General features: G+C 41.4%; 17 protein-coding genes, 1 long non-coding RNA gene and 1 other non-coding gene across 37 annotated transcripts in view; 9 read left to right on the forward strand and 10 right to left on the reverse strand.

The window, feature by feature from the left end:
* arap1 (ArfGAP with RhoGAP domain, ankyrin repeat and PH domain 1) overlaps positions 1-23,974 on the reverse strand; it is a 46,956-nt gene extending 22,982 nt beyond the window's left edge. For 2 of the 4 annotated variants that reach the window (XM_086215695.1, XM_086215694.1), the window contains exons 1-14: positions 23,856-23,974; positions 13,370-14,481; positions 8,568-8,734; positions 7,029-7,117; positions 6,858-6,940; positions 5,774-5,878; positions 5,516-5,668; positions 5,064-5,133; positions 4,781-4,901; positions 4,441-4,625; positions 3,999-4,105; positions 1,485-1,684; positions 1,109-1,194; positions 619-801 (exon numbers count right to left, since the gene is read on the reverse strand). In XM_086215695.1, the coding sequence (XP_086071821.1) occupies positions 619-801; positions 1,109-1,194; positions 1,485-1,684; positions 3,999-4,105; positions 4,441-4,625; positions 4,781-4,901; positions 5,064-5,133; positions 5,516-5,668; positions 5,774-5,878; positions 6,858-6,940; positions 7,029-7,117; positions 8,568-8,734; positions 13,370-14,406 (2,586 nt within the window). In that variant the 5' untranslated portion in view covers positions 14,407-14,481; positions 23,856-23,974. Of the gene's footprint in view, positions 1-618; positions 802-1,108; positions 1,195-1,484; positions 1,685-3,998; positions 4,106-4,440; positions 4,626-4,780; positions 4,902-5,063; positions 5,134-5,515; positions 5,669-5,773; positions 5,879-6,857; positions 6,941-7,028; positions 7,118-8,567; positions 8,735-11,833; positions 11,961-13,369; positions 14,482-23,855 lie in introns of those variants that run through there. The other 2 variants (XM_086215696.1, XM_086215697.1) reach the window with 2 other exon arrangements.
* Positions 23,975-28,796: 4,822 nt separating this feature from the next.
* stard10 (StAR related lipid transfer domain containing 10) lies at positions 28,797-44,569 on the reverse strand. The gene is made up of 6 exons (XM_086215698.1): positions 43,766-44,569; positions 37,352-37,499; positions 37,166-37,269; positions 33,090-33,207; positions 32,434-32,486; positions 28,797-30,759 (listed from the first exon to the last, which is right to left on the reverse strand). Exons 1-6 carry the CDS (start codon positions 43,922-43,924, stop codon positions 30,553-30,555), a joined length of 789 nt encoding a protein of 262 aa, XP_086071824.1. The 5' UTR covers positions 43,925-44,569; the 3' UTR covers positions 28,797-30,552.
* Positions 44,570-49,614: 5,045 nt separating this feature from the next.
* Positions 49,615-78,122, forward strand: clpb (ClpB family mitochondrial disaggregase). The gene is made up of 16 exons (XM_086215699.1): positions 49,615-50,279; positions 50,724-50,775; positions 52,956-53,042; positions 60,028-60,131; positions 61,434-61,562; positions 65,608-65,705; positions 67,279-67,393; positions 71,826-71,903; positions 73,069-73,124; positions 73,430-73,474; positions 73,835-73,996; positions 74,091-74,247; positions 74,617-74,690; positions 74,776-74,895; positions 76,128-76,232; positions 77,029-78,122. The coding sequence occupies exons 1-16, from the start codon at positions 49,823-49,825 to the stop codon at positions 77,224-77,226; spliced, it is 2,037 nt and encodes a 678-aa protein (XP_086071825.1). The 5' UTR covers positions 49,615-49,822; the 3' UTR covers positions 77,227-78,122.
* Positions 78,123-85,704: 7,582 nt separating this feature from the next.
* On the forward strand, positions 85,705-88,085 carry phox2a (paired like homeobox 2A). Its single transcript, XM_086215080.1, has 3 exons — positions 85,705-85,927; positions 87,288-87,475; positions 87,591-88,085. The coding sequence occupies exons 1-3, from the start codon at positions 85,705-85,707 to the stop codon at positions 88,083-88,085; spliced, it is 906 nt and encodes a 301-aa protein (XP_086071206.1).
* A 1,398-nt stretch (positions 88,086-89,483) lies between these two features.
* inppl1a (inositol polyphosphate phosphatase-like 1a) lies at positions 89,484-113,540 on the reverse strand. 2 transcript variants are annotated; one of them, XM_086215700.1, is made up of 27 exons: positions 113,052-113,540; positions 106,473-106,536; positions 105,723-105,870; positions 105,566-105,647; positions 103,327-103,473; positions 102,777-102,867; positions 101,817-101,906; positions 100,041-100,139; positions 98,519-98,669; positions 98,149-98,255; positions 97,615-97,717; positions 97,178-97,374; positions 96,960-97,077; positions 96,730-96,826; positions 96,369-96,507; positions 96,168-96,267; positions 95,706-95,794; positions 95,518-95,599; positions 95,272-95,361; positions 94,940-95,053; positions 94,438-94,614; positions 94,161-94,316; positions 93,977-94,061; positions 93,246-93,332; positions 92,407-93,154; positions 92,084-92,217; positions 89,484-91,881 (listed from the first exon to the last, which is right to left on the reverse strand). In XM_086215700.1, exons 1-27 carry the CDS (start codon positions 113,228-113,230, stop codon positions 91,785-91,787), a joined length of 3,771 nt encoding a protein of 1,256 aa, XP_086071826.1. In that variant the 5' UTR covers positions 113,231-113,540; the 3' UTR covers positions 89,484-91,784. The 2 variants fall into 2 exon arrangements, with proteins under 2 accessions (XP_086071826.1, XP_086071827.1); XM_086215701.1 differs by lacking the exons at positions 102,777-102,867; positions 103,327-103,473; positions 105,566-105,647; ... (1 more) ...; positions 106,473-106,536; positions 113,052-113,540 and adding an exon at positions 102,234-102,368.
* A 2,647-nt stretch (positions 113,541-116,187) lies between these two features.
* Positions 116,188-120,786, reverse strand: folr (folate receptor). 2 transcript variants are annotated; one of them, XM_086215082.1, is made up of 6 exons: positions 120,394-120,786; positions 119,123-119,170; positions 118,270-118,402; positions 117,981-118,169; positions 117,554-117,689; positions 116,188-116,483 (listed from the first exon to the last, which is right to left on the reverse strand). In XM_086215082.1, exons 3-6 carry the CDS (start codon positions 118,396-118,398, stop codon positions 116,209-116,211), a joined length of 729 nt encoding a protein of 242 aa, XP_086071208.1. In that variant the 5' UTR covers positions 118,399-118,402; positions 119,123-119,170; positions 120,394-120,786; the 3' UTR covers positions 116,188-116,208. The 2 variants fall into 2 exon arrangements, with proteins under 2 accessions (XP_086071208.1, XP_086071207.1); XM_086215081.1 differs by having other exon boundaries at positions 119,875-120,786.
* anapc15 (anaphase promoting complex subunit 15) lies at positions 119,933-122,701 on the forward strand. The gene is made up of 4 exons (XM_086215083.1): positions 119,933-120,304; positions 121,206-121,265; positions 121,550-121,690; positions 121,773-122,701. Exons 1-4 carry the CDS (start codon positions 120,185-120,187, stop codon positions 121,818-121,820), a joined length of 369 nt encoding a protein of 122 aa, XP_086071209.1. The 5' UTR covers positions 119,933-120,184; the 3' UTR covers positions 121,821-122,701.
* Positions 122,702-123,686: 985 nt separating this feature from the next.
* Positions 123,687-125,322, reverse strand: tomt (transmembrane O-methyltransferase). The gene is made up of 4 exons (XM_086215628.1): positions 124,897-125,322; positions 124,616-124,812; positions 124,408-124,530; positions 123,687-123,884 (listed from the first exon to the last, which is right to left on the reverse strand). The coding sequence occupies exons 1-4, from the start codon at positions 125,156-125,158 to the stop codon at positions 123,687-123,689; spliced, it is 780 nt and encodes a 259-aa protein (XP_086071754.1). The 5' UTR covers positions 125,159-125,322.
* Positions 125,323-126,717: 1,395 nt separating this feature from the next.
* Positions 126,718-131,399, reverse strand: sfrp2l (secreted frizzled-related protein 2 like). Of its 2 annotated transcripts, XM_086215085.1 has the most exons (4): positions 131,255-131,399; positions 129,722-130,311; positions 128,775-128,855; positions 126,718-128,546 (listed from the first exon to the last, which is right to left on the reverse strand). In XM_086215085.1, the coding sequence occupies exons 2-4, from the start codon at positions 130,239-130,241 to the stop codon at positions 128,155-128,157; spliced, it is 993 nt and encodes a 330-aa protein (XP_086071211.1). In that variant the 5' UTR covers positions 130,242-130,311; positions 131,255-131,399; the 3' UTR covers positions 126,718-128,154. The 2 variants fall into 2 exon arrangements, with proteins under 2 accessions (XP_086071211.1, XP_086071210.1); XM_086215084.1 differs by lacking the exon at positions 131,255-131,399 and having other exon boundaries at positions 129,722-130,482.
* Positions 131,400-132,604: 1,205 nt separating this feature from the next.
* On the forward strand, positions 132,605-137,410 carry lamtor1 (late endosomal/lysosomal adaptor, MAPK and MTOR activator 1). Its single transcript, XM_086215710.1, has 5 exons — positions 132,605-132,850; positions 133,975-134,114; positions 134,200-134,277; positions 135,155-135,278; positions 135,550-137,410. The coding sequence occupies exons 1-5, from the start codon at positions 132,809-132,811 to the stop codon at positions 135,640-135,642; spliced, it is 477 nt and encodes a 158-aa protein (XP_086071836.1). The 5' UTR covers positions 132,605-132,808; the 3' UTR covers positions 135,643-137,410.
* Positions 137,411-137,519: 109 nt separating this feature from the next.
* On the reverse strand, positions 137,520-140,774 carry lrrc51 (leucine rich repeat containing 51). Of its 4 annotated transcripts, none has more exons than XM_086215706.1 (5): positions 140,572-140,774; positions 140,128-140,187; positions 139,668-139,873; positions 139,153-139,301; positions 137,520-137,810 (listed from the first exon to the last, which is right to left on the reverse strand). In XM_086215706.1, exons 1-5 carry the CDS (start codon positions 140,600-140,602, stop codon positions 137,675-137,677), a joined length of 582 nt encoding a protein of 193 aa, XP_086071832.1. In that variant the 5' UTR covers positions 140,603-140,774; the 3' UTR covers positions 137,520-137,674. The 4 variants fall into 4 exon arrangements, with proteins under 4 accessions (XP_086071832.1, XP_086071833.1, XP_086071834.1 ...); XM_086215707.1 differs by having other exon boundaries at positions 140,552-140,771; XM_086215708.1 differs by lacking the exon at positions 140,572-140,774 and adding an exon at positions 140,480-140,566.
* Positions 140,775-142,743: 1,969 nt separating this feature from the next.
* Positions 142,744-158,902, forward strand: LOC147254142 (uncharacterized). Of its 4 annotated transcripts, XM_086215705.1 has the most exons (25): positions 142,744-142,899; positions 143,103-143,182; positions 143,313-143,398; positions 143,530-143,603; positions 145,312-145,400; positions 145,541-145,615; positions 145,865-145,958; positions 146,096-146,255; positions 147,003-147,142; positions 147,377-147,488; positions 147,961-148,078; positions 148,267-148,407; positions 148,620-148,733; positions 148,876-152,961; positions 153,097-153,306; positions 153,457-153,647; positions 154,379-154,510; positions 154,680-154,785; positions 155,130-155,328; positions 156,069-156,205; positions 156,508-156,801; positions 156,946-157,047; positions 157,209-157,514; positions 158,451-158,495; positions 158,737-158,874. In XM_086215705.1, exons 2-24 carry the CDS (start codon positions 143,144-143,146, stop codon positions 158,466-158,468), a joined length of 7,023 nt encoding a protein of 2,340 aa, XP_086071831.1. In that variant the 5' UTR covers positions 142,744-142,899; positions 143,103-143,143; the 3' UTR covers positions 158,469-158,495; positions 158,737-158,874. The 4 variants fall into 4 exon arrangements, with proteins under 4 accessions (XP_086071831.1, XP_086071828.1, XP_086071830.1 ...); XM_086215702.1 differs by lacking the exon at positions 158,451-158,495 and having other exon boundaries at positions 158,737-158,902; XM_086215704.1 differs by lacking the exon at positions 158,451-158,495 and having other exon boundaries at positions 142,788-142,806; positions 158,737-158,902.
* Positions 158,903-159,885: 983 nt separating this feature from the next.
* On the forward strand, positions 159,886-170,857 carry nlrc3l (NLR family, CARD domain containing 3-like). 4 transcript variants are annotated; one of them, XR_015118117.1, is made up of 14 exons: positions 159,886-160,232; positions 160,475-160,657; positions 161,258-161,350; positions 161,754-161,928; positions 162,189-162,336; positions 162,507-162,599; positions 163,435-163,787; positions 164,316-164,528; positions 164,825-165,000; positions 165,907-166,171; positions 166,712-166,921; positions 167,686-168,058; positions 170,093-170,168; positions 170,584-170,857. XR_015118117.1 is itself a non-coding variant. In XM_086215712.1 (13 exons), exons 1-12 carry the CDS (start codon positions 160,207-160,209, stop codon positions 168,055-168,057), a joined length of 2,307 nt encoding a protein of 768 aa, XP_086071838.1. In that variant the 5' UTR covers positions 159,886-160,206; the 3' UTR covers position 168,058; positions 170,584-170,855. The 4 variants fall into 4 exon arrangements, 3 of the variants coding, with proteins under 3 accessions (XP_086071838.1, XP_086071839.1, XP_086071837.1); XM_086215712.1 differs by lacking the exon at positions 170,093-170,168 and having other exon boundaries at positions 170,584-170,855; XM_086215713.1 differs by lacking the exons at positions 170,093-170,168; positions 170,584-170,857 and adding an exon at positions 168,183-169,967.
* naalad2 (N-acetylated alpha-linked acidic dipeptidase 2) lies at positions 168,577-180,997 on the reverse strand. Its single transcript, XM_086215714.1, has 20 exons — positions 180,817-180,997; positions 180,215-180,326; positions 179,375-179,561; positions 178,723-178,824; positions 178,497-178,622; positions 178,180-178,260; positions 177,781-177,886; positions 177,425-177,518; positions 176,946-177,041; positions 176,315-176,400; positions 175,885-176,004; positions 175,629-175,711; positions 175,486-175,549; positions 175,339-175,406; positions 175,152-175,243; positions 171,293-171,383; positions 170,761-171,025; positions 170,561-170,642; positions 170,321-170,413; positions 168,577-169,574 (listed from the first exon to the last, which is right to left on the reverse strand). Exons 1-20 carry the CDS (start codon positions 180,896-180,898, stop codon positions 169,385-169,387), a joined length of 2,220 nt encoding a protein of 739 aa, XP_086071840.1. The 5' UTR covers positions 180,899-180,997; the 3' UTR covers positions 168,577-169,384.
* A 3,764-nt stretch (positions 180,998-184,761) lies between these two features.
* nox4 (NADPH oxidase 4) lies at positions 184,762-208,435 on the forward strand. Of its 2 annotated transcripts, none has more exons than XM_086215716.1 (18): positions 184,762-184,884; positions 185,388-185,483; positions 190,627-190,737; positions 191,037-191,121; positions 192,524-192,621; positions 194,570-194,597; positions 195,227-195,299; positions 196,742-196,822; positions 197,611-197,770; positions 199,446-199,610; positions 199,860-199,922; positions 201,012-201,072; positions 202,757-202,838; positions 204,683-204,802; positions 204,899-205,007; positions 205,984-206,052; positions 207,005-207,105; positions 207,207-208,435. In XM_086215716.1, the coding sequence occupies exons 2-18, from the start codon at positions 185,388-185,390 to the stop codon at positions 207,325-207,327; spliced, it is 1,623 nt and encodes a 540-aa protein (XP_086071842.1). In that variant the 5' UTR covers positions 184,762-184,884; the 3' UTR covers positions 207,328-208,435. The 2 variants fall into 2 exon arrangements, with proteins under 2 accessions (XP_086071842.1, XP_086071841.1); XM_086215715.1 differs by lacking the exon at positions 184,762-184,884 and adding an exon at positions 184,958-185,130.
* On the forward strand, positions 206,626-206,697 carry trnad-guc (transfer RNA aspartic acid (anticodon GUC)). Its single transcript has one exon. It is a non-coding gene; the product is annotated as a tRNA-Asp (tRNA).
* tyr (tyrosinase) lies at positions 208,247-213,622 on the reverse strand. 2 transcript variants are annotated; one of them, XM_086215718.1, is made up of 6 exons: positions 213,545-213,621; positions 212,468-213,315; positions 211,680-211,896; positions 210,643-210,790; positions 209,997-210,178; positions 208,247-209,907 (listed from the first exon to the last, which is right to left on the reverse strand). In XM_086215718.1, exons 2-6 carry the CDS (start codon positions 213,293-213,295, stop codon positions 209,660-209,662), a joined length of 1,623 nt encoding a protein of 540 aa, XP_086071844.1. In that variant the 5' UTR covers positions 213,296-213,315; positions 213,545-213,621; the 3' UTR covers positions 208,247-209,659. The 2 variants fall into 2 exon arrangements, with proteins under 2 accessions (XP_086071844.1, XP_086071843.1); XM_086215717.1 differs by having other exon boundaries at positions 212,468-213,622.
* A 6,061-nt stretch (positions 213,623-219,683) lies between these two features.
* The window catches only part of grm5b (glutamate receptor, metabotropic 5b), a 66,307-nt gene continuing 854 nt past the window's right edge, over positions 219,684-285,136 (forward strand). The window contains exons 1-18 of one of the 2 annotated variants that reach the window (XM_086215719.1): positions 219,684-219,806; positions 227,490-227,844; positions 228,334-228,765; positions 229,098-229,212; positions 238,137-238,211; positions 238,502-238,676; positions 268,629-268,864; positions 270,543-270,664; positions 271,360-271,484; positions 271,573-271,741; positions 272,566-272,692; positions 275,495-275,612; positions 275,712-275,898; positions 277,184-277,342; positions 277,792-277,917; positions 278,443-278,625; positions 279,926-280,092; positions 282,221-285,136. The exon at positions 282,221-285,136 is cut by the window's right edge and continues 854 nt beyond it. In XM_086215719.1, the coding sequence (XP_086071845.1) occupies positions 227,695-227,844; positions 228,334-228,765; positions 229,098-229,212; positions 238,137-238,211; positions 238,502-238,676; positions 268,629-268,864; positions 270,543-270,664; positions 271,360-271,484; positions 271,573-271,741; positions 272,566-272,692; positions 275,495-275,612; positions 275,712-275,898; positions 277,184-277,342; positions 277,792-277,917; positions 278,443-278,625; positions 279,926-280,092; positions 282,221-283,310 (3,756 nt within the window). In that variant the 5' untranslated portion in view covers positions 219,684-219,806; positions 227,490-227,694 and the 3' untranslated portion in view covers positions 283,311-285,136. Of the gene's footprint in view, positions 219,807-221,948; positions 222,158-227,489; positions 227,845-228,333; positions 228,766-229,097; positions 229,213-238,136; positions 238,212-238,501; positions 238,677-268,628; positions 268,865-270,542; positions 270,665-271,359; positions 271,485-271,572; positions 271,742-272,565; positions 272,693-275,494; positions 275,613-275,711; positions 275,899-277,183; positions 277,343-277,791; positions 277,918-278,442; positions 278,626-279,925; positions 280,093-282,220 lie in introns of those variants that run through there. The other variant, XM_086215720.1, reaches the window with a different exon arrangement.
* On the reverse strand, positions 253,605-255,332 carry LOC147254149 (uncharacterized). The gene is made up of 3 exons (XR_015118118.1): positions 255,309-255,332; positions 255,159-255,203; positions 253,605-253,780 (listed from the first exon to the last, which is right to left on the reverse strand). It is a non-coding gene; the product is annotated as an uncharacterized LOC147254149 (long non-coding RNA).

The raw sequence follows: 285,136 nt of genomic DNA on the forward strand, positions 1-285,136 counted from the left end.
TACATGTGAAATAAACTAAAACTAAATGTCCAATCCAGAATGGTAGGCGGGGGTATGCCCCCTTACAGCTGGTTACAATCAGACTTTCTTCTGGTTCACCTTTGGAATCGAATACTAAACAAAAGAGCAAGTGGTGTCCTTGTCCAACAGCAGATTTAAACTCAAAGACTACCTAAGAAAAACAACTCCTCCAGCTGAGACAGCATAAATTTCGTCTCCACTTCTGTCCAGAAATATGTTGTTTTCGCTGTAGATTCACAGCAGGGCCTCCAGAACACACACATACCACCAGGCAAGTCTGGAGCAGACTGAAGCATACACATTCTGGAGGTGATCAATTATCTAGGTGTGTTAGTCAGACTTTCCATGTAAATCCAGTTTTATCTAACACAATAATTTGACTTCATCTGCCACATGTAAACATGCTGACAGTGAGACATGAAGCGGATATGGGCTTATACAAGGAGAAAGTCAACATGGTAGTAGTGTCAGCGTGGTTGATGGCCAGCCATATTTAACCCAATAACTCAGTACATTCAATTATGCTCAAGTGATGACCCAAATACACATTCAAAACCAGGATAAATGCCAAACTACAAAAGGACATTTGGAACTTACATTATTGAGCTCCTTCTGGTTTCCATACAGAGGGTGGTACTTTCTATATTTGCCCTGCCGGTATTTGTTGCTGATGAAGTGGCGTCTGTCGTCACTGCAGCTTGAAGCGGACAGAGCCTCACTCGGTGGGACATTCGCTGCCCAGAAACTGTTAACCCGCTCGTTGCCTAGCAGCAGGAACACCTATATCACAGGATGGGGTTGATATTATGAAGGGTGTGAAATTAGACTTCTCAGACTTCCTTTATTTTTTTATTCAAATTGACATCTCGCAATGCACATCAGAACCAGATTTCTTGCCTTGGCTCAAAATATTGGAGGAACAGAACAAAGCATATGAAATATGTACATATAAAATAAGAACCTCTGTCTGGTTTCACTGAAAGAGCTGCATACATTACTTATGAACAAATACCTTATGAATCCACCTCATCTCATTATGATTTAAAACCCTTAAAAATAGAGGTTGAGAGATTATCAGTGTGTATACCTGTATAAGCTCCTCTGTCCACACTTTCCTGTCCATCTTCAAACTACGAACCTTTGAGATGCTGGGACCCAAACCTCTGTGCTCTCCTGAAACACGAGCATGCACGCCCAAGTCTGAAAGATGCTTCGCCTCAACAGTCGAACATCACACCAGTCAAGTCCAACCAGACTAGAGGACGAAGTGGTTTTTTTTCCCATTTTGGGACATTTGCCATACATAAATTTGAAGAACATTTCTACATTCTATCATTCAGATCACATACATACAGAGACAATTAAATATTAGTCGTTGGGTAATTTAATTTCTACTCAACATTCATGAAAGAAATGCACGAAACTACACAAATGTGCATAAATATGAAAACACAAGTGCTAACCTGCACATCTTTTACAGAGCACCACACACAAGTTGACGGCGGCCCATTCCGGCTTGGGAGCCCCACAGTCGGCACATAAACTGTTGCTTGGCTCCGCCCAAATCCGATTCGCCACCTCGCTATTGGACAAGGCCTCACCTATGGCCTCCCGCATGGCGTCCACCCACTGCTCTTTCAGCAGCTCCGACTCTGCGATGAAACTGCGGACAGACACAAACAAACGTCCAAGCGTTAATCCCGACATGACGGCGTCAGTGACGACTTCTAAACTGAGGAGACTAAAAAGCCGTTGAGTATCCTGATGCTCGTGAGTTCTCTTAGAACTGACTGCTACTCGAGGTGGAGACTGGAAACCAAAAACACTTCTATGTGACGCAAATAGATTGAATACTTCCTCTTCCCATCCAACAAAATCTTGGTTTTATCCGGACTTAAAATACTCCTCACACAGATGCAGAGTCACAAGGTTTTCTATATATAAACAGACCGACATGATCACACAGTCTCCCGTCTCCCTTGAAGCTTCTCTATACGAGACCACAGGCCATCCAGGGTCATGTTGTTGTTATTTCCAGATGTTTCGAATCTGGATCTTCATCCTCTCTCTTTCTGAAGAATTGTCCTTTTTCTCCCCACATGACTGTTTAATGTCTCTGCATTAGCATTATGTTTTTGTGTTATTTATTGTTCTCACTGTGGTAAAAGCAATAGTAAAGATCAGGGTTACCCCACATGTACATGATAGCTCAAGTACACCTTGAGGAAACTTTCTAAAATATAGTGCCACCATCTGCTTTGACTTTGGTGGTCAAAGGTCACCGTGACCTTGGTTTGTTTGTATTTTTTATGATTATTTCAGAATTGAAGGTCCAGCCATAGTGACAATTTCCCGCAAGGGATTAATAAAGGATTTCTGATTCTGATTATGCAGAAGTACATGCGTAAAGATAAATTTGGGACTCCAGACAAATCAGTAATACTAATAAAGCTTCACACACATGCAGAGAGACACATACAGTGAGGACATGCATGGACACACACACAGACAGAGTTTAATAAAAATACAAAAGCTATCTCAGATTTTTCCATCCTGTCAAGCTGAGTCTTTGTACTGCAGGCGGTGAGCTGTCAGCCAGGAGACCACACATGCCACACATCTCCTTCTACACACACAAACATTCACACAAAGAGCTTTTCACATTCTCAAGAGATGTCCAGCTGAGCACCCTGAGGATACATCAATGGTGGGACTCCTCCTGAGACAACGTGATCTGATTTCACTATCCAGTATCCAAGAACCAGGGCAAACACTACCGTAAACTGTGAAGAATAACTATTTCCAAGTCATTTTTAAGGGTCCATGAAATTGAAATATACATATTAAGCTAATAAGAAACCTCTGATATTGTAAATAATTTACGATATTTGCTTCCAGATCAATGCAGGGAAAACCAAGGAGCTGGTGGTGGATTTCCGCAGGGGGACCAGTCCCACCCAACACCAGTGAACATCCAGGGAATGGACATTGAGATGGTGATATCTTATAAGTACCTGGGTGTTCACCTGAACAACAAACTGGACTGATCAGACAACATTGTGGCCATCTACAGGAAGGGTCAGAGCAGACTCTCCCTTCTCAGGAGGCTGAGGTCCTTTGGAGTGCGGGGGGCACTCTTGTGGACCTTCTATGATATGGTGGTGGCATTAGCCATCTTTCATGGTGTGGTGTGCTGGGGCAGCAGAAAAGCAGCTGCAGACAAAGACAGACTGGACAAACTGATTAAGAAGCCCATCTCTGTCCTGGGATGCCCCCTGGACCCAGGGGATGTGGTGGGAGAGAGGAGAATGACGGCCAAGCTGTCATCTCCATTGAGCACTGACTCCCACCCCATGCACAGAACCCTGACAGCACTGGAGGGTTCTTTCAGTGACAGGCTCCTTCACCCTAAGTGTGTGAAGGAGAGGTTCCACAGGTCCTTCCTACCTGCAGCTGTCAGACTGTACAACAAGCACTGCTCCCAATAACCACCCCTGTCAGACCATGGACAATATTTTGTGTGCATTATTTAACACTTTGCTGTGCAATACTTGACACTGTACTGTGCAATAGTCACCACTTATGCTGGTAGTATTAATTGTAGTTGATTGCAGTTTATTATAGTGTATTATAGTTTTAATGTAGTTTAATATAGTTCTGCTATTTATTGCTCTTGTACATTTTCTGCTGCTACTTCTCTGTTTCTGCTGCTGTAACTGTGCCGATTTCCCCACTGAGGGACGAATAAGTAATAAAGAATTTCTCAGTAAAAAAAATGGATATTTGACAACTGGACACTGAAAAATGAAACTGGCTCCCCTTTTGGGAAAACGTGACTAATTTGTGAATTAAGAAGCACTATGTCCACATCACATCACATACCAATATCAAAAGTCTAAGTTTCTACTGTATAGTCTAAGTTTATATACACGTAAGATAAGTGTGAGTGTGTGTTGGTTTGTGTGCACATACAGTACCTGAAAATGCGGTACGGTGTGATGAGATCAAAACTACGACGATCAGTGACTTTAACATTTCCCACATTCATGTCAATGGACGTGATACCAACTCCTATCCGGTAGTCCTGGAGAAAAATATATTTTACACATTTTTGCTTGTATCTGATTTTATTTTAGGCGAGTTTGATTGATCAAGAGTGCAGAAACAAACACGCACTATTTAAAACTGTAACCTTACACTAAGAAACTAATTCTCATGTGATTTTGTTTTCAAAAATATCATCTTTTCTGAGTTCACAAGAAGAATAAGTTTTATGAGTTTAATGCAGAGGAAAGAAACCTGACTGGAAATTAACACTAAATCAGAAAAGCAAAGTATTCTTCGTCACTGGATATTTTAATACCATGTAAAACTATAAACTTTTTATTCTTACTTCTTTAGACAGACGCATGTACTCACCTCAATGTTTTTGTAGAGAAACACCTTATCAAAGACAACAACAGTGTAAAGTTTGGGGCGTAATCCTTTAAGCTCCAAATAGCCCTGGTAGCCTGGGGTCAAAGGTGAACCAGGGTTCATGGTGCTGCGTCTATGGCGCCCCCTGGTGCAATCCTGTAGTAGAGTCACCCACTCATTTCTCTCAGCTAGATGTATGAAACACAAAAATTAATGTGTAAATATGTGAATTCCAACAAATTTGCACCAAGAAACATCCATATTTAAGTATGAATAAGATGCAGAGACCTATTACACTGTGACTTTAACATCTTATATTTGGTAATGTGTCAATCATACATACCTTCATTCTCAGCCCTAAAGATGAATGTGCGGTTGTTGGTGACAACCTCGAACTTCAGCTCTCCCACACAGGCCACATTAGTGATGGATGCAGTGGAGATGATCCCCTTCGAATACACTTGCTAAAACAACAACAGCCATAACAACTCTATAAAACACATTTATAACATTACATGCACGCATGAAGATCACGTGTATTCCCAACTGAGCAAGTTAAGAAAACGACTCAGTGCATCAGTGTATGCTACTGATGTGATGGAGCTGATGAATGTGTGCGTTGGTACCTTGTCATTGTCAAAGTATTTCAGGTAGTCCACCTCTAGCTTCACCCATCGTCTCTGATAATAGAGGGCCCTGCGAAGAAGTCCAAGCATGTACAGGAGTTGGCATGTGCATCAGTAAAACGCCCAAGTCTATGTTCTGCAAAACTCTTAAAATGAAATAATGAAATGTGGTAGAAAGAGCACATAAAACATACTACAAAAAGCATAGTATGCACAGTTTGGATGTAGGCTTAAAGCTCTTGTGTAATTAAAGTGTTTAAAATGTAAATGCATAACTAACAGCATGAAGAGTGATGAAATGGCTTCTTTGCTGTTGTTTATAAAAACACTAGGATTACATGATGTCTTCTGCCCTGTTTTATCAAGTGCTACTGCCGTGTACACAGGAAATATCCTCGCACCAGTGGACCCCATCCCTGGGGCTTTAAGTGTGTGCATGTGTTGCCACTCACCCCTGTGGAGGATTCTTGTCCAGCCAGCCCATCTTGATGACAGCAGAGAGCTGTGAGGTGTCTTCTTTCAGGGCTGAAGCCAGTCTGCCAGTGTTTAACTGGTAGATGCTGCCCTGCGAGCTGCTCAGGCCAGGATCCTCCCAGAGGGTAGCACTATGGATGCAGAGAAATTTAATGAAAATAAACATAAAATCAATGCCTAAACTCCATTTATTGGACTTTTTGAGGTACTGCTAACTAACAGCTAGACAGACAAACCAGCGAAGACCAGCGATCGCATGACCTCCTTCAAGGTTTGGTGATGATTCTGCAACTGACGTCCTCATCACAGATGGAGAGGACATGTCAGCGGAACCAGGAATACTGGGGAAACCAAAGAGTTGGTGGTGGATTTCAACTATACCAATATACTATGCTATACCAGTCAACATCCAGGGAGCAAACACAGAGATGGTGAATCTGACAACACTTCATCAGTGACACCATCATCTGGGGTGCGTGGAGAAGAGATAATACATATCCTTCCTTCCTGACACTATCATACTTTACAATCAATACTGTTTGTTCTCAGCAGAACACACACAACATAAATGTAGCAAAATGAGCAATATTAATATTTTCCATATATCTGTTAAGTTTAACAACTTTAAAGTAAACAACACTGCAGAAAAGGCACTGTTAAACAAACTTTTAACATGCAAAAAAAAAAACAGGACAGTCCCATACTTCAGATATGGTGTGTTCCCTTTTTGGATGTTCAATAAAAGTGAAGTTGAGGAAGCTGAGTAGCTTTGTACTGCAACAAGGTACGAGAAGTTGTTCACACAAATTGTATGCCAATCTGTCACTACGATTGCCCTCAACTGCCAGGAACTAATACTGAACGTAGCATGGTTATCCCACCTCACACTAATATCGTGGTGCACAAAAATACACCAAATCATGGAAGAGACAATACAGATTGTGTTAATATCAAGAATCTAATATGGGTGTAACAGGAAGTGAACAACAGCCACCAAAAATCATCCAGCTTAGATCATAAATCTGTTGGAAACTTGTTTATCATTCTGAATTAAATTACCAGCACACACACACTACAGCAATAACACAGAGTGAATGCAAATGGAGAACAACCTCAGATTAATTGTAGAAGGTAAGCAAAGATGTCTAATTACTTGTAAACCCATGAACACAGAACCTCACCTTCAAATTATCCGCTGAATTACTGAGATCATTCATGTCAAGTCTGGCTCTGCGGTTGGCTTGTTTTCTACCACACAGCTGTAGTGTGTGTTCCTTGGTTTATGTCAATGATGCGTTTGTGTGTTTATGCATGACTCACTCATCATCATCTAACAGTTCATCGTCGCTGCACAAAGAACTGTATCGCCCCTTCGCCTGATCAGGCACTTGAAGAGACATTTCCTATGGGAGGAGACAGCTGTCACTCACATCTAATTCAGGGGATGAATCATAGAAGGAAACATTTTCAGCAACTGTCACATACTCTTACCCTGGCAGGTGCCTTTAAGTGACGAACGCTGGAGAAAGATAGGTCAACCTCCTCGTAGGCATCCAAATCATCATCAGTTGAACTCAGTCCTGGGGGGGGGGGGGGGGGGGGGGATTTTGTTTTCAGCTTGTAAATCATATGACAACAATTAGGAAGATCTGCAGATTCACAATAATAGCGCACAGTCACTCAACAGGCAGATTAAGATAAGCCCCCACCACATAACATGATGCTATATTGTGGTATCAGACATGCCACCTTCTGTGTAAGAGCTTTGTTTTCTGACTACAAACGAAATTAACTGACAAATTTATAATGTTACATTACTTTGGTTTGCTATCTTATTACCCAACAACAACACAGCAAAACCTAAGAGACACCACTGCTTACACAAGTTACTCAGGTTCTCTGGTTCAAGGTAAGTGCCTGTACCAATCCTGTTCTTCCACTTATTCTGGTAAGTTCACACAAGAGGGAACAATCTTTAAGGTCGACTAGATACAGAATGTAACAGATGGGCCTGCAGGCCACAATTTGCCAGCCTCAAGACTCAGTTCTGTCTGGCAGATGTGAAATTAATAAAACAATAATAATAATAATAATAATAATAATAATAATAATAATAATAATAATAATAATACCAGGCATTATAATAAAAAGTAAATTTACAAAAATGTGAATCTTTTTTTTATGCTGCTTTCTTTTTTGTAAGGTTAAAAGATTGTACTTGGGGGCTAGTAAGTCAAGCACTAATTTTCTGTGTCGTCTTGGTTCCGTTTAAAAATAAAAAGTAGATTTGTAATGTTAGGGAAAGAAACATTTAGTGTTATGGTTAGTTGTTGAACAACATAACATTTCAGTTTTGGCCCTTCAAGGAAAAAGTTGGAGCATCCCTGTACTGAATAAAATAAAAGTGAAAGTAAGCAAAAATGTTACATCACATTTTGTGTTCATAATATTTAGCATGACTCATACTCTGACTGCTGTAGCGTGACGAGTGGCGATCCCTCGAGGGAAATATTGAAACTCCAAGGAGAAATTAGTGACAAAAACTCAATGAAGCAAAAACTAGGAAGGTAAGGAAAAGAATGGAAAGTGCATGACAACATGTGTAAAAATCAAGGTTCAGTTCGAGTTCAAAAAATATTCTTCTCCAACAAGAAATGTTTGAAAAAACACTGGGCTAAGGAGGGTTTGTGATTTACTGCGGGTCAAAGTCGGGTCAGCGCACATCCCATCGCAACAATGCGTCATGTGAACCTGCACTACAAGCAAATTGGTTGATTCAGTTCCTGCCAGGTGACTAAATGCGTGGTCATGAACTAAAAACAGACATTGCAGATGGATGTAGGCTGCTGTGTAAATGGTCACATCATTCATTTAATGATGTGGACCAAACAAGTCTTTTAAGCAGATAGTTTTTACAGCGACATCATGGCTTCAGTTATTCAGCCTTGCATAAACTGAACAATTTTAAAACACAAAAGCTAGAGGCAGATCAAACTAAGATAAGGCACATTTGTCATGAGTCATACTTACCGGCATCAGGAGGCGGCTGTGGGACCCTCCTGGCAGGCAGAGCAGGCTGAACGTCAGACCGGATCGATTGGTGGTTTTCTTGAGTTGGGGTTGTCCTGTTGCGTGGTGGGACCTGTGGAGTTTGGTCTTTCTGCATCTCAGCAGTAGCTGACTTGGTGGAAGTTGGGCTGTGAGATAAAGGTGAACAGGAGGGATCAGCAGGCATGTGGAGAGCAGTCGAAGGGTCCTCCAGCAACAGGGTGATCTGTGGTCTGGTGAAAATCCCACACAGATGGCGGATTCTATGCATCCCCTGACAGGAAGAAAGCCTCATTGCTTTTTACACACTCTTATGTCATTTGTAAGTCCATGGGTTTTTAAAAAAAACAAGGCAAACATGACTCAGTTTGAGTTTTCACTCCAGATATCTACTCCAATAGCATGCAAAAAATTCCCAATAAAATTTGTAGACCCCTTATGAACCGAAGGTCCAAATTCTTAAGCGTTGAATCAAAAAAATGAATAAGTCTGCCAACAACACCTGCGACTGGATTCCATCCACGTTTACTCACTGCTCTCAAGCCTGAGCCCTAGACTGATTCCTGAAACAACAGCCCCTCTGCTCTCAGTCTTATTTCTCTCTACTTGTAGTTTGAGCAGCAAGTCTGAACGCGCCTCATCATGCGAGATACCATCCCAACCCAACATGCCTTTGGATACCCTGTAAACAAACACATTGTCACTGGAACCATACGTCCACATGCTATAGTAACACATGTAAGAAAGCTCTGCCCTCTGTAGATTCTCTGGGTTTGAGTTGTGGTGAAGGCTGGTTAAGTCTCCCAGACATCCCTCTTTCCTTCTAAATGACCTCTTTGTGGGTCCAAAGATGCCACCAGGTTAAATGGGATATATGATCTCTCCAGGCTTTTCTGCACCCCCGTGGGACAAAATAGCTCCACAGGAGCCCTGATCACCTGGACAGACCCCTTCAATTGCAGTCGTACCCCAAAGTACCTCAGACATCTTGTGTGTCACATGGTGCCAAATTAGAATTAATATGAGGTGGAATATTTGTCTAAGACCATTTTAAGTTAGATACCGTGGCTCTGCAGGGATGTACCGCCTAAACATCATAGGTTTTAAGACAATACGCTTCATTTGATGCAGAAAAAAAAAATCCAGCGTCATCACTTAAATGTTTTTCGTTGAAAATGAGAATAATAATGTAAAAATTAACATTCCCTCTAATATTGCAACGGCAGTATCAGTCAAAATAACCCCAATTAGACAATTTTGCAGTCCTAACTTAGGTTGACAGAATATTAACACATAACAGTACAGCTTAGAATCAAACATGAAAACAAAGTAGGAAGTACAGTTATTCATACAAAGCCTGTGAGATCCATTTCAATAGTGACAGAAAAGTCCAGAGTTAGCACACAGACTGAGTGTCTCTTCATCCACAGTTGTGAAACTTCCTCTTCAACCATAATCGCTTGAGAGTTTCCTTCTCATTACAGTCCCAAGGGTTATCTTTAATGCTTTCATGGACATAAGTGAGATAGATAGAGAGATAGATAGATAGATACACCAACTATTTTAAGTCTGATAACTTCAGGAGGACAAAAGAAACTGGAACATACCCCACTTTAGAGGACAGCTGCTTAAGGACTAAACCCCACCAAGCACTGCAATACACAAATATCATGTAAAACATGTACTTTTACTTACCATTCTTCAGTAAACTCAATTTTAAAATGGTGCAAAAAAAGAATTTTAAAAAGGAAGTTTTTACTTTCACTACAGTACCATTACTACTACTACTACTACTACCACTTATATCTGGGTATTTCAACTTTTACTTAAACGGTAAAAGAACTGTGTACTTCTTACACCACTGAGAGATATGGAAGGGTATACAAGGGGGCAACAGCACTGCTGCCATTTCGGACAGAAAACATCAATGAAAACAGCACAGACTAACACCCACTGATGACCATGAAGACCATGAGGACTCAACATGTGGCATATTGAGGATGCTGGCCCACTGGTGCTGCAGTGAGGCCACCAATGAACTTTCAGTTCTTGGCTTATACTCCGTTATTCATTCCATACCTGCTATTTCACTCTATGCAGTTTTACACATTTGAAGGTAAGTGTCAATTCAGTGCCACAGTTTCTTCAGCAACACATAATTTGTAAAAAAAAATAAAAAGTTTAGATCAGAAGAGCTAGTTGCAGAACTAGCATGAGAAACACGTTTATGTCGTACCACATGTTAAATCAAACTTGAATTATTCTACATATTTAGTTAAGTCATTTATTAATTCTGTTTGATAAATCTAAAGCCTGTCCACAATGACGGGAAACTGACCTGTTTACACAGTTCCTTTTCTTTCTAAGAGGAAGAGGAGTGGGGGGGGTGTGTGGGTGTGTATGTGGGGGGGGGTCGCCTAGAAGCTACATATACGTCATGTCTATATATATTTATGTGACCTTTTACCTAACAGACTAAGCTAGAGACAATGGCCGCTCTTATCCCTCTCTTAAACTAGATGCATGTGAATTGTGTTTGTAATTCTGAGCATATTTCTAAAAAAATGTAGTCCTTTCATCACGTGGTGCTGAAAGTTGAACGTGACTGTAAGCTAGGAGAGTAAACTAGACAGGACACCAGGATGTGTACTTGTCTTAAAAATCTACTGGTTTAGCACATGAAAGCAGCGGCACCATGCAGTGCCACACAGCTGATGAACTAAGTGTGTCCATCAAAGCAGCTCAGTGTTGAAATCCAACCTCTAACATTTAAGAAGAGAACACCGCTTCTTTAATAGATATATTCTAAATTCCACCAAAGCTCGAAAAGCCAGAGGGTGTTTGTCTCAAAATCCCATCTTACTGGTTTTGCATACTCCATAGATCCTTAGCCGACACCAAAACGTATCAGTTCCGTAAATTTGTACAACCCTGACACAAAACAGGATATCTTTTGTCATATTGAGCTTGTGAAACTAGCTTACTCTGTTCAAGGTTAAAAAAAAAGAAAAGAAAGAAGTGTATACAAGATAATGGGCTGAGCTAGCAGCACCTTGCTTCTTCTCCAGGTATACCACACTGAAAACACAACACAAAACATTAACAAACACACACTCACACTCTCACACACACAAAAAAAAGGCAGGCTTCCTTGTTTGAGACACAGCAGAGAGTGGGGTGTGTCAAGGAGAGCGCAGAAGTAGAGATAAAGAAGACACATGCAGACCAATCATATGCATCAATGTTACCTGTCCTGACATGTTCAAAGTTGGTCCTCTTCCATGGTGATTCAAAAGTTTTAAAGACACACGCATGTTGCAAAAGAGAAGGGGGAAAAAAGTAGGAGGAAATGACCGGTTAACCAGAAGATGGGAGGAGGCAACAAAAAGAGTGTGACAAGGAAACGTGCGAGTGTGAGAATGTAGAAATCTGAGGCTCGCACCCACAGCGAATCATTTTCCTCTAAACATCCCACTTTCTCCCTCTCCCTGCACCACTCGTATACAAGAAGGATAATGGAATGGAAAGGAGTGTTTTGAACCATTCTATACTGGTGTCCATTGTGACTTCCTCCTTCTCCCGACTGACAGAGACCATGCATGTTACTCATAACCTTACTACTCCTGTGGAATGTCCAGTATGTGCAAACACAAAGTAGACTCACAACTTGAGTGGCACTTTTAGTTTGCTTGTACACAGAAACACAACCACTGTGGTTTGCACATTTCTATATTGATGAAGTTACGAAGCTGAAAGCCGAACGTGTCCCTTCAGCTTTTCAGTGTCAGGAAGTGTTTCAGAAATACCATTCAGTGTTTTTTGGTTGCGCTTCATAATCACATCCAGTAGATGGCAGTGTTATCTTCTTTGAGCAAATAACTTCTCAGAGAGGTGAGGCTGCTCACTGTAACCGATTGTTTGAATGTTTCATCATACACAAAAACATACACACACCACAGCGATCATAGCTCGTCATTTTGACATCAATGGAGAAACACTAAAACCATGAAACAGTTTTTGATTTGAGACCTAAAGCATGATAAAAATGATCTAAGTTGTCTTGGCAGTGTGAAATGAGAACGTGTGAAAATATAAATTGCTCATAATTTCAAGATGAACTTCCAGCTTTACAAGCGGCAAAGAATTCATCAGATTTCCATGGACAAAAATAAATAAACATAACGCTGAGATAAAAATGTACATCACTGCTGCATCACAAAACTGCCCAAATTCTCAAGCACATCATCCGGGATAATCCATGTCTTCTTCATCCATCTGTATCCTCAGTAACCCACAAATACTTTGATGAGGAAAAAAAAAAAATCACCAGAATGGTTACAAGTTTTTGTTTTAGCTTAAATCAAAGTTTTTGTACATACTGATAGAGCAGAAAGGGATTATACAGGATGATGCACCTGAGAGTTGGTAAACTGAGATTTTTGCTCTTAATTGTAGCTGGCCTACCATTGGCAACATACTGTATGTAGCGGGCTCCGTCTGCATTCTGGACTCACACAGTGGTGAGGAGGTGAAAAAAAACTGTCTTTTGGAACTCAAAACACCTATTTGTGAACACTTAATAGGCAAAATACAGTTTCAAGTTGATGTATTGCTTGACAAACAAAATGTAAACCTGTTTTGGTATGGAGACTCAGTAATGGATCAAATTTACACAAGCAACCTGTCAAGCAATCTGAGATGAAGAACCGTGACCTCCCACGCCCACATCTCACAAAAATGTGACATTTAAATTGATGTTCTTATCCATTTAACAGCAGCCTTACCTGTGAGCTCTGGGAGACTGTACAGGACACCTGTATGGGATTGGTGGAGGACCTTTTGGTCCCGCCCCTACTTTTGGAGGGAGAGGTGGAGCATTTCTGTCTTCACTTGGGGTGGAAATGGGGGAGGTGGGTGAAGTTTTTTTAACTCCATCATGGCCTGACTGTTGGACAAGCGGCATGATGGATAAAGTCTGAGGCCGAGGTTGGGGTGAGGGGAAGGAAGGAGGCTGCAGAGGTGCCTGTGCCTGGGTTTGGGTATGGGGTTGGGACACAGACCTGCCCTGGACAGCTGGAGCTTTAATGGCATGTCTGGTCTGTTTAGGAGAGACTGGGGTTTGAGCAGAATGTGGGGGGCACAGGCCAGATGTGAAACGCTGCGGTGGGCAGTTCGGGGTGCTTCTTGGGGGAACGGGGGGTAAAGGGGTGTCACAAGTTGGAGAAATTAGAGGGGTGGGGTGAGAATCCGCTGAAGCACATGAACGAAACTTAGTCCTCTCTTTAGGTACCGGCTTCTCTCTCTCTGGAGCTTCCCCTCCATCCCTCTCATCCTCCTTTCCTGGTCTACATGGCTCTTGTTTTTGTTCACGAACGACCCTGTTCTCTCCTCCTTCGCTGACCTCCTCCTTCACCCGGGGTACTTGTCTGTCCTGGGGGGTTGGCTTCTCTCTCTCTCTAGGTATAGGCCTAGATGTCTCCCCATCACTCTTCTCACTTTCCTTCAAGACATTTTTTTCCAGATCAGCGGGTACATGTCTCTTTCTCTGCACCACTTTAGGATGTCCAGTCTCCTCAGACAGCTGATCTCCCTCTGCTCTCTCAGTCTGTACATGATTGCCGTGTGTTTTGTTCAGGCTGGCCAGGATGCGTCTCTGGTGACCCGGCAGGGTGATGCCCATCCGCTCCAGCTGGTCTGGTGTGAGGTTGTGACATTCTCCCAGCGTTGCCAGGCCAGCAGTTTGAAACGCTTCAGAATATTGTTCTAGACGGAGCGCACATAACCAGTCCCACACAGTCACCCAGGACTCAGACTGAGACATGACTGATGCTCAGAACAAGGCCACATCCAGGGAGACAATGCAGTCTTTCACACTTCAGATCATGGCGTGTTTTATCTGTCAAAGAGACAAGAGAAAATTTGTTCATAAGAATTCAAATAAACTGTCCGATTACAGATAGATGCTATACATTGCCATTAATGTTATTGTGTAGAAAGGTCATAATTTAGAGTTGAATTTTCACCTTATTGGGACCAATAAGTGCCACTGAGCTTAATATTGATTGTTATGTATCACATCACAAGCCACGGTGACAAAATACGATATGATAAATATCAAGATACTCTACATAATTTATTGAATGTTTCAAAATAGAACTGAAAATTCAACTTTCAGTGTACCACCTGGATAATCTCATTATATGTACATGACATTATACTGATAACTCAAAGGACAAATTCAGCCAAAATTGATTTATTCAGAAATTCTATTCCAATTTATTAGAACAATAATTGAAATGTTGTATAGTTGTATGCTGTTATCGATGGGGCTGCACAATTGATAAAAATCAGATTAAACATGACCACCTGATATTTTCAAATTGCAGGATTGCTAAATATTTGTTGAAGGCTAATTATGGATTAAAATTCCATTTTTTTTTATCAAATATTGTGGCAGGGCAGACATGTCCTGCCTTCACATCATATTCTACAGACTTAACAAAATCCTTTACTTGATACAGATTCCCACAGACATTATACAAGGATGTCAAATTAACTCATTAATTTCCTCTAATATTGAAAATCATCATATTGCAAAAGAATTCAAAAATAATTGCAATGAAAATAAACAACAAAATATTTGTCATGCGATATATTGTCAAAAATTGTGCAGCCCTAGTTAGTGAACAAACCAAAAGCAGCTGCCATGACATCGTATTGAAAAATAAAAACACACTGAAAAATAGCATCCGTATCACACGATGGTCACGATACAATGTGGTAAAATATCAGTGGGGGCTGGAATATTGATTCAGCACAAGAACAAAACTATTCTGCAATACGCAGTCGCAACTGCTGTAAGAACGTCAGTGCACACTGCTAATATGTCGATTAGTAATCTGAAATCAAGGTGCATCCTTTTCAGACCTGATCATGGCATCTCACAGTCTTCATGAGCAAATGGTACTGGTCAAAGAGAGACATTTAGGTAAAAGGGATACCATCTTTGAACTGGGACAAATCTCCCTCCACATAATGCCAAGATGTCCCACTCACTGGTGCAGTCTTTGAGGTGCGGACAGCCTCAGATGAAAGCCAAACAGACCTTGAACTGGTTTTCAAGAGGAACAAGTAAAACCACACGTCAGCTCAAGGCAAGCACTTTTTTCCTGATTCTAAAAAGAAAACTTTATTTTAGTTCCTTACAGTGAATCATCATGTGTCATTTGGGCATAAGTCTGATTTCAGATCAAATGATGAAACACACTTCCCATCATAAATGCTATTTTGAGGAAAGATTGTGTAAAGATTAAAAAAAAGGTATGAAAAAACAGCTTCCTTAAAGGGGACGATTGATTGAAATCAATAATTAGGCCTGCAATGGGTATCAACCTCTGATGTTGAGGTGTTCTTTTTATAGAATAAACACAAAACGGCAGTGTCAAGATGATGTGCGATAAACCGCGTTGACAGGGTAGCTGACTTACTGAAAAAAGGAAGTTGACAGTAAGATGCCATAGCTGTTTATTCATTTTGAGTAGCAGTATAATATTCAACCAGCTCACTTTACTGTCTTGAGCATCTTGAACAAAGACAGACTGCATATTCGAAAACTGCTCAGGTCAGATAATCGTAGTCTGGCAAGAGTTTAACAGCTGCCGTCAGATCCATTTTCTGCTCCTATAATGTGATAAGCACACAAGGCCTTCAGGTGGGCAAACATATGAGACCACCGTCGCAGTGCTGTACAAACATGAAAAAAATTGCTTAAAGAAGGCAACAAAGTCATGAGGCACAATCACATGAGAGACCACTACAAGAGGAAGTGCAGTTGACACAACAAGCATTTGCACACGCCGCTCGCTCAGTTTCCTACACGGTGTACATCGCTTTACGTTTGCACTCTCATCACGCACCATGGGCATTGTGTCTTCTAAAATAAGACATCTGAGGGTGTGATTAATGTCCATCATGACACTGGTCAAGTATGAGGGTTTATATTTTATGTTCTACAGTGACAGTCAGGGACAGTTTCTGGTATTGACAGTGGGCTGGACAGACACCCCGCATCACATCATACACACCTGCCTAACAGTAAACAATAAGGATGCACGGACACACAACGGAGCCTCCACTAAAACCTCAGCAGGTCAACCCTGACCAAACAAATGACCAACATTTATCTTTAAAAAAAAACAAACAGTAACTTTAAATATAACCACTGAGTTAGATTGTATCTGCAGCATTCACAGAAGTCTACTGCTCTGTGTCTTAATTCAGACCTCAGAAACACACACATTCTGACACATGGGCTCATGTGGGTGTTTGTATGAACCGCAGTTGGCCTTCAGCACCTAACGTATGCTTCAGAGGAAAAAAATGAGTATGCATGAGTGGATTCCTAACACAACATCTCTGTGTTCCACAAACGTTCTCTCCAGGGACCCACTTTTCAGAGTGACCCAATAATCCATAATGACCCAATTCCCCATAGGCTACATCTATAAATAATATTTATTAGTAGGAATGCTCTGACTGTTCACTTCTGGGTGGATATGAATACAAATGTTTAAAATTTTAATTTGACTGATGGCACAAGCTGATACAAATGGAGTTAGCATCATATATCTAACCACTGGAACAAATCAGTGAGCTGCTCAGCGAGCATGCAGTGAACACACAAGTCACTTAGAGAAATACTCATCTCAAATGTGTAAGATCGATGAAATAAGAGCAATATCCTGTCAATCGTTTACTCTGATGAGGAAGACAGTGTCAACATGGCTCTCCAAGCAAATGCACTTCCTATTGCTATTTAAATGAGGAACTCAAAACACTTTGTGAGATGGATTACAGCTTAATTTGTCACAAATTTAATAGGCCCTTTCCCACCCTTTGCACACATGCAAAGGGTGGGAAAGGGCACAGGGGGCGAGAAAGGAGAGGAAAGCAGTTTTGTTTCAGTAACAGCAGGCCAGCCAAGTCTGTGGTTGGCCAGTGGTTTGTTGGGTGGTTTTTTTTTTTGGTTTTGTTTTTTCCAGTTTAGACAAGTGAAGTATGTCACATAATCTCTCACTCGAATCTTTACCTCAGAATTGCACCATGCATTATTTGGACATCAGGCTTCATCAGTGTGTGCAGATCATATGACCCCGGCGATAAAGTTGTATGCCCAAACACAAAATAAAACATATTTGTTAGATGAGGGGACAGCTGAGTGGGTGTTTTCACACTTGCACCTTCCTGTAAGTGCTTGCTAATCTGTTTTGTTTTGTTTTTTTTAAGTTCAACGCCAATTGAATGATGCGTGAGCACTGCATGATCGCAGACGGGACAAATTTATGGCCAAGATGATAGAAAATCACAGAAGCTACAAGCAGAAGCAACACATTATCATTGCCACCGTGTGAAGTGTTGATGGTGGAGCCACAAATGTTCCTCAAAAGTGGGTCTGAGATGGGAAGCTGGTCACAAATTACCGCATTCAGCCAGGTTTTGTGTCAGAGCTGGAGAAGAACAATATCCATGTCTTCTGCAGGGTGTGAATGCTCATGAAACCTGCTGTCTTTGCAGACAAAAGCCAGATGTTAGCGGGTGTTTTGGCCAGTGTAAAAAGGGCTTAAGAAAGCCAGCAACACAGTCATCAATACTTTTCCGGTGCCTACCAGTCTGAAATGAGAAGAGGGAGAAATCAAAAGAATACAGGGTGCCTCTTTTCCAGCAAACCAAACAACAACAAACCCAGATGTTGGATGCACTCATAATGCATCATCTCCCACCTTGGTTCCTCACTCCAAATGTAAAAGTTTGCTATTTAACAGACAAAGCAGTTTTTGAGCTGGAGGTAACGTGATGCTGAGCTCCCACTTCTGTCTCTGCTGAGCTAGGCTAACACGACCTGGAGCCCCCTCTGGAGTGCAGATTCTATTATTATTGATCTTTACTCCGACAGTCAGTAAGATGGCAAGTGATGATCTTTTTAAAAAATGTCAACGTGTTTCTCTAAAATGCTGAAATGAACAATGTGCACATATATTACAAAAAGCAATGGACGCATCGTTAGTTCTGCACACTGCACTGCTGCCGACATCTTTTCCCCTCTGATTTTATTTCATTATCTGCAGTGTCCAGTCAGCATTTTGCTCTCTGGACATTTAAAATCAGGTTCCTCCCCCTTCCTCTTTCTCTCCTCATCTCCACCTCCCACTGCCCCCCCCTCCCACACTCCTTCCCCCCCGGTCACAAAGCTGCCAATAACAGGGTCTCTCTGTGTTGCCTTCACAAGGGAACATCCTGTTGCCTAGGCAAGCACACACACCCTCACAAGAGGGAAGGAAATGCATGGCGAGGGCACCCTGACTCTGGTCACACACTCTAAAACAAGTGCTCCTCTAATGATGTATGCATGTATATAAAGGGGGGAGACACCAGAAATAGTGCTCCAAGCATCATATCCTCTTTTCATACATTTGGCTTATTCGCTTTGCACACTTCCTACACAATACTACTGTCAATCTACAATTATCTATTTTGCGTCCACATGACAATAAACTATGACAATGTTCAGGACATCGACAAATTCCGAAAGGACTCAAGAAACATCCAACCTCATTCATGAAATGTTGTTACACACAAATCTGTTCTTAGCAGCAAAACCCCGCTTGTTTACAGGAGTCAGGAGTTACAACTCGGCATCAGGCATTGCTTCCTGTCCATACGACTACACTGAGGGCTTAAGGTTCATGAATTTGTGCTAAGAACATTGTTTTATAATCAAGTACAGTACAGGAGTCATCCTACAAACTAAAAGGGGAATATTTCTACTGTGTAGCTGCGGGAATCAGCTTAACTTATTTTTTTGGTGTTTAATCAGCACCATCAGACTTGTAGCTAATGCCACCACTCCTACAAGCAACACGGAAACTCAACTACTGATAATAAATTAAGTAAAAACTAGATGAATTTAAAATCCTGCAGAAGCTCTGTGTGAGTTGTGAAAATGTCAAGGTTAGACTGTGTATCCTCTTTTACCCTCCCACTTGTTGGTGTGTGTGTGTGTGTTTCCATCCTCTAATGCACTGTCAATTACCCCGCACACCTACAGCTCAGCTCAGTACTCCATAGCACATGTGATCCCTAACACCGCTCTTCAGACATCCCTGCTTCACTAAATCAAAATCTGAAACAATAACAACAACAACAAAACACTCTGCTATTGCTGCTCTGCTTTTGGCTTCAGTGTTGGCAACTCCCAATGGGAAAATATTCCAAAGCAAGTTAAATTTGTCTTATGCCATTTCTCACAAGAGTCAAGTGACAGGAAGTGGATTTTTTTTAAATTTTATTAAAGTTATACTGTAACATTCCTTACTTCAAGCGCTTCCCAAATACGCCCACATGAAGCATTTTTTACAAGCAGTATTTTCATGAAAAGTCATTCCAACATAGCTTTCACTTTAGTTGAATGCTGCAGTTCCTAGCAAGCATGCAAAAGTTTGGGTTAATAAACACCGGCAGCTACAACCTGCCGGCTCCTTCGGGCACAAAAATCCCTCACTGTGGCTTTAGTTCTGCAATCAGCCGCCGAAGCTATGGTTCATTTGCTGCTGCTGCTGCTGCTGCTGCATCCAAAACTGTTGTCATTCCAAGAGCGCTGCAGCCAATGAGAGACTTAATCATTGACCGATGCAGCAAGTGTGATCACTCAGGCACTCAGCAACCAACCTCTTAATGATTCTCCAGTCCAGCCAAAAACAGGAAAAGAGAACATTTTCACATAGATGCACACACATGTCAGTTATGATGTCAGCTTTTTGTCTCATTTATATCTGACAAGTTTAACGTAACACTAAAACACCACTCTAACAAACAACTACCTGTTAACCAGATCTTGGGGGCTAAGTAATCATCCATTTAGAAGCTTTTCTTGTAAATAGCCGATCAGGGAGGGGACAGGGTTGTAGACTACCACATGCCTCCAGATACTTGCGGAATCACCATCTGCTTCTTATCACCTGACAGTTAGGAGTTTCACCAGGAGTGTGAGAGAGGATCACGCTCTTTCCTCAGGTTCCCACCCTGGCTCTGACTTTTACTTCCTTTTCATGTCTCCTTGGATAAATGGTCATGCAGTCAGCATAGCTTTTCCTAAGAGACCCTCAAATTTCTATCAAGGTGTTGTCCTCATAAGGATTGTTGGGGGGGAAAAAAACACACAGAAATGACTCATACTCCCACCACTACACACACTACTGCTTTCAGCCCACTTTCAATTAGAACTGAATAGTGACTCAGTCCTGCCAGTAAAGAAATGCATTCAAACAATGTCCTCCAGTGAACAAGCCTCTGTGTGTGAGTGAGTGTGTGCGCACACACACAAAGACTCATGCCTCCAACCCCTCAGGAAGCAATGTTTCCCATCAACTACCACCTCACATACACATCTCATAATAAAGTCAAAAAGGGATTTCTGTTTCTGTGACAAAAGTAGTTTAAAGCAGCAGAATTTGTAATCCCAGCTTTAACGTCACATCCTCAACAGCTGACACTTGTTTTCCACTGAGCTCCTCATTAACCTGCATAAATTACCAGTCACACTGCTCAATGCGTCCTCTGACCCACTGAGACGCCTCGCCTCTCAGCTCTTTGATGGAGTGAGTCAATAGCTCCTAATCACGGCGCAGAAGACAGAACAACAGACAGACAAGTGGTAGACGGAGGAGAAAGACAAAGCTTACAGCTGATATTTGATGAGTTTCTTACACAAACATGGTAGGTTTGGGTGTAAAAAGAAACTTTTATTTGTGGTTTGCTTATCAACATCCTCAGAAATACCTGACGTGTTTAGCTGAATGCGATCCAAAGTCAAAAATAGGCAGGTAGGAACTCATTAACGGCTTCCACTATGGACCTCATCAAGATCAGCAGCGATACAGTTATTCTTCCCAGGGTGCCAGTTTTGACACACTTGCTTTGCAGTGTTTACAAGGACCTGGCAACTACATTATCACCACTGCACAAGCTGGAGATGCACAGTATTTCAGCTCTGATCAAATTCCAATAAACTTCTGCAGATACTGACACCAGAGCTTAAAGCTTATATCTTGAGCCTCTCTAAACATTATTTTGGCTAACATTAGCAAAAAGGGGGGGGGGGATACTTCATCTTTTAAATCTAAATATATTCCACAGCTCTTCAACTCTTTAACTTAACTGTACAAATGCGTGACTTGTCTCATGTCATGATCCAGCACGAGCTACAGAATGGAATCTGGCACTCTCTTTGAGAGGCAGCAGAGTCTCACGCTCTTGATCCTTCATCCAGTCGCTCTATAACCCCGCTGACTTTACTGCAGAGACTTCTGAATGTTGGACCTACACAGCAGAAACACATCTGCTTACTCAGAACACGTGGCTGTTACCCTGCCAGAACACTGAACTGTTCATAAATGCTGGAGGGTCTATTGACAAAGGAAGTCATGAGAAAGTACTCCCTTTTTTCTGGCTTCAACTGATGCACCTCCGGCGCCCAGATAGGCCTTTCCCCCTGACAGGGAAGGAGCTCAGTGCCAGTTCGTGAACCTTATTCTCAACCGTTCCGAGTGTTCTCACCTACAATTCATTTGTTCCAAACCCCCAAACGAAGTTTGGAGCATGCAGAGTAAAAATCACTTGCGATTCCTTGCAAACTGTGATACGTCTCATTTCCTCTTCTTTTTTTTTTCGTGAAGTGATACACGTGTGAAGAACAGATATGACCTCATGAGACATGTGCGGCCCAAGACTTAGCCAGTAGGGTTGTGTCGCCCGTTTAATTAAAAATGAATCAGATGCAATGGTAAAAAGAAATACCATTGAATATGACACTGTCAGGAATAACACCATTAGTTCCAGGTCTTATATCCGCCGTGGTCCCTGACGCTCCATCAAACTGTGTGTGAATCTTGTTCCTGTTTGGTATATCTGGTCTTTTTGGCTACTGATTTTTATTGCTTGCTCTGTTTTTATTACCACGACAGGCCTGGTAGTTGCAGAGACGGCTCTGGACAGATAGAGGTGGACTACAAGGAAGCCAGGGCCGTGTGATGCAGTACAGAGCCTGGTGAGGTGAGGTGGGACGTGTAAACACACATGCAGGTCAGTTTGGTCAAGGATTCGCTGTAACTTCCTGAGGTTATGAGGGTTGTTGAGTGTTAAATTTAGTTTTCCTGCTGATTTAATAAAGCGGGTGCCATTTCACAAAAGATGGCATTTTGCTTTTGTTGTTCGTTATGAAAGAAAGAACTGTGTAAGCGTTTTTTTTCTTAATATTATCACATATTTCTATTAACTGCAGACTGGAGACTAAAGAGAGGGGCGAGACTTCTCATTCCAAAGCACAAATGTCATTGTTTCAGTTTTTGATTATGGGAGCTGGTTGGATGATTTCTGTGTGTGTTGAGCTATCCACTACACTGCAAGTGCACATATGTCATGAAGTCTGAAATCGTAGCCTTGTGATGCAAAGCAAACTGGCAAGTTGTTCCTCATGTCACATTTTAGTTTTGCTTAAAGTTTCTTTTTGATGCTCTTATCACACATCATCATCTCTGAGTGAACATTTCTAAAAATAACCTGACTGTAGCCCTGACTTTTAGAGTTTCACGAAAAGCATAAGTGAGTGACTTAAGATGAACTTTAGATTTATGAGATGTTTGAAGGTGCTGCATTAAAAACGACCAAAAAAAAAAGGATAAAACAAAGAGAGTAGAATAAAGGTCTAAATCTGCTGGACCACCTGTCACACACCTGCTTCCTGGCAGTTCACCTGGAAAACTTGCACCACGTTTAATCCCATAAGAGGGAGTTATTTAGCCTAGAAGGCCAGTTTAAAGTCTCGAGTGAGCGTTCAGTTCAAGTACGCAACCAAGTTCTAAAAGCATGAATTCCACTGGGGATAAACAACCTCTCAGGTCAGCCCGCTCGTTTGCGAGACAGAAAACTCAACCAAACAACCGAGAGACCGGAGTCATCTCTCCCCCTTAAAGAAAATAAACTGGAGCACGGATTTAACAGTGTAGTTTACTATAAAAACGGGGAATTATTTCCTCCGCAGAAGCAGCTCAAGAAAACGAGCACGGCTCGAATGAAACCCTTGTTCCGCGAAGGTTTTATCCCTAAAAGTAAGCCTTTAAGAACTTTGACATTAAAATGTGAAATTGTGGTCCATCTCTGTCAGCTGTTCGGTGAAAAAAAACAAAGGAAAAAAGAAGTTTTGTAGCATGCTCTTACCTTTCCAGTAATCCGCTTGACTCAAGTGGTCTGGTGGAGCTTCGGGTTTGAGGTCAAATCAGCCCCCACAAGTGCTACACCGAATAGCGGATAACATTTTTCTCTCAGATGAAAAAAACGCAACAGCAGCAACAGCTCGGAGGCACCGAGTTAAGTTGAATACAGGGAATCGTCAATGTCCGGTATTTCTTTTCAAAATAAAAAAATAAGCATCTTTTGAATACCAGTCCTTTTACTTTGAAGGTTAATTGTATTATTTCTGGTATTGTTCTTGCTTACTATGGAAAATTGATGAACCAAAATTGCTAAAACTTCCGTACGGTCATCATGTGACCAGAGAAAAGCCCAACTTTTCTGCATACACGAGTTGCTGCCCACACAAGGTTGTTTGCTATGGCATGAGAAAAGGGTCATAAATATTTTGAGTTTGTAAAACAATTAATTTCAAGGTATGCAAATGTTAACGTGTGAACATACACTGTAACAGCTGTAGACACAGACATGCTGTAAAAATATATACTTATAATTTATTCGAGCTGGGATACTTTCAAAGTAAAGGAGATAAATAAAAGTATTATCTATGCGACGCATTCAAGTTTATTCTTTAAAATGAACAACTTGGTGGCATGAAACAGCATTTATGTTGATGAGATTTTTCTGATGGAGCAGATACAAAGTGTTGTTTCAGTCTGCATATGTGCAGTAAAATTGTCAACTGTCAGCTTTTTCAGGATCACAACATACAGCAATAAATTCCAAGACTTTATTCAAAGAGTGAAATGCTCCACAGACACAGTTGCACAACATTCATTTCAGAGAATGTAAATCTTCATGTAACCATAGAACAAACACAAATCCTAAACCTATGCTGAATATGTCACATTATTGAAAAATTACAGTTACAAAATCAATCTAAATTGCACCTTTTGGAAGGCAAACTTGTGCCCAGAAGCCAACTTGTGCCTGCAGGCCAATTTGTGCCCGCAGGCCTTAGATAGGGCAGCCTTGTTCTTCTGCTTAGCTGCTGTGTGAGGTGTGACACCTAGCGGTAAACTTTGGTAGCGGCGCTACTGTGGTTTTATCATTAAACCAGCTTGAAAATGTAACTCATATCCACACAATTGCTCTAAACTCAGGTTTTAAACATCTTTAGTACAAGATTTGTCTGAAATCAGAAAAGTGGTGAGAAGTTAGACAGGGAGGGAACGTCAACACTATAAAGATAATATGACTTGACACCAGTTCTTCGATACTTGTCTGCACCTGGTTCTTACCTCCTGGACAGACATTAGTGGTGACCCTCGCTTTCTCTAAAACATCCCAGGACTGCAGCCCTCTGCTCCACCTGCAGCTCTTCATTGAACAGCGCCGCCTAGTGGTTCTCTCTGGAAAGGTCCCCCATGGCAAACTGCTGCCTTCTTTGTCAAGCCCACACCAAGGACAGGATGGCCCTGCTTCACCAGCCTGCTTGCTTCTTGTGTCACAAAGTACAACATGTAAGCGGCTTGAGATCTACTGCCCAGTGAGCACTCAGTAGGTTTACTACGTTATTATTCAGTAGTTATCACCACATTATTATACCAGTGCGGAAGGACTTAGCTATCATTGGTTTGTTCTTCCTGAACAAAATTCTTATGACACACACAAGGACCCCAAAGACTCAGCTGGCAATGAGGAGCTTCCATACAGTGGATAAATATTTATTTTTCACATTTGGAGAAAAAAAAAACAAGTTAAGAATATTGATTTAATACAAACTAGATTGTATTGACATTGTAATACTCAAGTCAATCATCTGTTTAGGATTGCCAATCCAGACCACACAACCAGTGCACATATGCATCAGTCAACAATCTGAATCCGTCCAGGCTGGGTGTTTGTTTCAAAAAGGCCAGACTTGTGCAGCCACCACAGGTGACAGAGAAACGAGCAGTGAAATGAATGAAGCAGGTAACAGTCTGAGATGATGCCATCACACATGAAAACCTGCCTAAAAAAAAAATACAGCAATTTTAGTGTTAAAAAGACTCTGATGCTACTTTTATTTTTCATACAGTATGCAAAGGCTACAAGTAGGAAAATTGAATTTTCATTTTATGGGATTTTGAAATTTGGAAAATCCTGATAGAAACATGTGAAATTATTAGCTTTTAGGGGTGTGAACTCTGAAAAGTGAATGAGTAACAGAGGTGTGAAATTTGCATGAACTAATATGGTGGATTTATAACAGGGTTCAAGTCCGGTCTGTGCCATTTCCTTGTGACCATGAGTAAGAATCTTTTGACTGCATTATATTTATGAAAATGATGGTGATGATGATGATGATGATGATGATGATGATGTGGCAGCCACATCAAAAAGCTTATTTGGGCAGTTGTAGTGTCTCATAAGAACCAGAAGAGGGCAACCACACACTGAGACATATGGAGCCTAATTAGTGGAGATTTAAAAAAAAAAAAAAAAAAGCCTGTCATTAAAAACCATCAACATAAGCCTACATTTGAATTATGCTGAAGCAACATTGTATCCAAATGCAACATAAATTCTTTTATAAGTTTAGTTTGATTATAGTTCAGCCACAATCAGGAAGATACAAACACGTGAGAGGGAGCAACACCAAGACACACTGGGCATCATGATCCTTGGGGTCAGGAGACACCAAACGTAAAACATTTATGTGCTAAAGAGATCCCACTTGCAAGTTTAACTCATAAAAAGGTCAGAGTGCTCTGCAAAGCCTTTAATATTAATCATGAGGTCGGAACGCTGAGGGAGAAATACAGTATAGCGGCTTCTGTGTGCATGTGTGTATGAATATGTTGATTTCCCTGTTGCCCTGAAGACCAAATGAGTAAATGGGAAATATGTTAGCCTTCAGGAGCGTTCATGAATAAATACACTGACCGACAGCTGAGCTGAGGGACTTGGCAGTGCGTTATTCATCATGCCAACAACTGGGGGCAAGGATTGTTGGATTGAACTGAGAAGATTATAAAAGAAGAGGTGAAATGAAGGAAGAGAGAGGGGTATTAAACGGGAGTGTGGAAGTCGTGAGGAGGACAGTCAAGAGGGAAGACAGAGGGGGGAAATAAAAGAGAATACTTGAATAAGCTGGAGACTATTGAGAGGACATGAATTAAGAGTAGGGATAAATGCAGGAGAGCAAATGGTTGAGGGAAACAAAATGGGAAAGGAGATGTGGGGAATAGAGAGGGATCAAAGGACGAGTGGAGAAGGATGTGGTATAGTGTGGTGGGAGGGGGTGACAGGGAGTGGAAGAGGAGAAGAGGAGGTGGGGTGGTGATGAGTCATCAGCCAGCTATCGGACGTGGTGGGCCGGGTTGCTGTGGGGGTGGCGGTGTGACACATAAGCAGTAACACACACGGCTGCTGGCTGTCATGCTGCTTGTAGGTCTCCTCCTGCTGTGGAGGCGGGTGGAAGACAATGCAGGGATGCCACTGGAGCGCGCGGCACGCTCACACACACAAACACACACACATACACACACACATACACACACTCAGCCCTCTCCCCTGACACACACACACACACACACATGCACTTAATGATGATGGCTGAACGAGAGGCCTCATTAAGACCGAGGTTGGATAGATGGTTATATACAAGTGCAGAAGGACAGCTGCAAGGGAAAAGAACAGGAACGCACTATAGCAGCGCTCATGCCTCTTTCCATCTTCATTCATACTTTATAAATATGGAGCATATGCCGACTCGGAGGTTGTAAAAAGGGGACATATAGACTGGATGACATGCAAAAAGCATTTTCAGCGATGATGTCACAGGCGGTGTTCTGAGTGAAGCACTCCATTGGGAAGATTTTTCTGTGTGTTTCACTTCTAAATGCTAAATATCATGTCACTGTTGAGTAGGTCATGAAAAACAATGTCATCTAATTACTTCATCAAATGCACGAGTGCAGTGCACATATATTCTAAACCTGCATAAGGAAGAAGGAGCGGGCATTAAGTCACTTCCTCTGTGACATGCAAGCTCTCATCTCTTTGTGTCTCTTTGGTCACAGAGTCGATCTCAGAGTTGCCATGCCAACAGATTGGGGAATTCCTAATTCTGATCCAGGCCACCGAGCACCAAGCACACCACACACATGCATGTGTATGGATGTGGAAATCAAACACTCATGCACATTTAGAAGTGTGACAGTCTGTCAATAGGTTGTATGTCATGGCCGTGTCTTGTTTTAATCACGATAGCACTTTTACAATCAATAGTGTGTGTGTGTGTGTGTGTGTGAGTGAGAGAGAGAGAGAGAGAGAGAGAGAGAGAGAGAGAGAGAGAGAGAGAGAGAGAGAGAGAGACTGAGAGGATGTGTGAATAAGGGCAGATCAACAAGTTAATCAGGTCAACGATTCTTTGTGTACATGTACATCAGCACAACCATGCAAACATACACACACACACACATCCACACACACATACACACACACAAACATCAAAAATGGTGTTTCTTAGTCAAAACCAAGAAATTCAGGGGAATTGTGGAATGTTGTCAGATCATCCTGGAATACCAGTTCACAGGTGCCAGAAGTTGGTCAACTCCATGGGTTGGGGTTAACACAGATGGGACACTGCTAGGTTTTTTTTGAAAAGCCCAATATTCATTTTTCATTTTCTGTATTTAAAAACTCAATGCATTTTCTTCATGTTTGATGTAGAATATAATGTGCAGTGCTGCCAATGCATTGAAATCATAACTATTATAAGGATTTTGAGCTTTACTCACATTTTTAAAACACACTGCTATTATTTTGAACACAACTATACATATATACATATATACATATATATATGTACATACACACACACGTATATATACACAATGTACATATACATATATACACACACATGCACAAACAGGGGAAAAATGACTCAGATCACAGGTGAAGTTTGAAAACCTCTGTAGGAATCTGTATTTAATTTTTTAAACTCTACATACATTCATACATCTCTCAAATAGAGAAGCAGACAGAACGTGTGAATGTAAAATCTGTATCTTTCTATCTTTGTGGGGACAGTTTCTGGTTTAAAACATCTCTGTATTCTGTGAGGACGTTTTTTGCTAGTCTACACAGATGTGAAGTTCTTGTGTGACAACAGACTGTATAAAAGTCGTGGACATGGCCACAGTGATGTCATCCACTGGTTTGCGGACTCCCTTTTTAAAGCCTCGAGTTTGACAGTTTGTTCACCTTTGGTACCGATTTGTCAATCATAAGTTAGCCACGCCCTGAGGCAAACCCTGCTTTATCATCCATTTTATTCTAAATAGGACCACAATTTACAAAATCAAATCATGATGTATCAAAGAACTAGAAACAAAGTCAATTAACACCTTACCGAGGTAATAACATTTCCTCTTAGACTTCTACACATTTCTGCAACCAGTGGAGTCCCTCCCCCCCTGCTGGCCATTAGATAAAATGCAGGTTTAAGGCACTTCCGCATTGGCTTCACTTTAAGACCTGGAGGCTATGGCCACTTATTTATACAGTCCTATGACTGAGACTTGGTTTTAAACTCAGGGGTAGAATTAAGTTTATGTTCAGGTAAAGCATTTAGTTGGTTAAAGTTAATAAAAGGGGATAGGGAATGTATTATGTCAGAGAGAGAGTCCTCACAAATACAGAAAAAGTATGTGTGTGTATTAGGAATTCCAGCTGCCTTCTGCACACCTGCATATTTATTATGTGCTTACAAAATGTGATGTAGAGTAACAATGAATGACGGAGACACAGCACGGACAGGAGGGCAGCACGGTTTTGAACAGATGTCGACTGCAATTATTTGAATACATGTTTCACAACGTTATTCTCATTTTTCTTTTGGGAATCTTTATCAAAGACGTTTTCTTCAATCCGTAGAATATGGTGTGTAGGCAGGACATCTCTGCAGCACCACAATGTTTAATTTAAAATGGTTGTGATTGATTAAATCTTAATTACTTGTGCAGCCCTGATGGACAGAAAAACACATGGTGTGTATACGTGTGTTGGTGCATCAATGTATGGACTGTGTGCATTTGTGCATGGTATTATGTGCAGTAGGTTAGTTTGTACATACAACCGCTGTATGCATGGCGCATATTTAGGACTGTACTGTTGATGTTTTCCCACTCCTTGTAACTTTGACCTACATGAGGATAGCATAATAAAAAGGATAAAAGGATTTTGAAAAACTTTATTTTGGTTTGCACTTTTCAGTTTTGTCAGGTTAGAATTTGAATTTTTTTTAATGCAAATAATATATTTTTCTGGTAAATTATAATCTGCATAGGCCCCATTGGAAAGCTTCAGGCAACTCACATGTACTGCTACTTTTTTGAATTAATAATAGCTTACTGACTTGTAAAAACAGTCTTGCAGCCTCTTGTGAGAGGGTCTTGTTGACGTATGTATACTTGATGTATGTGTTCATCCATTATGTGCAAAAAGAATGGTCAAATATAGGTTTGTGTGAATAAATGAATGCTTACACACATCAGAGGGTGTGCACATATACACACACACAGTTGCACATAGATCGACATAAACATACGTGTGATTATGGATGTGTATCAGGCATGCATGTATCCCTGCATTACTGTGTGTGTGTGTGTGTGTGTGTATTTGTGTGGTGTGTGTGTGTGCGCGTATGAATACATGACTTAGAGTGTCTGTGCTAGTCACTGTCTTCTATCTCATGGGCGTCAGCCAAGGAGCTCTCATCAATATTCTCTAAGCTCTCAGCATGCTGGATGCTGAGCTCAGACAGCGGGATGCTGGGTAATGTAGTCTGTTCAGGGTAGAGCCAGGGCTTGAATCCAGGGTTGTGTCGTTGCTTCCACTCTAAATACTTCAAACAAGCTTTGTTGATCTTCTTCATTGCCTTCAGAGAAAAAACGATAAAAATACAATGCACTGAATGTTAATGTTATAGCTATAATCATGCATGAATACTAATAATGGTCTAAAAACCCAAAGAGAATTCTCTTCCTCTATCAATTGTATTGAAGTCATCAGTATTGCTGTTTTATACATCTCACTGAACTGACTCCTCCAACATCTCAAGGGAATCTATGTCCTATTTCAATGACGATGCTCATACACCCACAATAACAAACACACACAGCGAACAGTGTGTATGACTGTTATGTGCATGTTACGGTTGACAGCGTCTCTAGTTATAGCGTCTTTCTCTTCTGGTTAACACCTCTGCGGCTGTGGTGTACTGGGGTTGTGCACCAGTATATTTTTGTGAAAATATATTGCTCTAAAGATTTTTTTCTAAAGATCATCAATATTTCATATACGGAATAAAACTTTCTCTATATAGCTCTACAGGTAACGCATATTTTTTTTTGTATATTTCAAATGTTGATCTTGTATTTCCTTCGATTTGTTTTTATGACAATCAGTAGATTCATTGTGGTGTGTGAAAAGCTTTTGTAAAGCCTCAGATGATTCAAAAGCCAACTCTGTATAATATCACAAACAGTCTGAGGATGAGCCTTGCACTTGAAATGTGACACAGCAATAACATCTCTAGACAGGAGCTATCCTGATGTGACAAACTTCTCCTGCCTACAGCTCAACAAAAGCTGCTTGACATCAGCCATGGCTCTAATTTTAGCAGTTGACCATCTCTGTTCCTTTCTGTACATGTTAACTATGTGAATGATAGTAAGCTGTAGTTTGGAAGATGATTTCATAAACCCCAACAAAGTACTCCAGTTTACTGCTTCTGCTGTAAATACAATGTGAAAACAGTGGATAAATTCTGTCAAACGTCACAGAACTCCAGCGACATTACCTCACATTTTAATTAGATCAATTTGGTCCAGTCATTCTTTGGGAAGTCTAAAAGGACAGCGGGATTCAATCATTTAACCATATTCAAGTTAGCAGAGGGCTAACCAGAAGTAGCCAACTCTAACAACTGAGCATGCTCAGTATACTGCCTCCTGGACGCGTGGGATTATAGACACATACATGAAATGCATCAAGTGTGAGGTGCAGATTTACTTGCAGGTGTAAAAATATGAGGCACATTAACTGAAGACTGATTGTATTAAGTTGTACTGTTTGTAACTTGATCTGTGGTTTCACATGCACACCTCATGTAGGACTGAACATTATGTTCACTAGTTTTCAGGAGTGGCATGTTTTTCTTTTATTGACAGCTGAGACTATGGCAGTCAGGTAGGTTTTTATTTGACTGTTTTTTTCCTTGTTGAAGCGAGTCAGTAGGGATCTGTAAGTTTGTCTGGTTTTTGTTTGTTTCCTTGATTTACAACCAATAGCAGTTTTTGCTTTGCTGCTTCCCTTTCCAGTTGTGCATAGCCATTCCAGTCTGTGTTTGATGGTACTAGAAACAATAAATCACATGGCAATATCGGTTGCGTGTTCATTCCTGCAGGGTTGTAATAGTGCAGTGGAGATTATATGCTTTGCAAGCGTATACAGTCAGTGAGCTCTGTATAACCTTCATGCAGGGTGGCTGTGTGGGGATTAACACATGAACACACTTAAAAGAATCTTTGTTAATCTGCAAATAACTTACACGAGGAGCAAGGAAGTGGGAAGACTTGTTGACAACCCACTTGGGTAATGAACCTGTAAAGAGAAACAGAGTGAGCTGGGGAAGGCAGATACGTGATCATGAGAGACGCAAAGAATGAGAGTGAAATGGAGACGACAAAAAAAGGAGGGAGGGAGGGAGGACGGGTGGGATAATAAGAGAGGGATTCGGTTTGTTTTAGTTCATGACACTTTATGTGCCTTGAGAAAGAAGCTTTGTAACTTGCGACTCCAGATGCTTCTGTGACACCCAGACGCTCATTACAAAAGGATGATTAAAGCCACAAACACAGTCGGCACTTGCATGCATGACGGTGACAGTAAAGGAGTGAATAAAAGCAAAGAGATTAATGAAAAAAGAGCAAGAAAAAAGAAGGGAAGAGAGAAAAAAGGATTAGGGATAAAGCAAGAGAAGCAGAAGAATGAAGTAGATTGTCCTTCATATGGTTACTATGGCAACTCATTTTGACATAAAGGCAGAAAGTGAGTCATTCATTAGAAGTATAAGCATGCACCTGGGTGAGTGTATTTAAGTCGCTTTTGTTTGCACCTCAATGAATGTGGGGTTTTTTGTCTGAGGTTGTCCTTGTGTTGTTTGCTGTGTGTGTGTGTGTGTGTGTGTGTGTGTGTTATAGTTACCTCGTGGGTCTACCTGGGCCATGTATGTCAGGACACAGTGGTTGGGTCCCTGGCTCTGGATCATATACCCAGTCTGAATGGACACAGCTCTCACCTTGTCCTTTTTTGGAGGATATTTCTGTTGGAACAGCAAACATACACACACACACACACACACACACACACACACACACACACACACACATTTCTCATTCATCATTGTTCATGTACTAAACCCCGTCGCCTCAGTCAAACAGGTCCTTGAAAAGGATAAAGAACTCCCAAAAATCTTTTAATTCAGTTGTTTGGGAAAAGTTTATCACCACACAAAATAAACTCCACTGTAGAATATTTGCACCAACAACACCACAACAAATTCCTCGTATGTATAAAACCATACTTGGCAATAAAGTCTTTTCTGATTCTGATTCTGATTCCTCTGATTCTAATTTGCTGGTTTATGTATATGTTGGAACTCCTTCTTTAGCTGTGTGACAATCTGTCAAATGGTCTATCAAGGTTCTACAGAGTTGACACTCAAGGGCATTTTTTTGTCGTTGTTGTGTTTTTCTGCTGTCAGTCAATCTGATTTCTGCTTCCTGGACAAAATCGGACTGACAATCCTTCTGAAATAATCCAGTCTCAAGTCGTCACAAGCCCATGAATAGCACAGTGGTAAAGGCAAGCCAGATCTATCTCATTATGCCTTTATATATATATATATATATATATATATATATATATATATATATTATATATATATATATATATATATATATATATATATATATATATATATATATATATATATATATATATATATATATATATATATATATATATATATATATATATAAGAGAGAGAGAGAGACAGAGAGAGAGAGAGAGAGTTATGACTCATGATACTTAGCCTGGTTAGCCTGTAATAATTACAGCAGAGCAACAGAGAGGCCCAAACTGCAGCAGTCAGCTGCTTTACCAGAGCTGCAGATATCTGCTTTATCTTTTACATTAATCTTTATCTTCTATATCTCTCCTCTTTGCTTGTAAGTTACACTGTAGGACATTGTGCATTTGTGAATCATTACATTTTAGGGAAGACCTTATTTGCAGACACATTAAACCAAAAACATTAGAAGTAGTGAGCTTTGGGGGCGCTGCAGGTGGGAAGGTTCCTATCTTATCTAAATGAATGTTTCTTTCATCAGACATAGAAAAAAGAAAAGGAAAGAAAGAACAACAACTGCAAGGCACAGATGAGGCAGCTTTGACTTACATTAACTTCCTGGAAACCTATCCTAACCAAGTTTTCAACTTAAACTCTCACACACACACACGCATGCATGCATGCACGCGCGCGCGTGCGCATACACACACGTACACACACACACAAACCCTTTATTGATGCAGGAATGCGGAAGGCGAGGTGGAAGTCAACTGCTAGCCCTCACATGATTGGTCTTATCCTTCTGTAAATATTTATGTTTGAGAGTAAAAGTGAGAATAAGAACCAGAGATTGAAACTAGGAGATTGGCATGAAATTTAAAAAAAGAGGAGTGTCAGACATAAAAATAATAACAGAGGATAATATCAGTGGTGGTGCATCACAGTGGCAGACATTCTTAACTGGACTGACAAAGTAAGAACACAACATGCATCACCATTCTACTGATAATGGGCTAGAATATTAATCCAAAGGCTACATGCTGCACATCAGTTGATGATCAGAACCTTTATTCTGTCCAGTCGTCATCATCTCTGTCTCGCTGTAAACAGACGAGCGCAGACGTGAATGTCAAATCTGTGGGCAAAGGACATGATTTTTGGACCACAAGCTTTTTGATTTCTGCAAATAGGACAAAATGTTTTGGGTCAAATCCAATCTACGTGCCAGCATGTAAGTTTTGTAATTCATATGCTACATCTCAAATTGATAACTGGACTCTGTACTATAAACAACACACAGAGGAGAAAGTCTTGGCTCAGATGCCAACTGAAAACACTGGATGTAGCTCTGGGTGGGATGGCCAGATATCACAGTATATTTTGATGCACAACGAGTAAATTTTATTACATACAACATTCATAATTCACATAGAAGTGTTTTATGATACTACACAATAATAAATTGTCTCTACACAATCAGGACGTCTCTAAGTATATACACTGTTGGACCAGAGAAACCCTTTCATAGTTCCTAAAACGGTGGGAGAAAGAACTTTCTTTTAAGTGTCTTGACCGAAGCATAATTTTAGGTCTGGGAACGGCTGTTTGAGGAAATGGGTTTGTCGATTGGTCAAAGTCTAAGTGAGGCAACATCACTAACAGTTTCTAAAAAGTAAAGTAAGCTTGATCATGAACGACAGCATACCGGTTACACCTCCCGTCAGCTGCTTTACATTGTTTGACCGTTCTTACTGGTGGGGAGAGTATAAACAGCAAAAGGGCCCTGGAGGGATAACAGATCTCAGAGGAGCTCCTTGAGGCTCGTTCCTACAACTGCATGGTCCAAAAGTAGCTTATATCACTCTTAAGCAGTTACAGTACCATGGGAATTGACACTGCATTGTCCACAAAAACTTGAAAAACAGTACAGTAAAAAAAAACAGTATGCATAGTTGCCTCACTGCTTGGTAAATACAATAAATTCTTGCAGTATCAAATGGAAACATACAATCAAGCACAGCAGGACAGAAGTGTTTTGTTCCCAACATGCATGATACCACACTCCTACAACAGAACTACTGCGGAAGAAGTCAGAGCGGTGTATCAGTTGTCACTCTGATGTTTCAGTCCACAGCTCAGAGTAAAGTCACAGCATCTTCTGCATGCTTCATTGATAATTTAACATACATAAAACAGATGAATCATGCATCAAGTGCCATCTTGTCACTGAGTTTCCAGTTAAATGCAGAGAGGCTGGAGTTGGGGGTTAAGGGCTGGACCATGTTGGTTCAAACTGAGCAGATACACTCCTTTCCAAAGGATGAAGACACTGTTCAGTTCTACATACTGGTATCACATGCATGAGCTTCACAGATTGGGGGGGGGGGGGGGCAAGAGAGAGAGGAGAGAGACAGAGACAGAGACAGAGACAGAGAGACAGAGAGAAAGGCCAAGCCAATCAATGCACTGCCCACAGCTCTGTAATGGCATAATGGAGATTGGTCATGTTGGCGGCTGCCACAAATAACACTCTGTTGTTTACTGACAGCTTCTGCTATATATCTTCTACTTCTTCATTCCAGTAGAAGAGACAGACTTTAGAGTAATGCTGCTTCTGACTGGTGGTGTTGCATCACAGCCTCTTTAAATCTTCGAAGGCTCCACTGCTCCAAATCCATGGTAGGGAGCTTTCTATACCACATGTACCACCCATCCGGAACCAAAAGCCCCGAATCCTCTGGAAAATGCCAGATAGACCAAACTACCAAGTGGGCTTGACGGCAGCCACCAGTGGCAATGTGGGTAAAAAAGCTAATGCTGGGTGTTGGATATTTGGTGATTTAATTGACTCTAAATGTGAGCAATGAGCACAAGCTCACACACGGGATAACTGTTGTCCACTTCTTCAGACGAGAAACACAGAAGATAAAGCCAAAGATTTTGGGCCTGATTCCAAACTGAAAGTCACTCACATGTTCAACTAATCAGCTTGCTTGTTTTATTGGCCTGAGGAAATGACATTAGTTCCTCAAAAGCATGAGCAAAACATGTAAAACATATTTCATTGAATTCAACTAACTAACCCATTACCTACTCGGTTAATTAAAGTGTCAACAGCAGTAGATGTGGGAGTGCTCTCAAAACTTTCCCTCCTGGATGCACAGGCTCCATCTAAGACTCATGCAAATGTGTGACTACCTTCCAAAAATATTAAAGATTTCTTCTAATGCAGCAAAACACCCTTAAGCTTGCTAAACTGTACATCGGCTCAATCATGGAGCAATAATTTCTAAAGTGGCCATTTTTTTTCACTGCTGCATTCAACTTGCAGTGCACCTAAGAAGACACATGCACCACGTTTGTTTGGCACGAATGAGCTGAATCCCATCTGACCACGTTTGGATAGGTGTGTATGCATGTGTGAACTCACGGCATGTTTGACAGAGTAGTTCATGATGATGTAATCTTTCCCTATCGGCAGCCAGGAGCGAAGCGTGATGACATCGCGGTTCCGGAGAGGTCTGGGACACTTCCCTGTTGAGGAGGATGATGAATGCACCAACATGGATCAACATGCACTTGACGTTTATTTCTGCTTCATCAAAGTGTAACATACATGAGTAGTAGCCAACGTCCGCGTTGACTGTGAGTTTCCCGATATCGAAGGTCTCGATGACATTTGTGTCCCATTTCCGTCTGTATTCAAGGTCATGGAGAACATCGTACATGGTCTCAGCTGACACGTCCTTACACACCATCCGACACTTGAGGACAGATAGATCATATTTAATTTTCAAGTCAGAAAAAAAAACATATTTACGTTATGATGGATGAATCAAAAATTAAACAGATCCTTTTCACTTATTCTTGCAATAATTCAGAGCTCTAAAGCGCTTCAGTTGCATCCTCTAAAGTCAGAGTGGAGTGAATTGTGCCATTGTTGAGGAGTCTGAGGCTGCTCATGCTGGCAAAAGGACGTGTGAAACTAAAGCAAACACCAAAAAGTCAACAAAGATGTGTGCAAGATTAAACATCCTTATTCCTTCTGATACGCTGACATAATAGGTGAGGATACACGTGCATGCACACACACGCACACACACACACACACACAATACGTGAACTGATGTGTTGATGATTTGATATTGGATGGTTATAGACTTTCTTTGTCACGGATGCAGTATAAGTCTGCGTGTTGAACAATTAATGAAAAAAAATCAAAATGGGGATACTTGTTGATTTGGAACATGCTTCATGAGACGTGTGTCACAGCTTATTAATAACAAAACCTTGGGGACTACTGGCCTTGTTATGTATGGAATAGATGCAGTAACTATCAAGTCATATGTGCATAAACTATGCAAGGCGAGGGAACAGTGCAAGGCCCTGAGGTAACGATGTTACTACAGCTACAACTGCCAGGGGGGGATTAGTCTTAATAATAACAACAAGGCAAGACAGAAGCAGAGGCAGAGTCGTGTTAAGACAGCAAGATGGACAAAAGACCAGCAGAAAGACACAACAGCTAGAGGAACAGGTGATTGAAACTCCCACTAAAAATCAGTCCACAAGGTTTAAAACTCAGCCTGCTCCCTTCCTATTCCCTCAGCCTATTTCAGGAAGATGAAATGAGCACTGATTTTTCCTCACACTGCATCTACTGTACCTAAACAGGAGGTCTCCCCTCACTCTATATCATCCTCATCCTCATGTATTTGTTCCGTCAGCATATCTGAAGGAATAAGGATGTTTAATCTTGCACACATCTTTGTTGACTTTTTGGTGTTTGCTTTAGCTTCACACGTCCTTTTGTCAGCATGAGCAGCCTCAGACTCCTCAACAATGGTACAAGACACTCAACTCTGAAGTAAGGAAGTAAGACATATCGTATATTACATGTAAAATTATAATGTTATGTGGTATTGTTTTTTTTTTTGCTTATATGGATGATACTGTACTGCACCATTTGAAGCAGCAATTGTTGCTGCAGTTGTATTCCTCTTAGGGAAATTCTTCAAATGATTAGGAAATATTGGAAAGAAATACAGACGGAAAGCAGGCCTGGGCAATTAATCAAAGGCCAAGTGCAATATCCTAATTGCAGGAGTTGAAATTTTGTTGAATAAGGCACAAAGGGGTGCTACAGTTCACAGCAAAGACAAACAAGCAAAATCACAAGACTTTTTTTTCTCAAGGAAATGGAATGTAAAAAGAACTGTTGTCATTAAACTCGCATGTATGTCGTATGATTTTAATCCCCCTATGTTGTTCAGCCCTTGAGGGAAAGATGCCATTGTGAGTATGATGACTAAGCAGTGGCAGGATGATGACAGTACAAATTGTCAGTCCAGTCGTCCGTCTTTATTGTACGACTTCCTTCACTTCTCATTTTAGTTCACTTCCTCATCTAGAACATATAATCAATTCATACGACACTAGTCCAGATCCAGGGACATGCGCATCACAACTAAATGCAGAACTGAGGAAATGTGCTATTTATTCATTTATTCCTTCAAGAAAACCGTGACTGTAGTTAGCCTACATGTACCTTTGTGGTAACTCAAGTGAAAAAAAAAAATCAAGTCAACAGGACAATACCTAACCCAACATTCAATGCTCAGCCTTTTTTTAGTAGAATATTGTTGACAACTCACAGGCAACAGAACTGGTTACTACCACAGCAACGTTACAGCAGCCTGGGAGTGGCCTTCGGTAACAAGTGCACAAAGGAACACCTCAGCCCTTCTTCTCCAGTCATATATTACCAAAATCAAAAGATCTTCCCTGTGGTGAAACGCTTCTTTAATTTTGTACAGTTTTACTGAAGTTGCATTTCCACCACTGCAGCTAAAATACAAGTAAGCTAGAGAGGCTATAGGAGAAATTGAAAAGAGAAGCTCAAAAATGTATATTAAAATAACTGCTTGTAGTCAGCTGATTGTGTCCTGCCTGAAACATGAGATGTTGGTCTGTGGTTTGGAGTGGTTACCAAAACATGCTGCTGTTAGAGCAGTTGTCCTTCCACCAGTATCAGTTATGTCAGTTAAGAGTGTGTGTGTGTGCGCGTGTGTGTACCTGTATTTCAGAGAAGCCAAGCGAGCACAATAGATGTTTTGTATCCTCAGGCAAAATGAAACAAGCGCAAAAGAGGGAAACCCAAACAAAGAGCTGAAAGATGAGACGTGTAGTGAGCAAAAGATGTCCAGACCAGACACACAGCCAGCAGAGTACACACGTGCATAATTTTATTACACACTAATCCAGTAAACTCAACAGATGAACCAAGAAGATGAAGATGGTGAATTCAAAACAGAGACAGAGAGAGAGACAAACAGCCAGAGGAGGAGTTACACTGTGTGTGTTTATGTTGTCTTCTTTAGGCCTGTCCACATTGCACCAACTGCCCACACACAACAAATGACCTCTGACCTCTGCACAGCCAACACAACCCACCTACTCTCTCATCCATCTCACACACACTCTTGCCTCACCCTCCCTCTGACCTGTCACCTCTCATCATTTGCTCCTCTGGGTGCTGAGGCACACGATTGTAGAAAAGAGTTATGAAAAAATAGAAAGGGCATGTGTGATTCAGAGCCAGGCTTCCCTCTGTCTCAGCGGGGGAGGATGCAAATCCTGGAGTCTCCGGTTTCTGTGTGTGTGTGTGTGTGTGTGTGTGTGTCACAGAGGTGCAGACAGTAATATGACAGTTTTTCAAACTATGAAAGTAAACAAAGCCACTTACACTCTCACACTGTGCTTCGTGTGGAGTTGTGCTAACAAATGATGGCTCACAACAGCTGGTGATAGCTGTGCCACTATTGATGAATTTGGCATTGATAATGATTACAATGATGATGAGGTGGATGATAATTAAACTTCTAATGATAATGATGATTGCCACTCTGTTCTCTTGCTCCATCTCTATGTAGCCATTTTCCTGTACAGCTATCGATACTATGAAGAAGAGATGAACTCATGAGAGAGAGGGTGGGGGGTTTCGCTGGAAGAAAGTCTGTCTCACAATTATCATTCGACGTGCATCAGCAAGGAGGCATGCTTTTATTCTGTCTATAAATAGAGAAGCTGTATCTGTGTCATCACTGAATACCCCCATCCTCTCACACACACAAAAATCACACACCTCAAGTCATGACACACATCACTAGAAATGTATATGAAATAGTGTGTAGGGTTACAAAGAAACACAGAAGATTCAGGGGAACACGCAGGACATCATAGGCAGGTCAAAAAGTGTGTCAGTCAACCTCGAGCATGTGATTAAAAGAAGTTCCTGTTCCACTGGAACCAACGTAACTCAAAGATACAGGTGCTGCTACATTAAAGAAACTTTATTACCTCATGACAGTTGACTGTAGATCACTTAAACTAAGAGGATTATTCAGTATTTTCACCGTAGCAAGGAACCTTCAAGATTCTTATCATCATCACATTGTGTTGCGCTCCAGTTCTTTTTGTTCCCATTTCAGTCTGTGGCCTGCTTCCCTCAGTGTTGACAGGTTGATGATGTGTAACTATTTACATAGAACTGTGGGCGGGGCTTAGCTTAAGAGGACGCAGAGTGCAGACTTTCAATAGAGAGGCAACAGCTGAGCCAAAGGAGCATTTTTTTAATAAGGAATTATATAAGGAAACAATAATCTTGACAATGTTAAATATGCTGAATGTCAGAGCTCATAATTGATTGACTTCTACTCTAGATCCACAAAGAACCTGCCTCACAGGTACAAAGACAGGTGGAGGGGGCTGGGGAAAGCCCTCAGCTGGTGGTGCAGCCCCCGCGAAAGAAGGTACCACCTGTGTGCACACAAACACGCCAACGTACACAAACATCACTTTAATCACTTTATTTACCAAAGTAAACACCTGGTAGCCTGCTCACACCCACACACACCTGTGCACCAGCAGGAAAGCACGTGCACAGAGGTGTTTGTTCAACTTCGTAAATTACAAAAACACACACACACACACATATACATATATATATATATATATATACATATACATATATATATATACATATATATATATATACACACACACACATACTGTATATATATATACACACACACATATATGCATATATATATATATACATATGTATATATATATATGTGTATATATGTATATATATATATATACACACACACACATATATATACACACATATATATGCATATATATACACATATGTGTATATATATACACATATATACACACATATATATGCATATATATACATATGTATATATATATACATATATATACACATATATATGTATATATATATACACACATATATATGTATGTATATATATATACATATATATGTATATATATGTATATGTATGTGTGTATATATATATATATATATACATATATATGTATATATATGTATATGTATGTGTGTATATATATATATATATATATATATATATAATATATAAACATGACATTAAGCTTACATCCTTTGGTTAATACTTCTTTGGAACAATATGAAATCTAACAAAGGGGAACTGAAAGCTGCATCAAACCTTCAGTCAAGGTCCAAACACAAGAGTAAATCTGACTTATAATCATCTAAAGAAGTGCCATGTCTTTGCCACAAGTGTGCTGTATAAAAACAAGGATCAGAGCTTGTTTCATGTGTCCTGGAACAGTCACAAGACAAAATTAAATCCTGGTCAAAAATAATGTGCTAGAAGATATGCCACAGTTTGAAGTGACATCACAGTTCTGATGACGCCTCCATATCACCTCCAAAGACAAACATTCACGCTTGAGACAAACTGCCACGACAGCCATGTTTACTCAGCACGTACCTTCACATGCTGGGCAAATTATCTTAACTAAACATAACCAGGGACTGCAACTTTTTTTCTGCCTCTGATCTACTGTACATTTCCAGGCGTGACAATGACAAAAGAACATACAGGTGTTCAGAACACACAGCAATGTCTTCAAAGTACTACGATTTTTTTTGGATCAAGTCTCTAAAATCCTTAAATTAGAAATCATGTGAAAGAAAAGCAGCACATTGGATGGTAAATATCTGCTCAGTAAAATAAGAATGTTGACTTGAGTATCAAAAACCTCATTTGTATCCTTTCTAGCTCTAGTCTGATCTATTGTTCTGTTTCAGTGTGCTTAGGTTCCCTCCCCTGTACTAAACCTAAAATCCAGACGACTTTAAGACAACAAACATACATTCAATTCAACTGATACTTCACCCAAAAAGCGTATTTTGCCTTTCAAGTACACACAAATTGTTGTCTTGAGCTCACAGATATATTTCAATGCTGCACCACTTCTTTGTGACTCCAGAACACAGACAGCACCAGCCATATATCATATTTGTATTTTTATTTTCCATCAGTCACCATTGGCGTCAGGCTGGATCTACATGGCTGGCTCTTTCTGTATCCTGAAGTCCCAAAGACATAATGCAGAAAAGGAACACTCTCTTTGTGAGCTCAAGACACCTATTTCTGACTATTTGAAAAGCAAAATACACTTTTTGGGGTGAAGTATCACTTTAAGCATCAAAAGAGTTTCCATTTCCAGAAGATGGTGTGAAGCTGACACCTGACTCTCACTTCTGTTTACAGTTGAGGAAGTGTGTTAACACAATTTTATGCAACTGTAAATACATAAAAGAATCTAATGACGATGTATTCATGGTTTTTTGATTTTAAAGGTTTCCGTGAAACCAATATGGAAGCAAGTACAGCAGAATTTGAAGGACTTTCTCGGGGATGTGTGCTGGAGATGCCTTGGCTGCATCCGTGAGACGATGAGGCCAAAAGTGAAGCATGGCAGCAGTGAGCATCATTAGAGAACTGAGCCTCCCTCCCTGCCAGCTGGATTACACAGTTTCTCTGTGCTCTCCACCGGCTTAGTATTTAGGCTTCTCACCACCTTCCTGCTGCACTGCTGTTTTCCCCCACGTAGCTGTCTGATACAACACTTTAACATATTCTACTATACCTGTGGGGTCCAGTAAGCTCACCTTAATTTTATGGACGGTCTTGCCCTCCTGCAGAGCCTGGGTCCACACCATGATGCCCCCTTTGCTGTAGGTCACACTCCAGCCCTCCTCACACAGACACTCCGCCTTGAAGCTGGCGAACGCCTGGTCATCTGGTATGGTCACAGTCTGTCCAGACATGGTTTGTTGCCGGGGTCCTGGTGGGCCCAGGGGGGGAGGGAGGTAGCTGGGAAAGCCGGAGAATCCCTCCTCTTCTCTTTCTACCACTTAGTAATTAGATTTCCTCCGTACAGGAAGCTTTTTGGAGGCTGCGCCGCGTCTTATGATCTCTGAGTGTGTGCGCGCGTGTTTGTGTGTTTGTGTGCGTGCGTGCGTGCGTGCGTGGGTGCGCGCGCGCTCAGGGAGGTACAATCACCGCAATCCACCCGCACAAACTAATCAAACAGAGGTGCCTAGTTTAGGGAACAACATGCGGGTGTCAGGCAAAGAGGTGGTAAGAGAGTTTAAATGGACAAAACGAACGTGTCGGAGTTGAAACGCACCGGCGGGTTTAACAAGTTTCGGTCCGGTTGAGCAGTCCTCACTACCAGCCACTCTCCGCACAAACCATATGTTTGTGTTTCTGCTGCTCTCTGTCGCTCGCCCGCTTCCTACACGCCGGATCTCCTGCTTCTGTCTGTCTTTTCCTCCTTTTGCTTGTCTATTTCTCTGTGAATTCAGCTCTTCTGCGGGATTAAAGTAGTTCGCAGCAGCTCCCCATCCCTGCGTCGCTGCTGTGGCCGGTGGTTGAGGGGATGCGGTGAGAAATAAGAGGGAGAGGAGGAGGAGGAGGAGGAGAAAGCAAGCCGAGCAAGCACAGCGACGCAGCGACGGATACAATGGAAACGCCTCTCGGTGATGCCTTTAGGTGCTCACGGGAAAGCCCGCAGCTCTGCCGGAGGCATGGTTGTAAAAGCACACCCAAGCGCCGCAGATGTGGTGATGGTTTTTTTTTTTTTATTATTGTTGTTTTTGTTTTTTCCTGAATCCAGATGAACACAATGAACTCGTCTGTGTGGACTGCAGTACGGGGCTGGTTTGCTGCCAGTCTGCTTGTGCTACCACTGAAAAATGTGGAGTAGCAGGAACTGTGGCTCTCACTCCTTTGTCAAGTGTCTCTGTGCTTGATTACGGGAATAACTGAGATTAACTGTACGACGATGTTAGAAAAACGGGTTTGCTCTGAGGAGGGTTGCTGCAAGTAGGGAGAAGGATAACATTGTCTCTGCACAACCACACACAGACAATTTACACCCCTGTCTCACACTAGTGTTCTTGATAGTAGTTTGTGGCCATGTTGCACCTTTAGCTTGGATCTGGATTTACATGGCTTTCTCTTTCTGCATTCTGGAGGTGCAAAGAAGTGATGCAGTGGTGGAAAAACATCTGCCAGAGCTCAAGATAGCTAATTGTGAGTAAGGAAAGTCAAAACACACTTTCTGGGTGAAGTATCACTTTAATAAAAGCAGCAAGGCTGCCGGTTCTTGCAGTGCTTATTCAGCAAAAGTGCTTTGTTTCAGCTGATTCATGAAAACATATTTATAGATATTATATCACATTTCTACTAAATATCCCTCCAAATCTTACACTCAAGACCATTTACGATTTAAGTATTTCCCTGCTTCATGTTTTACAAATGGCTAGTTTTGGAAACCTGTACATGCCAAGTACCTCTTAATGAGAGCAAATGTGCACATATGCTTTGTAAGATGACGTTGTTTACAACAACATGAACATTTAGGAAACGTCCCCCATGTCTTTGTCTCGATATTCCTAACATCAAAGCAACACTGACTCCTGTTGGTTGAGGTGTTACATTAGTAGTCTTCGTTTATGCCGTGCACATGCCACAGAATCTTTTATGAGTCATAACCTTTGCCATCGTGTCTGCCGTGTGTCTTCCTGTTCTACCCCTCTTTTCCTCAGAGTCCCCCCATTAATCTCCCTCCGTGTTTGCGTGTCCATTACAGGCCTCCTTTACTCAGTTTAATCTGTGGGTTTTCTCACAACTTCTTCGGATCCCAATAACTTGCGGGTGCATGTGCTTTCTATTTCTCGTATATTTATTTCTGTAAAGGCTGGCCCAGGTGTGTGTTACCCATGAGCAACTGAAATATTAGACTTATTAGTGGTTAGTGGTGCTAAATACCCGATGGGTTGGGAGGTCAACATCATTTTGTCTTATCAAACAAACTCAGTACCTCAGTTTTTTCTTGTCAGGTTTTTTTTAGACAATTGTAGGTGTACGTCATTATTAGCTTGTGAATGACATTACATTAAAATTCTACTGTATTCAAAAGTTGAAGTTACATCATGGAAACAAACACTTTTAAGGCATTGGATCTAATAAGCTAGTGTGAGTAAAATCAAAAATAAAGGGAGGAAGCTTGTGGCACTTTGGGGCTGTAACTTCTATTAACATTTCCAAAAAAAGAAAAATAATGACAAAAAGCAGTGCTGTTTTAGTTCAACTTGGACACGCTGATTAAAATGGTGGCAGCAGAGGTGGCACTTTCTTTTCAGCCTGCACAAACCTCTGCTGCCAACACTATAAATAAAATCCATTTTGACATGACCTGGGAAGCAAAGTAGGTGTAAATAATATCGGTTATGGCTGCTTTCTGTTTATGTGAGCCAGTTTGAGGGCTCTGTTATTGTGCATGCAGACTCACTGGAGCAGCATAGACTTCCTAGAACTGAACCATTGTTAATGAAATTAGTTGCACCTGTGTTTGCTAATCCATTTCAGTCTGGGAACGGTGAAGCGGGCTGCCTCATGACACAAATATCAGCCAGTGCATGACGTTATTATTGCTGAGATCAATAGTGAAATGCTGTTGCAGTTTATCTTTCCAGAGATGGGCCTCAGCATAGACAGGTTACAGTGTGGGCAGTTTTAGAGAGAATGGCTGTATTGTCAGGTGTCCACAATGACGGACACACACTGGTACCCCTGTAGCATTTAGATCAGATTGCTGGTAAAGGTGCAAGAGGATTTGCGATGCTAGAACATGATGTCCTCTATGATTCATGGCTGGTGTGACACAGTAAGTCTACTGACAGACATACCACAAAAAAAAACAAAAAAAAATCCACACTTCATAAATTAAAGCTCTACTCTGCAATGGCCTGTCCCTCATATATGTCAGGACACATCTGCTCAGATTGTATTAAACAAGAAAATTCAGTCATTCTTTTTCTTTGACAGAGCAGATAAAAATTCCAGGTCTTAAAGTACAACTGATTGTTGAGCAAGCAATCCCTCCTAAATGAAACAAACCTTATCTTAAAGTGGTTTATGACATTAAAAGATATCCGCATCCATCATGTCCTGCCAAATCCTGTTAAAGCAGGAAGTATTTACATGTGGCCACGGGTGCGAAATGCTCCAGAAAAGCAGATATATTGTTGTCAGAGACAAGCCAACATATTCATGTCAAGCACATCAGACTTACCAGTTATTTTTTTTAATCTTCCCAGGTAGGCTTGTTTGCTTGTTTGTAATGTCCAACCTTTTTTAAGCAATTTTTCATCCACTTCTGCAAATGTGTGCTTGAAGTACGTAGAAAGAAAGTGAGAATCACAAATATTTAAGTCAATGCTGTATTGACAAGAGTTTTACAAAAGCAAGCCACACGATTAACATTATCTTCTTGAGGCTAATAAAAACAAAAGATGGATGAGAACGGCTACTGTTACGGTCACTGATGAGACAAGCAAAAGTGACTGAGAGTAAAGTGTCCAACTGGGACTATCAAGAGGATGAATACTTTAAAGAGGTCAGAAATAAGTGGACGGTGCGATGACGGGACAAGAAATTTGGATGGTGTGGCAGTAAATCAATAAAAATTTTGATTTTCTCATGTATTGTGCTCCAACTTTTATCTCTGATCACTCTGTGGTCCATTTAGAAAATTACCTATCAACATTTTTTGCGACAGCAACTTGGAAAGTTAACTTTATTTCCAGGTGTTTTGGCGACACCTGGCGGCTATGATGAACTAGGGAAAAGTGTGGAAATTGTAGCCATGGTACTAAACGCAGAACAATCCATTCAAAACCACATTTCCCGAAGTGCACCGAGGGTTCCAGTAACGTCCATGCGACAACAGCAGCAGATATACGGCCAGGCAGGAAAAAAAAAACAAGAAACAAAAACGCCCTAATCGTTCGGTTCCAGCTGTGTTAACTGTAGATGAATCATTTTGTCGGGAAAGCGTGGGAGTGTAAGGTTTGAAAATAAATACATGGTGACACGTTTGGGCGTTAATGACAGCAACGACAGCATTGTTATTATTAGCTGGAAACCATCTTGAATCAAGCGGTGTGGCGATTAGGAAGGACACAGGATATGACGCAATGATAGTGTCAATTACGGAACTGGGAGCTGGAGTTTATAGCAGTGAAAATTTACGTTTGGCTGCGATCTGCCCGAGTGATCAAATTTGATATAAATTACCAAATGATTATCTGTAGAACGTGTATCGATCACAATGCCATTATAACTGTTTATCTTGTAGTTTTCATGGGTGATATTTAATTCCTTTCACATTTATGATGAAAATATTCATTTATATTTCCAAAAGACAAAACAAAATATAAATAATTCCCTCAAAAACCAACCAACAACAAAGGTACAGCAGAGACAAATGTCAGCTGTAGAGCATCTTTGCAACATTCATATCATTGATGATCCAAATGTTCATCGGTCCCGTAAACCAAAGAAAAGTTCATGCTGCACGATTAAAACAAACAACAGCAAACACTCATTCCCCTTATAGATGAATCCACTAACATAATGACATGAAAATGCATTGTATGTCACTTAACAAACAGCAACTTTTGACCATTATCGCACACTCTCATTTTATGAAAGATAATAACAGCTTCCAATATCTGCCCATAATCACATTCCTGGTTGATATGAATCCAAGTCAGCATAACTCCACCAAATCACTGGTCAACAGGAACTGCCAGACATGGTGTGAGACTAAGACCTATGTCCTGCCACTCTTCTTCCAGTGCCTCTAATATTCCTTTCAAACTCCTCCTGCTCACTCATGAAATAGAGAAAGAGGGACATGAAGTAGTTGGAGAGAAACTGGACATTCCAACATAATGGTTGGACATCAATGGTTTATTATTTTTCCTCTAGAGGATCCTGCGAATGTCAATGATGGGCGCTTGCAGTAAAATCTCCTCATCTTCTATGACTGACAGACTTTCCAAACACTTGATCCTGAGAAAAAGAATCAAAATGGATCACACACCCCAGATAAGCCGTGTTTCTTTTTTGCATGTTCAGTTTTGAGAAATCAAAAGTTCTCAATCAGCTTGAGAGGACATTTATCCATTCTTAGTTTTTTTGGGTGAGGCAGATATTGGAGGGTGATAATTTCAGTAAACACTGATGTGAAACAATGGTTCCAGATAACATATTACTCATTCTGACATCAATTAATTCAGGAAAGTATGTGGATAAAATCCATTATGGTTGCCCATGCTATCATTAAGCAAGTTAATGATGGATTAATTTCAGTTAGTTAGCATGAGGCGAAAACTCGGCTGAAGCAGTCATTATTTTAATTTAATACTATTGTATCACTGTTTGACACAATTACATTTATTTCATAAAATGTTATTATGAAATATATCGTGAAATATAACATAATCTTTGTGGATACTTTTCAATATAAAAGAAAAAGACTTCTTGTTCTTCTTCTGTTGATGCCGGATAAAAGCCAAACCAAACGTTACCGCCACCTATCGAAAAACTTCAGTATGGCTGGGTCCTAGATCTGCTGCGGGGTCGTATATATGTGGGTTATATATCTGCTGTTGTTCCTCCGGCCTGCAGCTTCTCCATCTCTCGTGCTCGTCTGTCGCTGGTAGTGTTTACAGCCAGTAATTTGAGGTAGAGCGGCTCCTACATCCAGATTAAGACGGTGTATCTAGTCCGTGAGCTACCCTCTAACCCCCGGGATTATTGGCAGACTGAGGCTTTTAACCACCTCTTCGTTTTCGGTGAGTTTTTCCGCCATGCTAACATCTGTTCCTACCAGGCTATTCGCCCGAAGGTCGCGCAGCCTGTCACCGTGTAGCCGCGTCCTCCAGACCAGCTCAGGCGGAGCCTCATGCCAGAGCATCCGCGACACACCTGCTGATACCAACCGCAACCCCATCGTCTCCACCTCCCGGGTCTCCAGAAGGGGGATTTTAGCTGAGGAGACGGCTTGTACCAGTGTGACCCCATCGGTGCAGTTCCATCACCTCGCCCCTAGATGGCTTTCAAACCTGGAGAACCGCCGTAGCTCCTGGGCTGCTTTGGCCAATAGAGGGCGCAATAACAATCTGTTCTATGAGGAGACTGGCCCGAGTGGTGGGGGTGAGGGCCGGGACACAGGTGGTGGAGCCAGGCGAGCAGGACTGGCCTCTGCCGGCGTGCTGTCTGCTGCAGCAGTGGCTTTCTGCCTGAAGAAAGACTCTGATAACAAAGGTACTATGAGCTCAATCACCTGTTATTGGTTTGAAAAAATACTGAATACATACACACACACACACACACACACTCGCACACACACACACACATACGTCAGTTTATTAGATAGCTGGTACTGAGATGTTCCTCAGCAGCTGGAACAAGTTTATAACAATCAGGTGTTCCTTTTATTTTGTCTAGCCCATAGGAATAACCTGATACATTTCAATGGCACCTCACTTATTAATTCCTCATTAAATTTACACAGATTGAGTAAAACTGAACATTATATTCCCCACAAAATGAGGATTTAACAGTATGTCAGGGCTGTTGCATGTTAGCATCATCCAGGTGTAACCACTCATTTTGTAAGTGAGTACCTGGTCATGGAAGAACACTGGAGAAAAAAATGACATTTTCTGTGGGTCTGACTCCTCTCGTTTTCTGTTTGACAACAACAAGGTGATGCTCTCTTGGAGGCAGCGAGGACCAATAACCGTGAAGATGTGGCCAGGTACTATTGGCGCTACACTCAGTCACACACACACACACACACACACACACACACACACACACACACACACACACATAAACAAACTCATGTTCCAGTGAACCTCAGAGGACCATCCGGGATTGCGGGACTGTTAACAGCAAAGGATGTCATTTTGATTTCCTTGATGCTATTTATGAACATTTTCTGTGGCTGATTTTGCCATTATCAGTTTTTGTCAGACAGTATACTGTCTAACGTTATATTTAGGTATTTAGATTATATTAGGTATTTTCCAATACTACTTTTTAACACCCAACTTTTTGTTCTTTAAAAATAAAGAAACTAAGGCGGGTTGCATTGTAACAGCTGTAGTTCCAACTATGACCAGCATATGGAGTAAGAGGACTGCATGTGTCTTACAAGTAGAGGCTAACAGGACTAAGTTGTAGCTCTTGTTCATTCTTAAAACAGACTTTGGGCTAAAGGAGTTTTTTTCTGTTGTTATTATATGTTGGAGTAATTTGCTCTAAAAAAGAGAAGAAAAATGTGTCTTTATATGAAGATCAGCTCAATGAATGAATTAAGACAAACAAGAATACTCTGTTTTGCAGTGTGCTCCTGACATGTTTTTTGTTATAGGAAGAAAAAAATATGTGTGTGTGCATGCAATTACCACAACCTACAAATTTCAGAATATATCATCATCTATAAAATCAGTTCTGACTGTTTATGACCTGAAGGCTTGAAGTTTCCACATGTTGTTTTTTTGGACTAGATCAGCTTCCAAAATACTTGTGATGTCACAAATCAGCTCACATCTCCGTCTCTTAAACTCTGGTGTTGGCAGAACAAGAAAAATTATATAGCTGCGTGAGGCCAAATGTGGGCGCATAATCAACCCATGTCAAGCATGCCAGTGATGTCATAATGAAGTTAAATTACTGTTATTCTATTTAATCCTAGCCCTTTATCTCTCTCAATCCACAAATTAAACTACACACAGGCTCTTCAGTTCAAACTCAGGCATATTCTTCCATGCACTCTTGGGTCTGTTACGAAGGTACAGCAGCAGGGTGGTTGTGTGTGTGTGTGTGTGTGTGCGCGTGCATGTGCATGCACGCATGCTTTACCCTAAGTCTTTCTTGGACCCATCTGTCTTGCTGATAATATTGCATTACAGTTCCTGAATAACTGTGAGAACAGAACATGGATTCTGCACACTATACTGCAGAGTCATACATCTGAACTTGGGTAGTGTGGAAGAAAAATCTTGAACAGTCCACACACATTTTTTTAAAGAACATGTAGAATCGTACAGTAACTGTGCGTGTTTGTCCGTGTGTGTGTGTGTGTGTGTGTCCATTTGTAAGCTTAGGTTACCTGTGCGCATGTGACAGATGGTTCAGGTGAGAGTGCAGGTCACAGATGTGTTAAGTGCTTTGGTTGAGTTTCCAGAAGTGGTTGAGTGTCGGGGAGGGTTGGGGGTCTAATGTTTTCACAGGGTTTATACAACCTGTTGTACGACATCATACAAATCTGACGGTCAAAAGCTCCAGATTTATACTCAATACTTTTTTAAATATACATTTACGACAGTGATGAATTGCCATGTGATGTCTTTCTAGAAAATTCTCTCTGAAAGCATCTACGATGCATTTTCAATTTAACTCTGCTGTGTTTTGGTTAAAATTTATCTTGAGGTAAAATAAAGGTAGTAAAAGCTTCTCAACAGCCGGAGTAGAGTTCCTCTCGTCTGGGTTCTAAGGCTGATAGATCCAGTAATGACACTAGACTCAGAGAGCAGCGGAGCAGCATGACGACCAGACAGAGGCCACCGTGTTTACTGTAAACATACACTCTGACTGTCTGCTCAGCACTATGACAGAAGGATCACTTACACACACACACACACACACACACACTTGTTAGCACTGTGTGCTACCTAATGTCATACCCTCGGGCATTGAACTTAACACACACCTGGCTGATATACGTCCTGACTGGTCAAGGGGCTGGTGTGTGTGCAGCAGATCCCTGAAACACTTTAACTGATTTGCATCATCGTGTCTCTTCTATCCCTTTAAACAAATGAACCAGTAAATCTTATTAGTTCTGTATCACTGGTAGTTGGGTGATGTTAAAGATGATTTTTACATTTTGTTCTTATACTTGTAATTTAAGTTGATTCTTTCTCTTTCCAGGTTGTTAAAGGATGGGGTGGACCCAAATCACCGGCACCGTCTGGGATGGACCGCTCTCATGGTGGCAGCCATGAACCGACAGCACAGGTGGGTGTGCACGCGTGCATGTGTGCGTGCATGTTTGTTTTATTGTTTTAACTCACTTTTAAGAATTTGTAGCCTCAGAATCTGGATCTTTATCAAATATCCTCTCTTAATGAAACTTGTCAGACAAATGAAGCAACAACAGTAGGATTGAACAGAGGCGTAACCATGCAGAAATTTGTATGGATATAGCAATTCAGTTACTAACAATGTTAGATGATTGATGTAAAATTTAAATAGCGAGCGATATCGAGATCCACCATCTCTTTTAAAAAGAATGTATGTGTTTTTACTCGATGTTCATTATTGTTTTATGTTTTTAAAAGCTCAGGAAAGAAATTGTACAACAAAATTCTAGACATAATTACTGAGTTGATTGTGCAAATGATTGTGTAAATGTGCATGATTGTTCTGATGGTTGTTGAAGTGATTTCATATTGATTTCAGATCCCGAGCAGACTTTGTCAAATCTGCAAAGATTGCATCGTTCAGAAATCAGTGCGCTATATAGTAAGGAAACATGGAGTTTACAGTACACCCCTAGTATCAGGCAGTATAATGTGTCACTGCAATCTGCAGTGTTCCCTGGTCATGGTCTATCTAGGCATTAGGCAGCTGTCTGCAAGCCTTCTTGTGTGTCTCGTCTCTGCCTGAGTTGTTACAGTAGGTCTGCAACTTTCCGAGTGACAGACGGTCTTTACGCGCTCCCCCATCTCTCTGTCCAACAAATTCAATTAGCCTCCTGGCCCCCAGAACACACACAGCACAGAGAGGGGCTGAGGTTAAGACCAGGCCAAATCCAATTTCAACAGATTTTTTTCTTCTCCATCAGGAATCTGTGGTCACTTTTTTTGTCCAAGGGCCCCACTTGCCTAATGTGTAATTTAAACGTGAGAATAAGGCAAAATGAGCTTATCGTTCATCTCGGGGTAACAAATGCTGTTGTGATGTTAGGCTTTTATCATAAACTTAATATAACATTCTTCGCATTCGTTGTTTTTTTTTTAACATTTTCAATGATGTGTTTTAAAAATACCTATTGTTAAAATGCACAAAACATACACAAAATTCTGTTGTCACATTTAGCTAGTTTATATATTTGGGACAATTTGGAATATTAATCTAGTGTTATACCCACATACACATTTAAAGTTATCCGTCTGTAACTCAGAGATAAATACACTCTAATGCTGAATGATTTTGGGTGTGTGACGTATGTATGTCTTGTTTAATGAGGTGATGTGTTTCTCTCTGAGTGTTTTGTTACAATGTTTTTGTCTTCACGCACAGTGTCTGTGTGTATGTGTGTGTCTCTGCTGCGTCCTGTGTGTGTGTGTGTGTGTGTGTGTGTGTGTGTGTGTGTGTGTGTGTGTATTATGAGTGCTATAACTCAGCGAGGAGGTGACACTCCTCTGTTTTTAATCCCATCCTCCAACCCCCCAGTGAGCCGTCACTGCTGCAGGGAAGACGGAACATCAGTTCACACACATCATTCACACATCTCTCACACATCTCTCACACACTTATGCTCATATCACAACACATCTACACACACACACACACACACACACACAGTCAGGATGCGTTGATGCATAGACCGACAAGGAGAGCTTTTACCAAATATCTTACAAGCCAACTGTCTATTACTCAGTCGTACACCAACTTTATTTACAGCCGTTAAGTGAAAACAGAGGGTAGATTAGTCATGAACAAGGCTAGCCTGTAGCCACAACATCAACATGGATGCCACTGTTAAATTATCACACACACCCCTCCGCACTGTATTTACATTTTCCAGGACCAGAAGTGATAAGTGTGAGGATTATACATACAGCATCATTGCTTTTGTGAGAACAGTGTGTGTTCTCTGGCTGTTCAGAGGTGCATCGTCTACCCGAGGGACTGTGTAGAGGTTGAGCAAAGGGGGGTGTGTGTGTGTGTGTGTGTGTGTGTGTGTGTGTGTGTGTTTGTAGGAATTAAGGGTTAGACATTGGGGGGTTTGGGCGTGTGTTTGCTTAGCTTTGATGTGAGGCTAAATCAGGGAGGCACAGGACCTGGACCACTGTTTGCACTCTTTAACTCACAATACCCATCTCCATCTCTTTTTCTCTCCCTCCATCCCTCCCTCGCCACATTCACGTGCACAATGAGCGCCTAGCCGAGTGTAACGCCTGTTGATCGTTCCAACCGGTCTGCCGAGCGACTCATTGGGAGGGAGGACAGAAACGATGGAGAGGAGAGGGATGATGGAATGAGAGGATGAGTGGCTCATAGGTGAGAGAGAGGGACACAGAGAGAGAGACCGAGAGAAGATGGTTCAACTGTGGAGAGAGTGATGTTGAGTGGGATTATGGGTTTGGGACTGGGATTAGCTGGTGTACGGAGGGGAAAAAATCACCGAGGAGATCCCAGAGCAATATCAAAGTATTGTGGTCATAATACAATACAGTTATGATGGTAAAGAGTGACAGAATCTATTTACATTTCTGGGATATCTCTGTTTTTGTAATATACTCTTCCCAGTCACCTGTGGTCCTAACAATTTTGCTAAAGCTTCACTTGGAGCAGGCTTCAGCATGGCTTGAAGATGCCACAAAGATTCGGGAGTTACATCACCTTTTGTACTTGAAATTTTAATACCTGCCTGTGTTGTTACAGCACTGTCCAAGGAACAAAAGCTGTTGGTTAGGGTTAAGGATAGTAAAGACAAAACATACGTTTTGCAAGCTCCCATGTAAGGATTTATTAACCGAAATTGATGTTGAAGAAAAGTGATGCCATCAAGCTCTTCATTTACAAGTCTGTTGGCCTTAAATCCCCCTTTACTAGATAAATCCTCACATGGGAGCTTCCTGGTGTGCAAACTGGATGTTTTTCTTTACTTGTTCATTATGGGATGAAGGTGTCCTTGTTTTGATTCTAGGTTTAGGGAAAGATCATGGTTTCTGTCGCAAACAACTTCTTGGGGGTTGTCGTACCCAAGCAAGTTGACGTGCAAGTTCCATGTCATTTGTTTGTCCTTGCCCATGGTCACTTGCCCTCGGGGGATGTCGTGTTGTGTCAGTTACCTGGAAACTCAAGTGAACTTGTGAGATCAACCCTGAGAGAGCTCAGTTTGCAGAATGCGGAGTGATTTAAGACAGAATTTTACTTCAACTGTAAGGCCTGTTGCCTTTAAGCAAAAATGTGAATACAGAAGCCAAGTAAGTGCAGTCAAGACCTCTTTCTGGCACCCAGTTGACCTCAGGTGTTCAGCAGGGGAGGTGGGGTAAAGTGAGGTCCAGCGTCTGGGCCAGGTGGTCAGAGACATGGATGGTCAGTTCGCCTCGGGTGTCTATTATGATGCGAGGCAGACGGAAGTGTCTGCTTCCTGTCTTCGCTCCAGGGCAGGATGGGAAACAAACACCAGTAACACCAGTCACCTGCTGGCAGGCAACTCAAATCTGCCAACCTCAGCGCCAGCTTGTTACATGAACATCAGTGGTCCAGCCTTTTGGACAAGCATAGGGTATGAAACTGAGCCTGGAGGTCTGATTTCAAGCATCACTTCTGATGATGTAGCCTGGAGTGAGATGTTAATGACTCTCATCTCCAGAGGTGATATCACACAGTTGAGACAAAGTATGAGACTCGAATGACAAAAAAGCTGTTCATTACCTGTTGGAGTAATGATGTGGATGTCGTGAGCAGAGCACAAAAGCCCTAAAGCCAAAATTATTAACAAAAACAGGAAGGCCTCAGCACTCTGTTGGATTTATTAAAGTCTTCTCATTGAGTAAACTGCACTATTTATGTTGTTATGTGATGTGCAACTGCAGACACATCTCCCTCTTTATCTAGCTAACATTTGTCACATACTTTGTCTTTAGGTTAGCTGTGAACGTAATATAATCTTGCAATTTACAGATGATGTTGCAATTGGGAGTCTGTGATATTAACTTGTCCCAGTCCTTTTAAAATTGGAGTTTAACCCAATTAACCTCTGCATGCCTTTGGTTGGGCCAACTAAATTAGTGCTGCAACTCTCCTCCTAAATGTCCCAAATAAAGTTAGCCACTTGATCATCAGTTGATTAGTAAAACTATAAACTGTTTTGCAAAGCTCATTAGGTTCAGCACCATCCTTTATAATTAAATCTCCCTCTCTTTCATCTTGGTAGCTTCTCTTCCCTCCTTTCATCCACTCCTCCTCCTCTCTGCAATTTTACTCTCTTTATCCTTGCATGTTTACCTTTCTGATGCCATTAACCCTTTTCACACCGTCTTGTTTCTTCACACAGTCCTGCCCAGCGTCCTGTGACCAGCCATAGTCAGTTTGTGTGCGCCTGTATGTGTTTCGGAGGATGCATCCATGTGTTTGTAGAAGTGCTTGCAAGGGTGAGAGGAGAGCCCTCTTTGGGTCACGGCCCCCCTGCTGCCCCCCAGCCACAGTGATACAGTAACAAAAGGGGACCCCCCGATAGTCCTTTATACCATCTCAGCAAGGTCAGACACAAAGACCTGGCCAGCTTGTTCTCAGCCTCGCGATCCCACAGGAACCAGAGAGGTGGTCTGTCCTCGTATGAAACACAGAGAGGAAGTTTAGTTTCAGTGATGTACCAGGGAACGTGTGGCACCATAATTATTCATTCATTTAGAGCGGCAACGGTCAGGTGATTGTTGAATCAACAGCTATTTCTTCATTACGTCAGAGGTCATGTTTTTCAGAGGTCTGATTTTCAGCAGGGTTTCACAAAAACTGAGGCTGATCTTAACTAAACTTGGCTGACAAGTGGTGTGATGATAAGATACCAGTGGTGTAGAATGGGCCAAGGAAGGACCCATTTAATTTGGGGACAGAGTAGTCTCCTTTTCTTTTCTGTTTTTTACACAATGTACTCATTGTGGGTTGACCAGCTCTAACAAACACCTCAGGAACTTTATGATGCATTGCTATTTTTGTTAAATGACGTTAGGCGGGTGAGGTGGCCCATGTGTATATTTTGGTTGTTATAGTTATGAATATCTGAGCCCTATCTGGTGGGTGAAACTCATTTGAATGTATTGGATTGGTTTCCTAAACCAAAGCTATATATATTAGACAGAGCTCTTATGGAGGAATAGATAAATTACTCATCAGCAGGTTAATCTGTGATTTTAATAATCAGTAGTTGCAGGTCTCAAATTTATTAAAGCTTCAATTTGTTGTGAAATACACATTTTTCTTCTCAAATTGTTGCCCAGTTTTGTCAATGTTCTCACTCAGCCTGGCGGGCTGTCTTTTGTGTGTTTGTGTGTGTTCACATGCATGTCTGTCTCAATGTCAAAGCCATTGCTGATGATGGTCAATTTAAAGAGTGTGTGTGTGTCGGCCCGTGTGCTCTGTAGACGGAGAGACGGTACCTGGAATGTCTGTTGGGTCACAGTGAGTGGTGTTGCCGAGGTAGTGTGTATTTGTTCTATAAGGCGGTACGCTCCAATGAAGGACTATACACAAACACCCACAACACACAGACCCCTCCCAACAGTGCCGGAAACTGGCCTGACCCCTGGCTCTGCAATGTACACATATGTACATGTTACAAGGCAGACAAGTGTGTGGTGAAGGAGGGAAGTGGTCATTGGAGTGGATCCACCATAAAGGGTCCAATAGAAGTGAATCAGGTGAAGAGTTGGAAGTGAGCATCTTTTTTTGTCCTCCCTGCATGGAAGTTGGGAGGCTCAAACTTCTGTCAAACTCCTTCTAAGATTAAATCTGACATAAACTTTTCTGCTAATGTCAAAGATTTCTGTGTTTTATTATTGTTTTTCTTATAGGTGTGAAACAAAGGTGATGTTGCACACTATGCAACAATCAGAAAAGCAGTGTTAAAATCATTGTCTTGATAGTTGGTGGTTTGTTGTCAAAGTTAGAGGAGGTCGTGCACTACAAACCTCCGATCCACCCAATGGTGGGATAACATCTCTCAGATGGGTGTGGTCACCTTTTTGCAACGATTCCTCCACCTTGATTGGATGTGTTATGACCGTCATTTAAATGAATGGACATACATTGTACTTCAATTTTAACTTTCAGGATATGATTTGATAATTCTATCAATTAAGATTCTGTTTCCCCAGAAATGAGTTCAGCACCATGATAGAGCGATGTGTTGCAGAGCAGGGCCTTGAAAAAATATTATTTTCAGAATATTCCAAAGTATAGTGGTGCTTGTGAGAGAATGTTGTATGACTGGGATGATTATGGAGCACAGGAATGAGACCTAATTTTTACTTCAAATCACTTTTCTCATCTTGACTGCTGCTTGTCATCTATTAGGGCGGGGCAGTGGTGGAACCCATGTGACACAGATACAGGAAGTGACTCTTCAGTTTAACGTCTCAGTTCCAAACCATCTCGAAAAGAGCAGCATACAGCGTTATTCTCCTCGTACATGAGAACACAACAATGTTTCTCTTGTCATACTGTCATGAAAACCAGAAAAAGTCCTTCAGTTGGACAGCTGTTGTTTTTTTTCCAGCCCTGGGGAACATGAACAAAGCTAGAACTTTTCTATAAAGTCATGGAAATTTACTTCTCAAATACCTAAAAATCTCTTTTCAATCATATTGATTTGCTGCATGTTTATCTTGTATCAACCCATGTAGCTTGTCACTGTAATTATTTATTTATTTTAGTCAGTTATTCACAGGTCAGTGTTCGCTTGGATTTTCCCAATGTTCCAAATTTGGAAAAGACATGGAAATATATCAGGGTGTATGAGCCCTGTGAACCATTGCATGTGTTTGAAGAAATAATAAAATGCACCAATTTAAAATTTCTGGACTGTCTGAGTGATAATTATCACTATCTCTTGGGGTTGATAGCATTATGAAAACTACAAGTAATTGCCATAAAATGAAGCATTTATGGCATTAATTTGTTGTACAAATGTGAATACTTTTACCACTAAGTGGCACTATTGCTTGTATGTAAGCGTGTGTATTCATCTGTTTTTGGTGTTTCCCAGTGTGGTGAAGGTTCTGCTGGAAGCTGGTGCTGATCCAAACACTGGAGATCACTTCAACAATGTCTACGAAACCTCGCGGGAGAAAGGCATCCACTCACTGGAAGGTAAAAAAACAACAACAAAAAAAAACACTTTGCAATTGAGCACATCTATCGTGCAAGCGATTGCTATATTACGCATATGAATCTAAGTGTGGAATCTGAGATTATGAGACGCAATAATTTGCATAAAGATTTGCATATATGTACACATTCATATCTTGTGTGTTATTCATATAATATGTTCTCTGACAAGTAGTGCATGTTTTATTTGTTTTTCTTTTGAGCTGTGCAGCACACGGGCAGGATGGCGCACACTCACACATGCAAACACACAGGCGCGTGCACGCACACCCACACACACACACACACACACACACACACACACACTCTTACCCCCCCCCCCCCCCCTTCCGCCTGTGTTGGGTTTCTGCAGACATATTTATATGGGATATGTATATTGCAGACATTTATATGGCTGTCAGGTTTGGGTCCACGTGGGGCCAGCATAGCGTGGGGAAGCGTTTCCCAGACGCACACTGATGGATGGGCTAGGGGGGCCTGTGTGACGCTTTATTGGGTTAGCTATGATTATCCCGCCCGCTCTCGCTCTCTCTCTCTCGCTCTTCTCTCTCTCTCTTTTGGACTTGCTCTCTCCCTCTCTTTGAAACACAGACACTGCAGAGAGAAACTGTCGTTGAGAAGAAAAAGAGTGGGACGGATAGAGGAAGAGGAAGACTGATGAAGGACAGTCGAAGGAAGGGGGTGGCAGGGAAAGAGGGTGGGGACGGGGAGTTGGTTAGGGAGCGGCAATGGATTGAGTGAGGTAAAAGATGGAGGAGAGGGAAGAAGATGCATGAGTGGAGGGCGGGAGGGATTGATGAAAATGGGTGGGATGATGAGGGAGAGGAAGCCAGAAAATAGATGAGACAAAGTTATTGGGATAGAGGGAGGAAGAGGATGCAAGTGATGAAAGGAAGTGATGGATAACAAGGAGGAGAGGTGGAGAAAATAAAAATGGATGGCATGAGATGGGTGCTCTTATGGAAAAGATGAGTAAGGAAATAATGATAACAGTCTCTATGAAGACCCTGCAACACAACTCATATACTTCACATGATGTTGAGCCTAAATCTGTGAAAATGAACAACTTGTTTAACGCTGGAAACATGAAAGACAGTTTAGGAGTCCGTGGTGCTGTCAGCGTCATGCTCTGGAGACGCATCATTGGCCGGGATCATCGTATCCCATCAGCCCCAGGAAAAATGCATCTCAGTTTTAAAGAACAGCCCGTATTGAAGTCCATTTACATTCAGGAGTTTTTTTTCTCTCTTGCTCAGAAGTCTCTCTGTGTGTCCTGTCCTGCAGTCCTGGTGTCCAGAGAGGACGAGTTCAGCAGCAGGCTCAGCAGCAGGGCCGGCTTCCGCGGCTGCTCGGCACTTCACTACGCCACACTGGCTGATGACCCGCTCACTGTCCGTATGCTGCTGGAGGCTGGTATGTCATCTCCTATTTCTTAACCACAAACAAAAATAACCAGAACAATCACTGAAACAGCAGAATACTGAACAATATTAACATTCTCATGAATTTCTGCGCTGTCACAATAACCTAGGCCCCACCTACTGCACTCTGATCTCTGATCAACTAAGGACATCAGAAGATAAAAAGACATTCTGTAAGCTGTTATTATTTTAAACCCTGACAATCTTTTTACTAAACAAATCTCTTAAATGTTAGTTTTAGGGAATTTGTTCTTAGAGTAATTATGAAGGGGAATTGAAAGACAAATTATAAAATGTTACCACTGTAACTGGTTTTCATTTGAAATATTGCTGTACAATGTTTTATTGGTAAAAGCTTTTATTTCCATTCATCTATATTTGATTAGATTTTGATTTAGTTTAAGATTTTAAATTAACTACCTACTTTGTCTTGAATGTGTTAAGTAATAATCATGAAAAAGAGAAATGCAGAGATTCTCTCTGATAGTTCAATGTCTCACAATTAAAGTGGAGGTGGAGTCCAGACACATCATTAAAAGTTTGTTTGGGAAAATAATAATTAAAAAAAAAACCTTCCGTTTAGGCTTCGCCCACTTCTGGTTGGCTATCCAGAAACAGATAATGACATCTTGTCACACCCCATAACTCAAGATTCTATCATCTCCTCCCAAGTATCACCACCTCAGCGATATAAACAGTATGAGAAAGCTCATCATTGAAAATGATCACTTGTTCCTACCCTGTGCCCCTACACCCCCACAGCACCTGTCGTTGACTCAGCTCCACCACACACACACACACACACACACACACACACACACACACACACTCTCATAGACCCTGGAGGCAAAATATCCCCCTCAGTTTCCAGGCGAGCAGCTCTTAAACAAGCCAGGCCTAGTTGAACTGTGACCTCCTCTCAGAACATGCCCTTGGGGTAACAACACAGTCACAGGAAGGAAGTGTGTGTGTGTGTGTGTGTGTGTATCTGTGTGTAGAACCTTACATGTCTTTATGCATCCAAACCTCCATTGAAACGATGAAATTATTCATCTTCTGGGATACACTTTTATTCATTTGACTCAGATCTGTTTATACATGTCTTCTTGAATCATGGTGGAGCATTTGTAGTTTTTGCAGTTTAGGACATTGCCTTTTATATTTTTCTTTAAATTATACACCATCACTACACACACAAGCCAGTATTATTGTCTTGTTTATGTTTATGATGGATGATGCATCCAAAGCTCTGTCTGCCCGTCTGTTCCATCACACCCCCCCGCCTTTGTAAGCACACTTAAACAAATCACCTCAGCTAACTCGATCAAATGTTCTTCGGAGGCATTTTTGAATTAAAAAGGTTCGAAATTTCACAAAGCAGAGACATTTGTTTTAGGACAATCAAATTAAAGACTGGATGTACTGTTGTTTGCCCGACTGGGGCATCGTGTGGTTGGCGCCACGATCCCGGCCAATAACAATCATGTGCATGTGTTTGGAAGGACGCGGAGCTCAAGTCATTGAAGTTTTTATGCTAATTGTGTGTGTGTGTGTGTGTGTGTGTGTGTGTGTGTGTGTGTGTGTGTGTGTGTGTGTGTGTGTTGGTGCCTCCTTTACTTCATCATAGATTAATTTCCTCTTCATCTTATGTTCACATCCTCCCTTAAAAATCGTATAAAGTGCCACCGCTTCAGGATGTGTGTGTGATCTTCCTTCATACATGTGCACATTGTGTGTGTGTGTGTGTGTGTGTGTGTGTGTGTGTGTGTGTGTGTGGAGTTGTGTGTATCTCTTGTTATTTCCCCTGTGTTTGTGTGCGTCCATGTTACCCTAGTAGCCGTGGGTTTGCACTTTTGGCCTTAGCCGGCCCTGGACTCGCATCTCCATCCATCACAGTCTCCAGGCCCACCCTCGGGCCTGTCCTTGCACTACAGTCCCTCACTCTACCTGCAGAGGCTCTCTACCTCCTCTCCCCTGGCTCCACATCTGCCCCGTGGCCAGGGGCGCTCAGTAATGGACATCTCCGTAGGTGGTAGGAGGCCAGGAGAGACACATGCTCAGAGACGCACACAATACAGATACAAGGACACACGCACGCACAAAGAGCAGCGGGGGTTCTCTCCCACCAGCTGCTGTGAAAGAGCGGGAGGAGGAAATAGGAAAGGGGAGGGCACTCCTAATAGGCATAACTAAAGCACTCCTAATAAAGGGATCCTCTGTATGCGTGTGTGTGTGTGTGTGTGTGTGTGTGTGTGTGTGTGAGGATGATCAACTAGGATGTGTGTTGTGTGAGTGTCGTTAGTGTTGATCCTGTTATAAAGTGCTATGGCCCAGAGGGTTGGCTTGATATTAAAGCCTTAAATGATGCTATTTATTATGTCCAGGCTCTGTGTGTGTGTGTGTGTCTGTGTGTGTGTGTGTCTGGTGTGTTTTGGAGTGTATGGGTACTTTATTGCTTTCCTCCCTCATTTTTTGATGGGTGGTGGTGGGGTAGATGTGTGTATTGTGGTTGGGATCGATAGCCTTGTGAGCAGGTCACAAAATTTAGGTGTTTATCGATAATCGCCTTAGTGATTATTAGTCTCAGCGGGCGGTGCTCAGAGAAATAGGAAGAGCGGGCTTGCGTATTGGTGCAGTTATCTGAGTGTTGCTCCCCTGGAAAAAAACTTTAGATGTAATTTGGTTCTGGAGGTAGCATCGGTGTGTACAATAAATAAAGTCTTAATACACCTTCAAGTATTGTCACTTGTATCCTTATAACAATATTTCTTGCATACCCAAGTAGGAGCTCTCGGCATCCAAGGTTTCTTCTCTGATCCTCGTGATGCTATTTGCTCTGTATAATGTTAGAGAGTAGTGCTGGCTGTATTTTATGAATGTGCTGTAATTATGCCTTTGTAATACCTGAACATGAGTGATGACACACAAATTGATTCCTCTTTCAGCTGTTAAGGTGAGAAAATTAACCCCTTTTTACTTCTCTCTTTATTGGAAACATAAGAGGAGTGAATCAGAACCTTTATGAACAGAGTAATTAAGAATGACATGAATCTGAACCTGTTTTTTTCTTTATTCACATTTGTAACTCTGTGCTGTGGACACATTTTTGCTATCAACAGAAAAGTGTTGTGGTTCAGTTCTAAACGGGGGGGGGGGGGGGGGGCAACTGATGTTGTCAAGGATCAAGACCACTATAAGTGAATTTTCCACAACGGCTGTCACTCACAAAATCAATTTGTGATCCTGAGGACTGCTCAAAGCTCTTGGCGGGATCTAGTTATTAGTGGCACAACTATTGTTTGTAGGTGGGAAGAGAATCTAGATTTTGATGACAATATGATCAAATTCTGTCTCCACATTGCCTCTTGGTTGGAAGTATGCACCCTATGAGTGCTTTCTTGTTGACATTACCCAAATAAAGCTGATGAACATTTCCATCGTGCTGTATGGGCTCGTGTGTTCTGAGGTCAACAGCAGTTGCTCAGGTCAGAGCAGAAGGCACCGCTAAGCATCCTCACTGATGCTGTCTGGCTCTGGCACACCCCACACACGCTGGGTCTTTCTCTGTCTCTCCCATTTACACTTCTGATATAAATCTTCCTCAGTTTGACCCCTCCTGTTGTGTAGAAGTGTGTGTGTGTGTGGGGGGGGGGGGGGGGGTCAGTGCCCACAACCTGCAGCGTGTATAGATTGGTTAATAATGCAGGGAGTTGGTGTCCGGGTGTCGGGGTCAGAGTGTGTGTTATTGGCACGTGTGGCAGATATGAAACTCCCCCACTGGGTCATTGCACGGTCCTGCTGCGTCACTGCAGTGCGTCTCCGTGACCCTTGACCCCATCTGACCTCTAACCTGACCTTTTAATTGCCATTTTGAACCTGCTGCTGAGGTGGTTGGTGAATGTTCTTTCAGTATTGTACATCAAAACATTTATAACATCATTCAGTCTGTAACTCATTCATGAGTCACTATAATGTGGGATATTTTTCAATGAATGAAGCGTGTATTTGTGTGTCTGTGTGTGCACACTTGCATACAGGTGCCAACCCCCTGCAGACCAATGGTTTGGGACACACACCACGAGCCTATGCTAAGGAGGGAGAAGTGGGCACGCTGCTGCAGGAGTGGGAGGGAAAGGTACGACAAGTCATCACATTCATACACACACAAGTATCTAGTTATGCCTCCAGTGACGCTGCTGTGCTGGTGATTAAAACAACACACGCATACAGATGGTTGCTGGTTGTTTCCTGTGGTCTGGTCCTTGTGGGTCAGCACTCACATCTGTGTCATTCACGTCATGCACACACACACACACACACACACACACCTCAGGAGGTCTGTGTCAGCCTGTTGATTGAGTGACAGGTGCTATTGAGTTTTAGAGATGTGAAAGCTGGTCGAGGTTAACTGGGGTTAAAAACCTGCTGAAGAGTAAAGCTGGAATAAATCAATCAATATTCCACAAAATTATGTTTCACTGAAGGTAACCATCAAAATCCTCTTGTCTCATAGTTTGTAAGAAGGATGACGCAAAAACAAGACTTATTTTCACCAGTGATTGAAATTTTAAACTTTACATTGCTTACGCACAACTATACCTCGAGCTGCAGATGCGGTCCTCCTGTCGTCTGTCCCGCAAAAGTATTTCCAAACGGGGCTTTTCAGATGGGTCAGGATGCCGATCTCTCTCTGCTGCAGACAAATTTGGTGTCATTGGTTGTGAACTCACTTGACCTACATTCAGTCATCAAACTAGTAAGGGACATGTGGCCCAGGTTAGAACTCTCAAGACAAACCAGTGTAATTGTGAACTCACGGAGTCTACAGTGGTGGAGCTGCTCATGTGGTTGTGGATTTTGTTATTGTAAATTTGAATTTAAAATACTGGTTGAACGCCCCATCGTAGAATACTTACCACATTTGATTTAGCACATGTAATGATATTATCACAAACACTTGTTTGTGATGTTGAGAGAACTCAATCAGTAAACCAAAGCTGATAAAAAGACAGTTCTCAGACATCTGATTTAATTTATTTGATGATCCTGATATTTTTAATGGAAAAAGTCTCAAACCAGCTGAAGCCTGTGGTTTGCCTAAATAAAACTTGAGGTTTTCATAGTTTGACAGCTGGCTGGAGCTAAGCAAGATGGAAAGAGAGAATAAGCAGCCTACCTCCCCGGCAGGGTGAAAACGTGGAGTCTAGAGACAAAGAGAGGAGGATGAATGAGTCATGGAGCTGCAGGACAGAGAGGGAGAGCAACTGAAGTTGAGGGGGCTGGAGGTGTGTGGATGCAGGAATGAAGGAAGATGGGATGTGTCGCAGACGTGGAAGCTGAGGCAGTTACAAAGGACAGGAAGCAGATAGATGCTGCTCCTAAAATGGCAGACGAAGTCAAAATACAAGTGATTACAGAGATTTACGTTGGGTGGAAGGGTATCTTGCATTTAAAAGTTAAAGTTCATAGTTTTGAAAATGAAATGCATCATCAACCAACCAAACAATAGATTGATTTATTAGAGATGAGGGGAAGAGTTTGCTGGTGGACCGAATCATTGATCATTGATCTCAAAGGTTTTATTTTCTCTCCTCTCAATCCTCTAAGTTGTCTTTATCCTCTATATGGTTCATCAACTGTCTGATCTGTTTTCTGCGGGGGGGGGGGGGGTTGTCTTTTTTTAATTTATTTTTTTTACATCCATTCAGTTCAAGGAGGCGCAGGCTAAAAGAGAGGCGGAGCAGAGGAGGAGGTTCCCCCTGGAGCGGAGGCTGAAGGAATACATCATTGGACAGGAGGGGGCTATCAATACTGTGGCTTCAGGTAAAAAAAAAAACACACATAACAGAACAACAGGTGGATGCGTATCTTTGTTAACATGTAAAATTATACATGCAGCTACTGTAGTGATGAACCGTGCTGCTTGTTTTCTGTCTCTCATTCCATCCTTCCTCCTCCTCTGTTCCTGGCTCTCCTCGAGCAGTGGGCGGGCTCAGACAGACCGGCGGAGGCTGTAATTGGTTAATTGTGATGAATGAGCTGTCTGTCAGATGTACACAGGTGCTGTGTGTGTGTGTGTGTGTGTGTGTGTGTGTGTGTGTGTGTGTGTGTGTGAGAGAGAGAGAGAGAGACCGCTGAAGAGGCCAGGCTTGGAGCCGCCAGTTAACACGATTACACAGAGAGGAGACATACTACAGACTCCCCCATCCTCCCCCTTCTCTCTCTCCCTCTTTCTGCTTTCAACCCTTATCCTTGTTTTCCTCTCAGCTTTCTCTCCTCAGTTTCCATCTCTATCTCTTTAACACACTCCATCTCCATCACACACTCTTTCTCCTTCACCCTTCAGTCATTTCCTACTTTCACTCTACGTCCTCTGTGTTCACCCTGCATCTTTCCAATGTTGTTTCTACATGCTGCATCAACAGAGTCAGGGATGGACTAGAGTAAATGAAGTGATGGATATAAGGAAAAAGAGACACAAAGAAACCCACTAACTAAGAACTTGAAGCTCAGAGCACTGAGGGTAAGACGAAGAGAGCGAGCGTAATGCAAAGAGAAGAGGAGGGAGGATGAGTTAGAGCACAATAACACAGCTGACAGTTAAGGGCTGATATTACACCAGGCATCCATGGAGGCCATGTATTGATCCGCAGGTGTGTGTGTGTGTGTGTGTGTGTGTGTGTGTGTGTGTGTGTGTGTTTATATTCTGCTGCACAAAAAGAGGCTGTGTATTATTTTTATGATCTTTGAACAGTTTCTGTTTAGATTTGTGAAAATAATCAAGTCAATCCCAGGGTGGAAACAGATGCTGTGATGTGGAATGTCTTTGTTTGTGTTTATAATCAACTGGAGAGCAACTCTGATATTTATCTGGAGGCTTTTGTGAGTCTAATGTCCTCTAAACTGTAGCTTCAAGTGTTGGACGGGGCAGCAAGAGAGAATTATGGGTGCTGAAGTCTTTGGCAGGGTGATAAATGATTGTTGTTATCATGGCAAATTGTCCTGAAAGCCATATGCGACGTCGCCACATTGATAAAGGAAAAGCTTATTGATCCCAGAGAGGTATTACAGCGAATATATCTCTCTCTCTCATACACACACAAACACACACTCTGTACATTTGTACGAGTACGGTGGCTACTTATTCTTTTTTATAAAAGCTGATCTCAGTGCTTATTGACTGAGCATTCAAATGCTAAATGTGTCCATGTTGAAACTTTGGCAAGCTACTGCTGTTATTAGGTTGATGTATGGAAAACAATGAAGAAGTTGCACATCCATCAAATTTTAAGGAACCTCAGTGTTTTATTTTGGGGTTTTATTTGTATTTATGTAATTCCAGGGCTCATTTCTGTACAATAGGAAATGATGTTGTTTCCCGTTGACACTTTTTAAATTGATCATTAGATGTGAATAGATTAGCCAAAATAATTTGGGATCTTTTAATTTTTTTATGTTATCTTACAAGCGGCACGGTGGTGCAGTGGTCAGTACTGTCACCTCACAGCAAGAAGGTTTCGGGTTCGAGCCCCGGCTCTGAATCTTTCTGTGTGGAGTCTCCATGTTCTCCCTGTGCCTGTGTGGGTTCTCTCCGGTACTCCAGCTTCCTCCCACAGACATGCAAATGGGGACGAGGCTGATTGATACTCTAAATTGACCGTAGGCGTGGCTGTGAGTGTGAATGGTTGTCTGTCTATATGAAAATGGACAGTTGTTTTTGTTGTATGAATAGGTTGAGAACCACTGAACTACAGTGTATCCTTTCACCGCAGTAGGAAGCTAAATGTATATAGAGCTGAAGTTGCAACACACAAAAATAGAGATTAGACTACAAAAATTATTATCCTTTTTTTAATATAATTGATCTTCATCATCATTAATGTTGTTCGCCCTGGTTCTGCTGGTCTCGATAACTCAACATGCTTGAAATTCATTGTCTATAAGTGGAGTGATTTTATCAATATGCTGCTGGTGCTAAACAGGAAAGTTTAGTGGAGAGAGCTGAAAAGTTTGAGTTGTTCTTGTATTCTACATTTGTTCAATGGTCAAGTCTCCAAAAGTGCTGTTTCCTCCAGAACTCTTCATGACTTACAGCTGGCCTGCAGCGAGATACACACAGATACATGCACACCAAAGAACTAATACACACACACACACACACACACACACACACACACACACAGGAAGAAGGTTAGATTGATCCAGGTTTAGCTCTCAGGGCTAAGAGTTATTGAAGAGAATCATCCCTCTGTAATCATGTTAGAGCCAACCAGACCTGCCCAATACACACCGCTAAGTGTGTGTGTGCATCTGTGTGAGAGAGAGAGAAAGAGAGAGAGTGAGCTTTCATTTGTTTTGTGCCTCCTTCCTTTCCTTGTTCTTGTCAGGGTCCTCTGAGAAATGTCAATGTGCCCTTCTGTCAAAGTCGCTCTCAATCAGCTAAAACACACAAACACACAGAAGGTTACGCCGTCATTCACACAGCCATTGATAACACACGCGGAGCTTTGGAGACCCTCTTGTCACTATTCATCTCGGTAGCCATCTTTGACACACTCGTTTGTTTCTCTACCTCGTCCTCTGTCTCCTTATCTCCATCAGTCCTCTCTCCTTCCTCTCTTTATCTCCCTACATCCTCGCTCCTCTTTCCTCCCATTATCTGTGTTCCTCCCTCGGCTACTGTGTCATCTCTCCCTCTCTCTTGCTCTGTCATCCTCTTCTCTCCACCTCGGCTTCTCTTCTGCTGCCAAGAATCTGTTCTTTATGATTATCAGCTATTAGTGGCTACTTTAACACTCGTGCAGTGCCTGTAGTTCACAGCACGTGAGCAGTGTTCTTCAGCGACGTAGCTACAGTGTTCCCGTGGTACTTACCTGATGTATTCTACCTCAACATACACATTTATCAAACCGTCTCACTATGGGTACAATTCTGGAATACTTTGAGTGTGTGTGCCAACTAGAAACAGCACAAATTTACTTCCATCAATAAAACTACTATGTAGAGATGGAAACGTGGACTGGCGAATCGTTTATTCTACCTGTAGGATTATCTATCAGTTGTCATCCACCAGTTAATTGGTTACTTATTGAGCGTAAGATGTTTTGTGATTCAGAGGCTGCAACTTACAGTCATTGTCACGTTTCACCTGTGAATCATCTGGAAAATGAAAGAAGATTCAAGAAGATTTCAAAAATGTTCATCAGCGAGCCAAAAAAAAGTTTTCAATTTGCTTCTTAAATCTACTCAACAGTCCACAACTCAAGAACTCTTCATTTCCTGTCCTTAAAGTCTGGAACCAAGCAAAAGTTTCAATAAAAAAAAAGAAAGAAAAGAAGCAGGGAATAATTCATTGATTTTCACAGTAGTTGGGAATTTTCTTTCGATTATGTATATGATGTATATCATGTGGGAAGGCAAACAAAATAAAGAGACGGAACCTGCACCAAAGAATCAGTATGACTCATACAGAGATGAAACTGGTTACCATGAGTTCACCGCCATGACACCAGAGGAGAGTTTTCATTGATCGTGTCATCTGCAGACTCGAGGAGAACATGTCAACTCCAGGAAAAGTCAGGCAGTGGACCCTTCTACTGGGGCGTGGAGCTCCAGACCAGCTAGCTGTTGGCTTCCTTTGATGCTAGCGGCCCACTGAGCTCATCGATGGCTTTGGCCCCAGCCTCTCAACAAGTTCACATTTGGATGAATTTGCTAGCGTTGCCTCTTGGTCGAGCGTCTGAAACCACGGCCAAATACACTCTCGACTTCCCTCCGACGCAGCTCATCATCTTGTCTTTGTGTATGCGTGTGAGTGTGGTTGCTCGGGTGATGGCAGGGTGGGGTAGGCACTCCTCTTTAAGCAAACGTGTGTGTGAGGCTGCGATCCATGCTAAACTGATTTTGCCATGGCCGCGCCAGGGAGGCTAACACAATTACTGCTGGCTAATGGCCCCACTGACTGTGGGGGGAGGAGAGCTACTGAGGGCAGCTTTCTGGAGGTCTCTCATCTCGCTCTCTCGCTCTGTTTTCCCTCTTCTTGTTTTTCCACCAAATGTCTCTGACCCTTCTCTCATCCCTGCCCTCTCACTCCTTTATCATAGTTTCTGGGATACCAGCCACCCTCGGGTCAGTGCCCTCGGCTGGGTTAAACTTAGAATACTTAGGCGCAAAAGCAAAGTCAACAAATGCAAATGATTGAGATAATAGCCTTCTCTTCCTCCTCTTTCTTTCTCCATGTCTCTTCACTCTCCAGCCATCAGAAGGAAGGAGAACGGTTGGTACGATGAAGAGCACCCCCTCGTTTTCCTCTTCCTGGGATCGTCAGGAATCGGTAAACCCTCACATATCCTTAATACCCAAGACATCCTCCGTGGTTGAGCTCATAAAGAAAAAACTTGCTTCAATTTCCAGACTTAAGTATTTTGTCCCACCAAAAACTATACAACACTATGGTGGAGTACTGAAGTCTTCAAACATGCATTCGTCCAGTTGTAAAACATAAATCTGAGAAACACAAAATGATTAGTGTTGAAGTCAAATTGGTCAAAGTTCTACTTCCACTCAGGATGACTGGACTGTGGTTCTAAACCTGTTCCTGTTGAAGCCACTGTTATAAATATTAAACAAAAGAAACAACCAATAACCAAATATGACCTTTTGAGCTTAAGTGTGTGTGTGTGTGTGTGTGTGTGTGTGTGTGTGTGTGTGTGTGTGTTTGTTCACTCTAGACAAGTACTGTACTCTGAATGTGTGTTAGCAGATAGTTAATACATGTTCAGTATTGACGTGGAGTGGAAGATTTAGTTTAGCTTGCAGGAAGCTATGTGTGTGAGTGTTTGTGTGTGCATGCTCTAAGCTGGGAGATGGAAGCGTGTGTGTTAAGGTAAGTGTAGAAAGTGTGAGGGACATTATGGGATGGCTTGATGGCTAAAAAAGAAGACGATGGTGAGATGACAGGCAGGAGAGATGGATGAAGGAGACACGACGTTCATATTCTCCGTTGCCTTCAGCAACAGTGGCCATGAGACATCAATATTAAACACAGCAACAAGACCCAGGCACGCCAGCACACACACACACACACACACACACACACACACACACACACACACAGTCATTACACTCGTATGCATACCAAACACAAGACATCAATATCATATATGAGCATTTATATTCTGAATATTTTTGCAGATAATCATAAAGTGAGCTCGTGGAGATGATTGAAAGCTTTGCCGAGGTCGGCGCTGGGATTTAGTCCAGCACTTAGACAGAGACAGAGACAGAGATTGTCCTTCTGTCTCTAATGAGTAAGCTTGTTTTCCCTGAAATCACTGCATACTCTTTCCAAAAAGCTGGGATTGAGTTTTTTTGTTGTTTGTTTGTTTTTTTTGGATAAAGTGATTGAATGGGGGTTGGGGGGTTGCTCCTTCTGGACATGAATAATGACGTCTCTGTTTTGTCTGGGGTGGGGGCGGCGGCGGCGGCGTGCATCACAGGAAAGACCGAGCTGGCGAAACAGGTGGCTCGGTACATGCACAAGGACACCAAGAAGGTATCTGATACACACACGCGCGCAAAATACATACATATATGTGCATACAAAAATTTTTATATATATATATATATATATATACGTGTGTGTGTGTGTGGAGAGAGCGAGGGAGAGGTGAAAAGCACATAGGTGTAAAACGGTTGTACCTTAAGATATAACAAACAAAAAACATTTATCAGGTTTGCTTGTCTGAAAGGCAAGACAGATTATTTGATGTTGTTGCCATGGTAATAGAAAGTAGTACTGTTCGACCAACATAAACACACACTGATATGAAGCACACATGACCCATCTTGTGATTGCAGGGTTTCATCCGGATGGACATGTCCGAGTTCCAGGAAAAACACGAGGTGAGACCAGTTCTACTGACTCACCCAGGAAGTAGCTGGTACCCAGAATCCCACGTGAATATTTTACTGTGCAACAGAAACTCCCTCCTCTCAGATGATGCATTGGATTAATTTCTCTTTAAGCACTGATGGTGGAGGCTTCAACTCAAATTAATGTGATTCTTTCCTCACTTTTGTTTCGTCTTACTGTAGTTTTCATGAAAAACTCTTTGAAATAACTGAATTAGATTTATTGTTTTTGCAGTTTCACCTCAGTATTTTTATTCAGCAGCAACATTCTGTAGATTTCAGTCCACAATTTGCTGCAGCAAACAAGTGTGATCCTGATCTGAACTCTGTTTGACGGGTCCATCTCCTCAGGTAGCAAAGTTCATCGGCTCCCCGCCAGGTTATGTGGGACATGAGGAAGGTGGTCAGCTGACCAAGCTGTTGAGGGTCTGTCCTAATGCTGTTGTCCTGTTTGATGAGGTGGACAAGGCCCACCCAGATGTCCTCACCATCATGCTGCAGCTCTTTGATGAGGTGTGTGTTGATACACGCAAATGCATGTCCATAGCATTGAATAAAACAGGTACAGGTGTAAACGTCTTTGTTGTTTGTCCCGCTCCTCTCTCAGGGTCGCCTTACAGACGGTAAAGGAAAGACCATTGAATGTAAAGATGCGATCTTCATCATGACGTCTAATGTTGCAAGTGATGAAATTGCCCAGCATGCACTGCAGCTTCGCCAAGAAGCTGAGGAGGTCAGCCGCAGAAAATTGGCCGAAAATCTGGGTGAGTGACACACTGAAGAACAACCTTCCTGCTTCCTACGTCCTCCAGTTGCACTTGTTGCATCAGTGATGCACCAAGCATTGATAGCTTTTTAAGACCGCCCACTTCATTTGTGCTGTTTCTGGAAAAATGTGATATACAATAGGTCAAGCAAGTTTGTTTGTTTTTACATTTAACTTAAACTTTTTTAGATTTTCTTTCACTTTTCTATCTGCCACAGAGGTGGAGAAATACAGGTTTTAGTTGACAGTTCAAAATGAAGTGGACACTTGCAAAGTAATTTAAAAAAAAAACATTTTAGTGCAGAGAAAGTCAAAGGATCACCGTGATAAATAAACTTTTTTTTTTTTTTTTTTTTTTAAATTCCAGAGGATGTCCAGAAAAGCGATGACATCAAGATCTCCAGACAGTTTAAAGAATCGGTGATTCGGCCAATCCTGAAGGTAACACACGCACTTTTACATAAATAACTGCTTTCTTTTCACCTGCAGCTGCCATGCAGTAATTCGTTCTTTTGATCGTATCCAGGCACATTTCCAGAGGGACGAGTTTCTTGGGCGGATCAATGAAATTGTCTACTTCCTGCCTTTCTGTCACTCAGAGCTGCTACAGCTGGTCAGCAAAGAGCTCAACTTCTGGGCTAAGAAGGTGTGTAACTGCGTGTCCATCCACACCACAACACACACACAGTGGTTTAGTGTTGTAAAGCTGATATGAACATACACACACAAATCTCATAGTGTGGGTAATGGTGTGGAGTATCATCAATATTTATATTTTTAATGTCTATTGAAGTTATTTTTTCAAGTTTAAGCATGATGGGGTTTATAAATAAAGAAGTTTGTGAGCAAGGTGTTTCCTCGATGTTCGAGTGTGACCACTTTTTTTTAGCACTTTTGTTGCTTAAATCGGTCATACACAGCTGTGCACGTGTTGCTTCAGAATAGTAGAACGTAAATGGTTTATCAGCTGCCATTACGAACAACCAATCTGTGTCATCAGTGTGTGTGGCTTGTGTGTGATGTCACTCCTAGTCGTGAGGTAAAAGGAACGGGGCGTTAACTCAGCACCCACTGTGGATGTTTAGTTTTAATTCATCACTTTACAAATCCTGCACATTATGAAGAGAAGAGAAGAGCGCAGCCTCTTGGGCACGTGTGTGTTCACAGCACTGTACATTTCAACCATGGTTGTTCTCCTCCAGTGGGTGTAAAGGGCCTGTCTCCCTTCGCCCTGCAGCTGCTGAGCTGAGCAGGAACACACACACAGATCAATATGATGTGCCACTGCTACTCACTATAATGTGATTACAGTGTTTAACATGTGGAATCTTCATCAATATTTAATTATTAATATTACAGCTGGTGTCCTGACAGCCGACTTGGGCCCCGCAGGCGACTGGTAGCAGCCTGACACCATTTGTCAGTCTTCTCTGTGTTGCCGTGTGTGCGTTGATTTTGATGTTTAAAGTGCGTTTGTGTGTGTTTGCATGTGTGTGTGTGTGTGTCATAGGAACTTGTTTGTGGCAGCCACGCTAACAGCACAAGTCTCATTATGACTCCAAACACATTTGTCATATTTGTTTTCAGTCCTATGAAATGAATTCACATGTTAATATGATATTTATAATGTGGTTTGATCTTGACAAGAGAAGCTAGCGTGGTATTTATGGGACTGAGTGTTAACATCACAGCTAAATGAGCAGCACTGATCATTACTATTGATTGTTGTTTGATTAAACCGCATTAAGGGCTTGTTGATTAGAGCTGGCAGACATGCTGCTCGACAGGATCTCCTCCTCCTCCTCCTCTCTCTGATTCATTTCCTCTTCTTAACATGAACACACCCAACTAACCTCTCCTGTTTCCCTCTGTTGTTAGGCCAAGCAACGCCATGACATCACTCTTCAGTGGGATCGCCATGTGCTGGACCTGTTGGCCGGTGGTTATAACTTGCACTATGGAGCGCGCTCCATCAAACATGAGGTGCACAGCTATACTGTAACACACACACACCAGCAGGCCGCGTGTCTGAAAAATAATCTGCTTTTATCGACACTTCATTTTTAAAATGTCTGGGTCTTGTTTCGTAATTCCAACCATCATTTTGATCAGTTTAGAAAATGTTTGACCTGACATGTTGAATCCAGGGAGAAAAGAGGCATTCTGGGTGCTACGTTTGTGTCTTACCTTCATCCACACTTTTACATTCAGCGTTTTGGATTCTTGTGTAATGTGGTCATGCGTGTGATTGCCTGAACATAAGTAAAAAAGTTATTTAATATTAAAAGCAGAGGCAATTATGCAGCCATTACAACTAGTTTGTTGCTTTAAAATTCATTTTAATTGATGGAAAATGACATTATTTCTTTAGTCATACATTTTCTCACAATTCTGCATTTTTAAAAGTATTGTTAATGACATTTTTATGTGCTTCAACATGATTTATTAGTTTTGGTAAAAACTTAATGCAGAGGCCATTAAAACTGATACTTTAGGTTTTAAGTTTTTTATTTTCTTTGTTAAATAACAGATTATTCTTGTAATTTGGATACAATTCAAGGTCAAACTCTTTGGAATAAACTGTAAATGTTTTTTATCGAGCAACAGACCGTTTGGATGCTAAATATATTGCATGCTGTCACAAATAAGCTAGAGATTATTCAAAGTGGAAAGCTGAAGCTATAACACTCTGAACAATGGCCTGTAATTTGACACACAAAGACAAAACAAACCTCTTGTTTGAACGTCTTCATCTCTGACCTCATCCCTGATGGTGTAGGTGGAGCGGCGGGTCGTGAACCAGTTAGCTGCAGCATACGAGCAGGAGCTGCTGCCTAAAGGCTGCACGCTGCGTCTCTCTGTCCAATCAGATGGTCTGGAGGAGCGCAGCACGCCCAGCCTTCGCCTGGAGGTGGTGGGAGAGGACAGTTCATTGAGGACGCTCGACATCCGTCCACCGCTCAGCCCTGAACACTGATGTTCCACAGAAAAGCAGATGCTGCATCATCATCATCATCATTGTCGTAGAGGACGGATCGGTTTCTCATGATACTAATAAAAGGCCCACTGATACTTACATCACTGCCTCTGTGTTTCAGTGCACTCATGCCAACGTGTCCGTGACATTCAGTACATTTCCTGCCAATACTTCCTTCTACACACTTCAAGTTAACTTTGTAGCTGGTGAAAAACCTTCATATCTGGTGCATTGCTTCATATCAGGAGCTTTAAATGTGAATGTGACGCAGTGCTGAGGCCTCATCATCATCATCATCATCATCAGTTGACTGAGGTGTTATAAAGAAACAGAAATTCTGCTTCATGTTTGTAGTAGACAACTGTATGTTAATAATTTCAATGTAGAATAGTGCAAGAGCCAAAACCTATTTATTTATAAAAGATTATATTTGTTACAGATTGTGTTCAGGATGTGAATTTCTAGCACAGGTGAAGAACCGCGAAGTAAAGACTTGAACGAGCAATAAATGCCACATTTCTGAACCAGTGACTCAAAGTAGACTAAAGGTGGACAAACTTTAATGTGTCCAGCTGTTGTGAAGGATCAAGACCACCAAAGACTGTTGGACGTTGCCTCACGCACTTGCCTGTGTTCACTTGACAATTACATGTAAGCAGTGGCTGCACCTCATTTTGATGTGTTAGTGGAGAAATCTGAAGTATAAATGTACTGCAGTGCATTTGAATTATGGGCAATAAAACTGCCTTGTGATGCATGTTAATGTAGAAGAGTAAATCTAGCTTTAATACAAATGTAGAGGCATAAAGACATAATATTTAATGTATCATAAATGTTTGAACAGCATGCTGACGATGTGTCCCAGCCTCCACCGGGTCAATAAAATCATCACAACAAAAAGCAAATTCCTTGTCTCTTTGTTCTGTTTGTGTCACGCTGACACTCCTGATGGATGGATGTGCGTGAGTGAGCGAGAGCGAGCCTGGGTGGGAATCATGCTACAATAACGCTTGTCCACCTTGTAAGCCAACATGACAGAGGAATTTCCTCGGAATTCTGGTGAGTGTGTGTGTGTGTGTGTGTGTGTGTGTGTGGGCTCTGTGTGTGATGCTGGGAAGCAAGGCAGAGACATCACACACACACACACCCTGCAGGAATGTCCTCCCTATTTGAAGGAATTAGCATGCAGAAAAAAGACACATTCACTGCGCATCCCCCCCAGACCCCCCCCCCCCCCCCCCACAACAACAACAATAACAGTTTTACTCACATTCAGAACACTGTAGTAATATTGATCACAGGTGGGGTATCAAATCAATGTTTTAAAAAAGGGAACAATATATAAAAATACTGTTGCAAAAATGTTCAAGCTCCCACAACAGTACTGTAATGTATTTATCTTGGGACACTGCTATTTGTTTTTCAAGCATCTATTTTTCTCTTCCATGTCCTCTCTGGGTCTCTGTACAATTTTGTCTTACACGCCAAAGGATTTTTAACCCTCAATTCAGTCTTACAGACAGGAAGCACAGCCTGATGGCTATTTGTAACTCCTTCCTCCTGACATCTATTGTGCAGCTCGTCGATGTCAGCAGGCTTGCAAAGACTTTAATATTCCACCACATTTCTGAAGCAACAAGTTACAGGAGCAATAATCTGATGATTTTTTTTTTGTGCACTGAAATCTTACTGAGAGAATCCCAAATGTTGAGAACAGTAAGAACGAGCAAAGTACAAATACCCACAAGGCTTTGCTTCCTGTCTGTAAAACAGGGTTTTAAAAAAGTGTCAGAATAAATATGTATGCACGATCGCTTCATGAACCGTCCCCAGTGTCAGTCAAAAGATCAAGGGGTGGCTTGTGCTCATCATTTTCTCCCGATCTTCAGAACTGTTGCTTTTTCCATCGATCGTGGCCCTGATGCGCTCACAGACCTTTGAAGCCTACTTTTCTCTGCATCATTTTAATCATTTATCGAAGTGTCAATCATCAGAACACTCCAAACAGAGAACCTCCTCCAAAAGTTGTCTGATGGTCCATTTACCAGTTCAAAAGACAGATTCTCCCCGGTGGTTTCTCTCTGACTTGTGAGCAGCTGAGGTGGAGTCAGTGTTGCAGGGAAATGAGGACTGGTGGGGTGGCTGCATCTCCATGGCGGATCAGGTTTTGCTTTGATACCTCAAGGCTTCTCTCATCTCTTATCACCCGCAAACACATCTGCACTTTATGGTTTTAGGAAGTCAAGCTGGCATATATGTGTGTGTGTATGCGTGTGTGTGTATCCATTTACCCTCCCTGAGGATGAAGACTAGTCTAAAGGGGGGAGGAGAAGGAGAAGAGGCTCTTAGTCTGTTCGTCAGGCTATTTCTGACTGCTGCCATTTCTCTGATTAGATTATAGGGAAACAGAAACCTGGCCCTCCATCGTCCCTATAACCTCCCTCAGCTCCCCCACCCCATGTCTTCCCCCTGCCTCACTTTCTCTCCTCCTTCCTGTCCACCTTCTGCTGCCAGAATGGAGGCAAGGTGCAAGAGGAGCAGGGAGGAGGTCAACCAGTGGAGGAGGGATTGTGCATCACATGAGCTCACTGGAATCATAAATGTTTCTCTCTATAATGCTGGATCAGTTTATATTCTGTTCTCTAATCGAATTATTCAGCTATCCGGGAAAGTCTGAGGCTGATTTGTGGGTTTGCAGCAATAGCCAGAGCGGCTGGATCCAAGAGGCAAAATTAATCTGAAGGAGAGAACCGAAACCTGAGCGGAAGTGGAAACAGAACACTGATGAAATCAAATTAAACGTCACAGGTCTCAGCATGTGGAGATGTTGTAAGAGTGAATGAAGTGGTCCAATAGAAGGTAAGGAGGGGGCTGAAGGTGATTCCAGTGCAGCGGCAGGGGAGAGGTGCAGCCTGGTGGAGGTGGTGAAGGATGGGCGACTACTAGCGGCTCCCCTATTATCATATCAGTGGCTGCTCTTAACGGAGGATTTTCATCCGTGTCCCTCTCATCCCTCCGTCTCTGCTCCCCCCAGGAAGGCGATCGATGCCTCCTCCATTACCTCGCTCAGCTCTCATGCAACCATAAAGCTGCCTCTTTTCCTTTATGTCGGAGGGTTACATGTATTAAAAATGTCTTAACGCCTGCAGGTATTGTTGTGGTACCGAGGTCTGGTGGACGCACCGGCTGCCGCCCGGTTACCGCAAGGCAGTCACGTGACAGTCCCCTGGGAGAATTAGCATAAGAGCCAAATAAAGGAACCAAAAAAAAAGAAAAAAGAAACACCAGTCTATGCGCCCCTTTCTCTTAAAGAAAAGGAACAAATCCATTGCGCCTAATTCGAACCTTGCTCAGGGACAGCTCGCGTGGCAGATTGCAGCCTAATTAGTTTAGCGGGAATTTAATTCAATTAACTTTCCACAGCTCCGCGCGGCCCGCCGCTGGGCTGCTTTCAGAGCGCGGGGCCAGAGCTGCAGATCTAATTAGCCTGTTTGGAGAGGCTCTCCATGCGCGCGGCCCCTCTCTCACCGCTCCAGCTGTGGTGTGGTGTGTAAGCGCGCGCGCGCGCGCGCGGGCGCGTGTGTGTTGAGGTCTCCTGGGACCTGTTTTTTTTTATCCTAAAAAGCTTCTTTTTTAAGTAACATGCCGTTCTCCATTAGGATAATCCAGGTCTGCTGCTGCTGCAGTGGGGAGATGCGCCCTGCATGTGAATGTCCGCAGCCGCTCTGCGTCACTTTCTGTCTGATGGATGCGCGTTCAGTCGATGTTAGACTGCGCTCACGTTGTTGTGAACACTTTGAATCGTCCAAACGTTCAAAATCTCCTCATTGATTCGTATTTCGATAACTTTGATTGGTCACATTTGTGTCGTTCATCACGATCTGTTCCATGCTGCTAGCCGATGCTGCGCAAATTTTGAGCACAGTTTGCGGCCGTGAAAGAAAAGTGTTCAATAAGTGAGATTTAACAAGAATAAAATACATATTTGAAACACTTCCTTGTTTGATAAGTTAAGGTGTTTTTGACGATCAATCTAAATAAAATTGGAAGTGAAGAAAAAGAAATTCACAGATGTCATTTTTCTCCTCTAAGCTGCTCACCATGGCGCATCAACACTTCCTACCTGACTTTCACGCAACTCTCTGCTGTTGCTCTCGTCTCTAACCAGGTTAGACGCGCGCCGTCGTCTCGAGCCGGGGAGCGTCACGGTGCATTCCGGTAATTGGGAATTGAAACGCTGAGACAGACGGACCGACGACGGGTACCCCCGGGCATGAGCCCAGCCCACCCCCCGCTCCGTCTCACATCCATCACCGGGTAAATCAAATGTGCAGCGCCGGACTGCTGCTGCACAGACGCGGGCCGGTGTTAACTGCAGCAGGTCTCTGATTTTTTGATTCCACTTTACGCGCAGTGCAATCGAGCTCCGAGGGAAGCGGATCATAGAGCGGCGATGACACGACACATTTGAGTGACGCAGGTAGAGAACAGAGCTGCTCGGCCTGGAACACAGCCGGCAGGTGAAGGAAGTCCGGGCCCTGAACAGGCTGCTGTATCACCGCTTCTTATTAATATGACAGCAGAAACAACTCCCTCATCACTATTGGAGCAGACCTCAACCCACAGCCTCAGTCAATGATATGCTGTCATTAAAAGGCCCCTGACTTCCCACTGTAGAAGCTACTGAGACTTTCTGGGAGACAGAGGAAATATTTCAAGCCACCACTGAGCGCACGTACAATAGTAGTGGAAACATCTACAACACTGCAGCAAAGGTCTGAGCTGCTCATGGTTTCATGATCATCAATAATACACTATATATATATCCCATATAAATATTCATTAATGTACATAATTAATTCTGGCATTTAAAATATAAACGTTAATATTATCAAAATAGTGATGGACCAGAATATCATGATGGACTGCAGATGTTTAAAATGCAGATGTTTAAAATGCAGATAAGCAGATGTTCTGTGTGATTTTGCAGGAGAGTCCCAGATGTCATTAATAACCTTAATCGTGGCCCAGTGCGGTTTCGTTGGGCCGAGGGTGACAGTGGCAACACAACAGAAGCGTAACTAGTTTTGACGGGTCAACATGGCTGCAGAGCAAACGGCCTTTTTTCACTGCTGCTTTTTTTTATGTGGATTTAATTGCTGACTAACTTAATTGACTTCGTTCATGTCGTGCACGCGCTGCAGTAAAATCAGCGTGACAGGTTCAGACATGCGGTCCCGCCTTCGATTAACTCTTCCTCCGCATTGAACCGCGAGCTTCACAAGCTGCGGATCAATCCGTTTGCAGCAAGGAAACAACTCCCCGCACATGGGTTACGTTCTTCTTTGGGCGTCCATGATGGATGGAGGCGGCCAGCCGGCTCGGCCCCTGACAGACAGCTTCACTTGGTTTCCAGACCACCGCCGCGCGTCTCGGGACAGATACCGGACTGGGCCTCCCGCGGTGTCCCATCCTTTACTCATCCCTTATCCGCCCCCTGTCTCTATCCATGAGTCTCTCCATCAAGACTACAGACATCCATCATAGCCACCCAGCAGTGAGTGGACCATCAATGAGATGGACGCACCAAAGCTGGACTCCTGTCGCCATTTCTTGCTTCTCTTGTTTGAAGAGAAATTGCTGAAGACAAACACCTGAACTTAAGTTGACATAAACCATATTCTGATGATCACAAAGCCATATGTGGGTATCTGTGGCCTGACATGTCTCCAACGCTATAATTCATAAGATTATTGATTATTTATTGATTTATTGATGAATTTATTGATTATTGTAACTTTTAACTTTTTATTGTAACTAATTTTTCAATTTCTTTCTTTTCTAAACTGCAGAAACAATGCAATGATCTGAACTGTCATAACTGAAACGTTTACCATCTTCAGTACATCCCCCAGTAACAGTCCTCCATGGGCCTATAATCCCTATAGTTGGGGTCCCTCTCTCGGGGGCCCTCAGGAGACTCTAAGGGACCATTGTGCACCCCCCTGTGTTGACTCAGACGCCATGAATGCAAAAGATCCCCGTTACTGTTTCCGTCAAATCGGCCCATGAATGTAAAAGTCCAAAGTTAAAGCTTCTGAGGAGGAGAGGTCTCCCCCTGCGCTGAAGCTCTAAAGGGCGGATTAGTGGCCTGGAAGAGCCCGGTCGCCGCTTTGAGGGGATTAGAGTTGAAATGCGTAAAAAGCGGGAGAGCTAGGGTCGCTCCTGGCTGCTCTTTTGGGGAGGCAGAAACAGCCTGGATAGTTTAACTTTGAAACAGTTTAAGTTTCTCGGTAAACTCACCTCTGAACCCACCAGACGGGACGTGCACACACACCAGACGCGCCGGGCCCACGACGACAAGAAAGGAGGACGAAATAGTGCGCGGAGTTTCTTTTACGTAAAGAGAGAAACGTGTGAAACTTGGCGATGTTACAGGAACTCTAATTTATCTTTATATACCACGGCGGGTTTCTGTTTGAATGACATGCATGATTCGTTGGTGTTTATATTATGAATTTATTACATTGTTTGTGCCTGTGCACGCTGGTGTGAGGAACAAATGACCTTAAAAAATGTGAAAAATCTCATTCCAACAAATCATCTCTGCATCGTGGTCGCTTCGAGCCTCAAATTTCATCGATATTTTGCATAATTACGCTGTTTTGTTCCTGCGGGTCTTGATGACAGGACTGAAGGAAGGCTTGAGGGCGCAGAGCCGCTGCAGTCGTCCTGAGGAGAGACTACATTTGGCTTAACACGCACGAGATCTATCCTCTCATTGTCACGAACTCTCGTGCCCGACTTCGGTGACTCCCGAGACTCTGCAACCAGAGTAACATCCCCCCCCCCCAAAAAAAAATAATGACATCAAGGACCATCATCATCATCATCATCATCGTCATCTTCTTCTTCTTCTTCTTCATGCAGCATCTGGTCAAGCACGAGGAAGAGCGCGCGCGCGCAGGAACACTAAATGAATAATATTTCGCGTGCACGTACAGCTTAACGTCTGGTTTGCTTGTCGTTTTATCAGGAGAAACATAAATTCACACGAATACAACGTGTTAGGAGACTGCATCACCAGCGAGCCTACCTGTCGGTTTCAAGACGTGTGTGTGTGTGTGTGTGTGTGTGTGCGCGCGCGTGTGTGTGCGCGTGTGTGTGCGCGCGTGCTGGCCGAGTGGGATATGACTTATCACATTGTATGACACTGAACAATAAACTTAAACCAATTTATGAGGCGTCAATGCATTTACGTCTCTCTCTCTCTCTCTCTCTCTCTCTCTCTCTCTCTCTCTCACTCACACACACACACACACACACACACACACACACACACACACACACACACACGCTCACTCTCTCTCTCTCAGCTCACTCTGGTGACATCTCGGCAGAAAAAAAGTGATCGGAATCAAATCAGAGCTTTTAATATCAACAATCACCGTCACATCTGGATGTTTCCAGCCACATAAAGACTTGTGAGGCGCAGCTGCACTTGTTTCCTTCAGTTTGACAGCGGGCAGGAAAACCTTTTAGACCCGTTCAACATGCACCTGCGAGTCCTACCGAGTCCCGTGTCAACTCGTTATAGGCGACTGCTTTGGCCAGAATCCAAAGACTCGAACACCCACCGGTGATCAGGCTGAGATGTGTTTGAGAATGCCTAAAGGCGTCCTTTGTTTTAATCATATTTTATCAAATCCCAATAATTTATCGCGTAGTTTTCCCTCTTCCTTTATATAAATAACTTTAAAAAGAGACAATATTCTGCCTTCTGTCCAAATGCAAATAGGCCAACAATCAACTACAAAAGGAAGAAAACAGCCACTTTACGCACGGGTCACTTCAGAGGTTTTTACTGGGCTGGAGCCACATTAAATATAGTGATTAGCTGATTTGCATCTTTATGTAAACGGAGTAAAGAGCGATAAACTCTGGACTGCACTCGTATTCGGGCCGAGGGAAGAAGATCACCTCACCCTGCACCGCTGTCCGATAAAGGATGCAGCAGCTGACACTCGCAGCATCTCCGTGTTCCGGAGCGCGTGGGCGGTGCTGTGGCTTGTGGGAGGGGGCCGTCCCTGTCCACGCTCTCTGACTACGGCTATTGTCATGGAAACTAGACCACCGCCTCGCTATTGTCTCGCGCTCTGCCAAGTTTATTATAAACACCGCGCGAGCCGCAGCGCGCTGTCAAACAGCGCAAAGGGCTGAGGAGGAGCAGTGAGGAGAGAAGGAGGAAGGAGGTGAGGAAGAGCAGCGGGGATGAAACTGTAGAGGCAAGAGCTGGATTACTCAAGTAAAAAAAAACATCCACGTGACGGTGAGATTTAAACCACAGAAAGCTGCCAGGAGTTTGGGGGTCCTTGGAGATACCGGAGCGCCTCTACCGGCCTCAGCAACTTCAGTCAAGCCCACCTGAAGCTTTGAGCCTCGGAGCTCACCTCGGCGTGTTCCCGCCGGTTGACCTCCATGTATAAGATGGATTACTCCTACCTGAACTCCTATGACTCCTGCATGGCGGCCATGGAAGCGTCGGCCTACGCGGACTTCAGCTCCTGCAGCCAGGCCAGCTCCTTCCAGTACAACCCAATCCGGAGCGGACCCTTCTCCAACCCGGGCTGCACCCCTCTCAGCACGGCCAGCTGCACCCTGGGAGCCCTGCGAGAGCACCAGCCCACGCCCTACTCCTCAGGTACACACCGCCGGCCTGTGAGGAGCTTTGAAGGTCCTCTGTCCCACTTTAGGGTTCTGCATGAAGGGATTCATGTTCATTAGGGTTATAATCTTATAAGAAATACAACTTAAAATATATTGCAAAACATTTCCCCCAGTCCAACAAACGATATTTCGGCCTAAATCTAAAAATAAATAAATAAAAAGAGCAGACACATGAGTTCATTTCCCTATTAAAATATCAACAACAACAAAATCTTCCATTCCAACGTTCATGTTATGGGAAAATTTCGAACTAAACAAAGAAGTCACAGTTATAAATCTTTTTGTTTTTAATTCCGTGATAAACATCCGTACAGTTTGAGGCCTAAATTCTTTTAAAAGGATTTGAGGCTGAAATGCCTGCTAAAAAAAACCAACAACAACAAAAAAAAAAAACGAAACGAAACAACAACAAAATCTTACGGCATTAAAACGATAAATCTGATCGTTAAACATTTTACTTCTGTAACTCTTTGGGACAGTAGGGCCGAGGAAACAAGATAATAATAATAATAATAATAATAATAATAATAATAATAATAATAATAATAATAATAATAATAATGTTAAGCGACAATTACCTCGTTGTATATTATCGCAACGTTAAGGAATCGTCATTACCGGATCAAAAATAAACAACTGTTGTGTTAGATGCGGAAATTATGAACCTTTTTCTGGAAATGCAGTTTTTAAAACTCTCGATGAATTTATTTATGAGAATAATCATATTAATAATTGTCTACTTTACTTTGCCTGCTCCTTTTATATGGATTTTGTCAGGAACAAGAACCAGCGTGTTTCAAGTGTGAGATATCCATGAATTCATTTGAAGGTGATTTAATTTGTTGACACCGTTAAATTAGGCTGCAGGGTGGAACATGGATTTGTGGGCATAAATCCCGTCTACATTATCGAGTAAATCAAGGTAGACATTTGCTTACGGAGTTATTTCCATAAGCGATTTGAATAATGAGGCTGAACATGAATATATGTAGATTCAGTTTTACAAAAACATCCTCGCTAAAACGAACAAACATATCATTAAACTACATTATGTGCAAAAACGAAATTAACCATAAACTAGAATACTTCATCAACATGCTATTTATGAAATATCGGGTTTTATTATTTCATTTGATATTTTTAATTCACAATCTCACGCTGTCACCTCGTATCTTATCAAATCAAATCAAGAATTTGGACACAAAACTGATCATTTTGAATTAAAGTGAATTTTTGTTGTTGTTTTGTTAATTTTTTGTATTTAAAAAAATAGTTTCCTGTTTCATTTCTTATCATCACCGACTAAAGCGAAGCGATGTTCCGTTTCCTCTCAGTTCCCTACAAGTTCTTCTCGGACCCGTCCGGTCTGAACGAGAAACGGAAGCAGCGGCGCATCCGGACCACCTTCACCAGCTCGCAGCTGAAGGAGCTGGAGCGCGTGTTCGCGGAGACCCACTACCCGGACATCTACACTCGCGAGGAGCTGGCGCTGAAGATCGACCTGACGGAGGCCCGAGTCCAGGTGAGAGGAGGAGGAGGAGGAGCAAGCGTCTACCCTCCTGATATACATCCATCTGTGTCTGTCTGCAGTAAATGTAGTAAGAATGCGTGTGCCTGTGTGTGCGTGTGTGTACCAGGTGTGGTTTCAGAACAGACGTGCCAAGTTTCGTAAACAGGAGCGAGCAGCCAACGCTAAAGCCAACAGCTCTGGTGGCACAGCAGGCAGCTCCACCAGCAGCAGCTCTGGAGGCAAGAAGGGTGGAGAGCCCAGATCTTCATCAGATGATGATGAGTCCAAAGAATCCACCTGCAGCCCCACACCTGACAGCACGGCCTCCCTGCCAGGCTCAGCCAACGGAAATCTGGGCAGCCCCGCCAGCCTGAGCCCTAGCCCTGCTCCTGCTAATGGCGGCTATGCCAACACCTCCAGCTCTCCGGTTCTTCAGGGGTTGAAGCCCCCCAGCTGGTCCAGCCTGGGGCCATCCAACCCAGCTGTGGCCCAGCCTGCTGCCCAGACGCAGGAGATTCTGAAGGCCTGGCAGCCGGCGGACAGTATGACCGGGCCTTTTGCAGGAGTCCTGTCCTCCTTCCACAGAAAACCCAACCCCACCATCAAGACGAACCTGTTCTAAAGCACAGAGACGTTCGGTGGTCCGCTGGAACAGTCAGGATTTCAAGGTTTGGTTGAGGAAGTCAGGACTTGGCTACTATAACCTCCCCTCAGTGCGGCTCTCGGGCTTCATCCACAAACATCCCTGTCGAAACAAAACTCCTCTTGCACCCAAACACTTCAAGATATGCAACAGTCACCATTCCACACAAGATTTAGCCTCAACACACCCTTCCTTACACACACACACACACACACACACACACACACACATACACATACACATACACACACACACACACACTCTTGCTGCCTTGCAAGAAAACCTGGTTGTGCACTTAGCAGCAGTGCTGATGAGCATGGAGGTCAGGTAGGAGCTTTAAGCAGAAGTCTAAACATCAACTTCCACTGGACCCCTAAATCTCTTTGCCAGGCAGAGCAGGGCACCCCAAAATCCAATTAGAGTGGACAGGACACCTCATCCCCTCCTCCCTCTTTACTGTAACAACCCACCCTCTGTGTGACCCCCCCTTACACACACAACCGCAGTTTCCCTCTGTCCCATCATGCCTTTCTCTATCAAACAGTGGGCACTTTGTTCACAGGAAGCAATGGAACGAGGTTTCTCTCGCTGCCCTGATCTTCTTCGGGTGATCTCCTTCAACTTGGTTTCACTTCAGTAACTGAGGAGTTTTTGTGAGCGACTCATCCTCACACACTCTCCTGTCACAGTTTCACTAACACAGTTGACAAATAGGGTCGGAAACAAGTGAGAGTTAATTGTTGGCAATATACTACGAGAGTTTTCTACTGGGAGTTGACTGTGTAAGGCGTCTCCGCTCAAAAAAACCTGCTGTTCCTTCTGTACCACCCCTTAACTTTGCTTTGTTTTTTAAGACAGGGTGTTTACATGTGATACATTCTGCAAAAAGGGGAAAAAAGTGTATTTATTAATTTTCTTGTCAGTCATATTTCTTTTTTGACTGTAAATCCTGTAATTAGTAATATAAATATTAGATAGATTTTTTTTTTTTGGTTCATTTCCTTCACTTTGCTTTACAGACCAACATGAAAACTATGAACTGACAGAAGCTCTAGTGAATGAGAAGTTATAGCACTACTCTGAATATTCTAATAAATCTACATTATGGAAGCACTACATGATGCCTTCTAATATCTGTGTGTGTGTGTGTGTGTAATACAATGATGAGAGTGTAGCGTCTTCTGTGCAAACTCAAAACACTCACAAAGTTGTTTTCCTGAGATCATATTTAAATAAAATCCTACATGTCACTTTTTTTCAGTTTGATTTAACGTAAACTGTCTCCCTCTCCTTCCCTCTGGCACTCAAAAGGATTCATGCCGTCAGTTTTTTTTTTCCTCGCAAATGGCAGAAGATAAGAGTCATAAATAAGGAAAGATATTACATTTTAATTGAAAAAAATGACATGGTTGAACAACTTGTTAACTTAACAGAACCAATGGATGAGACTACGTGAAGAAAATGGAGTGTCAGAATATAACAATAGTCTCTCTCTTTTGCACAAACACATACATGCGCGCACACACGCACGCACACACACACACACACACACACACACACACACACGCACACACACACACACAAATAACAGAACACTGAAAGGCCAAAAGGCTTGAAAAGACATCACATTTAAAACAGCAGATCCTCCTTCTTGGCATATGATTAGTGAAACTGCACCTCATTCATGAAACATTCTTTAACATAAATTTGTTCTACAGAGAATTTTTAAGTCGTCAGTTCACACCTCTTATCTTTGCAAGCCTGCTTGACAGGTACAAGAACTCCATAAGAGACGTCAGAAGCCATCAGTCTTTACTTCCTGTCTGGAAGGCTAAATTAAGGGCTCAAAATCGTGTAGGAACAAATCTGAGTGTAAGAGCCTTGAACGAATGCAGCCCATTGTAAAAATTAAGACACGCTTGAGCTCCAGCATAAACACATGGGTTCTGCACAAGAGTGTGTTTGGGCTACAAAGTCGTGGAAGGAGAAGAGGACTCAAGAATAAAACCTCTTCACACCAGAATTTAGAGCTGAAAGTTACATTCTTTACTTTAAGCTTCACTGTTTTTTTTGCATTATGAATAATTTAGTGTGATTCACTGTGATAAAAGCCCATGTGAATCCACACCAGCACTTACAAGCTGGTTTGGGGTCTCACAGCCAGGAAAGGAGGCAGGATTTAAATTAAGAACAAATAAAAGTGTCTAAGAGGTAACCGAACTCTCATTTGTTATAAACATATTCTGTAGAGAGACAAAAAGCCTTGAGGAAGACTAAGAACTGTGAACAGGTTTTCCCTACATTTCCAGTCAGTGTCTATGAGATTTATGGAATAGCAGCACCACCTGCTGGTCAACTACGGCCATCAACACCACCAACATCAACCACAGCCTGCAGATATCCCTTACTTCTGTTTCATCATGATATCTCCTGCGTGTACAACATATCCAAACACTTGGGCAAGTGTCTACTAAATATCTGCATTAAATTAAACGAAGGAAAAACATTTTTTTTGGTGACAGTTTCTCAAAAACAAAGTGATGGCTTAGTAAATACTCAGTAGAATTATCACTGTTGAATCTACTTGGCTATATAAATCGATTCCCTAAACATGTCTCTGTCTACATAAATTCAAATGAAATGGATACAAAATTAGATGAGTGGAAGATCTGATGTGAAGCCCATTCAACCTGGGGGGGGGTCTTACGCTGGTAAAATTATTTACTTTCCTCTGCTAATTGAAATTTACCAGTATGAACACAAGAAATGTACTGGATTCAATCTTTCCACTCACAGCCAGGTGTATTCCCTCACCAAGAGTCAACAGAAACATCGGTGCGTAAAACTCACACACCGGGAGCAGGAGACATCAAAATGGCTAACAGTCACTTCTGGACTGATTTGGTTGGTTCGCTCTAAATTCCCTTTATCAAGAAAACACAAGGACACATAAAAACCATAAATACGTGCAGCGGCCCAGACATCATCAGAACAGTACAAACTGAAACATGAGTTCACTTTAACAAGGTCCTCTCTGGTGCTTCTTGATAATGTTGCAACTTCCTGTTTGTCACTTTCATGGAAGCAATAGGATTCATTCGCCCAGGCGGTGGCATAACTTGTGTAGTTTCTTCCCACATCATTTCCCAGATGTGACCATACGTGGGGAAATACCTGAGAAGAACAGTGTTACCAAAAAGTCTGATCTGAGGAGGCAAAATCAACTTCTCCAACATTTCTCAAAGCTTCTCCCTCCCCTGTTGAGGTTCCTCAGGACAACGTCAAGAAACTGAGCTCTGAGTGTCAGGAGGCCAGTTGGAACAGCAGGTAGAACACGCAAGGAGGCTGCTCTACATGTGGCGTGTAGCCAAGTTCTGTCTGGCCACTCATCCCGCATCTTCTCCACTATGTTTGAAGTCATGTAGTGATGTTGGGAGGATCATGAGATAAGGCCACCTCAATTACAAATGACAACATACAGGACATCTGAAAACAGATGCCAGCTGAACAAGTGTTTCTGAAGGTAAAAACGGAGTGCAATTTCTCTCAGAAGGCACAGTCTGGCATGAATTGGCACATTCCAGCTTAGCTCAGCTCACTTCAGCTGAGGTGTGGTCTCCTGGGACTCGGTGCAGTTCCCGGTCGGTTTGGACTGGCCAAAAACCAGTCTGGCACAGTTTATTTCGGTTGCTGTTGCCGGAGGCTCTCGAGCAGAATTCTTTTGTGGGAAGGGTCAAGCACGCCTGCCTCCTCGAGGTCCTCCTCAGTGATGTCACTGGAGAAACAAAAAGACCAGATGAGTTTAAGTGGAGTTTTTACACGGAAAAAAATCAAGATAAGATACATTTCATGAAATTTCCCCTTAAACATCAATTTGACAATTAGAGTTGTTGCTTATTCATTTTCTGCTGACAGTTTCAGCCCAAGCTGAGACAACACTTGAGCTATTTTGATGTCAACATTATGGATGTACATACCTGAGGAACTCCAGGTCGTCCCAGCCGTTGTGTAGCAGACCCTGCTCATACCTCTCCAGTCCCAGTCTCTGGAGCCATTCTCCCACCGAGGACTCGCCCACAGACAAAGACGAGCTGCTGCTACCCCAAAGTGCCTGCAAAAGGGGAACACGATTATCTCAGTAATTGTACCAGCACAGATACAGTAAAAAATACGCAGGTATGGGATGAGCACACAGTGAGGGTGAGTCCTGTCAAACACAGTATGTGAGATAATTGTTACATTGACGAAAGGACCCTCAAGTGAGACTTCAAATACGCCACTGAACAACTTAACGTCTCACCTCTTCAGGAAGATCCTCAGCGATACTCTCTGGGATGGGATTCCTGGGTGGGAAGGTGCGGCAGGCATCTAGACCTAAACCCATGGATTGCCCCCTGAGAGGAGGTGGTGCAGAGGGAGCGCGTGGAGGCTGTCCAGGAAACTCGCTCTCACTAAGTGTCTTTGCCATTTGAAGTACAGAACATGACTGGTCATCCAATGCCCCTGCTCCACCACCACCACCTCCTCCTCCTCCTCCTCCTCCTCCTCGCCTAAAACCCTCCCCAAGGGCCAGCTGGGCTCCAGGAGGTGCTGCAGGGATCCTGACCTCAGCTAGATCTGGGTAAAGGGGGCGTGGTTTAGGGAAAGGGACCTCTGGAACCATCTCCACAGCTCCCTTAGGAAGAGGAGGAGGTGGAAAGTCAGGAGGGGGTCGATTTAGCGTGCTTCCCCCCTGCGCCCCTGCCACACAAACAACTCCATCATCCTCTGAGGACCCCTCCTCACTAATGGCCCGGACTGGGTGACCTGTTATAGGCCTTCGTGAGTGAGAGGATGCTGATGAAGTACAGGGGGGTTTGGTTCGAGCCCCAGGAATGGGGGCGGGGACTTTAACTGACTGAGTGTTGGTGGAGGTAGGAGATGGGAGGAGCTCAGGTGAGATAGCAGCTGCCGACTGGTTGGGAACACCCTCCAGAATGTAGTAGGCAGGGTTATTGTAGCTATTCTTGCTAACAGAGGGATCTCCATCTGAAGATTCCTGCTTCGGCCTGACATGAATGCATAGAAAGAGAGCAGGTGATTTAAAATCACATTTGTTGTGTAAAAACAATTTGCATTTTCTCATCACCGTGTTTATACCTGGCAGCAGTTTCCTCCTTGCAGCTCTTTTCTCCCTCCTCACTGACCTTCCCCAGCTCCCCCAGCTGTTTACGAACCACAGAAGGCCTGAATAGAGACATGAAGCAAAGGAAAAGCAAGGAAACATTGAACCTTTTTTTTACTACGGACACGGAATATCCTCCGTCAAGTATCTACCATGATTATGACTACTAACCCTAACCCAAAAAAAGATATATAGCTGCGAATCATTTTATGGTAATCTCCAACTCAGGATCAAAAGTTCCCATTTAAGAGTTACACCACATAAAATTCACTTTACATGTTTTAGTGTCAATCAAATCCAAACTTTATACAAATGTTGAAAATGGTTTGCTTGTCTTGAGAAAGGTGTTAGTACAAATCTGCCTGATGATAATAGTTGTAATCTGTTATTCCAGTTCAATCCAAGCTAATTTGAAGTTGGTTGCAGCAGTTCTTCCTCCTTGCTCTCAGACAGCTACTTTTCACATTTCCATTTGAACTGCTTCCAGGTAATGTTGAAGTCCCAGACAAGGGGCTGTTATAAGACAGTGAATCGTCACTGTCACTGAAAGGTCACGATGGCTGCCTTAGAACATGACAGCATCAACTTAATCTATAGAAAGAAAAATGTCTTCAGGGGGCATTGACTAAAACACCATACACATATACATTTTTTGGTACATGTATTAACTCCATCAAATAAAACATTAAGAGAGGAGTGTACTAACTTCACATATTCATGTCCCACTCTGGATGCCAGGGTGGTTTTCCCTTTAGGTCCACCTGTCTCATCTTTGTCCACACTGATCCACTCTGAAACACAACGTTCAAACATGACTCAGTTTTTTTCTCACAAGAAATTTGACTTTTTTTCTTTTAAAATGAACATTTTCATTAATTGAACACTGATACCATAGAGTCTCTCCCTGGTTCCCATCCTTTCAGAAGGGACTCTGACCCTCATGGATCCCCTGATGTTTCCTGTTTCCTCACCACGGTGGGACAAGTAGGTGTGGAACTGCTGAGCTGTGCTGCCAATCATTGATTTCAAAGCCAACACACACTCTCCTGGCAGTGAGAAAACACAGAGAGCTTATTAGATTGAAAAAAAACCAAAACAAGATCAATGAAGACACTGTAGACAAATTCAATTACTCTGGAAGAAAAAGCACCACAAACAACTTCATACCATAAGATTCATATCCATCGAGTGATTTCACAGTTAGCAGCAGGTGTTGGTCCTGCAAGTACTCGATCTCAGAAAGAAGAGGCTTAAGTGTCGTTAGCTGCTTGTTGGACCAGCCCACTCGCAAGAAGTTGATGTTGTCACTGCTCTGACTGTCGTTCTCGTAACTCTTCTTAAACTCTAAAGGAGAGAGACAGAGAGAGAAATGCAGGGTGGAGTGGATGGGAAAGGCAACAACGGGAAAGGCAAGGGAATGAGGGGGGGAAGGAGAGTTGGGACATGTTTCTATGGATTTTCATCCAAAAGTGCACAGTGGACAGGTGGGGGGGTGCAGCTCAGGTCAAATATGGATGCTAGCATAAAGGTATACTGACTGCCTGGGATAGAGAGGGAGGGAGTGAGAAGAAACAGATCCATTTCTTATAGTTGCATTCATGGTTCCTGGTGGATTTCTGTCAGCTTATAGTGAACTACATGTACGAGCGCGAAAAAATGTTCACCTCACCTTCCAAACAAGTGGAGTAGAATTCGATGAAGAACTTGGTCCTACTCGCCGTCTTCACGATGGCCTCGATGCTCTCGAACTCAATGTAGGCCTGCTCTGAAGATTTTGGTAGCCCTGGACATAAAACAAGAGGTACAGAATGGACGGGTTGAAGAAATGAAGGGCAGGGAGAGTCAGATCTGCTCAGGACTATTTTGAAATCATGTAGCATAAGAAATAGACATGAACAACAACAGGCAGTGAGTCAGGCAGGAGAGTGAGTGACAGGAAGTAGACAGCAATGAGAACAGCAAACATTAAAATGATTTGTGAGGATTTTTAGATCATTGTACCTTTCTTGGAAACAAACTGAGAGGTCACGCCCACCTCGAATGTAGCAAACACTGGGGAGTGGTCACTGGTCACTATATCATCTGTGCAGCCTAAAAAAAACAGAATCCATAATCTCAGTGGCTTTGTACAGCATTTTTAACAGGTTTATCGTGTTTAGGTAAAAGTGCCCCTGCACCCTAAAATGATAATTGACATGAATTCCGCGAAAAAAAAGTGTGACAAATGGTCTCCACTGATGTCCTCACCATAGGAGTTGCAAACGATGTGTGTTTCTGGGTACGACTTCCACAAGATCCTGTCACACCAGGAGGGAACGTTAGTCCTCATCTGGGATGGACAGAAGACATACACAGGTTATCCAAGTGACTCACAAAAAGAGGAAATCCAGACTGTTTCAGAAGTATGTGGCCGTAACTTTATCTTTGTAACACACCCCTGTGGCTTTCTGCTTTTGCCAAACATACGTGTCCCTGGAGCCACGTTCATAACGGTAGGTGGGTGGGAATGAGATCTCTTCCTCCGCTGCAACAAGACAACACATTCACAGATTATGACTTGCAGCAGGAAAAAGTGGAGTGTTTTTTTTCTGAGACTTCCATAAAACCTCTGTGGGTGGGCAGGGAGCACCCTCTTGTGGGCCAAGAAACACTTTCAAATTGTAATCACCTTTTCCAAGGTAAATGGTTTTTTTTTGTGAAGTATTATATTCATTTAAAAATATCACTGTATTCTAAACCATATAAGGTTTACAAAAATATTACAATAAAAACAATTTAGTCCTATAAAATAACCACTGAAACAAATTATAAAGGTTAGTGACCCATTCATGTTGAGATTCTTTATTTGCGATGTGAGAATCAGTTACGTAAAGACAGAAATCTGGTGGCATACGAACCGAATCGCAGAAATACTTTGTTTTTTTCTCTCTCCAGGTTGAGCTGGTCCACCTTTAGCAGGGGGTCAAACTCCTTCCTGTTAATGTAGTTGAGGATCTCCTGTGAACACAAGAATCACAATCACAGAGTGAGCTTTCAGCAAAGTTACTGCATGTCATCTCTTCGACGTCTGTGTGTGTGTGGATGTGTGTGTATTTCACCTGTATATCCATATCCAGCCTGTAGTTGAGGTCGCCTAGCCAGAAGAGGTGAGTGAAGCGCAGTGAGATGTCGAAGGAGCTCAGCTGTTTGTCTCCAAGTGAAAGCAGCCGCAGGATATCTAGATAGTTTTGGTTCCTCCTGCAGGACACAAAAATCACATTTATCACTCGTAAAAAGCTAAAACAGCAGAGACAAAAATGCATCCTCAATAGCCAGCAAAAGCCATTTCATCCAAGAGACAAATGTAAATGAAGGTATCAGACGGTACAAGACACAGTTTGTACCAATTATGTTAAAGTTAAGCAAATAAAGAAATAACTTCACAACACAGCAGAGTCACAATTGTGCGAAGGATGATACCTTGCAATCTTTTCATTCCCTGAAGTCAAGTGACAGTTCACAAAACCGAAAGATGTTCCATTGAACATGAAGGACACGCCAACTGCCCCTTTGTTACCTAGAGGCAAACAACACCAACCATTTTAATTCATAATTGAAGTTTCAATTAGAAAGGGGTCTGATGTGGTATGTTACATCTCGTTCTCCTGAGACTTATGTTTTCAGTGGTAAATCCTGCAGACGGTTCTTACCCAGAGTGTTGGCGATGCCCGTCTTCACACTGGACATTCCTACATGGCTGATCCGGTTCTCATGCTCAGGTTTCACCAGCACAGCAATCTTTATGTTCCACAGAGTCTGCACTGCTATCTACAAACACAAGCAACACATGACAAACAGGAATCTGAAATATTTCACTTAGCAATGTACTGGAGTAAGTGAGTCTTTTTCACTGCAGCATGTTCCTTACTGGTTTATAATCTAATTCTGTCTGTTCCTTCAACATGGCTCTTAGAGTCTCCACCCACTCCCGATCACACACAGAGTTTTCTTGGGTTCCAAATGCATACAGGTCATGTGGTATGGTGACGGTCATCTCATCCAGTGTCTTTCCAAGCCCACGACACAACACCCACGAGGCCACAGACTTCGGTGCAGGCACTGAGCCTAAAGACGAAGACAGAACGACAGACATCCTGTGCTAAGACTCTCGGGTATCTTTTTAAAAAAGTTTTCAATATTTTTATTTAGATTTAATAAATAAATATAAATGTTCAGTTTTGGTGTAGGCCTGCATGCATTTGTGTTATACTTTAATGTGGTGGTTGAAAATACATCAGGCATCCATGTGTGAAGTTTAATAAAGGAAGAAGTGACTGAAAGAACTAAAACGTGTGAGTTTCTAACCCATGTTCCAGGTGCCTATGAAGACAGTAATCATATCTGGCTCGTCCTGGTTGGAATGTTTGTTTTTCATCAGCTGCAGCAGCTGGCAAAATGCCTCCCGCTTCTGAAACACACACACACACACACACACACACACACACACACACACACACACACACACACACACACACACACACACACACACACACACACACACACACACACACACACACAAAATGAGCCCAGGGTGCTGTAACAGAATTTTTTGTTTTGTTTTGTTTTTTAAAGTGGCTGCATTAAAAAAGCTGGCCAAAATCACGTGCACATATACTAGCTGTTCTTTCTTAGACCTCTAAATCTTCAATGGATGTAAGTTTATTATGCTTTTGTAAGTGATCGGCCAGGAAAAAAATTGTACATGTAATATTACAGATAATATATACAATAATATTTGGAAACACACCTAGAGATCTTGACGCAAAAATGTGTGTTCATCAGTTTGAATATAAAATGTGTGATTCCAAAAAGCTCCTGTGTGCATGTGTGCGCGTTGACCTTGGCACTAGCAAAGATGAAGTCTTTCCTCTGGCTCTTGTCCTTCTCCTTTTCAAAAACAATGCCCAGTTTATTCTGCACCCGCTGAGACTTGATCAGCTGACGGACTGAGAGAGTAAGACATGTAACAAGCAGGACAACAGTTGGGAGGCAGAAGATTAGGGTGGATCGAAACATAGAGGGGATATGAATGAGCAATGGGGAAAAAAACACAAGTTAGATGAGACAAATGATCAAAGTTCTCCATCTAGACTTAGAACCAAAATGACAAGATGAACTTAATATATTTTAAATCCATGTAAAATACATAGAGCTTCCCTGCCTCCACTGGTTTCTCATCAGGTTGTTGTGTGTACAGTGTGTTTCTTACTTTTGTCATGTGTGAAAGTGGTCCAGTCTTCCTGGCTGTCTTTCACCTTCTTCATCACTACCAGTCTTCCTCCCTCCACGTCTACAGACAGTGTGTACTTCTGACTCTTTCCTATCTTGGTCAGCTCTGCCAGGTAGACATCCAGTTTGACCTGTGAGGGTTTCACAGAGAAGGGATTACATAACACACACACACACACACACACACACACACACACACACACACACACACACACACACACACACACACACACACACACACACACACACACACCACACTCGCTCACCAAAACAGGCCGTTAGTGATACCGATGATATCATGTTGACTTGTAGAAAACTTAAAATAAAACAAAATTACTGCAGTATAATTTATATATTACCCATGTAATCATGGGCCAGGAGAAGCTAGGCGCTTAATCTGGTCATAAAATAGTTCATCTATTCCTCGTGACAAAAAACTAGTTCCTAAAAACTATGATAATTTAATTAATGAAGTATAAATAAGTGCATTCATACAAATCCTACATTTGGCAATCTGCATGTGGCAGGTTGGGTTAAGGCTGTTGCTTAAAAAGTGTGTCTTGGGTTGGGTGGGGCAGCTTGGCTCTCATGACAGGCCCGGTGGGTGTGGATCTTCAAAACATTTCTGGCCATGAATGTAGCTTAAGTTTACACTTTTTAAATTACATGGATCTATTCACCACCAGGGGTCTCCAAATTCACATCCTGCTCTTATTATTATGAATCCCATTATGGATCTAAAATCTGGCAAACATAGGGCTTGTGTTTTCTCAGATAAAACATTTAGCGAAACATACCCTTAATCTTCAGTGCAACATCTTAAACATGTCTCTCATGACAGAGTAAACAGGAAGCTGATGATCACCAGTGAGAATGCGAATTTGGCTAAAAAGTTCAACTCTTTCATCTCGTTTTTACTCCAATAATTTATCCCTTTCACCTTTGCTCTTATTGAACGTTCCTGACAAAATATTCTCACACATCCTTCAAATGATGATGATGCTACAGGAAGCAGCAGTACAAACATTCCTTTGGTCTCACATCAGCTCAGTGAGGAAAGACTTCCTGCTGTGTGATGAGTAATCTGTGACCTCAAAGCCTGTTACACTGTAATTAACCCTGTGACACATTCTTTGATAGAGACTGACACCTAATTATTCAGGACTGTCTCCACATTTGGAGCTGTTTCAGTCCTCTATAACAGACATCAGATTTGCCTCAATAGCAAAATCACTGAAAAACATATTTTCCTGAGCTGTCAACAAGAGAGCGTATGACCGAACTAAGACGTTAATAGTGATTAGAGTGTCACACCAAAAATGAGAACAGATCAAATTAGAGCTGAAACGTCACGGAGGGGCAACATGCACCAATAACACTACATTCCCTCATTTAGGACAGAGCACCAGTTTGGTTTTTTTGGATGCACTAATAATAGTGACCTCACATGACACCATAGAGAACAACCACACATAATATAATGTGTGTGTTTGTATGCATACCTCGAAGGCTTGCACAGGGATGGACTTGCTGTGACGCATGGAGAGAGGAGGGAGGGGGCACGGAGAGGACAAACTCATGTCCTGAAGAGCTTTTAGGGCCTAAAGGAAGAACAGAGAAAAAAATGAGAGAAGGAAGGAAAAATGAGGACACACACACGCACAGACTACTGTTGTCAGCTACATTGGTGGTGTCAACAAGGAAACAGTTTCTCATTTCCTGGATGTGACCTCACGGGAGCGAAGAGGGCAGAGCCAGTGGCATCACTTGAGTCAAGACATGATGCAGCCATTTCCTTCTTTCCCAGCTAAACCCATTTCAAATAAAATAAAGGGGTTAGACCAACAACATTAATATGGCAGAGGCTGTCAAACTGTTTTTGGAAAAGCAGGAAACTGGATGGGTGAGGTTTACTACAACTACAAACCTCTTATTATTCCCAACAAATAACAGAGGGAGCAGCTTCCTCATCTTTTTTCTCCTGTATCACACATTATGCAAAATCTTCAGAGGTTGCATCGACAAATGCTGCTTTGTTCATTGACTTGTCAAAGAAGGAGATCAAGAGGTATTTCCTTCATCGTACCAGTAAGACAGTTTGCTCAAAAACCAGAGTGCTGGAATTGGTTCCTCTAAGTGCAACCACCTGAGGTTCCTTCCACTCAGAAGTACACATACTGAAAAACCTGATCCTACTCGATTTATGTAGATAGATTTGATTGATGCATTTAATTCAATTTATATCAGGAAAAGAAAATAGGAAGTTGAAGTACATTCATATTTATGTGGGTTTGGTTTCCACATCCATTGGCCAGTTGAAATGGATAAATTAAACTGGGTGTGCTTATTTGTAACTTTTAATAAATAGAGTAATCTAAAGAATTGACACATTCCAATATATGAAATTATAAATAATGCACAGGTCTTACGTGCTTCTCTGATGTGTGCTTGTCCCCGGGACCTTGACCACCAAAATAAGAAATTCTGAGAAATTCTGCCAAATTGTTGGCGATATACTGTAAGCTCGCATTGACCTTGACCTTTGACCGTCACAAAACTTTCAGTTCATCTTCAAGCCCAAGTTGAAGGTTTGTGCAAGATTTTAAAAATTCTATCATGGCATTCCAAAAATATCTTGTTAAAAAGAATAAGAAAGATGGAGAAGTCAAAATACATAGTAAGACCAATGTCAGTTGAAGCCAGGATATGAACTATGTGAGCATGGAGACTCACATATAAATAATCTGAAGAAAATTATTAAGAGTGAAGCACCCTACACACATTCACATTATCATATATGTGAGATCAACATCTGAGACGAAATCAGTCCAAACCACAGAAAAGGATCTGTAACATCACACAGTTCCTTCATGTGTGTTGCTTCCATATGTTGTAGACCCTAACTGAAGTCACCTCAAAAGAGAGGCAGCGCGCTTAATCTCCATGTCCTGCCCTTTGAGACACTGACACACAGACACACACACGCGCGCGCACACACACAGACAGACACACACAGACACACAGACACACAGACACACACACACACAGGGCAACACATGCAGTCAGACTTTCCATCGCATGGGAAGGGTTATCTAAACTAACCACCTCCAACTAACAGATGTGTGTGTGTGTGTGTGTGTCTGCTTGGCTGAGTAAGAGAACAAGAAAGCAACAGAAACACATATGGACACACACAGACACACAGTGAGTGAGAAGTGCGGCTTAAGTGTGTGTGTGTGTTTGTAACTGCCTAGAGAAGCCTGAATTTATGTGGTTACCTTCTTCTCTATGGAGGACAAAAGGTCTTTGAGAATTGCCAGCTTGGTCACAAGGTTCTCCAACTCCTGGTCCCCACCCTGATTCACGGACTGATGGAGAAAAATATGCTTGACCATGTGAGATGTAGTGAGATGAAACAATCAATCCACTTGCCGAAATAAAGCTTTTCTATCAAGCACAGGGCTGCACAGCATGTAGAATTGCACAAAAGTCATTTTGATATGAAGTACTACGACTAAATGTCTGACAAATGAGAACATGAATATTGCAAGTTTTACTTCTGAATAATCAAGAGGGGCTACAGAGACACCAAGCAACATGTAAGAGCGACCCCCTTCTCATAGTTTCGTTGTGCTGCTGATGACGTCTTTATTATTCTTATTAGTAACTGGAGTCAAGTGACTGCCTGGCATTACCAGCATCGTGCTGCCACGCTTCAACCTTGGCACAGGTCTCATCAGTCAGAGTGATTTAGCTTTGTGGGTGTCGAGGTCTTTACGTGATGACAGTTGGATGATATAAAGTATTTGGGGGATACCCACAAAAACAGCTTGTCTCCTATCATCTAATACAAAGAACAGAGACACACACCTCAAGTCATCTCTAAATGTACTTCGATGGGACAAACATTGAGTGTTGGCTCAGGACAACACTATTTTAAGAGCAGCACGTATGACTGTAGTGTGACTATGTATATCTGAGCTGTCTTCAGAAGACCTGGAAAAAAAGCTTCCTCATGACAGCCACTGCACTGCAGACAAAAATGTGTGTGTGCGTGCGTGTGTGTCTCTTTTGTGTTAAAACCAGTAACACTACATTTTAGTTAGACTCACTCTTTTCATGCCTCTGCTCATAATGTCTCACAAACACAACATACACACATACATTAATGTTTGAATGTCCACTGTTAAATGTAATAATTATACATAAAGAACAAAAGCAAAGAGGATGGGATGTACCTGTTGGATCATTTTGGAGACCATGAAGGCACTCTGCTGATCAAAGACCTTGGACAGGATCTCCAGGCCAGAGAGGACCTTATCCACCTCCCTATTGATGGACACAGAGAAGGTTCCAAAGCTTAAAGCCCTCCTTCTCAACTATGAGACCTTACGACAGGAAAACAATTAACGAGCAATAATAAATAAAAGCCTTCAGATTTCCCTTATTCTTTTTACTTCAGGCTGTCCAGCAGCCGAAGGGTCGCTGGACAGCCACTCTATCTCTGAGCCATGTCGCCCCTAATCTAGTTTGAGTTTGATATATTTTGAATTGCTCAATTTATTTGATTTGATCTATGTGATAAATCTGATGATTCTTTTGTGTGTGTGTGTGTGTGTGTGTGTGTGTGTGTGTGTGTGTGTGTGTGTGTGTGTGTGTGTGTGTGTGTGTGTGCATTACATCAGCCACTGTGACCAGAACAGAGAATGAGATAAGGAAGCAGGGGACTCCTGCTGGCCCAGAGAGCAATTCAAAGACTGCATGTTCAAACACGTGTGTCCCTCTCACCCATTGAGGCGTTTACAGGAGGCCACTAGTGTCTTGTTGAGGTGCGGCAGTGAGCAGGCTCCCTGTTTGACTGCTTCCAGGTCCAGAGCGTAGCTGCCTTTCAGATACTCATGGGAGATGGTGCTTAGGCCATTTGCTGCCGGTGTACTGAAACACATTAAAATAAAGTTAAAAATGTTTTATAGTACATGCGTTTAAACCCTGATGATATGCATGGAAATTTCTGTATTTGCTATAAATTGCACTGGAATTGCATTATCTCACACTCATATGAGCCAAAAAAGTCCTCTGGTACTGAACACATCACTTTCATGTGCTTATGTAACAGGGCTGGTAATATAGTTAACTACATTCTTGATTGTTGTACTGTCCTGGTGTACTTTTCTACTTTAATTCAGGTAATCACATTTGCTGATTCGATATGCCAAATAAATACTTTAAAGTTTCCACTGAAAATGCAGAACCTTCATATTAAAAAAAAAAAATTGTCAAGGGCTTCTTTGTTACAGCCTCGCATACGCGTGAGCGCTGCATCTGTGCTATCGGGACCTTCAGACACACTTCCTCTTAACCAAAAGAGCTGACTTATGTCTACCTTGCCTGCCACCCACCCACCCCCACACACACACACACACACACACACACACACTCACTCACACATTTTTTTAAGACCAGCATAGTCACATAGTGAGAGAGGTCATGCGTTTCTTGATCATCACATTTGTTTCTTGGTTATTACATTCTGGACTCTTAATATTTCCTCAGTAGAAAAATTGCTGCACATGTTGGCCAATTTCAGGTTTTCTTCAGCCCTTGCATCACTTTGAACACACACACACACACACACACACACACACACACGCACGCGCACGCACGCACACGTGTTTTGTTAATATGTGAAACAAAAACCTCATTTGGGATCTGTTGATATGTTCAACACTTCAGGTTCCACGTCAGCCATGTAAATGTGCCAAGCCTAATTTTTAACACTTCAGAGTCAGCAAGCAGTCTAGGTGAGTGCAAATTAAAGGTGATTTCTTGTTTCATCACTACAGCGGATGTAATTCACACTCATTTTGGTGGTTTAAGAACATTTAATAAACCATTAGTGGCAAGTGTGAGCACTAATTTCCATAGAAGATTGTCGTCTCAGTTCAACCACAGCTCAGCTCAAAAAATGAGCACCACTGAAAAGAGGATGTTGCTTCATTGTTTTAACCCTCAGCTGCCATTGTTGCTACCACTTTCATCTCTCTCTGCCATGAGTTACATCTTATAAAATATAACATTCTTCCTGTGGGCAAAATAGCACAACAGTTAAACAGTTCTCTTATTTCTCTACCCAAATTCAGCATGATAATGGCTGATATCTTAATAACATGCACATGTGCGTGCTCAGCACACACAAACTGCAGCTTTCATCCATCAAAGCTTGTTTCATCTGTTAACAAAGTGGTTTTCAACAGATGTGGCAGGGAAAGGAGGGGGACACACAGGAAGAATGTATATGTGTGTGTGTGTGTGTGTGTGTGTGTGTGTGTGTGTATGTGTGTGTTGCTTTACCACAGGAGTGTGGTGTGCTTATCTGGTGCAAAAAAACAATTGTAACACTGTCAAAATTAACTGCATATTGCACAGGTTCACTAAATCCTCTGATTGTGAAAAAGTGTGTTTCTCAGTTTGAAGTCATTCACTTGAGTTGCTGTTGAGAAAAGACCCCTGAAAGACTTCCTTACTTTCCATGTTGATGCTGGTCCTTCACATTGTATCTCAACTCTCACAAAATATAAACATAAGAATAAAAGAGTGTGTGAGTCACTGAACCTGGTTCCTCGTAGGATTAACTCATTTGAACTAAAAATATAATTTTTGAGAGATTTGTACCCTGACCAGCAAGCCCTGGCTAAAAACTTTAATATGACACAATGTTTATTGCATTTTTGTTTGTGCACGTGTGTGATTGAGCAGAAAAACGAAACAGGAACTGACTGAAGCATTGCATCTACCTTTCATTTTGGTGGACTGGCTTTACATAAGACAAAATTCACAATAGCAATGAAGTAACATCCTTCCTGTGTGTGTGTGTGTGTGTGTGTGTGTGTGTGTGTGTGTGTGTGTGTGTGTGTGTGTGTGTGTGTGTGTGTGTGTGCTGAGTGGCAGTATTGCACTAGGGTTGTTTGTGAGTACTGCATATAAATAGTTTACATGTGATATAATTAGGTCTAAACGATCTTGGTACCTGTCTGTGGGTGTGTCTGGTCCAGGGGGGGTGGAGGTGGAGGCAGAGCGAGGGGGGAGGGGTGGCTTCTCATCCTCTCCATCTACCATTCATATAAAAAGGAGAATTAACACACAGGCCACTGCTGGGAAGTAGCATATGAGGGCTTCAGAGATACCTGAATAGTCCCGGTCGTCAGGGACGGCAGTCTCCTCCCGGTCTACGGGGTAGAGCAGGGTGGTGACTAGACCCTGGCTGGGCTGCAGATATAATGACACCAACTCTGGTAACGTTTTAAACCGCTTTGGTTGTACACCCTGAGATGTCTGGGATGAAGACAAACAGGGAGAGATACACCAAGAAAAAGGCAAAGTTATTTTTTTTATGGCGTGAATATAACAATTACACCCATCTCCTTTGCTACCATTGCTCATGTTAATGTCATGTCTGCTCACCCTATTGTTCCACATTTAAAGTCGAATAAGCAAATATGACCAGTAGTCTAAATATAATTCAAACCAGGAAGAAATGTTTTGATAACACTGTTTGCAAACAAATCCAAATCAAAAATTGGACTCTTCGCAGACCGAAAGCAGCATGGCCATCTGTGATGTGGCAGCGCGGACAGTCTGGAGTGGACCAGCGCCATGTTGGCGTGAGTGCATGTGTCTGCGAGGTATGCGTGTGTGTGTGTGTGGGGTAAGTGGTGGTGCCGGTGGTGGGGAGTTCACAGCTGTTGGGCACAACGCACAAAGACACTGCTGTTGGTATGTTAGTGTGTATGTGTGTGTGTGTAAGAGAGAGAGCTAGAGCCAACAAAAGCATCCCTGCCTGCCAGCTGCTTCTGAAGCAAATACAGTTTTTGCTTGCATACACACACCCTTAACCTCAGTGGACTGTGTGTGTTTGGTGTGTGTCATCTCAGTACCTGTACAGCCAGAAACCCTTCTTCATCTGGGAGGATTCTGTATGTATGGACATGCTTCTGAAATCTGCAGAGAAGACAAGAGACAGAAAGAGACACAAGAGAGGGGGTGCAGAGAGAGAGAGAGAGAAAGAAGGAAAAAAGAAGCAACATCTTTTTAACATCCACTGTCTGACATGATACACATACACACTTGAACTTCGTTGACAGGCGTGTGTGGTGGTGAGTGTATGAGAGAGCGTGTAGGGGGGAGCTTCAACCTGTTGCTGTCTGTCAGAGTATTGAGTGGGCTTTATCCTTACAGTAGGATGATACAGTATAGCTGAAACCAGCTAATCTGAACCTGCTGTTTACAGAATGTACAGTTACAGTCTGATAACGGGACAAAAAAACAACGACAGAAAAACACACATTTTCCCAAGACTGACAGAAGAAAAGCATCTCCAATATTTTGAAGGATTTTATTTAAAAAAAAAAAAAAAAAAAGCACTTCAATGATTTATCAACCATAACTGGTTTGGGCTGATTTTCACTTTGTTCACTGTTATCAGCTTCATGGTAAAAATCATGGCACTATGGCTTTTTCAAAGACAGCGCAATGATGAAGAGAAGGAGTTGAAGACTATCTTCACTAATGAACACAACTTTTATGATTTTTTTTTTAAACATAAATTCAATCGTAAGAAGCAGCCAACAAAGCTAAAGTCATGCTATGAACGAACGAAAGCACATCACCAGAGCTAGCTCTGTGCTTCTGTTTTTGGCGAGATGACATTTACCGTTTGCATGTTTTAATGGTTGCAATTGGCATGTTGTATCATTGCACACTCTCCCTCATACCATCACTCCCTCATTCTACTTCAACAAGAGCTGAATCTGCAATCAACTAAACATTTCAGTGATACATTTCATGGAGTTGTGAAATTGCATTGACATCAAGTGCCTGTAGGCATCACTGGGCTCAAGATGGCTAAAGCTGTGAGAGTGTGAATATATAAGAACAAGAACGTAACCACAGCAAGACAGTACCTGCATCTGCAACAGAACCAGAATTTCACTCACCATTAAACCAACTTTATCAGTCAACAGCAGTGTATCACACCTCAAAGAGTGAGTTGCATTTTGGATTGAACTATAAGCTTTTTATAACCAATCATGGATCAATGCCCTGACATTGTGATTGCAGGACTGACTCTACGCCTGCAGCCTCCAGCTGGAGTTCAATGACATGCATGTCTGCTCAGTGGACTGGACACAAAATGTTCAATTTGCCAGGCAAACATTGTGGCTTATGTCTTTTGATGTATGTTCTGCATGTGTGAGCGGCATTTGTGAACAAGTGTGAGTGTTTTTGCATCTTAAATATTGCTTTTAGTTTTGCGAACACATTATACCCTCTTACAGCTTGTGCATCTACACACTAGGCTTTACAAACTGAGGGAGAGATAAATCCATGTTGGGAATTCGTCCTGCCCTGACCACTCGGCTGTTTTTCCGGTCTTTCCAGGTCAGTGTCCTACAGGAACTAAAACATGAACTGGATGTGTTTCAACAACAAACCACAACAGAATTATTTCTTTTAATCCCAAACAACAGATATTGTTTCAGCTGTGTTGGACTCTCATTTAAATTAACCTTTTCTTTAGTAATGCTACTACCTTCAGGGAAGTAGAAAAACCCACATGTTATGTGACTAACTGGGTGAACACATTTCCAAGACCTTGACCATCCTTCAATAAGGGTCTGATGCTGAGAGAAAAGCAGTAGCCAAGTTCTGAAAGTCACTAGTAGCACAGAAGGTGAGCCTGCTATAAACTTCCTGATGACCTATGAAAATCCAGACACTAAGACAACTGAGAGGATCACACGCTACACAGTTTCATTATCAAGCAAAACTAATTCTCCAAAGTTAATTATGTTGTGCAGTAAAATCTGCCCTTGCTGTATTTTAACCTTAGTACTACTTCCTTACTAAGCAATTATGTTTTCACAAGCTGACTCACAGCAACTCCTGCTTCAGCGGTTCTCAAACTTAAGCCTAGAAGATGTCTTTTATATGCATTTTGGGGATCCTTGCCAAAATCTGACAGCACACAGAAGTGAAAGTTAAATGAGATTCAGAACAAATGAACTATGTTGTACAGAGAGCAGTTCTGTATCAGTACAGTCAGGCCATCAAAATAACTTGATTAATATTGACTCCTGTCTTTCAAGGTCTAGCAGTGCACGTGGGGCGTGAGATTAAATGTCTCTGTTTACTCTAGTTTTTGAAACCAAGTTCAACCCTGACCTACTGCATACAAGTCACAAACACAATGCATTGTAGCTCCAGCGACAGAGAACCCGTCGATGTCTGTCACTGCAGTGTCTAAGTGTGTGTTTGCCTTCCTGTTGGCAGCTGATGAGATTCTCTGCTGGAGTAAATACTATTGTTTCAATTGCAGCAAAATTATACTAGTGAAGGGAGCAGGAGGGGCTAGGGAAAGGTTCATAGATACAAACCCAAAGCCTGCAGCATGCGTGTGTGTGTGTGTGTGTGTGTGTGTGTGTGTGTGTGTGTGTTTAGGGTCACAGCTTATCGCTTGTTGTTTCATCCCAACAACAACAATACACACACAACCTGCATCCTTCTTCAACGGTAATAAAGTTGCTCACATTGGAAAAACCACTGTCAACTGTGTTCTATTTGTACACCTCAGAAGCACACATGTATGCCTCAAGGGGCTTTACAATCTGCACAACACACACTCTATTTTAACAAACCGGATAACAACCCAATTTTCGAACAAAGCAATTTAAAGTAGGATCTCAGGAAGGGTTTTGGAGGGATTCCCCTACCTTGATGGGCAGACATGCAATAGATAACATGCACAAAGACAAAAAAAATATAGAAATGACTACCCTGAAACAGAGAGAGGTAAAGCCTCAATCTAATTACTGATAAACTTGAAGAAAAAGCAGTTGATAAATATGAGCAATATCTCAGTGCAAAGATGGAAAGAACAAGCTGTAAAACAGCAATGAAACACAACATAAAGACACAGTCCGAAACCTATTATTTCAATAAAACACATCAATGCATGTATAAAACTACATGGTGATATTTTACACTTACATATGGTGAAGAATGTTTCCGCAGAATCTTGGTTTTAAACACGCAGAAGGTTAGGTCTGAAATTCAACATGTTTAGACGTGCTGCACTGATTAAAAAAAAGAACGTTATCCTGACAGGACATAAAAAGAAACATTTCAAAATCTCTGTAGATGCAACACAGACAAATTCACTCAATCTCACCGAACAAATGGAAACACCTGATGGGTTCGCAGGTTTCTTATAACAATGGCACTTTAATTTGTAACCCATCTGAAAATGTTTCACAAATGACTGCTCGAAACTTAAGTGTTCCTCACGTAAGCATTTTTTCCCCAAACATTTATTAAAGTGGTAGTGACAAGTTAGCAAATCAAAGGTAACAAATTAAAAGGAAAAACTAACTTTGTAAGGTGCCCAGCAAATGCAAGCCACCAGAACAGCATCAGTGGGTCATGCAAGTCTCTGGAGCTCTACTTGACAGGTGATTCTTCAAGATATCGCGTGTTTTGATGACAGTGGTGGAGTGTGCTATTAAACATGTCAGTCAGAAATCTGAATCTCCCATCAGTATTCATTCTCAAACCACTGATGCCCCTTCCCACAAAATTGGTGCAGGTTCTTCAACCGAACTGGTGTCACTTAAGAGTTTATGAGCCCTGGGACTGTCTACAGGGCCGGCCCATGCTCTCAACAGTTTTGAGCTCAATCATTACATCACTGACGGATGACTCAGAGAGTTGTCTGTACACCTTCATCCCAACTAAGGTAAACAATAGGATTCAGACTCTGCAAATGTGCCATGTGTTGTCACATGTTAATCAGTCATGTGTACAACCATGCTTAAGACAGGGAGGAGGGGGAGAGGGGAGCAGGGGAGGTTGAGGTGTCAACATAGTTTGCAAGAAAAAAAGTATTTCTGATTACCACTACAAACCCAATCGGGGGTTCTGAAAGAATTTTTTATTTTTTTTTGGTAAGAATGCTTGAAGCAGTTTTAAAATAAAGTTTGAGGACAGACACAGAACTCATCCACCGGTGGTGAGAAAGGTGTGTGAGACACCATTTCCATCAAGACAGAAATGTTTCATGACAGGATAAAGGTGATCAATCAATGCTTCACTCAAAGTTCAAAGTACTTCAACTGTCACCTCAGATGCTGCCGACCCCTCAACCTGCACCCAGTGAGATGACAGTTGCATGTTACATCCCCCTGAACTAGAAAAAAAAGGGTCTGCGGCTGCAACTGATTGAACATAGAGAAATAGGCAATAGTGTTCCTAAAATAAACAACTAGCAACTTAGTTGCTAGGAACCCTTGCCTTGGTTCTATTGGCCTTTCCTAACGTTCAATGATAAGCAAATATGCCTGGTGTGAGACCAGCTAAAGCAGTTCAAATCTTTACCACGAAGATCTCTTTGCATTCTTGTAGCAAGTGCATCACTACTATGCGAGACAGCAGCAGAGTGGAAACACTTCCTAAACACACTGATGCATCATAAAAAAAACCCTCAAAAAACAGAAGCAAGTGTGTGTGTATGTCACATGGGTGAGCTCAGCAAAAGGCAACACTTAAAAAAGAGCATGTGTGGCCAAAAACAGCAGTTTGCTTTTAACTTATATCCTTCCTCATAAAAACACCCAATTCTACTATTAATAGACAATCACGGTATTCTGTTGATTTTTTTCTGAAGTGCCATTATGAGGTTCGAGTTTCTAGCTTACATTACTATCCCAATATGAATCGAAAAAAATCATTTATTTCCTATGTTCGGATTTCTATGTGGACAGTCATGTAGCAGACAAATATAAACCTAAAAAAAAGAAACACTCTTCATTTCCTTTTTTTCATATTTCTGTTTTCTGTTACATTTTACAAATGAGCACTCTTGTGCATGCTGATTTAACCCACAGAGCAATAACTTCCACTACCTATAATCCTTAACATGCAGTGAAGGAAATGATCACTACAGCATTTAATCAGGTGTCCAGTAACATGTTCCCATTTTCAGGTTATTGCAGTTTCAGTTCTAATTTAAGCCATGATTCTGATCCCTGACTTCTGCAAACTACGGTCAATGCCAAATGATGTTTGGAATCATCAGAATACTCCCAAAATATTTGTTCACTACCAATGACAATGAACAGTAAGTGTGACCCTTTCTCTAAAACTACTCTTTGGTATTTGAGGGGGAAAAAAATCTGGGCAAAAAGTATGGTGAGAGAAACTTTCAACAAATGAAAAATGCATCCATGAAGTGCAAGGTTAAAAGGGAGAGGAAGGGAGAGGCAGGAATAAAGCCAGAAACGGATGATGCATGGATGTGAAGAATGTTTTCGGTCACGAGCTGACCTGCTGAATTGAGTGTGCATCAAGCAAAGAGGAGAAAATTAAAAGTTATCTTAGGAAGTATAGTTGTGCTATCAGTCGAAACCGCAATCCACCGTGATGCCTTCTTTATCGCATCAATGATGATTTGACATGATAGTCAGTAAGATCTCAATAGTGGCACACGTTTGGTTTTTACATGAGCGTGTTCTGCAGGTGCATGCACGTACATACACACACACACACACACATAAACTTGTGGTTTAAAACATCCTCACTTCACTCACCTCGACTTAGCTGAGTCATTGTCAAATGCAAATTACTGGAATTGTTGTGTGTGTGTGTGTGTGTGTGTGTGTGTGTGTGTGTGTGTGTGTTGAAACGTGTTCAACTGCTTGACAGGTGTACCGAGTACAGACAGGAGAAGAATTGTTCGTCTCACTGAACGGGCAGGCTTACTGTTGCAAAGTCTTTTAAGTGATGGAGGGTTTCACCATTTACCTACTTCTGCAGGAGATGGTCGACTCTGCAGCTCTAAATATAGACACTGGGGTAAAATCATGTGTAGGAACACCTCACCTAAGCCAGCAACACAGAACACATCTTATATGTGCTTTAAATTAAAACATCCCTGTGGCTTTGCCAGATGTTTATATGCTACCATTCAGAATAATGTCACTGCTCCAGGCTAGTTTTAGCATTATGCCTTGTAAAAAAAAAAAAAAAAAAAAAGACGAAAAAAAAGGGCGCTGCAGGCGACCACATCAGACATGAGACAGACAGGAACAGCCCTGAAGCTGAGGGCAATGCTGGGGTTGCACTGCTGGGCAGACAAGCTCTCCCTCTCATTCTCCCAGGCTCTGCCCTCCAGGAGAAAGTAAACAAATGAAACAAACACTGGCTTATCCAATCATCAGCAACAATTTGATCTCTCTCACACACGCGCACAAACACACACGCACACACAAGTGATGCCAGTTTTTCTTGAGAAAGGTTTGTACTTGAAGGCAGTTAGAAAACAAGACTCCGTGGAGTGAGCTAACTCGTAAATGCCATTTAAACTGTGGCAGAGGTGCACGATAAAGTCAAAGACGGACAAAGTGTTACAATATGTGCAAGTTGGTGGTTGTGTGTTTCTACCAGCAATAAAACGTACTTACAACACACACAAAGCGTAAGCTCCGTTGACACTCTCACTGTCCCGCACCAAGAAGCTGCCATCTCTCCCGGCTCGGGCCAGCAGCTCCTCGGCCGCAGCTCGACTCAGGTCTCGGTGATACCACATCGGCGGTACGGGCCCCAATGGAGAAACCCCACCACCACCTCCACCACCGGCCATGGCCACAGCCCTTCAAACCGGCGTCAACTCACACTGCTTCCCGACTTCTCCGAAACACTCCCAGCCGTCCTCCAGACTAAAAAAGTTTATCCAAACGGGGAAAGTTGCGCAAACGTTATTTCACCGTAGTTTGTGATTTACGACAAAAACGACGTGTGACGAGTTATCAAATTGTTTGGTTCCACTGTTTGCAGAGCTTTCCTCGGTTCCTGAAAGGCGTACCACCCTCCTCTTTCGCTTCCCAGTTCTACGGAAACCAGGGTATGTAAATCCTCACTGGAGACCGGGGAGAACAGCGGGGGACATCAACTCTCAAGCGGTACTGTAAATATACGACGCTTCCGGTCTGGATTTTCAAAATAAAATTACGTATGGACATTTTTTTTTCTTTCAAACTCAACCAAAATTTCAGTTTTGTCATTTTCTTTTTGGTTTGATAGCATCCTGTAGTACTAGGGCTGTAGAGGGGAGAAAAATTAGATGGACTGGTAGATGAGATAAAAGAGTGGTAGAGGAAACATTTCCAGGTTATTTTTCATGGTCCGCAACCTTTTCTGTCCAAACAGTTTTAGCGCCTTTGAAGTTTTAGATTTTAGATAAACGAAATATACATTTGATGAAGTAGACAAACCTTTTAAAGATCAAATAACTAAAATCCTGCTCAAGTAAATGCAATGCATTCACAGAATTTAAAAAAGACAAGATTATAAACTGTTAAGTAAATGGAGTGGGATAAAATATCCTAAAGTTGCCTCTGCAACACAGTCAAATAGAGGTTTAGAGTGTTCTTGAACTATAGTATTAAAAGTTAAATTTTTGATTTGCAAAAACAGACAAAAGTCAGTGAAACCTTATTTTCATTAGATTTGTGCAAACATTTTATTCCTTGGTTTTTTGATTTTTTTTTTTAATGGATGCCTAAAAATTTTGCAACATTAGTAAAACACATTCTTATTCAGCCAAAGGATCAGAATTGGCCAAGTGTTTTGAAAAACCAAAGACTTATTGCTTGTTTGTTTTTATTATTCAAAGTTTGGATAGTCATTGGTGATTCAAATTACAATATGCTGAACTTTCCAACAGTTCAAATTTCCTTTCAAATTAAAGGCCACTTAAGTGGCTGATAGAGATGATCTTGCCCTTTTTTCTTACTCTAACTTTGTACTGCAGATGCACATTGCACCCTACAGTAAAGCCTTGACTAATGCCAGAGGCCTTTCTGAATATCAGAGTGGCCTGCAACCACTGAGGAGGCGACCTGCCGCATTTCTCCACATAGGCTCCAATCCAGTTATGCAATCCTTTTCTTTCCAGACCACACACACACTCACACACTCACAGTAGGTGTAACTGACCACCTAGGGGCCAGACTGACAAACCACTGGAAACAACCTACATTTTCACATCATTTCACATCATTCCGACAGTCGCCTTCTTGTCTTCTATTGTCTTTCCTAGCTGCCCACAAAAGTATGACTTCAAGAATGTGGTATAAATGCACACACATGCAAAGCAAGAGAGTTAAAGAGAAAAAAATGGTGAGAGTTGGGCTGGGTGGTATGTGTTGCCAGTGACCTCAGAAAAACTGAGTATTAATAGCCACAGGGACAGCAGCCATCACAAAGCTATTTCTGGCCATGGCATCATTCTGTGTATGTTTTGTGCGTCTCTGTGTGAGTTGACTGTAAAAATACAGTGACTCAATAACACGCCTGTACATTGGCACAAATTTTCTTCCACGATTATAATAAATTACCTTTGCCAGAAAAATGTTCTCTAAATGACTGAGTTTTACACATTTTATTGAAATTTATAGTCTGTTAATTGTGAGGCCAGGATTTGAGCTTCAGTACCCACAATGACAGTGCTAACATAGACAGGTTAGAGGATTATTCATACATTGCTCGAGAAAGATGTTTGGTCACAATATAAACCAAACTCATGCAGCGGGATGGTTCCTTGCAAAGCCAACCATGTCTCTGTTGCACACAGAGTTTGTGTAGAGGGGATACAGAGGTATCACCAGGAAGGATGTGATTATCAGCCTCAGAAGTGGAGCAGCTCTTGTACACGTGGTCTGTGTCTGTAAGCAACATTTTTAAAAAGGTAACCATCCTTTGAATTGTTTACAGTAAGGACATTTACACATTTCAGGCATTCCAAAAACGCTTATGAAATATACTCTATTTAATCAGCTAAGCCTTCTTTGGTCTCATCAACTTGCTGACCAATCAAATGACTTATTCAAAGACCTGATGGCATATTTGAATGTGGCACATATGGCCTTCATAGTCACACGCACACAAAAACACAGTCAGGGGACTGGAACCCCATAATTACCGAGCAGTGGAGCCCACTAACCACTGGCTGGCCCAGACTGGCCATGGGATGGTGTGATTTCTGAGGCCCAGAGAAAAAAATTTTCCTCAGTGCAGCTCCTGGTCAGTTTTACTGCTTCCTCACCCATGGTTGGGGTTCTAAAGGGATTATTAAGATGATCCATAGCCTGCACTTAAGAGAAATGTCATCCATCACATTTAGTAAAGCTGTAATTTTCTATCTTGAAGATTCTATACTGTACATATCTTTTATGTTGCTGATTTTTTTTCTGGAGTGAGTAGCTTGCTCCCTGTGTTTAAAAAGGAGGGGCGATAATCTGCTTGAGAAAATGATCAAATGAGGGGGTATTTAATGAAAAGCACAAGGACCTGATAAGTGGAACAATAGGTAACCTGGTGAATCATTAGTCACCCACGAAAAGCCCCTTACTTGAAATCCTTGAAAAATCTGACATAAAACAACTTTATCAGAAACAAATAAGAATATAAAATCATAAGGTAATAAACCCAACTTTTGCTTAAACATTGTTGTGAAGTGAATCCACCATTTTTACTGAACAGAAAGAAAAAGACAAAAATGCAACAGAGAATGCAAACTAAAAGAGTTTTATTGGCATCACCAACACCAGCAGTATTTTTTCACCACATCAATGCAGAGAAAGATGAGATGGCCAAGAGGAGCAGCATTGTCAAGGTGAAGCCTCGCTGGGGCTCCGCCTTGTTAAGGTAATATTGAGCCACCTTCTTGTTAGGGTTTGGGCCAGTGAACCAGAGCTGCATGCAGCGGCCTGATGTCTTGGAATAGCTGGTATAAAGGTAGGAGTTGGACCAGATTTGTTCACACATGGATTTGGGTGTGGGGTAAACTTCGGTCCACTTTCTGCACTTGCTGCTGTCAGGGCATTTGTTAACACCTGGAGAGAGAAAGAGTGTGCATGTGAGGTGTGTTTGGATGAATTTGAGGATGAGGGACAGTTATAGAATCAAAGCAAGACATCAAAATTGATTATAACTGCAATAATACAAACCTTACACCCTGTCAAAGCTCTGCATAAGGGAAGGTTATTACAGTCAACAAATTTCTCTGGAGTATTTATAATATTAACCTGCAGTACTTCAGAAAACACCATCTTCAGTTACAGAACAACAATGTTTAAAAAAAACAAACCAAACAGACATGTGAAACAAAAGCAAGAACAAGCAAAGGGCTTTGGACTGTTCATAATTTTTCCACAAATGTTTTTGGAAGGGGCAGCACGGTGGTGCAGTGGTTAGCACCTCACAGCAAGAAGGTTCCGTGTTCGAGCCTGGCTGGAGCACGGGATCTTTCTGTGTGGAGTCTGCTTGTTTTCCCTGTGCCTGTGTGGGTTCTCTCTGGTACTCCAGCTTCCTCGCACAGTCCAAAGACATCAACAGGGGACGAGGTTAATCCAGACTCTAAACTGACCTGTGAGAGCCAATGGTTGTCTGTCTATATGTGTTGGCCCTGCAATCCAGGTTCACCCTGTCCAGGGTGCACCCTTCCTCACACAACTGGGATAGGCTCCAGCCCCCCCCCCCCCCCCCCCCAAGCGACACTTAACAGAATAAGCGGTAGAAAATGGATGGATGGATGGATGGATGGATGTTTATGGGAGATAGTTCCAATGCTCAGGTGCTACAACCTCAAAAGCCCAGTCTCAAGTTAGGAACAACCACCAAATCCTAACGAGAGGTCCCAGGTCCCTCCTTTGTGCTTTTTGTCTGTCAATATATGTCTTCATAACAATGCATTCAATCACTTTATGTGAAGGAGATACAACAGTGAACACGACTGTCATTATTGCTGGCATTTGAGGACACTTTCTGCTGTCAAAGTATCTTTTTTTGAATATGGTTAATATATTGAACCTTGAATACTAAGTTCAAATTTCTGAACCATAAAATATGGTAAAGCATGAAGCCAACCAGTTTGTGTTTGTGTGCATGTGTGTACTGTGTATACCTGAGCTCCAATCCCATCCTTTGTGCCAGTTACTCTTGCAGGTGAAGTCATTCTTGCAGTCCTCCCACCAACTATGACAGTCCTCCTTACACAGAGGCACATCCAAGATTCGTTCCCTCCGCCAGTCCTGCTCCACCTACACACACGTTTGACTGGTTTGTATCGATTTTAAATTCACAACACATGAGATTTATCTCAAGAGTTCACTCAAATATGAGTTGGACAAAAAGGCTTTCTTTTTACCAACACCATCTTTACAAAATCTAATTAGCAGGTAACTTTAACTACTATTATGTGGCCCAAAGTCAACAAGAATGTTCAGAAAGCTATTGTCACAGGTCTGTTCAACTCATATCTCATTATGCTGCCATCTAGTGTTGCAAGCACCAACATACAAGAGAGACTGCACTGCATGATCAGTACACACCTTTTGTATCCACGGTCCCAGGTGAGGGGAGCATTCATAGAAACAAGTGTCCTGGATAAAGTGTTTCTTGCACTCTGGACTCATAGCACCACAGTGATTCCAGTTGAAGTTGTACAGGTAAGAACTGTCATTGTGGGCCGCAGTGCTGGTGTTTGCTGTGCAACATGCATTGTCGCTCCAGGGAGCACACTGAAGGTCAAAGACGTTTTTTAAAAAAATCAGAAAAAGCTGTGGAGCAATTTGAATCTCTCATCAACCAACTGTTTAATTTGTACATTTCATTCATCACCTGAAAGTAAAGGTCTCCCTCAGGGCCAGGCTCTACTTTGTGATGTTTAGCATCCATACACATATTGAGTTTGTCAAGAGATGTAGTGCCTCTGGAAAGGGCAAGTAGCAAGGCCAGGACAACCCACATAGCTCTGCAGAAGAGAGGCAAACATGAAACAAAAACCAAGAAAGCCATTTTTATTTCTTTTATTTCAGCATGAATTAATTTCCCTTGTCATAGGGCTTTTTAAAAAAAAATTCTTATCAAATCTATAAGCATACAATTACAGGAAAATGAAGGATAAAGTTATGAGTCAAAGTGTGAAACTGTTTTAGTTTCCCTTCTTCAGTTGTCACGCCATTTTTTTTGGGGGGGGGGGGGTTGCAAAATGTCCCAATAACCTTTGAATAATCTGCTATACTTTTTAAAAAATACATTAGGAATTATACTGTCACCGTGCATGACTGAGAAACATGACAGATCATAATGTACGCATACACTAGTAGCCCTGAAGCCTCTAAACACCCAGTGAACACCCAATGAAAAACAACATCATTGACACTGTGGATGTGAAAGAAGTAGCAAACTCTACCAACATTTCTACCAGTTTCATGAACAAAATACATGTCCTGAAGCAGCCAATAACAAACTTACTGAGAATTGCATCACACTTACATCTGTGTTATAAAAATTGTCTCTGACCTCTTATTTCTACTAAGAAAAATATAAACACACATTACAGAATTACTTCATAATTGTGATGTCATTTCTTAGGATATTTTCCTAATACATGATATTTTGAACATACTCTGCCATCTGCAATAGCAATACAGTCAGATATCAATACAAACAGAGGTAAATTTAACGTTACCTTTTTATGTCCAACAAATCTGCAGTCTTCCCAGTCCCCTCTGACACACTTTTGAGGACAAAACAAATTTTAGAACACACACGTGTCAGTAAATGTGTGTTTGCGAAAGCAAGAAGATTAGGTGGTCCCCAAATGTGGAAACTTGCTGTAGTCTCAATTAATATGTTTCCAAAGTCCAGAGTCTAAGTGAGTGTGTAGAATGTATGTGTGTATGTGTGGGTGTGTCATGATGTTATTTTTATTACGTCTTAGTGTGAGGGAGATTGGTCTTATCTCAAGGTCCCCCACTTAGACACACACACACACACACACACACACACACACACACACACACACACACACACACACACACACACACACACACAAAACTAAATGGCAGAGTGACCTGGGACAGCAAGTTATGTTAAATCTGTGTTTTCCTTATCCTGTTTAATACATATGATGAAGATTACAAGAGGGCAAATGTGTACTTAATTATGACTTACATGGTGCTAAGTGGTTAAGTTCATATCCACTGTGGGTATAAAATTGTTACGGAAATATAACCACTATGTTATAGTATTGTCTTGAGGATGATGGTAATCACTGGGCTCTGTTTTATTTTTAAATTTTAATTTTGAAATTGTGGGCTAATAGAGAAAAACTCACAAAAACCAAAATAGAAAACAAAGTCGTATCCTCTCCAAGTGTCAAGTATCTATCTTTTGTTTATTAAGATGAGATATTTGATTTTCTTAATTTTCAAGGCTTACCTCCTACACGCCACCCAAGCGGAACCTTTAAGCGTTGAATCAGAAGCATCCGGTAGAACGAGTAGGTGAACACCAGCAGTTTCCGGTGATTTTTTTTTAAATGTTTAGAAAATTGTTTTACATCACACAAATGTTGCTAATTAACGGTTTGAACTCCATAAAAAAATATTCGTATTGTTTCTTGCTACACACTTTAGCGTTTGCGCGGCAATAACACGAAGAATTTTTTTTTAAATAGAATTTTTACCGGCCGCGGCTCCGTTAACGTCAGGTCTCCGGTGGCTGTGTTTGTTGTCCCTGTGAGACAGACATGTCCACTCTGTTCCCTTCTCTGTTCCCCCGCATAACCGAGTCCCTTTGGTTCAACTTGGACCGACCTTGTGTGGACGAAACCGAGCTGCATCAGCAGGAGCAGCAGCACCAGACCTGGGTAAACATCGTCCACTCACTCCACACACGTCCTCGGTACCTCACTGACTTACGTTATCACATCACAAAGTTGCTTATTGAAACACGAACCTAATCTCCAAGTTACATGTAAGAACTTCAATCGGGCTAAGTTGAGGTATCCAAAACCTGATTATGATCTAGTATTTCATCTGATATAGGTAAAACTGTGTACTGAGGATGAAATGCGTGTAACACACACACACCGCACAGCACATGGACATCACCTCTCTGCACAAGTATTTTAAATGTCACATACATACTATGTTATCAAATGACTGTCCAAAAACTATAAATCATGAATAGTTTTACATTTGACATTTAAACTCTGAGTTAGCAACATGTCTCTATGTCAGTTTCAGTTATTTTTTTCTTTAGATAAATAGATGGATAATAATGAGCTGAAAAGAAAGCAGTGAGCTAAAAAAAAAAAAAACTCCATAAAAACAACAACCCAAAAACAAAAACAGCAGTGTTTGAATTTAAACAGACCAAAAAGAATGGACCCAAAGTTTTAGAAGTTAAAGATTATATGCAAGTCATGGTGGAAGAGTGTGGAATGTTCTCCAACACAGGCCCTTGTGAATGACTGCCCTGGATTATTATACTGCAACTTTTATATATTTATTGTTCTTATCGGTTATATTCACTGCTGTAAACTGTTACAACACATTTCCCAGCTGGAGTTTGATAAAAGTTTATCTTATCTTACATTCATGACATTTCAGTGCTAGCAGAAAGGAGATTGTGCTTTTAAATGATCTTAAAAAAAAAAAAAAGATATGATTTGTTGAACTGTAATTTGTGGTTATTTCAGGGTCCAAATATTCTGATGTGGTTTAATGGTCAATCTCTTCTTGGTTTTTTTCTCTCTCTTGCCTCAGCTGCAGAGCATTGCTGAGAAAGACAACAACCTGATGCCCATTGGGAAGCCTATTTTTGAGGTACTGTATTTTTGTAGATTCTGCCACAACTGTAACACCAGATGTCAACAGATAAAGTTTGGACTTTGTCCATGCCACAGCTGTTTGCTTAATCCAGGTGCCATACAAAAAAAAAAAATAAAAAAATAAGGATGTTAGAATTAATTTAGAGATCAAAATTGTGCAGAAAATCTTGGTGTTTTTATACTTTACTGACTGACGTGGAGATTTTCCTTAATGTTGAATAAACAAAGTGCCTGTGTGTGTGTAGTTTCTCCATCTCCTATTATCATCTTTATTTACAGGCAGGATACGAGGAGGAGGAGGAAGAAGATGATGAAGATGAGGAGGATAGCGAGGAGGACTCCGAAGACGAAGAAGACATGCAGGACATGGATGAGATGAACGATTACAATGAGTCACCGGATGATGGCGAGATAAATGAAGTACTTTAACATTGAATTTGTAGCATGTATTTTTTTCACAGACATGCAGCATGGATATAATGGATTCATTTGTGTTTATCAGGTGGACATGGAGGGCCCAGACCAAGACCAAGACCAGTGGATGATTTAAGACAAAACAGTTTTGGGTTTCTATTTCCAACTTAAACCTAAATGCTGCCCCGTCCATTTGTAGAAAGGAATATCGTAGAAGGAGACCATTGTGCACCATAACATTCTTCAAGGAGGAGGCTGGCTAAAAACTCAGTATTTGAGCTGCAGTCAGCATCTGCGTTTTAATCGAGGTACTCCAGCGCAGTAGCTTTTGCACAAAGATTCAGTTTAAAAAAAAATCCTTATCTTCTTTTACTGCCCAGTGAAACGAAACAAGACTAGAAGAGTGGCAACTGCTTATCATGACTTTGTAAGAGAGGATGAGGATTGAGGATGATTCCATTTGGACAAACCAAGATCCTGGACCTTATCCATCTGATGTTTGATGGAGGTATGCTAACTCCTCTCACCTTCTACCATACATTGTGCTAAGCTAACTAGCGGTGAGCTGGTCTCTGTAACTGTTGCTGCCTGTTAAAAAGAACCTCACACTGATGTGCGAAACAGAGCAGACCACACACCTCCCCTCCCATTGTCAACTTTGACCTCGTTATACTGTCAGCCATGTGCCACTTCTATGAGAGGACCTGAACAGCTGACGGGGCATAAATAACAGTTCAGTCAGCTCAATAATTTGTTACTTATGAAGAAAAAACACGGGTGCTTCATCCTACAGTGCTTTTCACTCTTGACTATGACTCACTTTGACTGTGACTTTGTGTTTGATGCTCATCTTTTCTTGTAATGCTCACATGACAGCGCAGTTCTCAGTGAAACATAACAGAAGATTCAAGTAACGCGTCTATCGTTATTCAAATAAACGTTGCTTACAAATACTTTTACTATATTTAAATAAATGGAGGCCTTGAAAGTTTGTATTTAAATTACAAATAAAAAATATTAAATCAGCTGATCAGTTTTTTTTGATAGTTTTAGAATTAAAGTGTGAATGTGAAAATAAGACATGCAGATCCCTTGGTGGGTGCTGGATTCAAAAAAATCAGTGAAGAGAAATGAAGAGCCTCACACCAGTGAAGGGTTTTATTAAGCTGTGCCGTCTAGAACCAAGGTGCTCAACCTCAGACTTGCAAAAGCAAGTTTGAGTTTTTAAATTTATGATTTGGCTGTGTAAACTAGTTAGTTAGCCAAAGCAGAGGTAGGCGGTAAATGCCAGATAGGATTTCACTCAAAAAAGGTTTGATTTATTCCCTGATATTACTACCTTGGACATGAAATTAATTTTGTTCTTGGAAAATTCTGGATTAATCCACCTTTGGTAGCACTTTCTATGAGTACTACATCACTAGTGCATCATAACAGCATTCATAGTGCATTATAATGCAAAATATTATGACTACACGCATAGACAATGTATTTTGATGCATTTTATCAACAGTTACATAACAGTGATGGGGCTTATAATGTATTATAAATATAACACAAGTATCTATACACAACAATCAACAGTAATAAGGACTTATAAAATGATATTACACTATCTTAAGTAATCACTGTATGTGCTAAGTAAAGGAATTTATGCTCCATTATAAGTGATTATTATGTAAAAATGCAATGTAGGGGGCGCTGCTGAAGGTGGTAAGATATTGATGGACTAGATGGGAGATGTTTGTATTGTACTTAAATTTGAGATCGAACTACCGTTGTGATGCAGCTCAAAACCAGACAGCCACAAACAACAGAGGCTCTTCTTTCTGGCTGTCTTACACAATTACACCACATAGTGGAGCAGTGGACTTTGCAGTTACAACAACACTCTTAACAGAATTTTTTTGACTCAGTTTCACAATTTAGCATTTATTAGGCCAATGTTGACAGTCTGATGTTATGGCATAACCCTGGTCAAACTTAACTGCTGACCCCTGGTCTACATGATTCCCTGGTACACCAGTTCTGCCATCCCGTCCCTGATACCCCTGCTGTACTCCAGTGTGGCCCGGTGAATCTTCCATTCGTACAAGCCGCTCTTACGAATGTGTCTGAGGAATTTTGGAGCCCCGGGAAATAGCACATTGTCAGCCAAAATAACTGATCCTTTCCCCAGCAGACCTGAGCCCTCCAGCATCTGAAACACACACACACACACACACACACACACACACACACACACACACACACACACACACAACACATACATTGTTCTGCATTGCAAAAGTCACATCAACATACCGATCTCAGTCTGTTGCTACTTCCTTTTAGGTATAGTTTCTCTAGATGCTAGCCTTGGTTTGAGTATCATAGCCTAAAAAGGCACAGCACTGTGCCTAGATATAAAGCTTTCTGTTCACCTTCCACAACTTTAATTCATTAATCTGCAAAATCTTAAAAGCTAAAATAAGAAAAGATGTGTTATTTACTTACTTTCACTAAATCTGCCTTTAACGTGACAGTTATTAAATAATTTAAGAAACAATTCAAGAAGCTATTTTTTTGAATCACATTCCTTCTGAAATGTATTATTTAGTAATATTAAGACATATATTGAAGACAATGATAAAGACCTTTTGTGAATGTAGCCTTTCTACATTTTTCTTTAAGAGAAGTTCTTTACTTAGAAGTAACATCATAAAAGTGTAATCTCTAGTTACCTGAAGATCAGGGAGGTAACATCTCTTCCAGTGGTCCATGAAGACAAAGTCCAGTCTCTCCAAACCAAAGTCAGACCGCAGCCGAGGGATCACTTCATCTGATGGGTTCACGATCAGCTCCACCTGAGAGACGAACAGTAGAAACACACAACTCCTCAGATTCAATAGACAAACCCAAAATGGATCAGGTGCATCACACTGGTCTCACCGTGTCATCATCAAACCCTGCCAGGCGTATGATTTTCTCTGCGATGGCGGCGTTCCTCTGGTCCATCTCGATACTATAGATCCTGGCACCCAGAGGGAGGGCCCGGGCAATACGCACGGTGCTGTACCCACAGTGAGCCCCCAGCTCCAGGACGGTCAGAGGATTCTGTTCCATCAGCAGCCGGTCCAGGATCTTTCCTACACACATGAACCACATACAAATACACACCTTCTTTCAGGATTTCTATTCTAACAAACGGATGAACCACTATATAAACCTACCTTTGTTTGGCCCAATGTTACTGATGAACTCCACCTTGCTGCACCACATATCAAAAGCATCCAGGATGCTGTCAGGGTCTCCAGGGGTTGCATGGGTGAGAACATATTGGTATGCGCGCTCCTCCCTGCTCAGACCACTAACACAGTCCTTCCATATCCTGACCAGGACTGCCCGGTAGAACAGCACAAAGTAGAAGCGGTACCTGATGATCAGTGTCAGCAGGAGTGGGAGGAAGGCCAGAGCGATGGCGGGGGACACCATCCTCGTTCCTACAGGGAAACACACATACACTTAAAGGTGGATTCATTACTCATTTATTTCCAAAAACTGCAGGTTGGAAAAATGGACACTCTGTCTTTGGGTGCGCTATCAAACAAACATGAACATTATTGTTGTACCAACTGTTGATTCAGAAATCTCCTGTAAAATGCTGCTAAATTTGTCTTGTCTGTATGATATTTGCAGTTTCTGTTGATGTAAGATGAGACAGTAAAAGGATTTTTTTTTTTCTCTTTCAAAGAGGGTTCACAGAACATGAAACATGGTCACTTATTACCTCCACCATAGAGGTCATGCTTTTGGTGGTGTCTGTCAGCAGGATTATGCAAAAACTGTGAGGTTTTTTTTTTTTTTCCCCGCTTACCTGGTTTCAAGACATCTACAAGTTAAACAGCGCCACTTAGTGGTTACAGCAGTAAGCTTTGTGTAACACACAAACTTGGATCAAAACAACTGTTTCCTTCAATAGGTACAGACATACTATATGTGCTGTTAAGCGCCACCTAGTGGTTGCAGGACTGATATTTGCACCACAGCGCATGCGCAAGTCTTCCCTTTGATGCCAAATAGAAATATTTTGAGGTTTCACCTCCCTCTGGCTCTAAGGAACAGACACATACTGACATGTACGGGGTGTCAGTGCTGCTCGAAGCTTTATTTAGGATCCAAGCACTTAAGTATCAGGGGTTGAAAGTTTGCTTTGGCAACAGCATGTGCTCCCTGAGCGCTCTGAATTCTTGTTTATGTTTGGTACATATTTGCCTTTTGGCCCACTGATATTGCAATATTTGAGATAACAAATATGCAGTAATATCCTTAGTCTCTTCAGAGATGCCATAGTGCTGCAGTAGCTCTCAGCCAATTCCTCTCAGTAGTAGCAATGGGTTACATATCCTTGGAGTTTTATCAACAGAATCATCTGAAATTTTCATTTCAGATTGATGAAAAACATAAACTAATGCACCCCAGCATCTTTAAGATGACATCTACACAGATACAAGCTGTTCTGTGATAGAGGTATGGGGCAGTGTTGTACATGGCCCTCCAGATGGTTCTATCGCCTCACATAGGCAACTGCAACACTCAAACCAGACGTTGTGACAAAATATGTGATAAACCCACTCACCTGTTGTCTGCGATGTTTGGTCAGTGCAGCTAAGATGAAAAAGAGGAAGAAAGCAACTCTGCAGCGGAGAGATGTGCAGAAAGGCTGAGCTGAGTGTGTTAAGTGAGACCCGGGGTTATGAATTATTTATGCATCACGTGCATCTAGGTGTTCACAATCAACAATAATATAACCATTCTATTGAAGTCAAAGGTGTATAAGTCATGTCAAATCAGGCACACAAACAGTTTCATATCAAAGGTTTTTACAGTATGACAGACATTGATGAGCAGTAGCACGATGCAACAATGACAAGCAGCAGACATTTGATCCATGACCAAGTTAACATCAACAGGTGTGTGACTGTAGATATACGGAGTCCAGTTTCCTTCTTTACTCAGCCATGATCAAAAGATCTAGAAAAACACCACCACTGTAAAGCAAGAAAACCGCATTTATGCAATCATATCATGCAAGTCAATACATAAAAGTATTCAAATCAACAAATTAATAATACATTTGATAAAATGCAGGAATGTAGAATTATGAAGCTATTCAGATTAATATGATGGCTTTGTTACACACGCCACATTTTCCTTCAGTGCTTCTTTTGATTCGCTTCTTTAGGTCAAAGCATTTTGATTCTCTACATTCATGTTTTCTATTGTCCAATTACAGCTCTGAAATTAAACTACATGGATATAATGGAAACACTTGCATGTCAGTCAGTAGATACTCTCTGCAGAACCTCAGATGGTCCTCAATTGCAATTTATTTTCTTATTCTGTTTTAGATTTTTTAACCTCATGATAAGATAACCTGAACTCTTTTATTTAGATAAAAAGCTTGTTATCTCATGATAATATCTTGTCTTGCAGGATAACAGCATAAAAAAAATGCAGTAAGATGTCTCGCTTATGTATCCTTGTATTGCCATCCATCCATCCATTTTCTCCTCTCTCCTCTCATCCACTTATCCTGTTTAAGGGTCGCATGGGGGGTGGAGTCTATCCCAGCAGCTTTCGGGTGAGAGGCAGGGTTCACCCTAGACGGGTCACCAGTCCATTGCAGGGCCAACACATACAGACAGAAAAAAATTCACACTCTTAGCCACACCTACGGTCAATTTAGAGTATCCAATTAGCATGGTCCCCTCTTGATGTCTTTGGACTGTGGGAGGAAGCCGGAGTACCTGGGGAGGACCCACGCAGGCATCCAGTGCCTGAGCCGGGGCTCAAACCCCGAACCTTCTTGCTGTGAGGTGACAGTGCTAACCACTGCACCACCGTGCCTCCATGTATTACACGTAGTACAAGTAATTTTGATGATCACAGGAAAACAACAATTACACTGTACGTACCTAAAGTTCAGGATGACCCCATTTGCACTGCAGATATGTAAAAAATACTTTACTCTTAAATTCAGTTAATAGCCGTGATTACACATAGTCTCTTGTATATAAACAAATGCAAACAAAAATATATATTCAAAAAATAAAAATGAAACAATATTCTTCCACTGCAGAAGATGTGTAGCAATCAAGATTTAGCTGATTTTATGGGGTGTTATTTAATTCAAAAGGTGGTGCTCTACCCTGCTTTAGGGAACACAAACATGATAAATAGGAGTGATGTAACTGTGAAGCACTGATGCATTTTTGTGATGAGTTAAGATGCACCATGAATAAAAAAACACGTTCTTGATCGTGTGGCATTCAGCACTTTGTAAAGGGCTAATTAGGAACAGACTCACTGATCATCTTTGGTCATTAACTTACAATTTAACAGGCTCTAGTGATTTGTTCATTGTTATTTGGAGACCACTTGTTAGGTTTTGGCTTTTATTCATTTTAATCCAGATTCACTCCTGCTGTCTACACCACCATACAGGGCTGTTTAAGTAGAGCCCTGATGAACTTCTTCAACTCTTTGTCCTCTCTGGTCCATATCACCAGTCGAGTCAACACCAGCCGCCCCTCCTCAGCCTGAGCCAAAGCCAGGTACCATCCACCCTTGGCCCCTTTCAACTGCCCCTTATCCATCAGTTCCTCCTCCGCACCTCCATCACTGTCTGCAGAGTCCAGGCCAGGACATACACAGGTGCCTCCTTCTTGCAGCCACAAAGCACTGTGGGCCATCGCACCTCCAACCCCTTCTGCCCTCTCTGCACCTCCCCCTGCCCATCTCAGGATGCGGCTTCGGGCCAGAGGCACGAGCTGACGGTCCCCTCCCACCGTCGACACACTACCCAGACGCAGTTTAAATGCTGCAATTGCAAGGGACACAATTTAACACGTGTCACTTCAGACACATTGCAATGCCACACATATGTATGAGAAAAACAAGTAAAGAGCAATAGTTAAACAGATTATGTTCTGCTCATTCTAAACAGAGAGAGAGAGAGAGAGAGAGAGAGAGAGAGAGAGAGGGAGAGAGAGACAGAGACAGAGAGAGAGAAAGAGAGATTGTTAGCCCATATGATCCGGGATCTCACCATATGGACTGTGGCAGAAACTGTCCTGGATGTCAGTCTCTCCTTCACCAGCCAGACTACAGGCATCACAGATTACACTCCCTGGAAGGGGAAATAAATACATTGCAATAGTGTTTTGTGAGTTTCTCCATGGGACATGTACAGTAATTTTATCAATCTTTCAAGTGCACATTTAAGAAAAAGTGCCGATGTGCTTATGTTAGAGGTTTTTTTTGTCTTTCCCCTTTCATTCATCCCTCTACCAGGTGTCAGGTTCATCCTGTAAAACACTGAATTGGGAAGCACTGTGAGGGCCTGGTAGTAACGTGGCTCCATAAATCGCACGAGTCTAGTAGATGTAGTGTACTTTTATAGTACAGTTGTTGGGACGGAAGATGCACTTGATCCTTAAATTGAGTTTAGCCACAACCTAAACATAATCCAGCCAGGTGACTAGAATCTCCACACAGAGATGAAGTACACTTGAAAGGTTGTTTAGAAGATTAATGAGAAGAGAGACACAACTATTTTGGACTGGGCTGCAACTGCAAACAAATGAAAATAAAATAATCTAAAAACATGACTCACCAATTTAAACACAGCGGTTTAGTAGTAGATCCCAATACTGAAATAAGATGTTGTAGATGGAAAATTATCATTTTTTCACTGGAACTGATTAATTTTCTTTTTTACTAGCGTCACTATTATCTTTTCCTAAATTCTGCCCCTGCGCTCAGTTTTGAATGGATAAAAGTATGTGATGAGATAAACAGTGGAAGTAATCCGCAGATCATCTCTAGTCTGGAGTGCGTTTATAAAGTCAAGGGGACATTTTCCTCTATTGGCGTTCTTTAACAGTGAATTTGGTTGATGTCGATCCAAATACGGGGTTAACATGTTAATGTACTTTCCTGAATCAATTTCTCTTTCGTAATTTATAAAAATCAGGATCGGATCCATCCACTGACCTTTCAGCGCCTCCTCATGCCTGACCTCCTCCGCTGTACGCTCTTCCTGCTCCCCGGTCACCGGGATGCAGAGCTCGGTTCCCCGTGGGAACCGGGTGCAGTTGAACATCTCCGGCCAAGGGAAGCCGAATGCGCTCATCACAGGCACGCAGTTGTCTCGGACGGCCTCGCACAGACTTCTACAGGGGCTGACTGGCCCGCTGAACTCCGGCATGCACACCGGGGCGAAAAGGGAGCACAGAAACTTCTTGGTGTCCCGGTGGCACAGCTTGGAGACCAGGGGCAGCCAGGCCGCCGACTGCTGCTGGGCCTCTCTCAGTGAGTCATGACCCAGCAGGTTGGGGAGCCGCATGTTCCTGTAGCCGATCCCGTGGCATAGAGACAGTGTGCTCGGAATTGGTTTACACACCGAGCGGACCGACGAACTGTACCCAAGCGACGGCGGCCCGAGCTGGGCGGCAGGTATAGTGTCAGAGGCGTGAGAAGATCCAAGCAGCAACAGGATCACCAACACAGACATGATTGTTGGTTTCCGACAAAAACAAGGTGGAAGGAGGCCCCGGAGTCTCCTGTCTGGTATCGACCGCCTCCTAGGTGTAAACAAAGAGGTGTGGAGGGAGGAAACGGGGTAAATGAGAGGGCAGGCGCCTCCATTCATCTCTCCACTCAGCAGACTCGCTGCCTCCACATTCAACAGGCTGGAAACATTCAAGTACCATTGACCTTTTGTGACCCACTTTTAATTATTATGATTATGAATATTATTATTATAAGGAATTTATTTTATCTGATGTGGCAGTTGATTTTCACTGGATGGCTGAATTTAAGCATTCATTTTTTATGTTGAAATACATTTGTGCACTGCAGGTCTTGATCTTTCTAATGGATTTATCTTCATTTGAAAAATATGAACTTTAAATGAAATGAAAGCCACTTACAATCTTTGTTGAAACACACTGCAATAGATAGTGTTCAGTTAGTGAAACTACATGTTTAAAGAACTGAAAGGAGGACCTTGGGATCCATCCCATTCTTCATTTTGATGACACAATGTGTGCTTGCTTTTCGGCTGTAGCCTTCCACTAAATTTCACTTTTGGCCCTCAAAGGGAAGTGTGAACCCCCTGTTGCATTATGAAAACTATAGTCTTATTCTTTAAATAATTCAGTGAATCTCTGTCTCTGTCGATATTTTTTTTCTTGTAATTTGTATTTATTTTGTTTCACTTAACCAAGCCAATTATATTTCATTTATATTATATTATATTTGAAGTCTGGTACTGATAGAGCCTGTTTCAACTGCTTTTTTCCCCCTTCATCCTAGTTAAATAAAATACAAGTATAATGAAAGAAAAATGCCAAATACATCAGAACTTTGGGATATTAGATATGACCAAATCAGCATAATCATTTAATTGGAATGTTAGCTTCAACTTGGTAATGGAAGGGTAGGAATATGAAAAGTATGACAGTAGACTTGCTGTATGACCCTTTTTGGAAAAGCATAAGAAGAGATTTATGTCCGTCCACTGACCTTTAGATGTCACCTTTCTATTTCCAAGGTACGGAGGAGCACCACCAGTTCTCCGCTCAGACAGACGTACCTGCCAGGAACTGTAACTGTAGTGAACTCAACAACACAATGTGTGTGCTGCTCTGTCATCAAACTCTGTCAGAGGGTGTCAGAGACTCTTTCATCTTTGTCCACCGAGACACACTGACAAGTCTCATCATGTTCTCTTCTCCTGTTATTGCCTCTTTGGTTCTGATGTAAACTTGTATAGTTGGTTTAATCCTTGCAATGTTAGTATTTCATTAAATTATGAAATTTTTTTTTAGAGAAAAACAGGTAGGCTTAAGTTAATGACTCTGCCGTCTTACAAAGAGAGGAAATACTACTAGCTCAAGGGGGTTACAGTAATATTTCAACAAAAAGTGTATTTTGTCTTCTTACTACTAACAGATGTCCTGAGCTCATAAAGAAATCCATGTGCTGCTGCAGAACCTATGTGTGAGTTTAGAATGCAGAAAGTGCAAGCCACATATATTTCGCTTGAGGCTTACAGTGACTGACAGCTAACAACACCAAAACTATCAAAAACGTCTCTTTACAAACTCTCAAACACATAATGAGACACATCTTCTTGACCCTGCTGAATGCTCAGTCATCCACAAACACTTTGATTTGGGCTTAAAACAAATGGTAACACTTCTGGTTGGATGCCACTGTGAACAAGTATGACCAGCTGGTACATTCACTCAGACAAGCTCGCTTGCTTGCATTCACTCATGGTAGCAATGATCCAAAAGAGTTTGTTTTCAGATCAAATTAAAGCGTTTGTGGATATTTGCAAGCGTTATTCAAGTCGAAGGCTAAAGGGACTTTTGAAAATGTTAGCAATCAAAGCCAAATTGTTTTTGGGCCATTTACTAATTGCATAAAAAAGGGATATAAATTACCTTAAAAAAATTACAATTATTTCTTAATAAAGAGAATTTATTTCTTTTATGACACAAAGGGAAGAATCTTAGAATTTCAGTTATCAGCCAAATTGTTGGTATCGGTGTTGGCCTGGAAATTCCACATCGCTGCATCTCTATGTTCAGTATTCAAAAATATCATTGGATTAAAACATAAAACAATCTACCTAAAGTAGGTTACAGTCAGCTCTCATAACATTAGACTGCCATCTAATCCGGCAAGATTGTTAAATAATTTGTTGTAGTGCTCGTTTTACTTGAATTGTTTTTTATTATGGATTTACTACTCTTTTTTTCCTCTTTTAATTTCACGAGTTTTTTTCTTTTTTTAAGTTTTAGGAGGGAGCTCACGTTTTAAACCCCAACGTGCGTCACGAAGGCTGGAGCTGCGTGTCAAATACCGGAAGTGGAACTTGTGTTGTTGCAGCACCAGCGGTGCTGTCATGTGATAGCTCGTCCTCGGAGCTGCTGCTGCCGCTGCGGACAGTAGCTTGTCTAGATGAAACTCAAATAAAGTCAGACGAAGGTGTATGTATACTGGTGAAGACAAACACGGCTTGTTTCTGCGGGATAACAGGGAAGCTGGAGTTGTGCATCGAACGCTGCCATGGGTTGCTGTTACAGCAGCGAGAACGAGACCGAAGGGGAGGTAAGTTAGCTGCTAGCTGGCTAAAACTGTCCCGATAGACCAACGATTTATTTAAGATACGGAATACGTAACATTAATTATGTTGTTTAGGAAATTGGTGACATACGATAGGTTCGAAGAACTGTCTTGGGACGCGGGGCGGTGGTTGTTTTGTTTTATAAAATAATATGACACGATAATAACAGCTTTAGCTTGCTAGTTTCAGGCTTCGGGGAAGGCCTGGCTTGGCTTTAACAGTGACCGACAGCACACGGAGGAAAACTCTACTTTTATACAGATCAGGAGGGAAAACAAACTAAACTGTCACAAATTGTTTGGCATTGTCAATTAACACGGAAAGTAGACTATTTCTTTAGTGGAAAATATTTTGTTTAGACCTGTAACGAACTCCATACCGTCATTACTAACTTTACATTTTCTCTGAAGGCACGATAAACCGGCCCAACAACGAGAGCTTTTCCGGATACCATACTCTTGATGTTCTGTCATATGACTCAAAGTGCCAAGCCGTGTATTTTGAGGAAGGAAGGTATTTTTCCTTCATACAGGGTGGAGTTTACCTTGAAATAGCAGTAGTGGTGAATTGGAAAAAAACCTACTCTGAATTTTCTCTCCCCTCATTGAAAATAAGATTTTAAAAGGTGAACTTATGAGCATGATTTCCACATCACACATTTGGAAGGTCTAAAATTCAGCATTCTCAAGGAATAGTGTGGAACTTTGAAGATTCCATTGACAGTGAGAATTGACTTAATGAAGAAGGCAACATCTTGTCTCTCAGTTACACATTTGAGAAGGAAATATATCTCTGTTTATGTAATAAGGCTTATTTTTTTTCTGAGGGAGGAGAGTGGATTGCATTTTGGGGAATTTGATGTGTTAATTATGAACCCAAGTCAGACACACAGTGTACTTTTTTTTTTGTAATGCCTCACTCACTGCTCTCTAATCACTGAATATACTATTTAAACTATTATTTTCAATTCATGTCATTCTGGCAAAAAAGAATCAGGGTGGCAGTTGCTGTTGGTGCTCATGAGAAATGTTTACCAAAGTCACCACAAACTGAATGTTCATAGTTGCTGCTTTAAATAGTATTATGTTTTTAAATTATTCTTTTTAAGGACCCTGAACGTAAGCCGTTGATCCTCCCAAATCCTGCCAGCAAACCGCCAAATGGCACAAACTGGATCACTCCCACTGTCCCTTCGGCACGGACAGATGAACAAGCCCTCCTCACATCCATCCTCACTAAGACAGCACAGTAAGAGATTCCTCATGCAGTCTTAGATTAGCCAGACTCTGCATGTATTTCTTAAACATAATGCAGTAATGAAGTTGTTGTGCAGGAACATCATCGATGTCTCAGCAGCCGACTCCGTCATGATGGAGCAGCATGAATACATGGACAAAGCTCGGCAGTATAGGTATGGGGCTCTTTAGCATCACAGTGATTTGGATTATTATTGAATTGTTATTTACCATGATTTCCTGATTGTTAATGCCATCAGTAGAAGTTAAAAGCTACTTGACTTCAGTGGCACCACAATGAGCTTTGCACTTCTTCTTCTTTCCATGTGGTGATAGGTAATTTAAGGTTTAACCTGTTAATTTTTTGGCAAGATATATCTCCATGGTAACATGCTGTAGAAGTGAGATCACAGTCTAGAAAAACGGCACCTATTCATGATTTAGGTCCCTTGTAAAATGACGTCCCTATTCCTGGAAGGTCAAAGCTTCATGATACATGCTGTCATATGATTTCCACCAGTAATGGCAGTTGTTTTCATATGAGAATGCACTCTGAGATTAAAGCTATGCTGCATAATATTTATAAAAAAAGTTCCTTACATTGAGGTCCTTCGCCAATGTGTTCATTCAATGTTCATTAAGCTCAATGCAACCAGATAAATCTTTGCTTTTCACAGGAGCTCGCATTCCTGTATGTTCCTCTGCTGGCTGTAGGGGGCATGTTCTATCTGCAGAGCAGCTGACTTGAATGTGGATAAATAATGTAATCATGCGGCTGTTAAAACTGCTCACATGCTATCAGTCAAAATGGATCAAATTGTGCAAGTAAAACGAGTCATTTCATTGGGTTATAAGATGCTAAACAATTAATCCACCATTTTTTTTAATAGCCGAAACAATAAAGACGAATTTGCTAACAGTAAAACCTGTGACGTAATGTTCCACGTGATGTTCTGACAACACTGCAATCAGTTTGAATAGACTTGTTTAAATTTTGACTGTCCATCCTAAGCAACATCATTCTGGGTAAGCTTGTGTTTGTTTGTCTTCCAGTACAAAACTTGCTGTTTTGAGCAACAGTCTGCCCCAGAAGAAAGCCCCCACGCTCACCTCCCTCACCAGCCAGCCCCACCAAGTGCTTGCAAGTGACCTGGTGCCATACTCGGATGTCCAGCAGGTAATCATACACCAGCGCGCGCGCGCACACACACACACACACACAAGATAAGTTGGCATACGATTCCAGCAGTTGCATTTTTTTGCTGTCCTTTCTTTGAATGTAGTGAATGAGTATTGCCAGTGTGAGGGTGTGACTAGATGTGTGCTAAAAATAGATCTCGAAGTTTAGTCCTGTTGTAACTGTATTTATTCACAACGTCATTTTTCCCTCAGTGAAACAGTCAACACTTTGCATGAACTTTTTTTTCTTTTTGCTCTTTCTTTTCCAGGTGTCCAAAATAGCAGCATATGCTTACAGTGCAATCTCTCAAATCAAAGTGGATGCTAAAGAAGAACTGGTGGTCCAGTTTGCCATTCCTTGATTGTGGAACTCTGGCCTGCATCTTGTTAATCTCACCCCCCGCTGTTTCTGTGTCACTCCTGCATCCTCACCCTCCAGCTCACCCTTCATTAAAGCGTCCTGGTCCTTGTGCTTCGTAGCTATGCCTCTAACTGCTACTAAGACAGAGACAATGTAGGGTCGCATTTCACATTGCACCCTGTGGCTGCCATTTACTGTATTTTACTCTTGATTATGGGTGCGGGACAAATACTCATCATAGGCAATAGAAGATGAGTGTGATCTCATATTTACAGCAAGGCCACATCTGTATCCAAAGCCTGCATCAGTCAATAATCATTCACCCCTCTTGCTGTTGAACAGTTTTAACTGGTTTCAGAACAGGTATTTTGTGTAGTTCTGTGACTGGATTGGGATACTCAAGCAAACAAGCAAGCTGTGCTCCAACAGTTGTCTAAACACATGGAAGAACAGCTGAAGGCATTTGGCATATGTTGCTTGATATGATTTCCACTGGAAGATGAGATATGAAGAAAGTTGTTCACAGTGGTAATGGCTGCAAGGCGAATGGCTCAACGTTTTAGCTACTTAGCGTGATTTAAAAAGAATGAAAAGAACACAGCAGGAATCTGCTCTTCCGTCCTGAGATAACTGGGTCAATTCCTCAAACTTTCACCTTGAACAGTAATTTAAAAAAAAAAGAGCCAAAATTATAATTTGAATGGAATAATCCTGTTCATGTGCCTAATGTAGACAATCCCATACCGCTCTGTGCAGGAACCATTTGACCTAAGATTCGAGCCACTGGAGCTTGAAAATTGAATTCACATTTATGATGTAAGTAGCTGTGAACGGGATTTGCACAGTGATATGTAGTCCAGCATGCGGTCAAATCATGAGTGATCCATCCACGGCTGCAGCACTGGTATCTTCTAGTGGGTGAGGATGCAAACATAACCAGGGGGTTGGGGGCACTGGCCGGGCCAACTCATCATCACCAGAGGTGGGAACAGATGGAGCTTTCTTGGGGCTTCAGTTTACATACAGTAACTTGTGCTGTTTTCTGGCATAAAAAAAACTTTCAAACATCACCATGTCCTATATTTAATAGCAGTTGAAGCATATGGTAAAGAAAGGGGTGGGTAAGCAAGGCGTGCAGGGACAGACGATTATTTATGCCTTCTTTGTACAGAATTTCCTGATGGAATATAAAGCAGAAGCTGGATTGTATGAAGTTCCTCTTTTTGTAGAGCGTTCATTGGTCAGGCTTGGATAAGATCTTGTGGCGATAAAACCATTTTTATGAAAATCCAGATGACTTTTAAGACATGCGTTTGTTAGTGTTTAAAGCTTTTCGCTGCAGATTGTAATAGGATTGAGTTGTTCATATTAATCAGCGACTAACCATTGTAGCAGTGTGGAACAGCGTTAACAATCTATGTACCACAACAGATCCAATGATCCAAGACCTTTTTGTGATAATTTATTTTGTGTTTTTCAATGTAATGTTGCTCTTCGGAGGAGAGCACAAGACTGTATGCGTGGGCAGGGGGCACGGTAAGCTGCTCATGAACCTCTAAAGGGATGTTTATTCTGCAAGGCTGTGATTATTTAACCGCGCAGTTGATTTGAGCTTTTTGCAATGAGTTCTTGGCATTTTTTTTTTTTGTTGTTGTTTGTTTCTCTAATGTGTAATACTACCTGAAATATGTTTGTAATATCTTAGGCTAGTACCAAAAAGTTTTATGTTTTTTTTCTTTGTTTTAGTTAATTAAAAACTTTCAACTGAAGCATTTGTGTCTTAATTGAGAAAAACAAAAAAACGTCTGTATTTTGTCAGAACTAACTTCTCTATTTAACCCCAAACCAGAAGGATTGTTATGGATTATGACTTCAAAATACATAAAAATAAGCTTTATTTTAGCAGGTGAATGAACAACCTAATGACAGGTGATTAAACCAACAAACTTCATGAAGTGTTTGGGATGTTTTCCAGCAGTGCATGCGGTAGTACACAATATCCAGTTGAAATGTTGTGATGAGCCAGCAGTCGGTCATGGTGGAGTGTCCTGGCTGCGTTTGCTTTGGTTGTTGCCATGATGCCAAATCTGTGCCAGGACTCGTTCCTGGGGTGTCACGGCACTGAAGTCCATTCGTTTTAAATGCGGAAGCACAGAAATCACATGATTCCTAAATGCAGGAAAACAGTGAACACAGTCAACCTGGTGTACTTAATGTATATTCTTTGTCCAATGGTGGGCAAAATACACATCCACAGTACTTTAGTTAAGTATAAATACTTGTCAAATATTACTGCCCTCCTTAATGAGTGAAAGCTGCTTGACTTACACGACTGGAGTTCTTTTTAAAATACATAAAATCAGGAGTACATCGTCTTTTGAATTGGGTAGAAGTCGTATTATTTTCATACTGCGAGGAACATGCTTGTGATGAATGTAATTAAAAAAACAGCTGACTTAAAGATAACAAAATAGCCTTCATAGAAAGGAAGTGGAATCAAAAAACAATATTTGCCTGATAAGTGAAGTGAAAGTCATCTTTCAAAATGAACAAATAATCAATGCACTTAGTTACTCTCCACCACTACTTGTGTCCACGCACGAATAATATTTGGAAAGTCTTTTGCTATGGAATTTATCTTAAGTATTTACTGCTACTTTATATATACTATAAATCAAGTTGCTATGAAATTACATTGATGCATAGATGACGGAGATATCACTTAAAGTAAGCTGCGAGCACCAGCAGCACCTATTTCTGTGTGTGTGTGTGTGTTGTTGTAGTTGCCATGCAGGTTAGGTAATATGAGCCTGATCTGCGTTGAAGCACCTGTTACAATGTTCAGCACCTAAATGTTTGCCAAGCGCTTGTGTTTCACATGGACATACAATAATACTGCACTCTTCAGGCAGAAGAGAAACCCCTTGCTCGAAATGTCTGAAGTAAACAACAGAAAAATCCAAATTTATATTCAGTTTTTTTTCTTACATAACTGAATCTGGACCCTGCTTGTTTTGTTTTTAATCACAGTTGGTCTTAATTCAGGGCTGCACGGTGGTGCAGTGGTTAGCACTGTGTCCTCACAGCAAGAAGGTTCCGGGTTCGAGCCCCGGCTCGAGCGTGGGATCTTTCTGTGTGGAGTTTGCATGTTCTCCTCGTGCCTGCGTGGGTTCTCTCCGGGCACTCCAGCTTCCTCCCACCGTCCAAAGACATCAATTTGGGGACGAGGCTGATTGGATTCTCTAAATTGACTGTAGGTATGAAGGTGAGTGTGCATGGTTGTTCGTCTCTGTGTGTTGGCCCTGCGATGGACTGGCGACCTGTCCAGAGTGTACCCTGCCTCTCGCCCGTAGATGCTGGGATAGGCTCCAGCCCCCCCGCGACCCTTACTAGTAAGGAATAAGTGGAAGATGACGATGGATGGTCTTAATTCACAAACTCCTGACCAATAAATTAGTCTCCTATTAGAGATATGTTTGATATGTAAAATACGTTGTGAGAAATTCCTCACCTGTAAGCCTTGTTGGATTCTATGACATTTCCATGTAGAGTGATGGTGTGTAGATGTGGTAGCACCCCCAGCATTCCCACCTCTGACAGAAGGAAAATGCTGTTGCCATGAAGGTACAACACACGCAGTTCACACAGATCGCACAAAACCTGGAACACAAATGTGTGCAAGAATATTACGAGTGCACTGAGACGCATTCAATCACTTGGTGCCATTCCATATTTCATTTGCCATTGCTGATGTTTTCTTTCTTTTTATAATTACCATCTAATTGATTGGGGCCACCGCATTGCCACACTGGGAATTTTCCGCTTATTTGGACAACCATTGAAGATAAATGAGAGAAGTGCAACTTTGCATGTTGACTTTGACTGTAGACTCTACACACTATGAACAACCTGAAGCAGCCTTGGCCACTATCAGACCACATATATGAAACCCTAGGTCCGCCACTAAGAAAATCTTGTTACCACCATCCAACAATCAAAGACAGAAGTCATGAAGAGAGAGCTTACTGGGTCTATAATTGTGATGTTGTTGAAGGAAAGGTCCAACCAGGCCAACTGTGAAGGCTCAGCCAGGAAGTGGCTGATGGTCCTCTCAAGGCCAACAAGGTCGCTAATTTGATTATTATTGAGACGCAGGGATCGACTTAGGTACTTCCGCTGCGAATTTCTATTCAAAGGCCGCAGACCAGTGCTGGGTTCCACTGAGTAGGCATCTGAAAATGTAAGTAAAGGGGATTAATTTTATTTTTTCTTTGCATGAATGATTATTTTCAGCTGATTGGTTATATATGTAGTTTACAAAAGCTTTACTGTGCAGTTTTCAACACACTAAAGTACACAGTAATATAAAGCCATTACAGGAGTGGTCCAGAAAGTATAAATATTGTACTGAAACTACTGGGAATAAATAAATGAAAGTACCAGGCAGAAAAAGAGACTGTAGAAGGATACTGAGAAAGACTTCTACCTGCCAAACTGCGGAGGCTTTTAAAAGAAAAATCCACTGGGGCTCCATACATATTGACACCTGTAAATATTAATTCAGCTATATGAGTGACGTCATAGCAAACGCATAAGCGACACAATCAAACGGGTAAAAACATAAAATTAAAAGCTTTACTATGGTGGATTCGCTTACATTTACTCTATCCCCCCAAAAAACATTTTAATATTCCTCAATCTTTTAATTTCAGTAAGATTACGATGCATACTTAGCTACATTTCCAAAGATCTGCACGGACATAAGGCCGCTCAAAAAAAGCCGATTTACAGTCATCAATTTTTCTTTGTGTTAATTTTCTCGATTATCATACACTTACCAGCTAAATGATAATACGTACGATTGGTTATTTAAAAAATATGACTTCCATTTAGCTCAATATTTAGCCTACCTGACGAAGACGTTACAAACCGTTTCCAAGGTAGCGCACAGGTAGCTTCATGATGGGAATCGTAGTTCTTTTATGTCGGTGGGCGTTATGATTGCCTGAAAATTTGGGGTGGGAAAAAAAAACAAAACTACCGAATGAAACTAAGAAACAAAAACCATCTGTAGAATATTTTTGTCCTTACTCGGGCTACGTTTTAATTTCAGAATTAGAATCAGTTTTACTGGCCAAGTATGTTCACAACATACAGGGAATTTGACTCCGGCCGTTGGTGTCACTCATGAAATTCGCAGAAGAAACGTATAAAAAAAACCCATAAATAATAGAAAGTATATACACCTTTAGAAGATATGTACAAAATATGGTCAGTGCAAAAACACAACTGGTGCAAGGTACACAATGAAGTGCAGACTTAAGTGGGTATCCAGTTTAACATGAGTGTGTGACCACTCAACAGTGCAGCAGGTTAACAGATCAACTGTTTAAGAGACGAATGGCAGTGGGAAAGAAACTGTTTTTCAGTCTTGTGGTTTTTGTGCGCAGGGCTCTGTAGCGCCTGCCAGAGGGGAGGAGTGAGAACAGTTTGTGTCCAGGGTGAGAAGGGTCTCTGATGATGTTCCTTGCCCTCTTCCTGACTCTGGAGGAGTACAGTTCCTGAATGGAGGGCAGGGGGGCTCCAGTGAGTCTTTCGGCAGTCTTAACTGTGCGCTGCAGTCTAATCTTGTCCTGCTGTGTGGCTCCTGTGAACCACACGGTGATGGAGGTGCACAGAACAGACTCGATGACAACGGTGTAGAACTGGATCAACAGCTCCTGAGGCAGACCGTGTCTCTTCAGCTGTCGCAGGAAGTACATCCTCTGCTGAGCCTTCTTCAGGATGCAGAGGATGTTTGTCTCCCACTTCAGGTTCTGAGAGATTGTAGTTCCCAGGAACTTGAAGGACTCGACGGCTGACACAGGGCTGTTGCTGATGCTGAGGGGGAGCAGTGGCCAGGGCTGTCTTCTGAAGTCCACTGTCATCTCCACAGTCTTGAGCGTGTTCAGCTCCAAGTTGTTCTGACTGCACCAGAACACCAGCCGCTCAACCTCCTGCCGGTATGCAGACTCGTCTCCATCCTGGATCAGGCCGATGACCGTTGTGTTGTCTGCGTATTTCAAGAGTTTCACAGCTGGGTGCTTGGAGGTGCAGTCGTTGGTATAGAGGGAGAAGAGCAGGGGGGACAGGACACCCCCCTGGGGGGTGCCAGTGCTGACAGTCCGGGTTGTTGAGGTGAAATCTCCCAGCCTCACCTGCTGACTCCTGTCTGTCAGGAAGCTGGTGACCCACTGACAGATGGACGGAGGCACGTTGAGGTGGGAGAGTTTGGAGGAGAGGAGTTCAGGGATGATCGTGTTGAATGCTGAGCTAAAGTCCACAAACAGGATCCTTGCGTAGCTCCCTGGGCTGTCAAGATGCTGCAGGATGTAGCGCAGTCCCAGATTGACAGCATCATCCACCGACCTGTTTGCCCGGTAGGCAAACTGCAGGGGGTTCAGCAGAGGTCCTGTAACAGTCCTTAGATGGCTCAACACCAGTCTTTCAAAGGACTTTATGACCACAGACGTCAGGGTAGTCGTTCAGTCCAGTGATGGAGGGGTTCTTTGGGACCGGGATGATGGTGGAGTGTTCGAAGATGGCGGGGACTTCACACTTCTCCAGGGAGCTGTTGAAGATCCTGGTGAAGACTGGAGCCAGCTGGTCAGCACAGGCTTTCAGACAGGATGGTGACACTCCATCTGGGCCTGGTGCTTTCTTGATTTTCAGTTTCTGGAACAGCCGTCTCAGCTCATCTTCACACACTCTGAGTGTGACAGAGTGTGATTTCAAGACATATGTAAATGTCAATATCTATATCTATCTTTCTATATCTCTATATCTATATATAGAGACATATAGAGATATAGATAGATAGATATAGATATTCACATTTACATATATATATATATATGTGTGTGTGTGTGTGTGTGTGTGTGTGTGTGTGTGTTGTCAGCTCTCGAAACATGGAATGGGGTTGACGGGGACATGTCACCTATATCATTTTGTTTTGTTGAGCAATGCCAAAGAATGAATTCGAAAATTTCCCCCGCCTACCCGCGGACTGGATGCTCCGGTAGAGAGAACAGGTCCGGTGATATGTTTACTTCCGGCCTCTACACCAATCAACTTCGCGGAATCTCAGACGCACCGATTTGTGAAAACGGATTGGCTGGTTCAATCTGTAGGTACAGTTTTTGAATTTGTCGAACGACTGTGTGTCAGAATAAAACGACACACATTCAAAGCAAGAGGCTACTTTAGTTAGAGCTACGTGGTAAGTCGCTACGATAAAGCAACGTTTTTTAGACATTATCATTCGGTAGTCAACGAATACCAGGTTAACGCGGATCACAACTAAGCTAATAGCAGGTTAGCGATCAGACGGTTAGCTTCAGCAGCCAAACTCGTCGTGGGTGAAATGTGGCGTTTACTGGATAAATGACGCGAACATCTTCTCATTTATTTATTTATTTTTAGCTTTCAGTTTGAAATCCCTATGAGATAAAGAGTCAGACAAGATGTCCATGAATCTGGGCGTCAGGGCCCTTCTCAGCTGGGTAAGTTGTTGGTATTCCGTATTTTTTAAAGATTGTTTTTAAAGTTAATTATAGATAGGTTAGCTTTAGGAATGCTAGTTTGAAAAAAAATACCATTACGTAACCATCTCTTAAATATATGCATTTACAGGTCAACAGCTTAAAATTGACCGATCGAGAACTAAATATCGAGGATTTACAAGATGGGACACGCTTGCTTCAAGTTGTTTACATGCTGTGAGTAGTTAATATTGTTGAGGAACTTTGTACACAAGGGAAGGTCAATGACCCCCTGAGCTAAACTTGGCTTTTCTGTTCGTTGTCTTTATTCTCTGGAAATACACTTTAGTATAACTTTGTCCTTTCAGGAAAAAGGAGGCCAACCCTTTTGTAGCTGATAACATTGAGGACCGGTTCAAGCTCATCTCAGAATTTCTGGAGAGTGAGTTGTAAACATATTTTTAGACCTATATTTTGAAGTGTATTTTTAATATAATCCAGATTGCATCTTTAATGTTTTGATATGCTGAATTGTTTCATCTGATACTGAAGCTGTCATATTTTGCCATGGGGCTAGCGCCCAGCCTCCCTGTTTACAGTCAGTTAATCTCAAGAGAGGCAGTGTGTCTGGTCAGTTAATTAATGAGTAAGCAGTGATAAAACTGGCACACAAGTTCAATGTGTTGAGGGTAATGCTGTATTTATCACATAGAAAAGTCATGGAATATGAAAGAATAAATTTCCAGACTTGGAGAAGTTTTGAAGTAATGCATGAGGCTAGAATACCTTTTAAAAATCTGGATAATTTGCTTAAAAAAAACCTCTTTAATGTAAATCTTTTCACATACACTGATCACCCAAAGCTGTAAAATCACCAACAGGTTTTTTGCTGCGTGTAATACATCAGCCCTGCAGTGAATCCTCACCTCATGAGGATTGTAATACTAGATTTATATTCATTTTAATTACAATCATGTTAAAAAATTAAACATGAGCTATTTTTAAGGCTGTAATTAGCAGTGCTGTTTGAAAAAACCTGCCTTTACTGGGAGCTTAATTCATGTGAATGTGATGGGCAAAATATTAGATACATCCATCAGAATAGTCCGGTGTATTTAACTGCATCATAAACTACAGCCTTCAACATAACTTAACATAAATCAACTCCTCTCTCAAAAAGATTCGCTAAAAACATTTTATTCCTTATGAAGAAGGGATTTATTGCTGGGGTGTTGTACACATCAAAAAGTCTGTTGTGTTGGTTTTAATGCTTTGTCTTATCTGTGTTATTCAATGTTAATTACTGAGAATATCTGCCAGGCCCCATGAGCAACTACAAGTATTCACAGAACATTTCTTTTGTTTGCTTGTTCAGTATCAGTTTATGGCAATCTCTGTTGTGGGTGTGGCAAGGTGTCCTGTTGTGATCCTGCTTTCCCAGCCTTCTGTTGAGGAAGTGCTTTGCTTCTGGGAGAGGTTGCATGTGTGAAGGAGGCAAGAGTGGATGTGGTACAGTTGAGATCGACTGAGAAAAATCTGCTCTTAAGTTTTATTTTTTATCAAACCACATTCACTTATTTATCATGTTTAACGAAACAGTGTTTTTGGAGATGGGCTGCACGGTGGTGCAGTGGTTAGCACTGTCGCCTCACAGGTTTCGGGTTCGAGTCCCGGCTCGAGCACGGGATCTTTCTGTGTGGAGTCTGCATGTTCTCCCTGTGCCTGCGTGGGTTCTCCCTGGTACTCCGGCTTCTTCCCACCATCCAAAGACATGCAATTGGGGACGGGGCTAATTGAATACTCTAAATTGACCGTAGGTATGAATGTGAGCGCGAATGATTGTTTGTCTCTATGTGTTGGCCCTGCGATGGACTGACCGCCTCTCGCCCGTTGAAGCTGGGATAGGCTCCAGCCCCCCTGCGATCCTTGATAGGAATAAGCGGAAGACAATGGATGGATGGATGTTTTAGAGATTGTGTCTATAGTAATAGGAAAGTTATTTCTAAATGAAAGGCATTGATCTCCTGTGTCTCCAGGTTGGAAATGTAAAATTTATTTGCATGTTTGACTACAAGCTGCAGATGTTAATTGTTTGGAGTCCCTTTAAAAACAAAACAAAACCAACATGTGTCTCTTTATTTTTTTATTAGGGGATTGCAGATTTAGTTCAACCAAAGGCATTTCATTATTCTGGGACAACATCAGAGCTGGCATTAACCTAACCGTAGAAATTGGGAAGGTAAGGCGAATTTACACTGCCACTGACTTGTGCCAGTTATACTTCCTGAGGAAAACCGAACATTACTTAAAATCCATGGGTTTTAAAATATACTCACGCCATCAAATCCCATTCTGACTTTGTCTCTGTGACATCACCAGGTGCTCCTGTTGCTTGTATACCATGACATGATGAATGACAAAGCTACACTCAACATTTTGGAATGTGATGTGGAGGTAAGCAGGGGGCTGTTTTTGTTGTTTGACTACTGGTGGGGTTCTTGTTGGGTCGTATAGTTGATCATCAGAATTTTTGGGCTTCTAAAGAAGTGTTAGATTTAACTTGTTTGAACCTGTAGGAACCCTGTACTTGCTATCCTTGGTTCACCATTGAAATATCTCTCTAGCTTCATTCTAGATACTATGTGTTGTGCTTTTCTTGCATATTGTGACTCATTATAATTTAACTCCTCTCTTGTTCCTCAGAGAGAGATTGCAAATCTGACGAGTTCTTATGTAATGGAGAGTGAAGGCTGTGTTTATCTGAACAGTGGGATTGACACCTACTTGATAAAGAAATGTAAGTCACAAATTCAGCGATTTGACTATTTTTCAATCTCCAGTTTATCACAAGGAGATTAACTCCAGTGTCATTAGCATTGTTTTTTTTCGGTGCTCTGATTCTCATTTGTAAGAATTATCTCACTAAAACTGCAGATTTGCCTGTCTCCCGAGAAATGTTGGAGCATTCAGCCTCCATCTCTTCCTCCACGGTGTCATCGGTCACCTCACTCTCAGATGACGAGTCTCCTGTGTTTCACCGTACACGGAAAATCAACTTTGTTGATATGCAAACAGTGGCTTCTTCCTCTGTCAGGTATCTTTTGTGGATTCAATGTAATGCTATTTATCATCGTGATTAGATTAGATTGAAGTATACTTCACCGCAGCTTTGTTCAGTAAGCGCTTGAATGAGTTTAACTGAAGGCTCAAGCATTAATTCATGTGTCAATTTAGAAGTACCGTAGTCTTCTTTCTATATTTAACTGAAATCAAAGTGTTTGTGATTTACTGAGCACGCAGATGGATAAAGAAGGCATGGCTTAGTTTTGCTGCTGCTGGTAGTTGGCCTCCATTAGGCTCATTACACTTTTTGGTTAAAATATCAATTGAAGTTGGTTTTTTTTAATGCAGACATTTGAGACATTTTTAACTCCATACTTAAACAATGTTCCTGAAATGTTCACCTACCAGTAAGTATGTTAGATTCCTGCTGCATTACAGGACGATGCAATGCAGCATATAATGTTGAATCTTTTTACCAGAAATTTTCAGCTTGCTTTTCTCTATGTCCCTATTAAAAGATTTTCTCCCTCACACAATTCTTTAAAAACATCTTTTTATTCCTTGCAAATAAAATGTGGTTTAACTTTTCATTAAAGTGTTAATTGCTGTCTAGGAATTAAGTCAGATGTCCTTTGATATGATGTTACTTCCTTTCACCGACAAAAATTGCAAACTTAATCGTATGCCATAAGTTTCTCTCTTTGCTATATGCAAGAGTCCATATTGAGTCAGTTTGTTTCAGTTATATTCATCTCCTTATTTGCTTTTATCTCTACAGCAAATCTCCTCTGCAGGATATTATGAACACACCCAAATTTCAGATGAGGAAGATGCAGCGACAAATGATCAAGGAGAGAGACTACAGAGATGGTTTGGAGAGGGAGCTGGCCAGCAAGATGGCACTTATTGCACAGAGAGGTACCACAAGTCTGTGATTTGATACAAACTTTTGTTTTAGGTTGATGATTAAAAAGGCCAAAAGTGGGGCTGTCATTGCCTCTGCTTCTTTGGCATCAGTTGTAATGGTGAGGTCTGTTGTACCACTGAAAGGTTATATTGGAGGTCACTGGGTGTGTGAGTCGTGCTATTGCCTGCCTTTTCGTTTGTTCTTAAAAGAAAAAAAAATCATTGACCATCACTTGTTTTCTTCAGAATCTCATATTAACCAGCTGCAGTATCGTTTGGACAAGCTGAAAGAAGAGCAAGGTGATCGGGAGCAAGTTGCTAGAGAACAAATCAACAAACTTGAGACCAAAAACAACATGTAAGACTTGTGCATGAAAATAACCCCCGCCTCCAACATACACGGCTGAACATAGTTTGCTATAACTCCTAAAAATAAGAGAGGTGTTAAAATCCCAGACCTGTTCAGTGTGAGTCGATCAGTTCTGGGCTGATCTCATGTGGGCGTATAACCTGAAGACTGTATTTAAGTGCACATTGTGCTTGTGCTTTAACCTAACCGGTAAATGTGGAAACTGGCCATTATACACATTTTCTTTGACAGGCTGAAACATTTACTTGTTTTTTTCCCCCTCAGAGTAATGTTATCAACTTATTTTTCTTCTAGGATGCACAAGGCAGTCTCTTCTTATGTTAAGTGTGTCTCATTCAGGCTTTAGCAAGTTCTGAGCAACAATTTCAGATATTTTATTCTCTATTTCAGTGCCAGTTTCTTGTAATAGAAAATTTCATATTTATCACCCTTATCTTTCCTCTCCTTTTTTCAATCTTAGGTTACAAATGCGTTTTGATGAGATTTTAAGACAAAATAAAGATTTCAAAGGTAACTCTTCACTTATGGAGCGCAAAGTGGATGAACTGACCGAAGAAAATGGTGTGCTTTCATCTCAGGTACTTACATGCATGCCACATTCCTCTGCCATCATATCAAGAAGGACTTTTGTTTATGGTTTCACTTGAGTAAACAACCTTCACCTGAAAATAAGCTACTTGCGGCAACTGTTTTCACATTATATGTATCATCGTTGATCAAATGCATGACATTGATCATCAAGGCTTCCTTTTGAATATTTTCACAGGTGAGAGCAATATGTTCCCAGTTGGCCATCTTCAAGGATGAAATTAGCAGGCTGAAGGAAACACAGGCATCTGCTCAGGAAGACTGGAAAACCAAAACAGACCAATTACAGTCTGAACTGGATCAAGCCACTGCTGAAAAGGTACCATCTACCCTTGCCTTACACTGTTGAATGCTCAAATTGGAGAGGGTGCACTCATTGAAATTGAAGTTATTAAAAAGCGGTGGGTGTCCTTCAGTATGCTGTACAAAAAGAGTTTCATGAAAGAAGGATCTCCCAGGGTTGCTTAATTAACTAGATTTTTGGTGTCACAAAAACAAGGATTTAAAATGCAGTGCTTTTTTGTTTGTCAGGAGCTCCTGACTGAACAAAACCAGATCCTCCAGGGAAAGATTTCCTGTTTAGAGGATGAAATAAACAGCGCCACTCAGGAGGAAGTCGGAGAAAATATGTGGCCTGTAATGGAGGTAAAGTGTAAAAGATCTCAGTTGTTATCAAAAATAACATGGACGTACTTGTTTTTTTTTTTTTTCTTTTTTAAACCTCATCTTTTAAACTTATTGTGGAGTATGGAGGATGTTTAATAGTTTTCTCTTCTTACTTTTCCAGAGAGAAATGTTGAGGAGTGAAATCAACACTTTAAAATGTAAGCTGGAGAGCTCGTTTGACTCCCTGAAAAAGGCAGAGGATGAAGTTCAGGCTAAGACACAGCAGCTTGCAGAGTTTGAAAAAGAAATGACTCTAAAGCTAGAGGCCCTTCGGCAACAATGCTCCAAAAATGAAGACCTTATTCTTGTCTTTCAGCTAGAGAATGAACATCTCAAGGTGCAACTTGAGCAAGTTGAGCAGCAGAAAACTGAGCAGATTGCTGGACTTCAGGATCATATTACTGCTTGTGAGAAAGAAATTGAAAATCATAAAGAATTGAATAGAGATAAGGAATATCTCCTTAACCAGGCTGAAGCAAAAGTCAAGGATCTTTTAGCAAAAGAGACTTTACTGGCTGACAAGGAAGTGGAGATTTTTCAGGAAAGGAAGAAATTCCAAAACCTGATAGCAACTGCCGAAGAGGAGATGAAGGGGCTTCGGGAACAAATCCAGGCTAAAGAGGAAGAGCTTTCCATATTAAAAGAAGAGGGCTCCATTCATTCAGACACTCTACAGCATGAAATCAGCTTATTGAAAAGTCAGCTGGAGGATGCAGGTATTTCTCTTTCCAAAGCTGAGGAGAAGGTTCAGACTCAGGTGGTTCTGCTTACCAGGCAGGAACAGGAAAATGCTCACCAGAAAGAACTTTTACAGCAGCAGCTGTCAGTTTCTGAGGCAGAGGTGAGGAAAATGAAAGAGGAGATCCAAACCAAAGAAGATAAGATTATACTCCTGAAGACTGCAAATTTGGAGCAATCAGATTTGCTTCAACAAGAGATCCAAGGTTTACAGAAACAGGTAAAGGCTCTTGACTCTTCACTTAGGAAGGCTGAGGATGATGTTCAATCCAAGAAGGATCTGTTGGCTCAACAACAGCAAGAGGCACATCTGAGCATACAAGAGAAAGTCAAGCAAGAGCAGATACTGCAGAAACAGATTTGCTTGTGTGAGGAAGAGATTCAAAAGCTCAAAGAAACTCAATTCGAGCGAGAGAATCTCCTCTTGGAGGCTCAAGAGAAGCTTGACAATCTCCATAAAGATTTGTTAGTAATGAACAGCCTTACAGCTGAGAAAGACCAAAACCTCTGCACCCTTGAAAATGAGGTTGCTACCCAAGCAAACTTGCTTCAAAATGCAAAAGAGGAGGCTGAAACTAATGCAAAAATGTTGTCTGAGATGAAGGTAGAGACATCAAAACAAATTGATGCTCTTCAGCATGAGATCCAGGACCTGAAAGGGCAGTTAGAAAGCATTACTGTAAAACTTACAGCGAAAGAGAACCTGTTACTTGAAACTCAAAAGGCATCTGCTCATCAGACTGAGCTCCTCCAGAAAGAGCTCACCTCAGTGAATACACAATTAAACCAACAAATAGACACACAAGCTGCTGCCCTCAGACAGAGAGAAGCTGATCAGGAGCTTCATGTGTCTACAATCAGGGAAAAGGAGGCCCTTCTCCAAGAAAAGGAGGTACTGACGGCCCAGATATTTCAAGCAGAAAAGGATAAGAATGTTCTGGAGAAACAAGTTGAATCTTTGGTCCTTGATATGGAACAACTTGATCAAACAAAGCAGGCCATGGAGAAAGAGAATCAGAACCTCTGTAGAGACTTGTCAGCAATGAACATCCTTATAGCTGAAAAAGAGCAAAACCTCAGTACCCTCGAAAATGAGGTTGCTTCCCAAGCTAACTTGCTTCAAAATGCAAAAGAGGAGGCTGAAACTAATGCTAAAATGGTGTCTGAGTTACAGCTGGAGACCTCCAAACAAATTGATGCACTTCAGCATGAGATCCAGGATCTTAAAGGACAATTAGAAAGCATTTCTGTATTACTTTCAGCTAAAGAGAAGCTGTTAATTGAAACTCAACAGGCATCTGCTCAGCAGACTGAGCTCCTTCAGAAAGAGCTCACCTCAGTGCATGCAGAACTGAACTTAAACAAAGACACACAAGCTGCAGCTGTCAGACAGAGAGAAGCTGATCAGGAGCTTCATGTGGTAACAATCGGGGAAAAGGAGGCCCTTCTCCAAGAAAAGGAGGTACTGACGGCCCAGATATTTCAAGCAGAAAAGGATAAGAATGTTCTGGAGAAACAAGTTGAATCTTTGGTCCTTGATATGGAGCAACTTGATCAAACGAAGCAGGCCATGGAGAAAGAGAATCAGAACCTCTGTAGAGACTTGTCAGTGATAAACAACCTTATATCTGAAAAAGACGAAAACCTCGGTACCCTTGAAAAAAAGGTTGCTTCCCAAGCTAACTTGCTTCAAAATGCAAAAGAGGAGGCTGAAACTAATGCTAAAATGTTGTCTGAGTTACAGCTGGACACCTCCAAACAAATGGATGCTCTTCAGCATGAGATCCAGGATCTTAAAGGGCAGTTAGAAAGCATTTCTATTAAACTTTCAGGTAAAGAGAAGCTGTTAATTGAAACTCAACAGGCATCTGCTCAGCAGACTGAGCTCCTTCAGAAAGAGCTCACCTCAATGAATGTAGAGTTGAACCTAAACAAAGACATACAAGCTGCAGCCCTCAGACAGAAAGAAACTGACCTGGAGCTTCATGTGGCCACAAAAAGGGAAAAAGAGGCCCTTTTCCAAGAAAAGGAGGTACTGATGGCGCAGATAATTCAGGCAGACAAGGATCAGAAGATTCTGCAGAAACAAGTTGAATCTTTTGCATTGGAGAAGGAAGGACTTGATCAAACGAAGCAGGCCCTGGAGACAGAGATCCAGAATCTCTGTACAGACTTGTCAGCAATGAAAACCCTGATATCTGAAAAAGACCAAAACCTCAGTACCCTCCAAAAAGAGGTTGCTTCCCAAGCTAACTTGCTTCAAAATGCAAAAGAGAAGGCTGAAACTAATGCTAAGATGTTGTCTGAGTTACAGCTGGACACCTCCAAACAAATGGATGCTCTTCAGCATGAGATCCAGGATCTTAAAGGGCAGTTAGGAAGCATTACTGTAAAACTTACAGCTAAAGAGAAGCTGTTACTTGAAACTCAACAAGCGTCTGCACAGCAGACTGAGCTCCTTCAGAAAGAGCTCACCTCAGTGCATGCAGAACTGAACCAACACAAAGACACACAAGCTGCTGCCCTCAGACAGAAAGAAGCTGACCAGGAGCTTCATGTGGCCACAACAAGGGAAAAAGAGGCCCTTCTCCAAGAAAAGGAAGGACTGACAACCAAAATACTTAAGGCAGAGAAGGATCAGAAAGCTTTGGAGAAACAAGTTGAATCTTTGGTCCTAGAGAGGGAGCGACTCGATCAAACCAAGCAGGCCATGGAGAGGGACAATGAGAATCTCCGGAAAGACTTGTCGGCAATGAGCGTCCTAACTGGGGAAAAAGAGCATAAGCTCAGTACCCTTGAAAAAGAGGTTGCTGCCCAAGCTAACTTGCTTCAAAACGCAAAAGTGGAGGCTGAAACTAATGCTAAAATGTTGTCTGAGCTACAGCTGGACACCTCCAAACAAATAGATGCTCTTCAGCATGAGATCCAGGATCTTAAAGGGCAGTTAGAAAATGTTTGTGTTAAACTTTTGGAAAAAGAGAAGCTTTTGCTTGAAGCGCAGCATGCATCTGCTCAGCAGACTGAGCTCCTTCAGAAAGAGCTCACTTCAGTGAATGCAGAACTGAACCAACACAAAAACACGCAAGCTGCAGCCTTCAGACAGAAAGTTGCTGACCAGGAGCTTCATGTGGCCACAACCAGGGAAAAAGAGGCCCTTCTCCAAGAAAAGGACGTACTGATGGCGCAGATTCTTCAGACAGAAAAGGATCAGAAAGCTCTGGAGAAAGAAGTTGAAACTTTGGTTCTGGAAAGGGAGAGACTTGTTCAAACCAGGCAGGCCATGGAGAGGGAGAATGAGGCTTCCCGTAAGCTGGAATCTGTGCTACAACATAAGCTTGAATTAATGAAACTGGAGAAAGAAACACTCGTAAAAGAGATTGAAAAATATAAAGAGCGTGAGCAGCTAAGGAAAGACCTACAGGAGCAGCTCGCAGCGAAGTCGGAGGCTGCAGAACACTACAAGGCCCAGGTTTGTGTGACCCCCAAAAATTCCCAGAGCACAACACAACTGAGTTTCACTATTGAATATCTGTCAATAACATTTCTTTTCCATCAGAAATAGTAAGATCAATGTATTCGGACTAACATTTTCATAATACCACAGATGGAGAAGGCCGTTAGTCATTACAATGACAAGAAGCAGCTTCTACACGATACTCAAGAGGAGGTGGCTGTCCTCAAGCATTCCTTGGAGGTGAGAGAGCGTGAAATGAAGGCTGCTGCTGTGGAAAACAAGCTTCTTCAGCTGGATTTGGACAAGGCCCAAAACATGGAGAAAACCCTTTTGAACAAGGTGGCCAGTTTGGAGGCACAGGTAGTTAGTGTGTTTTTGATGCATGAGCCGCACACTCATTAAGATTATACTTGTGTGTGTTTTCTATTTTCAGTGGGTGCAAAACTAGAATCTGTCAAGGTTAAATCCCTATGCAGCATTCCACTATAACTTCTATCTGTTTGTCTTTAGTTGGCCTTTGCTGACCATAATCTGCGGCAGCAGAATAGAATTCATGGTAATGAAGCAGGTGTATCGGAGTCACGCTACTTGGAGGTTCCCAAGGCAAGCCAGGGTGTTCACACTAAAGTCCAGGTGAAGAGAACCATGAGCTCTGACAGTCTGGACCAGAGCTCTCTGGAGGACTCTCTGAACACTACTCGGTAAGGCACCTCCCAGATTTGCGTCATTCAGTCTTTAAGGGTTGCATCGCATTATGTGACGGAACTGACTGTAGTATGAAGAAACACTAAGACTTTGGACCTTGAAAAGACATCTTAAGGTAATGCGCCATTAGTCAGTTTTTAATTTAGTTTCTAGTATCATGTTGTAAAGAATGGGGTTTTTACCTTGACACCATTTGCAAGGCTACAACTTCATTCTGAGAGAAGTGTCCATCCTGCTTTTGGTGGAAATGTATTTAATTTACTCCAGGACATACAACCTGAAGTGTCAAGGTTTTTGTTGGAATTCAAATTTTTCTTCTGTATGAAAACTAACACATGATAATGTTTCATGTGAAAAGAGCTCCACAACACAAATGGCTTCAAAGTACTTAACACTGATTTGTTTAGGAATTTACACTTCAAATGATGATTGTAAGTGCTGTAGGAAGAGCTCAAGTAAAACACATATTAACATTTTTCACACATTTTATTTATTTATTTATTTATTCTCAAACTAAAACTACACATTGCCAGCCAAAACATCTACTTCCTGTAGTCCCAATAAGTTATTTTTTTCTTTCACTCTCAAAACAGATTCGTTGCATAAAGTAACTTGAAATTAAGTGATGCATAAAATCTTTAATTTAGGCATTTGTGGGAATATTTTGTAAAGATTTTTGTGGAAGTCTTTTTGTCAAATGACAAACTCTTCTCTTCCCAATTGACAGGAAACTCTCAGCACCTGATGAATCAAGCACACCGCTTGTTCGCAGTTCTGAGCGACTCGCAGCCAAATGCCGTGGTCTAAAAGCGGAGTCGTTGGAGACTCTGTACTTCACACCTATAACTAGCAGACACAGGTATACCACAGTTGTCACAATCTCACCATTTTTACAGAATAATCGCCTTTGAAAAAAAGAAAAGAAAAGTGTTTACTTTAAGAGAGAGTGACAGGCATTACAGATAATGTGATTTTTATCTTAAAGTTTGCTAAATGCCGTGGCTTTTTTTCTGTGTGCTCCCCCCTAGGACCACCATAGAGCACAACATGGAACTGGATTCAGCCCATAAAAATCCAACATCATCTGTAAAACGGCGTAGGACCACACAGGTCATAAACATCACCCTGACTAAGGTGGAGGAAATTCATCAGCACACTTTTGCATGTTTAGTTGGATACCGTTTCTATTGCATAAGCTAAAGCATGCAAGCTTGGGTCGTCACTCGTTTTGTCCCTCTCCTTTGGATGTTTGTTGTTGTCCTTGCAGTTCTGTCCACAAAAGCAATTGTTTGAACTATATATTTGTAGCTGTGCACCTCTCAGGTTGTAAGCAGCACTGCTCTAAAAATGTGAAAACGGGTTCAAACAGGCAAATCCAGTTTTTTCAGTCAATATGCTATCTCCCAAGTAGTGGCACAAACCCATTGTAATTAAAATGTTGATTTTTAGCTAAATCGTTTTTGAACTGTCATTTGTAGAAAACTCCTGGCTCCAGTGAAGACAATGAGACTTTCTACAGTCTGGCCTCAGCTCGTTCACAACCAAATCTCTCCAGCGCCCACACAGCAAAGCCTTTATCGATGGAACTTTTTGATACACCTGCCAGAAAGACCGGAGCTGCCAGCGACCAGCTCATAGGTCTACCAGGGTATCGCAGGAGCACCATCCATTCACAGAGTAAGTAGAAACTTAGCTTAATCCCATGGTTGTGCAGAAGGACACAAAATAAAGTAAAAGGTCAGGCTGTTTCTGGCTGGTTCATAGAGATAGACAAAGTGCCCCTGCTTCATTTTGAAATTGATGTGGGCATATGGGAATGAATTCATTTATGTTTCCATCTCACTTGTGCTATGTAGAATTTTGATGTTTGTATGGTTTCCTTGACTCAGTCGTTGGGATTTTTTTGAGGTGGGATTTAGGTTTAATGCCTGAAATATGGTCCATTAATAAAGAATTTTTTGACATTTTGCTGTAGAGTGTAAAATGTCCATAAACATGGCACATGGCTATTTTGAAGCATATGCATTCTTAAAAAATGACATTTTTTTAACGTGACACGACATCATGCCGAGAGCAAAAGAACCATTAATCAATTTGTGGTGAAGTCAAAGTCATGTACCTGTGGTGTAGTCCGTTATAGCATAACATTAACTTGCAACTTATAATTCTTGATTATCTTGCAAAACAATATGTGCTGCAGACCTTACTTTAAGGAACATTACAAAATTGAAAGTAAAAATTCTTTTTAGTGGAGGGTATCCGTTGTGATTCTAACCTCTGAAAACTAAAAGATATCATCACTGCTGCACTCCATTACCTTGCAGCTCCAGTGACTCATGATAACGTTGCTAAACGGCAACGATGACTTAATATTTGTCACGCTTGCTTATTTTGTCTTTCTAAATCTTTGTCCGTAGCCAGTGGTACATTCTGTGTTGGTGAAGAGAACGAGCCAGATGGTGCCCCAGAAGATTGGATGAGGATTGCTGAGCTCCAGGCCAGGAACAAAGCCTGCCTTCCTCATTTAAAGAGCAGTTACCCCCTGGAGTCTGAGGTTAGTGGATGTAACAGGTGAAGATTAAATTAACAATATGCTTTATTATTAGTTGTCCATAGTGATGAATAAATTATGACATTGCACAAATGATTGATGATGAATCCAACCAAAAATGTAACATCAGTCATCACTGCAAAAGTGGCAATGGAAGAAAAAATGTATTGGCAACAAGTCATGGATTTGCTGAAAGCTCTTTTCTAAACTTTGCAGATTTCTGTTTGCAGCTGTAAAATGTTTACCTTAAAATTGACTCTCTTTATACTTCAACTACTTACCAAAGCTCTTCTTTCTTGCTCTAGACTGGCTGCAACAGTGCATTCATGTTCACAGATGAAGAGCTACGTACTGGCGACCCAACAGAGACGATTCGTCGAGCATCTGTGATGCCAGGCCAGCTACACGACTCACTCACATCCCATCGCCTCTCCCTCATGATGGGACAATCTGGTCCGGCAGCCGGTACCCGTTCTCACCGTATGTCCTTGATGCCAGGCCAGTTGCCCTCCAAAACAGTCAGCTCCTCTCAGCTGAGAAGTCCCAAATGTACAAAGCGCTCTGGGTCTACGTTGTCCGTACACCAAAGTTCGCCTGAGGTTGGTTTATCCTAGTACCACATCATCAGTTGTTTTTTTTTTTCTATTGAAAGGTTTACTCATTTAAGGTCATTTATGTACGCCTTTTGTAACTCATTATTCTAGTTTTCCTTTCCCTAAATTTCTTAAATTTCCATCTGACAGAAAAAGGTAAAGGCCAGTTGTTTCCCCCGTCCTCTCACTCCCAAAAACAAGAACGTGAACAGTGGACCTTCAAACTCTCAAATTCACCCTGTCCTCAGTCCTGTAAGTTTGAAATTTCTTTCCTGGGTAATTCTTTTTCTGTGAAAAGTTTCTCTATTGAATATTGAATGCAGCGATGTTGAATGCAGCAAATTGTACTTTTTCTGCTTTGCCTGCTTTTCTAAAATCCCCTTTATTATTGTTGTTGTTGTTGTTGTTTTCAGGGTGAACGGAGGCAGTCCATGATGTTCTCTATTGATAACACCCCTAAACACAACAACTACTTAAAGAAAGGCCTGAACAAACTACGCAGCTCCACCCGGAAATCCCCTGGCAAAAATTCAAAGATGTCACCTGCTCACATCAAGGCGCGGAAGGAAAATCTGCCCTCGGGGAGCTCTCGTCCTGGTATGGAACGAGCAGGAAGGAGTGGCAAGTCTCCCCTGGTGACAACAAAGGACCAGAGGAAGACTCCTCAAGTCTCAAGCAGGACTGCAAAGTCGCCAGGGTTGACGGCGAGTGCTCGCAAGGTGAACACACACTTTTCTTCCAAATTTTTTTAATGCTGCTTGTTATTTAGTGTTAAGGCAGCAGAAATCTGCTCAATTAAAGAGCAAGAGGGAGGCTGACGTTGAATCTCTATCAAGGCCCATTCAGACAGCCTTTCCTAAAAAAACAAACAAACCCCAAAACATCCATTTCTAACAAACCTCCATGCCTGTTAACTTTTGCTGTTATGCAATACATCCACTAGAGGGCAGCTCAAGTTCTTGCATGGACCTAATCTTCCCTTTTGCAGCTATCCAAGTCACAATCATAAATATGTCCATAATTTCACACTAACTCACACAAACTCTCCTTAAAAAGTTTAGACAGTTTATCAGAGTTTGGTATCTGTCTGTAAGCTTTCTGGTAACTGCATTCATTTTGTCCATATTTGTGCACAAGTGCAGACAGAAGGTCCGATCCATATCTAAAGTTCAGCATGCATGAGTCTTTAATTACTTGAACTTATTGCAGCTTTTCAGTGTTGCCACAGACTGAACAGTCATGCTTTCACTAATATGGAGCCACAATAGTATGCGAGTGTGTTTGCTTGTGGAGAAACATAAAGGAACACACACACAACCATTGGAACACCCCAAGATACACAGCTAAAATCAGCTAATACCTTAATCGACCCCTCACATTAACACTGGATGATAGTTCCCTGCAGGATCTACTGATCAAAAAGTCATCAGGGGAAATACCAGTTTTTCATTAATCCAGCTAAACACACACTTTCAAACAGTTTTAAAGGGATCAGTTATTTGAAACTTTTCAAGATGGTTCACAAAAAAAGTCACAAACCATAGCTTGCCTCAAAAATGATCCTAGCTGAATAAAGACCTTTCTAAAATACAAGAAAGCTGTTTGAAGCTTTGTCATGAAATTCTATAACAACTTGGTTTGAATGCTGTTTTCAGAAGAGTGTCTGTCAATGAAGACAACCTTGCAGGAGGAACGATCAGGTCAATATTGATAAATTTAACTTTATCATGGTGGTTTCTGCCTTCACACTTGTTGCTGGTGGTTGGCTCTCACAGACATTGACCTTTTGTGTGGGTGTGTTTTGTTTTTTGTTTTTTTTAATATCCCTATAAATGGTGTACACACATTTCTGTCTTTTCTTTGAAAGTAATAGAAAGTAATTGTCTTCATCTGTCTGTCTTCTCAGCTTAAATGTAATTTTTGATATCGTCTATCTCGCAGATGATGAGCAGGATGAAGGTGTGAGGACCGGTCCCAATCATCTCCAGTTCCACTTCATTGTGCTTTAAATTTTAACACCTTTTACTGTTGTAAAACTTTGTCCTGTTTTTATTTGTGTTTTACATGTCTGTTAATAAAGTTTTAAAAGACACATTGATGTAATCTTGAGTCTTTGTTATTGTGAATCAGGGTCTTGAGATATAACTTCTTTTTTTTTTAGGTGTATGACAAGCTTAGAGATGGCAAGGAACAATGCTGTGACAGTGACACGGAATCCAAGAGTCATTACGAATCATACAAAATTGAGATACACGTTAAAAATGGGAGCGTGTAAGTTCCAAGGCTATCATAGGAAATCATTTTGAGTTCATCCATATTTTTTTTTCATGGCTAATTCATGTGGATATGGTCAAAAAGACACAAAAATGGTTAACTCGGTTTCTGACTGAAAAGAGGAAGACAGACTCATCTGATTGTATAAACTGCTATTACTTCTCTCTGGTAAATGTCCACCCACACATTGAGCACAGGTACCAACACAGTTTTTATTTCCTCTATGCATCTGAAGCCTTTACAGAGTAATACTGAATAACTGTAAGTTGTCTTTTCTGTCTACTGAAGAGCAAACGGCCATTTTTAAAATTCAACGTTTTAATCATTAGGACCATGTAGTGGATCAGTGCCTATTTTGATTGTGAATGTATCAGTTTTATTTCATTTAAATGGGCATGCTAACGTTTTAAAATAGCTCTCATGGCTAGAGCTCCAGTAACAAGATGCATTTTTTTTTTATACATTTTATGAATGAATATTTCAATTCAAATGTTCTTGTCTTGTTTTTAATTGTTCAATGTCATGTGACTGGACACATTTTATAACTATACTGATATTTCTACTTTAATATGGTTATTAAAGTCAAACCATTTTTTTCTTTAAAAAATTGATATAAATATCAGGAAAATGCAATCATGACAGGTGTCTTGGTTGTCTGTCACATAAGCTTTTACGATTAAAAATCTTTTCACAGTGAGTGATTTCGAGTGCTTACTGTAACACACACTCAACTGATTGTATTTTTGATATAGGGCCAATCTTTTTTTCAATCGCAGCCATGACATGCTCTTATTTTGAAAGATATTGGCTGGAAGTGACCTCGACAGTTTCATTTTCGTAACTTCGTATCGAAATTTAGCAGACGGAACGAATTAACATGACCGAGTGTGATGGAATAATGATTTCACACGTTTTAATTTTTTTTTCATAGTTCATATTTTGTATACATTGCTATTAAGGAAACCTTTCCAACTCGTTTGTACAGCCACAAACCTATGTTAGCATAATCGTAACCGAGTGACGTTAGCACAGCCTTTGCGTGGTGTTGGTCTCAAATTCTCTGTGATACGTTCAAGTCCAGTGAACCAAGGACTTGCTGGCCCACGGCTGCTGTGTGTGAGTCTGTGACACCCATACATGGACCTCGACACTCAGGTGGAAAGGTGGGTGATGTCACATCTGGAGTTCACCTGCCATGCTGACGAATGAACTGCCATGGTTGTCGTCAGTTAGGGTGGTAGTTGGTAGTTAGTTTCATCTACTTGTTTATTTTACGCAGTGAGAGTTAGTTGTCATCCTGTGATTGTGGCGCTTCAGGTGGTTTGTTTTCTGTCTGGTCTTAGCTGAGTATGCTGTGCTGTTATTTCGTGTTACACACCCACTCTTTTCCTCCCTGCATCTCTAGGCTGGGGACAGGAGATGAAGACGATGACGAGGAGAGGTCCAAGTGGCAGAGACCCCCCTCCAGCTATGGCTCCATGAAGAGTGACGGTGAAGAGGAGGAGGAGAGGGATGGAAAAGAGGCTGAAGCTTGTCTTCCTCCCATTGCAACAGCACAACCTGAAATGAGGGATCATGTGGCAACAGGGTGGGTCTGAGACTACAGGGGTTCTCAACCTTTTCTGCCTCAAGGCCCATCAATTCATACTTATAACAGGCCAGCACCCACTACAATTCATCTGGAGGATTGTATCCATGCACAAATTTATTTTTTCCTTTTCCTTTCGTGAAATAGTAATGCTACCATCATTTTTTAAAATCAGACAAATTATATATTTTTCAATTAATTATATGGTTTAGACCTACAATTACAATATTTTGAATAAACACGCTACTTTTGTACTGAAAAAATTCATTTTCCTTAGTGGTGAGCTTTATCTTGAAAGCATTTCATGACCCATTACAGTCCACTGGTTGAGAAGCACTGATTGTTGGACTTTAACCACCATCCACGTGTATCTTTGCTTTTTCTTTTTTCTTTGCAAAATGATTCCATGATCCCAAGTTCCTTCATTAAATCCTCGTTTTGGGCTGCCCTGTTTTAGATCAACAAACTTTTGTAACAGTAAAATATCCTTGCACTGTGTAACATTTGGAAAGTCGCTGTTGCTTTCCTGGCGTTGCTCATGGTTCGCTTAGCGAAAGTGGTTGGGAAAGATGGAGGTCTTGTCTTTTTCATTTTGGCTAGACTTAAGCTGGATCGACCCAGGTCTCCAGAAACCCTGTACACCATGACTACAGAGCAGACCAACCCACCAGGAGCTGTTGTCATTGACACCAGGTAGAAAACACACACACACACACACACACACACACACACAAGAACACATTTAACCGTCAAGGAGCAAAGCATCAGCCATTTTTGATAATGTATGTCACTTTAGTTTATCTTCTCATGCCTGTCATCATTCTTGACATCTTGGCTTAAAAAAAAATGTACGAAACCAAAACACGTAAATCGATTGTTTATCAAAATTGTTTGGAGATATTTGTTGTCAACTAATCGATTAGCCGTTGAGGCTTCAATACCTCCATATCTTTGTCTAAATGTGTCTTTATGTTATTTGATATGTGGTGTGAATATCAGCCTCTCCTCCCTAGTAGTGTTGCCAGCATTTATAACAACACGCCGCAATCAATCAGACTTTATTTGATTCAAACTTGTGTCCGCTGTCATGTCTCAGGTCGTGTGATCTCGAGGATTTCCCAGAGGATAATGAAGACGTTGACGATGATGAAATGCTGTTTGCGCACTCTCCAGAACCACCTGAGCCTTTAGAAATATACCACGACATTCAGGCTGATGGCCTGCAGCCAGGCAGACTGCACCCAGAGCAGGACCTGCCCCACGTGTTCAAGGTGGTTGCTCATCTCATTGATTGGGGGGGGTCTCAGGACATGTGTTGATACTGATGATACGTCGCAGCTTATCAATCTGCATGTTTCAGGATATGTTGCTTCTGATCTTGTGTATCTTTGCCTGCGTGGATAATAAAGTTAATCTTTAAGTTATTCGCTGGACAAGACTAACAAAAATGCATTGTTTTATTTTAGTTAAGTGTTAAACGGAAAGTGATACCTGAACCTATCGAATCCACTCATGTCTTTTCTGTCTGTAGAGCATCCAGAGTGTTCTGACAGGGCTCAGCCCAGAGGAGCTGTTACATTTCAAGATGTGGTTTTACCAGTGGAAGACAGGCATCAACCTGCAGCAGGTGATGGAGGGGGACATCCTGGATTTTGTGGACAGAATCATAGAGACTCTTGGTAAGGCAAAACTGCTGTCATAAATGAAGTATCAAGATGTTTTTTCCTACCCCTGTAACTGTTGCCTCAAGAGTGAAATTCATGGTTAAAGAATACATATAAAGCCTTATCGAGAAAATTTACTGTACTTGTACTGCATGATTATTATGTATCATTGTCTTTTTCTGCAGGCCAGCATAATTCCTTATTAAATACAATTAAAGCATTAGAAAGTATTGACAAGAAACTAGAGGCAGCGGAGCTACAAAACCAGTGCAAGAGAGGCAAGTAGAAACTTACTCTTACATGAAATGTGACCCATACTGGTCACTGATCATTCACTTGACCCAACTATGCATGCACTGTTTTCTGAGTGAATGTGTGGATGCCAGACGTGTAAAAGATAGTCGTCCATTACTGTTCCTCATCAATATGTGAGGTGTGACTAAGTCTCGCAGGCTTCTAGAGGTTTCAAGGGAAGTGTTGCTGTACGTTATCAGCTTCACAATTCAAACCTTGTTATTTGCTTGGCTAATTATCTAATTCAATATTCAGCATTTTTCTGATGATCAGAATCCATTTTTTTAACCATAAAGCTGATAAAGTAGATATATATTTTTTTTAAAAATACTAGAAGTTATCTATTTCTATAGTGTATTTATTGAAATTTTCAGTTAACTTTAGAGGAACTGCTTCTTGGAGCTCCTTGCACCTTTGGTTTATATGGATTTGGACAATGTTAAAAAGTTCCCTTATATTCAAAATTTTGACACCAAGATTTCCCTTTTTACTTCAAATGTACATCGGTTTCAAGTATCCGTTTCCCTGGTTCCTAATAATCAATAATAATAAGTCATATTGGCTGACCTCTAGATTTATATACAGAGCGTGTCATCATGTGGAGGTTCGACAAGGTGGATCAGATGATGTCTTATGTCAGTCGTCTATTACATCTTCCTGCATGTGGTCAGTAAGCACTTAAGAATATTGAGGCGACTGGCGTGTTTTTGTGATCATAGATAGGAATATAGGTAGTTGATCGAGTGGTGTTGCAGTGGTGTGAACCAGATGAGATGAGGAGTGTACATGCTCATCTCCCCCTTTATCTTTTTCCTCCAGTGCTGATCCGTTTTCATCTGACGCAGTATTTGATACGAAAACATCAGTTCATCCATGAGGGAGTTGTTCAGGCTGGCAAACACAAAGATCTGGATGCCGTCTATGTTGAACCTGAGATTACAACCTGTGTTTATGGGGGAGTTGACCCCTCCCATGAATTCAGACCCCACCCTCCCTCACCTGTCCAGGTGCCCAGTGAGGACACATTTGTGAGTGTCAATAATCTGTTCCGTCTTCAGAAGGACGATGGTCGACCCGTGAGGACATTGCTGACCACAGGAATTCCAGGAATTGGAATGACTGTCTGTGTTGGGAAGTACTGTCTGGACTGGGCCCGCCAGTGTGCCAATAAGGTAAGGCTTGTTTGAATATTGAATTTTGCAATTCAGCAACAAAAAAAGAAAGAAAGAAAGACGTGAAACAGGACAAGATAAAAAAAAAAAAGAGTAACAAAAGGCTCATGAATGTAATTATGGACCGTATTGCAGTTAGCATCTTACTGAGCGCAATGCTGGGCACAAACTACAGGATAACTGGGCAGATTTTGGGTCCAGTAAGACCATCCCTAAAATATATAAAAACAAATAAAGATTAATCTTTGAAGATAAACCCTTACATACAGTTAATTATTAATGCTACAATAAAATCAAGCAAAACAGGTACAAACAGCACTTAAATGGCTAAAGAACATGGAATAAAAAAGTTGCTGATATTCTCATCAGTGAATTGACCAGCTGTTTCAGCTCTTGTTCCTTTGTTTCCTTCCTGCAATTGTGATGTGAAATGAGTAACACGTCATACCTGAAGGGTTCTAAGGGTTGTTTGGACATTTATTTTGGTATTTTCTGGGACTGATACTACTTGCGGTCTGTCCCTCTCAGGATCTGCAGTTCATCATCAAACTTTCCTTTCGTAATCTTTGGCTCCTGCGAAACAAGTCCCAACCTACAAGTACTCAGAAGATGTCCATCATGGAAGTGATAGGAATGTACTATCCAGAGTGTAAAAATGTGAATTTCCTGGAGGAAGAAGACTGTAAATATCTCATCATAATGGATTCATTTGACTGTTATCAAACTCCTCTGGATTGGGAGGTATCTACCAGTGACACACACTCGCCACAAGCTCACATTTAACACTGACATCCTTATGAGTTCAAAGCAGCGTAACTTTTGCATTATTCCTCAAATCGGTCTTCATGATGATAAACTGGTAGACAGAAAGTTGAGACAGTTCTCAACGCTGACGTCTTTCACAAAGTGCCCAATGTAAAATAACACTTTTTAAAGATTAAAATTATCAAGTGAGCAATTGATGCATGGTGAAAACTCTGCATTGTGATTCTTGATGTAACTAATGGAAACATGTTCTCTTGGTTTGTTTTCTTCAGAATGCTCCAGTTGTCAGCGCCAGTCACACACAAGCACGTCTAGACGTCTTGATTGTGAATATCATCCGAGGCACCTTGCTTCGTGGTGCGTGTCTTTGGATCCTGGGCAGACAGGCAGCTGTTTCTCAAATACCATCGGCATTCATAGATGTTGTCACAGAGATACAAGGCTTCAGGTGTGTGTGTGTGTGTGTGTGTGTGTGTGTGTGTGTGTGTGTGTGTGTGTGTGTGTGTGTGTGTGTGTGTGTGTGGATGAGCTTTTTGGCTGTCTAGTCTAATTAACTGTTAGCCTGGCTCCAGCTTCTGAATCTGATTTTTAAATTTTTGGAAAGTGACTCGGGGATTGGAAAGGCTCTCGCCCAGTTGGATCTCCTGCTATCAGTCGGAGTCCATGAATGCACTGACGCAGTTAATTCGGGTGAGAGAGTCAAAACAAGAATGGCAGTGAACTTAGCAGATAGAATCGATTTTGCAGTTGAAGCTATTTTGAAAAGGCTCCAAGGAGTAGATGCTCCAAAAACACGGCATTGAGCCTTCAGGGTGTTTCTTCAAAAAGAGAGATTAGGTGTTTTCCTTATGGGATTTGGAGAAGTTTAATATTACATGAATAAAAGGCAGCTGAGACATTCGTATTCTCCTGGTTGTGTCTTTCTGAAGGAGAATGTTAAATATGAATCACACAACAATTCTCTGGTTCCAACTTTCCATTTTGGAACTGCATTTTTTTTTTAATGAAATGAAACCATTCAGAGTAAACTTGGAAAAAAAATTGGTAGTATCATTAATAGCTCCCTTGCAGCAAGGCATGCTAATGCTAGCAGTACTCACTGGGAGGGAGGGCTTGCTAAATAAAGTTGCTGTGATTCGCCAGTGGTGAGGACTCCCGCTGCAGCAACATTGATCCGGGAAAATGCTGCAGTGGCTCAGACTAAATATTGAAGTGAAATACATGTCCAGCGCATTGATGTGCGTATTGTGTGTTATTTACAGTAAGACTACTGAAATCAGCAGCATTTTGATTGAACAGTACAAATCACCTCTGCCAGTGTGTTTCATCTTTTTATCCCCAACCGATTCTCCAGCGAGGAGATGAGAGACGAATACCTGACCAGACGCTTTCCCGACGCCAGCCCCGCCATTGCACATTACAAGCGCCTCCCAACACTTGCTATTCTTGCTCGCCAACCTTTTGTCTGCTGGATTATGGCCACTGTGTTCAAGCACTGCTACCTTTGTCCGAACTACGGCGTGAACCCCCCTAGACTGACACCCTTCTACATCAACATTTTGATCATCCAGACGAATCGTAGGCTGCACTACTACTATCAACAAAATGAAAATGACGTGGTAAGGTGCTCCTCTTTATCTGTAAAATGTCAACAGATATGAATATTAAACACGTTTTAGTTTATATTCTGTTAGCTTCTAATTGCTAGTTTTATCCACTGTTATCCAATCTAATATATATTTCTAATTTGAACATCAAACAACCCACTGTGTTTTCGCCCTGAAATTCGATAGATGAAGTTCCTTGTGACCTAATAAACGATTTAAATTTACAAATTTGAACATAAAACTCATTGGAATCATTTGAGGTCCCACATGCATCAACCTTTTACAAATAATTAGACATTCATTTCGTTGGCACCACAATATATTTAAAAATATTGCTATTTATTTGTTTCCAATAAATTATTTTTCTCCAGTCATACAAACCACCGTGTCAAATATAATCAGGATGATGACACCAAAAATACCCAGATGAGCAGCTGAATTTAGCCAGTCCAAATAAACAAGATTGTTCCATCTAAAAGAGGAATTTGTCAAGTTCATGACAAGCTGAGTGTCTCAAAGTCGTGCTACATAATCACTGATCTTCTTGCTCAGAAATGGTCCGATGAAGACCGAGACCTGCTGACAAATATGGGGAAGATGGCCTTGAAGATGCTGGAGAGGAATACCATCCTGTTTTCTGAGGAGGATGTGAAAGAACATGATCTGAAGTTAACGGAGGTGACGGTGTTGTCTGGATTGTGTACTGAGCTTCCCCCTGCAGATGGAAAGAGGACGTTCTGCTTCATACACTTCACCTTTCAGGTAAAACACTGATTCACAGCTTTGGGGTGGATGGTAAGAGTGAGAGATTGGGGTTGTACCGCTTCACTCTGATGAATTGATACAGAGGAATAATCTGACTTGTGCAGTGATCCCATCTATGCAAATTTGAAGTTATTTTTGCTTTTGATAATTAAAATGCGGCAACACTGTGGTGCAGTGGTCAGCATTGCCGCCTCACAGCAAGAAGGTTCCGGATTCGAACCCTGGCTGGAGCACGGGATCTTTCTGTGTGGAGTCTGCATGTTCTCCCTATGCCTGCGTGGGTTCTCTCTGGTACTCCGGCTTCCTCCCACAGTCTAAAGACATCAAGAGTGGATGAGGTTAATCCAGAAATTAACAAATTGACGGTGTGAGGCTGTGAGTGTGAATGGTTGTCTGTCTATATGTGTTGACCCTGGGATGGACTGGCGACCCATCCAGGATAACCCTCCCCTCTTGTCTGAAGGCTGCTGTGATAGGCTCCACCCCCCCACGACTCTTAACAGGATTAGTAGAAAATGGATGGATGGATAATTCAAATGATGCTGAACTAGTTGAAGCTTAAAATTCTGTTGATGTTGCCCTGGAGGATTCAAGCCCCCACATCAGTTGTTTGTTTTAGTTGGGCGCCATGAATGCGTTCCAGTAACTTCAGGATATGAATGTGAATTGAAAACTAAACATGCTTTTTCAGAATAGGAAGAGAAAGCAGACCGCCTGGTTACAGGATATCCCTTAATCCCTTCACTGCCTCTCCCTTCTAGGAGTTCATGGCTGCTCTTTACGTCTTCACAAAGTTCCGCACTGAATCAGAGAACGTTCTGGTCATAACCAAGAGCTTCACAATGAAGGTTCAGAACAAATCACCAAAAGGTCTGATCCAATGTGCCTTGGACCGAACGCTCAAAACTCCACCGGGGCACTACGACTTGTTCCTGCGCTTCCTGTGTGGGCTCCTTTCCCCTGAATGCCACAATAGAATTCTGAGTGGGAACCTCTACCCCCGCAACGCCCCCCCGTTGGATGGATTGGATGAAGTGCCAGGGCTGTTAGAGGAGAAGATGCAAAGTGTTCCAGAGGAGCGTCTGGAGAACCTCAAGGAGTGCCTCAGAGAAATGACCCAGAAGGATGATTGAGGTTGTTTTTGTCACATCACAAAAATCTCACTCTCAGGTCTTTGACACTTCAATTTCGATTTCCATTCATTTATTTATTTTTTTTTCCAAAACCACTGGCACTTGGCGCTGATGTGCTGTTTTAGACGACCCACGGCTATTTTGGAGGTTCCAGAGTGGAAATTCATTTGGAGTTTGGGGACAAATTTCATTGACAGAAGATCCCAAAAGTCTCATGTGTGGCTCGTCTTCAAAAAATTCTGGTACCCCTCTGTACTTTAAAAGATTTTTAAAAATGGATGGATGGTCCAGGCTGGAAGGGTGATCCAAAAATAGCCCTCTTTTCCGTCAAAGCTGGTGTTTATGCACAGACAGTATCTGACCGGTGAGTGGGAGGGTACAGAAGCATGAGGAGGCAGAGACATTAAGAAGAGTGAACTTGAGTCACTGATTTTAAAAATGTTTTTTACAAGTACAGTGATTTAACGCAGTCGAGGGAGTGAGGAGTGAGACTGACAGCTTTTAAATTTTTTTGGGATATAATACTGTTTTATTATCTGCACATTTGCCTGGAGAGCCTTTCGTTGATAGAAAATCAAGTCTTTCATGGAGCAATAAAATTGAACATGAACCATATTAGCTTTCCTGTCGAATCTGATGTACAACCATGAACCCACTTGAAATCATGACATTTATGAAGTCAACAGTTTCAGGTGGAGGGATTCATGGTCAACCAGCTCCACTTCACTCGTATTGACTGCCCACAGCTCATGCACGCCATTATCATGACCTCACTCACATGGAGAACATCCAGGTCTCGCCAGTCACCCTCAGAGGTTAACCAGGGTGGGGATGGGTGTAGGGGAGGCACTCACCCAGAGCATCACCTCCTCAGACACACCAGAGTTCCCGTTCAGTTCCATCCAGCCTACCCTCAAACTAACCATACGCTCTTCTCTCAGGCTCCTCGCTGTCATTGAGCATAGAATCCCAAACTCATGAATGTTGCATTTAGTTGTCAGAAAGACTTTGCCTTTAAGGAAAGAAAGTAATTTATTAAAAATATATGAAAATGTAAACATATGTCACAGCCATTTCTCTCGTAATTTTATGCAAAATCATCCCTTTGTGGTTTCAGGAAATTATTAAATTTACAAGCATAAATTATTACCAAATGTCCATTTAACAAATCACAAACTGAAAGTGAAAAGAATAAACTGGTAATTTCACTCAGATTATTCCTGGAAGGTTGAAAAACATTGTCCGTTGTTCAAGGAGTGGGTTCCGTTCCTTCACATTCTGAGGTTATGAGATATCAGTGTTTGTAACCACATACGGAGTGTGTGCTTCACGCAGGGGGTGTGAGAGTCATGGCGGCAGCTTGCACCGTGAATGCTGCGATGCTAATTTGTCGCTTGACCTCCTTCCAGGCCTCCTCGGGGTCAGCTGAGTTCTCGATGTCAAACAATGCATCATAGATTCCTGGGAAAGATTCTCCGGCGTATTTATTATGGCTGCTGGGAGCGAAGATCACATGCCTGAAAACAAAATAGAACACAAGCAGTGTTTGCTTGTAGTATTTACAAAATGTAGGGGAGTGAAAGGCAAAAAAAAACCCCGCCAAGAAACAACTGTGACAGAAGCTGATCTTGTAAGAACTTGCACAGGTGTACCAAAAGTGTAAAGATGCAGAAAAGGTTGTTTTGGACCCCATTTTAGGTAATTTCAACAAAATTTTAAAAACTTTCTAAATGTTAATAAAACACCAAAATTCCGTTTGATGGGACTGTGTTAGCCTGAGCTAACCGCTAGGAGGAGCTACCAAGATGGCGAGCAAGTGGCCGCCCTTGCTTGGAGGGACTTAACATATTTTCATGAGATGTTGCAGGGTTTATCGCAAATGTTAACATAATTATGACATCATAATACAGCCCACCAAATAAAACAACAACACAACAAAAAAAAAACAACTACTAATTGCATGTCATGTGTTGTCTTAGTAACACTTTTGAGTTGATTTTTTTTCCACTTAATTCAGTTCCATTTGTGTCTGCAGCTCATCCAATAAATTATGATTCTAAACAAACGTCATTGTAAACTGAAACTGGATGGATGGTCGAGGCAGACTGCTGGTAGGCGGTAATTCTTACCAAAATTTGATGAGCACTATCACCACACCAATCCCAAGTAAGTCATCACTGCCATTTACTGGTCTGAGTAGTGAAATACTCCAAAAGAGGAAAGGAAAACCACTGAGTCCTGCATGTGAATATGTGAGACTTGCCTGTAAAAGGGTCTGCCAGGTAAACCCAAGGGGTCTATGAAGGCTCTCTCCAGATACATGAGCTGATCATTCATGACACGCACCTGCAGAGGACTGACACACACCAAATGCCATGAATCCTCTGACTACCTATAATACACTTTAACTCGGGACAGATGGAACAAATGCATGCCAGATTATGCACCTGGCCTTCATATTTTCATTTTTGTGACCGTTGTAAAGTTTTAAACACAAACTGACTCTGCTGTGTTTATGTTTCCCAGGCGCTCATGAAACTCCCTTGACGCCAGAGTGAAGTTGTCCACAGCAGAAAACAAGGAAGCTGAAAGTGTAGAGGCAGAAAATTGAAATCCCAAAGAGTTCAAGTAAACGCCAGCTGGTTGACGTTAAAGCATTTGAGCCAAACTTGTTTAATTTTATTGCGTGTTATGTGAACTTACTGAATGACACCTCGTATATCGCCATCGCCTCTGGGTGCTTCTGTGCTATCTGTGCGATGCTGTGTGCGAACTTCCTGAGTGACAGTGCGTACTCGTTGGCGTCCAGAGGGAGAAGCTGGGAATCTGCCAGCAGGAAGACGAGTCCCCCTCTCACCTGAGCCACCGCACGAAGCCTCCTGAAGGAGGGATCGTAGAAGTTCTCCACAACCTCGAAGGTTTCATACACACTGTGGTAGACCGGATAATTGCTGTATCGCTCTGTTTTCTAAGCACACACACACATACAAAAAATGAGTTACTAACTATAATTATAATGCCACAATAAACTGATACAGATGTGTCAATGTAGATAAGACTGTAAACATTCATGTATATATATATATATATATATATATATATATATATATATATATATATATATATATAATATAACTGCAGCAGAATACAATGAACTGTCAGCATCCAGATCCATTTAGTTTCTTCAAAAATTAAATACAGACATAAATACAAACTACCATGCTGAGTACACTACCCTGTTCTTAGTGTATCTGGCTCTTCCAGCTGCGATTCCCAGACGAATGAAATATGATTCAAAGTCACTGCCTGAGCCCAGTTTGCTGATCCTGCAGTACAAACAAGACCAACTGGTTCAGTTATTGAGTTAATGCCTTAATTGTTTAAAGTAAAACTTAACCCAAAAATGAGATTTTATCATTCCAGCACTCACAAATTGGTGTTTTAAGCTCCTGAGGATATAAGTTTTCTATGCTGCATCTCTTCTTTGTCATTCCAGAGTGCAGCAGGAGCCAGCCATTATTCAGCTTGATGCTAATGGACAAGGACAGCTAACAGCAGCAAATATGTCCAAAAATGTCCTTTAATATGTCCTTAATATTAATCCACATCTAGTTCATCTGGCCATATATGCTGAGCAATAAAAAGCACATTCATTTGAGCTGAAACTAACATGGATTACATTGAACAATGCACCTGAACGTTTGTGGGCAGTTTTGCTGTCATTAGCCAACAGTTGCTGTTAGCTTCAAGCTAATTATGCATTGCTGGCTCCTTCTCATTCATGAGCAACGAGAGTAATAGAGGGGAAAAAAAAACATGTTTCTTGCACTGGAGAAACAGTACAAGTGGTAAAAAAACAACAACAACAACTATGAATGCACTTTATGCTTGGACACAACATTCCATTTGACCAGTTTTTCTGAAGATAACATTACTTCGTAACTCCTATGTTTATATAAGATATGTAAATAAGAGTGTGCAAACTCCAGGATCTGATTGGGCCACGTATCGCACGATTCCAACTAGCTCCGCCCCTTAATCCTCCTACGTCCGCTGCTCCTCAGCCTGATTCCTGCCAGCTGCTACATTACTGAATAGAGCCTCAGTTTTAGCGGTTGTTTAATGCAGCGGGTAGCGCAATCACGGACGACTTTATTTTGCTGTTTTTAGTTTGTGTTTTATTCGAGAATGTCATTAATATCAGGTTTGAATAGCGTTAATTTTGCTGTGTAACAAAGATCGATGAAGGAGACTCGGCTAACTGTACGAGCTAGCGGTTTACCAGGGTTAGCCCTTCCCATGCACTGTAATTGGAATACCACGTCGTGTCGACACTGTTGAATCCCTGTGAAACGAATGATTTATCATACATGAGGTCAATTCGTTGCTGAGGAGACTGTGAGGGACCACCCCAGTGCGCAGTAGTAGGACACGGGAACAGATCGGGGTTTGGTGCTCTCTTGTGGCGCTATTTGGTATTACAAGTTATTCAGGCAGGGAACTCGCCCCCTTCAGCGGGTGTTTTTGTCCCCGTCTAATTAACTGCTGTTTGAACCAGCAAGTCATGACACTCTCCCATTAAGTGTACTGTAGCTCATAAATGCGTGGGGGCAAGTTATTTTGTGTTAATATGTTTAGAAAAAGTCATCGTAGGACAGTATTTCCTAAGGGGAGGGGTAGTAAACAGCCCAGACCGCTGATTTTGGACCTAGAACTTTCATATTGTTATGTAAATATTAGTGTACCGCCTCCAGAAGCTGATTGGCTAATCTTCCACACAATGACAACTACCTCCGCTTCTTAATTCTCATACGTCCGCTGCTCCTCGGTCTGATTGCGGTCAGCTGCGCTGTTATTGCTCACCAAAAAGGACACGGAGCCTCACTACTAGCGCCTGTTTAATCAAGCAGTGTTCCCAGCTAAGGACCACTTCATTTAGTACGTATGGTTTATGTTTCAGTGTACTACATTAACAATATTGGGTGTGATTATTGTTAATGTCAGTGTGAAGGAGGAGAGGTTAGCTGTACAGCTAACGGTTGATTTTGGAGGTCAGTTCAGAGGGTCTGGACTAATATGGATTTCCAAATTGTCACGATAGTAGCCTCTCTTTGAACAGACGTTGCCAGATCCACTGTCGACGTATCATAAATAAACTGTTAACCATTGAAATCTTGACCTGTTCCAATTTGTCACTGAGGAGTTGGTGAACGACTGTCTGAGAGGCAACCAGCAGCGCTGAGTGCGCGGTAGTAACGCACCTTAACGAATCGGGGATGTGGTGCCCTCCTGTGGCGCTATTTGGTATTACACAAGGGAGGGAATTCGCCCATATCAGGTGGCGTTTTTGCCTCCTGTTAATATTTGTCTCACCTAGTAAAGTCATGATATTCTCCCTGTTTGATGTATTCTAGCTCATTAATGTATAAGGACTAGTTTTTGTGGCAATGTGTTTAAAAGGTGACTTGTGTTACCATTTATTTTCTTTGAGTGGTCATCACCCGAAGGCGTTTTTTTTTTAAATTTTAAACTTCACATTTGTAAATATTTAAATCAGAATGTGCCATCTCCAGGAGCTGATTGGGCCACCCACCACACAAATAAAATTTGACTTAATTTGACCCTTAATTTGACCCTTAATTCTCCAACGTCCGCTGCTCGTCGGGCGCTCGTTGGTGGCTGCCTACTAAAAAAGCCTCAGTCTTAGTAGAAGTTTTTGGAGTCAGTTGCTCCGCTACGGACCACCTCTTTTTTTTTTTTTTTTTTAATGTGGTCCATTATCACTATTAGTACTGTGTGGTACCTGACACCACTTTTGTTTCAGTTTTTTCAGCGTTCGTGTCTCTTTATATGTTGAATATGTGACGAGTATGAACATGGAATTAGTTTCATCAAGTGAAGGACGTTCATGCCCTGAAACGGTGAAAGGCCTTGGAGCATAAAATGCCAGACCCCTCAAACACCGTTGACGCACAACACAAACATTTGACCATGGAATTGATAACCATTGAATCTGATACCCGACCGAGGAGGCGGTGAACCATCGTTAGAGTGGCGGCCAGCAGCGCTGAGTGCGCAGTAGGAGACGTTAACCAATCAGAGGTGGTGCCCTCTTGTGGCGCTATTTGGTATCACAGTCGGGTTGAGACCCGCGCTGTGACCGCTGGCGTTAGTTTATCATCAAGTATTTAAAACCAGTGTTTTTTGAATGTGCCCGTTCAGACATCTCTAGTTTTTAGTCGTAATGGTTTTAAAATGTGACCCGCCCCTGATTTCTCATACGTCCGCTGCTTAACGGCTGAACGCGACCAGCAGTTCCCTGGCAGGGCATCTTTAAAGTAACGTTGAAAGTCACTCATGGTGGCTGAAATTCATGTACAACTACTGTACAACTACTGTTGCTGTGTATTCTGAGTTTAATATGGTAGACAGAACTTCGTCCTTTGCAGTAATGCTCAATGCACATAACATAAAGATGGCTTGTCCTTTTTTATTAGTAGGAATTGGTGTTTAGTGGTAAAACTCCTGAATTTACATTTAAATTAGCTTTTGAGTTTGTAGAATCAGTACTTTGAGTTGAGTTGCATCTTTTGCCCTGAGTTGTGTTGCGTCATGTTAACTCATAATTTTATGCATCGAACACAAATTTCTTTCCAACCTTTAACTCTTGGCTATTTTTACTACTTCTACTCCAACATAACACTGATTCACTGTGAAGGAGGTTTTTTTTTTGTCTTCTGAGTTTCTAAGTAGGAACTTCAACTTGTGATTATGTTCCACTGTACTTTTTTAAGTGGTAGAGCTTCTTTAAAAATAGTCTCAGTCCAGGTTGTGGTTATTTCCTTTTGAACTGACCTTCCAGCACGTAAAATACATTAAGCTTGTGTTTCTGAGTGTTCAAAAGACAGTGAAGGAAATAAACCACCTGAGAGAACAGAAACATTTCAGTTTCGGAGAAGGTGATTTTGGCACAGTCCCCTAAAATCTCCCAAATGAGCTTCTTTCTGTACTCGTTCAGATTATCGTGTGTCATCTGTTTTGTCTGGTTGTTTACAGTTCATAAAGCCAAAGAAACGTTTGTTTGTGTAACCTGCCTTGGTGCGTCACGTTCATTTGTCCAGTTGTCTTTCTTATGCCAGCTCTCATAAAGAGAAACTCCCTCCTCTCCTTCTTCTGGACTGGTTATCTACAAACACACACACACACACACACACACACAGACACACACAAATTAGGGGATTCTTCACATGTTCTGACACACACGTGTTTGTGTCTGCTCACCTGCTTGGTGAGGTCGTACACCAACGTGTGCAGGGATGGCGTGCAGTCAACCCTCAGTGTGTACATGCCTTGAATACACACCAACAGACATCATGATACTGTTGTGATAAATATTGACCTATGCACCTTCAAGATAAACAAGCTCACCTTCGATGGCAGAGTCTGCATTGATGTAGGCCACTGCTCTCTCCTGCAGCAGCTTAGCATTGTCCTGTTGAGAGAAGTGAGGCAAGTGTGTGTGTGTGGCGGGTGGGGGGTGCGGGGGATGCACATGTTAGTGTGAGGGATACCTCTGCCCATTCTGTAGATCCCAGCAGTCCAAACTCCTCCGCATCCCAACTGGCAAATATAATTGTCCTTCTGGGCCTCCATCCTTCACACACACACACACACACACACACACACACACACACACACACACACACACACGCACACACACGCACACACACACACTGGATTCAATGAAATTCTTATGTATCTGTATATTGTTTCAGGTTGGAATATATTGTCATGTGAACGTGGGCGGTGTGAACCGAAGAGCACTACCTTTACTGAGCATTCTGCCTGCACTCCTCACAGTTTCATGGACCACTGCAGCACCGGACATGGGGTCGATTCCTCCAAACACCCAGGCATCCCGGTGCCCCCCCAGAATTACATACCTGTCTACACCAACACACCAAGATCAGAGTTACCGACAGATGAAGAGATTTCATGTCTCCCAGTTGTAGATAATTGTTTTAATTTTGAAAATACTGCATCCCTGTGAATGCAGACAATACATCTTTTGTTACGATAAAGATGTCCATTATCTATAGATATCACACGAATGAGGCAGAATAGCAGAAGTCTATGTCCATGAACTGAATTAATACCAGTCATGCAGTACACAATTAAAACACTAGACATTCACATTGAGTTGTGTGCCACATGTTTGAAAAAAGCTTGAAAGGGGGGGGGGGGGGGGTTGTTTTACCTGGTTCCAGAGCTCCTCTAATCCTTCCAATGACATTGTAGATTCTGGTCACCTGATTGTTGGTGTGGATGTTCATGCGCACTTTCCTGAGACAAAAAAGATCCAGGTACATGATGAATGCAGAACGTAGGGTCACATAGTGAAATAATGTGTTGTTGTTGTTTTTTTAAGTGGACAGAGGCTTTGGAACATTTTTCTGTGTTTATCGCACATTACAAACGAAGCAAGAGAACTGGGGCTGAGATGAATGCAGTCTTCCACCCTAAAATTAATTTCTACAGAATCTCAAGTAATAAAAATTGTCATTTCTGTCCAACTCCAGGACCTTTCCATGTTTTGTTGAGTTATACATGCTTTATTTGTGCGTGCCTATGTGTGTGAATGAGTATGCATGTTTCTCACGCACAGGAGGTACAGAGGACCCCATTGTGCTACATTTGGCTTCTTGCCACCGGCTCATTAAAGCCGAAAAACAAGCGCGACAAAAGACTGGATGCTGAAAGCTGTGAGTGAAGACAGCAGCAGAGGGGAGGCGACGTGCAGGAGACGAAAGAGCGCATCGGAGAATCAAGCTGTCTCAGACTGTAGCGGACTCATGCCATCATCCTCACACAGAGGTGAAAGCACATACCGGTCCTTGAATTCATCTGTAAAACCTGGTCCAATTCTGTAGGAGACATTCAGAGCTCCTTTCCAGTTGTTTGGAGGGATCGGTCCTGCCATGCTCCTGTTGGATGACAAACCATTCACATGTTCTGTACATGATAAACCTTCCTGGTGAAGATTCTTGCCCTAATTTCCAAGAAAATTTTGACACTCAGCAATTTTTCTGGTGCAAAAAGAATTGGTTTTAATAACTGAGGGCAAAATGACAAAAAAAAACCTGTGATCTAAAAGATGTTTTATTTCCAACGGCTACATGCGTGGAATATCCTCATTACATGAAATGCCTCAGAGAAAGCTGCAGAGGAACCTTTCTAGGAACCTACTTCTTTTAACTCACTTGTAGCCCGTTAGTTTGGTTTTGCAAACACGTGCTGTTTGATTTAACGCTTAAGATATCAAAAAAACTTCATACATCGATAAACAGAACGGAATGCAAGATTGTACTTAAGTAGGTGAACTGCATCATGGTAGCCAATGGGATGCACAGGGATGCTGGGAAGCCCCACTCCGTCGTCAATACTGCGTCTGTAGGTATATTCTGCAAAACGGGACCGGGTTTAATCACAGCTTAGAATGGAATATAATGACAAATTTATTCATCACTTGTCCAGCAGCTGACATCAACCAACAACGCCGCTTCCACTCCAACGATAAATTGTTTCTGGATACATATAATTGAATTACACAGTGTATTGCACAGTCCAGTCAGCATGTGGTAGGGGCAGTGTATGCTAGTGAATGTGTACATATGAGTTTGTGTATGCGATTGATTCAAGAAGTAAACACGTACAAATGCACACCTTTTGCTGGGTACCCCGGTGTGAGTGGATCTCCTGCTCCATTCAGGTTCAGCACATTTCCTCTCTGAACTCCTCCACCAGGCAGGTTCCAGCCATCAGGGTATGGCTACACACACACACACACACACACACACACACACACACACACACACACACACACACACACACACACACACAAAATTATGTTTTGAACACTGAATCCAAAGATTGCAGGAGTCAAAATGATATCACACACGTTCTTTGAAAAAACTGCCCAACACTATTAATTCGATGCAGTGGGAGCATCTGGACCATGAATGTGGCACCTGGTGCTGATCAAGGTTTGTTTTGTAACAGTGCTGGTCACACAAACACCAAAAATTAGAATTGTTCTGCTCAGAGTCTTGAACTGTACTGTACCTGGACTCCAACAGCGCAGGAATCTGCTGGATCAGAGAACATGATGATTCCTTTAGCTCCAGCTAAGATGGCATTCTTCACCTGGTGGGGGGGGATAATGGTCATCATGTTGATTTGCTCTTTATCCGTCTTGACATATGGCAAACCATGAACGTTTGATTATGCTAAATTACATTAAACATAAGCCCAGAGGTGTGAGGAGGCGTGTATTTGATTAGCTTCATTGCGCACCCTACAGTACCCCAGCCTTGGGCCTGTGTTTTCAGACAAGTGTATTCCTTGTTCTTGTAACAGACAACCCCCCCCCCCCCCCCTACCTTATTGCCTCTGAATATCTTCCCATATCTGACGATGACAATCTTCCCGGTCACATTGATGCCCATCTCCCTCTGCAGCTGGAAAAAGTCTCCTATGGTGCCGTAGTTGACATAGACCAAATCTCCCTGGACATGAAGAGGGCAAGACAAGACAAGACTTTTCACTTTTTTGTGCTCGTGACTTACAGTTAATCATTGTGTTGGGATGATCTTGTTGTCAGTGCACCTCAGGTTGTCCTTTAGGAGAATAGGCATTGTACGGAGGCACAATGTCAGCAACGCCTTCATAACCCTCAGGAACCGGCTCAGCCAAGGACGTGTTAAACACCTGAGGAAGAGAGACGAGATCAGATCAGGTGACACATGATTAAATTCGAAGAGGTAGTAATTCAGTAGCAGTAGTAAACACTGGTTAACAAGGTCATGACAAAACACTCCGATCAGCTGCTTCGATTCACCCTAGCAAGAAGTTATTTACAGATTTGTTCAAGCCAGGATTTTAATCCTGATGAATCCAGTTCTTATCTGATCCAAACATCGTGTTAAATTTGAAGCTTTGCAGTAAATCATTCATTTCTTTTGTCTGTTTGAGTCCCTCAACATTCGCTCTGACTGTAAATCACACATTCACACAATGTTTTATCTCACAACAAAGTAATAAATGGACTTTGGGTTATAGTAGTAAACTGGTTCATTACCATAGCAAAGCTTCTTATCTCCAAAGGAAATAACTGCAATCCAAAAACTATAATAACACAATTGCACTAGAAATGTGCAAATACATGTTTGATAAAAGAGAATCTGGGAGGTCACATGTTTGTGTGTGTGTGTGTGTGTGTGTGTGTGTGTGTGTGTGTGTGTGTGTGTGTGTATTGTACCTCGTGGCCAAGTGCATCAATGATTGAAATGTAATTAGGCTGTGATTGGTTGGGATAGGACAGCAGGACATCGTAGGGCACCAGCTCCACTGAGTCTAAGCCAAACTCCTGCCACTCTGTCTTGACCTGCTCGGCATACTTCAAGTTCTGCTCTGTTCCAGCCAGGTGGGGCAGTCGAGTGAATTTCCTTCAGGGGCGGGGGTTAATTAAACAAAGTTGTTAATGAGGGAAGAGAAAATATTGTCTTGTGGTGGGAAAGCAGTCAGAATAGCCGTTTCTTAATTTGTAATGCCTGCATTGAGTTTTGACGTAAATACAAAGCAACGTAAAAACAATAGCATATAGCTTTTAATAATCCCATCTCAGATTTCACTTGAAAAATTCACTTATTTTAATGTGTCATCGTAGAAAAATGTCTCTTTGTTTGTTTTCTTTTAACCAGGACACTGAGGAAGGTTTTCACAGGTTATTCTCCCCCGATAGTAATTTATCTGTGATACTTTGTTCTGTGACACTTTATGACCTCCATCCCGTTTTGAAAAATAATTCTGCAATTTTGAAGATAGTTTGGCTGCACAGTGTCAATAGGAGTTTAAGAAATGAGATGTTTGATTTTTACAAGACAGACGAAGGCGGTCATGTCAGTCTTGAATCCACCGCACAGTATGTCATGATTAACAACAGTAACAACATTTATTAAGACATTTAAAGAAATGTATAAATCTTACACTTTTATATATAAACAGAAAAGAAAGAATATCCTGTGAATATCTCCTCTTTTCTCTGCATTACTTGCACTGAGGAACAGGCCAGGTTTAGTGTGGAGGTGGTGATGGTTACCTGAGATGCTCTCTGATCTGGTCTGGCTGCATTTCCTCCAGAAACTCCCTCAGATACTGGCTAGACACGCTCTTGCCTGCATTGTTTTGATTTGTTGGCTTTGCAAACCAACCTGTAGTGAATACACAGTGAATCATGTCTGGTGTGTAAAAATATAACTTTCTGAGTAAATAACAAGCGGGGGGAATTAAAACTGTAAATAGAAACTGAAATTTTAACAGAAAGTTCACTCTATCTCTGACATTACACATAGAAAATTGTGGTAATGGAAAGCTTGTGTTACCTGCTGTGAGCGAGCAGATGTGAAATGTGAGCAAGCAGATGTGAAATGTGTTAGAGAAGTGGAAAACTGCAGCGCACACACACACACACGCACACACACACACGCGCACAAAACCAGATTACAGACAACTTCAAGATTAACTTTAAAAACTACACACGTTTACATGAGAAACTGACCATTTTATCAAATTTTGTTGTTAATCTTTGTACAATCTTCCACTATCTGCATTATACTGGAAAACAATAACAACAAACAGAGCATTCTTTTGATATGACCCACTGAAAACAGCAATACTTTTCTGCTGTGTTGCTCAACTTACCTACGATGAAGCCCAGAAAGAACAGGGCTGCCACAGCCACAATCCAACTGACCCAGCGGATACATCCACTCTCCTTTCTCATGTTACAAAGATTTCCACTCTCCAGCTCCAGTAACTTTACACATATGTGAGTATATGAGAGTAACTGGTTTTAGTAAGACACAGGGGGAGTGGAGAGAGAACAGAGAGAGAGAGAGAGAGAGAGAGAGAGAGAGAGAGAGAGAGAGAGAGAGAGAGAGAGAGAGAGCCAGAGTGATCATTTGGTGAAGAGAGAGCCACTCATTAAAGCCCTGCTCGTTGACCACCATGATAACAAGTCGTTAGTGTGTGTGTGTGTGTGTATTTGTTTGTTTGTTTCAGTTTCACCATGGCCTTGGCACCTGAGTGCTATTCAGCCTGATGCTAAATGGTCATGAATAAACACTGAAAACCACTTTCAAGTTGAGGGTTACTTGAGCACAAAGATGTCAGGACAGATGGACAGATGGACAGATAGACAGATTTAGGACTTTATTTAAGGACTTAAGGACTTTATTTGTCCAAGAGGGAAATTAATGTGCAGCACAATCACACAGCATTTGATCACAACAATAACAAGTTCACCAGTTGACCTATATATGTATATAAATACATGCACACATGTTGGGAGGTGCAAGAAGCAATTGCATTAACTGGAACATGTGTAAACTTCAGTCCATAACGTGGGGTGCAGTTTGCACGGTCCCATCTCTCCCCACACATTCCAGACCTGGAATTTGGCAAATGATGCAGAGGGTTGAAACTTTAAAAAAAGAAAAAACAGATGGAAACGTGTGGCCTTTTGTTGTGTCATTGCTGGGACTTATTTGTTGAATCTAAGTACTCATGAGGTCAAGGTTGTAATCAAGTGCAGTATCAAGCTACATACAGTTCAAGGCTGAGTCTGTTTACTTCCCATTTATAAATGTGGGGTTGGAGAATTGCAGCTGTCTTAAATCAGCTGACATTGCATTTCTTTTGCCAGTGTTTAGTAAGTGGTTTGAGGTCTCACAGCAGTTTTGGAAGTAGGTCCAGGACTGGTCGATGCTCCTCCACTGTATCAAACAGGAGGCTCACTAAGGCTGAATCATCGGTTTATTTGATGCCTGTTAGGGAAAGTGCGAGAGCATGAGTTTGTGTAAACAACAATTAAAACAAAGACATGATAAAACACATTCCAGGGGAGGATCCTGTGCCGGTGGTCCTTTTGTCAGAGAGTGGCTCATCTACTGTGACCTGCTAAGTCCATTATTAAAAGATGGCAATTGTGCAAATAAATGCAGAAGTGACGTGACTGGGCATGACAAGTGATATTTGATGAAAGTCATTGTGCTACTTGGGTCTGGGCAAAACACAATAAAAAAATATGCATTTTGTTGCAGTATTCATTGTTCAGTGTTCAGTTTGTGTGAAATGTGTGAAAAATACGTTTTGCATGCTAGTTTTACTTTGCAGAAGCATATTTTTCCATCCATCAATCAATTTTCTTCCACTTATCAGGTTAAGGGTCGTGGGGGGGGGGGGGTGCTGCTGTGAGGCAACAGAGCTAACCACTGCACCTTCGTGCCACCTGCATGTTTTTGGCTGTGCTGCATCATGGCGCATTTCCACAGATGTCACATTTCCAGATTGGTTGTGAACCAACAGGATGCATGAGAGACAAAACAAGTGTCTGTGCATCACATGAACAGTCTCTGAAAGGTTTCTCTGCTTATTTATAGTCCTATGCAGTATTTTCCCACGCTATGAGACATACAGATCATGCTTGACCCCCCCCCCCCCCCCCAGCTCTGTGGGCAGCTGTGCAGGGTTGAGGACAGCTCTTTCATGCTGTGGACTGGTGCGTGAAGTAAGGAGGCTCTCTCCATCAGGAATTTGGGGAGGACACAGACCACTGCTTGGACTCATCTACAATGCTGTTTATCTGGAGCTGCAGGCCTGAGCTGGGGGGGGTGGGCATTCAAAATTTCAAATGTATTTATATTGTTTCGGAACCTGATTTTCCTGTCTTCTGTTTGGAAAGATGGTATCTGCATGCTTGTTATGAAATAATACTGCCTTCAGTTATCAGGCTCCTCCCCTGTGGAACCATCTTCCGGTCTCGGTCCAGGATGCAGAAACCATCTCTACATTTAAGAACAGACAAAAATTTACCTTCATGATAAAGCTTACAGTTTGGTCTGACTCAGGCTAGTTAGGCCCAGAGTAATGCCACTGTACAGGCTTAGACTAGGCTTAGACTGTTGGAGGATTTCCCATGATGCACTGAGCTTCTCTCTTTCCCTCTGTACACATTCATATCTGCTTGTTACTTGACTTCTTCCCAGGAGTCTTTCTGCTTTCTCACCTCGGAGTTCAGACTGATGTGGCTGCTGGAAGACACCTGCAGAGGGTGCTGCTGTTAGCATCAATGTGAGCACTAGCTCTATCAGTTCTGTATTATAACAGTATTAATAGTGGTATTATTAGAAATGTATTGGCATTACTATTACAATCACAATAGTATTAGCATTGCATTTGTAGCAGTAGCAGTTCTACCACTGTCATGAGGTTGAATGTTTGTATTATACTCAGGTTTGTTGTTTTGGTAGCTCTGGATGCGAGCTGTGATATTTGATTATTATTGCTGCTATTGCTGACATTGTTTGCTGCTGTATATCTACTTTCAGTCTCCCTTTCTCTCTGTCTGTCCTTGTCTACCTGCCTCTGTCTGACTCTTTCTCTGTCCAGGCCTGCCTGTAAATCTCTCTTTCTCTCTGTCTACCCATCTCTGTCCGTCTCTCTGTCAGCTCAGCCGCTAGAGGCAGATGGCCTTCCCTATGGAGCCAGAGGCAGTTCTCTGTCAAGACTGCCTGATTTATTTTGCATCTGTCCAAGGATCAGCATTAATAATGACAAATTCATCTACAGCACATCTTCTTTCTAAATTGAATAGGAGATCGAGAGAATGTTAAGCCAGAAAGACATAAAACTAATTATTTCTCAACTGATTTGAACTCACGACCCATATTTTTTCTTTGATGACAAATCACTACTTAAATTCAAACCAGCACCTAAATTTGTTTTATGAAAAATGCTGCAGTCTTGACCTGACCGAACAAAACCACACACTACGTTGCCATCAGGACACAGAGCAGGATCATGATGCTCAAACTGACCAGCAGATGGCAGGGTAGAGGAGACTAACTTTACAATCATTAAGCAGCCATATTTATTTTATTTTACATATTTTATATAAGTGTTGTCAGAAAATTTCAATTCTTCATTTTATTAGTACTTATATTTCAACATTCAGTTGCTGAGTGCTTCACAAGAATCAAACTATTCCTTGCCTCAATTCTTGTGGGCGATTTAAACCGTAACTGCATGTCTTCTTAAAGGCACAAGATGGCGCCGGCAGCCCAGAGGAGGCTCCAAAGTATTTGGGCGAATTTTCAGAAAGTGTGTGTGGCTGAGTCCTCTTAGAAATACATCATATCATTTAGGATTTAATCTGCAGATCATCTGCAGAATAAAAACGAAGCTTTTGGTTATTCAGCTAAATCATAAATTAATTAACATGTACGCGACAATAATTTCGTGTAATTTAATGTATTAATTGTTGTCGTAATTGTATTCATTGTATCGTAAAATGTAGTAACTGTAAATATATTACTATTGCCAGGTTAACTGTGTTTTCTCATGTTTTAATTAATTTAAAAAGTCATAATTATAATTGCCAGACTATATTTTCACCTTTAATAGTGCTGGGAAACATTGACTTGAGTATTCATTTATAAACATGCATTAACAAAAGTAATCAAAGTCCAAGTGTGTGCTGCGTTCATGTCGTGGGACAAATGGTGCGATGGCGCCCTCTCGTGGCGTCATACAGCAGCTATGCTGTTTTTATTATTTCCTGTGTGTCTATCTGCTATCTGAATGAGACCCTAATGACATTTTAATCATTTTGAAATTTGGTGACTTTGTTCGTTTTTGAAAGACGGTTCGGGGACATGACGGCAGAAATGAATCCTCACCCCGGAGACTTGTGGGGGATGAGACGCGGAGGTAGGACAGAGTAGACACCGGCCGGTCTATAGACCCCGCACACACACACACACACACACACACACACACACACACACACACACACACACAAACGCTTGGGAGGCAGAGTTGCTGGGAGGACGGCTACTCTCTCTCAGCCACACCGGGGCTCTGGTGATCAGTCTGGGCAGCTGCGGTGCCGTCGGAGGCATCACCATGTCGGCTCGGAGCTGGCTCGCCAACGAGGGAGGGAAACACTTGGTGCTGGTGGGTAAACTTTAGTGACATTTGTAAACTCCTGTTGCTGCGTAAGCCTGTTTGCAGTTACTGTCGTTGGTTGTACTGCGAAGTTTCCAAAAGAAAACCTCAAACCGAGTGTGTGAACACACAGAAATCGCCAGTGAGTTTTGTGCATCTAGTGATGTAAAGCCACTTCATTATCAGTTTCTGATCGTTTTATCACTTCTATGTGTACAATGGTTTGTTGATGATATTTGTGTGTGTGTGTGTGTGTGTTTGTGTAGATGCTGTGGTTAGCAGCTAATGCCTGGCTGTTTATCAAGACTTTCCTACTCTACTCCACTGGACAGCAGTATCACTACCTCTACAAGATGTTGGGTGTAAGACCACTCTCTCTCTCTCTGTCTCTCTGTCTCTCTCTCTCTCTCTCTCGGTCTCTCTCTCTCTCTCTCTCTCTCTCTCTCTCTCTCACACACACACACACACACACACACTACACAGCACCCATTATGTTTTTTTGCTTTACTGCTTTTGACGTGTAAAAAACCCAAGTATCCAAAGATACTCATCACAAGTGAAGTCGCCACTCTTGTTTCCTCCAAAATCCAAACAGCAATGGCATGAGAAGCAAACAGCAACAAATTCTCCCTCGTTTGCCACTGAATATTTATTGATACAAAATCACTGTGAGACTTTGAATTCAACAAAGCACATATCACCATAGTATTAAAATGAATTCTTTTAAAAACTACAGTTGATATACAAGGTCAGTCAAATAACATCCGTACACCATCCACATTCTGATGTCTGACAAGTTGCAGTCATATAATGTTTGACAAATGTCTAAAACAATAAGTTCCAGTATTGCTTTTAATATGAAGGAAGCTTGCCTTCAGGACAGTGTTACTCTTGGTTGACTGACATTGATATTTATCAGCAAAATTGTTTTAGGTTGGAAAAACATTTTGAAACTCTAGCAAATTGACAGACCTGAGAACTGTATTCATGAGCATTCTTCTAAAAATTGTTGGAAGACTCAGAGTGAGGAACCGAAATAACGCAGTACCCTCATCACATGCTGATATTAGTGTTTATTTACCATGTTGGTAATTCTGCGTGTGGGGCAAATGAAGCATTCACCACAATACGGAACTGTCACTTTCCTCTGTTGATGGAGGTTTGCAAAAGTCCGCTTTGCTGCTTTATTTTTCACTAAAATATCTTAATGTTGTGATCACAGTCATGAGTTTGGGTGGGAGATGTGAAGGCATCCCTCATGAGATCAAACACAAACATGATCTAATCTGAAGTGGTCCAGTAACTCACTATCGCCCAAGATCTAGGGAATATTTCTTCTCTGTCTTTGATGGTTCATCGTCTTTATTTCTTTCATAATTCACGGGAAAACAGAGGTGTGCTATACTCTGTCACTCCCTCTGCCTCTTGATCTGCCCAGAGTTAAACTCTATTATGAATTATGAAAATTTAAATTGAACTGAGCGAAGATTCCTCCAAACTACTCCTCCCTCCCCACAGTTTTCAAGATGCTTTGTGAGAATATTTTATTGCTTTCAGAATCTAGTCTTAAAAGGTCTCACCAATTTTTACAAGAAATATTCTCATTGCACATCTTCAATAGAGTGAGACAAGAGGATAGATACCCTTCTCCACTCCTGTGTTTTGCATGAGGGCACAGAGACCCTCAGAGACTGACCTAGAATGGCTGTGGATGGGCAGCATGGTAAACCTCTGCTAAAAGCAATCAAACACACTTCTCCCAATGATAATCTTTGCTTGCATGACTGTAAAAGATCTAGGACTGTGTATAACATCCTCTATGAAATAAGAACTTGCTGCTTTCCTGAATGGGTGCAGGTATTTGACAGCACCTCAAATCTTTGGCCAACAGGATGGAGGAGGACCATTGCCTCTGGACAAACCCATTTTCTCAACCTTTCTTTAAAAAAAAAAAAAACAGAATACACAGAGGTGGAACAACAGGTTTGGAAGCTGAGCAAGCAAGGTGGAGGCATGCCAACATGCCAATCCATGACTATTTATTGTGCTAAGATAACTAGCTAATCCAGCTAAACTAAAGTTAACTGTACATTGGCTAATACATTAGCTACCACCTTTATCTACTACCCAATGTGTACCATGGAGCTTGTCCTCAGGGTCATGTGAATTTTTTTGTGGCTGTAAAGACCTGTTGCTAGGAAACCTGCCTCTACCGTTTTAATTCTTTGTGTGTGCCTCATCGGTCCATGTTTCATGATGGATGGTTGTCTGTAACACATGCAGGTCCTTGTGTTCTTGACAGTGACATGCAAGCTTGGGTCTCAGAGTCTCACTCACTCACTCACTCACACACAAACACACACACACACGCACAGCAGGGAGGAATTTGATGCTTGCAGGCCCATGTGAGCGTTGGTATAATTGTTGTCACAAGTTCCTGTTGGTGCGTGTATATGTGTGTGTGTACTTGATGTTTATATCAGCTTCTTGGCCTGGAAAGTCATAGTGATGTTAGTGAGTTTCCTGACTGCAGGCGTTAACGGGACTGATTTTAGATGTGATGTCCACATTCTGGTAATCAGGAGTGCGCTCTCAGATGTTGGCTCGTTTGACCCAGTTCTTACTGACAACAATCGTACATTTTGGAGGGTATAATCCTCATGTCGCTAACTCAGTCGGAGGCTTCCAAATATTAACAACATCGATGAGGGAAATCTGGCTGTAATCCTGGTTTTGCTGGACTTTGCTGTTTTCATAGCTGTGACTTCAGCCACAGTTTTTGTTACGTTTGTTATTTTCTGAATTGAATTCATACTTGAGTTGATGGGAACTTTGGCCACTCTGAAAATGTGTAGGCTTTATGGTCCTTGCATCTTGACTGAGTTTTCTGGTGTGTGTGTTTTTAGGATTAAAGATGTGATAAATGTTGTATGTTGTGTTACTTCTGCGTGGGAGGACATTATATATATATCATTATATATATATATATATATATATATATATTCTTAAGTTTTTTATGTAAAAGAAATGTTGATAAAAGTGGCTTGTACATCTGATTCATACTGATGTTATATATTCATATGAAGAAAAGCAAAAACCTGCCTCCTTATTGGATAATGTGTTCTCTATATAAAGGATGTAAGAAATATGTATATACAAGGACAGTTTTACAACTAGCAAAATGAAATGATAACAGTGCAAAAAAATGTAAAAAAAAAAAAATCCAGCAACAATGTGTAGAATCAGAAAAAATAAAAAAGGTGGAAAAATAAGATGTGGCAGCAAGCAGCATGTGTGAGTTATTCAAGTAGTGGTTGTATGATGGGAAGCACAGGGGAGAGCAGGGCAAGCATGGGCACGCCGCTGGCTTTGACTGAAGGCCTTGACAGAGGGCTTAAGATTGCACGCGTGTGTGTTTGTTTGTGCGTGTGTGTGTGTGTGTGTGTGTGTGTGTGCATGCCAAAACTAGGGATTGAATGCTTAAGGGCTGCTGAAGGGAATTTCAGATGTAACTTCAAAAAGGATCTTATCTCATTTACCTGTATGGTTCCTGTTTGTGTGTGTGTGTGTGTGTGTATGTGTGTGTGTGTGTGTGTGTGTGTGTGTGTGTGTGTGTGTGTGTGTGTGTGTATGTGTGTTTCTTGTTTTGTTGGCAGTGAAATTGGGATATCAGATCTCCTGCTTGAGGTTTTGCTGTCAGCTGCTTTGCCATGGGAGGCTGTATTAAGATATTTGTGTGTGTGTGTGTGTGTGTGTGTGTGTGTTCGTGTAGGTTGGTATTTTGAAGTAACTGATGCTAACATTTACTAGCTGCTGTATATACAGATTTAAGCTTTTTACCTCTTAAATCGTAAACCCTGCAGCACTCAGAATTTCAACACATTTGAATGCAGTGTGACTGATAATTCAAGCCGTTGCCTCAAACTACATTTAGTGCACTGCATATTTAAAGTCACCTGAGGGTTGATTCTTTCACTCACTCAAGATTGATTATCACTTAACAGGTCGAACTACATGTTAGCTGCTCTGATCTACACACTCGTGCACCTTCACGTCTCACACTACTTGTTTCATTTTCCTTTGGGGTAATCAGAAGAGACGGCACCAGCGGTGTACTCAGAGGCTGCAAAGAATGTGTTTAAATGTGCTGAGTTTAAGCAATGCCAAATTACATCCAGTGTTTCCGCATGAAACAGCCCTAATTATTGGGCTGTGGTTGGGATTTGTAGAACAAGATTACACAGCTGACATCCCTCTCATGTCACTTCAGGTGAACTGCACAGTTTTCACCCTGGTCAGGCGCTGCATCATTCAAACAGGATGTCCTGACATACTGGACATGAATCATAATGTTTCCCTTCACTGCCTGGCACCAGTGATGAAAAATGAGGACACAAAGAACCCAAATATGTACTCGAGCTTCCATATACGGTCGTATGTGCTACTCTTGATACAGTTTCTAGATCTCTTCCGTTTGAGATTGTGTTGTGCTTCTAAGTGAGCGACTTTCAGTTATCTTAACTTTTCCTTATTTTGCTTGTATGAGCCGAAATCTTTTCAGGGTTTTACAGTGTATTGTGAGTAATTTTGTGGCTGTTTGTCAAAGTATCTCAGTGGCATTATCATAAATAAAGAGACCGAATGGTGTCCTGTTTGAGTGGAAAAAATGTAGCAAGACCCACAAAGATCTTTCATATCATGACACTTTGATTTTTACAAAAATAAAGACACCCTGATTGTTATTGTTATTATTAATATTATTATTGACAACACATAACATCACATGATTTACTCAACTTTATATTCCCTTTCAGGCCTTTTTATCTTATTTCTTTCAAAACATTGCAAGACAATTAATCTATGATGAATCACAATATTTGTGTAACTCAGAGAGAAATACCCCTAAAAAGCAGGAATTATGTACTTTAATACACTGTATGATTATCAGAAAATTTTGAAATGAAAATAATGTAAAGATATATTGGTTTGTAACACTAACTGTTGGAATAAAAATATTGATAATGTATAACAGCACTTTGCATGTTCTCTCCATGTCTTCAAGGTTTCTCTATGAGGCTCCCACACACCGAAAACATGCAAATTAGGTTGATTGAGACTTTAAATTTGCTCGTATGTGGGAATGGTTGGCCCTGTGACGGACTGGTGGTCTGTCTATGTTGAGCCCCGCCCCTTGTCCGATGACACCTGGGAAAGGCTCCAGCCCCTTGTGACCCTGAACAGCGTCAGCAGTACAGACGATGGATGGATGGATTAATATTTTGTCCCATCCAGCAACTGGTTACCAAGTTGTGTAGCTGTGAATTCATGCTTTAAGACCCTAGTGCCCCCAGTAAATAGTCAAATGTCTGACTCCTAACAACTCACCAGTGTGAATTCAGTAGTGCAGAGGGAGGTTAATCTGCTAGACCCTTAATACATTGTGCCGACTGAATCAGTCCCCATTTCAGCAGCCTGCTAAAATTCTGTGTGTGTTGTTTTTTTCAGCTTGGGTTGTGCATCAGCAGGGCGTCTGCATCGGTGCTGAACCTGAACTGCAGCTTGGTGCTGTTGCCCATGTGTCGCTCGCTGCTCACCTTTGTCAGAGGAACACACACGGTAGGAGGAAGATGGGATGGAAAAATTAACCAGTTTTCGGGCGGGAGGGTGGTTGGTGTTGGATTTGTCTTTATCCTGACTGATTAATCTTTTTTAAAGGACTCTCTCCACATTGTAGACGAAGACTGATGGGTTTTGTGACATGTCATTATTTTTTATGTAAATCTATTATTTTCTGTAGGTACAACAAAATAATGAAAAAGTGATTTCTAGGAGAACATAGAGTAATACTGTTATGTATCTTACAACACACACATGTGTGCACACACACAAACACACACACACACACATACACACAGGTATCAAGCAGAAAGACGAGGAGGCTGCTAGACAAGAGCAAGACCTTTCATGTGGCCTGTGGAGTTGCCATCTGCATCTTCTCTGGTAAAACATATCATGGCTGCTCATGTAAGACTGTGTTTGTGTGTGTGTGTGTGTGTGTGAGATTGAGTGTGGAAATTGACCCATGCTAGTTCAGCATTCCTGGAGTACCATCTGTGATGTCCTTACAGCTGTGTGTGTGTGTGTGTGTGTGTGTGTGTGTGTGTGTGTGTGTGTGTGTGTGTGTGTGTGTGTGTGTTCTTATAAGTCTCTTTTCTCATGACATCATGGGAGCTTGTTGCAGCTGTGTCAGTCTCTGCTTGACTTCCTCCAGTTATTCATAAGTGTCTGCGTTCAATCTGTGTTTTTATAATATCTCAGTTGTCTTTTTCACATAAAATAATAACGGGTAAGTCAGAGCTCTTTGTCCTACAAAGACCAGTGCTGAACTTGTTTGTCGAGGGGCCATGGGTTGACTTATCTACGATCTTGGTCTCAGAGTGGTCACGTTGACCTGTGGGTTCGGAATTTAATCACTGAGTTTTATCTCTGAGTACTGACATTTGAAATCATCATTCAAACCTCTGGTTTTTTAGTTGGTAAATTAAACATCTGCCAAAACTTGCTGATAGTGTATAGTAGGCATTTTTCTTGTTCTGGCTTTAATGTCTCTATATTTGACAAAGTTTCAACAACTCTCCTTTCGCTGGCTGCAATAATTGAACCAAACATGCTTCTACTTCTAAAATGCGCCATGTAAAAAATAGTTGCTCTAGTAGAAATGACATCACAGACCCGCCAAAGAGCCAGACCTGCGTGAACTTGCATTTGCTGTTCACAATCACATCCTCTGTGAGTCGTCTGTCACCGTAACATTCACTTCCCAATTCATCTCACACACACACACACACACACACACACACACACACACACACACACACACACACACACACACACACACACACACACACACACACACACACACACACACACACACACCTTCAGGCAAAGTTCTCGTGTTCTAATTGTAGAGTTCCAAAGCTCTGAGACAAATGACAATGAAGCCAGAGAGGGGGTGAGAGAGAGAGAGAGGATGTATTTGAGAAAAAAGACTCTTGTGTCTCATGATTACAACCTCTAATGCCATCAGCTGTTGAATGGCTGCATGGTTAGCCTATGATGTCAGAGAGGAGTGTGCATGTGTGCATGGGTGTTCGTGCGTGTGTGTGTGTGTGTCTGTGTGAGAAAGTGAGTCAGGAGGATGTTTTGCTGACTTTTTGCTGAATAGACAAAGACTTGTCTGTAAAAGTGTCCAGTAGTAGTTAATTTTAACCTTCAGAATTAAGTGCGTGTGTTGTGCGCATGTGTGTATGTGTGTGTTAATCAGAGGAGTTTGCCTGTGTGCTGTTAAAAGCATGTGTGGATTTTCATACAGTGTTGTGTAACTCTTTGTCCTCTTTTCAAGTCGTACATGCATCCGCCCACCTGGTGAACGTCGTCAACTTCAGCGGCCACTATTCAGATGATTTTCCAGCTCTTAATTTGGCCCGGTACAAGGGAGAGGTGAGAAACGAATGCACTCACGTTTGTACTACTTGTGAGTGCCTCATTGAGATTATACAATTCTTACGTTGTGTTCGAAACAGTAACCCTTATTCTAACCTTAAGGCATGTAAATGCTTTACAAGAATTAGTTCAAACCAACTATTACTGAACACGTCTCCAAAGGGGTTAAAAAACTGCCGTCATGGGGTTTGCGATGCAAAATAAATATAAGTAACGACAATCTTTCCTTTGTAAATGGTAAACGGACTAAATTTTATATAGCGTTTTCTACCTTAGCGGCACTCAAAGCGCTTTACAGTGTCATCTCATTCACCCGTTCACACACACACTCACACACTGATGGTAGAGGCTGCCATGCAAGGCGCCAACCTACTCATCAGGAGCAATTATGGGTTCAGTATCTTGCTCAAGGACACTTTGACATGGTCACCGGGGTCAAGGATCGAACCAGCGACCCTTTGGTTGCCACTCTACCCCTGAGCCATGCCGCCCACAAGAGTTCATACACTTGCATTTGTTTTCACACAACATAACACACTCCTCCTTTAGCTTCTACCTTATTGCGGTGGAGGAGTTTGTGTATCCCAATGAACCTAGGAGCTAAGTTGTTGGGGGGCTTTTATGCCTCTGGTCGGGTCACCCAAGACAAATAGATCCTTGGGAAGCGACCAGACAAAGAATAGCTCCAAAGACCCCAATGAAGAAGTAAAACTTGGATCCAAGTTTTCCCTCGCCTTGAATGCAGGTCACCGGGGCCCTCCTCTGGAGCCATGCCTGGGGGTGGGGCTTGGCGGTGAGCACTTGGTGGCTGGGCCTGCACCCATGGGGGCACAGCCCTGAGAGGCAATGTGCGTCCTCTCTCCAATGGGCTCACCGCTGATGAGAGGGGCCCAAGGGCTCGGGTGCTATGTGAGATGGGTGGCAGCTGAGACCAGAGACCTTGTGGGTCCAATCCTCAGCTGCAGAAACTGGCTCTGGGTATGTGGAATGCCACCTCTTTAGTGCGGAAGGATCCTTAGCTGGTGTGTGAGGTTGATAAGTTCCAGCTAGATAAATTTGGACTCACCTCAATGCACAGCAAGAGCTCTGGAACCAGTCCTCTCAAGAGGGGTTGGACTCTCTTCCACTCTGGCGTTGCCAGCAGTGAGAGGCGACGGGCAGGGGTGGCAATACTTGTTGCCCCTCGGCTCAGTGCCTGTACATTGGAGTTCAACCTGATAGATCAGAGGTTAGCCTCCCTCCACCTTTGGGTGGGGGGACAGGTCCTGACTGTCGTTTGCACCAAATAGCAGTTCAGAGTATCCCCCTTTTTGGATTCCCTCGAGGGACTACTGGAGAGTGCCCCTTCTGGGGATTCCCTTGTTCTGCTGTGGGACTTCAACACTCACATTGGTGACGACATTGAGACCTGGCATGTTTGGGAGGAATGGCCCCCTGATCTGAACCTGAACAGTGTTTTGTTTTTGGACTTCTGTGCTCTGCACAGTTTGTTCATAAAGAACACCATGTTCAAGCAGAAGGGTGTCCATATGTGCCCTTGGCACCAGACCTGGCAGGCCCATCTGCCGGAGTCTCCTGTCAGAAGGAATTTCAACTCCCGCCTCCGGGAGAGTTTAGACCATGTGGCAGCAGACATTGACTCCGAGTGGGCTATGTTCTGTGCCTCCATTGTCGAGGCGGCCGATTGGCGCTGTGGCCATAAGGTGGTTGGTGCCTGTTGTGGCAGTAATCCCAGAACTCATTGGTGTACACCAAGGGTAAGGGATGCCATCAACCTGAAGAAGGAGTCCTGTTAGGGCTTTTTGGCCCATGGGACTCTGGAGACCGAGACCTCCAAACCATGCTGCCCCCTTACAGCAATACTAATGCTAATACAAATACAATAATAGTGGTGAAGTATTGATAATTATATAAGTACTTATTGTTTTTGTTGTTGTCTTCTCAGGACCCAAAGCTGATCATTTTGACTACAAGTAAGAGACAAGCCTGCTCTTTTTTTTGCAATTTTGGTGGATGCTGGTACATTTTTGCTGAATGGAATGAATGAATTTACTGACTGTACATCTTCATATCAGAGTAGCTTCATGCCAAGAGGAGGAAATATCTGTCTGTGTCAGCTTTGTCTTGTTATCTCCCACCCTGTCTCTCTGGGACTCTAGTGGGAAGTCTTTGTTAGAGAAACAAGATTACGTGCTTGATTTTCATGCACAAATTGTAATTTGCTTTTGCACGACTCATTATTAGATGTCTTGAGCTCATAAAGAGGTTTTGTCCCCTTGCATGTCTTTCTGGTGACTCCAGAATTTAAATGCATCGTTCTGTAATTCAAGTCTTTTTTTATCCAGTCGTGTGCTCAATAATCCACGTTGGTTTGAGCTAAAAAATTGTAGACCTGGAACACTACTGGATGCTTGTTCATTGTTCACACTGAACTAGAAGTGCTCTAATTGTTTGTTTAACTCAAATTGATGTGATAGTGAGGCATTTAAGGGCAGATTACACTTCTTAGGGAAAAAAATCTCTTTTTTTCTTTGTTGAATATGCCTGTTGGTTTAGACTATGACTGTAAAAAACGGATGTGAAGCTGTCTGATCTGCTTCAGTTCCAGGAGTCACTGGTGTCCTGCTGGTTCTCATTCTTTTCCTGATGTTCACATCCTCCTCCTATTGTGTACGGTAAGTCAACCAAACCAGACGTGAGCATTCTCATTGATGTATTTATGGAGGTTTATTAATGCATGTTCAGCCATTTTAAACAATGCAGTTTTTATTTTTGTAAATCTTCACTGAACCCTGGAGATATTGTACATGTATAATGTCATCTCAATGATGTCTGTGCGTGTCGGAGGAAAATTTTTTCTGTGTCCGCTGGACGAGTAGCTTCCATTGCAATAAACGGTTGCCACACTGGAGCATGGTATCCAAATCTCTTAATGCACCTGGGGTTTATGTACTTATATACATGTGTGGCTCTCCTCGTGTGTCTGTGCATGTCAGTGACTCACGTTGTGAGTGAGTCTGAGGTAGAGCGGTACAGACAATGGAGACAATAAGGAGACACAGAATTCTGTTACACAGCAAATCTCCGCTAAGTGTTCCACTCACAGCTCTGTCATTACTTAGGTCATACAGGGTCACTCACTGTGTGTGTGTGTGTGTGTGTGTGTGTGTGTGTATGTGTGCGCGTGCGCGCGTGCGCTTTGTGAGACTGAGCATGAAGACTGTGTGTGTTCTCCTCACTGTCTTCAGTAATTGAACAGGGACAGGGGTTAAGCGGAATTTCCAGACCACTTAAGGCTTTAAATAGGAGTTGGTTGAGTGGCCTCAGATGCGGGATGATGGCTTCAGCCGCACACCAGAAGAGTCATCCGAATAATGAACCGTAATCCTCCACCGTCATTACCAGACATTAATGCTGGCTATTGTTGTTCACATCTTCAGGCACTTTGGAGCATCTGTTCACTTTTTAACTTTTTTTTTTAAGTTCAATCAAATCCATCTATGTTCGCAGAATGTAACTAAACCAAAGGTCATTAGAACAGGAACTATTCTCAGTCAGTCAAGAAATGTCAAAAAAATCAATCAGTTGATCACATACAATGTTCCCAAACGATATTTTTTCATGAAATCTGCAATCATTATCATTACGTATGTTATTAATAAAATGAATTCATTTTTAGACTTGAGTAGTTATAGAAATAACCTGTGTGAAGTTGACTTGTCAATCGTAAACCAGCCAACAGTTATGTTAAACTACTGAGGCTGATACAATGGGACCACACCACAGAGGTGAACACACTCTGAAGAATGAGTCTAAAATTAATTGTGCTGTTCTCGGTCCTGTGATGTCCCTGATGGTGAAGATGAAAGACGGGAGGTCCTTTAAAGAAGCGACAGTCAAACAGATTGAATACAGGCTTTGGTGGTGTTGATTGTGGGCCGGGGGGTCATCGTGTGTAATGACCCCTCTAATATTGACCTCTGATGTCCTGCTTACTCAGCCTCTGAGTCTGTGGCCATGAACAAACTCTGAATCTGCGCTCTTCTTTTGTTGTGCATGTTGTATTGTTATTTAACTTCACTAACATCTGATTGAACTGTGCACTTGTATTTTTCAGAGTATCCAACTATGAGATCTTTTGGTACACACACAACCTCTTCATTGTCTTCTACATCATCCTCATGGTGCACATGGTCGGGTGGGTGTCTGTTCTCTCATCACTGATGGTAACACACAGCACTACATCTAGAAAGTCAGCAAATACTGCTGACTCTGGCTCACAACTGGGAAATTTCTGTCTGCAATGTCAACCTCAAACTTTGTTTATCTCAGCTTTTCTGCAGATAAAACAACCACATTAGGTCTGCATGGCTATGTTTGCACATTTGTCTTTTATTAACATGGAAGGGTTTTTTGCTGACTACTCTTCTGGGGGTGTGGACCCAGTAAGACAATGTCTATTTTGGCCATTTAGCGATGCGATAGGTTGCCTAAATCAGATATGAATAAATGATTGAAGCAACCTCACCCATGGGAACAGCAGTCGGGTGCAGTTCAACAACTGAAGACCGATTCTTGGCTGTCAACACATCTGTTACCATGTTTGACAGCAATAGCATTAATATCAGTGGTGCTAGCCCACCCACTGGTGGTGCTAGTGCCATCTATGGCGGAAGAGGGGCTATACAGCTGGAAGTTGATTATTTCATGGGGTACAAGACTGCTTTACAGGATACTGCGTCTGTATCATGATTTACCTCAAATTAGAGGAAAATACAAACACTGGTATCATGACAGCCAAGTTTATGACGTGAATATACTGTAAATCCACTGCAATTCTAATGTATCAGATCATTAATTTGTTAAGTTTGTGACATGTCATGCATAATCTTCTCTCCTGACACGTCACAAGATGATAATGATGGATTTGTGGCAGCGAATATAAAAGTTGCACTTAACGGACAGTGGATTTCTTCTTTCTAACAGTGGAGCGCTGAAGTATCAGACCAATATAGAGGCCCACCCTCCTGGCTGCCTCAGAGCCAATCAGAGCAGCCCAGACCAGCAAGGGGAGGAGCTGGAACAGTGTGAAGATGAAGAGAGGCGATGCAGAGAGGAAGCTCACTTTCAACCACACTCCCCTCAGGTCTGTGTGGGGGCGGTGTGTGTGTCTATCATGTAGATACTGTTTTTTAGGTCGTGTGTGTACTTTCCATCTGCGCTGCAATGAGTGTGTGTTTATGGCAAATTCATGTGTGTAGAGCATTTGGGAAGTGTTGGAAGGAGTTGATCCTGTTTATTATCAGTGTGGTGCTTTTAAGGGGGGCATCCTTTTCTTTCTTTTTTTTACTACAAGGCCTGTGTTCAGTTATTCCTTCCTGCTTGTGTGATTATGTGTTTGCACATGGTCGTTAGGGTACAATCTGGCTCCATAAAATCCCCTTTAAACCTGATTGTGATCTTCAGGCTGTAGTGGAGCTGTGAGCAATTAGTCTGCTACAGGTAACTGCTAGAAAGAGCCAAGAAAGCCACACACACATCCATAGTGAGGGAAATTTCTTTTCCTCCGTGGCTGTGTGTTTAGGTCTCGTTATGACTGAATTGAGATGAGAGAATGAGGTCTTTGGTTGACAGATGAGGCTACAACTGCTGCTGAAGACCTCTGTGTCGTCACTGGAAATGGAAATAGAACCTTTTTCCTTTCCTTTGACCATTTTAACATACAAATTTGGACACTAAAAAGAAAAACTGACTTCACAACCGTGAATTGCAACTGCAATTGCTACTCATCCACATCTTCATCTGTCGGCGAGATGACAGAGGAAGTTTGCATGCCAGGAGGCACTGTGGCTGCAGGTTTTAAGCACAATATGTCTGTTTTTACATATGCTTTGAAGAAATATTATGCGGGTTTCTTTGAGGTGTGCTAACAACACTTTAGTAAAGGTACAGGCAGGTCCTTAAAGTGTCCTGATCATCTTCATCGCGAGAGTGCCTGTCAGCTTGTCAGCACAGTGAACAGAGTGATGCTGGGAGATGCTGAGCTATCAAGTAGCTTGTATAAATTTTGAAGACATATTGCAATGGTTCAGATCTCTGAAGGCTGTAGTGATAAGAGGTATAATGACATTCATATCAGTATTGGCCCAATTAAGAATATATCAGTCCAGTTTTGCTATCCGTCTGCTGGAAAGAATGTGATAAGTATATGATTTATGGGCTTTTCTAAATGCCCTATATTTACAGCCGTACTTATCAGGCAAAACAACGATGTTTATATGGTTCAAAATTTTCAGACCTGTGCTTCCCTTTTTCACTGTAGGTCATATAGAACCTGATGTTGGGACAACATTCATGAAATGTTCTCACACACAACATTACTCATTGTAGGACAGTTTTGCTCTCAATTAACAGATAGGACATCAGAGAAAGCTGAGGGCTACTTGTAATTTTTTGCTCGTTACATTTATTGTGTTCCTGTACAGCATTTAAGTCTTTGCAAGCCTGTATGATTGCCTGTTATAAGGAGTACTCAATAGATGTCAGGAGGAAGGACTTACAATTAGCAAGCAGGCTTTGCTTCCTGTCTGCAAGACTTAATTTTGGGTTAAAAAGTCCAGCATTGTCTAAGAACCAATATGTTCAGAATAATTCATGAATGAGGTTCATTTTGTCAAATATGGTGATTAGTTCCTGTTGGGAATCATAAATGAATTTGTGTATTAGTGTTCATGTGTGTGTGTGTGTGTGTGTGTGTGTGTGTGTGTGCGCGTGCGTGCGTGCGTGCGTGCGCGCGTGTGTGTGTGTGCGCACGTGTGTAGACATGGCTATGGGTGTCTGGTCCCCTCTGTCTGTACTGTGCAGAGCGTTTCTACCGCTACATCCGGAGCAGTGACCCTGTTACCATAGTGACGGTCATCAGGCACCCCTGCGATGTCATAGAGCTGCGGATGCTGAAGAAGAACTTCAAAGCTCGTCCCGGGCAGGTAAGAGTGTGTTTATCCCTTAGTATTTTGTTTTTGTTGAATCTTGACTGTATCACAAATCAAGTTGTATGATGGTTTGAGACAGAATTGAGATGAAAAATTTTGGCAGCTGTTTTTCTTTGTGCTTCCTCTTTTGTCTCCACACGCCTCACTCTGTTTATCTCTCACTCTCTCTCCATCTTTCTCTCGATTTTTCACTCCTTCCTCTCCTCTGTGTCATCTTGCTGTCTCCATCATCCTATTCTTCAGTATATTGTTCTCAACTGTCCTGGTGTCTCTTCATTTGAGAACCATCCTTTCACGCTAACAGTGGTAAGAGCTTATGCAACGCTACTCATTCCAACACATTCCTGACTTGTGACACAATGCAAACACACACATACTTTTTTGTCTATATTCTCACACATGTTTTTACAGTTTGTAAAACTTTCTTCCCTCGGGCAAAGAACATGCAGTTCTTTGTCTCTCTGAAGGTCCCACCCCCTTCACCACTAGCAGGAACTTGATTGACAGCGGGATCTTCCAGTGATATTCCATCTCCCATTGTTTATTAGTGTTTTCAGCTTGTAGGAGATGAAAACGGTAGACAAAGGAACTTCATGCTTTGACAGTGCACGCATACATGTATGCAAACACACAAACACACACGCGTTGTGTGCATTCCTGTGCCTGGTGTGCAGAGTTCATTGAGGTTTTTACATGTGTAAATATCAAGTATGTATACCTATACAAAAAAACAACAACATTTGAAGCCTTGTCATCAAAAACTATTCCTTAATTATGAATGCAACAATGAAAAATAAAGTGGTCAGAAATCTTACTGACTGTTTTTATTAATTTAGCATGTTTTGTTCATGCTCACTGATTTCAGCAAGTTCATTTAATTTTCCATGTTAAAAGATTTTTGGTTTAATTGAGCGATTGTGCAGATGAAAACCAGATAATGTTGAAACCAAGCATATTTTGAGGATTAAATCTGAATTCCAGTTTATTCCCAAACTTGAAGACATCACAGTCAAATTAAGCATTACCCAAACCTTCAAGACTTTGGACAAACCCTGCTGGTGTGTTATGGAGCTTTTCGGAGGAGGGCAGAGAATCACTCTGACAGAGAGCAGACAGACCCCTGAGGCTAGTAACGCCGTCTGCCAACAGGAAGGCTGTACGTGTGTGTGTGTGTGTGTGTGTGTGTGGGTGCATGTGTATATGTGTGTGAGAGAGCATCGTCGGAGTTCATGAAAGGAGTTGTTGCTATGTATTATATATGCACACTGGGGTGTGTGGTTCATGCATGTTTCTTCTGATGTGTGCATTTGTGTTTTATTGTATCTCCAACAACAGAAAGTTGTGTACATTGTGTGTTTCCCTGTTAGTCACTGTCTGCCCTCTGACTCGTTGCAGTGTCCCACAGAGAACAAGGAAACTTTTGGCATCCATCTCCGAGTCGTGGGAGACTGGACTGGTGGGTTTACCATGACCAGTCACTTCCCAATTCATCACACACAGACACACACACAGAGACACACACACACGCGTGCGCGCAAATGCTCACCCACACACAGATCGCTTTGTCCTTTTGTGTGTGTGTGTGTGTGTGTGTGTGTGTGTGTGTGTGTGTGTGTGTGTGTGTGTGTGTTGACTGCTTCTTTACCTTGAGGCCAGCATGCCTCTTGCTGTGTTATTGTCTTGTTGGAAAACTTCATGAGTGCTCACACATTCTGACAGACACAATACACAGTTTTCCATATGAGCTTTTTGAGACTTGGCCAACATCGGCGTTTGTAGGATTTCAGTTCTGAAAACTGGAATCTGTCAATACTTCCTCTCTGGTGGTTTTTATTCCAAAAACTGCCATTTAAAACATTGCTTTCTGTTATGACACTCTTTTTTGGATAACTTTTATGTTTTTAACAAATCGAAAAATACTTCCTTCAAGTCAAACTGAAAACTGAAATAAAAAAGAGTTGGGAAAAAAAGGTTAAACATCAAGATGCATTTGCGATCGAATTCATGTTGTTTTAGTTTTGTGGGAGAATCTCCTCATACTTTCCCAGTGACCATGCAAATAGAAATACGGCTACTTTTGTCCGCTATTCTAAATTTCCAAGCATAAAAATTGTTTCCTCTCTGAGGGAACTGGTGAAATTTTATTAATGGATGTTGTTGCTGAATACCACTTCCAAGAAAAAGCAATAATTGTTCAGATATCATTACCTGAAATGTCCCAAAATATGTTTTGACCCTTAACATGACCAGGAGGAGCAATGGGCATAAATGTTCCCTGCATTGCTGCTGAGTAGGACATTCTACATTATTTATGCCAACCAGTTTCTTGACATTTGTAGACTCGTGTTTTTTTTTAAATGTATTTATTAAATATGCATATATGCGTCACCAGAACTCTGATGTTATTATATTTTTGTTGCTGACTCCAAACCCAACATTATCCAGGTTTCATATTCCATAAAAAAATAAATAAAGCCAAAATGTTTTGGAGCATATTTGCATGGTTTTGGAAAATTCATGGAAATTTGCTTCACAAATGTTGCATATTAGAGTTTATATAATTCACTCCAGATGTTTTGGTTAGTATGGATTTGCTTTAATCCATTTTATGTTGCATCAAACCACATACAGCTTTTCATTAATTTTAGTTAAATATATTATGTCATAAATATAATATATTTTCCTGAAAGGTCTGAAAAAAGCATTGGAATGTGTGGGCAAAGTTGTGTTTGGATCCTGGTAAACTCAAAAAATGGAGAAGATGTGTAAAAAATACACTTTTCCCACTTCTTTTTTATTTGAATGCATACAACAGACTCACTTCTGCAGGAAGTTGTGGCCTTTGGGAGCCTGTGACAAACTTGTGCAGTCGTTTTTACACTCTAGTGTACAAATCCAAATCCAAATCTTTCAGAAACAGATGGGGAAGTCCGTTTGTTTGTGTTGGCCTCTTAATCTGCCATGATGACACATTGTAATCTGACAGCGGAACACATCGAGTTGGAATTTATAGACACTTTTAAATATGTTGATAGTTGCATTGAAAGAAGTTTGGATTGTTTATGATGCTGTGTATGTCATTCACTCCTGCTCGGAGGATGAAACAATGTGTACTCCTGGTCTCTTGTCTCTCTGCTCAGAACGTTTCACACAGCTGTTACTTCCTGAGCCCAGGATAGACTTGGAGATCCTCCCCATGGTGCAACAGAGGAGATACCCCAAGTATGTCACAGTGACTGTGAGTGTGTGAAGGATGTGGATGACATGATTTCTCACGAAAGCTCAGAATCACAGCAGGGTCAGAGGTTTCAACCCTGTGACCTTTGACCTTGTGCTCTTCCTGCTCTGAGAGTTTGTGTGTGGGGGGGGGGGGCATAGATAGAGAGGGACTGAGTTTGTTTTGTGACAGTCGAGTAAAGCAGCACTGAACAAACAGCCTCTCTCTGATGGGCTGATGACAGTGCGCACTAATGGTTGTGTTTAACTTGTATATTTTATGGGTTGACTTGTGATGATGTCAACACTTTTATGACAGCAAAGTAGCAACACATAAGAGATCAGATTTTGCCGATGTCATTAATGAATAGGGATGGGAAAAAAATGTCTATTTCTCATCCAGTTGTCTGATCTGTTCAGTCATGATGTTACACTCGTGGGTCCACGCTGCTGAAAACCTGCAACTCGAAGGTTCCTGTGAGGGCTTTGATGGCTGAAGGGCCACTTTTCTGTGTGCAGTGTTGGAAAAAAAAATGAAGTGAATTCATAAGTTTGATGGCACGGGGGCCACCCAAGTAGAGACTGAACCAGAAATGCTGACTGTTTCTAGAATGTTGAAGAAGACGGACGTCATGAGAACTCCTAAAAGTGAAGCAAACATATTTTAAATAAATAAGTAACCTCTGCATTAGCAGAAAGTATATGCCAAATACATTGTTATCAACATATGTATGTGTGTGTGTATATACATATATATATATATATATATATATATATATATATATATATATATAAAATATATGTTGGTCTAATTTTTTAATGTGAGGGAATTGAGATTGAGAAGCAGTCTGGGAAGTGATATGTTATCTTTTTACTGTACATATTAAAGTTACCAAGTTACCATTGGTGCTGGATATCTCGGACTGGCAGTTGCACGTGAGCGGACATTCGTTTAACTGCTTGTGGATTTGTGCAGAAAAATACACAAGACGATGCAGTCAGCCGGGCTGTCAACAGTGTGCGTGCATGTCTGCAGTTGAGGATATTTATTTGCAAGTAAATACTGAAATGCCTCCAAACCAATGTTAGTTCTTTCAGTGTTTTTTTTTTTTTTTTTTATTTAAAGGGAATTGGGTTGGTCGCTAACTGTTAGCCCTGAAGCTAGTGATAACTTCGATCCAGCCTGTCAGGGTAATTTAAAATGGATAGTTTACTCAAAAGTAAAAACCCAGCCAATGTAGTTAGGTCTTTTTCTTTCTTTTTTTTTTTGACTAGTAATCTCCCGAAAATTTGAAAATGTTCATCATTCACTTCTATTGCTTGACTGAATTTTCATTTTTGGTTGAACTATCTCTTTAAGGTGGTCAGGCTCCTAAGTGCTCCAGCTATTCTTTCTCTTCTTAAATTTAATCTGATTATCTAGCAGCAACAGTGACTCAGTGGGAGTTTTGGCGAGTGTGAATTTCAATTTCTTGGGTTGAATTTGGTCACACAAAGCTTTATTGGTCATATCGCGCGTGGAGTGTAAAAGTAGAAGTGTCTTCTTAGCTTGATTTGACTTTGTATGCATGTTTAATGTGTGCTCGTGTGAAGGAGATGCACTTCCAAGTGTTTGAGCAGCTGTTGTAGAGAGTGCAGATGTCTATGTGTGTGTGTGTACTTGTGGAGGGGGTTTGTGTCTGTACACTCTCACACCCACACACACTCACATGCATAAGATCTACCCACTGCGGGATTTAAAATACAGGATGTTTATCTGATTATGTGTGCTTGACCTACATGATAAGATATATAATTGTGTGTGTATTTGTTCTTAGATTTTGTCTTTTCTCTCCATATTGTGTGTCCAGGCTTTATGTGGACGGCCCATTTGGAAGTCCTTCAGAGGAAGTGTTTAACTATGATGTCAGTCTTTGTGTTGCGGGTGGAATTGGAGTCACGCCGTTCGCCTGCGTGCTACATGCTCTGCTGTGAGTGTGTGCAGACTAAAACAATAGTTACATTTATAGATGATAAATCATTTGATTGTATGTTTTTGCCTTCTTCTCTCCCTGCTGCGCTCCCAGTGATGACTGGACTGGTTTCAGGTTGCAGAGGTTGTACTTTGTGTGGGTCTGCCGGGAGATTCAGTCCTTCTACTGGTTTGCTGAGCTGCTGTGTGCCCTGCATCATAAGGTCTGCATGCTTACGTGATATCAGCTCAAACATCTGGCAGTGATTTGGGTCGCTTGAACATCAGGAGATTCTTAAAGGACTTAAATAGTTAGTTGACATTTTCTGCATGAGCCGCAGCACCTCAAAATGTCTCAGCATGTCCGTGACTTTAACCCTTCATTCAAGTTGTAAAACAAGACATAAAGATAATCCACCTGCCTTGGGCTGTTTGGACTTCCTTTCTTGTTTCTTCTTCTTAGTCAGGTCACAGAAAGTTTTCCAAGTTTTAAGGGGAACAGGAAGTTTAGTGGTTAAGAGCGTGAAGATGAGCCGTTACAGTTGTACCTGTGCTTTTAAACTCCAAACTGCATTATCAGTAAAATAATATTAATGAAGGGGGAAGCATGGCTCAAAGGTTGAGTGGCCATCTAGCAACCGGAGGGTTGCTGTTTGGATCCTCACTTCTCCTGGTGACCATGTCTGAGTGTCCTTGAGCAAGATACTGAGCCCCTAATTACTCCTGATGGCCCTGGGATGGACTGGTGACCCGTCCAAGGTGAACCCCACCTCTCGCCTAATGTCAGCTGGGGTGGACTCCAGCACCCCAGTGACCCTTGAAGGATAAGCAGTATAGAAAATGGATGGATGGATGGGACAATATTCATGAAGAAAACGTGAATGACAGGATTACTCATTAGATCTAAGGCTCTTACTCACTTTTTTCAGGATTTATAGTATGATTTTATCTAAGAATGGCCTTTTCAATATCTGTGTCTTATGAACCCCCTATTTCATGGTATCAACCTCTGCATGAGTCCAGCAAAGCCAATGTTTGATTGCTGCGGGCTCACATTATCATTAGTATAAACTTATTGTTTTAACGCCATCTTGTGGCCGTTACATATAGATCCAAATAATATATGTTGTATGCTGTCCTACATGTTTATTTATTACATCAAAGATATAATTACTTTTCATGTCTCTGTTTGTCACTTAGTTATGGCAGGAGAACAGACCGGACTATTTTAATCTGAAATTGTACATCAGTCAAGCAGACAACCTGCAGGTGGGGCTCCCTCTTTCTCTTACTTTTACTTTTTCTCTCTGTCTCAAACACAAACGCGCACACACACACACACACACACACACACACACACACACACACACACACACACACACACACACACACACACGCATACATACAAACAAAAAAAAATACACGGTCTTTTCACATTGCGTTCACTAGGGGGCAATAAACACGGCAGGGAGGACAGTAAGTACTCTCCTCTGTCGCAGTATTTGCTCGTGCTGGAGCTCTGTGAATTGTGAAATGTGAGCAGCCATTTGAAAAAGGAAACATAAGGCTTTAATTAGCCCTGATTTGTCTATAAATGTTTTCCATAAAGGAAACAGAAAGCAATTAAAGATCAACCAGCTTTGTTGTACTGAGAGACACGGTAATGTCACTACAAAATACTAAGATAAACAGTGTCCAACCCTGAAGAACAGAAAACAAGCAGCAACAATCTGATAGCAGTGTACCAATGTTGCTTTTTGATGGATTAGTTTTAATTTATAATTGTCACACTCAGTTTTTCCACGAATTATAAGATGTGTACACGCGATTGGTATTACCAACTCCTCGTTAGTATAGTGGTGAGTATCCCCGCCTGTCACGCGGGAGACCGGGGTTCGATTCCCCGACGGGGAGGATTACACTTTTCAGGACAGACTTCTGTGTTCAGTTTATGACCGCTCATCTGACGGAAGCAAAGAAAGTATATTCGTTGCAATAGCTTTTCTTTTAACTTGACATTTGGAAAGGTTTCAGCTTTTACTCAAGACACATGCATCTGTTGTTATTTTATAAACATTTTAAAGCACTTCTGTAGAAGGGTTTTGATGACTCCTTTTAAGGTGACATTTTATTGGTGAAAAAAAGACCACGAGATGATTGATTGCTGAGCAAAATTACTGTATTAGATTTGTGTTGAAATAAAACTGGTGATTTTTCTCAGACTATGTCAGAGGAGAAGTATCGTCCACTCACATCAAGGTTGCTGGTGGGTCGACCCCGGTGGAAGTTACTGTTCGATGAGATTGGAAGAACAAATAAACAGTGAGTAGACTGGAAACATCCTGCATGGGGGGCTATTATTCCTGTGTTGTTAATGCTGTAAACATCCCATAATATTACTTTGTGTGTGTTTGTACTTCCAGTAAGCGAGTGGGGGTCTTCTGCTGTGGACCTAAAGGCATCTCCAGGGCCCTCCACAGACTCTGTAATTCAGCACACTCGCCTGGAACAACCTTTGAATTCAACAAGGAATCTTTCAGCTGATAGGATTTCTGCTCTGGATTTATTTGCTCATAATGGAACAAACTTTCTTTAATTACATTTCATAATATCTTTGGCCAGTTCTTGGTTACTTGAAAGGGTGATCATGAATCAAAACCTCAAAACTGGCTGGTGGACTATTTATATTCTTTTCACAGTCACCCAAGGCTGAGCAGTGACACAGCAAACAGGCCACTGTGGTAATGGACAGAGAGCTCCAGAAGTTTTGGTGTCAGACCTGATCTGCCTTTTTGGAGGAAAAACTGCTCATTTGGATGGAACCTGAGGATGCCAGCTCACTGCACCAGCCCACTTAGGATGCTCTGAAGTCCTCTTTGGATTTGATATTACTTACCTCTTGATGTTTTCTGATGTTGGTCTGCTACGAGGAGAAAGTCCAACAAACCTGGACTTCTATGACCAAAAACACAAGTATTACTGCTCTCCCAATTGAGGGGAGCTGAAATAACATGTGAAAGATGGTCACTGCAACCTGTAAATGCAAGTGAACCTATATTTTAAGCCAGTATTTCTAGTTCTATTCATTTATTTATACTGTGTAATTTTATTATTTTATATCTTGTGAAAACCTCTACAGGGCTTTGGCAATTCCTTTCCCACAAAGTGTCTGATAAATCCCAAGAAAGCAGTTACTGTTAAAGAGAAATGAGAATATTTTGGGGATTTCCAGTTGAGTTGGACCCTACATTTCTGAGATATGAATATAAAACTGGGTTAAATCAGCAAATATTGATATTTCACATTCTAGGCATTAACAGGAAGGCCAGTGCATCATGTGAATGCACCACAAATGATTAAAAAATAATAACACTGAGGAGTTAAATTAAAGTGTTTCTCAGGCAAAATATGTGTGGTAAACATTTCTGCAGAAAGATATTAAAAATAAGAACATTTTGGATCAAGTCTGATTTTAATGCAAATGTACGAACTCATGATTTCTCATGATACATTCTACATATTATCTGCAGGCAAGGTTTATTTATGTTGCGCATTTCAAACAACACTGTGGGAGGTTAGCACCAGTGCTAACACATGAGGGTGTGATGGTGAGTTTGGTCAGTGTTTTCGCATGTGTAAAAAAAGCTCTTGTTCCCAGAGATGCTCTGAACACTCTCAAAAGCACAACTTTGTGGTAGTTTTCCTTCATCTGGAAAAGTTGCTCTACAAACAGAATTGATATCCTGTGAAGAGTATCATTGCAATAATAAATACGATGTTTATAGCTGCATCGCAGGTCTATAAGGAAAGAATTCGTAACAAAATACAGTTGCTACTGAGTAGCTTATATTCAGTAACTGTTCCTGATGTGGGTTTCACTAATTTTTTTCCCCCACAGTTCACCATATTGAGTGTGTAAAGCATGAGGTACGTCTTCCTTACCATCATCCTGTATAAATCACAAAGGTAAGTTCACCCAAATCACTGAAGACTACACTGTAAAAGAACAAAGCCAACACATTGGCTGTAAAACAGGAGTTTCCTGGTTGCCTTTGAATTTTAACTTGAGAGAACGTGAGAAGACATTCATTCGGATTCATTCATTCATTTAATTTGTAATGATTTGAGACAGGCGGCACAGTGGTGCAGTGGTTAGCACTGTCGCCTCACAGCAAGAGGCTCGGGCACGGGATCTTTCTTTCAGGTCTCCCCTCTGCTAAGGCATAGTGCTGCCCTCCACTGGTTACTCATAGCTCCCCAAATTAACACATGGGGTCAAGGGGCAAGGCTTCCATGAATTGCCTAATTTTTTTCCCAAGGTTTTATTTCTATTCAGTTAACTAATATAAATCAATGAATTATTTTGCCAAATTTATTAAAAATATTAGCTCCCACTTTCCTGATGTTTTGAGAAATCCGTCTCTTCTGTCAACAGCTGAAACACAATTTGGTTTGTGTTGAATTCAACATTTAACATTTAATATTCAACCAACACAAACAATCTACCTTTTTCTTAACTTAAACTGTTCAAATGAAACAGTGTTTCTGGAGAGACATGTAGGCCACTGCTGATGTGAATTATCATTTTTCACTGTGGTGGGATTTGCATCACTTCCATTATGTTTGGTTGCAGAAGCCTCAGTAATTAAAGGGGAATATTGCATGATATTTTTTCTGAGATTTGGGTGAATTGATATTTTATTATTTTATCTTTTACTCATTTAAAATTTAGAAAGATTTATGGTTGGAATTGGAAGTCTACATCCTGGCATTCACATTTCCTCACACATTTTTGTCAAGAAAATGTACCTTTTACTTTACACATGCATACAGCTCATGTATAGAGTGTGTGTGTGTGTGTGTGTGTGGGTTTGTGTTACAGAGTAGTCTGATAGGAAGCTGAACCTTCCTCGGAGCTGCTCTGAAGTAATGGCTGTCGCTCTCCATAACTTGAAGCCCTCTTCCTCCTCTGGTTACGCTTCCACTTCCGTCTTGCAACAACAGCTGTGACAGCGATTAGTGTGGCGATGAGCGCTCCGAGGATCCCAGCTCCCAGTAGCCACTGCCAGATCTGCTGAGCCTGCTGCAGGTAGGGGGTCAGGAACTCCTGCACAAACCTCTGACCTGTGGAAGAGACAAAGTACTGTAAGTCCTCACAAAGATGTAAAAATTAATAATTATATTTCTGGACATATATAATATTCTGTACTTACCTGGGTCCAACAGATAAGCATATTCATATCCTAGAGCCTTGTTGGACAGGAAATAGTCCCCGTTCCTATAAAGAGGCAGGAAGGGCACCATGTAGTAGCCATCATTGTGGCCTATCGGGGCATTGGCTTGTGGATAGTTGGTTCGAAGGGGTTGGTGGGTCCTGAGCCAGCGCTCAAAGATGCTGCAGGAGAGAATAAGGGGAACAGAGAGAGAGGTAAAGCATTATAGACGGCTGAGAAGAAATTGCGGTAGATGGAAAGATGGGAGGATTGATAAAATTAATGACAGAGATGGGAAAAAAAAGGAAAATTCATTAGGAAGGAACAAGGACACACAAGAACATTTTGGAAGAGCACGCTGCAAACCTATGTTTAACTCCTAAACTGTGGTAGGAATTGTAATTATATGTCTTAAAATATTAGGAGGCCTTGATCAGTAACTGAATAATATTTCAGGAATGATTTCAGAGATTCTATAAAACATTTTTTACAAGAATAAAACTTTATTCATTTTATTAAGAACACAAACCTGTACCCTTGTCCCACTGGTGAACACTGCTGCTGCTTCAGTCTTTCCCAAATATGTTTATTGTTTTTGTTGGGTGATTAATGATGTGTGATTTTGTGTGTGTGTGTTTTAGTGTACCTGTCTATGAAGGCGTGGTGTAGCAGGAATATGGGGTCGTTGGCGGAGCCCTGTACTGAGGACATGGAGCCATTCATGAAGACATGCAGGGCGTTGTGCATGGTGCTCTGTCCTGGGATGGCCATCCCTGTCTGTGGGCTGGCAAAACCTGCGAGCGAGTGAACAGATATGTTGGAGACAAATAGGTTTATGCAAGTTTATGTAGAGGATGATCAGAGATGGAAGAAGGAGAATAGAAAAGGGCTTCACTTGAAATAGATTACATTGAGAGCCCTCAACTCACTTCTAAGGTGCAAAGTGCTCGTTGACATGTAATTAAGAAGCTGTTGACATAAAGAAGATGGATATTTTCTGTTACAGTGGTGAAAAGACACCTGCTGACTAAAAGCATCTGGAATGAAAAAGGCTTCTAGATCATTCAAACAGGAATGTGATTCTGTTCACTCCAAATGTTGCAAAAATAAATTGTTGAGGCCTCATTGCTTTAAAACGATGCCAACATCACACCTTTAAAAAAGACAACAAGACTGATATTTTCATAAATGAAAAACATTGGCAAGGTTTTACTTGGATTCTTTAAGCATCTCTTTCACGGGTGCTTTTATATATATATATATATACATATATTTTTTTTTATACATATATTTTTTTTCTTTAAGCATCTCTTTCACGGGTGCTTTTATATATATATATGTATATATATATATATATATATACTGTATATATATATATATATATACATACATTTATTTTTATTTTACTGTGTACTGGTCTATGTTAGTCATATGGATTTGTGTGCTTTTTTTTCTTTAATGCTCACACATTCACACAATTCATTGAATTTCTATCCTTTTGTGGGCCAACAAGTGGGACAGAAATTGCTCTAAATTAGACAGATTAGACTGAGGATTATACTCAGAATCATCAAGCAGCGAAGAGCTTTGATGCAAATGTGTGTGTGTGTGTGTGTGTGTGTGTGTGTGTGTGTGTATGTGTGTGTGTGTCTGTGTGTTTGTGTGTGTCTAGTTTTTTCCTACCCTCTAGGACGTTTCTAAAGCTCATGTTGGAGAATCGGTCCATGGGTCCTGTTTCGTATTCAGGGAGGCCAAGAGTGAACTCCACATCAGCTGATGTGGGGATGCGCGGCACGCGGTTCCGATCGTGGTTGCCAGGGTTACGCAACAGTGGTCCCTCTCCAGTAGAGTTACACAATGCTTCTCGACTGTTGTATTCCTCTGGCTGGGTGCAGATGACCTAAAGATAAATATACATAAAAAACACACATAATGAGCAGCTTTGATCCGAAAAACTCTTTAAAATGTTTTTCAGCATTTTCTATGTTTCTTGATGACCCAAATGAAGGTCACAAGCCAAAAAGTTCTGCTGAAACTCTTCATCCACGGGTGATGAGGAATGTGTGCGAAAGAAGAGTGCAACAATATCAAGGCAACCATAGTTTGATGTGGTTTGCACTGTATAACATGCCATAAGCTGATATCAGTAACGGGTAAATATTTGACAGGGCAAACGGTATCATGTTTCTCCAGATAGTTGAAGTATGAGACATGGACTTCTGTTGAAATTGACTGATTTCTCTTTAATGAAAAATCTGGAGAATTAATTAAAAAAAATGTGTGCTTCCAACCAAATTTCACATTTTTTTTGGATTAAGAGGATTGGAAACAACACAAGCTCTTAGTTGTTTGTGGGAGTAAGAATTTCTCAGTGCCTTAAATGTGGATTAAGCAAATTTGCTGTCACATGTACAAATACTCCAAAATGCTCCATATCAGCACTGCAATAACAGACAATCAGATGCTCCCACCTTCCATGAAGAGAAGATAGAGGCAGGGCTGATGAGGTTGGGGTTGAGGGAATTGCGTCCACCCATCAAAGCATCAGTGCACACCTCACAGGTCTGTGCATCCCTCCAGTCCCAGTATGGGATGGTGAAATTAAAATCTCCCGTCAGTTTCCTAATCTCATTCTCCCAGTGAAGCAGGAAAACTCGATGCCAGGGCAGAAATGCTGAAGATTCATGGGCGAAGTCGATGTCCCTCCATACGTTCCCTGGCCCTCCCAGGAAAGCATCCCGTGATACATAGTAGTGCATCCAAACAAACAGATCATAGGTGTTGATGTCAGAGAACATGGGGTTCTCACCATTTTCACCCATCTCTGCTCTGGTTGCTGTTGAGATGACGTAGTCTCGGCTGATGGTGTTCTTTGCCAGGTTCAGGTAAGAGATGAACTTCTGTTGCTCGGCAACTGACAGGGTCAGGAGGTTTCGACGTACTGACTCCCTGTATTCTGCACAGTTTGCACCCCAGTAACCAAATCTACATTCTCCACAGTTAACACCACCGTAGTTTCCAGCGCAACGACATGTCCGGTTGAAGAAAGCAAGAGGCCAGCGTTCTCTGTCATCAATTCCACTGTGGGGGTACTGGGGCCCATGGGGCTCATCAGATACTTCTACATCTGCACAAAAACCACGACCTGACAGGGCGCCGCAGGCTGAACCATCACCTTCCCAGACTGGGCAGCACTCTTTAGTCCGTAGTCCCTCTGAGTTGGCACATAGGCGAGGGAACTGGCAGAAACAGGTCCCAAGAAGCTGCAACAGAACTAGCGATACACACAGGCTCCTCATGATGAACACAATGCAAACTCCTATTGAGAAGATGAACACAACAGAAGTTGATGCCCTCGCAGACAAACACTTCACCTGGTAAAACAATAATGCAGCTTCAGCGCCAAAAAGTTACTTAAAGTAGAGAGAAATACAGGAGTGCACACTCAAGCAATGTGATGGCTGTAGTAGTACACTTGAAAATAAATGGAGAACAAGGAACCTACACAATGTACAGGAACATGGATTTATCATCAAGCAACTAATTACCTTATTTTGAAAATTGCAGTTCACTGCTTTTTGTAAATTGTTCCCCAACTCTGCTCCCATCCACCCCTCAAACCTCCCTCTCTCTCTCTCCTTCCCACTCTCAGCCTAAAGTCTTGTGTCTCTCTACAAATTCATTGAGCTCTTTCAGGGGCGGTCCTTTAACAAAGTGTGTGATCTCATTGTGATCTCACGCACGCACATACACACACACACACACACACACACACACACACACACACACACTAACGCAAGAGTGCTCACTCACACATCACATGCTAAGGATAATATTCCTGATTCCCCTTTCACTCTGTCTTGGAACCAGCTGACCTGGACTCCATTATACCTAAGGCACAAATGTATGATTCTCTATTTGTGTGTGTGTGTGTATGTGTGTGTGTGTGTGTGTGTGTGTACATGTACCACCCCTTCCTCTTGGTCGTCTGGCAAAGAATTTACATGAGATCAATGTATATGTGCAAAAAGGGGGGGAAATGTAAATAAGGGAGAGAAAATTAGGTATTTTTCAGGATCACTTCTTTGTTAAAGTTGAGCTTTTCACAATAGCAAAGTAGTTATCTTCAGTTTGAAGGTGAGCTGACCTGTGCATCATGTGGGAATGTATTATTCGGCCTTGGCAGTACTGAAGACACACTTTGAATCAAAACTACTTTTCATTTGTGTATGAGCAGGTCCGCACAGATTTGGATCTCAATAAATCACTGAAACCCCTCATGAGACACCAGCATCCATTCATAACAACTGTGAGAAACAACTGGTTGAAAAGCAGTGTTGAAAATGTTCCTTGTATATTGCTGATTTATTATGATGCTTTTCAAATTAAAGCGTAGCTATGATCTCTGATATTTGTCTTGGCTCAGTAAAATTCAAAGGTTGTGACAAGCAAACCTGCAGCACGATAGATGGAATTACAGTGATTTTTTTTTTTCAGTTACTCTTATAGCTGCCACACACAAACACTCCAAAAAACAGCTGCCAGGTATGTTGAGTAGAATGGGGAACATGAAGAATAACACAGTTGGTGTGTCGAGGGGAGTTTCACAGAACAGAGACCTTTTAGAAAAAAAAAAATCTGATGCTCTATTCCCCATGGACGTTTCTGTTACAAAGTTTTTTTGCTTTTGTTTTGCAGTGAAGACAAAATTTTAGACCTTAGATTTTTGAGGGAAATATACTTACTACACTTATGTAATTTCTGATGTTTTTGCTTCTCCTCACCACTGAGCATCCACTATGCTGTCATTGAATCATCATGGGGCCGTTTGAGCAGACATGCTTGCAAACCCAGATTTCACTGTAAAATAAGTATTGTATAGGTACAATGTCATTTAGACATCGGTATCAATATTATTGTGATTATGTATGCTAAATACTGCCTTCTGGGGGTGGCATGGCTCAGAGGAAGAGTGGCTGTTTAGCAACCTAAGGGTCGCTGGTTCGATCCTCACTTCCCCTGGTGACCATGTCAAAGTATCCTTGAGCAAGATACTGAACCCCTAATTGCTCCTGATGGCCCTGCAACGGACTGGTGACCGGTCCAGGGTGAACCCTGCCTCTCCCCCAATGTCAGCTGCGCTCCATGCAGTTTGGATGAGTATGAAATGGTCCATACAGAAATTCATAGTAATTCTCCTTGAATTTCATGCCTTAATTATTCTTAAATAATAAGAAATAATAAATTGAGTTGATATTATAGCAGCCACTTTGTGTACTTAAGTGTAAAAACAGTAAATTGGTAACTACATGTTGCCAATTAATCATTTATTTAGAATATCTAAAAATAAACCGTTGTACATATTAAATACAGTGACAAAGTAAACTGAGGATAATTTGATTAGAATTACAACATCCCACAAACGGTCATATTCTGACAGCGTCTTCATTATCTGTACCACGTGATGCAGCGTGACCATCATCTGCAATACAAGACTGTACAGGCCCCTGTGAAAACAAAGAAGGAGAGTTAGTGTTTTCTTCACATGCTCGGCCTCCTCAGGGCTCAGTAGACCAGTACAGTCGGGCTCCGGGCAGCATGTCAGCGCAAACCTCGGGATCACAATGCAGTCACATGCTACCGGTGCCAGGCACGGGACGCAGATTATCTGGCTGCAGGAAAGCAGCGGAGCGCACAGGAATGAACATCACAGGATAAACCTGTCCGCAGGGCTCCTCATAGCAGAGACTGTGTGTGTGTGTGTGTGTGTGTGAGAGAGAGAGAAAGAGAGAGAGAGATAGACTTTTGAACTTTCGAAGACTTTCACCTATGAAGACTCAAAGCAGTTCGTCTATGGGATATTTCATCACATGACATCTAGCAGAGATTTCCAAGTGTCGTCTTGGAAACCCTCTCATAATTTTTTTTTTTTTTTTTGGGGGGGGGGGGCCAAAACAGACACAAGAGGGCAGTATGACCCGTTTATTGCTAGAAACCCACACTTGATGATCCCTAACCGGTCGTACCTGCTGTTACACTGCTTCATGAAAACATCATCAATTTCAATCCTAGCTTGAAAATCTTGGGAAATGACATCATTGCCTTTCTGTCCAGTCTTGAAAATATGTGTTGTGTAAGAGCATTCCACGTGAATCATCCAGTAATATGTAAATTCATGTGGGTTATTTGCCGTCGCAGTTCAGAGCTATAGAAATGTATGTGCTTTATTGTGTTTCAAATCATGTGATCAGAGCTGATAGAAAAAGAGTTGATCAAGGTGTGAACAGGGTGAGGTAGGCAGAAAGGTTTCAATGTAGGTGGCTAAGTAGGTAAGTAGGTAGGTAAAGAGGTATGTACCGTAGGTAGGAAGGTGGATAGACAGGTAAGCATCCAGATAGGTAAGCAGGTTACAAAGTACATGATAGATTCTTAGATGAGAAGATAGGTAGGGATATAGGTACATACTGTAGGTGGCTGGATTTGCAGGGAGGAAGCTTGGTAAATCTGTCGTATGATCTGCGTAGCATAAAGTTGATACACTGATGCAGCTTTCCCTGTTTGTGAGGTGTCCCTGTTATCAGGGCACCCTGGTAGTCAGAGACACCATGACAGCTTGTCATCCTGTGCTGACAGTTAACATCGACACAGAAGCTTCTTTAAGTTTGTATGCACCCAGACTCTGGAACAGCCTGTGGCTCTGAGGTCCCTTTAAAGTGCTTTGACAATAAACATACTCAGTTATGGTATATTTATTGCATATTAACCCCCCATTTTCTGCAATGGGCTTACTGTAGAGCTTTAGTCACTTTTCCTTCCTCAGGAAAAAAAAAAATCTCCAAGGGAATGACATCTTGTCTTTTGATAACAGTATGTTTGAGCCATTTTCGTCATCCCTGCAGAGCTAGGTTGCATAATGCTGAGGGAGACATGTTTGTCAAAATGTTAAAAGAAAAATGTTTTTGTGATAATGACTTAGGGAGAATAAAAGACTTTCAAAATGCAGACGTATTAAGGCATTTAATATACAAATTAACAGTTTCATAATGGCAACATGCTAAATGTTGAACTGGGTGATATCATGAATTAGTGTCCTGAACATACATGCATTCATTGGAAAAAAAAATTACATTGAAAAACGGAACGTTCCTGTGATTAAGAAATCAGGAATCCCATCGAATGTGAATTTCATAACTGTAGGTCTCATGTTGTTTGTCCTACTTAGAGCGGGAATACCACAGAAAAGTGACAACCCTGTAAATCAGCTATGTGTCTATGGCAACCATGGGTATCCACTGTTATTTTGAAATGCCATTGAATAATTGATTTGCTGACTGTGACACTGACTCTGCTGTGTTTGTGATTTGCAGAGGAGTGTGATAAAAAGAGAATCTTACCATATAGATATTTATATGACTGTGCTGTACAGTTGCATGCTGTTACACAACACACAACAAACACACACAAACTCACACATGCACAAATGCGCACACACACACACACACACACACACACACATACACACACTGCAGGTGTTTCATGAGGTGTCCTTGTAGCAGTTGTCGTATCACTGTAATCTTATTTTCCTCTAACCAGGGGACCTGTTGCTATGTGATGCACTCCGCTGTATGCCCACACTCCTTAACAATGTCAGTGTCAGATTATGCTCATATATTTGTGGTAACTGGATGATTTTCATCCATCAAACCTTCCAATCCAATTCTCCTTGGACAGTCACACTCACACTCTATCTTGTCATTGATTAGTCTTGCTTTAATCAATATTAATTCATTTATTGATCCACATTTGCATCAATCAAACTTCAACAGTCTGTTTTAGTGACTAGTCAGTGTATGGTGTGCATCAGATGAAACAATCTAAGCTAAACCATCGGCTGTTTGTCGATCTGTTTCACTTCAACAGTAGATGGTTGCCATGGAAAAATGACCCGTGTCATTCGTGTGTGTCATCTACTTAGATACACAAGGGAAAACTGTGAGGTGTGCGTGTAATAAGAGAAAAAGTTTGCACATTAGTGCAAAGGTGAGGGTAGCTGTCTATTAACGGCTAACAAACAGATAATTGCTTCTATGACGATGGCACGTGCCTAAAACACAAGAGTAGAGTTACTGCTGCTTCCTAATCCCCAAAAGCCTGGATTCTAAATCCACAATAACAAGTCAATATAAGATTCTCTCACTTCAGACTGATAAACACAACCCTCTTCAACCCATATGCCATAATCCATATCAGCCCAATCAAAAGAGTAATGGTGCATCTTTGAGCCTCTTTAACTCTGAAGGTTGGCAGGTATCACTTAGATGGAGCATATTTGTGTTTATGTGGTCATCAGTCAGCCGTAAATACATCCTGTCATTTGAATCAATCGAAAGAGCCTCTGCAGGATATAAATTAAGAGTTAATTCCACTGTTCACTGAAGATTTTATAGATGAGTTATATATGGATTGAAACTATAAAGACCTTGGTATTATTAGATGGATCTATTTTGTCAGAGAATGTGACATCATTTCATTTGACACGTTGCCTTCCAGTTCAACGAGTTGCATGACACTACATTACACTGTAATAGGATTTCCATACTACTTGCCAGATCCATTTACATTTGTGAATATGCACATGCGACTCCATTAGCAGACTTTGCTAGAAAGAATCACCAGCTTCGGCATCTGGAAGGCAAAGATAAGTATAGAAGCTACCACGGCCAACTTTTTTTCCCTAGCAAACACACTCACACACCTTTGTTCATGAAAATATGAGTGTGTTGTATATGTTTACATCATACATTGCTCGTGTCCATCCATCCATCCATCCTTTTTCTTCCGCTTATCCTGTTAAGGGTTGTGTGTGTGTGTGTGTGTGTGTGTGTGTGTGTGGAGGGGGGGGGGTCTGGAACTTATCCCAGTGGCTTTTGGGCGAGAGGCGGGGTTCACCCTGGACGGGTCGCCAGTCCATTGCAGGGCCAACACATATAGACAGACAACCATTCACATTCACAGCCACGCCTACAGTCAATTTAGAGTATCAATCAGCCTAGTAGTGGAAGCTGGAGTACCCAGGACTCAAACCCGGAACCTTCTTGCTGTGAGGGGACAGTGCTAACCACTGCACCACTGTGCTGCCTATTGCTCATATATTCATGCCAAAACAGGATCAGAAACAAGACGAGAAAGAGGACAGGGGTCAGTGTCAGTGAGGCTATCACTTCAACAGTTTAAACTGAGTCCAACCTGTGTGTGTGTGTGTGTGTGTGTGTGTGTGTGTGTGTGTGTGTGTGTGTGTGTGTGTGAGTGAGTGAAAGAGAGACAGAGAGAATCAATGTGTGTGAGTGCTTTTGCATGTCTATGCTCTTTTAATGGTCTGCTAATCCCAAATGCATTTGGCTGGCAAATTAATCCAAGCCTTGTGATAGTCAAGCTCTAAACCCCCTTCTATCCCATATTACCCTCCCTTCCTGTCCCCCCATTCCTCCTCCCAGGCTACTGTCTATCAGTATCCATCTCCAGATGGTATCCTGGAGGTAGGTGTGATATCGAGAGAGAAAGAGAGAGAGAGAGAGAGAGAGAGAGAGAGAGAGAGAGGAGAGAGAGAGAGAGAGAGCGAGAGAGCGAGAAAGGGAGACGCAAACCCAGCCTCCTCATTGGAGCATGTGGCATGGCAGAGAGAGAGAGGAGAGAGGGTTCATTTGTTGCCATAGTGAAAAAGTAGATTAACCACCGCGAGCATGATGCCCTGATGGACGTGTGAGGGATGCTGTGTTTTTCTAAACACATCTACCTGTCCTGCAAGCAAAGGTATGCAACTTGTCTTGATTTCCATTTGTGGAGGGGCATGGAGTGTGATAAATAAGATTCTATTTTCTAAACCATCAAGTTTTTGTCTTGAAATTATGTTTCAGTATGAGTCTTGCCCAGATAACCTCATTTGATGTTCACAGTATAGACGATGGAGAGTTGCCAGCAAGCAGTTTTATCATGTTGCTAATAGACCACCTATTAAAATTGGTAGTCTATTTTTAATCTATTCCCTCATGTAACATTATCATGGTATCACTGTTTGCACTCTTCGTCATACGTTGAGACAAGAATGGCACATGGAACGAGGTGTCCACCTTATATTGTGTTATATGTTTACACAATAAATGTATCGAAATTCAATGGTCTGTGCTTTATTTATGATGAGGAATAAAGCTCCCCATACAATGCAAATTAAATTCAAACAAAGTTTCTTGTTTTTAACAATAAGCACATCCAGTAACCCTTGAAGTCCGTGCTGGTGCTCTATGGCAGAGACATTTGCAGGACAGCAGAATGTTTCCATTAGATTTGTATCGATTTTTTTTTATTTTTTAATGATTTGATCACTGGGTGTCTTGGATGCCAGGGGAAGCTGTTTAGATTAATGGCTCTTTATTTCTGTGACCGCTATGGAACTTCAGATGCTATCGATCAGGTCGTTACTCCAGCCTGCAGTGTCACCTCTGCTGTCTGTCTGATCTGAGGGTAGGGACGGAGGGAGATGGTCCGCTGTCATGCTTTACTCAAGACCATCGTGGACAGGCAGGGACCAATGGCAGCAAACGTGTCCCCTTCCATATTGGTCATTCAGTGTGAAGTGACCACAAACAGAATTTAACAGCCAGGTTAAGTGGACAAATAGAGGTTTTTTTTTTTTGTTAGAGGCTGGAAGAATGGAGACAAGAATGTGAGAGAGAAGACAGGGAGCAGGAGAAACGGAAAGTAAGACCATATGGTTACACAAATCGATAACAGGCTTCTCAGTTGGACACCATCAGGCCTCCGCAGGTCATATACCTCTGTTGTTCCCTTCACTGATGTGAGCCTAGTCATTATCAACCAAGAAAGAAATTGCTCAGAATATACTTGTGCCGATAGAGGAAACCTGAATTGGAAGATTTTAGTAAGAGTGAGGGGAGCAGAAGTGGCAAAAGTAAGGCAAAAGAAAAGGAAACGTCCATCTGCCCTGATCCTGCTTTGCTGTTAAGGTAGGCTACTAGCTACTTATCCCCTTTAATTGTTAGGTTGCCTTAATCAACAACATGTACAAGTTTAAACGTGGTCATTAAACAGTACCAGAAATTTAGCCTTGGTTGACCCACAACAACCTGGCATCCCCAGTTAGTGAGGACTGCGAGTGTGCCAACCACCATCACCAGATGAGGTGTTCAGTGCTCACAGTCCCTCCTGGACAGCAGCTGTGAGCCAATCATTTTGAGATTTACTGCTAGCTCGAATGTCTCTTGTGGTTGTACATCAACAAGCAATGGTCAGCTTGTACTCCCATTGTGTGACTCAATGGGATGTCAACGGAGTTGTGAGAATCTTCACACTGATAGGCTTTTGTGACTCAGTTTCCTGCAAAGTTCTCATTCAAGTTTAATATTTCAACTTGCGTGACACAATTTTGTGCATTTTTGTGAGAAGAACAACACCTTTAAACTTTTTTTGTTGCATGATAAATTGGATAATGTCAAAGCATACAGGATAAAGACTTGTGATTGTTGGTCCAGATGTTTATAATCAAGCACAGTGGTGAAAAATCTGGCTGGATTTGTGTTGTCTAATCACGGCTGCACAGTTTAGTCTGAATCAGTGCTTTTCTATTTCACCTTAATGTCAAAGAGAGGAGGAGGGAGGGCTGGGGAAGAAGTACCACTGAGTGAAATTTAAAAAAAAATAAAAGACCCTAAGACACACTCGCCAATGTCAAACAACACTCCAAGGGGAAGATGAGAGGGGATGAGTGGAGGTTCAATTGAAGAAGAGAGGTCTACCTGAGCAACACTGGAGAGGTGCAACGAGGGGAGATTGGTTATGGATTGATGGGAAAATAGAGTAAAGTTTGAGAGGGGTGGATGTGAGGTGAAAGTGTGTATCAAGACGTGCAGGGGGAGAGAAAAAAAGGGGTGTGCTGGACGAGAGAGGTGTTTGGAGGGAGGCTCAGGTGTGCGTGACTGGAAAACGGAGGAAGCTGGAGAGCTGCTCAGCACAGAGACGCGCAGCTCTGGTGTGTTTGACATTGAACTACACAGCATCGTCAGGGTCTTTTTTTCCAGTGGTTGCAACTTGCAGCTTAATTATCAAGCGGGGCCGTGACGTTGCTAACGGATATAGTTTCACATAAGGTAAGGCTTACTGTTTACATTATGCAGAGTACCCTTGACGAAGATGAATCGTGATTAATTTTATATTCCTGTGAGTCTTCTCATGCCTCTTCTACTCTGCTCGCTCCTCATAGCGTACTTTCGTTCTCTGATTCAATAACACGCATTTTAGAGATAATTGGTATAAGTTATCCCTGAATTACATTAGAGACGCAGCCCCATCAAAGAAATCTGCCGGTTGCATGAGATAAAGCCATGCAACTGAGGCATGATCAACCCGGTGGGTGCATGTTAGAGCCGTGTTTTTTTCAGTCAGTGTCTCTGTCATGTTTTGCACCTCGTAATGAATCCGTGCAAGAGCGCGTTTGACTCGGTGTGAATGATAAGACTCTGATGTCCCATTGCGGCTGACGGATGCAGCGCTGCGCCAGCATTGTTGTTGTCTCTGGTCTTTTATCTCCTTGGAGAGAAGCAGACGATGCTCCAGTTTGACACTGATCAGTTGAATGTCACTCAGCAATTCCTTCATTTGCAATGTATGGACTAAACCACTGGGTAAAAAAAGTGAAATAAAACGATACGAAATGAGGTCGCTGTAAACATGCCGATCACTGCCAGGCTGTTAAAAGATTTCAGGATGAAGTGATTTAAGGTCAGAGCTTGTTAGGCGGAGTTGCTCTTTTACACTCTTTCACACTCTCTTGTTGCTGCTGCAGCAGGTAAAGCCGACACACATGTCGTCAATAGATTCAGACTGACATTCCCATGGCGAGGCAATAGGAGGTGCGTGTGCTGCACTCGGGGAGTTTACATGAGCATATTTCTTGGATATCAGATATTCTGATGGTGTTAGACAAATTCTCTGATGAGGTCATTTATGATCCTTCTTCATTTATTACTTAATATAGTCCAGCTGAAATGGAAAATGCGGTTTTAACAATTTTAGTTAAGATAATTGCTCACATTGTTCACTTACTCCACAATATATGCCAAAAAAATTCAAGAAAATAGGGACGATGCAGGGATGGTGTTGTTGGCCACCGTTTAGCCCCTGATTCCTTCAACCTGAAGAATTTTAGGTGGGATTTTTGATCATCTCCAAAAAAATAAGCTTTCACATTTTGTATTGTATTATATTGTATTGTGTTTTGCATGATCATATTTACAAATGCTCAACACCAACATGTAGGATTTCTGAGGTACAAATGCAATTGTTGTTATGTGGCCTACATGATGCAGATGCTTAAATTGAATGTACACAGCAACTAGTATTGCGTCTTCTGCTCTGATAACATTGTTAGTCTCATTTATCCACTTGTTTGCATCTGCCTTTTTCTTAAGATATTTTGAAATTCAAAAGCAAAACATTAAAATATATTAAGATGGTGTAAGCCACAGACCGTATATCCGCCAATTGAAAAGCCGTTCATTGACTTAGAGACGAGGGAACCAGATGTTTAACAATACAAACTTATTTATGGGCTGTAGGACACCAACTTTTCAAAATGGCACATTGGTTCAGGTGGATGTTTGGCCCCTCAAACATCATTTTCTTTTCCCAAAATACTGTGGTTACAACCCCCTGCCATGTGTTCATTTTGAGGAAAGTGGGATCTGCAGCAGTTGTAGATTATGTGCAAGCTTTTCTAATGAGTATTGCTTTAGCAACAACAGCAACATTTAATCAAGTCACTGATTAGTCAATCCAACACAAAAAATGATCATAAATTGTTTCAATGATTGACATGCCACCTTGGGCCCTGGGAAACTGTGATGAGCATTGTTCAAATTTTCTTGACATTTCATGGACTAAATGTTTACATGGATTGACTGTGAAAATAATCTGCAGATCAATCAATTCATGACAATAATCTTCAGTAACACGAAGCACAAGACAGAATGAGGCTCAGTTTGAGGGATCCTGCTATCCCATCAGTGTAAACCATCGGGGCCTCACCTTACTTCCCTCCTTTCTATCCAGTTTCTATCTTGGATGCGGCTGTCGGATGCTCTCAAAATACCTTTTAAACTGGACTTTAATCATCATTTAGCCAGACAAATCACCTGACTTTGAAAAAATAATGGGCTAAGGCAGGAAGGAATGATGTAGCAAGTGATTTAATTTGACAAAAGAAAAAAAAATCTCATGTCATCTGGCTTTTAGTGTGTATGACATCTCACCATGAGCAGCTACTATAGAAGCATAATTCTAGAAACAAGGCAGCAATTAATGTCAATAGAGGTTAACCTATTAAAACATGCTGAAACATGTTGTTTCTACAGGCTCAGGTGCAAAAGATATTACCTCTGTCCACTGGGGACACAGAGGAGACACATCTCTCCCACTCAGCAAAAGCCTCCTTCCTCACCAGAGAGAGAAAACCGTGTGACCCATTTTAGTTTCTAGAAAATATGACAAACACTATGATGTGGTATGTGTTTGCTCTGTGTTTCTGTAATATTTTTGGGTTACAGGGAGGCGCACAGCTTTCATCCACATACGTGGTCATAAATGTATACTGTGTAGCCCCTAATTCATGTCACACGTCTGAGGCAGCATTATCAACCGTAAGCGTATTCTTGAGAGATGCTCTTCAAACATTAACCATTCTGAATCCAGTTATGCCTTTACATCATCAAACTGTTCAGATGATGAAAGTTTAATCAAATTCAAATCACTTTATTTGTCCCTGCGGGCCAATTGCACAGGCACATCAAGAAGTGCAAAGCAAAGAGCTATTACGATCTCTTTCCAAAACTCCAAACTGCCTCCTGCCCATCATTAATTACGAATGCTGTCTGTGTGTCGCACTGAGAAGATTGAGGAAATGGATGCGTATTAAATATTATTTGAAATTAATTGTCCCCATTTAATACACAGTCAATGAAATGCTTTTTAACGCATAATACATTGTATTAGCACTAATGAAACCCATTGAATTAAACTAAGAGAGAGGGATGGAAGGAGAACAGGCATATATTATGTTATGTCTCTTTAAAAGTTGATTTAAAAGGGGTTTATAATGCCCTTGTGTGTAATTTGGATCGAACCAGAGATATAAATGCCTAATGGCGTGTGTGAGATGTTTGTTTAGGGACTAAGGATTTGATTTTCTTTTCCTTTCAGCTCCATTTAGGCCCACGCACTAAGAATGAGACACAGCATGTATGTGACTGAGTGTGTGAGAGGATTGCAGATGGTTAGATATGGTTAGGAGTGAACCGGAGATTGTGTGTGTGTGTGTGTGTGTGAGAGAGAGAGAGTTCTGTTTGACTTGTTCATTATTGGAGCAGCAGTTAGCCATGTTGCCATCCTGACACTGTCATGTTAATTAAGTTTAGTGAGACTACCTGTCCCTTGTTGCCTTTTATCAAGCTCTCCTTCTTTTTTCCTCTTATCTCTCTCTGTCTCTATCTTCTCTTTCTTTATCTCTTTTTCAATACCTTTGCTCATGATTAGTCCCTTCATCTTGTCTCATCTACCCTCCAGCTTTCTTTCTAATCTCCCTAAACCTCTATTCTCCTCCTCCTCCTTTGTTTTTATGTTTTACTACCTCCTCACCTCCATTTCTCTCCCTCCACCACCCCCTCCCCCATGCAGCTAACCACCAGCTTCCCTGTCATGACCTTGATCCTGCTTTGCATAAGCAGTGGATGCCATCCTTTGCTGTCTACACTGTCCCAGCTCCCCTGCTGTTTACGGTCAATTAAATGGCTTCTTTGCTCTAGAGTAAAGTATTCATGTAGCTTCAGGGTTAAGAAACTTGTAAGACTTGTCCATTAATGCAGAGGGATGGCTACTTAAAAGTTTACTCAAGGGAGAAATGTGATGTCCCTCCTGTCTGGCTGACTGTTAAATACAATGTACTTTCACTATGTGTCCTGTTTGAAACATTAAGTCTCTTATACACAGAGATTCTGCAATACTGTTTGTGGTTTTTTTGTTTTTTTTTTAAGGCTTACAATTGTGTTGGCATAACAAACAAAACCTCAATGAGAGATTTTACAAGTCATATTACTGGTGTTCTGGAACCAGCATGGTGTGTTACTTTCCACCATGTCAGCTCTCCCTTGTATACAGTCGTTCACTGCTGGCTTAATGGTGGAAAGTCAATCTTGCCTGTGCTCTTACATTTTATACAGAACAACACGGCTGGATTAACTGTGCAACATTCAAGTTTTCAACTGGTTGAGTGAAAAGGGTTATTCACTTAGTGGCTGCCTTTCCTACATTTTTAAAATGGGGATTCTTCACCGTTCCCCAACCCCTTTTTGTGCTTCATTAACTAGATTCACTCTATAATTTATAATAAGGAACCTTCAGGAGTCTACCTTCTTTCCTAGAACAAAAGGAATACAAAATACTGATGAATGCACAGTTTTTGCCTAAGGATGTTTGTCTCAGTTTCGAAAACAATTTAAAGTGCTATGATAATGAGCTTTGGAGAGACCACCCTAAGAACAGCAGCAAAGAATAATAGGCTGTGGGGAAACATCCAAAACTGATTTGGTTAGAATCATGGAGCAACTACAGAATGTTTTGTACTCAACATAACTGTGAGTTGACATACAATTTTGCAGTTTCATTATTGATATAACTATTGTACTTCCTGTTATTTGAGGGGGCTCCCTGACTCTATGACTTCAGAGGCCTGACTTTAATCCTGGGGGTTCTAGACTCTATGACTTTGATGTCTGACTTACTAGTGACATCACTACAGATGTGCCTCACCCCTTGTCCCATGAAATGTTACAAATCCTCCTCTACAATACCTGTCTTTCATCTCAGTTGTTCTGCTTTTATGTTATCTTTATTCCTGACTGCTTCGATCAACACACACATACAGCAAAAGGGCACCCAGCATCTTGTCTATTATCTCAGTCGTCTGACTTTAATTTCAGACAGCAGACTTTTTGACCACGTGGATGCCAAGTCTGACATCGAGCTACAGACATATGAACAGAGATCTTTCACTTTCATGGATAATCATGAGAGTGGTTTTAAAACTGTTGTTTCTTTATAAATAGCTGTGGAACATGTGCAGCCTTTACCAGCTCTTATTTTTCCTATCAACGAGGGCTTTAGCCTCGCTTCCACCTTTCACAGACATGAATCTTTACATCAATGTGATATCAAAATTGCCAAAATATGCTTGTCATTGTCCATTTGTGCACTCTGAGATTTGCTTGTGTTTTCATTCATGCCCTATTTCAAGAATGTAACACTGTGTGAATGGAAATGGAGGTAATGAAATATTGTACATGTGAATTTTCAGTTGAACTGCAAAGTTGTTGTATAAACATTCACCTCTTATTATGAGACTTACCCCAGATTTTCTTTTGAATCTCCCAGGTTGCACCGCTGTACCCGTTCCAGCTGTTGTGGCGATGTACCAACATTGAAATCTGAAGTAAAGGAAGAAAAGTCAGAAGGAACGAGATACAAACAAAATCCCCAAAACTCTTGCAATGGCTAGAAAAACTGTGTCTGGGACAAGTAGTTACCTGTGACCGCTTCTAGATCTGCTTCCACCCTGTTACCTAAACGGATCAAGACGATGTTTTGGCTGCTGCTTCTGTTCATTGGGGTGGGGTCTCAACAAACAGACTCTGCTCAGTCCAGTGAACGGCGAGTTGTGGCCCACATTCCTGGAGATATCATCATTGGAGCTTTGTTTTCTGTGCATCATCAGCCTCCTGCTGACAAGGTCTGTTTGTGTGTCTGTCTTAGAATAATCCAGCTGGATTTGAAGCCGTTGACCAAAAAAAAGGTTACATACATGGAAGCAGAAAATAAAACAAATGGTTGGGAAAACTCTTGGAGATAATATTTGATAAATGTTCCTTTCAATTGCACAGGAACATATTGCATTGCTCTGCTTATCACAACACAAAGAAAACATTCACTTTGTAAAATAGGTATCGCTGTGTGAGTCCATGAATGTTCCACCTCCATAAGCTGCCCCTGAAACCTGTTGTCATCTGCTGACATTTAAGCTTTTTTTCTAACTCATTATAGATAATTGCAAGTGGGGAAAAATAATTCTTGGAATATGGCCGACATTTGCATGTAAAGCAAATGTTAATCCAGTAGCAATACACTTTCATCCAGCCTGCTAAAATTAAAATATGCCAGAATAATAAATGCCCAAACTGTTCAGTGTGCTTTAATTTGATTTCCTTCTCCCTCTGCACAGGTCCATGAGCGCAAGTGTGGTGCAGTGAGAGAGCAGTATGGCATCCAGCGGGTTGAGGCTATGATGCACACACTGGACCGCATCAATGCAGACCCGTACATCCTTCCTAACATTAGCCTGGGCTGCGAGATCCGGGACTCCTGTTGGCACTCAGCTGTGGCTCTGGAACAGAGCATAGAGTTCATACGGGATTCATTGGTCTCCTCTGACGAGGCAGAGGAATGGGGTGGAGGGGGCTCCTGGGGAGGAGGTGGAGGTGCTACAATGAAGTGTGCAGATCCTTCTGCCACTCCAATGCGGGGGAAGAAGCCCATTGTGGGTTTAATTGGGCCAGGATCAAGTTCAGTGGCCATCCAGGTCCAGAACCTCCTACAGCTGTTCAACATACCACAGATTGCCTACTCTGCCACTAGCATGGACCTCAGTGATAAGGTGAGGCTGGTCAACTGGAGACAAAATGCTGTCATTTAAGTTATTAAGTTATTAAGTTATTAGGCTATTAAGTGGAACCTTTTCACATGTTTACCTGGGTGTTGTGCTCCCATCTATAAACACTGTGTCTACTGCAGGGTCATTTGACCTTAGAGTGAATACTGATTAAAGCTGTTCCTATTGAAGATAAAAGCCAGATGCTAGCGAGTGTCAGCTGTGTTTTGGTCAGTGGGAAGAAAATAGCCTCAATGACACAGAACCACTCACTTTACTGAATGTGGTCCTGTGTAACTCAGATGACTTTGTCATTTATGTTATGTCCATTATTTCAGAGCCTCTACAAGTACTTTATGCGAGTGGTGCCTTCAGATGCCCAGCAGGCAAGAGCTATGGTGGACATTGTCAAGCGATACAATTGGAGTTATGTGTCTGCCATACACACTGAAGGTATGAGCACCAACACATACACACTTTCTGCCACGTTTACACCTACACTCCAAGCACAGATATGCGCACACACTGGCTCTGTCTTCTTCTTCTTCTTCTTCTTCTCTCTCTCTCTCTCTCTCTCTCTCTCTCTCTCTCTCTCTCTCTCTCTCTCTCACCCAGGTTTGATTTTGAGGTTGCATTCTCAATGCGCAGACCACATTTAGAGGGGGTCTAGGGCTGTATAAATGGTCACATTTTGTGAACATTAATGTGTCCAATGGCAGATTATGTCATAAAAATAATACTTATTACTTATATAGATGCCTATAGGACTACCTCAGTGTCCTCTGTATAAGCACAAGTATTTATTTGGTTCATTCAAACTGCGGAAGCTGGCTTAGTCTGTATGATATATCACAAGTGTCAAGTCAAACATCTCGGACTGTTTGGTTTGATTTCAACATGCCACAGAACTAGAGCTGTTTATTGCACAACAACAAATTTTAATCAGTTTTAGGCTGATAATCACTGTCACACCTGCTCTCAACATTCTTATGTATAATTTGAAGTCAACAAGTGCTTTCATGACTACAGGTACTTCAAATATCTGTAAATCATCAAACAACTGCCAAACAACTACAACAGAAGTGTGAGATAAAGACCTACAATGACTGACACCATCTTTAGGAAACAGTTAATTTGATGCGACCAGGAAGCCATCAGAAGCATTTGGCTTTGTTTTTGGGGACCTGTCAGGTTTTCTATCTTGATATAAATTCTATTATGAGCCAAGTATTGATGAAGTAGTGGTATCCTGGATTAGTGAGCAGGGAATGGTGCCACATGAACAGGTGGTTGGTAAACTGAAGTAAGAAGTAAGCATAGATTGGAGACATTATGCAAGAATGTGTCAGGTTTGAACAATCTTAAAACATGTAACTAAATTATAAATGATGAACTGGGCAATCACATGGCATATCAGGAATATTGAATTGGAAGATAAAGGATCATTTTGACAAACAGCAGGCATGTAGACATGTATTTTTAGGTTTACCATGTAACACTCCCCTCAATCTGAAGTTGATAGATGACTCACTGGGTGCTGGAAGATGTGGAGATAGTCGCAGTTGCTGGAACTGGAGGATAATGGTGTCACTGTGTCCGTGTGCTTGCATGTGTTCACCAAGAGAAGGCTTGTTAAACTTGAACCTGAGAGTGGCTGACTGTGATGAAGAGGGATAAACACGCACGCAGGCATGCACGCGCACACACACACACACACACGCGCGCGCGCGCGCGCACACACACACGCACACACACACACACACACACACATATTAAGTACTCTACAGCCTGGCCCTGGCCTCTGGCAATGCCTAAGGTTATTACATCAGCATTTAAATCAAGATATAAAATGTAAGTGTGTGCTTTAGCAGTGTGTGTGCATATATATGCATGGAGGCTGTGCCTGTATATTGAGTGTATCTGTGCACTTGTGTGTGTGTTTATAATGCGTCATAAAATATGATGCAGTGGCTGAAGCCAGCCATTGCATTTAAAACATGACATAGATACACCAATAAAGACAAATTTGTACTCTGTTCAGATCACATTTGCAAACAACTATGAATTTTTTTTTTTCGCTGACAAATTGCACGACAATGAAGTCAGATCCATATTAACATTTGTGTTAATGACTATTGATCATGATGACATTTGGAAACATAGTCTGACAAGCACCGTGCATAATATGTTTTCATGAGCCTATATTGATTGGAAAATACACATAAATGTAGACATCATATGGTGTATATAAAATGATCTGCAAGTAAAACGATGATACATATAAATTCATGGAATTATACATTTCCTTCGATTTCTCCTTTTTTAGATGAAAAGGGGTTTCTTTGCAGTTGTTGAGACATATTTGCAAATCTTCCTATGTGCTTATGTAAATGGAGGGTTACAGAAAAGTCACCCTGCGTATTTCTGACTGTATGAAAAATAACATTTATCTTGTCATTTATTTTTTTCTGTCTTATGAGATTTAGCTCCTTGTGTTTTGCTGCTTTTTTGATCTTGGCAGTGTGACAGGAATCATGTATGTTGAAAGGGTTATATATGTCAGAGAGTGCTTGTGGTTGTGTGTGCATATGTGTGTGTTTCAGAGGAAAGTATTAGCCTTTGTATTTCCTCAGACAGGCGTGTTTGACCTTGGAGTGGATCTTCAAGGTCGGGTGCTGCCTTCTCGAATGCAATCACTCTCGCACACCGAGAGCCGGAGAGGGAGGGTGGCAGAGAGAAGATGGGAAGAATTAGGAAGAGAGACGGACGACAGAGGGAGAGAGGGGCAGGCATTATTGAAACAAAGAGGAAGAAGGGGTCGAAATGAAGGAAGAAGAAATCAAAGACGGAAAAAGGAAGAAGAGGGTAGGGTGAAGATAGAATTGGTAAAACAATTAAAATGATACCAGAAAAATAGTACAAGGTGCGTATGGAGTGCAAGGGATAGATAAGAGAGTGTAGCTGCAGATTCAAAGAAAGATGGGGTGGGGGAGTGGGGTTGGCATGGGGGAATGAAGTTTATAGAGACTCATTAATTCTCTGCATTAACATCTAGCATCTTGAGGCCAGAGATGGTAGAAACTGATATGCAAGAAACTGAATAATACATGTAATATCAGCACAGTAATTACACTGAAGGAATGAAACAATATGGGGAGGGGGTAATTATTATTCCTCTCTCATTGAAAATAGGACCGTAGTAGTAGTAGATCAAGTCCTTTGTCTATGAGCAATAGTATGTGCATGATTATATAATATTACATTCTATATGTTTGTATGCAAAGATGACCAAGACTATGCATCGATCTACGGGTGCTGGCGAGGTCACTGGCTGTGCTGAATGTCTGGTAGCAGTCAGTAGAGGCTTCGGACTGGCTGAAGAAGAACAAACTCATTCCCTCTTTCGCAATTGTTGCTTTTTCACTGCTTTGATGATGCAGCGCAACAAAACTTCAATAAGACAATCATCACAGTGAAATATTTTGAACAGTAGCCAAGGGGACTATATGGTGGACAACAGGATACCGCTCAGCAACACTTTGATATGTTTGCTCTGAACCTCACCTATGGACTGGAAAAATAATGCATTAAATGATCTGTATGGCAGCCCAAGTACTAAATGCGTAGAGTAAAATATTTAGGTCACATAATCAGGGATGATTTATGTGATAACGATGATGATGCAGTGCAAATGCTGTAAAATGTGTACACAAACAATATGCTGGCGTGCATATTTCAAATGTGGACAGATGATGCAAAAACCGCTTTGTGTTAAGTATATTGCGCTACTTTCTACAAAGTGCGACAACAGTATCGCCAAAAAAAAATAAAGACGTTGCAAGTAGCATATACAGTAATGATGCATGGAGAATCTTGTTGTAGCTTCTGAGATGGACAAATATGACTAATATGTGTGTGGAATGAAAGTTTCTATAGATTCATTCTATGTATGGTAAAAGTACATTTTAGCTTAGGTAGTTGATGTGGTTAATTTTAATTTGTTACAGCGAAATAGAAAGAAATGACCCATTGCTCACTGATGATCCTGCCTCTTTGCTACTTGCAGCTGTTTATTAATTATTTCATTATTGTATACATTGCTCAGATATTTATACGTTTTTATACTTTATTAAATATCTCAGTTTTCTGATCATACTTATTTCACGAAGGGGAGGTCATATTTTTCTCAGTGATTAGGTTTAGCTGTCCTTTATCTCATTCTTTCTCTCTGTGTTGGGTTCACCAACTCAGTTTAGCTCAATTGCTTTTGTTGATAATACATTTGACATACAGTATGTCGCGATGCAAGCACAATCTTAACTGATCAGTCTGTCAGTAAATCAAGATGTTAACACTCTCCTCACCCACTCCCCTTTTCTCTTGCTCCCTTTTTCCTGTATTTGTGTTGATGTGCTTTGATCCAGACACAGTGAGTCTGTCTGCCATCCATTTTCCTTGTATTCTCTCTCTTGCTCTCTGTGGCGTAATATTCTTTGCCTATATACAGTAATTGTAATGGCCTTTGCAGGATTTAGGAAGATGAAAGTGTTACTGCTTGAGAAAGGTGAGAGAGAAATGAACGCAGAGAATGAGGAGTGCAGAATCCGTGCACGTTTCCACTGTCATTTTTGGCAGTGTTGCCTGAGGGTGAAGATTCAAAGTGGGTCATGGGCCAGTTTTTGGTGGATCTCCATGTAAGAAGCTCTTGTCTTTGTTAATGAGCTTTGGTCACAGGAATAAATTGATTCAAATAGTGTCAAGATCAGGTTCCATTTAATGGCTTCTGTTAAGATGGACTGAATGTTTGCCAGCCATCATCTCTCTCCAGAATGTGTAGAGAAGGGCAACAGATGATAGGAACGGTAAGATAACTTGTTGCGTTGCCACCAGCCGAAGAGTTCTGGGCAAGAATCTTGACCTCTCCGAGAGGGATGATCACCATTCTTTCAAGTTGTTAATTGTATGTGTTTGAGAGGTGCCCAAACCAAGATTATGCAGTGTCGTATGTTGTTTAATCTCCGTTGTCAAAATCTGAGTAACTACTTTGAAGCGATACCTCAAACAAAATGAACAAGAACGCTGAATTTGCAGCCATTTTAATTCTGTTTTAGTCAAACCTCAGAGATTTGCTCTGTGTGCAAAAAGATACACGTTTACATTGGTATGACTGCCAGTGAGCTTTTCTTTTCTGCAAGATGATCCAACTCTTGCACAGGTGTGCAGTAATGGGATGCTGATTAATAGACACAATCACTGCACAGGTGTTGCTTCCATCAAGAAAACTCCTCAAGTTTATCACATCATGATGTTGGAGTATGTTCAAGTTTTCTGCAAATTGCTACAGGTGTGAATGTTAATTTTTAGACAGTAATCCACACTAGAACTTCAGCAATTCAGGTGTCTCTGCTATATGGATCCCATACTCTTAGAGGATGTGTCACAATGCCAGTTTATGATCGGAGCATTCTTTTGCTGTGTGGTCACCTAAGAGCAGCTACTCGTACAGCAGATAAAGTGCAATGGTTTCAGGATCTCTGCAAAGACTACAAGAGAAGCTGATTTATATGCCTGTCATTCTCACAGAGGTCTTATCCTGACGGCTAGTTGGTGTAGGAGCAAACTTCTGTGGGTGAGCACACATATTTCGATGGACAGCAGGACAGCATGTGTAGCACCTTGTTGTTGAGCGATGTATCCACAGAGGGTGCCATGGTACTAATGGAGTTATGCTTGGGCTGGCATATGTCACAGTGCAGTTCAATTTCGGGACAAGGTTCTGTGTCACATTGTTGTGCCCTTCCCTGCCACGATAATATCAGTATTTTGCATCTCTGTCTGTTGTGGAGAAATGACCCAGGATCTCACTTAGGTGTTGAGTTGATTTGAGATGTGTTGAAGGAGTATAAGTCAAATAATTTTCATTCCCATCAAACCATTAAGCTCCTGAATAAAACTAACTGTGTTATTACAGCCCTAAAAAATATGGCCAATAAATCAGTCGGTGACTTCAACCTCCTCCGGTAGATCTAGGCTCCATCGACAGTTTGTTTTACTGAAGAAGTGCATGTTAAATGTTTGCTGTCCTGTAGAATTGTATTGTTATTTAATGAATGAACGATCACGTCAACTGATTTTATTGAACAAAACCTGTTTTCAGAGCAGGTCAGTGCATTTGTCTCCATGTAGCTTCAGGCTACAACTGAGACCCGTGTTACAAACTGAATTTAAGTGTCAACAATACAAGAATTTCACATTAAATATTTGTTATTTTCTGTTTCCTGTCTACTTCAAGTTTTTAGCATGTTTGCTGAGGATTTGAATGTCTCTTCGTGCAAATGTATTCTACTGCATTTTTATTCATGTGTGTGCACTAGTAGATGGTAATTATCTCTGCAGAAGTGGTCATGCTTTCATTGGTATTGGTTTGTTTGCTTGTTTCCACATCAAAAAGTTGGGGACTGATTTTGCTGAAATCTTGCAGGTACATAGAACCTAGATAGAACTAGATTTTCAAATTGATCTAGAATGTTTACACCCTCTCATGCCCTCTAGTTCTGTTATTTCTCAATCTGTGGCTGAGTGCCTGTGAGCATGTTTGCCCCGTGGGATATGTAGTATGAGTGTGTGTGACATTTATCTGGACATTGTTGTATCACCCCAGATTTGATCCTGGGAGGTGGTGGGATTTATAAGGATTGAGGGAAAAAAAGGAAAATATGGCAGAAAGATGCTCTTTACTTGACGAGTGTTAACATTTTTACAGCCGTTTTCTCTGCGGTGAATCACTGACAGGAGTGGATGAAATGAGGGAGCAGAGAAGGAAGCGAGATAGGAGAATGGGTAGCAACATGTAATAGCAGGTAAAAGACCTCTGATAAGAGTGACAAGAGGATGAAGATGGTAATTGAGTGGGCTGAAGGGAAGGGAGGGAGAGGCGAGGGAAGGAAATGAGGGGAAATAAGAGCCACCTGTCTCTTCTTTGTACAACTGACTGCCAGTTTGGCTGCTGTGAAAAAGTAGGATTGGAAGAAGCAGCTAGCGGAGAAAGAGAGCGAGCTAAGAGGGCAATCATAACACCCTTGAGCTTTCTGTTCTGCTGAATGTTGCAGTGTGGTGTAATAACCCGATCAAGAAGTGACGATGACAGAGGGAGAGGGTAGAGGAGCATAGGACAACATAGGACTTTTGGTCCTTTCTTTTCTTTATATTCCTCTTTTTTGATTACAATTGGCGCTTTAAATATCAGAACAAGAAAGACACAATTTTGTCAAGGGGAGAAGTAGACAATGGCAAAGAGGTATAAAGAAACAGAGAAGCTGAGAATTTGTGAACTCTGTGATAAAGCAAGGGAAGACAGTTCTGTGCTTTAATGTGACGGTCAGGTCACCATAGAGCTACAATAGGATGATTAAAGATGTGAACAGAAACTAAATCAAGGAATACTGAACCAAACCAAACAAAAAGTAAAACCTAGTTGATCATCTAACATTTTGAACTTAAGTTAAAATGTGTATTTATTTCATAGTAATGATCAGAGCTGAAGTTGTTCAAAAGATTTAACAGAGAAAGCGGAAAATAATATTGATGTATGCTGTAATGCTTCTACATGTGTACGTCCTCAATGCTCTGTAACAATCTGACACTGAGAGTCTCAAAATCCCACTGGAAATTAGTGATGTGATCACCCCCCCCCCCAAAAAAAACAAAACACATATGACATTCAGTGCACAGAAATGAATTCCGTGTCTATGTATTTCCTCTTTAAAAGGAACAATGGCTTTATGTAAAGAAAGTGGCATTGAAAGGCTTAAAATTCTGAAAATGAGTGTTGATGGAAGAAATCAAGGCAGCAGTCTGTTTAAAGATTCAACCCGAATGGAAAATCTCACTTATATATAATGTTTTGGATTTTTTTGTGAAAGGATGTATTTGTCTTAAGGGAGTGACAATAAACACTTGGATTTGTTCACTATGAGTGAAAGTTTGGTTCTGTGTAAACAAATCAAGCAACATAATGGTGGGGTCAATTTTACACTGGCATTGCGGATCTAAAAAAAAAGTGTTTCGATTGACAGTTGATGGAGGTCAGTGGTACTGGTTCCAACAACCAAATTGCTGGTATCGTGACAACTCTAGGAAAGAGTGACAGATACTCTCTTCTAGCCTGCAGTGAATCAAGAAGTGAATGAGAGTGTGAGTGGGTGGGTTTTTGTTTTGTGAGGCAAATACATGTATTTGTGTGAGTGTGTGCTTGTAACATAAAGTGGCAGTGGGAGAGAGAGATAGAGAAAGGGAGAGAGAGCATGCACGTGTGAGAGGTTCAGAGACAGACGAACACAGCCAGACGCGCGACACTCAAACACACGCGGGCGCGCGCGCACACACACACACAGATCTCACACATAAATCCCTGTTGAGACCAGACTGAAGTAGGTTACAAGCTTTATTGATTTTGATGATGGTAACAGTATGAGTGTGTGCGCATGTGTGCCTGTGCTTGTGTGTGTAAGTATGTGTGTGTGTGTGTGGGGGGGGGGTAGGTCTGTACCATCTGTCTCCCACCCCTCTCACTGAGACACTAATTACAGGACTTTACACTTCCCTCTACCACACTCATCACTGGCCTGGCCACACACACTTCACACACACACACACACACACACACACACACACACACTGGGATGCAGTCAGTTCTTACCATTTTAACATCTCCTTCCTGTTTTCCTCCTCTTTGTACCTCTTTATCTTTTGACCTATTCTTCTTCCTTGTTATCCATCTGTGTAGAGCACTGATCAATGATAACTAATTAGGATGCATTCTGTTATTGGTAAGACACATAAAAATCAGATGAGATAATCTCTGTGAGGAAGGACAGAGAGAAATACTGCTAAAAGGGACAAAAAAGGGACTTTTGATTTCATCTTCAATCAGCACAGAGAATGGAAGGATGAGAGGAAGAGAATCTAAAGAGGGGAATCCTATCATATTCTTTGCCAGTGTACAAACCGTCATTAGCATAAATTCCAGGTCACCCACTTTCTCTGGCAAAGAAACGGGTGCCACAGTGGGGAGATGCTTACATAAATTTGAGCTTTTATAAATAGTGCTGTGACAGGCGAGTTAGTGCAGTGGACATGTTTTTGACATTCAGAATGGAACATGTCTTTAAAATGTATTCCTTTCCACCAAAAAATGATAATCTTCTGGGGAGAGACATTAATAAAACTCGTATTTTAAATTTGTCCATATTAGCGAGTTTTATATTGCTTTTATTGTTATAATGCATGTACTTACATCCACGGCTTCTTTTTTAATCAGCCATTTGAGTAACACAAAACTGAATTAATTACTTGTATATTCCTATGTGGTTTTCTAGGCAACTACGGTGAAAGTGGGATGGAAGCATTCAAGGACATGGCAGCCAAGGAAGGCATTTGTATCGCTCACTCTGGTAAGAGAATTATTTTGAGACAGCCACAGAAAAATAAATGCACGAAATAAAAAGACATATATTTGATATTAAGCTTGGGATGTTATGATCATGTCTAAAGGTTTTATTTCCTTCAGAAGCCTCCCACTTAGTGTGTTTTTACATCAGATGATTAAACTTTGCATGAAAAAATTCTAAAATGGAGAAATTAAATGAATAACAAAATTTTAAAAAATGAAAAACGATCTAAACGCATGAAGCACCCGAGACTTGCAGACCATGTTTGTAACTGTTTGACATGTTTGCTTCAGGCAAAATCTGGAGCAATGCCGGAGAGCAGAGCTTTGACCGGCTGCTGGAGAGACTGAGGGCCCACCTGCCCAAGGCCAGGGTGGTGGCGTGCTTCTGTGAAGGCATGACTGTCCGCAATATCCTCATGGCTATGAGGCGCCAGGGACTGGTGGGAGAGTTCCTTCTCATCGGCAGGTCAGTGAAGCTGCAAATCTCAATTTGGAAAATGTTCATTGGGGTTGTGCTATTGGCAGAGATAACTTAACCATGTCAGTTATGACGCACTGAGTCAGAGTTGTTGCTACATTTTTGGGCTTTTGGCCCATAATCTTCAATTTAAGCAGGTTGCAAGCAAAACACATGAACTTTTCTCAGCTCTTGAGAAGTTCTAGCATGTACTGACGCTTTCGTTTCCACATCGTTTTGTCAGGTGCATGTCAATCCATATTGTAGTTGAGTGATGCCGTCAGCTGTTTTACTGGAGGAACTGCATTTCTCTGCGGAAACACCACCTGTGAGCTAACAGGTTGGCCTGTTATCCATGACTGACAGGCTAATTTTGAGTGCCTTTTACCATCCACTCATGTGGCATCGAGCAATACAGAGAGAGAAATGCGAACAATCACGCACATTAGCCTTTTAGCTTTTGGGAGCACACTTAAGTGCAGTGTTGCCAAAGTCCGCACCAAAAGTCTTGGTGATTATGAAGATTCTCATAGGCTGACTTACACATATACACATCGCTATGTGGCAACAAAGCGTTAGCATTAGCCTGACCTACGAACATTCATGTTTGTGCTAGGCTGTAGTTTTTGAATGTTTGCTGCTCCTGCTGCCGCCCTTTTGCATCTTACAATACCTGCATTTGTCGCTTGAACTTTGATACCAAAGAAACACAAATACAGTACTGTCACATTACAGATTCTTCGATGTGTAAAATTTGCTCAGAACAATTCCATAGTACAAAATACAGACAAAATTGTCTTAATAAATTTGTATGAATTAGAAGAAAATATGTTTTTTTTTATTGAACCTAGAAACTAAACTAAACTAAACTAAACTTATCCTTTATCCTGGAAATGAATAAGTATTAAAATTCTTTAAAAGTTACTCTGCAACAGTGTACAACAGGCATTGTTCCCTATTACACATTCACAAAATCTCACAGACACACACAATTGTTCACATTTAGCTTGTTCTCACTTAGATGAATCCCTCCTACAACTCACTTGCAAAAATAACCCTTCAAATGGACTGTTTTTTTATCTACATCTGTGTGTGTGTGTGTGTGTGTGTGTGAGAGAGAGAGAGAGAGAGCGAGAGAGAGAGAGAGGGAGCGAGAGAGAGAGTTGTTCTTTTATGCATGTGCATATGTGGAAGTTGCTTCCTCTCCTCCTGAGTTTTGGTTGCCATGCCAACCGTGTAATTAACATAAGATGCATAATGATTTTACTGACTATGCTAGCCAATACGCAGAGAACAGAATGGAGTTTGAATAGATTTGAAACATTATCATGTGATTAGCATTGTATAATTCTATTCAATACTATTCTACTCTTCCCCCAGTGATCTGCGCTGTGTAACGAAATCATCATAGCTGCATCATTTTGTTGTCATCGCCACTGTGATGCACGTTATTGTCATCATACTCATCTCTCTCATCATCTTCTCCATCTACGCATCATCATCCTCCCCCTGCTGACAGTGAGGTAAAGTTTTAAACCATATTGAACATGTTGCACAGTCTTGAAATTGAGCTGGCCTTGCATTAGTGATGAGAATGGATGGAGAGTGAGAGTGAAAAAAAAATGAGAAAAAGAGACCCCGGAAGAGATGCTCCTCCGTAAAACATAGGAATGTTACACAAGTTTTCATGTTTCTTTCTCTGGTGATTTTCTCAATTACAGAGGATTCTAAGGATAATGTATGTCATTTCAATTAATTCTACACTGCAACATAGTTCTTTTGAGTGCTGGCCCGAAGCTACAAGGGGAAACCCACAATAGTGTCCTCTCCTCCTCCAACAATTACTTTGAATGTGCCTTTGAGCAACATACTTAATCTCCAATTGGGCTGCTGCCAGTGATTATGTGGAAGTTGATGAAAGCGAGACTGGAAAGAAAAAGTTTCCAAATCACTATTTCAAAAAAGTAAAAAAAAAAAAAAAACTGGGTATGTTGCCTGACAGAGGTAGAAGTAATTCTAAGAGGGTGTTCCAATAAACCCAGTGGTTTGACGGGTTGAAAGCCAGTGAGGATTCTCATGACCCATTTTCATTTTCTGACTGGCAACAAGGAAAAATTCCTGAGATTGTGAAGTTTTTGGTTTTCTTTCTTTCCAAACATAACAGCTGCATTCCTGTGCTCTCTCGTCTCACCAGTGTACTGCTTTGTCTCCCTCTCACGATACCGTCTTTTTTTGTTGTCTCATTTGCTTCTGTGTTGGCACAAAAAAAAGCTGAGCCTCAACACTGGTTTGTTTGACAAAGAAAACCGCAGGAGTGCTGTTTGGAAAATTTTGAAAAGTTCAAGGAAAGACGAAGGGCACAAGCAAGCCCCAATCTGTGCTCCTGCTAACACCACAAATTTCGTGAAGCACCCAAAGGAAATGCAAATCCATAAAGAATATTTAAAAGTCCCATTTGAGCATCACTGAAGCATTAAGATAGCCCAGTAAACTGCTGTTGATAAGTGTGTTGTGCTGTGCTAATCGCCCTCAGAGCCTTCAGGCCTGAAGAATCTCAGACAGCAGAGATCAGTTAGGAGGAAAATACTTGGACTAAATTAACTTGGATGCTGTTACTTGTAAAACTTGTGACGCTTTCCTTATTGATGATTCCGATTCATTGCGCTGTTCTCTGTAAGCTTTACCTCCTTGTCATGTTATAGCCTTGTTGATTAATGTTTTGAAAACCCAACGTTTTAAGTCACTTTTTCACCACTGTATCAAAAACTATTTTCTGAGGTACTGTAACAGACTTTGAAATTATAATACAGTCGCAGCAGTAGTCACATAAAAAAATGGTGAATTAAATAATCTAAATTAATCTTTCACGTCCGTTCGCTTTCCATTTGTATGAAGAAAATTGTTTCCTGAGGTTAAGTTTGCAGGAGGACATAATAGCCTATTAGAAATGACATTGTTGCAGTGCATCTTGTGGTCCTCGATCTCTGACCAGTCTGTTTTGATTAGGTTGGCTAATTAAATTTCAGCCTTGGTTAGTGTTTGTCTCACAAACTGGCTGTGGCTGTAAATTGGAGATGATCATGGGTGGGTGCTCTGCCCACTGGAGGTCTGAGGAAGGAACTTCTGATTACTTCAGTTGGGCAGACCCTCGTTTAACACCTGGATAATTCCATTATCCTGAGACGATAACACAGATGATGAAGAAGACAATTATTCACTTACCTCTGATCTTGTGGTTTGCATTTTATTTTTTTGAGTGAGTACATTTCTGTGATTCTCCATCATCAAACTGTATCAAGTACAACTCAACAGCACCACAAAATAACCACTGAAATAAATCACCTTTTTCAAACAAATTCAATAGAAACTTGTCTTTTCCAACCGAGTAAAATGCTGATTGATCCGGTTCCCACTGCAAGAGGACGAGGAGTTGTCTCTGCTGTTTCTGCGGTGCATCACGTTCAGTCACTGCATCTGAAAGAAGTGAAAAGTGTTGTCAAAGTATTACCGAGGATTACTATTTCGGGCTTGAATACAACTTTGGAATAGTACAAAACTGCAGGGAGTGACTGTTTCTGTGGTTACTATTTTATTACTTTTGTTCCTGTCTGCTTTTGTGGAGTTCAGATCTGTCATCGTATGGGGATCGTATGTGGGTCCAAGATGTCATTTCCTATCCTTGTTGCGGAGAAAACACGAATATTAAAGTGATTTTTTGGCCAGTGGAAAAGGGTCAGGAAATTATTATGGAGGAAGGTTGTGTTAAACTGCATTAGTTTTATTCTGACTTAGTAAGTGTACATGGATTGGTAAAACTGCCATTATAAAATCAATAAACACTGCATGACACTACCTGTTATTGTGCATACAACCCAAGATGAAGAAGGTTTTTAGGAACAATGCATTAAATTGGCCTTTACACTTAGTTTATTTTCCCAAAGCCTCAGGACACAGTCAGTTTAAATGCGTGTCTGTGTTTTACAGCTGATATTCCACATTAGGTCATACACACACACACACACACACACACACATACACATACACACTCACACACACACACACACACACACACGCACACAAACCGTTTGGATTAGGAGCTTGATTGTATTGATTGCCTCTGTTTTATAATTCCTGGTGGTGCCAGCAGGCTACAGAGCCTTTAATGAATAGCTGGGCTCAGACAGATCTATAGCCTCATTGCACACACAAACATCTCCTGCATATTTCTTTCCCATGTCATTAGATTCTCTCTAAATCAGCTGAATAACCTCTTATAGTTGTCGTCAAGTGATTTGTGCGATCCTTACTTTCCTTAAATTCAGACGACGTCTCTCATGTATCGTACTCGCTCTGTCACTTGGTCCTGCAGCAAATAAGCACAAGCAGTTATCTAAGATATCATCACGAATCCTAAAATCCTCTTTTTAACCTGTTAAGATTGAGAACTTTGAATGCGATCCTGTTTTTGTTATGATCAGTGGGTTTGGCAAAAGGAGTTTTTGGCTGTTCAGTTTGACAGCCCAAATTAGATTTTTGTAATTTGACACAGATTTATTTCATATAGCCTGGACAGCCAAAAACCACATGAAATCTGATTCAAAACCACATTTAGATGGATGAGGATATAACATTTGATTTGGCATAATAAGACAATATGAAAATGGCAAAAACGACGTATGTAATTGTTTTAACTAACAACACTAATGCACTGCCCCTCATTGCTACCAAAATCTTGCTCCGTAGCGTCGAGGCTAGATTATGCTTTCTGCCCAGACATAAGATGACACAGAAATGTGACAAGATAACATTTGAAGCTTTTATACTGCATGTAAGTGTCCTCACAAAAATTGCCCCTTAAGCTCTCCATTTTGTCCCCTATCCAGGTCCATGTAGTTCAAAAATGTGGCCGTGCAAACAAAAATGTGTGTGGACATGTGCCCTTATCAGATGTTTCTGGTATAAATCAAGCCTTATGACTGTCGGGCAAAGTATGATTTCCATGCAGGCGATGTCTGCCTCGTATCCGCCACTGTCTGTCCAAAGCAGCATTGCTCCTCATGGAATTAATTTCCACAGCAAATATTTTTTACACACTTCATAGGCAGACCCATTTTTTTAAATAAAGTTAATTAGGTAAATTAAGAAGTACAAATTTATGCACACAAATAAGACGCCATCTAAACTGTTTTGTTGCATCCCCATTCCAGCATACACAACAACGACGTGATTCTCAGTTTTCCTCATATGAACATGCTGCAGGAATGACTTTCCTGTTGAATGAATGGAATAGTTTGAATTAAAAGTCAAAAATCTCTCTGGAGCCTCTCTGGAGATCATCCCGCTCCAGTCTGCACCCTTTCTGTCTGCTGTTGCCATGGAAATTCCCTACCATATTTGGAAGAATTCAGCATACCAGCTGGGGCGATATTTGGCTCATGTCTTTATGTGAATGGGTAAGTGCTTGTGTGGGTGCATCTTTTCTGTCATGTGACCATCCGTAGATGTTTGCTGTTTGTTTTTCCTGTAGAACTAAGCAGTTATATAGCCAGATTCAGCACGGCTAGAAGAAAGGCTTACTGATAACGCTAATTATTATTTTAGTAAAGTTCATATCAGACCCTGGTGCTGTTATTCTATGACCTCGGTGACCTTTAATCTCCTGTGACTGTACTGCCACATATCTCATCTCTACCAAATTTATTATCACTCTCTTTTTTCCTTCCTTATCAGTCTCTTCCTCTGACCTTATTTTTGACTTTATCTCACCATCTCTCTGTCTTTGTGCTTCTCTCAGAATCCATCTGCTTGCGTTTCTTTCTCAACTGAGTAGAACAAAGACACCAAACTGAGGTTAGACCCCTGCAGTGTCCCACTTCACACATAGCAGTTTTGTTGAAGCCACAATTTGTTTAGGTTTGAAATTGAGTGAAGAATGGAAGAGAAAGGTTAAATAGCATCTGGTGGCAAAACATCTGAGTGACTGAAAATGCCTGGAAGCAGTGCATCTCCAGAATTGTCTTCTTTTTCCTGTGGGCTTCACCTGCACAGTAGCAAGAGATCAAAGACATAGTAAGGGCAGAGAGGAGACAGAGGAAAGAGGGAAGGGGGGCGATGCAGGAAAGAAAGCAATAAGAAGGAAGGGAGTGGGGGACTGAAGAGATGAGTAGTGGAGAGTAGAGCCAAGAGATGAAGAGACAGGTTTGTTATGCATGAGTGTGTGTGTGTGTGTGTGTGCGTGTGTGTGTGTGTGTGTGTGAGAGAGAGAGAGAGAGAGAGAGAGAGAGAGAGAGAGAGAGAGAGACGTTCATGCATCATGGTTATAAATGATCTCTTGTCAAACACATAAAAGCAAGTCATTCACAGCAGGAGTAATTTACACACATCAATGCTGGTTGGGAGTACCTGCTCTTGCTCATGCACACATTTACCCCCCCAAAATATTGTCACACAAACATATTAATACACACACCGTACAAGCACAATAAACCAGGGTCTATTACGACCCAGGAGTGGATGTGGAGTTGTTTGTTTTTATCATTTTAATTTACCCTTGATTAAAACAAGAGTTGTTTTAATTTATGAAACAATGGAAATAAATATTGCTCATTCTTTTCATAGCTTTGTAATATAAGGTGGCTGTAATTAAACACAGGGGAATACGTTGGCATAAAGAATGATTGAATTAGAGGAAGGGATTCAAAGAAATCTGTTTTTCATGGGATGTGTGTCCTTGTGCTGCACATAGAGGATAGTGTGCAGTTTATTTGCTCACATGTATGAGATAGTTATCGTGTATACTGCACACATTTGGATGTGTGTGGGCTCTACATTTAGCTCTGACTGTTTGTGTGTGTGTGTGTGTGTGTTTGTGTGTGTGTGTGTGTGTGTGTGTGTGTGTGTGTGTGTGTGTGTGTGTTTGACTGATTATGTCTGTTTAAATGAGTGTCTCCCTGTGGTGCAGTCTAATGTGTAAAGGTTGTGAGATCAATAGATGGTCCATGTCTGTGGCTTATCCCTAGAGGGTCTCTGGGAGATACAGCCGACACACACACACACACACACACACACACACACACACACACACACACACACACACACACACACAGCTTATTTTCTTAATGGTGTTACTACAACATGATTAAAAGTTTAAATGTGTTTAAACATTTAACCACAAAAACAAATTGAAAGTACTGTTGCCAGTTTCCAGCAGGCTGAGGAAGAGATTCTATCATTGGGAGTGGAATGGATGAATCCCGGCCTGGACTGAACAGGACCGTTTGAATTTTTGCAGCATAACCACGAATGTCTCCATCACCTCAGTTACCAACCATATACTGATATGCCATACTCATCTGTCTTTCATAAGACAGATTAATATTTATGTTAATGTTGCGTGGAGGAGGGTGTGAGAAGATACATGTATGTGTTTTAAAAAAACAAAAACATAAAAACACTGTTTGAAATAATTTTAATCATTGGCATTGACAGTTTTGTTGTGTAGTGTCCTTTTTTGACCCGTTCCTGTGAACTTGACATAGGAAACTGAGCTTCTTAGATCTCATTCTTCCTCGGTGTCATAAGAGTCAAACACATATCAAAGAATACTGTCAGCAGGTTTGTGTCTTCACATTTCAAACACCAATATAACTCTTTCTCAACGTTCATTTTTATGTTGTCGGCTTGGCTGAACTCCTCTAAGACAGGCGATCAAACGGCAGCAGAACTGAAACTACCCGATATCAAAGAGCAAAGCCTGTCTCTGTCTTTTGTGTGTCCCGTCTCTTTTTCATCCTGCTCCTGGCTTTCTGACACTTTTCTCCTTGCCTGATTCTCTTCAATATATATATATATGACTTTTTGTTGTGTTTGTGGAAATACTCTAAGAAGAACAAGGCAAACACAAAAGGGAATGTATGTCCTTCTGTGAGAAAGAAGCAATTGGGACACATTCATGTAAATATGTGTTTCCCAAGCTCATGGCATAGCCATGCAACAAATGCTGGCTTTGTGACACCGTGTTTTTCAATTTGAGGTTATACAATTGGTTTTATTGCTATGTAGAGGTCAAAGGTGACCTCTCACTGTTAGAGTGGCTTCATAATTAAATAGCCTACTTATTAACTCCATTGATGTTTCAGCAAATCAAGCCAACCAGTCAGCACGTGAATCATGACCATAAAATATTTGATCCAAAACCAAATCAAGGCTTAAATTTAACAAGAAAATATAATAATAATAATAATAATAATAATAATAATAATAATAATACATAATTATCTTTGGATTTAAGAAACTACTGACCCTAAAAACCATTCCAAACAATGTTCCAGACCCAGCAAAGTTAAATCACAACATTTCAAGATCGACTGACCATTTTTGCAGTTGTACACTTGTCACTCATGTCAATAAATATCAAAATATCCAGTGTTTCCTGCCAGGAAGGGAAATCACATTTCTTTAGCAAGGTTCTTCTAACAGGGACAGGAGTGAGCTCATTAAACATTTTATAAGGCAACACTAATTAGATACATTGTAGATGTACTTTTACACTGAATTGACATATTGGATGAATAATATGAAACATAATACCTGTGGATCACAATCACTATTAATCATAGGACAGTCTGATGATTGCAGTTTCTCTGGTTCCACACATGCCGGTTTTCTGAGTACTTCAACGTATTACGGTCTGCTTTTAAAATGGTCCCAGTCACATCATTATGCAGTTCTTCTGCTGCAAATCCCCTTCATCTTATTCCTCTCACTGTCCCCACAGTAAGAGACAGACTCAGCAAAGACTGCCAGTGAAAGCTCTCTGGTTAAAAAGAAGGAAAACTTAAATAGATACAAGAACAAACGGAGGATATACTGGAATTCTTTATGGGACTCTTAATTCTTCAGTCTGAAATAGGAAATCAAGAGGCTTTCTTTGTTTTGTAGGGCAGACCTGTGGACATGTAGATACGAGTGAGATCAGTTCTACCAACTAATATTTGTACACTGGAAAGGTAGGAACCATAGTGTTTTTGCCGTTCTTGTGGACTAACACTGTTTTTGGCAGCATCTATATCGATATTTATATCCTTGATATAACTCATACTCATAAATCTGTGCAACAACTCCATAAGCAACTGGAACAAAAAATAACAAAGCTGTCACATTTTAGTAATGGAGCATCCTACCAATCATTCCATCAGTTACATTTAGTAAAGAATATAGGGGAAAAGAAGCCAGGTTTCTTAAAATGATGACCAATGATAGTTGGATAGTTTCCCCGTTGAAAAAAACTTTTAGTTTTGTTTCAACTTTGAAAATGTACAGAGAAATAAACATTTCACTGTTACAACCCACAGCCATACATATGTGTATGTGTGTGTGCGCGTGTGTGTGTGTGTGTGTGTGTGTGTGTGTGTGTGTGTGTGCGTGTGTGTGTGTGTGTGTGGTTTCTTCATTTTTCTCAACAACCAATTTGAATTATACCATGCATTTCACACTTGGTGGGTGTTTTGCTCGGGTCTCAAGAAAGTACAGTGTTGAATCTGAGGTCATTTGGATGAGTAGTACTCATATTTAGCTAATTTTTCTGTTAAATTTTCAGCTGTTTGGCCGATTTGATCATAATGATTAGAATACAGGGGCATTCTGATGCAATTTGATGCTTTGAGAAAGTGCCCTGAGATAGTTCCTGTTATGATTTGGCATTATATAAATAAAATTGAATTGAATAACGGGCGGCATGGTGGTGCAGTGGTCAGCACTTTCGTCTCACAGCAAGAAGGTTCCACTTTCAAGCCCCGGCTGGAGCACGGGGTCTTTCTGTGTTGAGTCTCCATGTTCTCCCTGTTCCTGTGTGGGTTCTCTCCAGGTACTCCAGCTTCCTCCCACTGTCCAAAGACATCAAGAGGGGACGAGGTTAATCCAGACTAAATTGTCCGTAGGTGTGACTGTGAGTGTGAATGGTTGTCTGTCTCTATGTGTTGGCCCTGCGAAGGACTGGTGACCCGTCCAGGGTGAACCCCGCCTCTCACCCGAAAGCTGCAGGGATAGGCTCCACCCCCCGCGACCCTAAACAGGATAAGCAGAAGAAAATGGATGGATGATGATAAACTATTTGACAGTGAACAGAGAAGCATCATCTTCAGTCTGGTGTCTTGTCATGGAGGGGACATCTAGGACATCTATTGTGTTAGCCCACTGTGCTGCAAACTTTACTCCCTGATCCTGAACAAGATAAGCAGTAGAAAACGGATGGATGGATGGAACTGAATAACATCAGAGACTTGCTGATATCACACATCACTTTAAATGATACCCTAAAAGGTCATTTGATCCAGCATTGTATACAGACAGTGATGAGGCACCTGTCTATAGGCAGCAGTTTTTCCATTTGCCTGTAAAACTACAACATACAGAACCATTATTCATTTGCAAATGGAGAGACCAATATCTCAAAAATACAATATATGTCTACACACACACACACACACACACACACACACACACACACACACACACACACACACACACAAACACAGACTCAATGGCATAGAACTGCACAGACAAACACACCTACACACACATATTCATCCTCTTATTGCTCCCCTAGGGAATGGTCTTATCCTCTTACAGCACTCCAATAGGAATAGTGCCGGGAATTAGAGGATAGAAGGAAAAGAGGCAGACCTACAGAGGAGACAGAGGTAGAAGGGATTGTCCTCATAAATATATAGCTGTGGTTTTACTTTTGTGTGTGTTTTTAGCTTGTGTGTACAAAAAAAGCGATGTACGTCTGGTTAGTTGTTGTGAGCTTCCAGTTTAGTATTTTGCTGCTCATTTTTTGAGATTTACGCTGAAGGATTAAATCAAGTGTTACGTCAGCCCGGTGGCTTGATATGCTAAAATACTCTCTCTCTCTCTCTCTCTCTCTCTCTCTCTCTCTCTCTCTCTCTCTCTCCCTCTCTCTCTCTCTCTCACACACACACACACATACACTACACTGGTGATCGTTTTTTACCGTTGTAGGAGGAATCCACGCAGAAATCTAAAGGGTTTCCCTTCATTTTTCCTTTTCAATTTTGTGATATTCCAATGTTTACCTTTGGAAGATTCATTAAATTCATTTTCACTGACATTAATTAACATCAACAAAGACAGGCCACAAATAACCTGTGATATTGGCTCCCAGTAGCCTTCCTTCCCTGCTGATTTTATCATTTTTACTGTACACTTGACTTTTTCTGTCTCCACAATTTCCCTGTCAGCATCATTTTTTTCCCCTCTTGAAACCCTTTCCATTCATCACACATTTGAAAGGCTATCTGTAAAGATTTACCCTGCTTGCTCCTGCAGAGCCTGGATAGGATATGAATCAACCCTTAATTTAGTTCTGATGCTCAAACAGGAAAGGTAATTAAGAGAAATATGAACTGCCTCTGAGAAATGGCCGACACCATGTGAAGTGAAAGATGTGAATCAGTAGGAACTGAAGCTGCTGTTTTATTAGTTAACAGATTTGAAATTATTCTACTGCTTTTGTGTAAACACAGAAAATGGGAGCAGTTGGTTTACATGCAGCTGACAAACAGAATAAAACTAATCCTGATTTTGTTTGAATTCTTCTCCTTTCCCCCTTTTATTATTCAAATTTTAACAATTTCTATTAAGAAAATTATTAATCTAGGGATGCATTTTTCTGGCTGAACCTGACCCAAGAATAGAAACCAGGATATAAAAAAAAACAAACACCTGACACACTTAATGTCTTAAATCGGATGTATAATTAATGTAAATTTAAGAATAATCACTTTGTGCAAGCCAAGGACATACACACGTACAAAACTCTCGATGTGATTTAAAATAAAAAAAAAACCAAACCACATTTTTTAAAAGAGTTTCTTATGCCCATCTCGGGTGGTTTTTTTGTGTGCCTTTTTTGAAGAAGAGGTACAAAACAGGAAATGGAAATCTTTTTGTCAAAAAGCTCTGACACAGGGAGTGTTTATTTCACATGACCGACCAGCTGTTTCCATCTGAACGGATATTCCCAAACGTTGTCTTCAACTCCAGACAGCATGTACTTTACCAGCTGACACCAAAAGAACAATTGGCCAAACGACAATAACTCATTTTTGAATTTTACACGAGGGAGCATGGTTAGGCGTGCACTTTGGTGAAAATATCATTTCCTGCGTTGCCTAAGTGGAAATAGAAAACATGCACTCACTACAATATGTTGTTTTTACATCAGGAGAAGACAACACACTGCAATTCTTACATGAATCAATATGTTTAACATTACACTTTACATTAAATAGGGCTATGACTTCTATTCAGCCAGTAGATTTCAGGCTGGGAATTCCATTAAATGTGGGAAGTGCACAGATGAACTGAGTTTGTGTTCTATGGTAAACTATCAATATTGGTCACAGATTTTTTTTTACAGGCAAGCAGTAAGGGAGGTAATTATCTGGTGAGCTGGTGTTCCACATTATCTATTCATCAGCTACATTGTCACCAAGTACCCATGACTTACAGTCTTTGTTTGACTGTGATTAAGACAAGGTTAATCAGGGTCAGCTACCATAATTAGAAAATATTTAGGCCTCTGACTCATGCGCTTTCACTCTGTAATCACAAATTAACTATGGAACTTTCAGATGATGTGGTTTGGTGACTGACTGACTATCTGCATCAATTGTTTTGCATCAAATACACATTTAATTTGCTTTAATCTGAGGGCTTCTAACTTGAAGCACACCAGGTTAATCCCATAAAATCTTTTCAAAAGATATTCAGAGTAAAAGGCTTGTTTGAAATGGTGAAAATGTCTAACTGGGTTTTGAGTGACAGCTCAAGTGAGCAATGATGGATGACCACCCCCCCCCCCAACCAACACATGAGACTTGAGACTCTGTCACACACTTCTCTTTCTCTCTCTCACTCCCTCACTCTGTCTCTTTTACTTTCTCTCTCCTCCGGTGAGCTCAGTTAGATGGCTGTGATGTGTGCTGCATCGCTGCCCCCGCACAGCTTGTTACCATAGCAACACAGAGACGGAGCAAGAATACAGAAAGACAGAGATGGCATGAAAGAGAGTGAGTGAGGAAGAGAAAGTTAGGAAAAGAAGGATGGATCAGGGGGATTACTTACTATTTACATTTTTAATGAATGTCCTCTTAATTTCAAGACAGTTTCCAATGTGACATTTACTTTGAGTTACTAGGGTCATTTTTACCGCTGAGCAACAAATGAAAAATCAAGACATTTAGGCTCCTGTCACAGGAGAGTCTCCTGAGGAGACAAATCAGAAGCAACAACGGGGTCTCTAACAAAAGACTATGTTTTAAATACTTTGATAATGTCCACATCATTGCTAAGATTGCTACGAACAGCAGTCTGCTCCAAAATCCTAAACACTATTGAATGAAATTCAATGTCAGGGGTAAAGGGACCATTCTAACACACTAAATTACCGCTAAAAAAAACACTGAGAAAACATGTGATGTACTGGCAAAGGTAGAAAATACCAAGTAATACAAAAGCCAGAAAAACAATATCACAAAATGTGACAAGCTCTAATATAAATGTGAGAACATATCAAGGCATCAGAGATCTTGTATCATTTCAAAATAAACACCAAACTGCAGCTTCAATATCCTGGAGTGGAAAATATTAGTTCATCTCTAGAGGTAGAAAACTCTCTCTCTCTCTCTCTCTCTCTCTCTCTCTCTCTCTCTCTCTCTCTCTCTCTCTCTCTCTCTACTGTAAACACAAGGCAGCGCCATGAAATTGTTGTCGCCGCTTGTCTGAATGTGATCCGGACTGTTGCTAATGCATCATTAATCGTTTATATGGCAACTACAGAAGCAATCCTCTCCTCAGCAACAGACTCAAGCAGGTCATTAAGATGATAAGTGTGGGCAGAATAAACTAAAAACAAACAATAGTTTAAAAAAAAAAAAGAAATGTATCATCATCTAAATGTGCCACTGACATTGATGAGTTGAGGCAAAGGACAATGTAAAGCAAGAACAAACTGCACAGTCTGGCCAATGTGGAGATTTCCTGCCTCAGGCAAATTATTATTTATTATTAATTATAAATTACTGCCCAGAGAAGAGTATGCTAACAATATTAATGGAGACACACAGAGAACAGCAACACTTTTACTTTGCTGCTCATAAGCAGTAAATTAGATAGATTATTATTCTTATTTATGTATGCAGCCTTACAGTGATGAATGTTGCACAAACTTTATGGTTATTTAATTGATTAAATAATGCCATTTCTTGTCATTGTAGATACAACAAAATGGGTTCTCAGCGGGCATATTAATGTGACATACATGTCTTTGGATCGTGCTGGAAACTGCAGCAAACACAAACAGACATGGGGAATATGCAAACTCCAACAGCTGGGACTTGAACCGGTACCTATTTGTTGTTAAAAATCGTAAGCATCATCCATGTAGGATGTTGCGTTATGTCTCCCCCCCCCTTGTCTTGGTGAGGGTGGTCCGAGTAAAGAGGAAAGTGGTCAAACTATAAAAATCAGTAGACTGTAAAGTGACTACAGGTTTGAGACTAGAAAACTGACACTAAATCAAATATTTCCACTGTTCATAGAACTATACAATACCCGGTTCCCAGTCATTCATTTTATTGGGTTACATAATGCTACTGGGCCACAAGTTTATCACTCACATGTATCACCTCTGCGGGGCAATCTCAGTTCCTGAGAAAAAACAAGTATCTTTTGGTTTGCACTGTGAACCGGGTCTGGGGGTTTAGAATTCATTTTTGTTAAGAATTCTTGGAACGGTTCAATTAAGGGAATGGAGCGCCTTTGCTGTGGTGGGAAAAGCCAGTAGTAGGTTTGAGGTGAAGGTCTCAGTCAGGACTACAACTGAAGGTAAAAGCACACATACAGCAGCACAAAGGAATGGGTGAGAAGGAAATGATGTACAATTTTTAACCGAGCAGCAATAAGGACAAACCTGAATCGTAGGGAAAACCTTAATTGAGGGCAGAAATGAACAGAATCCTGAAACTGAGGTCCAACAATGGAAAAGTTGCAGCAACAACAGCACACAAGTGCGTGAGGCTTCTGGAGGGCTGCAAGAAACATGAAGAGGTCATCATTGTTTCTTCGACTTCACACAAATAATGAATAATATTAATAGGTTATATTGCGTATTTATATGATTTCACTATTATGCAAGTCTTTGTCTTCTGCTCAGTAACCTTGGACATCTGATTAAAGCTATGCCCATTGTGCAACACTGATTCAGTTGCATTTGAGGATATTCTGAATTATGGATTTGAAGTTCAAGCATTCCCTCAATTCTGACCTTGAATGTATTTATGTTTTTTAATGTTATGTTATGTCATGCCATTGTATTTAAAATGCAATTTGACTTTGAGAAACAGAGAGGGTGAAAAAAAGAGAGAGGGGGGGGGAGGAAGGAGGGGAAGATGAAGGCTTGTCTGAACCATGTGGTACCAATGGCATGTGGGAGAGTCATTAGAGTCCAGAATAACATGCAGCTAATTTACTGGAGATCCGTCTGGTTGTCTTTCTCTGACACACACACACACTCACACACACACACACACACACACACACACACACACACACACACACACACACACACACACACGATTCTGTGGGCGATAAGCTGGATGTCTCGTTACTGGGCATTAGCTGCACCTCTCCCCGCTAATCCTTGCTGTCAAACAGACAGGCTTTTCGTGTGTGTGTGTGTGTGTGTGTGTGTGTGTGTGTGTGTATGTGTATGTGTGTGTGTGTGCGTGTACAGTTCCAACCAGTATATAATTATGGCCATGGTGTAAAGCAGAGAACAGCTCTGACTGCTACTTCTAAGCAACTGGCCCATCATTAGGTTACACAAGATTGTCCATTAATGACTGTGTTTGCATATGTGCAGAGTGTGTGGTTTTTGTGTGTGTCCATCCATTCGCATGTATATGTATCGGACAGTCCTCATCAAAAAAGATGCGTCACTATCTCCAGTTGACTGTGATTATAAACCTTATCAGAAAGTATTTTTCTCTACTGTAATACAATATTGAACTATTGCAGTATCGGGAGTGAGAAACCCTGTTCATCAAGTCCTTCATCATTGGATTTCTGAACCACTTGAATCAAAAGAAAAGGGACATTCATCTCAGCTGTGGCATCAAGGTTTACTGCTTTGACAAGATATCTACATGACTCACACAGAAGGGCTTATTACGCCAAATGAGTTTGCTGAAGTCTTGTATTTTTTGCCAAACTGAAAAATATGTTTTTGCATGAATAAAATTGGTCGCTTTTGTTTGCCACTTGTTTAGAATTATTATTCATTAAAGGATTGCTTCTCAGCTTGTATGGACAGACAAAATTATTACATTTGCCAATAAGCAGTTGAACACACAAGTAGGATTTAAGCACTGAATCAAAAGAGAATTGAAAAAAAAAATCCAAACCCACCCTTTAACTTGATTTCTTTGGCCGATTTGCTCTAGTGTGTATTACCTCAAACAAAAGAAACAGAAATGGCTTTGCTAAATATTTGAACTACTTAACTTTAAATTCACCTTCTGTCTGGTCCCAGGCTGGGTTAATCCCTTTGAAACGTACTTAAATGACTCGGCTTTGGTGCAGAGATCTGTGAGTAGGAAAGAGAGGGACTCCTGAAAGAGAAGAGGGGAAAAGAAAGCGAGCTGGGTTGGAAAAGCAGAGATGAAGAGAAGATCAGGGACCTAAAGGCACCATGGTGATAAAGAAAAAGCTGAAATAAAGAGAGATGGGGGAGAGAGCGCAGTTACATTGCTGCTGTATTACTCAGCAGGTGATATTATTATATCTGCTGTGCTGAATATGAGAGTTGACACTTTTATGAGTGAAACAATAAAATGTGATGTGGTCAAACCAGGAGGAATAGAGCAGAATATACAACTTCCAGTGCTCTCTTCCCCCCTGACATCATTCCTACATCTCTGTCTCATTTTTCTTTTTCCAGACACATGAAGAACGTTACATTATCCAACATTACAAAATGCTTCTTTCTCCCTCAGTGTGTCGAGCTGTCCTCACATCTGCGTCACAAAATCATCTTTTGCTTTGTATTTCACCGTTCTAATCATTCACGCCACTCAGATTTCCTTTACTTGTTGACACGCATTTGCTGCTCCTCTATATTTGCCTCTTCTGTAACAATTGAAATTTTGCTTCATTTTAGTTTAAGGATAAACTGAATCTACATTCATGACACTGTGATGTCAAACAGCATATGAGCAATAGAAGCAAAATTGGCAGCTACAGTCCATGCCCTCGTAACCCTTTTGAAAATTTTAATTTAATTTTTTTCCAGGTTGGTGTTATAGAAGCATCGTCATTCAGCTTAGAAGCGAATATTGAGGGCATGCATATCAGGCCTCCACTGGATCACATTATCTCTTTTTTAAAATTTTTTTTTACATTTTTTATTGTTTATTTCCGAGGGGAATCACAGAGTCATTGATTGAATGCTTACATGAAATAAATACACAAAATATAATCACTGATGAATACATGTACTGTAACTCAAAAATACATTATTTTTATCTGCTCATTTTATCAGGTGCGTTATCTTTTGTCACCTGTCTAATAACCTTGGAAAAATCCTTCAAATCCATAGAAAATCATTATACTGTATCAAAATGAACTCAACGTTCTATTTTTTTTTTTTACAAGAACAGAACACATTTTGAGTGTTTTTTGTTTTGTTTGTTTGCACAATTTAAGCAAGAAGCACTAAATACCAACTTTTTTAATCAAATTTTTTTTTTTTGTCTGTTTAGAACTGTTAGTCATCAACAAGCACAATTTAAAAAAAACCCTGTCTGTAGTAAAATACTATGAACACACACTCACGTGTGTCTGACACAATGGAGATATAAAAGGTCAAATCTCAGTTCCACTCAATCATATATTAACAGAAATTAATATTATTCGTCATCAAAAAATTCTTATATTACATTGTTGGCCAAAATACCCAACACACTACTCCTTTAAAGCCCTGGGAAGTCATTAAGATATTCGTATTTAATTAAAATTACATTCAACTGGAAATGCTGGTCTCTTCTACACCCCCCCCCCCCCCCGAAACCTGGCAAATTTGTCTGACATCAGTCTAAAAGAATAACTATTGTTCTCTAAGTCTCTTCCACGCACGTGCACACACTCATACACCCTGTTAGCCAGAGTATGAGATTTTATATGCACTCCAAATAGCTCTACATGTGTGTGTGTTTCTTGCTCTTACAGCTGATGGTGTCTGGACAAAGACCCCAGCTGGAGGGGAATAATATCTGCTATCTCCACTCACCCATCTGTCTTCCCTTCTACACTCTCTTCCTCCACTCATCCCAGCACTCCATCTCTCTTTATTTTCACTGTCAAGAGTCTGTTTACTAACCCTAACTTTAGCACATTTTCAGCACCTCCATAGAATAAGTGGAGATAATCCTGCTGCCATTCAAATAAAAATGCAAATGTGTGATTTGGATCTCATTCAACATTTCCAAGTCATATAATTGTAACTGCAAAATGTTGCAAAAGGCCTGCTGCGTTTATACTTGATATGCTAACATCAAAATTGAAAACCTAAGGTCCCCTTCACATTTTTGTGGGGGGAGGCATTTATGTTACCATACATTTGCTCTTCAACATTTAAATGCAAAAAAAACCCCCAAAACATTGTTTGCGTTTTCATTTGTGTCAACAAGACTTTTCCATTGAAGTTTTCCAGTTGCAATGATACAATATATCATGTTCTTGGAGTGCTACACATAAGACATCAAATTCTGTAAATTTGGAACATAAAATGAATTGGATACTTTCCACTGGAGACAGCATGATATGAATATACTGTGCACACTCCACATTGTGACATTGTGCATCAGGAGGAAACTCCAGCTATTGGTATAGAGGGTGTAAAAATGTTAACTCAGGGGAGTATCTAACGTGGCAGCCAAGCATCCAAAACCATTTTAACTTCTATTTCCTGACTAATGATGCCTTCACACTGCTCCCAGAACATTTGGGGCTTTTTTTTGTTGGAGGATGCATTGATGCTGCCTATAAAAGCCCATAAATCTGTGTGAGAAATAACTGCAAAATAAATAAAGTGCACTGAAAGTGGCTCACTACAGAGGTAAACAAATGGAAGTTCCGGGGATATTTATTTTTTGTCTTAGCTTTTTGAAAATTGACTGAAAATTACAGTTTTATCACCCCTGTTAAGATTAACTTGTGACAGTGACCAGCATAATGTGCCTCATGTAATTTTTGAGGCATCTGGGCGTCTGTCAGCCAGCTACTTTACGTTTCATATGATCCAGAAATCTTTTTGCTCCCTCTGTAAAATAGTTGGATGTTTATTTATACTCTATATTTCCAGTTTTTCTCCTCTGTCTCATCTTCTCACAGGCAACATTTGTTTTTTTTTTGGCTTCCTAACATTAATCTACTTAACACTTCTATCGATTAGTTATTTAGTCATGAAAACAAATTAAATTTGATATTCAGAAGTTTTTTTTTTCCCACTGTTATCATGGCTTGAGGTAAAAGTGTGTCCACTGGTGATATTTCTTTCAACAAATCCATATGTGATGAATATTCTTCCGCCACTAAACAATTCTTCATATTGCTATTGACTTTTTTCTAACAAGGACATTTTCTCAATGACAAATAGTGATGGAGAGAGTTTGAACAAGCCTTGTGGACATTGTTGAAATTAGTGTGCTGAAAAATGAATCTGTCAAATAAAACCAGAAATATTGCTGTAACAGATGAACTGTGTATTTGCTCCATTATCTCAGGACATTATCTCCCCCTCCATCTCTCTCATGTGGACCGTAACACGAAACTAATCCAGGAGTAAATGTGTTGCTCTCCTCACTGGAATATATATATTGTTCTCTCTTCTTCTTCTTCACTCTATACTATCTTTGTACTTTTTGTTTCTATTTGTGTGTCTATCTCCTTCCTTGACAGCTTGGTTTCTATCCCCCCCCCCCCCCCCCCCCCTCCAGCCGTCACATGTCAAATCAGTGTCTGATGTCTGAAGCCTAGAGGAAATCAGGAAAGTTGCCAAAACCCGAAATACACTGTGTATGCCAAAGTAGCCTGAGCTAAGTGTGTGTCAGGAGAGTGTGACAGAGGAGTCGTGTGTGTACATCTATCCATGTGACATATCTTTACAGACAGTTGAGGAAGTGAGGGGATCTCTAAGGTTAGAGTATGTTGTTGATTCCCAGTATGGAAAAGAATCCCTTGAGGGTTTGAGGTCATTGCATTTGTCCTGTAGTGTTCCATGCTAAGGATAGTTCTGCAACCTGTAGGCAAGTTAACATTGTTGAGCATCCAGTTCTCTTGCCTCAAAGTCAACAGGAATGATGGCGTCATGTTTTTGGTTAAATGCCTCAAATAAGATCTGTGCTTGACACAGCACTGACGGATTATATATGTCAGTAAACTTTGAAGTGTATATGTAGGTTGCTAACAAGGGGCTATGAATTAGATTCATCATGCTGAAAGTTGGACTGCAAAGGTAGTCGCAGTTTGGGATGTTACGATATCAAAAATTTGGTAGTTGGTTCCAATACCATTGATTTTACACAATACCTGTTTTATACCACAACCATTTACAATGGAAGCAGCACATTTAAAAATAAACTCCTGCTTTAAAAAAACAATCTGTCTTTGAGAGGGCCAGAATAGTTTTGACAACCAGTCTACATCTATAAAAGTCCTCATCGCCAGTGTGTAATTAATATTTAAGAATAGCTTGATACATAGGCCTATGACATGTATCGTGTGCAGAGAGAGAGAGAGAGAGAGAGAGAGAGAGAGAGAGAGAGAGAGAGAGGCCACTAGCTTCGGGGTTAACTGGCTAACTAAATACCGGCTACAGGCCAAATCAGTTGTAAAACATCAGCATTTTGACAAAATGCCAACATAGTACATCTCTGTTCCGGTTAGACAGGAAAACTGTCAATCCAAATAGTTTAGACTATAATGTGGAACATGCTAAATTAAAACTCTGCTGATTAATTGCATATTTTGTCTAAACAACCTTTGTAGCCACAAATACAAACACCTAATTTTCTTTGTAGTTCTTTTCTGGGCTTTTCGTGATGATCTACCTATGTAATTATGTTTCTGTGAGTAACTGAGATATTGTCTGGGAAAATAAACAGCAAATGAGAGCAACAGGGGAATCAAAAAATGAATAAAATGGTAGTAATGAAAATGATGAGACAGATGGTCAAGCATGAATTAGTTAATTACATGTTGGAAAAAGATGGAGCAGAGAGCACATGAAGGATAAAATCAGATAGACGGAGCTGTGACGTGGAAACAATGTGGAGGGAGGAATGGGAAGGGGATGATTAAGATTTTGGGGGAAAAAGAAGAAACAGGAAAAAGGTGAGAGTGTCAGAAAAGATGTGAGCTAGATGGTGGGGTTAATGAAGTGTGGAATGAGTAGATCAGTAAAAGTGAACCTGCTGCCGAGGTAAGCAGGCATGGGCTGTTCTGCTGCTCATGTCTGTGCCTTATTGAATGATGGGCGTGTAAAGAAGGTCGATCACTCACATAATTACACACACACACACACACACACACACACACACACACACACACACACACACACACACACACGTTAGTGCCACTGTGTCTGTGTGTGAGACAGTTGTGACATTTGTTTTAATGAGTTTTGCTATTGTCATAGCGATCTTTGATCTCCTCTTGGCTGAGGCTCTCATTGTGTTATCCTTCCATGTATGCCTGAGATGACATAGGTGAAGACAGTGTGAAACTTAAAAATCCCGGCTAAACCATGGTTATATTTGATATACGAACACTGTGTTTCATGCATGGCTATATTATTAGGGTATAGTTGCAGCAGGATTGATCGAATTACAGTTGAAGTTTCAGCCTGTTCAATTATGTAGGTACAAAAAAACCCAGTAGTTTGAACAGTGCTGCACAAATGTTGCAGAAATTGTTTTATTTCTCAAAAAAAAGGTCTTTTTGTTATCAATGTTTCTTTTAGTCAAATTTTACTAAAACAAAATTAAAACAAAACTGTGTGGCACAAATATTTTTGTAAGCAAAGTTTGAGTTTTTATGTTTGAGTGGAGAAACACATTTCAAAATTATTTGTAGACTCATTATACCATCTGTTTATCGTTTCAAAACTTTGTACACAATAGTCACAATATAATACAATTTTTTATTTACCATTATAATGCAGTATGAGCAGTAATTCATAATGTTCTTGTTAAATGTCTGCATCCTAGAGGCATCATTTTGCAGGATATAGACATTTATTACCTGCATGATGGGCAGAATGGCAGAAGCACTTTAATTTGTATTTTATGCTCTTGAGTGAAGCACCTTCTCCCATACATCTGATTGTATATCTTCTTTGATAAGTAGTAATAAAAATGCTCCTTTTCCCAACCAAAATCCATAAGTCTGCCACCTGTGTCATACCTGAAATATGACTACTTGGCAGCTGCGCCAGGAAGCGCCACAGAATAAAACCCTAAATAGTCAGACATAGCTGCTACGCGTATAAATCAGCTGATTTTTGATTAACAATAACATGAATCAGAAAATATATCGCCGTCTTAGGTCTTCCAAGTGTTTTCTTTATGTAAAAGCACGCTCTACATCAACTGATCATTTATGGCTGCAGTCAGTGGAGGGGGGCCAACTGAGTCATTTTGCTCTTGTCCATTTTTGCATTACAACTTCTAAAATGAGCTTTTTGCGTCACTGACTGGGCTTAACACATAGCACCAGCCCCACTATTCCATGTGCTTGGAATAGCCTGCTGTGTTGCGCCTAAACTGAACAGCTGCATATTCTAAAACAGAAATAACAACATATATTCAAATGTTTATGTATTGTTTGTGTCTGGATTATGGATTTAATGCTGTTGTTGGAAACTTCTTTCACTTTCTCTGTGTTCAGCTAATTAATATTGTCAGTTTTCACTGGTGGACCGCTGGCTCATGTGTGTGTGTGTTTGTGTGTGCACAGTATGCATGGTTGTAAGCAGCAGATGCTCATCTACAATCTCTGCCAGGTTACCATGGCAGCTAGAGAGTGGGTGGGTTGGGGTCTGTGGCATGTTATTATTGAACTCAGACATTAATTACTAAAGTGACCTATTGGCAGCACAGCCTGAGCAGATTCAAATATTTTGCCAATACAAAAAAATCTGTGACCTTATTATCCCGAGCTAAACCAATTTGACTGCAACTGATACTTAACATTTCAAATTTCTATTCCACTCAGAGCCATCACGGTCGGGCCAGAGGATCTGCAACTGTATCATGACAGAGTAGGGCATGAATGAGGTCATCGGGAAACGAGAAGACAAATTAAGAGTTACCGTAAACCGTGGATCCCTAAACAGTGTGACTGTGACTCTTTCACTGCTCAGATATTAGCAACTCTCTTAGATGAAGTTTTCAACATTGGTGACCTTATTTAACCTTCGAGGAGTCATGACTCAGTCAGATATTTGGTTCATTTATCATATAATCACATCCACTTGATCTTAGCCTTTACCACGTTAACTCGTGCACATGTGGTCGACATGGCTCAGGAATGGTTGCTGGTTCTACCCATCCTCGTCATAGTGTCCTTGAGTCAGATACTGAAACCCTAATTGCTGTGGATGAGTAAGTTGGCACCTTTTACTGCAGCCTCCAACATCAGTGTTTTGATGGATGAATGAGGAAACATTGTAAAGTGCTTTGAGTGCCATAAATGTAGGAAAGGGCTCTGAAAGTACACTTCATTTAGCTATTTATTTCTAGTTTCCTGCACATAAAAAATGACCTTTGATGAAAATGAGGCACCTTATAGGAATACATTTTATTGTCATTGTAGCGCTATTATTCAAATACGTAAATGCTTAAAGGACATTATATCTAACACTTGACCAATGTTTGGTACGTATTTTGAACATGTAAAAAATATGTAGAATTTACAATTGATCTTGATTAACTTAATATTGTGCCACTGATGTGATAAAATACCTGAATAGGCAAAGATGTGAGAAGTCAGAGAGGCCTGAACATATGCAATCCAGCTGCAAGCTGCCTGAAAGAGCAGATCACTTACAGTAACTCCAACTGGATGGCTTCCTGGAACTGAAAGACTGAAACAAGTGTTCTAGCATGAGATGGATTTCTTAACCAAGAAAGAACCAAATGAAAATTAATAATAATTTGCAAATGAGGTCTAGTTTCTATTTATATTCTGAGTTAACAGAATGGAAAGGCAATCGCCCCGAGCCTCCGTATCTAGAATTGGTTTGAAGAAGTTATCCTTAAGGTAGAGCAGTGGCCTACAACACAGGCGTACTGTACTATTATGCAAATAGCATTTCCAATAATGGCAGAGACAGGCTGTCTAATATTAACTGAATAGTGAATAGAAAAATCTGTGACTGTGACTGTGACTGTGTGTGTGCGCACGCGCATGTGTGTGCACGTGCATACACTTAAAAACCAGTGTGCTCTAATGAGACACAAAGTACAGACAGCAGGTTGAGCGTGGGCTGGAAACCATGGCAACGGCCTTGGGCTCAGACAGAGCGAGGGGGAGAGAGAGGAGAACCAGGATGTCATTAAGATCAGTCATTTTGATCAAGAATACAGAGTGATTGATCAGCCTATGGACGGACACACACACACACACATACACACACACACACACACACACATACACACACACTGCACCCTAAAGACTTAATAAAGCCCTCCTCTTATGGCACATCGCCTACACAGCTAGATATTGCAAGTGTTGGTCTGTAAACATCTATGCGGTAAATTACATATCAAACTCCATACTGAGCTCAGGACCCTTATTCGACTTTTATGAGTCACTGGCAAACAAGACAAAGCTCCAACAAATGCACAGATGTCTGTCAGAACACCTTCGGCATTTCGGGTGGGATGCAAGAACACCTGTAGTACACCTTGAGATAAGGTTAGGGTGCTACTCTCAGGAGGTGCCAGTGTCAAATAACTGGATAGCAAGCAAAGGATCGCTAGTTTGAGCTTCCCTTCCTCTCGAGACAAATTGTTCTAGAGTAAGATACTGAACTCCAACTCACTCCTGAACATAAGGTTTGCATCCTGCACGGTGGTCTCAACCATCAGTGGGTACTGCTTAGGAAGAAATTCTACATAGAATCAAGTCTATATACTAATAGACTCCATAGAGGATTGAGCTATCTTTCAAAGGTGCAGCTGCATGCAATGTGACCAAATACCTGAAAACAGTCTGCTAAGTGAAACCAAATTTTTACAGATATGAGATACTCTGGTCTCTGTGCATCGTTCGTCAAAATTAATGTCAGAACTAGAAATACTGCATCCCAGTAGTATACCTATCACAGTGACCTTGACCTTTGACCACCAACATGTTTTCAGTCCAGTTCAGTGTCCATATGGACATTTATGTCAAATGCGAAGAAATTTTCTCAAGGTGTTACAGGGATATTGCACTAATAAGAATGGAGCAGATGGATGGATGGCAAAGAGACATAAAAATAGCCCCATTACTGCATGTGCAGTGCATTATCAAGGCCTATTTAGTGTATCTTTTGCTGGTTGGTGTAGGTGAAAATGATTCTTTTATGAAAAAAAAAAAATCTGTCAAAAAGCCCCAAAATTCACCCCGCATCATTACAGTATATATACTAATTAGTTTAAAGCACAATTAGAAACAAAGCTGAGAGGCAAACTAATTATCAAAATCAAGTTTCTTATTTCATAGTACAAATTCTTTTCTTTGACTGGAAAAATAATAAAGTACTTCCTGAGGCAAATACCAATTTACTGATAAAATACTGTAATTTTTCAGTGTTTGTGCTAATTTTTCATCCTGCACTCGAATCTTGAGCATGATGAACGTCACAGGTAGATTTACAAGCTCCTCATAGGAGATTTCCTCTTTCAGTGTTTGATTAATGATGATGGCACTTGTGTTTGTTGCCAGTGGTAAAAATTCAACTTGAAAGGAAAAAGAAAGAAAAATGTAAAAAGGAGGGATACGAGAAATGCAAATTAGTCGTGTCCATTTAAATGTCTAGTGAGCATAAAAAAAAGACAAGGAAAAAAACAGGAGGACACATTGACAGACAAATGCAGTGGAATGTGACAGAACTATCAAGAGGGGAAGAAGAAAAACAGAGCGCGGGGACTCAAGGGAATGCTGATAATGAGAGAGGGCAAAGAGACGGCAAGCGAAAACGAAGAAATCTATTGACAGGATGAGGGTTCTGATTAATGATCATTGATTGTTTACTTCAGAATCTATTCTTTCTGCCTCAACCTGTCAATCTCTTTGAGTCTGCATTTCTTTGCCTTCTTTCACAGTTTTCCTCTCCCACTCCTTCCCTCAATGTGTGCCTTTATACATTATGTTCAACACAGACTTGATTGATCCATTATGATGACATGAAGCGTGATGATACAACAGTCATTGCAACTCAAAACTATTTCAAGCTCCAGTGGTTTACACTTTATCTGCGAGACTTATTTTATAGAGACATGGATTTAGGCCAAAAAAGGGACATAAAGTTGAACGATATTTGACAACCACATACAGGTTGATATAGTGAATAGAGCACAGTCTCTGTCACAAAAGACGAATGACAATAGCAATGCTAAATAAGAGAACTTAGAGAAACTCTTTCACTAGAGTATCAATTTCAAACAACACTTGCACTTATTTATTATTATAGAACTGTTTTTATTTTAATGTAATTCTATATTTGACATGGGGACATGTACTTATGATGTTTTGCATGCTCCTCACTGAAGACAATAATAGACAATTAAATTTTTTTAACCTTGAATGTGTTATTTATTCAAGTTACTGAATACTAATAACATGAACACACATAAACTGACTTTTTTTGTCTATGTTTTCCATATCTTTTCCTGTATCTTTACGTCTCTTAGTGGTGATGATCATTATCATCGTCATCATGGTCAATGTCTAAATTTGTGACACAACCCCCGACCGTGGATGGGCGGTTTGACAGGCTACTCATTTGGTGTCAATTCATTTTAAAAATATATAAAGATATAGATATAAGTGGCTGGCTACTGCATCAATCTACTTGTCCACCCATGTCACATGAGGGAAACCTGGCTGTGACATGACTGCACTGTAGATACAGTATATACATTTGTAGACGCTCCCTTCAGGCCTGTGTGGCTTTAAACAAGAGTTAGCTGTTACCTTTGTGCACAATGAAAATGGAGAGCTCATTTAAACTTCATTTCTATGTTTTTGGGTTTCTAAAAATGCCTAAAATTACCCATTCATATATATCCCAAACACTATTTCACAATATGAATGTGTACAATAACACATATAATAAATATGAATATGATGATAAACTGGGTGGCATGGCGGTGCTGTCGTCAGCACTGTCGCCTCACAGCAAGAAGGTTCCAGATTCGAGTCCTGGCTCGGGCACAGGATCTTTCTGTGTGGAGTCTCCATGTTCTCCCTGTGCCTGCGTGGGTTCTCTCTGGTACTCCGGCCTCCTCCCACAGTCCAAAGACATCAAGAGGAGATGAGGTTAATCCAGACTCTAAATTGACCGTAGGTGTTAATGGTTGTCTGTCTATATGTGTTGGCCCTGCGATGGACTGGTGAACCGCCCAGGGTGAACCCTGCCCCTCGCCCGAAAGCCACTGGGATAGACTCTAGCCCCCCCGCAACCCTTAACAGGCTAAGCGGAAGAAAAAAGATGGATGGCTGGATGATAATAAACTATTTGACAGTGAACATAGCAGCATCAACTTCAGTCTGGTGTCTTTTCATGAAGGGGACATCTAGGACATCTATTGTGTTAGCCCACTGTGCTGCAAACTTTACTCCTTTCAAACTATTGGTTAAATTCCTTGTCACGGGTGGAGTTTTCTTCTGAATCCATTTTGTCATCTGTGTCTTTCCCTGTCTCGCACACTTATTCTCTCTGGGTTTACTTTCATGACTTAGGGTCCCTGGTTGTTCTGCATCATGTATTGTAACGCCGAGCTGTCATTTGCTGAGGGAAAAAAGTAGTACTGTTTGTTTTGATATGGCCGATGTCCCTAATGACAGTGCAGCAGAATCATGATTTTGAGATGAGATCCTTCAGTTGTATGAATCAATATCACAATCCACCTACGATAACTTGTGCAGCCCTGTGCCAACACACACATGATCTGGGTGGATTCCGGCATTTTTCTGTCATGTAATCCATCATGATTTATGACCACACCTCGGAGGCAGAGGGTGACAAGAGGAACAACAGTACAAAAGAGAAAAAGAGGGACAGAAATGGTGGCAGACAGAGGAGGCAGTTTACACACAAACACACACACACACACACCCACACACACAAACATACACACACGGTGGAGGTCTCCAATCAGACTGAGGCAGGAAGGACTGCTGTAGGAGAAAATGAGTTTTGTTCTCTGGAGCTTCAGAGAAAGAGAAAAAAAAGAGCACAAGAGAGAGAGTGAGCATGCAAGAGAGAGAGAGAAAGAGAGAAAGAGAGCTCTTGACTTTTCGCACTTTTATTGAAACATTATTAGGAAACAAAATTAGTGATTCAACAACAAATATAAACATAAACCAATCCAGTACATTACAGAAAAACACTGACCATCTTCTTTTTTCAAATACACCTCCAAAGCTACACTTTCCAAAGACATTAACTAAACCACAGAAAGAAAGAAAAAAGAAAGAAAGAAAGAACGAAAGAGTCCATCAGAAGAGCAGAGGATCACTGTCTTGCCTGAGGCCATGTTGGCAGTCTAGTGGAGGGAGGAGAGATTTGTTGTTCACATCCCCTTCCCTCGCTCTGTGCGTCTCTCTCACCCTCCCTCTTTTATTTCTCTTTCACTCACAAACACACTCTCTGCACCATCTGTGCTTCCTTGAGGAGCAATAAACCCAAATCTTGACAAAAAAAAAAATGCAGGCTGCAGCGATATGTCACACCAGTGTGTATGTATTTTGAGGTAGTTATATTCATCTTGCTGGTGTCTGTCAGGGCATGGCAGCTGAGCTGCAGCCAAAATACTCCATTTGACCTAGATCATGTCAGCACCCGGCTGGTGGATGTGTGGATGTGTGAGTGCATAGTGATTATGTCTATTTGTCTGCAAATTGATGTATTTTGGACTTTTCCCATAGTGATGTAAGAGCTCCCTCCTCTCATCTGATTGAACCCTCTTTTCACTTTGTTTCTCCCTCATTTTTTGGTCCCTCCTCCCTGTCTCTCATTCACTTTATTTGTCCCGTCATCCAAGGAAACTCAAAACCTCACAGAGTAAACATCGTGATTGATATGTGTATGAATAGGTGTGTGTGTGCAAAACAGGGGCCCAAAGCTTGTGCTCTCATTCTGGCCATATAAAGAAGGTGTTGCACTCTAATGGGATGCAAAGGTCCACTTGCTCACCTTGCATCTCTGTTCATAATAATTTAGATGCAAGAGGATTATTCCAGCTACTAGCTATTAAATCCAACAGCAGCTGGCCCTATAAAGTCCATGGCCCCGCACAGCTAATTAAACTCAGCTCACCTGCAAGAAGGTTTTTCTTAGATATTACTCTTCTCACAGAGGCGGGGACAAGATGAGGTGTAAGTGTCGACCATTGGGAGGCTTATTCCAGCAGTCTGCTCACTCACTGAGTCAGCCTCTATTATTTTCCCCAAATAGCTTGTGCAGCATAATCAGCTTATGTAATTTGAACTGATTCCACCATATATTCAGAGGAAACAATGCCAATTCACAGCGTTTTTTTTGGATGGTGATTGGTGGCTGGGAGTTTGTTTAACTTCCCTATTTGTCATCCTTGTGCTTGTTTGCAGCGATGGATGGGCGGACCGGTACGATGTGACAGATGGCTTTGTGAGGGAAGCTGCTGGGGGTATAACCATCAAGCTGCAGTCTGCTGACGTCAAATGGTTTGATGAGTACTACCTTAAACTTCGCCCTGAGAACAACCACAGAAACCCCTGGTTTACAGAGTTTTGGCAGCATCGTTTTCACTGTCGACTGAAGGGCCATCCACAGGAGAGCAACAAGTACAACCGCACCTGCAGCAGTGAGTATAGACAGTAATACCCCTTTTCAGCTTCACAACTCATGTGCAGTACAAGCAGGTTTTTCAGACCTGGTGCATCTCATTTGACGTCATAAATGCAGTCATCACACCAAAAAGAAGTGATTGGTCTGGTCAAAATGACAACAGAGTGTAGTATCTTGGTGTTGTTTACAATCTTTGGTAAAAGCAGAATGGAGGACGGTGGTGGAGTTTCTGATGTATTTATTTTTAGCTCATGGTGAACTGGAGGATGTTAGAGTGTTGCTTCTTCAACATAAACGGGCTGAATTTATGGCTGAGAAGACAAAAGAATAAGTCATGCAAGTTACCAGAGAAAGTGACAAGCTTTCATTCCTCTGTGTATATTGTTGCTAGTAGAGTGTGTCTGCAAGTAGAAGCACTGGAAGCTACAATTTACTGTTTTCACCATGGATTTCTTTTCCCGTCAGTGCTGATTGCCACTGAGCCAATTTATACCTGTATTTAATGCCGGGTCATCGACCCAAGACTGAGTGCCAATTAAAGGTGTTCCCACTGCGCAAAAAGACGTGTGTAAGCAGGTTTTTCCAAACAGTTTCAGGGAAGGCTTAGGTATTGGTAGTGAAATGATATGACATCACTTATTACAATAATTTTCATAAAGGACATAACATAGGATAGCCTGAATGTGCGTGAGCAAGTTACAAAGATCCAGTATTTTTAAGTAATTTGACAATTTTTCTACTTCAGACACGAATACAGACCTACTGTATTTGATGTAATCTGGTGTTGTGTATCTTAGTGTGTTTAATATAAATACCAATCCACTGATATCCAGTTAAATGGCAAATAAATCATCTGAATTTGAATGGCAAAGGAAACCTTTGGATTCATAAAGAAAACTCTTGGATTCATAGTAATACATTCTTAATCACATCTTTTTGGCTGCTGTCTTTAGAGAAAAAAAAATTAAAGTAAATACAGATCTAGATTATTTTGGCAGTGTTTACTTGCTCCAACATAGCTCCCCAAAGCACCACTTTTAAAATTATGCTGCTATACTACAAAGAATAACTTTCATGCACAGAAACAAAGAAGGAAAAAGAAAGACAGGCTGTGGTCAAGCTTTCTTAGTTAAGATCTGTTATGTACACAGAACCTAGATTTAAAGGTACCCCGGCCATCTGGAAAGTGACAGAAAGAAGCATTGTCTTTTGGCCAACATATCTGGCTTCATAACCAATGCGCATTTTAATTGAGGGGTTTTCATAATAGCTAGTTTTATATGCAAATAACACTCTCTGATAACACACAAACAGACTGGTTGAACAGACATACATATGCACACGAGCACAGGTGCACACACGCACAGCTCTGTTCACCTTCACTGTATTTCTTCATATTAATTTCCTCCCACCTTTTTTCTTTCTCATTGGTTCCTTCATTTCATAGGTGAAATGGCGTGAGTGCAGCATCAAAGGGAGTCATGTCTCATGTATTCTAATGAAATGGGATGTGAAATAAAAATGAACAGGACACAGAAAGAAATGAGATGTGGAGGAAGAAGAGCGGTCTTTGATGTTAGGGGTGGAAGCATGTTTCATAAAAGTAAGAAGAAAAGTATTAAATTAAGAGTTGTTCTGATATTGTTTTTTCTGTTCTTCCCCCTCCCCCCCGACTCACCCACCCTCCTCTGTAGCGCGAGAGTCACTTCGCCAGCAGTATGCGCAGGACACCAAGATGGGGTTTGTCATCAATGCCATTTACTCAATGGCATACGGCCTGCATAACATGCAACGCGCACTCTGCCCAGGCTATCAGGTAGGCACTTTCTGATGGATGATGAATGGAGTGACACAGCAAGAGAGAGAGAGAGAGAGAGAGAGAGAGAGAGAGAGATGGAGTGGTGAAGGTATCAGCTAGAAGCTGCCACATATTACTAATGGTTCCTTCACGGCTGTTTGAGACAAAATGTCAAACTACAAAAGCTTCAACTGGAAAAAAAGGCCTTAGTAATGTTGAATATTAGTTTCCAATTTGTGCCAGGATAGTGATAGAAGTGAGGATCGAACCAGCGAACATTTGGTTGCTAGACAGCCACTCTACCTCTGAGCCATGCTGCTCTCAGTGTATTCAAATAAAAGCATTTCAGCAAAGAACGTAGATGTTTTATTGTTATATTCTCATGACTGTTGTTATTGTAACTTTGTGGGAAATAGATTTTAATGTGTTTCCCTCAATTATCTGACTGTCCTAACAACACAGTGCATTTATGACTGAACATTGCAGCATGGCACATTAAATTTCCTCCAATCATGTTATTACTTCTGGTTAATTTTTATGTCAGTTCCACAAAACAGCCATTGAGTTTTGAGAATAGTTGAGTCTAATTGTAGTTATTTTTTTGCAGTTAATTGTAACAGTTTTGCTCAGTTCTGTGAAATTGTACACCATCTGATGTCAATTTGAAACAATGCTTCTCAGGGGATAAGGCATGACTATTGATGTATTCTCAGGGTCTGTGTGATGCCATGAGACCTATAGATGGCGCTACACTGCTGGACTTCCTGATGAAAACAAACTTCACTGGTGTGTCTGGGGAGGGAATCCTGTTCGATGAGAATGGAGACTCACCTGGCAGGTAAGCGCTCGAGTCAGAAGAAATGCTTTGATCTTGGTTTGTTTGTGTTCATGAGGTTGATGAATGTAATATGTTTGTGTCACGTCAGGTATGAAATCATGAATTTTAAGAAGATGGGGAAGGACTACTATGATTACATTAATGTGGGAAGCTGGGACAACAGTGGCTTGAAGATAGACGATGATGAAATCTGGCCTAACAAAGACGCCATCATCAAGTCAGTGTGCAGTGAACCATGTGACAAGGGCCAGATTAAGGTAAAATGGCAGATACATGTCACATGATCACAGTAATGTGGGACCAACTTTTGTTTTTGAGTGAATTAAGATAAACTTTTCATTTCTGTGTGTATTAACATGCTTATTAACCAACATCAAATGCCATGTTTAGATGCTCTGCTGAGCTAAATTTCTAAGAAAAAATATGAATGTTACTGATAATGTATCAAAGTAATATTTATCGTCAAAGTGCTACAGTAATCGTGTCTGGCATTCTTCAACGTTACTGAATTTTTCTGGGTAAAATGACTGTGGAGTTGCAGGATTTATGAATATCATCATTTTTTTGGTTGCGCCTCAAGCACTGTTGCTATAACAGCACAATCCAACATTGCAACGTGAAGCATTGCTGTTCATTGACTAAAAGAAACTATTGTCGGAGTTTTAAGTAAAAAAAAACAAAACAAAACAGTTCTTTGTCATAATTTTTTTTTTTTTGGTGAATTTATGACTCTAATTGCACAAATTATGAGTTTTTTTCCGGGAATATGATCTTCTCTCTCAGCTATAGGGATCTTTTTTATTTTTACTAACAATAGTAATCCAACTGACATAATACACCACTGTTAGCATCCTATTGTGGACTAAAGAGAAAATTATCGTGCAGATAATGCATCTTTTACACAACTATTTTAAATTAATCCAAAAAATAATATGAACACTTATAGACCAGTACAATACTGAGTGAGTGGAAGACAAATGGGAAGTAACAGTTGTTGTTGCTGGCACATCAATGTAAGTATGAGCACAAAAAGGCATGTTGACATGGCAACAATGTGAACCCTGCATTCCTTCTCCTCCAGGTGATCCGTAAAGGTGAAGTGAGCTGCTGCTGGACGTGTACTCCCTGCAAAGAAAATGAGTTTGTATTTGATGAGTATACCTGCCGAGCCTGTGACCTGGGCTCCTGGCCTACTGATGACCTCACAGGTCAGTGTTTGTTTTTATGTACATCTCAATGTTTTAAAGGTAATACTACAGGAGGATGTGAGTGCGTGTATGAAGAATAACATCACACAGGAGAAAAGGAGCCATTCCCTCCTCTCCTCTCCTCTCTTCCATTTCATTTGTTACCAACATAATCACTAGTGTTTTAATTATTCTGCATCAAGAACAGCTTTCAATACAAACACAATTCAGTAGCAATGAAAATTCATTTCTCCTCCATTGGGTTCGAAGTGCTTGCATATTTCCCTGTTATGCTTTCAGGAGCTCATTATACTGCTCCTCACCACACAATGATTAAAACATGAATTGAGCCCTACTGAAAATTCAGATTGAGCTTCTGTCCCAGAGACAGAACCATCCTCACTAACATGAAATAGGGAGCCAACAGAACGTCGACAGCATGAAAAGAGAAGTATAAAGGACCAAAGGCGTGACTGGTGTTATACTGTATATATATTTGTTCATTCTGTGTGACTCTATGTGATTCATCAACAATAAGTGTTGTGAGTTCCCCAGTTAGGCGAAATTGAATTGTTATAATGAGGTGCAAACTAAGTGCTTTCCATCAGACATCATGATCTGTCTCTCTCTCTGTCAGGCCAAGAGGAGGAAGGACTGAGGAAGATGAGTAGAGGGAGAGATAAAGAGGGAATAGACTAGACAGAGCAAAGTCTCAGAAAGCAGGGGGCGAGGTAAAGTGGGTGTGAAAAGCATGGAAAGAAATATAAGAGTTTAGGAGACAAAGGAGAAAAAAACAAGAGCAGAGAAAAGTGACTTAGAGAACTAAAAAATGATAAGAGAAGAAGTGAGTTTGAAAAAGAGAAGGAGAAAGAGAGATAGAGATAAATAGAAGCAGCAGCTGGAAAAAGTGAAAGGAGCAGAAAAAGGGAGGATTAGCTTTGGGATTTGAGCCTCTTCACTGGTCGGTAAAGTTCCACAGTTTGAGTCTAAAAGTGTTTGAAAGCCTTTGCCTCTAAACTTTATATTGACTGTACCCTTCAAACAACCCCTTCTCCTTAATGCACCAGTTCATTTAGGGTGAAATGCTGCTAGATTTTTTGCAGGTTCTGGGATTAAAAGAAGAGTGAGTCATTTTAATCTAATACACTTTTTCACGTCAAATTTAATGTTGGGTCAAAACAATGCTGAAAAAAAGATATCGTAATACCTTTCTTGGGTCAAGATGACAAGCAGATAGTTTTCAAAATGCTATTGGATGCAGTACATCAAAATGTGCATTAAAATATGTTAAAATTAACACGGCGAGAGGAGAGAAGGGCTCCATAGTCCTCCTACATCTCCTCAGGAGCTTCACCAGAGCCGATACCCTCACAAGGCACTGAATATTGACAGGGACCCTTCGTGCCCACTCCACTAATTCTTTGATCCTCCATCTGTTAGAGCAAGAACCACAAGACTGTTCACGCCTTCCACCCACAAACCATCCATCTCTTTGTGACAAGCTGGAGCTTAGCATCACACATTTTTGAAGTCATTTATTCGACTACTGTTTTTAACTGTTCTGAATTCTGAGTCAAAGGGTTCTCCAGGAAAATGAGGCATGGAGGAGTCTTATGGTTAAGCGAGCATTTACCATCGTAAAAGAAAATTTGAGATATTCCCTCACTGTTTTTTTTCTTCTTGTAGAATTCACATAAAACATTTCTTAATGCATAACTGGCAATGTTGTATCAGAACTGAGGTCATTACATCATTCCACCATCACGACCAGCTTGTTGAGTTCAAATATCAGTAACATCTCTAAATTGACTGTCTGCAACTTTATGTATGAAATTGCTGATGTAGCCAATTCCTTTCAACAGCCTTCTGAAAACCCAGAAGAAAAACACTGATCAAAGAGCCCCAACACTGATGCTGAGGCTTGGGAAGGATTTATTGAAGCTAACTATATAGCATGTTTCCCCCCAACTTTTATTTTCACGGGTCCTCACCTCTTAACAGCCAGGCAGAGTTTGTCTCCATGCTAAAATCATGCTACTTACATTGTGTTTTTCTGTGACTTACAATACACAAACAGTATAAATAACAGAAATGTCTATACAGCCAGAAATATTCAGAGTAAATTTCATAGTATTTTGATGTCCACCAACTGCCAGGATCTTTAAGTTTAAGAGTTACGACTGATCATAATTAGAACTGTCCCTTTTATTAATGACACCCTATATTTTAGCCTTGGACAAAGACAGAGATGGAGGGAGGAAGAACATTGGGGAACACGATAAGGACAAAGAGAGATGAGGGGAAATATTAGGAAGATAGAGTTATGGACCAGTTATTAAAAACAGAACAGGAGTCACAGAGGGGCAGAGAAGGTAGAGTTACATCCTGTATGATGGAGAAAAAGACAGAGTGGACAATAGTGAATGGTAAATGGCAGGCAGTCTAAGGAAAGTCTCAAGGTAGCAGAGACGAGTGGATAATGATGCATAATGAGGCATGCTGATTAATAGCTACAAAACTAATATCTTAGTGATTAGTTATAGGCATTAATTTCACTCACATTTTCACAGTCACACACAACCACATTAATTTCCCTTAACACAAGGAACTCCTGTTCATCCCACATTTGCTAATCACATGTGACTGCTTACACCATGACACCATGATTTTTATGCAGCAAATCAGGCTACAATAGTCAGTTAATGATCAGACCTCTACCTCCTGGAAGTGTATTGGGGCAAACATTCTAAATGATTGCTGGGCTTTATGCTCAATTCTTCTTGTGAACTTTTTTGTTAAGAAATTTATTTCCATCTTAATAAGGCTGCGACCCAATACCAGTGGAGTACCTGCGGTGGGGAGACCCAGAACCCATTGCCGCTGTCGTTTTTGCCTGCCTCGGGCTCATGGCTACCTTTTTTGTTACTGCAGTCTTCATCAGGTAAAAATGTTATTTCTGCCACCAAAATGTTACAAAACACTGTATTTCCTCTACACATTATACAAATTCATCCCTGTGTTTGAATGTCTGTGGTTTCAGATTCAGGGATACCCCTGTGGTGAAATCTTCCAGTAGGGAACTGTGTTACATAATACTGGCAGGGATCTGCCTGGGCTACCTGTGTACCTTCAGCCTCATAGCCAAACCCCATGTCATGCACTGCTACCTCCAACGACTGGGGATAGGCCTGTCACCTGCCATGAGCTACTCTGCACTGGTCACCAAGGTAAGGTAAAAGTGTGTGTAAAGGGCTAAAGGAGGAACCATTAAGGCACATTTCTCCCATTAAGTTTTGTTTTTTTGTTTTTTTTTTTGCCTTTAACACACAAGTAGGAGGGATAGGGATTCTTTTATTGCCATTCATTTATGCAAAACATGATCATGGATTTCATGATTTACATGACCATGTTTGTGATTTTGACAAAAATACAGTGCAGTGGAACAAGACGGTGAAGACAAGCATGACAGCACAAGACAAACAGTGCATGAGCGATGAGATACATAACAATAAATAATAATACCAGTTGAATAAAGTGACTTCAGAATGCAGACAGAGCTAACCATGAATATTTAGCTTGAAACTAATTGTGACTGTTGGCTAACAACAGGAAAACTGCCCAGAAATATGAATTTGCAAACTCTCAAGTACATCATTGATTGTGCACATCATGTCTTTATACAGGGGTTGACCTAATTGAGATGGTTTAACTGAATCTACTGGCTGGTTGCACTTAACGTTATTGTGAAACTGGAAGGGTTATTTGTTTCTTTTTTGTTTTTTTGGGTGTGTGTGTTTTTTTATCTCAAAATTAATGTTTGTGCATGACAGAGCATATGGCTGGATAAAAAGTGGAGAATATGGAATGATGGCCTTGAGAGTTTGTAAAAATGATGGAATGACTGTTCTGTTGGTTCTGTAGCTGGTTTTAGCTGCCAATCATTATTAGCTTCAAGCTAAATATAGGTGGCTGGCTCTTTATACAATATGAAGTAACAAAAATGACAGCGGTGAAGAAACGTATTTATTAGATGAAGACACCTATTTTTGAGTTCTTGAATAGTGAAATACAACTTTTTGGTCAATGTGTAACTCCTAGCTCATCACTGGTTTGAGGGGAATAAGGACATAAAGGGTTCCGACGATCTGGAGAGCACAGAACAGGAATGTGTGAGAGGAGGCTAAACTGTGACCTTACTGAATAATCAGTCGCCACAGTCCCTCAATAGATTACATTCCCTAATGGTTATTGCAAGGGTATATGGGTAGTAACATCAGCCACAAGGTGCTGAGGGACCAGGATTGATAGGTGTCAAACTGTCGGAGAGCTGCAACGCATCAGCAATGACCTTGATTACATAGGCCTCAATTTTCACTCTTCTCTGCAGTTGCTTTTTCAATTGTGTGTTATTGTCTAAATAGAGACTGAAGGTTATATATATATTGAGAAAAATGCAGAAAAACTACATACAGTGAATAGTATACTAAATGGACCTGTACTGTGTGACACTAGACCAACCGCATAGCGCGAATCCTGGCAGGAAGTAAGAAGAAGATTTGTACAAAGAAGCCTCGCTTCATGTCTGCCTGCGCTCAGCTCATCATTGCCTTCCTGCTCATACTGCTGCAGCTGGGCATCATCGTGGCTCTCTTCCTCATGCAGCCTCCAGAGGTAAGTTGGCTGTGAGTGGGTGTCAATATTTGAAGTAAATGGAAGGATGAACCATTGACAGACAAATGAAAATGTGAAGAATGAATTGAAGCTCCAAGACTCTGTTTCAGTTGTACCGCTGATGTTAGAAGACTATTTGACACACAGATGAGTAGATCACATGTTGTCATCGTGAATTTTAGGAAGCTCTACTAATTCATCCCTAGATTTTAAGTTTTCTTCATCCAGAACTGCGGAGTTTTCTCTGGCAGTAGAACAATGCTCCTCTAAGACTTGGCAGCACAGTTAGTGGCAGTGCCAGTTTGCCAATTTGTGCCTACCAGTCTCCTTTTTAATGCTTTTAATGTTGCACACTTGGAACAATCATTCCTCAAAGACAAAAAAAAAAGTGATTTCAAAAGCCTTGTCTATGACTTTGTAGCTTTGTACCGCTCTGGCTCTCTCCATAGGTGATCCATGACTACCCCAGCATCCAACAGGTCAACCTCATATGTAACACCACCAATCTGGGTGTTGTTGCTCCACTGGGATACAATGGCCTCCTCATTCTCAGCTGCACCTTCTATGCCTTCAAGGTACTGGCGAGATTAGTTGAAACTATTGTACAAAAAGGATTTGATGACTTGATACTTTTCTGTGACTGAGGGTTGAATGGGATCAAAAGACTTACTCCAAGTTTAAGCAATAAAAATCTTCACACAATGAGCAATATAAAGTCAATGCTAGCAGCAGATAGAGTGATATGTTCTTATATTGTGTGTCTTATTTAAAGGATCAATACTCTTTACTTTCTACTTTGTATAAGTGACAAACTCACACAGAGAATGGAAACATAGTTCATAATGAATGAAATCTGATTTAACCAAAAGCATCTGAAAGTCATTGTTACAAAGTCTCAAACACACACACACACACACACACACACACACACACACACACACACACACACACACACACACACACACACACGCAAAGTACTGTTCATGTTTACAAGCTACACAATGCAAAGCAAACCAGAGTAGTTGCAGCAGTGAAGGATTATGACCTCAATAACAACACCAACAATTACCAATACTTGTTTCCTTGTCTTTCTCTTCAAGACCCGCAACGTCCCTGCTAATTTCAACGAGGCTAAGTACATTGCCTTTACCATGTACACCACCTGCATTATCTGGCTGGCCTTCGTACCCATCTACTTTGGCTCCAATTATAAAATTATCACCATGTGCTTCAGTGTCAGCCTCAGTGCGACTGTGGCCCTTTGCTGTATGTTCGTACCCAAGGTAAGGCTTACGACAACATCGACAGTTCATAGTCTACACACAGGGCCTCGTGCAAGAATATTTTCAAATGTTCATCATTTATTTCTCTTTCAGTGTGAATGATGTGTTTGCGCTTCTGTCTGATATGAGCGTCAGCAGTGGAGTCAATCGTAACAGCAATAATATCATCATTATTATGAATTTTAATTCATTTGTCAACAGCAAAAATAAACCAACTGTGAGTTAGTGGGAACTGGAACGGGTCTCCACCACTTGTAGATTGTTTTAAGGGACTACTAAAGATGGCAAATTACTCAAAGATTGCTAAAACAAGTGATTTAAAAAACTTTGCATATTAGTGGTTCATTCATGAAGCCTACTGATAACTGATTTATTTAAATGTATGAAGGCTGCTTTTCATTAAAAATGTAAATTAATAGCATTCATCAAAATACCTCAAACATACTTATTGTTCTTCAGTCATTGGAAAACCAGATCTCCCCTACCCCCGCTAACAACTTTTATGGTGTAGGTGTCAAAATGTAAATGCCTTAGGTTCTAAACAAGAGAACCTCCCCACACACACACACATACATATATGTATATATATATATATATATATATCTTTTTTAATGAATTTATTTCTGCACAGTATACTATTGTATGATTTCTGTCCTCGTTACTTAACCCTAATTCATTATTAATTGTCTCGATTTGGGGGGACATGCTTCCCATACATTGATTGTGTTTCAGCAGGCTGTCACAACGTCAACATTCAGCGTCACAGCATCAAATTGTATGTGACTGTTGAGCTGCACCATGCACAACCACAGGTGCCCTCCATTTCAAATAGCCTACTGAGACGACATGGCCAGTGCAACAGTTGAGCCTTTCACCTTCATCCTACTATTATTAACCAATCTGAACTGTGTTCTTACTGCCACCTACCAGTAATGTAACTCCTGCTGCTTCTTGTAATTTTGGATACTGCTTGCAAAACAGAGAAGAAGAAAATGGCATTTCTTGAAACAATTAGTGGTAATGTTAGTAGAATAAAAGGCAGCTCTGTGTGGTCTTACCACCATGATCATAGTAACTAGTAACATACATGACCTCATCTGTATCTCACTCACTTTCAAAACGGACAGGCATGACATGAGTTGATAGTGCAGACGGGATATGCAGTCTTCATTTCAGCAAGCAATTCCACTTTTGGCCAGAGGGGCCCTCAAAGTCCCTCCAAAATGAAAGTTTTTGGTAGCGGCTTTAACACACTGGATCAATGCCAATGAACTTGTCTTGTTTTCTTATGTCATGTAAGGTGTACATCATTCTGGCCAAACCAGAGCGTAACGTGCGCAGTGCCTTCACCACAAGCACAGTGGTGCGCATGCACGTGGGTGACGGGAAATCGTCCTCAGCCGCCAGTCGTTCCTCTAGTCTGGTTAACCTGTGGAAACGCAGAGGCTCTACCGGAGAGACACTCAGGTGCGACTGTGTGTGTGTGTGTGCGTGCGTGTGTGTATTCATACACTGGAGACTTGTTGGCCAGGTTAATTCCAGGTTACTCTTCAGTTAGAGCCCAAGCCCCCACTGAAATGGCCCCACTCTGAGAGTATTTATGGTGTGTGTGTGTGTGTGTGTGTGTGTGTGTGTGTGTGTGTGTGTGTGTGTGTGTGTGTGTGTGTGTGTGTGTGTGTGTGAGCTCTGTGAGAGATTGATTCTCTGAACTCTCTGCAGTCTCTGGCTGTTCTTCTGACCCTAACATGAACTGCAGACAATTGCCTAATAGAGACATGACAAAGACAGAGAGAGGAATGAACAGAAGGCGGGTAAAAGAGAAAATTGGAGAGAAATAAAAAAATACAGCCAGAGAAAAATGGAAGGAAGAAAGGAACAGAACGATGAAGAGCAAAGGTAATGGAAGAATAATGGGTAGGATGGGAGAAGAAGAGACATAATGGCTTTCACACACAGCTTAAGGCCATCCATAAGTCATCTACTGCGGTGAGCAACTGATCAGAGGACGCACAGGAGTGACGCACAGCCACTTGGCCAGGGTGAAACAGGAGAAAAACAGAAGGGTTTCTATTGTCAGAAGGCGACTGTAGCTCACCCTGCTCAGCAAGCAAGATTTCAATCATGCCCTTATGAGAATTGTAAGGAGTGCTTCCATCTTTGTTTCTTTTATTTCCCTTTTTGCCTCTCCATTTTTTTAGGTCCTATCCTTTTCTGCTGGTGGTGGTAATAGGCAGAGCTGTCTATCTCTTTAGTGCAGGAAGCTGTTACCTTTGAGATGCTGTCATTGTGTATGGACACAGACAGACAGAAAACCAGCAGACCAGGGAAACAGAAGAAACAGTAATTGATTGAAAAAATATCTGAAATTTGAGCATATTTAATATTTGAAGTAGGGCCTGGTTTACCTTCACCAGATATCCTTTAGCATGTACCTCTGCATGGTTAGACCTCACTTATCTCCCTGTGCAGTTGATCACAGCATGCAACTTTGTAGGTGCAGGTTGGTATGTGCAGCATATAGGATGTGAAGTGTGTGTGTGTGTGTGTGTGTGTGTGTGTGTGTGTGTGTGTGCGTGTGTGTGTGTGTGTGTGTGTGTGTGTGTGTGTGTGTGTGTGGGTGGGTGGGTGGTCTGCACAAAGTCCATGAATGTGCATGTCTGTGTCTTCAGGGAGTTTTTTTTCTCATTCTCAGTCACGGCAGTTTGAGGTTTAATCAGGAGTTCCACTATATATTAATCACACTAATTAACCTGACAAAAGGATGAGAGAAAGAAAAGGGGAGAGCAGTGTGACTGATGTGAAGTGGAGAAAGGTGGAAAAATTGTAAAAGAAAGGAAGGGAGAAGCTGACAAAGACAGATGGAGAATTTATGGTCAGGTAAAAATAGAACAGGAAATGAATTGTAATGACACAACTCAGCACAGGAAGTCCAACTGATTATCTGTGGCTGTGTCAAAGTTTCATTTGAAAGCATCTATTAAAACTGCATTACTCATCCCAGATAATAATTCTGAATCAAGGCACAGCAGGTGTGGATTATGTGATGTCTGGTTTGGTGAGTCAGATTTTTCCCTTATCAAAATGAACCAATGATGTTTTGGCTCATCATGGAAATTGACTAACAAGTGCAACAAGTTTGATTGGTTTGGCTTTTCAACACTACTTATCATTATGGAAAGAAAAAAACAACAACAACATCTTATTATATTTTAGTTAAACAAGGAGATGTTGCTATTAAGATACATTTAATTAAAACAAACAAATAAAATGAAATGGTAAAAATAGTATAAAATCAAAGAAGACCAGAAAACTAGAATTGTGCAGAAGATTCCAAATTATAACAAACTTATATACAATAAATATCACATCTGAAATGCCATGATGTGATACACAGGCAGAATGGCAAATCCTTTTTCGGTCCTAATTAAAAGAAATGAAATTATTTTTTGCATCTCATTTATGTAGTCTAATTAAAGAATTTAATTAATCATGGTCAAATTTAAGTGGTATTTCCAACACTGACACTTCAGACAGCAAAAGTGTGACGATTATTATAAGAGCACAAAAAAATAATCCCCTCTTTTGTGTTCTATAGCTCCAATGGGAAGTCTGTGTCGTGGGCACAGACAGAGCGCAGCAGTTCACGTGGCAACCACTTGTGGCAGCGGCTGTCCTTCCACATCAAAAAGAAGGAGAACAACCAGACTGCTGTCATCAAGCCCTTCTCCAAAACCTCCGAGGAGCGTTACTGTGGAGGGGGGGACCTGCCTCCACACATCCCCCTGCCCTCCCTCCCCTCCATGTCCTCCCTTCCCTCTCATGCTGACGCAGGCACTGACAAGACCCTTTATGACCTCTCAGAAGCAGAGGAGCGGTACTCGAACACATACCGGCCACAGACGCCCTCTCCAATCAGCACAGTGAGCCAGAGACTTGGGGCGGGTCTGGGGGAAGAGCCTCAGATGATGGGTATACCAAAATATCCCAGCAGCACTTGCAGTGCCAGCAGTGCTAGCAGTTGTGGTCCCGCCAGCAGCAGCTCTGGTGTAACTGGGACGGACGGGCGCTTAGTCATTGTGGACGACCACCCAGGAGAGTCCCAGAGCTCACTGATGGACCAGATCAGCTGTGTGGTAAACCGCTTCACTGCCAACATCAGTGAGCTCAACAGCATGATGCTGTTGTCTTCTCCGACACACCCACACGCACACAAACACGCATCTCCTCCACCACCACCACCACCACACCCCACCGACCCGTATCTGTTACCTCGTGAACTCCAGATGCCCCCTACTCTAACCACCTACGCTGACGTCCAGCCCCACCCCCTTGCCGAAGCAAGCATGGGGGGCCGGGGTAGCTGCCCCATTCACAACATCCCTCATTCACCTTACCCTCTACCTCCTCACCCTCAGTCCTCCCCCTCTCTCTCCCCCATGCGAGGAGGCCTTGTCTCCTGCCTCACCGACTCCCCGCTGAGGCGGGCGGAGCTGGAGGAGGAGCTCATTGCTTTGACTCCTCCATCGCCCTTTCGCGACTCTCTGCCATCCAGCAGTGGCTCACCTGTCTCTGAGACAGGTCTCTGTCTCCCCCCAGCACCCTCCCACCCTCCCCCATCCCCACCTTCCCCCAGGTACAGCAGACTGACACTCAGAAACTACAGCCAGAGTTCCTCCTCACTGTGAGGCCGAGCAATGAAACCCCATAGGTGAAGAGGAGCACTCCCATACTACACAGGTCATGAGAAGACCACACTCATGGATGGAAGGAAATCCACTTGTCCCCATGTGGAGTAAAAAAACTGAAGTCGAGGACTCATGGAGGACCGGTTTATGGAGACACCAAACGGCATTGATGTGCTGTGTTTGTGTTTACATGTTTGCAGTGAGATGCAAGTGAACGCAACTTGCTCACATTGTGATTTCTTAGTGTGTTCCTTCCCAAGTCAGGAGAAAAGGTCTGCAAAAATGGCCACTACGGCGTTGCAGTGTTTTGGTATCTGTAAAGCCAGAAATCATTCCTGAAGATTTAGATTTGGGTAGTGGCCTTAAGGTAACATGGCTATCAACTAATTATAGATTGTGCAAGTGTGTGTGTTTGTGTGCATGAGTGTGTTTTTGCTGTATCTTAGTAGAGGAGAGGTAAAGCAAGCAAAGAGAAAGACTTGTAAAACCTTTACAAACCAAGTCAAGGCTATAAGGGCACTTATATATGGTATATGTGCTCACACACACACATACATACACATAAATACACACTTATACATACACACACACACACACAGTCTATGTGTGCACACATAAAGGTAAAACACTGTAAATATATGAGAAGTTGTGGATTTTGTTTCTTTGATGATAAATCCAACATGGCCCTGTGACCACTGGCGACCCGTCCAGGGTGAACCCCGCCTCTCGCCCAATGTCAGCTGGGATAGGCTCCAGCTCCCCCCACCCCACCCCCCACGTGACCCTAAATGGATAAGTGGTATAGAAACTGGATGGATGGATAAAATCTAACATGCTTCTGACAAAAGTGCATTGCATTAACATACCAGGCAGTATGTTACTCTGAAGAATTTTCCCACATCTTTGAATTCATTACGCTCAGCAAACACTTTTTTTTTCCTCTGACAGTCTTTCTCTTGCTGCTCTCTCTTTTTGTTTTCTTCAAAAGTGTGAATGTATATTTTCTACATGATTCCTGAAGTAGTTGGGACCAAACCTTTTGTACCTCTCTACATGTGGAGTGAGGTAGAGGAGGGATTGACACAAGCAAGCCTTGTTTGACCATAAACATCTCAGACATGAAGTATTTTTCCAAGTGGATTACTGACAGAAATCTGACCTCAAAGCTTATTTTTGGTGTGTTAAGTTTAGCTTGGCTGGATCGCAGTCACAACTTTTTCTCAGTGCAATGGACATTAAAGACAATTTATACTTGGTATTAATGTATGGCATGGTATGTTATGAATTAGAATTCCTGCCATCTCCTCTGTTAGAGGTCTCAGATTGATGGACTCACAGCGGGAGAGAGCTTCCCCATCATCAGCCTCTTCCAGAGTCTGCTGCTCAGGTGCAGCCTTTGTGAACACAGTCACCTAAACCAGTCAGTGGGCAGCAGAAACCATGAGAGTAGAGCCTCTTGACGAGATTGACACTTTCATTCTCACCAAACCAGTCAATTTGGTACAGGACTTGACTTTCATCCAGTTCAGCCAATCAAATCGTGAAGAAAAAGTAGATGTGAAAACTCCACACACCTCAAATCCTATTACCTCCAACTTTGACATTTCAGCAAAAAAAAAAAAAGACACATTCTTTTTTTTTTTTCATTTAGGTGATCCGCTCCATCCTACTTCCATGTCTGTGTGACAAATATATGAAGTCTCTGCCTGTTGCCTGGCAACATCACGACAATGAAAAAACATGAAAAAGTCATAGCAAAGAAACCTTGGAGTTTTTAACATATCAGTTTTTAGATGGACTAAATGAAACAAAATCATCAATTAGGA

The sequence above is a fragment of the Aulostomus chinensis genome, chromosome 10 (assembly GCF_037954235.1).
Source record: "Aulostomus chinensis isolate RoL2024-O1b breed Wild chromosome 10, RoL_Achi_v1.0, whole genome shotgun sequence".
Classification (NCBI taxonomy): Eukaryota; Metazoa; Chordata; class Actinopteri; order Syngnathiformes; family Aulostomidae; genus Aulostomus; species Aulostomus chinensis.

Bases quoted from the DNA above. Each gene is read 5' to 3' on its own strand.
- phox2a (XM_086215080.1), top strand. From the start codon at position 85,705: ATGTATAAGATGGATTACTCCTACCTGAACTCCTATGACTCCTGCATG. The intron at 85,928-87,287 runs GTACACACCGCC...GTTTCCTCTCAG, and splicing joins GCCCACGCCCTACTCCTCAG to TTCCCTACAAGTTCTTCTCG. The intron at 87,476-87,590 runs GTGAGAGGAGGA...TGTGTGTACCAG, and splicing joins TGACGGAGGCCCGAGTCCAG to GTGTGGTTTCAGAACAGACG.
- sfrp2l (XM_086215084.1), bottom strand. From the start codon at position 130,379: ATGAATGGAGGCGCCTGCCCTCTCATTTACCCCGTTTCCTCCCTCCAC. The intron at 128,856-129,721 runs GTCAGTGGATGG...TTCCCCTTCCAG, and splicing joins GCATGAGGAGGCGCTGAAAG to GGAGTGTAATCTGTGATGCC. The intron at 128,547-128,774 runs GTGAGATCCCGG...TTGCAATTGCAG, and splicing joins TTTCTGCCACAGTCCATATG to CATTTAAACTGCGTCTGGGT.
- tyr (XM_086215717.1), bottom strand. From the start codon at position 213,295: ATGAGGAGCCTGTGTGTATCGCTAGTTCTGTTGCAGCTTCTTGGGACC. The intron at 211,897-212,467 runs GTGGGAGCATCT...ATTTATCTTTAG, and splicing joins CTATCTTCTCTTCATGGAAG to GTCATCTGCACCCAGCCAGA. The intron at 210,179-210,642 runs GTACACTAAAAC...TCTCTCCTGCAG, and splicing joins CACCACGCCTTCATAGACAG to CATCTTTGAGCGCTGGCTCA.
- anapc15 (XM_086215083.1), top strand. From the start codon at position 120,185: ATGTCCACTCTGTTCCCTTCTCTGTTCCCCCGCATAACCGAGTCCCTT. The intron at 120,305-121,205 runs GTAAACATCGTC...CTCTTGCCTCAG, and splicing joins AGCAGCAGCACCAGACCTGG to CTGCAGAGCATTGCTGAGAA. The intron at 121,691-121,772 runs GTACTTTAACAT...TGTGTTTATCAG, and splicing joins ATGATGGCGAGATAAATGAA to GTGGACATGGAGGGCCCAGA.
- clpb (XM_086215699.1), top strand. From the start codon at position 49,823: ATGCTAACATCTGTTCCTACCAGGCTATTCGCCCGAAGGTCGCGCAGC. The intron at 65,706-67,278 runs GTACGACAAGTC...ACATCCATTCAG, and splicing joins TGCAGGAGTGGGAGGGAAAG to TTCAAGGAGGCGCAGGCTAA. The intron at 73,475-73,834 runs GTGAGACCAGTT...CCATCTCCTCAG, and splicing joins AGTTCCAGGAAAAACACGAG to GTAGCAAAGTTCATCGGCTC.
- lrrc51 (XM_086215706.1), bottom strand. From the start codon at position 140,602: ATGAAGCTACCTGTGCGCTACCTTGGAAACG. The intron at 139,874-140,127 runs GTAGAAGTCTTT...TTACATTTTCAG, and splicing joins AAGCCTCCGCAGTTTGGCAG to ATGCCTACTCAGTGGAACCC. The intron at 137,811-139,152 runs GTGAGGAATTTC...TCCTGCATTTAG, and splicing joins GAATCCAACAAGGCTTACAG to GAATCATGTGATTTCTGTGC.
- inppl1a (XM_086215700.1), bottom strand. From the start codon at position 113,230: ATGGCCGGTGGTGGAGGTGGTGGTGGGGTTTCTCCATTGGGGCCCGTA. The intron at 101,907-102,776 runs GTACATCCCATC...TTTCTCCATCAG, and splicing joins TCTCCAAAATGATCCAACAG to TCCGTGAATCAGGGTGGGGA. The intron at 97,718-98,148 runs GTCAACGCGCAC...TGTGTGTTTCAG, and splicing joins TCATCTTTGCTAGTGCCAAG to AAGCGGGAGGCATTTTGCCA.
- lamtor1 (XM_086215710.1), top strand. From the start codon at position 132,809: ATGGGTTGCTGTTACAGCAGCGAGAACGAGACCGAAGGGGAG. The intron at 132,851-133,974 runs GTAAGTTAGCTG...ATTCTTTTTAAG, and splicing joins AGAACGAGACCGAAGGGGAG to GACCCTGAACGTAAGCCGTT. The intron at 135,279-135,549 runs GTAATCATACAC...TTTCTTTTCCAG, and splicing joins CATACTCGGATGTCCAGCAG to GTGTCCAAAATAGCAGCATA.
- nlrc3l (XM_086215712.1), top strand. From the start codon at position 160,207: ATGGACCTCGACACTCAGGTGGAAAG. The intron at 161,929-162,188 runs GTGGTTGCTCAT...TTCTGTCTGTAG, and splicing joins ACCTGCCCCACGTGTTCAAG to AGCATCCAGAGTGTTCTGAC. The intron at 166,922-167,685 runs GTAAAACACTGA...TCTCCCTTCTAG, and splicing joins TCATACACTTCACCTTTCAG to GAGTTCATGGCTGCTCTTTA.
- tomt (XM_086215628.1), bottom strand. From the start codon at position 125,158: ATGGTGTCCCCCGCCATCGCTCTGGCCTTCCTCCCACTCCTGCTGACA. The intron at 124,531-124,615 runs GTGAGACCAGTG...TTCGTCTCTCAG, and splicing joins CAGGGTTTGATGATGACACG to GTGGAGCTGATCGTGAACCC. The intron at 123,885-124,407 runs GTAACTAGAGAT...TGTGTGTTTCAG, and splicing joins GTTACCTCCCTGATCTTCAG to ATGCTGGAGGGCTCAGGTCT.
- folr (XM_086215082.1), bottom strand. From the start codon at position 118,398: ATGTGGGTTGTCCTGGCCTTGCTACTTGCCCTTTCCAGAGGCACTACA. The intron at 118,170-118,269 runs GTGATGAATGAA...TTTGACCTTCAG, and splicing joins AGGGAGACCTTTACTTTCAG to TGTGCTCCCTGGAGCGACAA. The intron at 116,484-117,553 runs GTATACACAGTA...TTCTCTCTCCAG, and splicing joins AGGATGGGATTGGAGCTCAG to GTGTTAACAAATGCCCTGAC.
- LOC147254142 (XM_086215702.1), top strand. From the start codon at position 143,144: ATGTCCATGAATCTGGGCGTCAGGGCCCTTCTCAGCTGG. The intron at 145,401-145,540 runs GTAAGGCGAATT...TGACATCACCAG, and splicing joins TAACCGTAGAAATTGGGAAG to GTGCTCCTGTTGCTTGTATA. The intron at 148,408-148,619 runs GTACCATCTACC...TTTGTTTGTCAG, and splicing joins ATCAAGCCACTGCTGAAAAG to GAGCTCCTGACTGAACAAAA.
- naalad2 (XM_086215714.1), bottom strand. From the start codon at position 180,898: ATGAGAAAGGAGAGTGGATGTATCCGCTGGGTCAGTTGGATTGTGGCT. The intron at 177,887-178,179 runs GTACAGTACAGT...GTGTGTGTGTAG, and splicing joins CCTGCGCTGTTGGAGTCCAG to CCATACCCTGATGGCTGGAA. The intron at 171,026-171,292 runs GTAGTGTACTCA...GTGTGTGCTTAG, and splicing joins CCAGATACACTAAGAACAGG to AAAACAGAGCGATACAGCAA.
- nox4 (XM_086215715.1), top strand. From the start codon at position 185,080: ATGTCGGCTCGGAGCTGGCTCGCCAACGAGGGAGGGAAACACTTGGTG. The intron at 197,771-199,445 runs GTCTGTGTGGGG...GCACGTGTGTAG, and splicing joins TTCAACCACACTCCCCTCAG to ACATGGCTATGGGTGTCTGG. The intron at 201,073-202,756 runs GTGGGTTTACCA...CTCTCTGCTCAG, and splicing joins AGTCGTGGGAGACTGGACTG to AACGTTTCACACAGCTGTTA.
- stard10 (XM_086215698.1), bottom strand. From the start codon at position 43,924: ATGTCTGGACAGACTGTGACCATACCAGATGACCAGGCGTTCGCCAGC. The intron at 37,500-43,765 runs GTGAGCTTACTG...TCTGTCCTCAAG, and splicing joins AGACCGTCCATAAAATTAAG to TGTCGGATGGTGTGTAAGGA. The intron at 30,760-32,433 runs GTAAGTTATTTG...TTTTCTCTGAAG, and splicing joins CCCACTTCCTTGCTCCTCGT to GCAATGAAGAAGATCAACAA.